At 32.9% G+C, this 240,055-nt stretch overlaps 25 protein-coding genes, 5 non-coding genes and 4 pseudogenes across 55 annotated transcripts; 18 read left to right on the top strand and 16 right to left on the bottom strand.

Moving 5' to 3' along the window:
* The first annotated feature begins 6,112 nt into the window (after positions 1 to 6,112).
* LOC100807460 (F-box protein SKIP14) lies at positions 6,113 to 10,131 on the top strand. The gene is made up of 2 exons (XM_003532664.5): positions 6,113 to 7,883; positions 8,966 to 10,131. Exons 1-2 carry the CDS (start codon positions 7,062 to 7,064, stop codon positions 9,497 to 9,499), a joined length of 1,356 nt encoding a protein of 451 aa, XP_003532712.1. The 5' UTR covers positions 6,113 to 7,061; the 3' UTR covers positions 9,500 to 10,131.
* A 1,571-nt stretch (positions 10,132 to 11,702) lies between these two features.
* LOC100807999 (probable inositol oxygenase) lies at positions 11,703 to 14,220 on the top strand (annotated as a pseudogene).
* A 1,001-nt stretch (positions 14,221 to 15,221) lies between these two features.
* LOC100810654 (uncharacterized) lies at positions 15,222 to 17,075 on the bottom strand. The gene is made up of 2 exons (NM_001317589.2): positions 16,978 to 17,075; positions 15,222 to 16,301 (listed from the first exon to the last, which is right to left on the bottom strand). The coding sequence occupies exon 2, from the start codon at positions 16,277 to 16,279 to the stop codon at positions 15,329 to 15,331; it is 951 nt and encodes a 316-aa protein (NP_001304518.2). The 5' UTR covers positions 16,280 to 16,301; positions 16,978 to 17,075; the 3' UTR covers positions 15,222 to 15,328.
* Positions 17,076 to 29,985: 12,910 nt separating this feature from the next.
* On the top strand, positions 29,986 to 36,667 carry LOC100809063 (putative ABC transporter C family member 15). Its single transcript, XM_003532667.5, has 11 exons — positions 29,986 to 30,196; positions 30,335 to 31,242; positions 31,372 to 32,801; positions 32,920 to 33,006; positions 33,096 to 33,689; positions 33,791 to 33,955; positions 34,159 to 34,453; positions 34,837 to 35,357; positions 35,440 to 35,503; positions 35,633 to 35,872; positions 36,091 to 36,667. The coding sequence occupies exons 2-11, from the start codon at positions 30,390 to 30,392 to the stop codon at positions 36,207 to 36,209; spliced, it is 4,368 nt and encodes a 1,455-aa protein (XP_003532715.2). The 5' UTR covers positions 29,986 to 30,196; positions 30,335 to 30,389; the 3' UTR covers positions 36,210 to 36,667.
* Positions 36,668 to 36,796: 129 nt separating this feature from the next.
* On the bottom strand, positions 36,797 to 41,005 carry LOC102664445 (putative ABC transporter C family member 15). 3 transcript variants are annotated; one of them, XR_001389449.2, is made up of 5 exons: positions 40,712 to 41,005; positions 40,472 to 40,592; positions 40,126 to 40,363; positions 38,821 to 39,464; positions 37,731 to 38,744 (listed from the first exon to the last, which is right to left on the bottom strand). XR_001389449.2 is itself a non-coding variant. In XM_006585038.3 (2 exons), the coding sequence occupies exons 1-2, from the start codon at positions 39,262 to 39,264 to the stop codon at positions 38,616 to 38,618; spliced, it is 573 nt and encodes a 190-aa protein (XP_006585101.1). In that variant the 5' UTR covers positions 39,265 to 40,116; the 3' UTR covers positions 37,729 to 38,615. The 3 variants fall into 3 exon arrangements, 1 of the variants encoding a protein (XP_006585101.1); XR_415432.3 differs by lacking the exons at positions 37,731 to 38,744; positions 38,821 to 39,464 and adding an exon at positions 36,797 to 37,722; XM_006585038.3 differs by lacking the exons at positions 40,126 to 40,363; positions 40,472 to 40,592; positions 40,712 to 41,005 and having other exon boundaries at positions 37,729 to 38,744; positions 38,821 to 40,116.
* A 2,773-nt stretch (positions 41,006 to 43,778) lies between these two features.
* Positions 43,779 to 47,186, top strand: LOC100811195 (uncharacterized). Its single transcript, XM_003531132.4, has 2 exons — positions 43,779 to 44,900; positions 45,764 to 47,186. The coding sequence occupies exons 1-2, from the start codon at positions 44,178 to 44,180 to the stop codon at positions 47,069 to 47,071; spliced, it is 2,031 nt and encodes a 676-aa protein (XP_003531180.1). The 5' UTR covers positions 43,779 to 44,177; the 3' UTR covers positions 47,072 to 47,186.
* A 2,119-nt stretch (positions 47,187 to 49,305) lies between these two features.
* Positions 49,306 to 51,404, top strand: LOC100809608 (lysine histidine transporter-like 2). The gene is made up of 7 exons (XM_003532668.4): positions 49,306 to 49,373; positions 49,490 to 49,873; positions 49,982 to 50,375; positions 50,762 to 50,867; positions 50,970 to 51,061; positions 51,156 to 51,224; positions 51,306 to 51,404. Exons 1-7 carry the CDS (start codon positions 49,321 to 49,323, stop codon positions 51,402 to 51,404), a joined length of 1,197 nt encoding a protein of 398 aa, XP_003532716.2. The 5' UTR covers positions 49,306 to 49,320.
* A 6,080-nt stretch (positions 51,405 to 57,484) lies between these two features.
* On the top strand, positions 57,485 to 60,332 carry CDF1 (cation diffusion facilitator 1). Its single transcript, XM_014778832.2, has one exon. It carries the CDS (start codon positions 57,574 to 57,576, stop codon positions 60,028 to 60,030), a length of 2,457 nt encoding a protein of 818 aa, XP_014634318.2. The 5' UTR covers positions 57,485 to 57,573; the 3' UTR covers positions 60,031 to 60,332.
* A 1,022-nt stretch (positions 60,333 to 61,354) lies between these two features.
* LOC100811718 (3-oxoacyl-[acyl-carrier-protein] reductase 4) lies at positions 61,355 to 64,353 on the bottom strand. Its single transcript, XM_003531133.5, has 10 exons — positions 64,019 to 64,353; positions 63,878 to 63,931; positions 63,074 to 63,154; positions 62,936 to 62,981; positions 62,745 to 62,839; positions 62,645 to 62,677; positions 62,211 to 62,345; positions 62,035 to 62,128; positions 61,840 to 61,922; positions 61,355 to 61,651 (listed from the first exon to the last, which is right to left on the bottom strand). The coding sequence occupies exons 1-10, from the start codon at positions 64,262 to 64,264 to the stop codon at positions 61,619 to 61,621; spliced, it is 900 nt and encodes a 299-aa protein (XP_003531181.1). The 5' UTR covers positions 64,265 to 64,353; the 3' UTR covers positions 61,355 to 61,618.
* A 4,987-nt stretch (positions 64,354 to 69,340) lies between these two features.
* On the top strand, positions 69,341 to 75,818 carry LOC100810674 (flocculation protein FLO11). Of its 5 annotated transcripts, XM_014778834.3 has the most exons (9): positions 69,341 to 69,502; positions 69,627 to 69,738; positions 69,972 to 70,050; positions 70,316 to 70,559; positions 70,669 to 70,777; positions 71,006 to 71,126; positions 71,257 to 72,000; positions 72,352 to 74,275; positions 75,162 to 75,818. In XM_014778834.3, exons 4-9 carry the CDS (start codon positions 70,364 to 70,366, stop codon positions 75,593 to 75,595), a joined length of 3,528 nt encoding a protein of 1,175 aa, XP_014634320.1. In that variant the 5' UTR covers positions 69,341 to 69,502; positions 69,627 to 69,738; positions 69,972 to 70,050; positions 70,316 to 70,363; the 3' UTR covers positions 75,596 to 75,818. The 5 variants fall into 5 exon arrangements, with proteins under 5 accessions (XP_014634320.1, XP_014634319.1, XP_040873964.1 ...); XM_014778833.3 differs by having other exon boundaries at positions 69,341 to 69,738; XM_014778835.2 differs by lacking the exons at positions 69,341 to 69,502; positions 69,627 to 69,738 and adding an exon at positions 69,807 to 69,868.
* A 5,270-nt stretch (positions 75,819 to 81,088) lies between these two features.
* LOC100811214 (ATP-dependent DNA helicase Q-like 5) lies at positions 81,089 to 89,166 on the top strand. Its single transcript, XM_006585042.4, has 19 exons — positions 81,089 to 82,182; positions 82,763 to 82,816; positions 83,018 to 83,130; positions 83,207 to 83,419; positions 83,570 to 83,648; positions 83,908 to 83,961; positions 84,058 to 84,132; positions 84,323 to 84,376; positions 84,843 to 84,887; positions 84,974 to 85,068; positions 85,144 to 85,273; positions 86,264 to 86,362; positions 86,580 to 86,635; positions 86,889 to 86,991; positions 87,181 to 87,309; positions 87,614 to 87,783; positions 87,901 to 87,925; positions 88,035 to 88,150; positions 88,491 to 89,166. Exons 1-19 carry the CDS (start codon positions 81,166 to 81,168, stop codon positions 88,576 to 88,578), a joined length of 2,715 nt encoding a protein of 904 aa, XP_006585105.1. The 5' UTR covers positions 81,089 to 81,165; the 3' UTR covers positions 88,579 to 89,166.
* A 718-nt stretch (positions 89,167 to 89,884) lies between these two features.
* Positions 89,885 to 92,317, top strand: LOC100812255 (uncharacterized). 3 transcript variants are annotated; one of them, XM_006584536.4, is made up of 5 exons: positions 89,885 to 90,161; positions 90,653 to 90,817; positions 91,089 to 91,139; positions 91,363 to 91,455; positions 92,006 to 92,307. In XM_006584536.4, the coding sequence occupies exons 1-5, from the start codon at positions 90,060 to 90,062 to the stop codon at positions 92,072 to 92,074; spliced, it is 480 nt and encodes a 159-aa protein (XP_006584599.1). In that variant the 5' UTR covers positions 89,885 to 90,059; the 3' UTR covers positions 92,075 to 92,307.
* Positions 92,318 to 96,029: 3,712 nt separating this feature from the next.
* On the top strand, positions 96,030 to 99,536 carry LOC100813335 (uncharacterized). 2 transcript variants are annotated; one of them, XM_006585043.4, is made up of 4 exons: positions 96,030 to 96,287; positions 96,780 to 97,671; positions 98,194 to 98,275; positions 99,109 to 99,536. In XM_006585043.4, the coding sequence occupies exons 2-4, from the start codon at positions 96,866 to 96,868 to the stop codon at positions 99,322 to 99,324; spliced, it is 1,104 nt and encodes a 367-aa protein (XP_006585106.1). In that variant the 5' UTR covers positions 96,030 to 96,287; positions 96,780 to 96,865; the 3' UTR covers positions 99,325 to 99,536. The 2 variants fall into 2 exon arrangements, with proteins under 2 accessions (XP_006585106.1, XP_025985362.1); XM_026129577.2 differs by lacking the exon at positions 96,030 to 96,287 and adding an exon at positions 96,334 to 96,419.
* A 2,599-nt stretch (positions 99,537 to 102,135) lies between these two features.
* LOC100812800 (cyclin-dependent kinase G-2) lies at positions 102,136 to 109,199 on the top strand. Of its 8 annotated transcripts, none has more exons than XM_041018041.1 (12): positions 102,139 to 104,289; positions 104,606 to 104,741; positions 104,874 to 104,962; positions 105,150 to 105,261; positions 105,345 to 105,451; positions 105,627 to 105,769; positions 105,838 to 105,899; positions 106,138 to 106,211; positions 107,353 to 107,443; positions 108,457 to 108,534; positions 108,832 to 108,935; positions 109,019 to 109,199. In XM_041018041.1, the coding sequence occupies exons 1-6, from the start codon at positions 102,596 to 102,598 to the stop codon at positions 105,724 to 105,726; spliced, it is 2,238 nt and encodes a 745-aa protein (XP_040873975.1). In that variant the 5' UTR covers positions 102,139 to 102,595; the 3' UTR covers positions 105,727 to 105,769; positions 105,838 to 105,899; positions 106,138 to 106,211; positions 107,353 to 107,443; positions 108,457 to 108,534; positions 108,832 to 108,935; positions 109,019 to 109,199. The 8 variants fall into 8 exon arrangements, with proteins under 8 accessions (XP_040873972.1, XP_014634322.1, XP_040873978.1 ...); XM_041018043.1 differs by having other exon boundaries at positions 105,841 to 105,899; XM_041018042.1 differs by lacking the exon at positions 106,138 to 106,211.
* A 1,223-nt stretch (positions 109,200 to 110,422) lies between these two features.
* On the bottom strand, positions 110,423 to 114,475 carry LOC100813872 (uncharacterized). Its single transcript, XM_003531137.5, has 4 exons — positions 113,816 to 114,475; positions 112,788 to 113,219; positions 112,376 to 112,685; positions 110,423 to 111,356 (listed from the first exon to the last, which is right to left on the bottom strand). The coding sequence occupies exons 1-4, from the start codon at positions 114,341 to 114,343 to the stop codon at positions 111,226 to 111,228; spliced, it is 1,401 nt and encodes a 466-aa protein (XP_003531185.1). The 5' UTR covers positions 114,344 to 114,475; the 3' UTR covers positions 110,423 to 111,225.
* Positions 114,476 to 115,617: 1,142 nt separating this feature from the next.
* LOC100814410 (lipoxygenase 6, chloroplastic) lies at positions 115,618 to 120,769 on the bottom strand. The gene is made up of 9 exons (XM_003531138.5): positions 120,222 to 120,769; positions 118,973 to 119,250; positions 118,446 to 118,683; positions 118,001 to 118,333; positions 117,830 to 117,915; positions 117,480 to 117,587; positions 117,087 to 117,388; positions 116,646 to 116,912; positions 115,618 to 116,486 (listed from the first exon to the last, which is right to left on the bottom strand). The coding sequence occupies exons 1-9, from the start codon at positions 120,613 to 120,615 to the stop codon at positions 115,727 to 115,729; spliced, it is 2,766 nt and encodes a 921-aa protein (XP_003531186.1). The 5' UTR covers positions 120,616 to 120,769; the 3' UTR covers positions 115,618 to 115,726.
* Positions 120,770 to 122,502: 1,733 nt separating this feature from the next.
* Positions 122,503 to 128,801, bottom strand: LOC100811736 (urease-like; annotated as a pseudogene).
* EU5 (urease SBU-III) lies at positions 122,662 to 125,420 on the bottom strand. Its single transcript, XM_014778406.2, has 7 exons — positions 125,010 to 125,420; positions 124,812 to 124,920; positions 124,414 to 124,553; positions 124,161 to 124,263; positions 123,453 to 123,577; positions 123,207 to 123,365; positions 122,662 to 122,805 (listed from the first exon to the last, which is right to left on the bottom strand). The coding sequence occupies exons 1-7, from the start codon at positions 125,418 to 125,420 to the stop codon at positions 122,662 to 122,664; spliced, it is 1,191 nt and encodes a 396-aa protein (XP_014633892.2).
* A 2,890-nt stretch (positions 128,802 to 131,691) lies between the features above and the next one.
* On the bottom strand, positions 131,692 to 136,925 carry LOC100814944 (U-box domain-containing protein 6). Its single transcript, XM_003531139.5, has 6 exons — positions 136,290 to 136,925; positions 135,488 to 135,594; positions 134,876 to 135,061; positions 134,602 to 134,709; positions 133,096 to 134,258; positions 131,692 to 132,646 (listed from the first exon to the last, which is right to left on the bottom strand). The coding sequence occupies exons 2-6, from the start codon at positions 135,539 to 135,541 to the stop codon at positions 131,857 to 131,859; spliced, it is 2,301 nt and encodes a 766-aa protein (XP_003531187.1). The 5' UTR covers positions 135,542 to 135,594; positions 136,290 to 136,925; the 3' UTR covers positions 131,692 to 131,856.
* A 9,834-nt stretch (positions 136,926 to 146,759) lies between these two features.
* On the top strand, positions 146,760 to 161,287 carry LOC100812274 (mannosyl-oligosaccharide glucosidase GCS1-like; annotated as a pseudogene).
* A 2,357-nt stretch (positions 161,288 to 163,644) lies between these two features.
* LOC100812815 (endoplasmic reticulum metallopeptidase 1) lies at positions 163,645 to 174,292 on the bottom strand. Its single transcript, XM_006585048.4, has 21 exons — positions 172,553 to 174,292; positions 171,893 to 171,978; positions 171,634 to 171,735; positions 170,117 to 170,223; positions 169,895 to 169,995; positions 169,714 to 169,801; positions 169,496 to 169,584; positions 169,242 to 169,381; positions 168,996 to 169,161; positions 168,740 to 168,863; positions 168,454 to 168,550; positions 168,081 to 168,210; positions 167,493 to 167,552; positions 167,236 to 167,354; positions 166,867 to 166,991; positions 166,369 to 166,593; positions 166,005 to 166,165; positions 165,317 to 165,480; positions 164,805 to 164,887; positions 164,019 to 164,104; positions 163,645 to 163,947 (listed from the first exon to the last, which is right to left on the bottom strand). The coding sequence occupies exons 1-21, from the start codon at positions 172,760 to 172,762 to the stop codon at positions 163,804 to 163,806; spliced, it is 2,607 nt and encodes an 868-aa protein (XP_006585111.1). The 5' UTR covers positions 172,763 to 174,292; the 3' UTR covers positions 163,645 to 163,803.
* A 153-nt stretch (positions 174,293 to 174,445) lies between these two features.
* On the bottom strand, positions 174,446 to 178,341 carry LOC100815474 (F-box/kelch-repeat protein At1g67480). Of its 7 annotated transcripts, XM_006585050.4 has the most exons (5): positions 178,150 to 178,305; positions 176,866 to 176,948; positions 175,880 to 176,775; positions 174,776 to 175,257; positions 174,446 to 174,648 (listed from the first exon to the last, which is right to left on the bottom strand). In XM_006585050.4, the coding sequence occupies exons 3-5, from the start codon at positions 176,416 to 176,418 to the stop codon at positions 174,644 to 174,646; spliced, it is 1,026 nt and encodes a 341-aa protein (XP_006585113.1). In that variant the 5' UTR covers positions 176,419 to 176,775; positions 176,866 to 176,948; positions 178,150 to 178,305; the 3' UTR covers positions 174,446 to 174,643. The 7 variants fall into 7 exon arrangements, with proteins under 7 accessions (XP_006585113.1, XP_003531188.1, XP_040874002.1 ...); XM_003531140.5 differs by having other exon boundaries at positions 174,446 to 175,257; positions 178,150 to 178,341; XM_041018068.1 differs by having other exon boundaries at positions 175,880 to 176,948.
* Positions 178,342 to 178,907: 566 nt separating this feature from the next.
* LOC113002504 (U6 spliceosomal RNA) lies at positions 178,908 to 179,007 on the top strand. The gene has a single exon (XR_003268058.1). It is a non-coding gene; the product is annotated as a U6 spliceosomal RNA (small nuclear RNA).
* Positions 179,008 to 184,029: 5,022 nt separating this feature from the next.
* Positions 184,030 to 185,178, bottom strand: LOC100526911 (probable signal peptidase complex subunit 1). Its single transcript, XM_003531141.5, has 2 exons — positions 185,041 to 185,178; positions 184,030 to 184,470 (listed from the first exon to the last, which is right to left on the bottom strand). The coding sequence occupies exon 2, from the start codon at positions 184,468 to 184,470 to the stop codon at positions 184,189 to 184,191; it is 282 nt and encodes a 93-aa protein (XP_003531189.1). The 5' UTR covers positions 185,041 to 185,178; the 3' UTR covers positions 184,030 to 184,188.
* Positions 185,179 to 188,073: 2,895 nt separating this feature from the next.
* On the bottom strand, positions 188,074 to 191,236 carry LOC100816536 (60S ribosomal protein L17-2). Its single transcript, XM_003531142.5, has 7 exons — positions 191,118 to 191,236; positions 190,975 to 191,011; positions 190,804 to 190,844; positions 188,724 to 188,954; positions 188,528 to 188,630; positions 188,379 to 188,446; positions 188,074 to 188,268 (listed from the first exon to the last, which is right to left on the bottom strand). Exons 1-7 carry the CDS (start codon positions 191,118 to 191,120, stop codon positions 188,206 to 188,208), a joined length of 546 nt encoding a protein of 181 aa, XP_003531190.1. The 5' UTR covers positions 191,121 to 191,236; the 3' UTR covers positions 188,074 to 188,205.
* Positions 189,318 to 189,446, bottom strand: LOC113002476 (small nucleolar RNA snoR74). The gene has a single exon (XR_003268036.1). It is a non-coding gene; the product is annotated as a small nucleolar RNA snoR74 (small nucleolar RNA).
* Positions 189,747 to 189,877, bottom strand: LOC113002475 (small nucleolar RNA snoR74). Its single transcript, XR_003268035.1, has one exon. It is a non-coding gene; the product is annotated as a small nucleolar RNA snoR74 (small nucleolar RNA).
* LOC113002473 (small nucleolar RNA snoR74) lies at positions 189,929 to 190,059 on the bottom strand. The gene has a single exon (XR_003268033.1). It is a non-coding gene; the product is annotated as a small nucleolar RNA snoR74 (small nucleolar RNA).
* On the bottom strand, positions 190,109 to 190,238 carry LOC113002474 (small nucleolar RNA snoR74). The gene has a single exon (XR_003268034.1). It is a non-coding gene; the product is annotated as a small nucleolar RNA snoR74 (small nucleolar RNA).
* Positions 191,237 to 195,003: 3,767 nt separating the features above from the next.
* Positions 195,004 to 198,539, top strand: LOC100817069 (probable arabinosyltransferase ARAD1). 3 transcript variants are annotated; one of them, XM_006585051.4, is made up of 5 exons: positions 195,004 to 195,647; positions 196,547 to 196,652; positions 196,770 to 196,843; positions 197,109 to 197,204; positions 197,664 to 198,539. In XM_006585051.4, the coding sequence occupies exons 1-5, from the start codon at positions 195,045 to 195,047 to the stop codon at positions 198,084 to 198,086; spliced, it is 1,302 nt and encodes a 433-aa protein (XP_006585114.1). In that variant the 5' UTR covers positions 195,004 to 195,044; the 3' UTR covers positions 198,087 to 198,539. The 3 variants fall into 3 exon arrangements, with proteins under 3 accessions (XP_006585114.1, XP_003531191.2, XP_025985363.1); XM_003531143.5 differs by having other exon boundaries at positions 196,547 to 196,843; XM_026129578.2 differs by having other exon boundaries at positions 196,547 to 196,843; positions 197,710 to 198,539.
* Positions 198,540 to 199,167: 628 nt separating this feature from the next.
* Positions 199,168 to 202,951, top strand: LOC100813350 (flavonoid 3',5'-methyltransferase). 2 transcript variants are annotated; one of them, XM_006585054.4, is made up of 5 exons: positions 199,168 to 199,471; positions 199,934 to 200,019; positions 201,412 to 201,559; positions 201,949 to 202,077; positions 202,308 to 202,951. In XM_006585054.4, the coding sequence occupies exons 1-5, from the start codon at positions 199,397 to 199,399 to the stop codon at positions 202,599 to 202,601; spliced, it is 732 nt and encodes a 243-aa protein (XP_006585117.2). In that variant the 5' UTR covers positions 199,168 to 199,396; the 3' UTR covers positions 202,602 to 202,951. The 2 variants fall into 2 exon arrangements, with proteins under 2 accessions (XP_006585117.2, XP_006585116.2); XM_006585053.4 differs by having other exon boundaries at positions 199,174 to 199,471; positions 201,415 to 201,559.
* Positions 202,952 to 204,739: 1,788 nt separating this feature from the next.
* Positions 204,740 to 209,055, top strand: LOC100814424 (flavonoid 3',5'-methyltransferase-like; annotated as a pseudogene).
* Positions 209,056 to 221,837: 12,782 nt separating this feature from the next.
* LOC100817944 (cytochrome P450 78A5) lies at positions 221,838 to 224,384 on the top strand. Its single transcript, XM_003531145.5, has 2 exons — positions 221,838 to 223,013; positions 223,470 to 224,384. Exons 1-2 carry the CDS (start codon positions 222,063 to 222,065, stop codon positions 224,061 to 224,063), a joined length of 1,545 nt encoding a protein of 514 aa, XP_003531193.1. The 5' UTR covers positions 221,838 to 222,062; the 3' UTR covers positions 224,064 to 224,384.
* A 9,315-nt stretch (positions 224,385 to 233,699) lies between these two features.
* LOC100500275 (REF/SRPP/SRP domain-containing protein) lies at positions 233,700 to 235,484 on the top strand. Its single transcript, NM_001248753.3, has 3 exons — positions 233,700 to 233,899; positions 233,993 to 234,229; positions 234,801 to 235,484. The coding sequence occupies exons 1-3, from the start codon at positions 233,882 to 233,884 to the stop codon at positions 235,236 to 235,238; spliced, it is 693 nt and encodes a 230-aa protein (NP_001235682.2). The 5' UTR covers positions 233,700 to 233,881; the 3' UTR covers positions 235,239 to 235,484.
* Positions 235,485 to 240,055: the final 4,571 nt, after the last annotated feature.

The raw sequence follows: 240,055 nt of genomic DNA on the forward strand, positions 1-240,055 counted from the left end.
TATTATTTTTTTTATCGGCAAATAAATAAGTAGATTAAATAAGTATGATTACCCCTCCTTAATTAAATTATTACGTTAATAATTTATAGAAAAATTATTAAGTGAAAAGGTAAATGTATTTAATATTTTATAAACTTAAACACTTAGTATAACGCTCGTAACTTTATGGAATATCCACGCGAGCAATTTCTCTTTTTTTATTTTTCTTGTCATAATAAAATAAGACAGATGTGTTTTGTTGCAAGTTCCATGTGCCCAAAACACATTTCTTATATTGAATGAAATAAAATAGGAAGGTTGACAAATCCTATTTCATTAGTTTAAACCAAAATATCGCAAAATGAAATAAGTGACAACCGAAGAAACCCAAAAGGATAGTCTCTTTTTGTATGTGCCAAAAGGAAAAATTACCACTGCCTATCAACTACTTGTGTATTGTAACTCCCTCTATACAGATACTACGAATGTTAGGTATTATCACCTTCTCATTGACTCATTTCTTGTGTCCTGGTTTAGTAAGTGTCAAAGTGTGGATTGACTTTATGGGGGCATAGTTGTGGAGACATATTGAATCATCTTGACACTAGATCTTCAAAACTACTCCATACTGAATTGGTAGCATAATCAGGGTCTCTTGTTTTTATTATTGTTACTGCAATTTTATTGTTATTACTGAATTAGGTACTATAGCCTCAATTTTGGTTCTGTAGTTATAATTGGGCTGTATAGCTTTAGGGAGACTTTTGTATCACACTTGTGTGCTAGAACATGGCATAACTTATGCTATTGTCCAGCTTAGTTTGATCTACTTTTAATGAATTCCAATTTGCATACCAGAAAAAGTGTCAAAATGTGTTGTAAATATACTAGTCCCTCCTTCATATATCATTCTCTGCTAACACAAAGTAAAAGAAATCCTTAGAAGTTAGTCAATGGAGACGAGGTCATTATCATCTGCTTGTATCAGAATCTCCAATCATATCACTAATGATAGAATACTATATATTTAAAATGTAAATAAGTTTTTTTTTTTTTTTTTTTTATAATTAAAAGGTCTACAATCTCGAACAAGCAAATAGATAGTGTACCCTCCTCATCATATTAATAAACCAATATAGTAGTTTAAGAAAGAACTTCGTCTACTTTAATATTATTTGCCTAGGGTTGTGTATTTTTTAGAATTGAATCCACCTAAGAGTAACTTTGTATCCCATATTTAAAGTTTAGATTTTGTGCAAACTAAGTGTATTTGGATAAGTGTGGGACAAAATTAATTTTAAATGCGATTGATTTCATAAAATTGATTTTGTATTGATATAATTTATGTGAAATTTTTTACTATAGAAATAGTTTTACAATAAAATTCAATATATTTTTTATCAAATGAGTTATATATCTAAAATTATTTCAACACAAAACTAATTTTGAATCTAAAATCACTTCAACTTGAAAATAAACATGTAAATTTTCCTATTTAAATTTATGTTAACCATTATATTAATATGATTTAAAATAATTTAAGGTAAAACCAAACACAAAGTAATGTCTAGATAGTCTGTTATATTATTAGGTTGAAAAATGACCCGACAGTTAAAATACTGTTTGAAAAAATAGACTATCATAAGAGTCATCCATGATGTAACTTGTAAGTAGCTTTCTTCTGATCCAAGTGTTAACTCCCTTGAATACTTGACATCCAAGAAATAGGGGAGAATACAGTTTTGAACAAGTCAGACATAATGAATCTTCATACCGTTTAATTTTCTAATAGTTTTCCATGACAGGAACAGAAAATTAAAGAAAAAGAAAATCTTAACAACAAAATGACATTCTATAGTACCCATGAAAGGTATGAAAATAAAAATTGATTTGATTTGTATCATGTTTCATGTTTGCAATTCGCGATCCACACACACCTCGTACATTCCTAGCATGCATTTCAATGGGGGGAGTTTCGCAGTTTCTTACATAGGTTTTCGTGTTGCAACGTTTTGCTACTTTGCTTCTACAAGCAACCCAAAATGTGGAATTCTCATACATATAATATTTTTTATTCATTTAATTTTAACGCTGAGAGAGAGTGGAAAATGGGTACCACCCCTATGCATATCATAATAAATAAAAAGTTATTTTCTTTATTAGAATTATAATTGTAACAAAAGAATATAATTTAGATTACCAGTCATGCTTAAACAATAAAACCAATGTCTTTTTCTTCCATCAATCACGCTAAAATCTATAAAAAAAAATATTAAGTATATTCGTCCACTCATTTGATTATCGTTTTACTAAGAGCATAAGGAAGTTTAAATGTGTCAAGTTTTGGTTTAAAGTAAAATCATTGGATATATCATTCACCCAAAAGGAAAGATATATAGGCACATGCAGCTTTTTTTTATTGTCTAAAATACGAGTACCATGACTCCTTCATACTTCTTCTGAATGGTATTTATATTAATTATATACATTGTGCCTCTGATGAAGAAAAAATACTGAAAATCATTTCTCTATTTCAATCACCAATGAAGTTTGCAAGTCTTTATCAGCTAAGCCAATGAAAGTTTCCTCTCTAATACAATATTTGTTAATTTAGCATTCCAAGTGGTCACAAAGTGATTTTGGAAGTGCAAAGCTAGGAATAATATAATGCATTTTATTAGAACTTCTCTTCCTTCTAGACTTTGTCCAACACAAAATCAAACTCTTGGTTTTTGATTTCCCAGTGGTGGGAAGTCCTAAGTATCCCCCCATGCATGATTTTCAACTGCATTTACTCCCAAAACCATCTTCTGCTCATTTAATATGGAATTTTTAATTTAATTTTATTCTTACTTAATTTGTCCATTTGCCTCTTCCTTGGTAGCCCCGGAAAATAATAATACAATCCCACAAAACAACACATGTGAGATCACGGGAGATTGAGGTGCAATTTTTTTTTCTATGGATAGAAGCACTTTCTTTCACTCTATTAAATATCCAATCATACTAATTTTAACAGTAGTTTTACAGAATGACACTTTTAATCACTTTAGAGTTTCGTTAAATATTATTAACTCAATTGTTTTGTTTTAAAAAGGTCACATTAATCACCCGGTCTTTATAAAATTGTTTAGAAATTTTTAAATAAGTTTCTAAATTAAAAGAAAATTATAGTCGGATCCTTGATCTTGCATATTTTTTATAATTGGATCCTCGAAATAAGTTTATAACAACTTGAAACCACTAAAAAAATGTCAATCTCTGATGATTTTAAAATTAAACATATTTTTATCCTTATTGATTTTTCTACACTAATCTTGTTCTTTTTAAGTTTGAAAACATTACAAAAAACTCTTACAAAGAAAGTGAACTTAATAGTTAAAAAAACATCTAATGCTTATGTAATTACACAAAAATTAAAGGAATACTGTAATTTGTCAATTATATAAACTAATTTGGGACTAACATTTATATATTTTTTTTGTGTGTCTTGTAGTCAACAAAATGCGTCAATAACCACATTAATCATTTATGTATGGCAATATATTTTTTTTTAACTTTTTAAAATCTCAAAACATATCAAGTAAGTAAGATTCTTTTAATTGAATCTCTCTTTAGCACAACAATTCTTTTTTACCCAAAAATATCACACAAACATTAACAATCCTATACAAATAAATAAAACTAACTAATTAATAAATTAAAATAAAAAACAGTAAATCACAAAAAAAGAATAAATAATTAATTTGGTGGAATTTATGTTAAATACACGGACCAGCATTAACTTATGTATTAAATTTGTATTCATTTATATAATTTTGTTTCTTTCACTCTTAATCCACTTTATTAATTTTGTAGTATTAAAAAATTAATCACACGATTGATCATAAAAGATTATATAATTAGAGATGAAATTTGAAATTTGACATGGCATCTCACTGAGTCTGACTATTATCGATCAATTTGTATAGGAAACTGGTGGGAGTTTGCATAATGAATTCGAAAATTGAAACCAACCAAACCACACAGTTGGATCGAGACAGACAAAGAATCAACTCCAATACTACAACCTCATAGTGCACCCAATGTGGGTTTTCTCGTACCATATTGATTACAATTACGCCCACTCCTGTCTCTTAGCCATGAGCCTATCCTAACACCTTCTGATATTATGCTTCCAACTTCCACAAACCCAGAAACACTCAACTTCTAAGACATTTCTCCTTTTAATAATATATATGTTAGGAGAATAAAAAAATTGGTATATACAATCTTTTATGTTCTCTTCATCCATCCAAAAAATTAAAATGTCATACATTACTTAAAAGAATCAAATTCAACCCCTCTCAAACCAATAACTTTTACTAATCTAATCCATCACAAACTATTATATATAATATTTTTTTTTTTACTTTTATAATTCAACTATCAAACATCATTTATTGATTTTTTTTTTTCAATTAAGAGTGCATGCTTGTTAAATTGTTAATATATTAATGATAAAACTTTTGTATAAAAATTAAAGATAATGCTAATGCTATTATAAATATAATTACATTTGCTAAATCACATTCTGGCTTCAATAAGAATTTGTTTATTTGATTTTTTAAATGATTTTTTTATTAAAAATAGGTTTAATAATATATTATCAAATTTTCTGAAAAAGATAAAACTAAATAACAGTGTTTTTTTAATTTACAATATCAAAATGAACGTTTATTTTTATTCATGATATCATTTTGAGTAAACAATTTTAAACAAACTTTGTGTCCACTGAGATTAAGGCGGAACCTCACATCACCCAGGATATTTAAAAAAAAAAATACTATTACTTAATAAATTGAATTCAAATATTTTAGATAAATAACATGCCTTGTTAATGGATAGAGATTTTATTTTTTATGATCCAATTTTCGTTTTCGAAATATTTTAATGTACGAATACAATTATACAAATTTCGCAGAAACAATAATTTCAAATTTAAATCATGATAATTATGGAAAGAAAATTAAAGACGTATCATTTATACTGAAAACCACGAATATTTTCTTTTTACTATTTAGGATTATTCTTTATTTTTTTAATTGTTTCATGCCGTTTACCAAAGATAACATAAAAAATTAATTGATTTTTCCATAAAAAAATAATTGATTTGATTCATTTCAACTTACTAATTTACTAAATGCAGTCAATGCGTTCTTGTAATATTTTATTTAAATTTTAAAATGACACATTGAACGATTCTTTTGTAACTCATTTAATATTAACTTTGTAAAAGTGAAGTTTAAAGATTATGTATAATTTATAAGATATTCGGAGCAAGAATAATATTAAATTTAATTGATATTAAATTTAAAATATTGACAAAATTCAACCCAATAAAGATAATAGTAACAGTAATAATCATATCAGTCCTTTTAACTGTAAATTTATGTTATTTTGTTTGCCATTAAAAAATAAGAAGATATTATTTAAAAAATTTATTTTTGACCTTTTTATAACTTTATTAAGTAAAACAAAAGAACATCATTAACTGCAATTGTTACCGTTGTAACTATTTAATAAAAATATATTAAATATCTTTTGTATTAAATTTCAACATTAAGTTGGCCATTGGAGATCTTTTTTTAACACCATTATGGCAATATCCTATTTCAAAATTAACAAATTAATACATATTTCATCCGTTATTTTTATATATTTATATTCATTTATTTATTACTAAAAAGACTAAACCAATGACAGTTGTATGCACAAAATATTAAAACATTTTTTATTCATATAAAAAAGTACATTCAACAAATATGCAGCACGCAGTAAGAGGAATCCATTTACCGTTACAAAAATCAAGTTAAAATTTTTTAAAAACATTAAATATCATTTCACAAATAACTACTAGTACAAAATAAAATATCATTTCACAAGATTTCACAATTTACACATTTCAATCAATTATGAACCATTTTTTTTTTTAATGATTATCTTTATTAGATCCTTTAAGGATATATTTTTATCCATATAAAATTTGAATTTAAGAAATAGAAAAGAAATTATAAAAAAAAAAGAGTTAAAGAAAAGAAAAGTAAGAAAGAAAGAAAAAGATCAGGAGAAGCGTGAAGGCAGGTAGAAGAAGAGAGGTATTCCTTCTCCCGCCACATACCATAGAGATGCAAAGAAAGTGTCTAAGCACTTTCATTTTGGCGCCACGTGTTCCCTCCCCCACACCCTTCGAAATCTCCCCGTATTACATTCCACAATTTCACCGTTACCCTCTCTCTTTCTCATTTTTATTTTGGGCCCCAAATTTCTTTCTTTCTTTCTTTTTTATTCCTCATAGTAATATTTCTTTTGTGTATATATTATATTCGTTTTCAATCTCTCTCTCTCTCTCTCGCTCGCTACCGCGAACTCGATCGGCATCCATCGGCACCCACCCGAGGAGAAACGCGATTCCCTTTTCCCTTCGCAACTCCTTCTTCAGGATTCCAATTTCATCCCTATAAGCTTTCTTTCTTATTTTCATTTTAGGGTTTCTCTCATTATTCCTCTTTTCTTATTTCATCTTCTTCGGTTTCTTTTCGCACGCAAATTCTTTCGTTCTTCTCCTTTTTCCGTCCTTATCTTATCTCCTTTTTTCCCTTCCCCTTTGAATCCTCAGGCCTATCGGTTGTTGACGAGACAAAAAAAAAAAGACAAAAAAAGAAGAGAGTAGGGATTTCGATTTGTAATTTTATTTTTTGTTCTGTGGATATATTCGATTCTATTTTTCGTCCTCTGATTATATTCTAGCTGTTTTTCTAGGGAAATTATTGTCAATTGGGTTATTCACAAGAAACTCTGTGAAGTTTTTGGTGCGTCGTTTTAGTTTGCCATCCGAAATTGAGGGTTTTCTTGTTAGATCTCTGCCGGTCTCACACCTTTTTTCTGTTGTTTTTTTTTTTTTAAGGTTTTCATATTTTTTTCCTTTTCTTCTTGTATTGTTTTGTTTTTTGAGAAGGAAAAAAAAAGGGTCTCGAAAAAAAAATTAGGGTTTGTTTATTGGTTTAGGGTTGTGTACATAGATAAGTAGATAGATACATGCGATGGCGTTGAATTTCTCGCATCGACCGATTTTTTCTGAGGATAATTTGGTTTCGCCGATGAGGATGGGGATTCCAGAGAAGAGTGTTGTTGAGAATTGCTTTGATTATGGGAGAGATAGGAGTGGTGGTGGTGCGAGCCACGATGACATTCTCGATCTTTTGCCGTCGGATCCCTTCGGCATGGACATCAGCACCACCGTCACGGCCATCACCGGGTGGCTCGAGGATTTGGAGATTGTTGATTATGGTGGGTACCGTAGGGATGAGCTTGGGGCGAGTGATGGCAATTACCAGCTTTTTGCTGGGTTGAATTTCATTTGGAACAATGCTATGAGATTCCATGCCTCATGTGTTGAGGAGAAGAGAGGGTTTGGCGAGAGCTGTTCTGTGAGAAATGATGGGGCTGCTGCTGCATCGAACAATTTTGGGTTTGGATCTGTTAATAATTATGATGAAGTGTCGGGTTTGCCTGCTACTAGCGGGTCTGGTGATGTTGTGAGACGGGGTGGAGGAGGAGGCGGGGGTGATGAGCTTGCTCCTCACCCGGCCTTGAGTTTTTCTCTTGGTTACCTGGGTTTGTCTGATCTGCTTGTTGTTGAAAGGGTGTGTAAATCTTTACATTCCACGGTTCGTGGGGATCCGCTTTTGTGGAGGAGTATTCATGTGGATCAGCCTTTGAACGAGAGGATTACTGATGATGTTCTTTTGCAATTGACCAACAGGGCTCAAGGTCATCTCCAGTGCTTGAGCCTGGTCGAGTGTACCAGGATAACAGATGATGGTTTGAAGCGGATTCTTGAAGGCAATCCCAAGTTAACCAAGGTGAGCATGCATTAGCAATCTGTGTCTGTTGGTGAATTTCAAATTGAAACTGGGTTAATCTAAAGTATGCAAATGTGGTTATATGTGCAATTAATTTGGATCACGTTAGCTGGTGCTGTTGTTTTATTTGGATTAAATGTCGAATTTTTTTATTTTTTTTTACAGCAGGATGAAACTGTCTTTTGGGCATTAGTTAAGGAATCAATCGTGAGAAGTTTTTACGAGTGTTATTAGTGCACCTTGACTGTTATTTTCAACACACTTGGGGCACTTGTTGAAATAATTTTCAATGTGGTTCCTGATAATAATTTTTTATTTATTCATTTTTTTACCCTTAGGGCACTTGTTTGCTCGACTCTTTTTTTATATAGTTTAGAATGTCTGTAGATTATGCGCAAAATATTTGACATTTATACCATCGTAATTCATAAGTATTTATTTCTGGATTTCTTTTTCTGTCTTCCATTACAGAAAATCAATTTGGGGTTATTTTAGAGGTATGTAGGTATATGGAATGCTTATTTTTGTAAAAAATAATTAAGCAGTATATGCTTGACTCCAACTGTATGAATATGTTGGTAATTTGCCTACCTAACTGTTCTAATATTCTATTGGTTGGCTATTTGTATCAATTAATGCATTGGTGGAAAAGGTGCTATACTTTTTTGTGGCTTGTATAGGAAGTAAACCCCCTATTTGAAGGGTATTCATGAAATAAAAATTAATCATTGATCTAGTTGGGGCAAATTAATTCTTCAACTTATATAAAAAAAATATAATTAACTCTTCACCTGTCAACTTTGATTCATGCTAGCTTCTTTTACTGCTTTGATGCCATTCAGGTTAAATAATTCTTATGAATTTTACAGATATTGGATCGTTAAAGTAATTTTGACGATGTTTGTTATAATTTCATGTATGATGTGATTTATTGTTGGTCTGCTTGATAATTCCTGGCTTGTGTCTACTTTTATTGCATTAACTTCTCTGAGCATTGAATACTTTTGTGCTCAGCACAGATTCAGATTTTATTTTGTGTCCATATTTTACTACTAAGTAATTTTTTTCACAAAATTATGCAGTTGAGTGTTCCAGGATGTACAAGACTCAGTATTGAGGGTATTGTGACTATTTTAAAAGCTTACAACTCTATGGATACCCAAGGGGTGAAGCATTTACACATAGGTGGTCTTTATGGTGTTACACAAAAGCATTTTGAAGAGCTGAGGTTCTTGTTGGGGGCTGATAGTCCGCTGCTCCCACACTCTCACAAATCACACTATTATCGCAGGGGAAACTTGTACCTGTCCTGTGATGATGATCAAGCCATAGATATTGAAGTTTGTCCACGATGCCAGAATTTGAGGCTTGTATATGATTGTCCGGCAGAGAGTTGTCAAGGGGTGGAGCACACTACTCAGGTGTGCAGGGCATGCACTCTATGCATACCCAGGTGTAGCCAGTGTGGTCGCTGCATCAATGACAGTGAATATGAGGAAACATTTTGTCTGGAATTGCTTTGTTCTTCTTGTTCTAAGCAGCTAGTCAAATGTTCAGAAAGGGGAGATAGGAAGATTGGATCAGATAAATCCGTTGTTATTCATGAGCAAAACTAGGGTTTTTGTCATAGTATCCCATGGAAGTCTTTGTGAGAAAAAGGTCCCTGATGGAAGTCATATGAAATGTTGGGTGCTGTTGGAGTTGTGTGACATTCTGTATTTTGTCTCTCGGAAGTAGGATTCTTTCGGGGATTGTCCTGTTGGTAGAGAAAGTGGGAAATGACTTCATTTTTGTGTTTCTTGCAGCTACTAGAGTGTAATCTGCAGGAACCAGATGTTACCATGATTATTATTGATCACCTACTGCATACTATGGATTTTCAGTTATGTGGCACGTTGTGATTATGAGGTTATGAGGGCTGCAGTCCGGATGTTGTGCTTTTCAACATCACATTCAAATAATATTTGTGATTGGCTTTTATGCATGCATAACCAGTTTGAACACTGATCATTTAGACTTGTGTTACTTCTTCATTAGCTGTATTGATAAATTCACTCTTGCCAGGTTGTGGTGTATGTACTCTGTTTATTTTTTATTTTTGCCATCCTTGGAGGAGAAAATAAGGAAAGTGGTATTATGATGTGTTCAAATATCCATGTTGATGTCACTTTTAGCTCTAGCTTGTATCAAGTGAAATTCATTTATGGTGGACTTGGACCTTAAAAAAATGAATACAATTTATTATCTACTCGGGTATTTTCTGGGAAATCCGTTTCTGTTCTTATTTTTCCTGCTCGTTATTGAAAGACTGTTTCCTTTTTATGTTGGTCTCTATTGTCTCTTAAACAAAAGTGGATGAATGATTTTATATTTTGATTATAGAAGTCTAACCTGTTGGGTAATAGTGTTGGACATCTTAAAAAATGGAATGATTCATGTGTTTACATGAATCCTGTGATTATTTTCTATCTAATTTGCATTCATACTGTCTAGAATTTCTCTTATAATTACAATCGTTTAGCGTATACTTGCCTTCTAAGAAAGTTATTCTTCCCCGTTCAGTTAAATTTAGAAAGATGTTACAATTTTTCAAGCATATGAAAACTTGGAGTACGATATTACATTCTTAGTATACTTGTCTTCTAAGAAAGTTATTCTTCCCTGTTCGGTTAAATTTAGAAAATGTTGCAATTTTTCAAGCATATGAAAACTTGGAGAGTACGATATTACATTTTTAAAAAGCTAGTAGCTTTCTGCTGCTTGGGGAATTGGAGAAACTAAGGCATAACACAAATGAAAAGGTGTGGTAAAAGTCATTCAAAAATCATAAATTAAGTCTTTGTTGCCTTGTCCTGATTGTAAAGCTTTAGGGAGGGAGGATTACTATGAATGTGCTTGCTTTCACGTTCAAACCACCTAAAACCCCATTTGCGTTAAAAAATGACCTCAAGTTTTGGTCGCAAACTGAGTTTTGATTCCTTACGCTTAGAAGCAACATTTTGTTATTCAAACATTCACAAATGGCTTATGTGTTTATTAACAAAAGTACCCCTATAATTTAGTATCACTACAAAAAAAGTGCTTTTGGTGACATTTTTCATTGAAAGTGTTGCTATTGTACTTTTGCGACATTTTACTAAATGTAGGATAATGTTTAAGTTGATAAAGCCTTTTAGCAAAAAAATTGCATATTAATTGCAACATTTTGAAAATGCTACCAATCTAGCATTTTGTAACATTTAAAACATGTTGGCAAGTTATTGTAACATTTAGAAAAATGCTTCTTGTAACATTTTAAAAAGGTTGCCAAGAAGTTTTTTTTTTGGAGGTTGCGAAGAAGTTATTGCAATATTTATAAAATTATTTTTGTAACATTTTAAAAATGCTGCTAAGTTATTGAACATTTATACAAATGTTGCAAAGCTATTGTAACATGATAGTGTACATAGTAGAAGGTTCAACTGCTGGCTTATTCTTGCACTCTCCATTCTACACATGAAAGTTGTATAAAAATATATATCAGACTATCGAAGTAAATATGATTTTCAATGAGAAAATATTGATCTATTGTAGTGTATACTTTTTGTCTAAGAATAATGAAAAAAGGAAAGAGTACAACCCACAAGTGTTTGTACGTTATAAATACATATCAATTCATCTGTTATTGTTAATTAGAATAGAAATAAAAAAATATACACAGACACAACCAATTTTTGGCATGGAGTCATGGATAAAAAATATACATATGAATTTGATCCTAATTGAGCATGTAAACATTCCCTGATTCAGAGTAAACGTAAAAGAGGAAGAATGTTTAGTCATAGCATTTTCATTAAGATTTTCTTATTTCACACTCAGTTTAATCATAGCAATTTCATTAAGCTTTTCTTATTCCCTAACACTTTGGCTTCAGTTACTTCTCATAGTAAGAAAAATGTTTTCTCTCATTGAGCAACCACAGCCATCAAGGACTCAAGCTGAGGAGAACAATGAGCACTCTCAGAAAATCACCCTTGGGTTGGTGTTGGATGGTGACTTTCCATTGCTGAAACCACCTTCTTCACATGATGGATTAATAGTCCCTGATATCAATTCAAATGGTCGTTCCTTCAGGTATTCATTAAATTGTATTGTTACATTTTTATATATTAGTTCTTTTCATATAATTCCATGCAAAGTGGCGTTCAAGTAAGACAAATTTTTTCTCTCTCTAAAAACTAGAAATTATTATGGTGAAAGCGAGAGGCATAAATCTGTGAAGGAATTCTACCGACAACAACACATAGGGCAAACTTATGAATTTGTAAGCAAGTTTAATTTCAACAATAATGTCAAAGAATTTTGTATTTATGTGTATTTCAGTATGGTATTATCAACTATCAAAACTTTAAACTTAATGTCATACACAAATTAATATTTACAATAACTTCTTAGGTAATATTCTTATACGTAACTAACTTATTGCAGGCTAAGAAGATGACGGAGGAGTATGGGAAATTGAATAGAGTGGAAATGAGTATACGGGAATGTTGTGAGATCCTTGATAAAATTGTGGATGCCAGTGATTCCGATTAAGAAAAATCTCAAATTCAACATGCCCTGCAAACAGCTGAAGCTGCTAGAAAGGACTACCCTAATGAAGATTGGTTACATTTGACTGCTCTCATTCATGGTATTCATCACATATATGATCTTTTTTAAATACTAATTCTTAATTATTTATATTGATTTCACTTATTTACATTAATGTTTCAAAGAGGCAGAATTTCAAAATAAAAAAATGAGAATTATTTTATCTTAAAGTAATATTGATAATGACTTGATTGTTTTCATTGGTTTACAGATCTTGGAAAGGTTCTTCTCCTTCCAAGCTTTGGTGGACTTCCTCAATGGACTGTTGTTGGTGAGAGTTGTCCACTAATTAATCCTATTCGTGATTGACCTTTCAACTAATTTTCTTGACTATATAAATGGACTTCATACAAATCAAAATTTATGAAAATCATATGATTACCATGTCAATGATTCACCAATATAGTTAGAATGACAATATATATATAATTTTTATGATTTGAAAATAAAATTAAAGTAGATTTGTCACTAGCTCAATTACCATGCATTGCCTGCTTTTGAAGCAAGAAATTGATCAATTTATCATTTTATAGGTTCTAGGAGATTCGTTTTCTCTTGGTTGTGCTTTTCAGGAAGCAAATACTCACTTTAAGGTATGTACTAAATACTATTTTTCTCAATAAAAGAAACCTTGTATATGGCAAATATTTGTGATTATATATTCAGCTCACCAATATTTCTTTGAATTAATTATAGTACTTCGAGGGCAACCCAGATGGCAAAAATCCAGCTTATAATACAGAAAAAAAAAGGGCTATATGCCACAGGATTAGGACTGGACAATGTAATAATGTCGTGGGGACATGATGAGTACATGTATTTGGTGAGTCTATATAAACATGTAAATATTGATCTTGATGTTATAAAAAAATTGAGACAAAAATAATGTTATAGATTATTCACGATCTAATTTATGCACTTAACAACGCATTGAAATCTATATATGCAGGTTGCTAAGGGAAACACCACCACTTTACCTTCCGAGGCATTGTTCCTTATCCGATAACACTCTTTTCATCGTGCGTATTTTTACCAAGCTCTACTATGAACTAATATAACCATTCTCAAATGTATTTAACAATATATATAATCTTGCAGCTTTATACCAGACAGGAGCATACAAAGGCCATAGAGGATGTTAAGAACTTCAAGTGGCAAGAAATATTTCAGTAAGCTAATTATTTTTGCTTTAGGTTTTAGCATATCAATGTATATCTTGTCTTCACCTTAATTTACATATATAACGGAACTGATTACGTTTCTTATAAATTATGCAATATAAAACACAGCAAGTATGTTCTCTACAGCAAGAGCAATGTGCGAATTGATGTTGAAAAAGTTAAGCCATATTATATGTCGCTCATTGAGAAGGTGGGCATGAAAAACTTTTCAGATGCATGTATCTTAAGTTATATATTGTTCAATAGAAATAAACCTCCTTTCTCTGCTATTTTTTGTACTCATTTTTCTTTCTTGTGTTTGCAGTATTTTCCCCAAAGCTCAAATGGTAAAGACAACAGAAAGTGGAGATGAAGTGCAGGGACTAATGAGTAAGAGATTTTCGGTTTAGTTGTTTTCCTTGTACATATTTGCTTTGCCTCCATGGAATGAATAAGACTTCTAGAAGAGCTTTCTTCTAGTACCAAAATTAACCTTTATTTGCTTCTTTTTAAACTGTTTGCTTAAGGAATGAAATGAAAGTATATCGTTCAGAATGATTCCTGTGTTTACATGTATCCTGTGATTATTTTTTATCTAATTTGCATACATACTGTTTAGTATTTCTCTTATAATTAACAGCAGTTTAGCGTATACTTGCCTCCTAAGAAAGTTATTCTTCCTGCTCGGTTAAATTTAGAAAGATGCTACAATTATTCAAGCATATGAAAACATGGAAAGTACGATATTACATTCTTAAAAAGCTAGTTGCTTAATTTCTGCTGCTCGGGGAAATGGAGAAACCAAGGCATAGCATAAATGAAAAGGTGTGGTAAAAGTCATTCAAAAACTAAGGGATGGGTTTTTGCAAGATTTTAAAAAGTATAAATAGAGTATTTGTAAAATTGTTCTAGAGGTAAAATATTTCACTTCAAGTAAAAATGAATAAGTGTGGCTCTATATTTTGAATATCTAATCTATTGAATGTATCAGATAAGTTTTTATTTATTTGAAAAACTAAAGAGAATAAAAACTGTTGAGGTGGGTGTAAAATAACTAAGAAAAAATTGAGAATTGAACCACATTGAGAGACGACCAAAATGCTATTGTGGTAAGAAAGAACGAAGATTATAATTATAACTTAGTTATATGCATCTCAATTCGCACATTTAATATAAGTTGATGCTGCTTCAAATAGATTTATCATTTTTAGTCATGTACTTGTGGATGGAGTATGTTTTTCCTTTTTCTAGTAGACATGCATGTCAATTTAATCTCTTTTTTTCGATAACAGTCAAATTAATCTTTTCACCAGTTTATCTTGAGGGTATTTTTTGTTTAAAAAATATTTTTTAAATTACATTGTTTTCAAAACGAAAATTTTCAAAAATATAAAAACTACTTTCAATTTTTTTCAGAAAAATAAAATAAAAAACAAAAAACCAATCAACTATATCACAAAAGCTTCACCTAGAAACGTCTAAGAGTGTAAAATGCCAGTTAGCTTTGAAGAACACTGTACAAATGCTGTTAGCTTTGAATACAATAGGGCGCCAAAGGCAGTAGCTAAAGCACCAAATCCGTCTCAGAAAGCAACTAACAAATTGGGAAATGAAAATGTTTTGGATACAAAATGAATGCATAGTGAACTCTAATCAGCTATAAAATTCAACATGGCCTGCAAGTTCTCTGCAAAATAGCTTTGTTTCCTGAGCTAATTTTATACTTTTAGCAATTGCTACCCCTGTCTTTTGGTGAGTAGATGCAGGCTTATATGATTTCACCTCTTCTTCACGACCCAGAAGTAGAGCTTCCCTTGCCGGAACCACATTTTCCCACCAAAACTCGCGTAGCATATCATGTATCAAGTTCCAATACTCACGCTCCCTAAGCACGCGAAATATAGTACTTCCGTTTGGCGTCCAACAATACAAATCAACCCATTCACAATCCATTATTTCCATCTGGCCCTGAACTTGAGGCATGTAGTAGAAAGGCATTTTCGACCAAGGCAAGCCAGCCTCAGGTTTGCCCTTGTTATATGGACACTTGACTTCCAGTATCCCAAGTTGTGGGGGGCACCCAAGAACACCGTCAGGGGAGGCACCAAGCCAATCACAAGACTGCTTTGAATGAACTGCAAACCCCATTGAGCTCACCTCATTACCTGTGATCTTTTTATATTGTTCTACAGCTACTGCTTCTTTGAGTGTTCCCCATGCCATGGCATTATTTGCTCCCATGATTTGTGCCTCTGATGCAAACACTTTCTCTTGCCAGAGCTCAGGGCGACGACTCCCTTTCCAGAAGCCCAACGCAGTGCCAAATGTGCTGGTAGTAAGTTTGTCCTTGCGAAGGGCAAACCACTCCTCTGACCGTTGGGGGACATCGGCAAGCGAAAGATTGGAAGCCAAAACTTGAAAGGAAGGGGAATTAACAATTATAGGGTCAACTGAAGATATAAATGGTGAGGCACATATGGTAAAATTTCTCAAGATTCCTTTTGCATGCTTCCTCTTGGGAGATGATGATACACATGTTGTCCGGAGAATGCCACTGAATCTAGTCATGTTGGAACAAGTTGCTGCTGACATTGTCATCTCCATTCATTCAAAATTTCTGAAGTACCTGACAGAAATTGTATGACAATAGCCACCAAGTAAGTTGGATGAGATAAGTTCTATAAAAATTGAAGTACACAATTTGATTTCAAACTTATGGGAGAAGTTTAAGTTTAATTCGTTTTATCTTCTTATTTTCTTCTCGTATGTAAGTTTTTACAAATTCAAACAAGGCCTAAATTGAAAGAGGAACAACAACACAACACTGCGTAAACTATGGAACATTTGGTACACTAGCTGCTGTTCTCATACTCACTCACAATCACACAACACAAAATAGAAATGCCAAATTTTTCCACATAAAATATACATTTACTTCTGCTCAGCTAAAAAGCACTTTTGTTATAATCAGTACAAAACAAAGGTATTGTTCTGATTTTATAATTCATCAATTCAGGTTCTCCACAGACCTGCCTAAACTGACCCACCCAAATACCCTAATTCGCTTAAAGATTAAAATCCTCAACCATGGAAAGCAGAACCATGATAGAGAAAACAATTTCAACTTCACAACTAAAGCAAAAGCGGATAATTAAAAAAAAGAAAAAAGAATCAGAGACGGAACGAACGATAACGATAATAATGAAAATACATTTCTCATTTGTAAACATACACAAAAAAAAAAAAAAAAAAACAGATTTTCGTGGATGCTAACGTAAACCTAATGAAACGAACAAGAGTACCTAGGATTCGTCGAGGTGTAGAAATCCTAGGAATGAGTTGCAGAGTAGAGTTGAGTTTCTTTTCAGCTGCGAGCGATAAAATGAATGAAGTATGAAGCAAAGAATTAAACGATACAGTACAAATATCAATTCAATCGGTGTTCTCTTCCTTCGTTTGGGCCAACAGTAAGGGCTTTTGGAAATTGCTATAGCCACTCCTCTTTTATACTAATCACACTTCCTAGGCTTTTTCCATTGGTGTAGGCCCATTAGTCTGGGACCGAAAAAAAGTTGTTAGTAATTTCACTAATTTGGAGTCAATAATGGTTAGTCCCGGACCCAAAGAAGAAGAAAAATTGTCACTTTGCAATTTTAATGGCTTTTGACAAAAATGGTTAGTAATTTGGTTAAATAAACAATATGATTTTACCCTGATTAGAGACTATGGGACATCTCTATGGTTTGGGTCTTTTTTTTTAGTATTTTGGTTCATGTTTAAATTTGTTCTCCCTGCAAAAGATTTTTTTGAGTATTAAGAAAAATCAAGGTTGGAATAATCTGAGCTAGCTAGTGTTTCATAGGTAGAAAATATCGGGGCAAAATAAATTTTATCATTTTTGAACTTGAGTTGTTTTTCAAAACTTAATACGGAAAATTTGAAGTACGTAATTAATCCTCTTGCATTTGAGGCGAACTATAATCATTAAATCTGAAACAAAACTATTAAGAGCATACATGAGTCTTTGCACAAAGTCTTGGAAGAGAGAGAGAGAGATGTACCATGATAGAGCTTTGACATAAATAAAGCAAAGAGGGAAATACTATATGATCATGGTGGAAAGAAGATTATGTAGAAATTTTTCGTTGATTAAAACAAAAAGAAAACATTTCTCCCTCTAATCCTATTTATAAAATTCAATTACCTAATGTAGTATAATAAAAGAAAATGATTAATTTAATTGATCATGTTTTATTTTTTTTTATTGTTGTCATTAATACTCATTTTTCTCTTTATCCTAATTTTTTTCTATTATAATCTCTCGATTAACTAAATATATTTTAGAATTAAATATATCTTAGTCTGAAAATAATTAATATAAAAAATATAATAAAATGACAAAAAAATCAAACAACACTTTTAATTTGAGTGTTGCAGATAGGACAAAAAGTAATATCATATTATCCTTAAGAGTTAAATCTATATCGGGGGTGGGGTTTCTCTTCTTTTGCATCCTTATGAAAGCTTCAATTGTCCTGAACCATAAATTACTTGCATTAAACAATATTGAATAGTGACACACAATTAAGCTTGGTGCAACGGCTGATGACAGATGTTGTCTTGAGGTTCAATTTCAAGCTTAAGAGACAGAGGGAGCTAAAAAAAATTATCGCTCAATTTTGAGGTTCTGTACATTTCTCTAGCTTTCTGTGCAACTAAATAAGAGGATATAAAAATTAACTTTCTTTTCTTTTTTTTTTCCCAAACAACTTACAAAATCTTCTCATTTTATGCTTTTATTCTTTTCTTTCTTTTTTTTTTCTTTTCATTTTCTCTCCTTAATCCATATAAATAAGGTTTGAAAGAAATTAAATTAAACCTTAAAATATATTTATATGAAATTTATGTATAAAAGTTGATTCTTTAAGATCTATTTAGAGAGGTTGTGAGTTTTTTTATATTTTTTATTTTTAAATATAATTTTTAAAATGAAATTAAAATGATTTTTAACTTAATTTTAAAAAATATTTATTTTCAAAATTAAGAAGAAAATAATTAATAAATTTGACTTTTAATTTTTAAAAAAATACACTTCACAATGATCCTCTAAATCATCGTCATTGTTACTATCAACATTGACAATATCATTACCGTCATAACTAATAATGTTATCGGTATAATTTATCATGACTTGTGTCATTGTTACTATTATCATTGTTGCTAATATTGTCATCATTATTAGATAAATAGATAAATTTATATGAATCATTTATTTTTTTTGTTAAATATAAAAATGAGTAGATTATGAAAATATTATAGTCTATGGTTAAAACACAATTTCATATGAAAAAAATCATATTTTAAAATATGACTTTCAAACGTCACAATTCTTTTTAAAATACGACTTTTCTGTATATTATAGTATTTTCAAAATCTACTCATTCATAATTTTTTTAAATTAACCTATTCACTTAAATTTATCTTATTATTGTCATAATATACTACAAACATGTCTTCTTCTCTAACAAAACAAACACATCCTTAATCAATTTTTTTTTTTAAAAAATGAGTTTATTTTTAAATTAATAATTAAAAAAAGTAAAAATAATTTGTAAAAACTAAAAAACTGACTATAATTTAAAAACTTTTAAAGTTATAACTAAAAATCCCGGAGCTTGTAGAGTCTAGTCAGTGAATTTGCGTAAATTTAGACTAAGGTGCTATTCAATATTTACTCTCCAATCCTCTGATTCTGTGGACATTGTGACCCCATTCCATTCCATTTGGCTGAGTCTGCAAACCGAAAACCAAATAGGACAAGAGTAATTATGCATTTGGATTCTAATGACTAATGACTAATAATGCTTCGTCTTCCTCTTTCATCCCACATGCCTCCAAGTCATGATGTGACAATACTTCAATTAATGACAACATTCTGCTTCTCATTTGCTAATAATCCTTGGCCTAGCAGTAAATGTTTTGGTCGGGATTTGAATATTTAATCAACTAATCAACACAATAAATTATGCTCATCTATATATTAGATTTCACCAAAAAAAAAAAACTTAAATTATTTTTAAAGTTAATAAATATTTTCAACATTACTCCTAACAAAACAGTTTCATATATGCTTCACAAACTCTAGTCCCTTTTTTTCGAAAATGAAATTCATAAACTTAAAATAACTTTTAATAATTTTTGCGTTAAATCAAAAAATTTATGTCGAATAATTTTATAATTAAAACATCTAAACATAAATTATATTATTTCAAAATTTTCTTTTAAACACACACTTCAAAATCAATTTCACAAAATCAATTTAATTTAAAATTAAGTTTGTCAGCAATCATTTAAGTATGTACTGGTTGAGGATATCCTTGGTGCAAATAAAAAGCATCTATATGTTTATCTTTAAATTATATTTTCTTATGATTATCTTTAAATTATATAATCTTACTAATAAAGTTAAGAGTAAATAACATATTATAAAACAATAAATTAACAAAAAAATCTTTTAAGAGTATATATAAAACTTTTTGGAGAGACCTTAAATGATTCGGTGGGTTAAATTTTCATTCCTTATTATTATTTTTTTAATTTGCCTTTAACTAACCACGCCCAAGAAGACAATGAATTGAAAATTGGTTATAATAATTTTTAAACAATGCAAAATAATTTTGTAACTTTCAAAGGGAGCAAGATGGTTCTTACAGTTTTATTTTAAGAAATAAATAAAATTAATAAGAACAGAATTATAAATAAAAGTTTTTTAAAAAAAATATATAAATAAAAGTTGCCGTCTGTTAATGTTTCCCCAAATATTCCAAGAGCATCCAACGAATGAGTAGTAGCCGGTAATGTAAAAAAGTTTCATTAAAAACAAAAAACGGTAACGTCAAAATTAACTCAGTATTTTAGTCGCCTTAATTTATATTAACACATGCAAAGTGCAAACTTCTCTCATTTTGATTTTTGACTCAACTGAAGTCGCAACTCGCAAGGCAAAAGTAAGAGTAATCGACAATCATTTGAAGTGAATTGTAACTAAAAAAATAAATGAACAACATGCAAGTGAGCTCATTGATAATTAAAAAGTGTAAAATTCAACAGAACAACAGAAAAAACAAATAAATTAAAGAGGGGGCCTACTTTAATTTTACCTAATGACCACATGGGTCATATGGGTAAAAAATATTAGAAAGGTCAAAATATTAGTCTAAAGACATGCTCTTATAGATCAAACAAGATTAATATGTTTTCACTATAATAAATAAATAAATAAAAAGTTTGATTTTTTTATACATTGAAAACAAGGGGCAATTAGCTAGGGTGGTCAAGGAATGAAATTTGAGTTTAATGGACAATTTTTTTCAGTAAAAAAATCAAATCAAATTAATTTTAAATTGTTTTAACTGATTTGATTTTATATCTAAATAGTCAAATTTAAAAATTAATTCAAAATTGAACTTATTTTAAAAAATTGATTCTAAACTAAACTAATTTTTAATTCATTTTAAAATAGTTTTAAGAATCAAATCAGTTTTCAATTTATTTTTAAATTATTTTTTTCAAATAAAAATACATTTAAATAAAAATCAATTCCATTAATGAAACTGATTTTATAAAAATAATTTGATTAACTGAATTGATTTTATAAAATAATAAACTTATTTTTTCTTAAATTAATTAAAAAAATCAATTTGATTTAAGTTATGTTATAATCCGATTCAATCCCATTGAGTTATTTTAACACGCGTGAAAGGCTATTGAAACAGCTAAATAGTTTTATAATAGGGAGTTGTTTGTTTATTAGTTTGTCTCTATGTGATTTTAAATTAAAATTTATCTAGGTATATGTGTTTGTATAGTTGTCCTTTATGATATTATCTCCTTCATCTGTTCATCAACCCTTCTTCTCTTCCTGCGTCACTGTTCTGTGTCGTGCACCGATGCACGGTGACACTACAATTCTTTACATCCCCTTCTCCTCCACCCAAATTCTGCCTGCCATCTCCACCTTCTTTGACGGTCTCTCAGCCACCACTGCATCGCTAGTATGAAGTCAACAACTTCACAAAATTGAAGTCTCATGATTTTCTTCTTCGCCTAGGCCCAAGGCAATGTAAAAAAAAAGAAGAAAGGACACCCAAACAATAACAAATGAAAGGGAAAATCATAAGGAAGATGTAATTATTACATAGGAGACCCAAAGCACATGCTTCTACTATCCACGGCTTTCAACCACCACACACAACCAATCAACACCAAAACTCTCCCTTTCAAATCCATTATCCGTCGATCTTGGGTGTCTAATTCACAATGATTTCTGTCCCTTTTAAAGTTGTTAAAACAACGTTATTTTTAGAGTTGTATTAATATTCAATTATAAAAATATTAATATAACTTTCAAAATAACATTATTTTAAAAGGACAGTGAAAAAACAATTTGAAAAGAAATAATAAATAAATTAGATTCGAACAAAACAATCATAAAAAAAAATGAAGAACAATACTATCTTTTTAATTGATTAATGGCAAAACAGTCCTTCTCTATTAAAATATTAAAATATTCAGCATATTAAATAATTATTAATACCAGAAAAAACTTAAGGTAAATTTTTTTTTATGCATTGTACACAAGGAATAAAACTTCTCCACCACAGTCTATACTTGAAAACAAATATATATCTATTTTGTTGATAATTAAACTTTGTCAAGTCATTAAGTTAACGGATTTTTAAAAAAAAATCATTACCTAAACCAAAAGTGATTTGGGTTTGATTTAAACACTATGAAAACCTAGTTGCACCCAATCGAAGTTAAGGGCTAACGGACATAGCAGTTCCATGTGTGGCCTTGACCCTCCTTTAATCTTGTCTTAAAAAATTTGTTACATGAATGAACTCATTGCGTTTAAGTTATTGTCCATTTTGTCTCTTGTATGCCTTCACAATTATCCTTTGAAAGACATCTTTGTAGGCTAAGGGAAAAATGTTTATACCACCATGGACTTTTTGGAAACTAGAAGACTTCTACAGTTGCACATGTGGCTTAGACCTTCTTTCCTAGACTAATGTTTCACTCAAATTACTCAAATATGTTGTATTGTTAGGTTAGTCTCATTTGAGGTATTATTTACTTTGACTTTCACACTTCACATATTTGTTTAGGAAGTTTCATGTGTGACTCAAGACACATTAACACAAATGTTCTACTTAAGTTCAATAGTATTATTAAGATCATTTTGATATATTTTTTTTTACTCTCATGAGTCTTCATGATTTTGTCTCTTAAAAGACTTCATGGGTTAAGAGGAGGTTGTTTTTCAATTGTCTTTGAACTTAATGTTTATTCAACCTAAGACATTTTAATGGGCTGGAATAATGACCTCCTAGTCCAAGTTAAATAGCTAGAGGGCTTATCAATCATCCCAAGTGTGATGTTGGTCTTCTTTCTGAAACTAATGTTTCATTTAAATATGTTACATTATTAAATTTAACACATTTGAAATATTGTATGTTCTTTTCTTTTATATATATATATATATATATATATATATATATATATATATATATATATATATATATATATATATATATATATAAAATGAGTCTTCCCACAATTGTATCTCTTAAAAGGTGTGTGATTTAAGAGAGAAAAATACTTATAAACTATCAATATATGTAACTTAAATTCATATTTAATATAAAACTGTTTTGGTAGTATTTCGAGTCTGAAGTCCTTATTTTATATTATTTCATCATGTTAACACGACGATGCCAAAAGTTTCCAAATATGGTTGCAACAACCTCTAGTGGTCCAATGGCACTTCTCCCCAATAACAAAGGACAATAGGATTAGGATGGCATCCTGTTCTCTAAGGTGCTTTCTTCCACAGATGGGGCTGTACATGGATAGCCAATATTCTAAATGCATGCATCGACTTTTCTTATTTGATTCTATTCTTGATACTACTTCTAATTTAATTATGATTATGTACTAATCCCGCTCGGATGATATATATCCTGAGACTTAGGCCCATTGTCATTTTTCTTACATTGGTTATTCTAAAAGTAGCCTTTTTTATGAACTATAAACATATATAATATGATTATTTTTTTCCTGATGAATATGATTTATTTTATATTTAAAGTTAAAATTTAAATTTTGAATCATTATACAAGTTATTATCACTCATATGAATCGTGTTAATTATTAATATGTGAGATTATAAATAAAGAAAACTTTCATAAACTTTACAAAACTTATTTATGGTCAATGTCATTTATTTTGGTATTCTTTTGAAAGTATTAGTAGGAAATTTGTGTCGTGACTGTAGTGGATCTTAATGTTGAACTTTGGCATGAAATGATGGATTAGTGATTTTTGGCAAGTGGTGCAAAGATGGCTGGCATGATGACCATGGCCACTTTAATTGAAATGAGATTCCACAGCCACGGGGGATAGGAATCGCATTATATGAATATGAATTGAAAGATTCTGATCTGATACGTGAACTAACTGACTCAGCAAAATTCTTTTTTCCTTTAATCGAAAATCAAATCACGTGTTAGTGTGGTAGTGCATTGGCCCCACGAGACTCACACACAACAAGCGTAGGTAGCTGTTGTGCGCGACACACGTCAACGTCCAACAAACACATGCCTCGCTCGCTGCGAAGATAAGTTCACAACTAACGACGGTGTGAAATCCACACTGCCAAATCATCTCACGTACGTACATCGTGACATGGAATCATGGATAAAGATTGTAACGAGTAAACAACACCCCCTCTTTTTCTTCTACATTTTCATCTTTTCTTTTTAGTGTTTGCTCATTTTTTAACAGTTGATTTGCTAGTTGCTAGGACCGTGGCAGAATCTGCTAAGGATATTTGTCCCCGGTTTTGAGAATGGATTTGAATTTTGATACTATGTATATCATGACTTTTGTAGCCTACGCGCAAGTACATTTTTTAGAATATATAATATATATGATAACTTGTTCTTTTATAACTTGATCGTAAAAAATCATTTTATTTGCGAAAATAAGATTCCATATCTAGCTATTTGATAGCTACGTGACTTTGGTCTTCAAAATTAACTGTAACATGTAGCGCTGCCAATTACTCTTCTCTCAATCCATTCTGACATTATTTCAGGCATTGTTTGGATGCAGAAATAGAGAACATATATATTTTTATAAGCTTTTAACATTTGGTTTAATTTTTTTGGCGGGAAGAGATAGAGGGAGCTAAAATTTTGTCTCACTCAATTTTTGAGTTTTAACACCTTACAAGTTACAATTAAGAGATTTAGAAATGAGAGAATTTTGTATGTTAATTGGAATGAATTATTCTGAATTATATAAATTTATCTAACCATTTTAAATATATAACACTAAATTAATTTAAGTTTTCCTTCTCTTTTTTGCCCTGTCCCCATAAACTAAATAAGATATTTCAACAAGTGAAGGATGTGTGTCTTTTTGGTAAGAGGATGAGAGTGATATTTGTAGGGGCAATATTTAACTATTTGTAACACCAGCGGTGATGTATGAGCTGGATTGGTGCTAGCTAGTTACACTACATATATGGCTCACATGTGACATGCCATGTGAAATAATACGAATTCACTTTTTTTTTTGGGTACATAATACGAATTCTCCTTGAATTGTTTATAAAATAATAATGCAACTACAGCAGAATGTTTCTAAATAAACAGGTGAACATATTGATATACAGCAGGATTGGAATAAAATATGGTTAGTCTCACTGTCCCAATTACGGCCATATTTATTGAAAATGGACACTTTATCTTATCAAAATGAATACCTAACACATTAACCTACCTACGTCCAATTATAAATCGCTCCATATACATAGTCATGGAATATGGATGCCATGTATAAGACATTCTTCAAACGTGTGTTTAATAAAACCTTGCATAAATAAACAAAAGATAACCCCTAAAAGCATCAGTATCCGGGGACCGTAAGGCATGGATTCATAAGAAACCATGTGGCTAGTGTGATCAGTGATTTAAATTATTGCATAAAGAAAGCTTGTCCTTTTCGTCATGTTAAAGTTTTGTTTGTCAACTTTGCCCTCCACTCACCATTCATATATGATGATATATTGATATTGATACATACATTAATTAGATAAGATCCCCATACTGATCGAATCCATTGCCAAAAGGCTTCGGTCCAAAAGACTGACAGAATATCATGCTAGGGCACGTACTAGTACTACTTGCTTGTGAGTTTTTTCATTAAAGTTGTAATATATAAAAAGAAATTGATGGAGTGTGATTGACAGGAAGGGTCTAAGGATTAAAGGGAGCAAGGATGAGTTTGAATTCTTTCACTAACATTTTAATAAAAATTACAATTAATATTGACAAATAAAAAAATATAAAAAGAAATTATTATCATATACATATATAAAGAAATTTCAACATATGTTTTTTTAAATCAACTTTGCAAAACTTAAAATAGATTTTTTTTTTTAATTTATAGGAATCAAAGATATAACAAGAGAGTTTATATCAACTTAGATATTCTACTCAACCAATTAAGTTAAATTTTGATAGTAAAATGATTTACAACAACTCACAAAAGATAATGGTGCCAGAGTGAATATATAGATGTGGATTGAGGGGGATGCTTTGTTTAGGGTTAAATAAGGTCATTATTAATATTATATTATTAAATAAATTATTTGGCCCGTGCCCTACACAGGCTAGGCCGAAATAGCCTAACTCAATTTAGGTTATGCTTTTCAGAGTTCAACTTGACCTGACTTGCAAGCCTAATGGGCTGGCCCATCGGGCCGAACTCATTTTGACTGCTCTAGTGGCTATGAGCTTGATCAAAGGTGTTCTGGTATTCCTTATTCCTTTAAGCTATTCCTTATTTCTTTGTAACTTGCGTTTGGGGATAGCAAGGTAGCTGATCATGAGTAACATATCAAATTATAAACATGATTAATGCAAGTAGGATATCAATTGTGGTGATTCGGCTTTGAACGGTTGCGCCAGCACGCGGCTACTGGAAGATGTTCGGTCATCACGTGTTTCATAACATGGATCAAATAGCTTTTATGGTGGGTTTGGAATTAATACACGTGGGGATCGAGGTTAAAACTTGAATGGTTGGCACATGATCGAGGTGGAGTGCATGTAACGAAGATGAGGGATTTTGGGTTATAGCTTTTTACCCAAATTATAGTACGTAGTACAACCTTATACAGAGGGATATATATGCTTTAAATGGTATGGTGGTTATCTGAATATTTCGGTGGTTGGTCACATTGTAAGCATCAAGTAGGTTTTCAGTTTAAATGCTTTTGGATTTTTTCATGTAAATGAATAATGGTTGGGTATCCCTTATAACCAATGCTAATACATACCAAGTGGAGGGTGTGCTTGACTTAATTTGGAGAAAAAGTAAAGTATTCTAATATTATGGATACATTGCGCAACAGTTGAAATTTAATTTTACCTCTTCGATTATAGTTTCCCACAACCTTCCAAGGGACGACGAAATTGACCAAAAATTCGGGTCCAGGCAACTTTCTCTGGTTGGCCTTTGCGATAAATTCTTCCCTTCTCTTTCACTTCACCCATAATGAGAATTACACGTCATTAAATATAAATATGGATGACGGCAATTTTTTTTATGACTTTTCTATACATGTTTGGTAGGGTGTAAGAGGAGAAATTAATTCTGAATGCTTTCGGGAGCGAAATCAGTTTTAACAAACGTCACGTTCTGCCGCTTTCACTAACAAAAATGCAAAGAAGTGGAAATAAAAAAGAAAAAGGAGTGCAGTGATGAGTAAATAATGTGTAAATGATTAATTAGTCTCTCAATTTGTATTTTTCTGTCTCTAAAATTAAGGAAAACATAAATAAGTCTGTCAAATATTTTAGGATTTTATTTAAGTTCTTAAAAATAGTTCTTCTTTTTTTCTCAGTTTTGTTCTTAGTCTAGGATTTAATTAATAAAAAACATAAATTTAAGAACTAAAATAAGAGAGAAAAAAAGAGTTCATTTCAAGGACTTCAATGAAACTCTAAAAGTTTCATGGACTTTATTTGAAATTTTTTAGTTTCAGGAACAAAAATGAAAGTGAGATAAAAATTTAAGCACTAAATTAGTCATTTATTCAATAAGTAATATGATAAAAAAAATTAGAAAAAAAATGAATATATGTTTTTATAAGAATGATTTGACTATGCTTCATAAAAAATAAAGAATGCTTTGACTAATTACCCAAACAGATTCAACTATTTTAAAAAACTGGTTTTGTATCAATACAAAGGAACGCGTGAGGGGTTCCAAATCTAAAACGAACGAGTACTAATCACAGAACAAATTATTCATATACAGAGTGAAATATTAATATAAAAAGTAATAAGTGGTAATTTAACTATATTTAAATCTAAATGTCTGTCAAGATTTTGTCCCCTTTTTACCCTAAATTAATATTTTCAATAATTTGACCCAAAGCATTTTATTGGAATAAACTCATTCAAATATTATTATATGTTAATATTATAATAGTACAGTTTAGCAGCAAGTATACAATAATAGTGTCGATTATTCACATGCTAGCTAGGAAATATCTCGTACAAGACTAAAAAAAAAAATATAACAATTTTTTATTGCATAAAAATTGAGTGAATCAAAGTGAATTTGAGTCTTTTTAGTTCACGACATATGTTCTTGATATTCAATTCTTATAGATAAAAAAATTATAAACATATATTTTTACAACTTAAATATGTTCTAAATTTCAATAAATATAATTCTATCAAATTTTAGTCTTTTGCAGAAAAAATGTTATTTTTAGAATCTTGACATTATTAATATTTTTTGTCTTATCATCAATTTTCAGTTAGTTTAGTGCTGACATAATTAAAAAAATTAAAAATATTAATTAAGATAATTAAGCTAACGAAAATATTTTAAATTAAGATAATTAAATTATTTTCAAGTGTGTAATTCAATTTACTAATATATTTATTATTTATATAAATAATATAATTTAGTTTTAATTTTTAATATATTATTAACAGTAATTTTTATTGTTTTCAATATTGTTCTTACATTTTAATTCACTAATTTATTATTAGTATTGTACTTTTTTTATAAAAATATAATTAACTTAGTCGTTTATAGTTTTATTTTAAATATATTACTGTTGATATTATTCTTAATTACACAATAATTATACCAATTTGACATAAATATATTATATTGTTAGTTGACTTATCTGCTCCAGGCATGCGGAATACACATACGTACGTACAAAATAATCTTTCAGCAAAGGTTGGTGGACTGGACAGAGATTCCGGTGATAGAGACCGTGGTTGTTTACAAATTACAAATTTCTAATTTGTTTTGAATATAATTACTGTAAAAGCTTTTTGATTCTATATTATATTTTTAAAGATTTATATTATATTCATATCTAAAACAAAGACTAGAATAGTAATAAAAATGGTCAAATTAAGCAACTGTTTAATTTGTTAAACTTATTCTATTTAATAACTTTTATAAACATTAAGTTTCATGAATTTAACAATTAATTAATAAGATTATTCATTTTTATCAAAAATAGTCAAAATTTCATTTACACATTAAATATATTTTTAAACTTGTTTCTGTGCAAGTTTTTCTTAGGATTCTAGAGCATTCAAGTATGTATGTGTAACTTAATCCTATTTGTTCTTGAATATATCCTCCTCTTACCTAATACACATTCAGCTATCCTCAAGGATGATTTCATTGAAACCTCACTTAGGTGTTATCCTCTGAATATGCATCCTAGACAATCACACTAGTAACACATAACATGTATTTGGAATAAGACTAGAATATTAATCTATGTTGTTCCGATAAGATTGATCGACACTTGAGTCATAGATCACGATAAATCATAATCAATAAATATAACTACAAACATATTTATCACTCAAATTCAAGATGGCTGGTCAAACAATTTCACATTAATTGATTTTTTTCATATTTATAACTCAAATAGTCTATTTAGATCAATAAGACACTTATAAAATATAAAAGATAAATTTTTCTTTACCATTATTTCACATCAATTAATAATAGATGCATTTCATAATAAATAAATATTAATGGTAATATGGAAAAGTTTAGATGAATCCTCACATCTAAACAGGAAATCAAATGAGTTCCTTGGTTAGCCATTAGAACAACTTTCTTTGTTGATATCAATGATAACATTAGAAGTATTTAATTATATTCAAAGTTTGGTACGGGAATATGATTCTATACCGTTCTAGTCCTCGATCTGTCTATGTGTAATCGTCGTGACTCGTGATGCGTCTTGTGTGCTCCATATATAGTCTATGGTTTATCATCTCATCTCTGTCAGTATCCAGTGCCTACTACTTACTGTCCATCTACCGACTCTACCCTCAATCTCATCACTAACACTTGTAAATTCTCCCTTGGCTTCCTCCCTATTTCCATAGCAAGGTGTGCCAATGCTTTTCATTTTTTCAAAACATTATCATCCTATGCTTTCTTTTCCTTTGCTTTATCACTTCTCTTTTCACATTTCTTTTTATTAAAGTTATTCAACAAGGCATTTTTCTTTTTTTTAACATTCTACAGATTCTGGCCTTCTATTTTCTTCTTCATCATTACACCACCATCACTCAAAAGAAGCATGATGGCCGTTTTGGATGCTCTGTTGGGAACGGTCAATGTGGCATTCTTGTATGCCATTTTGATATGGCTTTTGGTGGATAGTTTGAGACAAAGCACTCGTAATAACCATGCTCGTGTTGTACTGCATTATTTCAAACGAGGAGGACCAATGGTTTTCGCTGTATTCACTGTTCTATCCTGTGCTGTTATTTCTGTTATGAACATTGCTCTTGCCTTTTACCAATACAGCTCTAGGAGAATAATCGGATTTAACTCTGTTTCCTTGGTTCTAACTTGGGTTTTGGCCACTATAGTTTCGTTTTATTCAATGAGGACTAAAGTGAGGGAGAACAAGAGGTTCAGGTTCCCTCTTGTTCTGATCCTATGGTGGTTTTTTGCTTGTATCATAGATGCACTATTGCTGTCTTCAAAGCTGGTAAAAAAATTTGAATCAATCAACTTGTGGTTTTTCTTGTCAAAGGATAACGTAGTAGATTCGGTTTCTTTGCCTTTGTTGGTACTTCTTTGTTTCAATGTGTGTGCAAGGGAAAACAGTGATTTGGAACAAGAACAGATGTTACTTCAAAAAGAGGAGGAATCTTCTATGGAGGAAGAAGACGAACAGGCCTTTACAAATGCAAGCATGTGGAGCAAACTTGCATTTCGATGGTTGAATCCCATTTTTAAAACGGGTCGGATTCAAAAACTTGAACTTGGTCACATTCCTCCTGTTCCTCCTTCTGAAACGGCAGAAAATGCTTCTTCAGTGTTGGAAGAATCACTTCGCAAACAGAAACTTAAAGGAGGTTCCTTGACAAAAGCTATTGCCTATTCTATATGGAAGTCCTTGGCCTTAAACGCAGTTTTAGCTGGTATATTTTATATTTTATTCAATATCACTACTACTGTTCCTCTTTGGTTTTTGTGTACCTTTATTCAAGTTTAGTCACTCATGTACAGTGTATTGATTACTAATTTATATATTTTGTTTGCACTTGTAGGTGTTAACACAGGTGCCTCTTATATAGGTCCCTTGTTGATAACAAATTTTGTGAATTTTTTACTGGGGGATAATGGTGATTCAAGCATCCAATATGGATTGGTTCTTGCATTTATTTTTTTCCTTGCAAAGACTGCGGAGTCACTGAGTCAAAGACAATGGTACTTTGGTGCTCAACGAATTGGAATCCGGGTGCGTGCGGCTCTTACATCTCTAATTTATAGCAAGTCCCTATTGATGAAGTGTGCTGGACCAACACAAGGTAAAATCATCAATTTGATTAATGTGGATGTTGAAAGAATTGGGGACTTCTGCTGGTACATTCACGGAGTTTGGTTGCTTCCAGTTCAGGTCATTTTGGCCTTGGTAATCTTATACATAAATCTGGGTGGTACTCCTTCTTTTGCTGCATTTGGTGTCACCATATTGGTCATGGTGTGTAACACACCTTTGGCCAATAAGCAAGAAGGTTTGCACTCCAAGATTATGGAAGCTAAGGATTCAAGAATTAAAGTGACATCAGAGACCATGAAGAACATTAGAATTCTAAAATTGCATTCATGGGAAACTTCATTCTTGCAGAAACTCCTCCAACTTAGGGAAACTGAGAGGAGGTGGCTGCAGAAATACCTCTATACATGCTCAGCAGTAGCCACACTATTCTGGACATCTCCAACTTTAGTTTCTGTTGTCACCTTTGGTGCTTGTATACTGGTGAAAACAGAACTGACGACAGCTACAGTACTCTCAGCTTTAGCGACTTTTCGTATTCTGCAGGAACCAATCTACAACTTACCGGAGCTTATCTCCATGATCATTCAAACAAAAGTCTCCGTTGATCGAATCCAGGAGTTCATTAAGGAAGACGATCAAAACCAATTCATAAACAGGCATAGTTCAAAGATTTCAGCAGTTGCTATTGAAATTAAGCCGGGCGAATATGTATGGGAAACAAATGATCAAACCCACAAGAATCCAACAATTCAAATTACAGGAAAGTTAGTGATAAAGAAAGGTCAGAAGGTAGCAATTTGTGGGTCAGTGGGGTCCGGTAAATCAAGTTTGATATGCTGTTTGCTTGGGGAGATTCCATTAGTTTCTGGGGCAGTAACCAAAGTCTATGGGACTAGAAGTTATGTGCCCCAAAGTCCATGGATTCAGTCTGGAACTGTAAGAGAGAATATATTGTTTGGCAAGCAAATGAAGAAGGACTTTTATGAAGATGTTTTGGATGGCTGTGCTTTGCACCAAGACATCAACATGTGGGGTGATGGAGATTTGAACCCGGTGGAGGAGAGGGGCATAAACTTGAGTGGTGGGCAGAAACAGCGGATTCAATTGGCAAGGGCTGTTTACAATGATTCTGATATTTATTTCCTTGATGATCCTTTTAGTGCTGTTGATGCTCATACCGGAACTCATTTGTTTAAGGTTAGTAGTGCTAATGATTGGTGCATGTGTTTTTTTTTTTTTTTTTTACTGATGCACTTTCTGATGTAATGTTTATTTCTTTCAATGAACTTTACCAAAAATTGGAAATTCTGAGCAGAAATGTCTCATGAAACTTTTATATGATAAAACGGTTGTTTATGCTACCCATCAACTGGAATTCTTGGAAGCTGCAGACCTCATTTTGGTAAGCTATTGTATTGAACACTAATCTTTAGCTGAAGAAATTTCTTTACAAGTGTTTTGGGCCTTCACTATTAAAATACTTTTTGGCAGGTAATGAAAGATGGAAAAATAGTGGAGTCAGGAAGCTATAAAGATCTTATAGCATGTCCCAACTCTGAACTTGTTCAACAAATGGCTGCTTATCAAGAAACATTACACCAAATAAATCCATGCCAAGAAGATGATTCTGCTAGCTGCAGACCCTGCCAAAAAAATCAAATTGAAGTTGCTGAAGAAAATATTCAAGAGATCATGGAGGATTGGGGAAGAAGTAAAGAAGAGGAAGCAGAGACGGGTAGAGTGAAATGGAGTGTTTACTCAACTTTTGTCATATCTGCTTATAAAGGAGTGCTTGTTCCCGTTATTCTTCTCTGCCAAATTCTCTTTCAAGTTATGCAGATGGGAAGCAATTATTGGATTTCATGGGCTACAGAGCAGAAAGGCAGGGTCAACAACAAACAGCTTATGGGAACATTTGCTCTTCTATCTTTTGGTGGCACCATCTTCATACTGGGAAGGACTGTTTTAATGGCAGCTGTTGCTGTGGAAACTGCTCAACGCCTTTTTCTTGGAATGATCACATCAGTTTTCAGGGCACCTGTTTCATTTTTTGACACCACACCTTCAAGCCGAATTATGAGTAGGGTCAGTTTCACTATTATTTCTTTATTTGATATATTATTGCTATCTTTTGATTATTATCAGCTTTAATCAGATTTCAACCATTCTCTTCTTGATGATTACAGTCATCAACGGATCAAAGTACTGTAGACACAGACATACCATACAGATTAGCTGGACTAGTGTTTGCACTTATCCAGTTATTGAGTATCATTGTGCTAATGTCTCAAGTTGCATGGCAAGTCATTCTCCTCTTTTTTGTGGTGTTTGCAATTTCCATTTGGTATCAGGTAAGAACTATATCAATCTTTGACAATGTACACAAACTAAATCATATCATTTTCCCGTCAAAGTCTTATCAGCATGAACTAAAAAGATAATAGCATTAGCTCGTGTCATGATGAATCCTCCTCTTGTCATAAACATTTGCATGTGCTAACTCTTGCATGGCTCGATCTAGTTTTCTAGTGATGAAGTTATTTGTTTTTTATAGGCTTATTACATCACAACAGCCAGGGAATTAGCCAGGATGGTTGGGATTCGAAAGGCACCAATCTTGCATCACTTCTCAGAATCAATTGCCGGGGCTGCTACAATCCGCTGTTTCAATCAAGAGAAACTATTCATGACCAAGATTAAGGCTCTAATTGACGATTATTCTCGGGTAGCCTTTCACAATTTTGGCACCATGGAATGGCTGTCTGTCCGAATCAATTTCCTCTTCAATTTGGTCTTCTATTTTGTACTTGTCATCTTGGTTACTCTTCCAAGGTCTACCATTGATCCAAGTAAGCTCCTTCTTCCCCTATTCATCTTATCAGCAGTGGTAGCAGTTACATGCATGTGTGTGAGAACCACTTTTCTACTGCATTATTTTAAAAAGCTCTAAAGAAGGACTTACACATTATTGATTAAGCTTGGGTTACAACTTTAAAACCAAAAAAGAAAACTAATTTTGCAGAAAAGTAGCTTGTTTGTATTAGATCCTTCTGGTTGTAACTGTGATGCCATGATACTCACATACTAGTGGTACTTTAAGATTGATGCATGTGGCAGTACTCAGTAATTGACATATGCTTCTCTTTCCTCTCTCACCAGTCTCCGTAATTCCCACTAACAAGATCCACTAACGAGTATATGGAAATGCTAAGTTGCTTCTTCTGATTTTCAGGCTTGGCGGGTTTGGTAGCTACTTATGGTTTGAACTTGAATGTCCTTCAGGCTTGGGTGATATGGAATCTTTGCAATGTTGAGAACAAAATGATATCAGTTGAGAGAATATTGCAGTTCTCTAGCATACCAAGTGAAGCGCCATTAATTATTCAAGATTGCAGACCTGAACCAGAGTGGCCAAAGGAGGGAAAAGTTGAACTACGTAACCTTCATATACGGTATGACCCTGCTGCTCCTATGGTCCTCAAAGGTGTCACTTGTGTCTTCCCCGCACAAAAGAAAATTGGTGTAGTAGGCAGGACAGGGAGTGGAAAATCTACTCTGGTGCAAGCCCTCTTTCGAGTGGTGGAGCCTTTGGAAGGATGTATACTTATTGATGGTGTAGATATTTCCAAGATTGGTCTGCAAGATTTAAGATCTAAGCTTGGTATAATTCCTCAGGATCCAACCTTGTTTCTAGGTACTGTAAGGACTAACTTGGATCCACTAGAACAACATGCTGATCAAGAACTTTGGGAGGTTAGCATTAGCAGTTAACATTAACACACTTTCTTGAAAATGCCAATGTTTATCTTATTAATGAGAGAACAACTATTTTCAGGTTCTCAGCAAGTGCCATCTTGCTGAAATAGTGAGGCGGGATCCAAGACTTCTTGATGCACCAGGTATAAATATTTTTGTTGAAAAATTGCGTCATTCAGGAGTATAACTTTAATAACCGTCCAACTCCACAGTTCTGATGCTTTTCCACCCCAATGCTGTTATTGATATGAAATATTCTTTCACTGATGTAGTGGCCGAGAATGGAGAGAATTGGAGTGTTGGACAAAGGCAGCTTGTATGCCTTGCTAGGTTACTACTGAAGAAAAGAAGAATTTTGGTCCTAGATGAGGCAACTGCATCAATTGACACTGCCACTGACAATTTAATTCAGAAGACAATTAGGGAAGAAACAAATGGATGTACAGTTATTACAGTAGCGCATAGAATTCCTACAGTTATTGATAATGATCGGGTTTTGGTCCTTGATGAAGGTATGTACTTCAATATATGTGGTCATACCATTAATGATAATGAAAACATTATCTCAGATTGAAGGTTATCTTCCAAAAGAATTTAATGAGGAGGCGGGGAACTAAAAATGAGTATTATGTTAGGTTCAATTTATTAAACTTGATGTTTTAAAGTATGGTAGCATATTATTGCACCCGTTTGTGTAAGTTGCTGAGCACTACTATTTTGACTTGTACAGGGACAATTGTAGAGTATGATGAACCAGCTCAATTGCTGCAGAACAATTCTTCTTCATTCTCAAAGTTAGTCTCAGAATTTTTGAGGAGATCATCCCAAAGTAGCTTCCAGAAAAGATAGACAATGAGGACAAGCATAAGATATTTTCAGGAGGATAGTATAGCAGTGACAGACCACCATACTGTACATAGAGAAAAGTTAGGCCCAATGCTGAGCAGAATTGGTTCCGGCATTGGACCACAACTCAAGAAACACTGACTGATTACATTAGCAACTTAAGGATTAAGGTTAACATATATTTGGGGCTCCTGATGATCATAGTATATTCTTAGTTGCTGTTCTACTGTCAAGAACTTGACTGATTCTCTAACCAAATTTTCCTTTTCCAAAGAAATATGTACGTCAATATGGGACTTCACCTCACTTGTACTCCAACAATAGGTTTTGCAATTGATTATTGTTTAGATATTCGTGCAAAAGCAACGAAATATTGGAATTTTGATCAGTTCCAGTTTTAGAGCTTTCGCTAACATTTAAGAGCTCTTTGAATTTAAGAGCCCTGGAGGAGGCATAGCAGATCTTTTGTTGTTCTATATTCATTTATTTTAAGGCTTGAACAGGCTCCAAGACACCATTATCGTCAAAATATTAAAGGGTAGTACTTAAAAAATGACGTAACTTTTATATTTTAATCTTAATTATTAATGTAAGATTTTGATGTAATATTTAATGATTCATATTTACTTCACTTAGTCTCAGAAAAAAAAAAAGAGAGAAAATCTGTCACTTGATGCATCCGCCCAAGTGTGAAAAAATAAGAATAAGAATTAATTTTATAGTTTAAATATGTTTTAATTCCCGGTGCAAAATCTATTTTTATGATTTGTTCCTTGCAAAAAAAAAAATAGCAGGTAAAAATGATTAATGGATTAAGGAAATGATAACAATTATATATGGGGGGAAAACTGTACATTTGTTCACGAATTCTTTGTGCAAAAAGATGCATTCAAGGGGTAGGAGATTTCTGATATGCCAAATGCAAACTTTACATACAAAAGACATTTAACTATTTAAGATATTCCAAATCCAAACTTTAACTAAAAGAGACAATTACAGCACTGCAAGTGCAATACCAAGTTATCTAATCACATCACCAAAAGAAAGAGCACCTGCAATGTGCATGTGCATGTGCATTTACAGCAACTGAAACAAAACCATCCTCTGGTGCATTTACATATTGAAAACACACCAAATAAAAAAACCAAGTTCTCTAATCACACCACCAATATAGAAATGGCACCAACTGTGCCCATGTACATAATGAAATCAAACCAAATTGCAAAAAAATAGAAGTCTTTGAAATAACTTGAAATGTTGTAGTCTTCAACCATTGCTTGCAGTTTGCACTTGTAGGTGTTAACACAGGTGTTTCCAATAAAGACCCCTTGATGATCACAATTTTTTGGCAGATTTGTTGTCCTTCGTCTTTTCATTGATTCAAACTCTCTCTTCAATATGAGAAGCCTAACAGATTTGACCTTTTTATTGCTGTCAAATCCATTTTGGATCTTGTCCCACATCTATTTAGGTGTTTCCAAGTCTTTGATTTTGGTGAAAATATGATTTCCAAGTCCTGAATGCAAGCAAGTGATAGTTTTATCCTTCTTTAGCTTCTGTTTGTCATAATCATTCATCTAACTCTAAGCAATAGTAGGATTTTCTCTCAATGGTAGTGGATCAACAACAGGGATTACAACGTTGCATAAGCTTTGAGATCTTAAGGGAAAAAAAACTTTATCTTCACAACTCAAATGTGATAGTTTTCACAATTAAACATTAGAGGATGAAGAATTGTCTGAAGTGAACATATTTTCACCACAACTGCCTGGAAATTGGATCACTTAGTAGTGTTTGCACTAAACCTCACTGTGTTTAGCGCTCAATCAAAAATTTGCCTCACAGACCATAAGAAATAAACTATGAAACCACGGTTGGAAATATTTAGTAAAATAAAATATAGAAATATAGGAACTTGCAGATAAGATAGAGATTAAAATTGAATTTAATAATTGCTATTGAAATTCATAAAACGAGAATGCATATGTATAGGCACATTCAATTTAAAATTCCTAAAAGATATAATCTGCTATCAGATTTATTTCAAATTACATTAACTAATTGAAACAAAACATAAAAGATAAAATCTGCAACAAAACAAAAATTCTATCTAAATTTATTCGAAAATCAAATTTCAAATAAGGCAAAATCTCATATCTCTAACAAAATCATACAATTTTATAGTCATAAATCTTTGCATGTGCTAACTCTTGCATGACTCAATCTAGTATTATAATGATGAAGTTATTTATTTTTGCAGGCTTATTACATCACAATAACCATGGAATTAGCCAGAATGGTAGGGATTCGAAAGGCGCCAATCTTGCATCACTTCTCAGAATAAATGCTGGGGCTGCCACAATCCGCTGTTTCAATCAAGAGAAACTATTCTTGACCAAGGTTAAGGCTCTAATTGACGATCATTCTCGGGTAGCCTTTCACAATATTGGCACCATGGAATGGTTGTCTGTCCGAATCAATTTCTTCTTCAATTTGATCTTGCGTAACTAATTCAGTAAGATGACACTTGCTGAGAACCTGAAAAGAGTAGTTCTCTCAGTAATAAGATAAACATTGGTATTTTTAAGAAAGTGTTGTGACTACTAATGCTAACCTCCCAAAGTTCTTGATCTGCATGGTGTTCCAGAGGATCCAAGTTAGTCCTTACAGTACCTAGAAACAAGGTTATACCAAGCTTACATCTCAAAACTTGCAGACCAATCTTGGAAATATCAACACCATCAATAAGTATACATCGTTCATAAGGGTCCACCACTTGAAAGAGGGCTTGCACCAGCGTAGATTTTCCATTCCCTGTCCTGTCTACTATACCAATTTTCTTTTGTCCTGGGAAGATACAAGTAACATCTTTGAGGACCATAGGAGCAGCAGGGTCATTCTGTATATGAAGGTTATGAAGTTCAACTTTTCCCTCCTTTGGCCACTCTGGTTCAGGCCTGCAATCTTGAATGGTAGACCTTGGCAAAGTAACGAAGATGGCACAAGAACAAAATACAAGACCATATTGAAGAGGAAATTGATTCGGACAGACAACCATTCCAAGCTGCCAAAATTGTAAAAGGCCACCTGAGAATAATCATCAATTAGAGCCTTAACTTTGATCAAGAATAGTTGCTCTTGATTGAAACAGTGGATTGTGGAAGCCCCAACTATTGATTCTGAGAAGTGATGCAAGATTGGTGCCTTTCAAGTCCCTGCCATTCTGGCTAATTCCCTGGCTGTTGTGAGGTAATAAGCCTGAAAAAATAAATAACTTCATCACTAGAATACTAGATTGAGTCATGCAGAGATTTATGACAAGATGAGGCTTCATCATGACATGAGCTGACCCTATCATCTTTTCAGTTCATGATGATAAGATTTTGACAGATATTGGTCCCATAACCTTCAAAACTGCCAGAAACGACTAATAACTACGCCAAAACAAAACGTGAATCCATTCCATTTGAAATGCAAAATTACGCCAACCCTCTAAAGTTATAAAGAAGCACAAAACAGTATTGTGTTCAGAAACCCTCCCCACTCCCACTAGTCCGATGGCAAGCCAAAAACTATTTCTTTTTTACATGAGAATTGAGATGCTGTCCAGGTAGCTTACAGCCTTACATGTTTATCTCTACTCTCTAGAGTAGATAAGCTAAATGGTTCTCTCAACAAGACCAGAGGGATCAAACTATTATTGCTCAAAATATGAAAATGACATCATAGTAAAAGAAATTACATTGCATGTAATATGACTATAGGCTGCAACCAACCCCTCCCAGACTACCACCCCAACCAAAGAAGATAACGACACACCTGAGCCAACAAATAATTAGATATACACTAACATGCGTTTAACTCTTAACGCATTTAAGTTTTATTAGTTAATATAGTCATAATTTTAAACATACAATACCTCAAATGCCTTTTTGAAGAATTTCTGAAGAAGATGCTCATATTTCTTCCTGGTTGAAACCCCCTTCTGTTTAAGGCCAATCATTTCCATATAGAATAGGCAATGGCTTTTGTCAAGGAGACCCCTTCTATTTCTGTTTGCTCCACATTGTTGTGTAAATGTTTGTGTTGTGAAGGCCTCTCCATGGAAGATTACACCTCTTTCTGGAGTAACAGTTGTTCCATATCATTTTTCTCTCCTATCAACAAATCAACCAAATAATTTAACAAATAATAATTCAAACTTCCATAATCATATATTAATAACAATGATAAAAATATTAAAATGATAGAATATGTAAACTAACCTCTTCATCTGTCGAATGTCCATGTCCACGTGTCCCCAGTGTTCCAGTTGGGTAAACTTCTAAAACCTTGAGAGTTCAGATTCAACTTCTGTCAGTTCTGTGTTCCCATCCTTTTAGATACCTAAATCAAACACAAGTTCAACTATGTTATAATCTGATAAGAGAAAAACACAAGTTCATTGATTAGAAAATTTGTAGCAGTAAGATCGTGCATATATGACGTCACAAGCAAATGCCTACCATAAAATACGGAATTGCGGAAACCTTTTGCTTTCCCTCACTCTGATCCTCTTTGAATAGAACAAGCCACAGTGTTAGAGCCACGGACACAGAGTCCAAACTCATATCAAGAATGCTAAATTGCCGCACTTGCTTTTGTCTAACTCACTCATTTACTCAGTTGAACCTTATAAAGAAGAAATCAAAAAGCAGAATCTGCAAAATGTTAATGGCGTATTCAATGATTGAATATAACGTTGTATAAAGATGGCACAGGCACTGGTTTCTGACACATATAATAAGCCATTGACTATATTTGCGGCTCACGTCATGGACGGGACGATACAATGATTCAAGCAGTTATTTTCACAACTATATCCATACCAATTTTTATTTTTTTTAGGAGATATCATACCAATTAACCATCTCCATTTTGAGGCATAATTGTCTTTTTATTATGAAAAAAATATTGAAATGTAATACATATACAATAATTTATATAATAATAAATTTTTACAACATTTCATTTTGTCTATCTCTCCTTAATGATTATGACATGTAATAAATAATAAATAATTATGGGAGATAGACAAAAAAAATTGTTATTATACAAATTGTTGTACATATAATATTTCTCAAAAATATATTTTATAATATATCAGCAGATTTTAATGGACTGTTTTCTATATAAAAAAAATACATTTCTGTATAAAACATCAAAACATTTTAATAGTGTTTTCTTTTACTTTTAATTAGTGTCTCGTTAATAATTAACTCCTCTAACTTTGGCCACCTTTTATTTTTGAAGCGCTAGCCAACTTTCATTTTCCCCATTGTCTCTGTCACTGTATCTCATTATTGAAACCATTGAGTTACAACTTTTCACTGTTTGCACTAGCTAGAATGGTGTGTAGACAGTACTGTACACAACCAAATCTATTATATACTACCGTAATAAAAATAAAAATAAAAATAAAAATAAAAACCTATTATATACACTAGAATGGTATACAATGGCAGTCCTTGCATATGTCAATAAATCAATTATATAACTGTTATATTGTTAGGTATCTTTATCGTTATAGTGAGTTTTTTTGTCTATAATGAAAAATATTTTTGTATAATATGTATCAGCAGATTTTAAACTTCTTATTTTCCCCGTTGTCTCTGACTATTGGTGTATCTCGTTGTTGCATTGAAATCGTCAATGAGTTACACTGTCATGCTATCTTTCCAAATTCTTTTTCTTATTTATATTCATCTAACAAAACAAAATGTCACTATTTATTTTAAATTAATTTATATATATTAACTTTTTTACGGTTTGAAAACCAATAGAATCAATTAAAATACAGTATGTAAAAAAGAATAGAATAAATTCTATTGACTAGCACGAAAACCTATTGCCTCAAAACTAACCATCACAACAAATTAAAATCGAAACAGTTATCAAAATTTAAGGAAATTATAGAAACATAAGTATTGAACCTCACGTCACCTGCCTATTGGCTAACAACAAAAGACTTTGACAAAACAGGCCAGGACAACAAACATCAAAAGCAATAAAGCCTCAATTATTAGGAACAAACAACTATCTAAGCCTGGAAATAATGTATTCAATGTCTTCCTCTTGTAATTACTGCACTTCTTGTTTTTTTTTTTTGATAAAAAAAATGTAATCAAATGTCTTAATAATAAAAGAAGTAAAAGATTATTCATTAGTTAGTAGTACAATGAAGAGTAGTAAAACCTTTTGTAGTCGCAAGCGACATTCTACGGGTCTGGTGCGTTTCTTCCGTTTTCATCGAGTTTGAGAGAATATAATCAGTGTGGGCCGTCTTCTTTATCTTTTGTGTCATTCAATCCCAAGGGGAATGTCCATAATGCAGGCCAACCTATAGTAATTGGTTTAGACGCACCAAAGGAAAAAAAAAGAGTAATTAACTAATATACATAGAACTTTATTTCTTTAAATTATATCAATAGTTTAAACAAACAAGGTAATCGTATTTAAATATTCACCATCATAAGAAATCTTCAAGGTTCAGGATACTAATTTTGTGAGCAGAACAAAAAAAAAAGATAGAGAACTTTATCTCTTTTGTAATAAATTTCTCTTAATTTGTACAAGATCGCATAAAGATTTTCTTCCGCTAAATTCATATGCAATTTAACTTGTAACAAAAAAGTATGTAATTTAACAACTTTTTTAATCGAATTTGCTTTACTCCTCTAATATTTATACAATATTTTTCTAACTAGCAAGTGTATTAGACGAACAGTCAATAAATATTTTTCAGTAAAAAAAAAAGTATATTTTACAGGAGGCAGTACATGCTAAATGCCATCTCTTTGGCATGTATAAGTCATGCCATTTGAGTCTAAGATGGGTACGTACCAAGAAAGGGCAACCATATCAATGATATCATTACATAAACAGTAAGATGTGCATAATTATAAATGTCACAATTATATGCTAAATGTCATAATTATTAAACATTATTGTTGTTATCTTTTTTAATACGACATGCATGCATTCCATTTAGCATATACACAGACAAAATGGTTAAAGTCCCTTTCTTTGTTCCCTCCCATCTTTCCCAAACAAGCCTCAAGGCGTAAAACTCACGTTATTATGTCCCTAGCGGCATCTCTATTTCTGGTGTGCAAAACTCACGCTCCAAATGTTGAACACCACAAAACTTAATAATGGCTACCAAATTTCAGAGCATGCCGATAAATTTTGATGTCCAAGTCTTGAAAATCAATTATGTACGGAAGGCAAAATTGCGCCTTAATTAAAACGAAGAAGTAACAACAACAAAATTTGTGCCCCCTCTAAATCTCATTTTAATGTGCCCAGCTAAACGTGTGCTCCATGTCCCACTACAAATGATGACACGATCCTTGAAATTTCCCAAGTGAATATGAAAGCAACCTCCAGCATTGTGGGGTCTACGGAATTTTCAATAATTTTAATAAAAATATCATCTTTGGCTGTGATCTCACGCATCAGAGAATCTCAATCATTCTAAGCCTTCTTTTTAACTTTTCCTAAGTGCGTGGCCTCCCTCACAAATCCTATCTAGTGGCCATTTTCCTTTTGTCATCTAACACATTGCCATAACAGTTTATAGTTGTTGCTATCTCTTTTTCTTCCCTCGAGCGTTTTGCTTTGCCACCCTTCAGCCAGAACACTGTTTAAGTTCATGTCATGTTGGCCAACTTCGGATTCCAACTTTTGTTTCCTTGTACTTCACTGTTTACTAGGTTAATTAATCTCACTTCCTAGAATTTTCATTTTTCAACAACTTTTAGTCCAAGAGAATAAGCATATATTCTGTTAGTGGTGTGTGCTTTCACTTTTTGCTTTTATGACGGGTCTGATAGGCATCTTTTCACTGCTGTTTTGCAACTAGAATTGAACAAAGTGGTAGTGAGTGTCCTTTGTTGTAAAAGGGTCATCTCTAAAAGTACTACTACTACTATGCCTCCTTCACAATTCCCTCTTCGTTGGGAGAGCACAGGAGACCGATGGTGGTATGCATCTCCAATTGATTATGCTGCTGCAAATGGCCTCTATGATCTGGTCACTGAGCTTCTCCACCTTGACACCAACCTCCTCATTAAGCTCACTTCCCTTCGTCGAATTCGCCGCCTAGAAGCCGTGTGGGACAACGAGTCCAAGTTTGAGGATGTTGCCAGGTGCCGGTCCAAGGTTGCAAGGAATCTTATGATTGAGTGTGAGACAGGAAGAGGGCATAAGCATAACTCTCTCATCCTTGCAGGCTATGGTGGATGGCTTCTCTACACTGCTGCTTCGGCCGGGGATGTGGACTTTGTTCTTGAGTTGTTGGGGAGAGACCCTCTTTTGGTGTTTGGTGAGGGAGAGTATGGTGTCACTGATATGTTTTATGCTGCAGCCAGGGGAAAGAACTGTGAGGTCTTTAAGCTGCTGCTTCGTTCTGCTCTTTCAAGAAAGGAGTGCCTTGGTGGAAGTGAAGCAGAATTGGAAGAGAAGTTGGATGAGGGTTCTAAGGTTTTCAAGAGGGATGTGATGAATAGGGCCATCCATGCTGCTGCCAGGGGAGGGAATTGGGAAATACTGAAGCAGATTCTAGCAAGTGTTTCTGTTTCTCAGGTTTTGTCTTATAGAGATTCACAAGGATGTACTGTCTTGCATGCAGCAGCTGCAAGAGGCCAAGTTGAGGTGAGGCTCATTACTTAAGAGTGTGTTGGTTTTATGTAAATTCCACTTTCCAAGGCACATTTGAACTCCAATTCCACTCTTATGGATCATTGGCATTCAACATGAGTAAGAGCATGTTTGGAAATCCATTACTAAATTACATTTGAGGTAAAAGTAATTTTGCCGATGGACCGGGACCCTTGTTTTTGCATTCATTTTGCTTTTGTCTGTTGGATTTGCACTGGAACACGTGTCACAACATTTCCAACACCAAATCAAGCATGCACTAAATGGAAGTTCAAACACAACCCTTAGTAATTGGTGCATTTTTGGTTTAGGTGAAGATGTCCCAAATTATGATTTGGGCGAAAGTATCTTTTGCCTAAATCATGGTTTGGAGATTCTCAAAGAAAAACCAAAACACACTTTGAATGTGCTAGTAGAAAATTCGGAAGCCCTACTTGTTTAATGGTATTGTTATACTTAGAAGTCCTAAGGACAGAGATATTAGATCCTTAATAAATTATGGAAAAGCCTGGTTTATTTGGCCAGGGAGGCTTAATAACTACATAAGTAGAGTATGAAAAATGTTTATAGATACTACAGAACATCTAGTTCGTTCAATTATCAAGATTCACAATAGGTCAGGCTCCTCAAAGTTGTGAAATATAAAATATTTAGTGAACTGTTCAGATGGTACTACACACAATTGTGTGAATTCCTCTTTCAGTGATTCTCAATGCTTTATTCCAATCAGAGTTAAATGTTAAATATTTCTGGGGGCAGTTGATGCTACAAATGTTTTGTATGTCCAAACTTTTTGCATCTTCTTCACGGTCAATAAATTATTGTTACTTATTTTCATTATTTTAATGATGATGTAGGTGGTGAGAAATCTAATTGAATCCTATGATATCATCAACTCAGCTAATGCTCAAGGCAATACAGCATTACATGTGGCCTCTTACAGAGGTTACTTACCCGTGGTAGAGATTCTGATTGGAGCATCTCACTCGTTAGCAACGTTAACCAATCACTATGGAGATACTTTTCTTCACATGGCAGTGGTTGGTTTCAGAAGCCCTGGTTTCTGTAGACTGGACAAGCACACTGAGCTCATGAAGCAACTGACAAGTGAAAAAATTGTGAAAATGAAGGATATCATCAATGTCAGGAACAATGATGGAAGAACAGCTCTTCATGTTGCTGTGGTTCATAATATCCAATTTGATGTAGTGGAATTACTGATGTCTGTTCCATCAATTGATTTGAACATTTGCGATGCTGATGGGATGACACCTTTGGATCATCTTAGACAAAAATCACGATCAGTGTCTTCTGAAATCTTAATCAAGCAATTAATTTCAGCTGGAGGGATCTCTAATTATCAGGACTATGTGACAAGAAATGCCCTTGTTAAGCATCTTAGGACTCATGGTATTGGAGGCAGTCCTGGAACATCATTTAGAATACCAGATTCTGAGATATTGTTGTACACAGGCATTGAGAATTCATGTGATGACAATTATGATCAGGCAAGTGTAGAATCAAATTCATGGTCAAGTGAAATAAACAATTATGACTCGGCCAATTCGCCATGTAACAGCAAGTCTAGTTCTGTCAATTATGGGGCAAGGCACCTAAAGTTTCTGCTCCAAAGTTCTAGAAGAAGAGACACAAAAGAGGCAGCCTCAGATTTAGAAGATGATGTTTCTGTGAATTCTTTCAGCTCAAGGAACAACTTGGAAGACTTTCCAATTCCATTGAGGCAAAGATACTCAAAAATGTGTTCTCTTCCAAACAACAAAAGAACACTATCTATAAGGACTTATCTTCCAAGTCCTACAGCCAAAAAATATTTTCATGCAGGTCTAACGCAAGGCGTGATTAAGGTAAAGCCACAAGTGCCTCTACCTGTTCATTCAACATCTAATCTTTTTCAAAAACTATCTATCTCTTCTAATTCTACGAATAATAAGCAAAAACGTGTTGATATAATGGGACCCTCTTGCTCCAATCGACCAATGGATGGGGGTGGCACCCTACAGTTGAACTTTAAGCAGGGCACTTTCAATAGGAGATTGATGAACCGGTACTTTTCTTTTGGAGCACATGGCCAGGCTTTGGAAGATGCAAATAGCTGCACAATGTCAAATTGCAGTTCTAAGCATTTTAGTTCTTTAGTTGCATAAATGTTAAATAGGAGCTTCGAAAAAGTTTGGTTGATCACGTTTCAAAAGTTCATGTAGAATATGAAACAATAATAATTAATATTAATAATACTGATAATATATGTTCGGCGCTCAACTATACTTTGAAAGTCAACCGCCAAGTCCAAATTCGACTAGTAATGTTAGCCAATGCTTCTTAAGCTTTTATTGTCAGAATTTACCACTCAGCATGTAGTTGGTAAGTGTTTTTTGAAAATTCTCTAATAGTCTGATTTCTATCAAAAAGTTGTAAAAAAATTTTAAAAAAATAAAATTTAAAATAAACTCAACAAACTTGCATGTGTCTACCCTACCAAGTGTCATTTTCAAGCATAGTTCTCATGGTTGAGACTTTGGACCACACTATAAACCATATTAGAAATGCTTGCTACAATATCCGTAGCAGATGAAATCTTTTGGCAAAGACTAATAAGGTTTGAGGGAATGCAACTCAACCGCTGATATGTTTGGAGTAATAAGATTGATGTAGTGGTAAAAGGAGAATGTAGGGAATGGAGAAGATAAGGAGAGAAATATGGTGGATTTGATTTTCTGCTAATAAAAAGAAACTAACAATTAATAATTATATTTGTCAATAAAAAAAACTGCTGACATGGGGTGGGTATGAGAACTTTTGAGTTCTCTCCAGGGTTACTTTCTGTGTATCTTCAACCTGACATGGCAGCTACTGTATATCTAAGACTATAAGATAGTGCTTGTGATTTTGGGCATTTGGCCCATTCGGATAACAATTCTTTTTATTAAATTAGAAGTAATTAATAAAATTATAATTGTTAATTTAATTAATAATTATAAACAAACTTAAAAAATATGTTATAAGATTTTTTATATAAGTTTTATTTTTTGTTTTATAGATAAAAATATATTTTGATAAGTATAGTTTTAATTTCTAAGTTAATTTTAAATTTATACCATTTTACTTTAAAGATTAAAAATTAAAATAAAGTATAAATAATTTAACAATTCAAATAATAATACTAGTAATATTTTTGTTAAGAAAATAAAAAATATTAAATATTATAGATAAAATATAAAATAAAAATAACAAATTATGAAGTGAGTGTATGTTAAAACTTAAAAATAATCTTATAAATTAATTAAAAAATTATAGACTAAAAAAATAACAAAACATGTATCATCTTCTATTATTAGATAGAAAAACAGCACAGAGCAAGATTATAGACCAGAATAGGTAAAATGCACTGCAAGCTCTGGCTAGCAAGAGAGGAATGGAAGGAGAGAAGAAATGGAAAAAAAAAGACTCAACGCAAATCTTATGCTTAGGGTGTATAAGTGAAATCGAGAGAAAGGGGAAGATATTTTCTCACTTGGAAGAAAAAATGACATTTTCAAATGTTAAGATTTCACTATTGATTCTCTTTAACATTCAAATGTTATTATAACTTCTCGTTTTATTAACGGTATTTAATAAAGGACTAAGATCTCTTCTGGTAAAATTTATTTGGAGAGGATATAATAAATACAAGAAAAAAGAGACATTAATCGATATAATAAATGATGTAACAATAAAAATGTAAAAAAAAAAAAGAGAGAGAGAGATTTAAAAAAAGAAGAAGATGAGAAAAAGGTGAAAGAGAAGTTGGATATACAACAATAATAACTCAGATTTGTTAAATCGCCTATATTATCCATCATGTCACAAAAGACAAATTCCTTTTATCCAATAAATAAATGAAAATTGTGTAATGTTTGTGTGAATTTATGGAGTATGAAAGTGTTCTACAAAGAGGCAACTCCTAATTAATAGAAGAACAGAAACAACACACGTGCTGATAATAAAAAAAAAACATGAAAAATGCTCATAACTCGGAACTCTGACACTACAAATCGAAATGCATGTTTGAATGAGTAATATATTTAACGAGAAACTAGCTAGCAGAAGTAGATCCACCAAACATGCTAGATTTATAGTTATGTTTCAACTACCATGTACTTTACGGATTTTATGGGAAATGCGGGTTTAAATGTGTAAGACCCAGTTGTCCCAATTACAACTTACGCACATCAAACTAGTGCAAGACCTTTGAAGTACGTGGTTGGTTGGGTAGAAAGTAGAAGAAGTGAGCAAAATGGAAACTGAAACTGAAAATGCTAATGATGCTGATATAAAGGCCATTAATGATTGGCTTCCTGTCACTGCCTCCCGAAATGCCAAATGGTGGTACTCTGCCTTCCACAACATCACTGCCATGGTTGGTGCTGGTGTCCTCACCCTTCCTTATGCCATGTCTATGATGGGCTGGTACCTACATCCTCTTAAACTTTAAACTATGATTGTAACTTGTACCTAGTCACACTTTGAAAAATTGATGCTTTATATATGATATCAAATTAGCAACAATTGTGATGCATTAACAGGGGTCCGGGGACAGTTATACTGCTCTTGTCATGGATGATCACGTTGTTTACCCTATGGCAAATGGTTGAGATGCACGAAATGGTACCTGGTGTGAGATTCGATAGGTATCATGAATTGGGGCAGCATGCCTTTGGAGAGAAGTTGGGTCTCTACATTGTGATTCCTCAACAACTACTTGTTCAGGTTGGCACATGCATTGTATATATGGTCACAGGAGGAACATCGCTAAAGAAGTTTCATGACACGGTTTGCCCCTCGTGTCAAAACATTAGGACCTCCTATTGGATTGCTATCTTTGGTTTTGTAAACTTCGTCCTCTCTTTGTGCCCCAACTTCAACTCTATTTCTGCTGTCTCTTTTGCCGCAGCAGTCATGTCTATCGCGTAATCTAACTCCTCTCTACCCTTCAATTTTATGTTTATGCATGTTGTTGTTTTTGGGTGTACTAATTTGATCCTTTTGAAAATTCCTTACTATAATATTATGCATAGTTACTCAACCATTGCTTGGGTGGCTTCCATTGGCAAGGGAAAACTACCAGATGTGGACTATGGCTACAAAGCCCACAGCACTGCCGATGGTGTATTCAACTTCATGTTGGCCTTGGGAGAGGTGGCATTCTCCTATGCAGGTCACAATGTGGTTTTGGAAATCCAAGCAACAATACCTTCTACTCCTGAGAAACCTTCCAAGAAAGCCATGTGGAAAGGAGTTATATTTGCCTATTTAGGAGTTGCCTTTTGCTATCTCCCTGTGGCCTTCATTGGATATTATATATTTGGCAACTCTGTCCAGGATAATATCCTCATCACACTAGAAAAACCAACTTGGCTCATTGCTGCAGCCAACATGTTTGTTATTGTCCATGTTATTGGAGGCTATCAGGTCAATTTCAATTTTTTTAATAAAAAACAAGAGTCTGATTATTCATTTTGTTTCTATGTTGCAACCACTTTCCCTTTAATTCATGTGGTTTAAAACATCTTATTTTGATTTTTTATATTATGAAAGGTCATTTGAAATGAATGTGGATTAAATGGTTATGTCACTTCATTTTAAATAGTGTTTAGTCAATATTTAACTAAAATGACCAAGAGGTAAAAGAAATTGTAATTATATGTATCAAAATAAGATGTTTTAAATTATAAGTACTAAAAGAAAATAATTGTTGTAGCTATGTAACCAAAGGTAATTAAACTTTATAAAAAAATGTTACATTGTTATGTTATTGTGGTTTTTTATATCTCATTATTATAAGTTGCCAAAAATAGGTATTCTCAATGCCGGTGTTTGACATCATCGAAACCTTTTTGGTGAAGCATTTAAAGTTTTCTCCTTGTTTTACACTCCGCTTTGTTGCTCGCACTGTATTTGTAGGTACGTGATAGTTATGAACTTTGTCTTTAGTTTTGAGTTATTAATTATAAATAAATAAATAAATAAATAGATAGACATTGTATAACTGTCCTTTTATTTCAGCAATGTCAATGTTAATTGCCATATGCATCCCGTTCTTCGGTTCTCTTCTTGGATTTCTAGGAGGATTTGCCTTTGCCCCAACATCATACTTTGTAAGTATAAACAAGACATTTTTTATTTATTTATTTTTTCTTTTTAATTACCAAGCAAAGTTGCTCAATTAGTCATATATTATTTTTATTGCAGCTACCCTGTATCATCTGGCTTAAACTCTACAAACCAAAGAGATTTAGTTTGTCTTGGATAGTCAATTGGGTACGTTAACTGAGGTTTTGAAAATTCCTTCTCGTGTCTAGTAATTTTTTTAGACTAACTTATTTTATTACTACATTGCAGACATGCATTGTGCTTGGGATGCTATTGATGATACTAGCTCCAATTGGTTCGTTGAGAAAAATCATTGTTTCAGCGGCGAATTACAAGTTCTTTTCGTGAATTGTTTAGAAGGCTATTTATTTGATGATAGTTTTAGTTAGCCTAGATTCTAGTAATTCTTCAATTGTCTCTTTTATCCATTTGCTGACCTTTAACTGTTAAAAGGTACTAAGATAATAATTCTATGATACTAAGATGGAGTAAAATAGAACATAAAATATAATTAGATGAAAACAAGAGTTAAATACATTCGGAAGTAGACTTGTCTTGCACATAATTCAATAGAGTTAGAAATTTCGACAAGCAAACTGAAAAATATCCCTTTTATTACAAATCCGCTTCAGTTTGAGGTTGAACAGGAATGTCAATTAGCATATATAACATTCAACTTCCCAGATGTCAGAGAGCCCTTAGCTGAAGTTACATAAGATTTTCCTGGCTTTTGATGCCTTGACAGAGGATGGGAATTTACAAAATTTAAAAGCTCTAGTTAGTAGAATATGAACAGAACCTTGATTAATGTCATCCAAGCCTCTCGAGTTTATCTATTCCACAAGTGTAACAAATGAAAAAGTATTACAAGGTTAAATCTCATATAGGCCACAAGAATCAAAAACAGTAACGAATCAGATATCAACAAAAATCCGATGAACATGTCATACGTTACTTAAACTAAAGAGAACTGTATTACGATTGCCATATCAATCATTCCTATCAATACCATCAAACCCTTGTGGAAACTGGACATTGAAAACATTAATAAGATGACATCTCCAAGTGAGTCCCCCTATTATAAGATTGCCATTAATATTAACAACCGGTAAATAATAACTTTTTAAAGGTAATTACTGGCAATTACAACATTGTCATTGTCGTTAAAATTAAAGCTCATTTTGCCGTAGTCAATGGAGATTAATACAAGTGTTCCAACAAATATAAGGTTCTCATAATTATCAAAGAAGAAATGAAATTAAAATAGTTATTACAAATAACCTATTTTTATAATTTTAAAAAGTTAGATATTATCATATTTACGATCGATATCCCTAAAAAATGACGGTTTCACGATAACCAAATAAAAAAATCCAAAATGTTTATCACTAACACCCTATTTTGAAGAAAATATTTAATTTAGTAATATAATTAAATTAAAAAATAAGAAAATTCGTGTTATTTTTATTTATTTCCTAACTTATTTAACATTTTCGTTGCATTAAGTTATTTAATATTGCTAAGTCAATATAAATATGAATAATATATATAATTCCCACAGCTTAACAGGCTAGTCCAATTTGAAGTGTCAACACTCAACAGCGAGATGGAATTCCCAATCAAATGTGGGGCTACAGGCTATTTACGAGGAAACGTAGTACATTTTTTTTCTTTCCAAAAGTGACTTATTTATGAGATGATTAAATTGATTATTTTAGAATGAATTAATAAAATAGTCATATATATATTATAGCGTATTGGTTAAAGAATCAAAGCTAAAAAAATGTATATAAAAAATATTATCAACACATCTACCAAAATTTTCTGATAAAAAAAAATCTACCAAAATCTTTCAACTCATATCCATTATGTTTTTGAATAAAATAATTATTTTTTGATTTCTTAGAGTGTGTTTGGTTTACATTTTTATTTTCTATTTTCATTTTTTGTTTTTATTTTTAAAATATTATAATTCTAAAAACATGTTCGGTTTAATTTCTTAAAAATTAGTTTAGATATTTCATCTATTTAATAAGAATGTATGCATGTTCTGGAAAATTAATTTAAACATTTCAACAAACACCTTATCAGCAACAAAAACCTTATTAACCCTAGCCCACAAGGCTATGCCGTCACCACCCTCCATTGTGCTATCGAAACACCCCTGTTCGTCAGCGTTACACCTCACCACCAACAAACAGTTGAGGACGCCACGAAACCTACCCAGAAGGAAACAAAATCATTGAAACCCCAACATAACCACTAACTAGACTAATTTGGGTTGCAATAGAGTTTGGGTGTGATAGGTGGTGGTGCACAACGTTTTGATAATAGAGGTTAGGTCGCCGACGTTTGGGCTGATGATTGTGGAGGACAGGACGGTGCAATTAGTTTGGATTATGGTTTGGTGTTTGGAGGTGTGGGTGGTGGCCGTTTAAGGCATTGATGATGGAGTTTGAAAGTAGGTGGTGGTGTGTTGTGGACTGGTGATGGTTTCAGGAGATAAATGTTGAAGGAGAAGAAGGTAGAGGAAAGGTGGATTCAGAGTACTAGAGACGAGGCTGCTAGCGAAATGTAATAATTACGACTCATGTCACCACATTTTCTTTTTAGAGAAAACATTAAAAACGACACATTCTTATTTTCAATTTTCAGTCTTTTCTTAAAAATATTTTCAAAATTTAAAACAAACACATTTTCAAATACATTTTCTGTTTTTACTAAAAATGAAAACAAAAAATGGACAAACCAAACACCCTTAATTATTGTCCCTAAAACACCCTTTAACAAAATATAAATATATCAGAAAAATATTGTTAACATTTATCTTATATGTAAATAGATTATATATATATTACATTTACATGTTTAATTCATTTTTATATATATGTCTATCGTCTTATTAATTTAGTATTTTTAATAGAGAGAGAAGTATGTTAAATTATTCCTTAAATGATCAATCTTATTTAAAGCTGTCTAACCTAATACGTAACTCGCAAAATAAATAAATTATGTCCCAAGTTTGAAAAAGGAAATCAAATAAACAAGTTAGAGCTTAGATTATTTTTTTACAGGAAGCTTAGATTTTTTTTTTAAGAAAAGTTCTTATTGTCAAAAATTTGGACAAATATAATATTTTCGTATTCATGCTATAAATATATTTGCCCTAAGAAAATTATCTCGTCTATTTTTTTACAGGAATTATCTGGTCTATTTTAAAATTTAATATATAGACCTTTAAATAAATTTTTGAATTCAATATTTAAGAAAGCCATGTCTCGTGATTAAAAAGAATAAGCATGAAATTTGATAAATACATTAAGGATAAAAAGAAAAAAATATAAAAAATTTGAAATTAAAAGTTAGTATTTTAAAAATATTACTTCATTTTAAAAACGCTAAAAACTATAAAAAAAAAGGTTACTAAAAAACTTGTTATCTAAAACTCAAATGATTTTTTTAACTAGTAAAAAAACTAAAAATTAATTAAAATATATTATCGAAAATAATCAAAAGGTGCAAAGCTCTAATTATTAAATTTTGTATTCAATAATTTGTTTTTTATCCGTTTACTGAATAATTAGTTAATTAATTACCAAACAGTTTTACTATATTAAAATGAGTTTTGGGTATCTTTCATGGTTTGCATTTGGTTTGGAATAGAAGTTTTCGTAATATTATTGTCACTTTGATACTAAGGCTACAACTTAATCTTTTAATTAACGGTTATTGTAAATTATTACAATATGTTTAAAGCCATCCATAATATTCATAATTACATGGTTCATGTTTTGTGTGTGAGACAAACCAAATTATGCGGATGTACTATCAGGCTATCGGCTATATGCGGATTGAATTAATCTTTGTCTAAGTCACGTGTATTTCATGTGATGCCTTTTTTTTATTTATTTACTTACAATGTATTAAGAGCTGACTTTGTCTGGTTCATCTCCTCCTTCTAAATTTTAACTCTACCAAAAAAAATTTGCCTGTATAAATTTTCCTAAGGGGAGCTTCTAGGCCTTTAATTTTAATAAAATTCCATTAAAAAAATGATTATCAATGCAAAGTTACATAAATTCTATGGCACAAGTTCTCAAATTAGTTTACCACGGATCTGACAAGTAAAAAACTAAAAATGCAAAACCCACTAATTCGAATGTAAATATAGTTGTTTCCAAAATGATTCGGCAAGCTTCAAATATATTGACTTAAAATTTGAAGCCATAAATGAGTAATAATTTTTTTTTGGAATCATTTAACTTGCCCTCAAATTTATTTCAACAGGTTCTTTTAGTGTTAGTTAATCGCTTTAGTATGTGATGTATTGATTGTTTCTTTAGGATCTGATCTCGTGTTACAAGTATGATGTTGGTTTGTACGTTCAAAATTTAAAATATTTATCGTATTGTGTAACTATAATTAAATGCTTATTTATTAATTAGGAAATGTCTACTCCTATGTTATTAAGTATTGTGTCATTAATTTTAGTATAAAAAAAAAGTATATTGTGTCATGAATATGCAAAAGTTGAATTGTTATCCTTCAAGTAAAATTGGATGAATGATAGAGTTTATTATAAGAGACGGGGGCTTAAAACCAGAGTTTGTCAATAAGGTTGACAAATTGATTAACAAGTTAAACAACAATAGTATTTTATTAATGAAGGATGAATTTAGTGTCATTGTATGAAGTGCATGGAGACGGATGAAACTCCACTTATAAATATGGCTTTAAACCATATTAATTGTTTTGGACCAGAGAAATTGTTCCATATATTGACTTAGGGGGGAATTCAAGTACTACTAGAGGTAAACGAGGATAATTTTATGTTGTTGCAACATATGATCAAAAACACGTTTTGATCTAGTGTTATTGATAATGGTAAATTTAATTAAGAGAATAAACCTAATAAATAAGCTCATTATAATGATTTGTTAACGGATGCAAATCATGAGTTTCTTAAGTAATAATGTAAGTTTAATCTTAAATCTTGACTATAGATTATATGATCCAAATTTATTTATTTCACTTTCTTATATAAAAAAATTTCTCTCTAAATATATCCCTTTATTTTCGGTGGGTCAAATATATTTTCTTATGTCATACGTACCTAAAAATTATAAATTAATAATTAAAGGTGTGAATCAATTTGTATAAGATGATTTTAGTTTAATCAATTATAATGAGTTTAAGTGTTGAATATTACTTGCACAAAATTATTTTAAGTTAACCAATAATATTTTTAAAATTTTAAATGCATAATTATGTTAAATATTTAGAAAATTTTGTTGTCTATTATAGTTGTAGTTAAGAGCCAAATTATCTCTTAATAAAAATACATATTTTGGTTCTTAATAATATTTTATTTGTCATTTAACTCATTAAATCAGAAATTAATTTTATTTGTGATGGATTATAATCGTTGATCGAATGAAATTTTACACACACAACAAATTAAACACAATAAGAATATATATAACATGAAAAAAATAATAAAATATATTTTTTATCTTTATAAATATATCAAGATTTTAGTTCCTACAAATTTTTTTATCCATTTATCATCCTCAGGTGACATTTTTTTATTTTAAAATTTAAATACAATTTTTGGAAACGAAAAAAAATAAAAAAATGGAAGTATATAATTTGTGGGATGGCTAAAAGTCATCACAAATTAAAAAAAAAATAGAACCCTAAAAAATCATATTCAAAAACTCTCCCCAAATCACCAACACCAACATCCCCACGCGAGCACCCTGAACTCTGAGCATTTCCCAAGCTCCCTCGGCCATTGTCCAACATACGCAGATTAATCACAATTCAAGTGTAGTATTTACATTCTCTTAAAAAAAAAAGTACACTATTTACATTACTTCTAATATAACAATTTGTAAAACCCAATAAGACTTTGTAAAAAAAAAAAACACAATAATCCTGTGTAACATTCTAAATTGCCAGTAACACGACAATAACCAAACAAGGGTTTAGTGACTAAAGCGATTCTTTATCGTAGTGAGTCCTTGAGAAACCTCAAATTTGGTTTTGTTTGGGGTTTGTGCGAAGTTGGATCCAACGTAAAAATTGGATTCAGAATCTGTTTAAGGTCTGTCTCATCTGACAGTGGAAAGGATTATTGGGATTTCATATACACCTGTAATGACACCGCCTCGGAGAAGGAAATAGAGAAAGGGATATGTGTCCAGTTATCCATCTAATCTTAATTCCCTACCAAAAATGACACATTGTAATAAATTTCAGGATGAAAAATAGATCATTTTTTTTCAAGAATTAAAACCAAATTTTGGTTTAGTTACGGAAACTAAAAAAATATTTTAGCAAAAAAGAATATATTTATACTAGTTTTTAGTTTTTTTTTTAAATAAAAAAACTATATAAATATAATTTTATTCCTTATTTTGTTGGTTGTGCATAAAGCAACACTTGAGTGAGTTACACCTTGCAATATCCCCTCTTTTGCCCGTAGACTCGCAGTCCACCCTACCCCGCCGCCACCATGGCCGATAACGATCACTCCCACTCCCACCCTCACCACCACCACCACCACCACCGTCCTCATCGCCTCTCAGTGCCGCCGCGCAGCACCACATTCGGCGGCACTCCGGGAACCCAGCCCGCCTTCTGGTACTCCTCAAGCACAACCCCAACCCCAACCCCCTCCAAAACCCGCCGTTCATTGTCCTTCCCGAAATCGAAATCGAAATCGAGATCCTCAGTCTTCCTCCTCCTCTTCTTCTCCCTCCGCTCCCTCTACTCCCTCCTTCCCTTCCTCCGCTCCTCTCCTTCCTTCTCCCTCTTCCCCTTCTCCTTCCTCGTCTCCCTCCTCTCCTTCTCCCTCACCCTCTCCTTCTCCCTCTTCTCTTCTTCCTCCACCTCCTCCAAAGACCCCTTTCTCCACCACAAACCCAAACACCCTCTTCTCTCACCTTCCCTCACACCCTCCCAGCAGAGAATCTTGGTCACCAAATCAATCCTCCTTGCCCTCGTCTTCCTCCTCCGCTTCCAGGCCCTCCGCTACTGCGGCACCGCCTCCATGATCCTCGCCGAGTTAATGGGCTCCATCGCTGCCCGGCCCAGAAACCCTTACAGGCACAACCTCCGCGGCTTCCTCTCCCTCTCCCTCGGCCTCCTCCTGCTCTCCTTCGGCTGGGACCGGATCGAATGCTTCCCGTTCTCTCCCGCTTGCCTCACCCGCCGGATTTGGCCCTTGATCCTCCCTTTCGCCTCCGGCTTTCTCGCCCACTACCGGCTCGTGGACTCCGGGACTACTCTCAAACAGCTCGGCCGCAAACGGGTTCGGTTAATTACTCTCCTTTTCACTACTGTTATTCTATTTGTTCCCGCAGTTGTTAGTTTCTTCGTGTTTGAGGCAGAAGAAGATAGTGTTGCCTTTGGGAATTTGGCGTGGCCATTGGTGAATACTGTTGTTTTCGGTGTGCTTTTGAGTGAGAGTTATAGTGGTGATGATAATGATGATGATGATAGTTTCGCGAGTTCGAGGGAGTTTCTGGTTACTTTTGTTTGCACTTTGGTGTTGGAGCTTTTTTATTTCCCTGAACTTTCCCTCTGGGGTTTGTTGCTTTGTGGTTTGTTGCTATATGTTGGTGTTAGAGACTTGGATCCTTTTCATTCTTCCAATGAAGGGGAGTTCTCGGGTGACATGATTATGAAGCCTATCAGACATGTTTTGAGCGAGAGGAAGTCGCGGAAGATTGCGCTTTTTCTTCTAATCAATGCTGGGTATATGGTTGTGGAGTTTGCTGCTGGGTTCATGAGCAATAGTCTTGGCCTGATATCGGATGCGTGCCACATGTTGTTTGATTGTGCTGCTTTGGCCATTGGGTTGTATGCATCGTATATATCTCGTTTGCCGGCAAATAATCACTATAACTATGGTAGAGGAAGATTTGAGGTTTTATCAGGGTATACTAATGCTGTGTTTCTGGTTCTTGTGGGAGCACTCATAGTGGTGGAGTCCTTTGAGAGGATATTGGATCCTCAGGAGATATCAACTAATAGCTTGTTGGTTGTCTCCATAGGAGGGCTTGTGGTCAATGTCATTGGCTTGATATTCTTTCATGAGGAGCATCATCATGCTCATGGCCATGTATTATCTGGATCATCATGCTCCCATTCGCACACACACACGGAGTCGCATAGTCACCACACCCACCATCATCATGATCATGATCATGATCATGATCATCTGCATAGCCATGGTCACGAAACAACAATCCATGGAAGCAATCAAGAATATATATCAGTTTCAAGTGATTGCCGAGACGATTCATGCCCTGGTGATCATGGCCATCATCATAATCATAACCACTGTAGTCATGAGAGGAAGCATCATGGTGAGTGTCATGATCATGAAGACAAACACAGCATTCCGAGCTTTAAGCATCATGATGCTGCCGCCCACTGCCATGACCATGGTGAACATCATGATCAAACTGGGCACTCTTGTCATGAAGATGCTCCACTTGTTCGTAAAGAGCATGACCATCGCCATATTGATCACAATATGGAAGGGATATTTTTGCATGTTCTTGCTGACACCATGGGGAGTGTTGGTGTTGTTATATCTACCCTGTTGATTAAGTACAAGGGATGGCTTATTGCTGATCCTGCCTGCTCAATTTTTATTTCTATTTTAATTGTATCTTCTGTGATACCTTTGCTAAAAAATTCAGCAGAAGTTTTGCTCCAAAGAGTGCCAAGGGCGCATGAGCATGAGCTGAAGGATGCCTTAATTAATGTTTCGAAGATAAGGGGTGTTTATGGCATTCAAAAGTTTCATTCCTGGAACTTCACAAACACAGATGTAGTTGGTACGATGCATCTTCACGTGTCAACAGATACAGACAAGACATCCGCCAAGTCGCAGGTTTTGCATCTGTTACGTAATGCTGGAATCAAGGATGTAACCTTGCAGGTGGAATGTGTTGGATAATTTCTTTCAAAATAGTTTCATCTATGACTGTTGTTGCTAGTGAAGGTTGTCCAGAGATTACTGACATACACTGATTGGAACAGAAATTCAAATTTCCTTGTTATTGTCATACAGAATGCTTCATAATATTACCACATCAATATTTGTCTGTTTTAATTTGTGAAGGATGATGATTTTTTGTTTTGGACCTGTTTGTCAGGATCCCACAAATAGCAAAGTTGTAACTTGTTTAGGATACAGTAATGTAAAGACACAAGCATAGCTTGTAGATTAATAACTTAAACAACTTTTAATGTTACGCATTTTTACCCTCTACCGTCTTTTTAACTTCTTTTTTTTAACAATTCTTAACTTTGCTATGAATTTAAATATAACTTAAACAACTATTAATGTTATACATCAATGCCATCTTCCATTCAAACTCGGGTCCATCAAACCTCGCTAAAACTAAGCCATCTTTTGCCGCCTACACTTTGCAGTCAATTTTGCACAACTTGGAGAGGGAGCCATCCTTTGAAATCCACAAACCTCGCAGGTTCACCAAGCTACCAAGAGGGAGAGCCCGAAATTTTTGGTTTTTTATTTCCTTTACCTCTCTGCCTCCAAGACATCCAATCCTTAGCGGGTAGGTAATTAGGGTTTTTATTTCCCTTTCTTAGAGGAAAAATTGAATTTGATTGCACTCATGCATTCATGTTGCAACCCTTATTTATCAATTCAGGAATTTTATCACTTTGCACTCAAGATGAATTCTATTAAAAGATCTGCGTTGTCTTTGATTTTTCCCTAGAATTTTCTTGTAATTCTTAGTAGATGGTTTAATGTTCACATGATTGATGTTGATGCCATTGACAATGATGTTGAATCTTTGCCTAGGGTTTTTGTTCAGGTTTAATTTCATTTAAATTGAGTTCCTTTTGCAGACAACATACTTAAGGCACCAAGCATCTTACGCTCTCAAGTCTGGCATACAGTTTTGTAATGAGTCTAGAATGAACATGTCTTGATGAGGCTCTTATTCTAATCTCGAGAGTTGAAATTACTAAATGTGTTAAGGATACTATCATAATGCATTATATTTGAGATCATAGTTGGTCTAGATCCCATGTAAGCAAGCCTTTGGCAGGTTTTATCTAGTGTTATTAAAACCAATTAGTGTAGCTGATCGATTTAATTAACAGATCGGAAATACTATTGACCTAATGGTGTCGTCATTGAATCAATATTAAACCGGTGAAATTCGTTCCAGGCCCCCAGAAACATCAAATAATTATTCCGAAATGACCGCAAGCATCTCATCATTAGGGAAAGATAAGGCCCAAAATTGGTAAATTGCAGGAAATGTAAAATGTAATGTGACCCATAAGAGTCACCAAAATGCAGCAATATGTCGAATTCATCTCAAGAAGCAACCTGTTAAAAAGCTCAACTAAACTTCTACAATAAGTCACCACGTATTACTAGCTTGAGCATAAATCAGCATAGAACAAACTAGCACCATGACAGAAGTTGAAATTCTGTGGCCTTTGAGATGAACTGTGAAGTAAAGAAGTTCAAGTTGCTATATACGGAAACAGATTCCTGAGACTCACATTGCCAAACCTCCATCAATGGTGAACACCTGTTAGATAGAAATTATGGTTTATTCAAACACTTGATAGATTAATTGGACCAAAGAAAGTAAATAAAATCAGTTACAAAAGATTAAGATGATGTTAGGACAGGATATCATAATAAACTCATTTTTCATTTGAGCATGACTTGAATATTTAGAAAACCAACAGGGAAATAAATAAATAAATAAATGACCTGCCCAGTGATGTAATTGGCAGCAGGATTAAGAGCCAAGAATTCCACAAGTCCAGCAACTTCTTCTGGTTGGCCAAGTCTTCCTGAATCCAAGGTGAAAACAGTAAGCTATTGGCAACGTGTACATCTTCATCTTCAGTTATTTAAAAATCTCATCAAATGTGCTTTAGAGTTAACAATATTTTGGTCACTCACCTAAGGGGATTAATTCCAATCTTTTTTTCTCAATGCCTGGTCGTAGATTGGCAGTCATATCAGATGCAATAAACCCAGGGGCTACTGCATTAACCTGTAATGAAATGCCGAGTTTTAATTAAATCTACCAACTGATAATTAACTTGCCTCTTTGGATATCAGGACCAAAAAATTACAGTGATGTTTCTGCTAGCATATTCCCTGGCAGCACTTTTTGTGAGGCCAATTACCCCTGCCTTTGCAGCACTATAATTGGCTTGTCCAACATTGCCAACCTGACCAATAACTGATGTAATATTGATTATCCTTCCCTGCAAAAGTACCAAGTAAACCCTGATATGAATATTATAGAGCTTAATTCAGCAACCACTAGATGTCATTTTGCAAACCCGCAATGGGTTAATAGCTGAATGCAAAACTTTTTCAGAAATATAACCTAGTAGCTAATCAATAATAATAACAGTATAACATACTAACGTCTAGTAAATTACATAAAACATTGTTGTTAGCATAAAGAAATGATAAAGGAGAAAATGTTGAATTGACAAAAAGAAGTCCAATTAATGGCCAAAGAGTTCTCTGAGGTTGTATTTAAAGTGTGATGTGTCACCTTCTTTTTCATCGTCATAATCTTTGCTGCTGCCTGTAAAAAGCAAACCATCAGCTCCTATATTTTGAATTTGAAAGGGAAAAAAAAAAAACAGCTATACCTGCATGCAAAGAAAAACACCAGTGAGATTCAGATCAATAACTTCCTGCCATTGTGATTTCTTCATTCTCATTAACAAACCATCTCGAGTAATTCCTGAACCCATGATATTTATTTTAGTATGAAATCTTAAATTAAAATAAATAAAAAAGTAATAGCACAAGTGCTTAATTTATTATTTATCCAAGCTACCTGCATTGTTTACCAATACATCAACAGTTCCCCAAGCATCAACTGCCTGCGGATGAAGAATTGCACATACGAATTAATCACTTAACCAGGTAGAATAATTTCATCAGTCTAATAAATCAAAGTAAAATATTTGCTCACAGTTCTAATCATAGATTCCACATCGGCCTCATTTGAAACATCTCCCTCGAAGGTAAGAGCTTGTCCACCAAACGCCTCAATCTGAAAGTAATAATCAAATAAATTAATTAATGCAGTTTAGTCAATCAGCATAACCGAGCTAGCTAGCTTGAACACTTATAAATAACACCAATAAATAAGAGTTCATACGATCAGTAAGCATATAACAATCTACAAATCCGATCAAGCTCGTGGATCTATCAATATGACTCAAGTATAACAATGACCTCTCTAGCCAAGGTCAGTTATATGGATCACACACACCACTGAAACTCAGTCAAAGACTAAATTCATGCAATCTACTCTCTTTCACCATTGGAATGATCATACTTACCGTTCGCACCACTGTGTTTTCAGTAGTCTTCTTGTCTAAATTACCTTAACCGATTTTCTATCATATTTCCCTCAAACATGTTCCTCTAGTATCTTCTTGTGTACTATCAATTTGTATCTTGTAATTTGTGTGTGGCCACACTTGCTCACAAAGCATGAGAATAAAAAGAACCACAAACATAGAGAGGAAGGAGAGATATAAGGTTGGTCCAATGGTTAGTGAACGAGAAGGGAGAGGAAAGAGGTCGCGGATTTGAATCCGCCAACGGATATTTCAAACAAAACTAACAAATTAACATTTACAGATATAAAAACACTAAAACAAAAAAATAATTTACAGATACAAAAATAAATAAAAAAAACACTAAATTTCAGGACGAAAAATGTATTTAAGAAAAAAAAATAGAAAGGAAGAAAGTTTATTGTAGGTACCAAGTTGGAAACCTCCTCAGCTTGCATGGATGACCTGGCATAGTTGACCAACACCTGTAATAATAAAGTAGTAACCATGCAAACCCAAATAAGTGAATGACATGATGATGCATGGTAGTAAGTAGTAAGGAACTAACTGACCTTGCATGGGGCTTTACCCAAGGAAAGTGCAATTGCACGGCCAATGCCTCTGGAGGCTCCAGTGACTACAACAACAGGTGCTTCCATGTTCTTCTGGCTTGCTTCAAGTTCTAGCTGTTCTGATGAGGGAAATGAACCATTTGAATTGGAACGCTGAAAAGCCAAAACCTGACTTGGTACTTTCCGGGCACGTCCGGGTCCTTTGGTTCGAAAAAAGAGTGAGTTTGGTCGGGCCAGAGAACCCATCTTACTTGATTTCTGAGATATTGCAATTTGCAAACACAATATTGAGACTCATTAATTTGTGTAGTTGCCACCTTAATGATACATGCAAGTTGGTGAGGCTACGTACGATTTAGAACACACCAAGAGGCAATTGAATTTAATAAGTTGCTCGTCACTTATTTCGGGGGGCAACAACAATATTCGTTAATGTCAATGTCCATTACTCCAGCAGCTCCTCATCACTCTATTTCAGAGTATTTAGAATTCAAGTTGTTCCTTTTCTTAACAAGGTTTAGATAATTTGCTAGGGGGGAAAACTTGTTGAAAGGCTAAAATTCAATGTTATTTTTAAAATCAAAACGATCATTAGAATAACGAAGATATGAATTCATCGTTTACTAATTCAATTATAGTTAAATTAATGATATTATATAATAATATAAAGTTATAAGAAATTAAGTTAGATAAAATTAAAGATTAATATAAACTAAACATATTATGTATTTTAAATAATGAAATTTGAATTAATAAATAAATATATATTAAATGAATATCTTTATTATAAAAAAATATTCACTTATATATAATTTGAAAAGTAATATACTAAAGTAGTATACTAATAAATAATTCACATAATCGTTGAAAAGAAATGATAGGAAAATAGTGGATGGTAAAACTATGCCTCAGTAACCAAATAACATGTGATTTGATTCATGGGAAAGAAAGTTTTCAATTTAATTTTCTGTGAGAATAGGTGAACCAGTCTACTCGTTAAAAAAAAAAACAATAACAATAAGTCTAAACTATTGAATCATTAATTAATTTTTATAATTCACCCAAAAAATTAATTAAAATTTATAGATTTTACCTGCTCTTGACTGGTATGTCCAAGTAGAATTTCAATTTTATGAACCATCCATGTATGTCACTAACTAATTAACCGGTTCATTAGACTACGGTATACTGATCCAATTTTTTAAATTATGCTCTATAACTATAGAAAACCAGAGAGCGAAGACCATTCAAATAGCTAGGGCATGTTATTCTACTCGATCAAAACAAAAAATTAAATATTTTTTCATTCCTTATAAATATATAATTATCCGCTTTTAGTTTCACAAAAGAAAAAGACATAATTTCTTTATAATCCCTTATTTATCAAATTGTGTTAAGTCTGGTCCTTATTTTTCACCAAAAACATCTCATTTTACCCTTTCTTTTATGAAAATAAAGATTACAGATGACACATTTTCATGAATAAAAAAAGAAACAATTATTTGTTAAGAAACTAAAAGAAAATATTATCTTTACATGGTGTAGTCAACAACTTATAATAATCATAGGGGTGTAGTCAACAACTAATAATAATCACCTAATTCTTTTTTAAAGCTAGAGGACATTTATTAATAGCTCATTGCCATTTAAGAAGTCCTTATGCACATTTCCATTTCCTTCTAGACATTCAACGAAGTGTGACACACATGAATACAAGTCTATAGCTATCATCGTTGTGCTTTTTTTTTTAGCACCGCAAATTATAGTTGGTACAAATAGAAAAGTTGGGCAACTATGGAAATTGGAACATTAGTGATGATCAAACCCATCACCAAAGTTTTCAACTTAAAAGGAATATTGAAAGGTCGCAGTTTCAAACTTTCATCTAAATCCATAGCGATACAAAGACTTTGAGTATAACAAAATTGCCATCAATGAAACAACTTATGCACAAGAATATCATTGTGGAAAAAAATCCTTTGTAGAAATCTTTTAAATATTCTGTTTTCTTGTTTTTCATAACATAATTTGATTTTTTTTCTCTCGAAACTTTAAATTAAAAATTATCTTTATTTTCATGCATGTTTTTTGACAGAATATTCATACGTACAAGTTAAAAAAACTAAAACTATTTTAAGAACAGTAAAGGAACTTATATTTTCTTAGATTAATTAAGAACAGTCAAAGATTTTCAAAAGGAGCAAATTAATTTTAATTCCATGCTGATATTCAAGCAGCAAGTAGTTACTAACTACTAAGTGAAATGAAAAGACATTAGTGAAGTAAAGGAACTTATATTTTCTCAGAATTAAGATTATTTAATCTCTTTTTTTAAATCCTCATCTCAGACATTAAATAATAAATATTTGATATTAATGAAATAACACATATATATCTATTACAAAATATCCATGGTTTAAGATCATTTACAATAATTAAAAGCATACATTAGTCTCAGTCTCAAGAAAATGTAATTATATTCCAAATTGACTTTAATTAAATTGCTTTATTTACTATCTCTTCAATAATTTATATGCTATATTATTCAGTAAAAATGCTCAATGATAACAATTCTTTTTTAAAATAATTAATATTTTAAAACAACAGATAATCTAAGGTGAAATGATTTTTTTATATGATAAATACTCAGGGATTAAAATTAAATTATGAGTCTCTCTAGCGAATATTCTAAATATGTTGGTTAAAAATATTTTAATTAAAAATAATTAAAATCACGTGAAAAATAATGATAGAAATATAGTAATAATACTTTCTGTAAAAAAATAGTAATAATACTTTATGGTTTATTTTTTCATTTTAATATTTCTAATAAATATTTTAAGATGCAAATCTCTTGGTCTTGATGCATCGTCATGCTATAACCGTTGAGCTAACCCTGTCGGGTTATTTAAAGGGACTGCTATGATAAATGGTACCAAGTCTAAATCATCAATGTAGTCATGATTCACGATAAAAGGAATATTAAATAAGAGAATAGGATATGTATTACAAAAAATATATGTACCAAAATTTTTTAAAAAAATTACATTATTATCTAATCACAATAAATATATATAATAAATTTATTAAATTTAATAACAAATATTATTTCTAGTGTAAATTTTTTAAAACTAACAATTAAAGCCAATTAAATTCACAAAATAATAATCAAGGCACTCTAATTCCGTTGTTGAATAATATGCACCAACTGTTATATAAAAATAATTGGTATCCAAGTTCAGTTGCTACAAATAAATAAAATAATCACAAAATAGCTTTTTGAAGGGCTTCTCCTTGTTCTCCTTTTTTTTTTAAAAAAATAATAATTAAGATGCATTATACATTTTTAAGTGAATAACAAATAAAAACAAAATCTTGTTTTGAAATTTAATGAATAAAAAAGAGAAAAAATAGGTTAAGAATTGATAGTAAAAAATGATTTTACACTCATTCAATAATAAAAATTATCATATATAATAAATTTTTTGACTTTAAATATATATGATATAAATTGTGATAGAAGAATAATACTTGTGATACGTACGATAAAAATTTATCATTACTTTAAGCAAAACAACTTCATATCAATACATATCAATATTATGATTTAAAAAAATGTGTATGATAAAAATTTGGTAGGTATACTTTTTAAATATTTGTTAGAAGTTTGAATGGAAACTCATGCTTATGAAAAATATACATCATAGAAAATTAATTCTTTAAATAGATATAAATATTTTAAGAGCTTAGTCTAGTTTTTTTTCTTTCAGGGAAATGTCTTAACTTTATCCAAAAAAAAAATTAAATGCTGAAGATCTCCATCCTTATTCCTTAAGCTTTTCCTAAAGGGAAAAAATAGTTATTTTTATGCAAACAACAGTGAGAATCAAATTTAAATTTTCATGCATTTATTTAAAATTCTTCCTACTAGACTGACCCTTAGTGGATTGAAAAAACTAGTTTTATATAAAATTGGTAAGTTCCTCTTTAAAAATGGTGAATATTGTGCATTGGCATCTTGTTTTCTATGCCCTGTTGTATTTGATGGAAAAACAAATGCCCACGACCGTTGGCAGTGTTAAACGAGGCTTGGGAAAGTGTGTTTAGGACCAAAAACGAGATAGAGGCATAAAGCAATTGAAATCATTAGCATAGCTAGCCTTTTAAGTTTCCTTCACCACCAACCAATTAAAGTGACATGATTGGCTAATCTTCGCATTAGTGTACACAGCTAGCTATTGGTTAATGATAACTCAGTTGTTAAGTTGACTTTATCCCATGTTGCCCCCACACAACTCTTTTCTGTCTTCTTTCCTTTCCTCTCAAGTTTTTTCTTTCTTGGCCTTTTCGTTTGTCACCAATTCACGCACTATTTTATAAACATTATTTTCCTAGATAGAAACCTTAGGCCACAAATAAACTAATTAAGACGTATCAACTTGTTTAAAATGCCAACCTCACCAAAATGATGCCCTTGACCGTGATGGTTCAGTCCTCGTGAGATGGACTTTATTATACACATATTGGGTGTCTTATACAGTGTCTCAAGATTGTTAGTACATTATAAATTATGCTAATTCTAAATAGAGGAATCTTTATAAAACCCATATTATTTTGTCCATTAGTTGGAAGTTGAATTATAGAAGAATATTTCTAATACTATAGTATATTTTATTTTTCCTTTTAGGGTGTTCAACGAGTCAAAACTTATTGGTTGCTCTACGGATTTATGTAACGTACATTTACTGAATGTGATAAGAAATGTAATAGCTTAGTTCCAAAAATTGACCCCAATAAATTCCAACGGCATTAATATTACTTTTGGTCCGTTCATGCGATGAAGGGTTCAAAAGTTCAAAGTTGGCTTCAATGTACTAGTACTAGTACTCCGTAGGCATTAACTGAACATCCATTACATAACCTTCGATCAACACAATTATAATACGGGTCTAGCTAATATAAGAATAAGTAATAAATATTTTTACGACATTGACATTAAAAGGAAAATATATTTATAGTAGAAATCATAAAATAACGCAAAAAGAATAACTAATCATAAAATTTACGTATTTTAATAAAAATATTTTATTCTTTTAATTCTTAACTGATGATGTTTAGACACTTGATTAACATATTTGTCTCATAGTATTACTAGTTAATGTCGCATTCAATCCCATTTATGTTGGCAATTAAAAAGGTAGAACACAGTTCATAAGAATAACAAGTGGAACTAAAAATTCAAGACATAAAAAATGGACTAATCAACATTTTAATTCTTATACGCAAGCACAAAATTGTGAAAATTAGAAAACATAAAAAAATGGAAATCATTGGGAATCTACGAGGCATTGGTAACGGCAAGAAAAAAAGAATGAAAAGGAAGCTGAAAAGAAAAGGTTAAGAGAAAGAAAAAAAATAAAGGGAAAGAATGCTTGCTGTTTAGCAAAAAACAACAAATAAAATTTTGAAAGGACAACAACAAAGGTTTTGGTTGAGTATTAATATTGTTATTCTCAAATTGCAGTGCAATATTCTTATTTTTTCAGAACTGAAAAAAAAAAAAGAGAATTGTTTGAGGAGAGAGAATAATGGATTTTTTTTTTTTTAGAGTTTGTTGGAACCGTTGGATCACACTGGTTCTGATCTGTACTTTTGGTTGCTCTGAAGAAGCCATGAATGCTGCTGTATATCCGGGTGTCTGAGACAACATTCGTCGCATTGTAATTGGCATTTAAGCTCTATTTTTTTGTTTTTGTTTTTATTGTTATTTTTTGTATTTTAATCTTCGAACTTGGGTGAGAATTTTTGGTGAACCATGTTTGGCTGTGTGCTTTGAACTTGACTTAATGGGTGCTCAAGCTTGAATTTTTCCATTTGAATTGGCTACCCTTTTGGCCGGTGATGGCAACGGCGTAATTGGGATTTGCTACTGACAAGTGTTCTTGGGTTTCAGGTTGAGGGGTATCTTCAACATTGGTTTTGGATGCTTATTGCATGAGTGTTCAGGAGTGTTACTCATTGCGTTTTGAATGGTACAGTTGTTTCTGTTAATGTTTTGATATGCCAAAATAAGTTTTGTTTGTTTTGGGGTATGTGGGCTGGTTGACTCAATCACATTGGGTATGAGTGTTTAGACAAGGAGTAATGAAACCTGAGCAGAGAGTTCATGATGAACGAAAGTGGGGTTTTGCTGATATTGTTGTTTGGAGATTGAATTTGTTGTGAGCTTGTGGTATGTGTTAATAATCATATGTTGTTAGTTAGGGTGTTGAAGGTTTTTGTACTTGGATTGTATAGAGAACTTGAGGTGGCACTTGTTGTTGGACACTGCATTGGGTAGTGGAGATGCCACCATCCCTATCATTTAGAAGCTCTCCCGTTAGAGAGCCAAGATCAGACAGTCACAAGCGTGGGCGCAGTCTTGAAAGCGGATTGCCCTCAAGAGAGAAAGATGATGATCTTGCTTTGTTCAGTGAAATGCAGTCCAGAGAAGAAGAGAGTTTTTTGCTTCAACCATCTGATGACTTGGAAGACTCATTTTGTAATTTTCTTTACTGCCATCTTGAGAAGAGAATGTATCTGTTTTTTGATTGCTTTATTTGGGTGGTACTCATGCATTTCTACCCTTTGTCTTGGATATTAATTTACAGCGTCAAAGTTGAGAGATTTTCCTGATATCAAGCTTGGGATATCCATTCCTGGTCGAGGAGAAACCAGTGAATTGCTTAATGCAGATGGTGACGAGAATGACTATGACTGGTGTGTAGTCTTTTCTGTCTTTTATAAATTTTACCTTGTTAAATTGTGTTTGTGTTGTATGATCAAATTTTATGATTTCAAGTCCAACTGTTTGCAGTTGTGTTTCTTTCACATTAATAGTGGACCATTTTGTTTGGTCAATAATTCATTTTTCTTTTTTGCAAAGGTTGAGAATTATATGTGCATATTACTTTACTGATGCCGTGTTTCTGTTTTAATCATTTAAAGGTTATTGACACCTCCGGACACACCACTGTTTCCTTCTTTAGATGATGAACCACGAGAATTAAATGTTGTAAGCAGAGGAAGGCCAAGGAGTAAACCTATTTCCATATCAAGATCATCTACGGTGTGCTTTCAAATCCATCTTATGCACAAATGCCTCTTAAATAAAAATTCCTTGTCTTTTTCTCCTCTTTATGAAAAATTTAGCTATTGTTTTACTCATTATCCATCTTTTGTTGGATGTCCTCTTCCAGACAGAGAGAAGTTACAAAAGCAGAAGGGGTAGTGCAAGTCCAGGTCGTTTAAGTTCATCCCCTCATTCTGGGAATAATACATTGCAATCGAGGGGAATGTCTTCATCAACACCAAATTCTAGTCCAACTCAAGTTTTACGACATGCTACTCCAACAAGAAGGTCATCTCCTCCAACTAAGCCCACGACACCTGCTCCTAGACCTTCCACTCCTACTCCTCGGCGAATCAGCACTGGCTCCAGTAGTCCTGCACTCTCATTGGGGATTAGGGGAACTTCCCCTGTTAAGACAAGCCGTGGAAACTCTGCTTCACCAAAGATAAGATGGCAGACTAATATTCCTGTTTTCTCTTCTGAAGCTCCTCTCAATCTCCGTACCTCTTTGGCTGATCAACCAGCATCATATGTGAGAGGTTCATCTCCAGCATCCAAAAATAGTAGGGATTCTACTTCTAAATTTGGTAGGCAATCAATGTCTCCCACTCCTTCCAGGAGCAGCAGTTATATTCATAGTCATGATCGAGCCCAATCTAGTTCACACAGCAAAGGTTCTGTTGTATCTTCAAGTGATGATGATCTGGACTCTCTTCAGTCCATCCCAGTGGGTAGTCTAGATCGATTTGGTTCAAGAAGGGATGGTTCATTTTCAAACAGCAAATCTCCTTCAATTTCCAAGAAGTCAGCCAAGATGGTGTCCCCAAGTTCTGCTCCTAAAAGATCTTTTGATTCTGCTATCCGGCAAATGGTATTTTGTTGCATAATCTCTTAACTTGTGCATGTTTTCTTTCCTATGTAAGTTTATTTTTAAACTACACATGATAAGACAATTATTCAAGTAAATGGCTTCTATAAAGTCATGGATGAGTTTGTTTTTTGTGCTGCATATAAAATGACGTGCATGCACTTACATGATTATCAATTTATCATAACAAGGTTAACACATTTTCTGTTCTTAGTCATCAGTTGTTCTTGTAAAAACTTGTTCAGTCATCCCTTTTCCCCTCACCTTTTGCCTTGATCTTTTCTCTTATGCCTTCAAATAGTTGGTTGGAATCAAACTGCTTAATTTTGCTTGTTAACTTACAATGCTGTGCAGGATAGAAAAAGTCCTCAGAACATGTTCAGGCCTCTCTTATCTAGTGTTCCAAGTACAACCTTATATGTCAGAAAAGCAAATTCTGCACAACATTCCCTGGTATCTAGGAACTCCTCTGTCACAACAAGTAGCAATGCAATCTGTGATCATGGTACAAATTTTGTGCCAGATGCTGAAGGGAGTGACCACAATCAAGATGATATGGCTTGTGAATCTAAGATATTATACACTGATATTCGTGAAGAAGTATTTTCCTTTGATAAAATTGGTGGATTAAATGCAAACATTGGGCATGAGATCAATGATGAATCAGTTGATGTCCTGCACAACAAAACTAGAGGCCCTGTGATTGCTTTAGACCCTACTGAATCTGAAGCTTCTTTTTATCATGGTATTGACAAAGAATTCAATGAAAGCTTAGAAACTTCCCATGCCATAGGGGACATTTCTGAAACTGGTGGTTTTGAGAATACAACAATTTGTTCCAATTGTGGTTGCCCTCTTGAGGCCACAGATCAAACTGAGAAGAATCTTAGGCTGTGTCCAAAATGTAGCAGGAAAACCACATTGTTGAGACATGTAATCCCGGAGGCAAATTTGGCTGTTTCCAGTGAAAATTCAGTGAATTCCACAGACATTCTTGCAGAAGATAGACCATCAGCCAAAACAGACCAACTAACCGTTGTGTCTGAACTGCCTCAAGAGACTGATGTGGGTAACATGAGGTTTCCCCTTGGTGAACCAGATGCTGTGGAAATTCAAACTTTTCCCAGTGAATTTATTCAGGACCACTCGCAACAAAATTCTCTCTCGAGTTCACTGGTGGAGGGAAGTAGGCAGATGCCTGCCAATCAGCTTGAAGTGGACCAGTCAGGGGTTGATGACAAGAAGCCCGATAATCATTCTAGCAGTCAGCAGTTGTATCTTTCCAACGACAGCTCAAATTTGAAAGTGGACCTCTTGGAAGGCACTGGCATTTCTGTACTACTGAAAAGGTCAAGCAGTAGCAAAGGACATGTAATTCAGGGCAGGACTTTTACTGCCACGACGCTATCTTATGATGATCTGTCTTTTGCAAGAAGCAGCATTAACAGTATTAGAAGCTCAACTGGACGTAGCAGTTATTCTACCACTTCATCTGCCGATTTCAGCTCAGCAAGACATTCTGATTTTCGTGTCCAAAGGCAGTCAAGTGGCAGGAAATTGGATGTAGACTATGGATATGATGTTAGGATCAGGCCTCCAAGCCCTGGTTTATCTTTTTCTGGAATGTCAAACCATTCTTACCATGGATTAGGTTTTGCTACACAAGAAACTTCCTCTGGCAATACAGAATGCAGCATCCTGGAAGAGATACCCCAAGATCTACGAGAAATGCAAGCTTCAGAAAATGCAGTAACAGATGTAATTGATTCTTCCTCTATGGGTTTGATTGTTGTCAGGGAAGATAATCTTGAATATCATGATTGTGGTAGAACAACTGATGCCTGTAGCTCAGGATTAGTAAGCCAAGCTACTGGTGTTCAGCATGATGACAATTCAGTGTCAGCATTTCCAAATCATGGGAGTTTTATTTCAAATGATAGTATTGAAGACCAGCCGAATAATGTAAGCAGTGTCTCAAATACGGAAACAACAGTTAAGGATCCAGAGTCATCCTTTGATGAGAAACATGATATGGAGAACTCTTGTGTTGATGGACTGGATGCTTTGGTAACTATCAACACTTCTACAATTGAAGAATCAGAAATAGAAGGGGAAAACTGTTGTCAGAAGGATACTGGTGTGGTGGATGTTGATCCATCGCTGGTATCAAAGTGCCCCATTGCAGACTTTCAGGAACATTCTGTTCCAAATTCTTCCAGTGATTGTCTTGCAGCTTCTGTTTCCGAGCTCCATGCCTCTGAGTACTCCCTTGGCATAGGTATGATGCTTGCTGAATGAAATTTCAAACAAAAGATATTGCCAATGATGATTGAGATGAAAATTTTCTATAAGAATCTTTTACTATTCTCTTGTATCTCTCAAATGCACTCGTCCATAGCCCACAGCTTGTCATATGCTAATTTTGGGCAATTTAAAGGGATACATGTACTTATAGAATGACTATTCTAGGTTCTCCTGCTCTATCTAATATTAATAGTTTGATCTACTCAAATTTTATAGTTTTGATTTCTAAGAGAGTAGGTTAGGATACCTTGAAAGGTTGTCTCTTGACATATTTTTATAACAGGGATAATACTCTTGAATGGTGTGCCTGATATGTTAGGATAACGCTATGTTGCCTTAAGATAGTCAGCATCAATTTAGTAGTGTAGTTTCCAACTTATCAGTTAAAAGTTGTGTTTGGATTAACTTTTTTGTTTGACAAACGCTAACCAAGGGAACTGGTTAAGGAATCAGAAGTCAATTTTTTTATTAGAAAGTGTAACAATGCATTCCCCTGTGATTCCCAATGCAACTCCAAGGTAATTTTCAATAAAAAAAAAAAAACATTTTATTTGTTGATTCCATAACCAGTGCCCGTAGGGCACTTGTAAGCAGGAACCTGTGTTTTATACTACTAAGTACTAACAGTGTGGCTGTGTTTTGCTATCTTTTTTATGAGATCTCTGAAATCTGATCAAATACTTTATTATTAGTGGGGGAGGATAAGTTCGCTTCTGTTTTCTATTGAAAAGAGATTCTGCTTCCCTATATTGTACATTGTTTCTTTAGTGCTTGTAATCTATTTTATCTACTAAAGCTTTATTTGGAGAAAATATTATTACTTGGCAAATTTCTGACGGATTTCTAATGGTTTATGCCAGAGGGATCCACAGTTACGGTGGAGTGTCAAGATGGAGGAAATGCTAGAAACCTGACACTTGAAGAGGCAACAAATACTATACTTTTTTGCAGCTCTATCATCCATGATCTTGCATATCAGGCTGCAACGATAGCAATGGAAAAGGAACACTCGGAACCATTGGAAGGTTCTGAGCCAACGGTGACTATATTGACAAAACCCAATTCCGATATAAAGGATTCTCGCAGCCGAACTGCTGGCAAGCGTGCTATGAAACCCCAGAAGGCAACAAGGCCAAAGATGGTGGAAGTTGATGTAAAATCCCCTTCCAAGATTGAGAATGACGAAAATATTGACGAGTCTTTGACACGCAATGTTGGGCTTCCTAACAAAATAGACAACGTGAAGCCCCTTCCAAATAAGCTTGAATCAAAGTGTAATTGCGTCATAATGTGAGAGTGCAAAGTTCAGATTGCCCTTATAATTTGTGCCGGCATTTCTTCTCTTCCTGTTGGCTTATATATACACCAGAGCAGAGCTTAGCCAAATGCTTGCGCATTTATGGCTTTAGGTTTATGGCTGTTTGGGATAATAGCCAATTGCTATTTGTTGGTTCCAATATATATATTGTAAGATATGCAGCTTTGTGTTTGACATAATTGTAAAGTTATTTTTTTCCCTTCCTTTTTTTGTTGGTAGGCCATTAATTTGAGGCAATTGGAGGATTGTGCTCCTCAAGTTGCTCCATTCGTCTTATTTGAGTTCCATTGAGATGAAGTGATCCATCAATGGAAGTGTGAAGTAGAACTCATTCAAATTCGTTAATATAGTGAAAAGCACACTGATTTCTTTGCTAGAAGTTTATCCACGTGCATCATACCTAGGGGTAGCAAATGGATGCATCGGATCAAATCCTAATCCATATCTTAATGAATCGGATCAAAATAATCTATTAATTCATTTTGATTCATAAAAAGTATTTAATGGATCCAATGCGATCCGATCCATTCATTAACATTTTTTTCATAGATGGATTGAATATCCATCCATAATGGATTGAATATCCATCCATAAAAATCATACTCCCTCCAATCCTACATTTCTAATTGAATTACGTGTAAAAAAATAGTTAAGTTAGTTAACTTCTATTGATTTTTAATAAAATGGTACTGATCTACCCGTTTTACCTTTATTAACTAACCTTTAATTTTTGTGTGAGATAAAGGCACTAATTAAAAGAATCATTGTGCTTGTGTTGTTACAGGCATGCATTTGGTAGTGTTAGTGGAGCACACCACTATCAATAAACATGTATTCTTTTTTATTAAAAAAAATTGTTCCGATATTTTAAATGGAGGAGGCATTATTGTTAATTCATGGGAAGCTTAATTGATTCTGGTAGGAGTATCGTGCCATATATTTACTCCAGATTTATAAGATTTTTTGACAAATACATTTCCACCTTGAGATTGTGAAACACGGATGAACAAGTATTTTCACTAGATTGAAAATTTGAAATTTGCAATCAAAATTTGATTTCCCACCAAATTAAAATTTAAAAGCAAAAGATTGGCGAATTAGTATTTTTAAAAATGCATAAGGTAATCATAAATAAAAATTTGCAAATCAGTATTGTTAACTAAAGGTGAAACTCACCTATTATATGAACCAAATCTGAAATATTTTGCATGGGTTTGACATCCATTTGATGTGTCAACCTGGTAACTCTCGAGACTTAAATGTGTTGGACCTTGGGGTTTTCAATGCCATTCAAGCATTGCAACACAAAGAAGCACCTCACACTATTGATGGCCTTTTTGGTGTTGTGGTTAAAGCATTCAAAGAATTTCCAACTTCTAAATGTAACAAGGTTTTCTTGACACTACAATCATGCATGGTGGAAATCATGAAGGCAAAAGGATGTAACAATTATAAAATTCCACGTATTAAAAAAGAACTATGCAAAAAGGAAAGGTATATTGTCGGCTCAACTAAAATGTGATCCTTCATTAGTGGAAAAAAGTTCATTTTGAGTTTCATGTTATTCTCTATTTCTAGTTTATCATGGGTAGAACTTTTGTATTGACATATTTGTTCATCTAGTTTCCCATTCTTATGCTTTTATAGGAATAACTTTTTTAAATTGTTTATGGTGTTGTTGTAGTATGGAGGACTAATTTTTATGTTATGTTTACTATGGGGACTATTTAGGAGCATCAGGGAACGTTTTCGTTGAAATTTGGCATAAATGATTTTCTATTAAGCTTAATCTAGTTGAATGACTCCAAATATTTGAGTATAGAGTTCAAGATATGAAAAAAAAATGTCAACAAAAACAAATTATTTAATTTTAGAACTTCAGAGCATGTAAACACATGGTCTTTATTGATATATAGGATAAGAACTTGGGTAACCTATTATCCAAAGTTGGGGAATTTTCAACACTTCAAAGCATTTGCGTGCACTATGACTTAGATTTTCAAGTAATTCTATAATTAAGAATGATTCTAGATGACTTATGCAATATAAATTTTGTTGAATTGGAAACAACTACACATCATGAATTTTAGAAAAATCTATGTATATCGTTTGATTGAAACAGGAAGTTACCACCAAGCAAATAACACTAGCATATCAAAGGTTCCTTGCAAAAATAATCTTTTTTACTTATATTTTTACTCATATCTTTACCTTGCAAAAATAATAAAAAAACTCATCAAGTATAGGAACTGATACTTAAGGAGAGGTCTATAAATTGAATCTAAAAAGAAAGAAAAAAACTCATTTTCTAGATTGGAGTTAGGATCACAAGTCTTATTTTGGAGTAAAATTCAATACACAAGCATACAAATTTATGGTTAGACATGATTGAATATTTTTTGTAAGTGGAGATCAGATAAAGCATGTAAAAGTTAAAATAATTGTAAAAAGTGTGTAACAACGCACGAACTAACTTTGGAAAATGACCATTATCTCATTACAAGTTTGCAACTTTTTCTTTTGGTGAGAGTTTGACTATTATGAGTGTGCAACCGTTACTTGATATGGAAATGGATCCATCTCTTAATGTCCAAATAAATCCATTTAAAGAAGCCACAAAAAATATCCTTGGCCAAGCTAAGTAACGTCAGGGTAGGGAAAATATTTTTAATAAGAAAAAATTCCATTAAAATTACTCCTTTCATGTTCTCTAAAAATCTCACTAGGCTTCCGAACAAAACATCAAAACACCCTACAATAAACCAATCACTTATCAAACAAAGCCCAATCCCAAACAAACCATGCTTCTAATAAAATTTATCAAAATAAATTCGTAACATACTCCTAAAAAATTCTTTCTTTCCCTTATCCTCATCACCATCATCTTCAAAAGGAAACGAAAACTTGTTAAGATCAAAATTTGCAATCTTATTGTTTTTTAATACAACTGCAGAAGCCTGAGCATTCAAATCTTTATGTTTTGCAGATTGAATTTCTTTATATTTAATTTGTAGATTTGCTTCAACAACTTATTTTTCATCATTCTCATAATTTTTGTTTTCTATTGAAAACTTGTTGAGATCAAATTTTGCAATCTCTTTGTTCTCGAATACAATTGCAAGAGCCTGAGCATTCAAGTCTTCATCACCTTCATATGAATCTTTAAGATCCAATGCAACTACAAAAGAAAAGGAAAGTAAAAAAAAAAAAATTAAACAACAATAACTAAAAAAAGGCTAAAATTAAAGAAAATGATTAAGAATAACAAGTTGGTGGATACTAACCTGAAGTTCCTTGAAGCCAATCATTTTAACACACTAATGCTTCAACATTTTCAGGCAAAAGAAAACTTTGATACTTGTTAAATATATGTCCATCAATGGTAAATGTTGATTCTGATGCAACTGTAGTAAGTGGTATACTCAAAATATCTCGTGTCATCAAAGAAAGTTCAAGATATTTCATTCCATTTCCAATACTCCAAAACATTCAAATCAACATACTGCATATGATCAAGTTTATCTTCAAGCAAATAAGCTTCCAAATAAGATTCTTTCCTTGACGATGCACACAACTTGCTTTGAAAGCTTCCAAAACTCTTCAAATGGCTTGATGAGATAATGCTTGGACTACTTCTACTAAATCTTTGTGAACATGACAGATTTGCCTCATTTGGTGAGGAATTTTGATACTTTTGAAAAAAACCCTCTAACTTATCATATTTTTTTTATCAATCTCACACCCTTTTCATTTCCATACAACTTCACATACCAATATTAAACAAATTGCACCTTATATATAGGATCTAAGATGACACCAAAGGATAAAATAACGCTGTAAGAGTCTCAATATTTTTCAAATTTTACCTTCATTTTTCTAGCCATGCAATAGATTTGTTTTTCATTTTCAAACTCACAATGAAAAAGCATGCAACTTCATTAATATTAATCTAAATACTTCACATACCATAAAAATAGAGGTTGGCGGTCGGATAAGTGCTGCCTGAGAAAAGAGTGGTGATATCACAAAATGGCTTAAAAAACATTGCTGATTTTTCTACCTCAACCCACTCCTCTTCTAATAAGCAATTATCAAAATAAGGATCCATATATTTTTAGGATGGTAAAGGCTTCATGAAAACCTATAACACTTTCAAGCATGAGATATGTGGAATTCCATCTTGTAGGCACATCTTGACAAACTTGCTTAGATGTCACATGTGAAAGTTTCTCTAAACATGCAAACTTTGACTTTTGTGGATTTGAACCCCTAATATATTTCACACACTCTCGAATTTAAATCAAAGAACTGTCGATTACCTTCAAACCCTCATGGACAATCAAATTTAGAATATGTGCCCCACACTTAATATGAAAATAACCTCAATTAGCAACCAATCCTAACCTAAACAATGGATGTTTCTTCAGTATCTTCATCATTGCTTCGTTGTTAGAAACATTATCTAAAGTGATTGTGAACATTTTTTTATCAACACCCAACTCTTTTAAAAGACTAAGTAGCTTCTCGGCCAAATTAGCACTAGTATAAGGCAGAGGAAAGTTAAAGAAAGCTAACACTTTTTTTATGTAACTCTCAAACCTTAGTAATAAAGTGTGTAGTCAATACCATATATTGATTGGTAGTGATTAATGACCACAGATCAACGGTTAAACAAATTTGTCCAGGAATGGATTGTAAGTGACATTTGAGAATTTCTTTTTCTTTCCTATATCTCTTCAAAACCTTTGACTTTGATATGTTTCAACATATTGTTTTAGCATGTGGGTTTAAAAAACAAAGCAAATCCCTAAATTGCTTCATATTCAACAACAACAACAACAAAAAAAAGATAGCTATGTTTGATGATTACCTAAACAACCTTGTCCACATATACTTTTCTTGATCAAGAAGCAGATAGGAAGATATTCTCCCATCTACATCACATTTCTTTGCATGCTTTTTCGTATTTGAAGTCCCGCTATCATTTCTTGCGACATACTCTTTACCACACTTTTTACATTTTACTTTTGGAATTCCTTCACCATTAACAAACCTCTCAAAATAGTCCCAAGCTATAGATGTTTTAATTCTTTTTGAAACTAGGAGCTGAACTTTCTTCGATTTCGTTCTCCTCAATTGGATTCTCCTCACAAGACATATTATAACTATGATGACACCATGCAAAAACACTTTTTTTTATTGTTGCCAAATAAGACAATCCAAACAGTCGTGTGCACAAACTGCAATCAAGAACGAAGAGTGGGAAGAAAGAAGGATGGTGAATGCGTGTTAGTGTGACACAGAAGGAATGAGGTGTGAGAATTTTTATTATTCTCAAAAGTATATTTAAAATAAAATTTACAAAAAATTCCTTAAAACCCGAACAGGCCCAATAGGCCCAAAACCCGAACCCAAACACTTAAAAAAAACAAAACACAAAACTGGCGGGAACATTCGCGTTCGCGGGAGCTAGCTTTTATTCACTCATTCTCTTTTCTTTTCCTTCCCCATTCTTCATCTTCGTGTTCCGATTCAACTGAATCCAAATGGAGTCCGATTCCGACTCCGATGGATCTCACATCTCCGCAACTCCACCAAGAAAATCAACTCCATCACCACCACCACCACCACCTGTAGTAGTTTCAAAAAAATCCAGAATCAGAATCAAACCTTCAAAATCAAAACCAAAACCAGACCCTTCCGGATCCTCCAAAACCCAGTCCAAATCCGACCCGATCCAGCAAGCCACCCTTCTCTCCCTCCCCACCGATCTACCCTTCCAAATCCGGCGACCTTCCGACGCGCCGTCGATTTCGTACTCCATCGAAACCCTCCCCGCCGGCTACTTCTCCTCCTCCCATTCTGCTTCCTTCTCGAAAATTCGAAGACCTCTCCTCAATCTAGAACCTTCTGAAGTCGAACAACCGGTTTTTACTTCCGGCGCGTCTGACTCACGCGCCGAGGGCGCCGACTTGAGGAAGCGTGGGAAGAGCCAGCTTCCCAACCTGATTGGCTCCAGTGCGCCAATGCCGAGCGTGAAGCCGCGAACATCCGGAGCCGGCGAAGGGAACTTCGTGAAGCTCAACATGAATGGCAAGAGAAAGAAGTTCCTTAACAAGAGAGGGAAATTTGGCGGGAAAAGGTACAAGAGTTGGAGATTCAAATCGCAGCGCGAGAAGGAGGAGGAGCAAGAAGAGGCTGTTGGAGAGTTGAAACAGAGAGGGGGTTGTAAGAGGAGGGAGATTGATGGTGATGCAGTGGAGGAGGCTGCGACCGCAGCACGCAAGGAGCCTTCGGAGGAGAATTTGGTGAAGCTGTTGAGATTGGTTCATGGTTATGATTGCTTTCGAGATGGGCAGGTTGAGGCGATTAAAATGGTTCTTGCCGGGAAGTCTAGTGTGGTTGTTTTGCCGACCGGTGCAGGAAAGTCGCTGTGTTATCAGTTGCCTGCTGTGATCTTGCCTGGTGTTACATTGGTTGTTAGTCCATTGGTAGCTTTGATGATTGATCAGTTAAGGCAATTGCCTCATGTGATTATGGGTGGTCTTCTATCCAGCACTCAGGTGTTGTAAACTCTTATATATTCTCCCTTGTGCAGTGTTATTATATACTTCGGTTAATTGGTTTTGATAGGATAAACTTCTCAATAAACACTTGTAAGAGAAAAAAATAAGAAGGTAAAATGAATTAAGCTTTTCATATAAGGTAAAATCAACTTATTGACTTTAACTTTTATTGAGACTCTCTCATTTAACTTTTTCAAAAACTGGTTTTAGCTTATATGTAAGTTAGTTAATTTTTAACTTATGGGAGAACCTTAGGGTGTATTTGATTTCTATTTCAAAATTTGTCTTTCATTTTCAAATGCAACTAAACAAGGACAACTGGCGGAGGGTGGTGCAAGGTACAAAACAGACACTGAAATTAAGGGAGATTTGAATAAGATGAAAATAGAAGAAAACAGAAAACATCTACTAGTAGTTCTGTTTTAAAAATTTGAAAATAATTTTTAAAACTTACATGGATTTTGGATTAGAGATTAGTTAGTGAGTGGTATAGTCCTTTAAGTGCTTATTGCCATACAGGATATCATCATTTCATCTCTTTATGTTTAATTCATTTTTTTATGTCTACTTATGTTAGACACCTGAAGAAGCCTCTGAATCACTCAAGCAGCTTCGTCAAGGGGGGATAAAGGTAGGACTTTCAACAACTGAATGTTTGAATGCAACTTTGGCTCAGATTGTGTAGCACTCTTGCAGATTGTTTGCATACAATGTTGTTGATTGTTTACATGCCATTTTTGTATGACATGTTGTGTATTGAGGTTTATCTGTGGATGATGGTAGTACTCTTGCATAAAGCTAATGCTAATGTTTGAAATTTTAATTTATATAGGTGCTTTTTGTTTCACCAGAGCGGTTTCTGAATGAGGAGTTTCTGTCTACTATTTCTTCTTTGCCAGCCATCTCACTTGTTGTTATTGATGAAGCACATTGTATATCTGAATGGTGAGGGAATCCCAATGTCTTTTGGTGATTTAATCTGCTTTTCTGGTTGATCTTGAAATTTTGAACATTTTTACAGGTCTCACAATTTCCGACCATCTTTTATGAGACTTAGAGCATCTCTGCTTCATAAGACACTTAATGTTCGTTCTGTGCTTGCTATGACAGCAACTGCTACAACCACAACTTTAGATGCCATCATGTCTGCTCTAGACATTCCTTCCACAAATCTTATTCAGAAGGCGCAGTTAAGGGACAATTTTCATTTATCAGTGTCTTTGGTCAGAAATAGGCAAGTCAGATGCTTCTAATTTCTGCTTCAGCTTGTATACTTTTGTCATATCAACTTCGAACATTTAAAGCTTGTATACTTTTGTCATATCAGCTTGTTAAACTTATACATCAATAAGCTTATATACTTTGAACATTTTGAACATAATAGAATGAAAGACCTACTGAATCTGATAAAGTCTCCTCCTTTTGTGGAAGTTCAAAGCATGATCATATACTGCAAATTTCAGGTGTGTATAAGGACTGTTTTTTGTCAACTTTAAAGTACAGGATGTTTTATGATTTCTTAAACTCAACTGTTATTGTATTGCAATATATTCTTGCTTCTAGCTCAGAGCATTTGATATGTATAATATTGTTGGCAGAAAAAAAAAAGTTAGTGAGATCCTTATGGCTCAGATTTAAAATGTTGTTTTATATAGTGGATAGTTGAATATAATATAATGTTTCTATATTGGTGGGAATTAATGACGCCTCTTCTTGTTCCAGTATGAAACTGATCAAATTAACAGATATTTGAATGATAACAACATCTTGGCAAAGGTTAGCTCCGAATTTTTCTTTTGACATTGCATGTCTTTATGTATAATCCTTGACACTGAGGGTTAAATTTGATGATTGATGTGATTTACCATGTAGAGTTATCATAGTGGTATCTCTGCAAAGGAACGTAGCTATGTACAGGAGTTGTTTAATTCCAACAAGATCAGAGTGGTGAGACAAATTCTATGGTTCAATCATTAATATTGTGAATTTATGACATGAATTTTTTTATACTATCAACTATACATAAAATTACTAACTTTTAATTATGTTACCATGCAACGCAGGGGTAATATACTAGTATTCTTTTTGTTTGCTTGTTTTATTTTTTGCCAACTGATACCTTGTATTTTTTGTGAAGGTTGTTGCAACTGTGGCATTTGGCATGGGACTAGATAAAAGAGATGTCGGAGCTGTAAGGCTTATCAACATGTTATGGCTTTCTGCATTAATTTGCATGAACTGGTTTATGACAGTAGAAGTTCCCTAGGATGGTATGCTCATATAGTGGTTCACTGATTCGCATTGTGCTCTTGTTGCATGGTAACCTGATTTTCCATGTGTCTTATGATTCAAACTTTTGAAGTCTGTCTCTATCAGGAACAACTGATTCTTCTTCAAAAGATTTTTATTTATGCTTAAAGTCCCAAAATGGGGACAAATGGTCTTGGATGGATATTTGAGTTCTTTCCCTGGTCTCTGTTCCTGCAATCACTGGTAGTTACTTTAGTTAATAGTTCAGTTTACAAAATAAAGTTTTTGAGCATCACTCATATATGTTTCTCTTGTATTTTACACGCTACATATTTGTATTGCAATATAAATTATCTTGCATATTACAGTAATTCATACTGAAACTTCATTGTCATATCTGTGTTTAGGTAATTCATTACAGTTTGCCTGAAAGTCTGGAAGAGTATGTACAGGTATATGATTCCTTCTAAATTTTAGTAGTGGCATAGCAAGATATTCTATCATATGCTTTGCTTAATAAAGGGAATTGGTACTTTAGGAAATAGGACGTGCTGGAAGGGATGGGAGGTTGTCGTACTGTCACCTATTTTATGATGATGAGACATATTTCAAACTTCGTAGTCTAACGCACAGGTAATGCAATTCTTTTTTATTCTTAACTTTTTCTCACTGTCAAATTGTTCTTAATGCATTTTTTTTAATCCTCAGTGAAGGAGTAGATGAATATGCAGTGAACAAATTTCTGCGTGAAGTGTTTCCTGCTGACAAAAACTCCTGTGGGAAAATCTGTTCATTAATCAAAGAATCTGCTTCACGCAGATTTGATATGAAAGAAGAGGTCCTCTACTCTATACTACCATTCATTTGAATTTTTTTTAAGTTTGATTTCTCAGACAAATGATTTTCAATTAAAATTTCAGACAGACTTCATAACATCCTCTTGATATTTTGATGATAAATAAAGAGGGGGGATAGCTCCAAATTTTCTGTCATTAGGATGATATCTGTAGGGTATGCATGCTATGCCAAAACACCATTTTTAGCCATACTGATTGTAGATTATGTTAGGAACCAAGAATTGAAATGAGAAAGAAAAGAAAAGATTTTATTGACCAGTAAGAAAAAAACAGAAAATAGGAGAGAAAGCCCTGGTGCAGCGGTAAAGTTGTGCCTTGGTGACTTGTTGGTCATGGGTTCGAATCCAGAAACAGCCTCTTTACATATGCAAGGGTAAGGCTGCGTACAACATCCCTCCCCCATACCTTCGCATAGCGAAGAGCCTCTGGGCAATGGGGTACGAAGTTTTTTAGGAGAGAAAACTCTCCTCCAAGAGTTTCCCCTTCACAAAGAATTTTTCCTTTAACAAAGAGCTAATACTTAATTTACAATGACAACTAATTTGCCTCTCTCCTATCCTTCTTCCCCTATTTATATCTAATAAACTCCTCTAACTAACTAACTAACTAACTCATTAACAGACTAACTATCTTAACTAACTTTCCCTTCTCCTTATATCCTAACAGGTTATATCTGTGTTTGTACAAAAAATCTGGTTTTGTTTTATCTTTCTTTGCTAAGTCCTTGAGTCCAAAGAGATCAAGATTAACTTTAAACCAGATAAAGCTAAGGTGGGTTTCTGTACAGTGATTAGGATTTTTTCTTCTTGGACAATCATCTAGATATAGGGGTCAGTCATCTCTATCCATTTATATGACATTTAACATGCTACTAATGAAACCTGTTCCTGTAAGGAAACTCAAGATAATTATATGTTGCCTATTTTAGTCTAGGTCTACAGTTTAAAATGTCTTATATTTTCCTTTACCAGGTGATGCTTACACTTTTGACACGCTTGGAGTTGGGTGATGTACAGTACTTGCAGTTACATCCACAGATAAATGTAACTGGCACTTTGAATTTTCACAAGGTGCAGACTCACCTTTGCATGTAGAATTTGTCACGCAAGATGGATATATTTATGAGTGCTATCTCTCTAAATCTATATATTTAAACTTGAATTTTCTGATAGGACATCTCACTCTTATACTACTTTTTGTTAATTTTTAACTGAAATCTGGAAAACTAAATATGGTTTCAGTAATTATTTAGTTGATTGTATTTTTTAACTTTTGGCACTATTGCAGTCTCCTCCGCCATTACTTGCTCAGAAGGTTTCTGCTATAGCTGTAATTCTAAAAAGGTAACAATAGTAAGCATATTACATTTTTTGGCCTTTCACCTTTCCCAACCTTTTCCCCTGTTTCCACTGGATGGTACTGATTTCCGACTGAGTTATGTTAATGTTGTAAACCTCAACATGGAGTCTGGCTGGCTCCAAATTTTCAATTTCTATAAAGGGAAGTTATATCTGATTGTGACCACTAAAAAAGCAGTTTAATTCTACTTACACTCATACTTCTGTTAAATTGAATCTTTTGTGTGTGATTTTTCAGATCTGAAACCAAGCATGGGCAATATATTTTTGACATTCCAACTGTGGCAAATGATATGGGGGTTACAGCAGTGGAATTAATAAATCAGTTGTACGACCTGAAGGTTTGGATTAGTGGATATATTTTTTATTGAGATTAATCTTGCCCATTTTTTTCTTTCAAAACAATGTTTCTAGTCTGATTCTGATTTGGGACACCTAACTCATTTGCTGTAGCTCTACCCTTCCTGTGTGTGGTACTGAAGCAATAATATAAATACAATCTGACCTCATTATTTGTGAAATATTCTCAGTTGATGGGAGAAATAACTTATGAAATGAAGGACTTGGCCTACTGTTATAGGATCATTGAAGTCCCAACAGACTTGTTATCTCTATCAGCAGATATTACCCGATGGTTATCAGAAGTTGAAAATTGTAAGGTAAGTAAATTCTGATAAACTTGTGAGATATTTATTTATTTAGGCATTTTTTTAAAATATGTTCATCTAGGATGTTGTATCCTCTGCTCAATTGTTTTCCTTTTTGGGATTCGAAATTGAAATGTAATGTTATGACATTGTCCCATATTCCTCTCATAATCAGAAGCCCCTGAACCTTGAATTAGTACTTCTCGGATAATTCGTTTTAGATGAAATGTTGCATCCATTGAGTTTGTGTAGTCAAATTTCATGTCCAAGTTATCAATGATTGATTCATTTTCTCATGGTTCTATTTTTTGAGTAGGTACGAAAAATGGATGCAATGTTTAATGCTGCATATTTTGCATTAAATCTATGTGATACGATGCAAGGTTGCAGTGGTGCCAATCATACACCATGCTTGCAAAGGAAAATATTGGATTACTTTTCTGGAGTTGATAATGCTGATTTCTGCAAGAAAATTGGTCAAAGCAGGTTATTTCTAATTTCTTTGAGCTAAGCTCCGTATTATAAAACAAAAATTTAACCTGTGACTTATATGCTAATTGCTACATTATCTTGTACTAAAATTCGTGGTATTTGCATGTGCAGCCCTTTCCTGCGGGCAGATATAAAGGTAAGTTGTCATTTGAGCATCCTGATAATCTTTAAAAAGTTTGATACATATATATCATGTTTGGAACAAAAAGTTTTAAAATCTTACCTGTTCCTTTGGGTATCACCAGGTCTTTCTGCAGAGCAATTCACAGGCTCGATTTACACCAAGAGCCGTTGCGAGGGTAATGCATGGAATTGCAAGCCCAGCTTATCCTTCAACAGCATGGAGTAAAACTCATTTCTGGTACATTAAAATTCATTTTTTTTCTTTCTATTTTATGACCTTAATACTGCTTGATAATTGGAAATAAATTGGGTGAGTTTGAACTGTTGTACGTTTAGTTTAGTTAGAAACTTAGAATTGTGTACACATGCATCAATATCAATAGACAAACATTAGTCATGATATGCTGTTCCAAAACTTTTAACTTTTGTTTGGGAAACAAAAAGAGAAGGAAAATCTAGAAAGCAGTAACCGTTCCTTTCATTTTTTCCCCTCCTATTTTTGTTTTTTATGGTGTCCGGGCTTTATATCATTCATTAGAACATAGTGCTAAAACTGAACATTTAATTATGGATTTCAGGGGAAGGTATACGCATATAGACTTTCAGGTAGTGATGGAAGCAGCAAAGGAAGAACTTAAGAATTTTGTTGGAAAAGATACACTCTAGCCGTTTAGAATTGATTGAGTTTACCATACAAATTTGGATCGGGGATCACCTAGTCTTTAACAGAATCCGTCCAAGACCTGCATTGATCCAAGGCCCAGAAAAAAAAAGCTTAATTTATGTGCCCTATCAAGTGGTTGGACTCCAATTGGGGAGTTCCGTGGCATGTTATTGTTGTCGTAAATTTGGCACCAGCACATGTCTGTCATCACATGTTGAGACAGAAACGAAAGGAAAATTGAAGCTCTGCCTCATTTGTGTCATTGATTTGCATTTGTCCAATTGTCCGTTGGGATAGCATGCGTCCTGTGGTTGGAGGAATCATGGATTTACAATCCTTTGCTGTCTGATATTTTGTTGTTATCACTTTGTCCTAGAGTCTGGTCTAAAGGAAAAAGCAGATCAACTCACTCAACTTTTAGTTTTTTCTTTTTCCCTCCTTTCTTGAATAGCACCCAATGCCAACAACGGCTTAACGGTGTTATTATTTGCTTACACTTAAATATCTTTAAATTTCTGAGTATGTGCTCGTGTATACATAGTAATTCACATTAACACAACAATGACAAAATTATTTGACCTTTTTCACTATATTTTTGTGTCAAGTGGCATTCAATTGTTTATTTTATTCTGTTTGAATGAAATTTACATTTTCTTTTCCATTAAATTAGTTCTACACCATAATACCATTAGCGAAAAAATGAGTTTTAACTTGTAAATGCAGAATCCTTAAAAAAAACTTATAAATCCAGAAGCAGAAAGGTAACAGTGTCACTTTACAGAGTACAGAATGGTTCATAATATGCACATGCAGTTAAAAATACTACTGGTAGAATAAATAATACATGAGGAGCAGTGGAATTTATTTATTATGAGCCGAAACCTTGACATTTTGAAGCGTCCCTAGTGCATTGCTTCTCATACATCACGATGTTTCGAATCTTGAAATTTCTTTTATTATTTTTAGGTACAAATATTCTTGGACTTAACGTACAAGTATTTTGATGAGTTTAATTTTTATATACGATCCATTAAAAAAATTATATTGTCAATTTTTAAAAATGATCATTTATATGATTTTTAAGGTAATTATATAAGATGTGATTTATCTATTTAAATATTAAATAGTAACTATATATTATCTTAATTATTTGTATTAAATTTTATTAAAATTAAACAGTAATAAGAATATAATTAAAGAATTCAAATTTTCTAAATTTAGCTTTAAAGTTATTCTACTTGAATATTCTAAACAAGAGAAATATATTCAGGTGTGAAAGCCAAAGTATGACCGTTAGTTAGCATTTTGGAAGAAAAAAGAAGCAACCCAACCAACCAGTGAGAAGACATCATTTCATTTATCTTTCTTCTCAAATGAGTCTCTCTTTTTGTTCCTTCTAAGGCTAAGCCTTCCTAGATAGTAGATCCCTTTACACTTTACGGATTCCAATATTGTCAAACTCCCTGTGGATGAGGCTGCAGCCATGCATTCTAAACCCTCATCTATCACTTCCAATTACCCTCTCATTTCTGCCATTGTTGCTTTTGCTCTAGCTCAATCCATCAAGTTCTTCACCACTTGGTTGGTATTCCCTTTTCTTTCTTTATGTTTCCTTAAAACTTAAATCCAATTTGATCTGGTTGTTATGGTTCCAACATGTAGTTGTTGTTGTTTTTTTATTAACAAATGTTAGTTGTTAGTATTATTAGTTTTTGTTAGGGGGAGATTCGAACCCGCGACCTCTCCCCCCTTCCCTTCTCCCTTCACCACTAGACCAACCTTATATCTCCTTCCAACATGAAGCCGGTGCAGTTTAAGACCTCAAGATTTCACATATATCTTTGATATCCATGGACATGTGAAGTTTTTTAATAAACTAAACTCAACAACTAGATATATGTGTGAGTGTGTCTCTGTGTGTGTGTGTGTGTAAAAGTTAAAACTAAAGTGTAAGGGTATGGATGAATGTAATGGTTCAAAGAGAAATGGTTAATTTTTCATTTTGAAGTATAAAATTTGTTTTAAAAAAATAGGTAAGAGATGATCAGATGGTTTAAAAGTCTTAATGTTTCTTAGATATGCAGGTTTAAGGATAGAAGATGGGATCTGAAGCAATTAGTTGGGTCTGGTGGAATGCCATCATCTCATTCAGCAACTGTCACTGCTCTTGCAGCTGCTATTGGATTGCAAGAAGGCTTTGGAGGACCTCTTTTTGCCACTGCCTTGGTTTTTGCTTGTATTGTATGACCCCTCTCTTTAGTTCTTCAAATAAATCAATAGTGAAGAGTGAAGACCCCTTAAAGGGCTTGATATTTTGTTTACTAATTATTATGATCTGTGACATAAGTAATACTCAATCTATTCTTGCTCCATATCTGCACCTGTAGGAATAGACATTATGTTACTGTTAATTTCCCAAAAACAGTTAAAAATGCACCTAGTTTAGACAATCAGAAACTAAAGTAATAATGCTGTTGTGTAAAATAAGTTCTGAAAAACAGATTGGTGGCAGGTGATGTATGATGCTACTGGTGTAAGATTGCAAGCAGGACGCCAAGCAGAGGTTTGATACCTACCCTTCTACATTTACTACCTATGCCATTGTTTGTCATTTCCTTTACTTATATGCAATCTTCTGGTTTTAATTTTTCTCACCACAGATGTGAGATAAAATGCCATGGAAGCCTTTTCTGTTTGCCTATGATTGCTGTGCCTTACAGCTTTGCTCCTTTGTTTTAGTTGGTTTTAGTGGATTATATTGAAGTTGAATGAATGAATATTCCCAGGTTTTAAACCAAATTGTGTATGAACTTCCTGCTGAGCATCCTCTGGCCGAAAGCAGACCACTTCGCGAACTTCTTGGGCACACCCCCCCTCAGGTTCTCATTTTTCATACGATTGCTTCCTATAATTATGTGATGGACCTAAGTTTTACCAATGAAATTCAGTGCACCCTAGAATGACACTGCTTCAAAATGTTAAGGGTTTAGGCCTTCATAAAGTTATATATTTTATTTCAGTTCATTTTGGATTCTATCATATAGTACTACTTTATTATACAATGCCAAGTGAATGAACCTTTTCATAGAGATAATAATGTGCCAAATGATAGGTTCTACAGTTGCTGATTATGTTCATTCTGAGTTATAATGTGCTTCAGTTAATAATTAGCTATTTAGCTCATCTGCATTTACATTACTAGCCTTGTACACGTGTTCCACTATTTCCACTTCCACGGTATATTTTTTTTTTCTTCCTCATTTTATGTAATATTTCCATTTCCACCTTCTCCTTACCACTTGATGCTTGTTAAAGTGAGCAGATATAAGTTCTTAAAAAGTGGGACAAGTAATTGACCACAGTAATATATTTTAGGATTAAATATATGTTTTTAATCCCTCAAATTTGGGGTATGTCTACATATTGCAGGTCATTGTCGGTGGGATACTTGGACTTTTAACAGCAATTGGCCTTTTAAGACCTGTGACCAAGAATTGAGGCCTTTCTTGACATTACTAACGGGGAAAACAATGTCAAATCTTTCTTGACTTCAACTGTGGTCTCAAATTCTTCACTCAAAAACAAGTCTACATTCTCATGAACTTCACCATCTGATGTCAACAGCATGTATTAAAATCTAATAAACTACTACATTTTATTAGGTATCTAAGGACTAATACATATTATTTGACATCATTCATTGATCAAAATCATTTGATTTATCAGAACAACATTTTCAAACTTAATCTGTAGAATTTTTACTAATCACCTTAGAGGTATTTTAGGACCATATTTAGCTGGACATGAGAAAAAACCTTAGCAAAGGGAAGTGAAGAGAGCACTCTGAAATGATGCCTCTGGAAGAACACTACATGCAACAATCACCAAAACCACTTCACAGGGAATTCCCGCTCACAATGAAAGATTATTCCCTTATAGATTAATACCTAGGGTGAAACAAAGCTTGTTCAAATTCATAATTATATTTTTCTACACATGTGATAAAAATGTCACATATGTTGGCTGTTAAATATATTGACAAAAAAGTCCAACATATAGCTCTTTCTTTTAAAGTAAAATTTTTTATTTTTAAATTTATTTTAAGTCTCTCTTATTATTGGATTGATCCTGCAAAAAAATAATGTATGTTTCTTTAATATTTTTACCATTTATATACATATTTTAATGGACCCATGGTCCATGGGCCTTATCTTCAAGGCCAATAATTGTGCTAATCTTGAGATTAGTTGCTAAGCTTTTGGTGGTGATTTACATTTTTTTTAAAGTGCGTTTGAATAGAGAATTTTAATTAAGGAAAGTAATTTATCAGAGAATTTAAATTTTTGTAATCTAGAATTCATCGTTTGAATGTTTTTTTGTGAAGAATTTAAAATTTTAGAATTTTAAAACAAAATTTTAAACAACTAAAATTTTGGAATTTCAATTTCCTTCTAAAATGTGAGAAATTAAAATTCTCTTCTTACAGTTTTCTTCAAGAAACACCACCGTCTTAGCTCGAGGAACATCAATCGGATGTGAGCATAGAGGAATACTTATAACTAGCACACCAATCATATTTTCTTTTTTTTCATTCATTTTTTTTCATCCTCTTAATTTTAATTTTTTTTTATCCAAACACAAAATTTTGAAAATAAAAGAATTTCAATTGAAGTATTTGAAATTCTTAGAATTTAAAATTTCTTAGAATTTTAAATTCCCTCATCCAAACACACTCTTAATTAACTTCTCCTGTAGTAATCTTCTTGTACCGTCCTGGGGTTAGGTCCTAGTGAGGAGGTATTCGATCTGGGCCTAGTGGGTGCTTGACCTAGGTCAACTAAAATATATGTCTCATTCTTATATTTCTAGGGGTGTTTGACTATGGTTTGAGAGATTATCAACCATATCCTTAGTAGTGATCTGAATCCTATAGATACACTAGTTATATTATCAAATGACACCATTGTATTTTGTCACATATTAGATTTTTGACAAAATTAGTATTAAAAAAATTATAAAAAAGGAATTGTATGAGAACTATGACTTGTTTTGTCATGTAAAATGTAGAAGACACCACTTTAAATTGTATTTTTTGTTCTCTATTTATCTTTTTAGAGGATGTGTCAATCAAAGTGAAATCACTTATTTTATACCTTTTCCAATAAGAACTAATGTACTAACAAAACTCAACACATATTTTCTACTAAATTACATTAAAATACTAAACAAAAATAATGGCAATACATATTTTCTACAACATTTTTTTAATATAAGAAAATGACAACAAATATGTTATATAATATTTTTCTACTAAATTATCAAATAAAAATTACAACAATATTAAAATACAAAACAAAAATAATGACAACACACATTTTCAACATTTTTTTGTGATAAAAAAAATGACAACACATATGTTTTACTAAATTATCAAATAAAAACTAGAACAATATTAAAATACTAAACAAAAATAATGGCAACACACATTTTCTAATGATAACGTAGTAGAAAACTGTAGTAGATTGAAAAAAACATGGGTTACACGATCAACCCATGATTTTGATGATTAAAAAAAAAACTCGATTAACCCAACATTTTCCCCGACACATTTAGTTTATAGTTTTTTGGTTATATTTTTTAGATTAGGTGTTGTAATTGAAATTGAATTGGATCATTTCCAATAATAAAAAAAAAAAGGAATTGGATCATTAAAACACTCTTATCAGTTATCACCTATGTACCACTCTGGCTCTCATTCTCTTGTATGTGTACCAGCGTTCCTTCTCTTTAGATACGTTCTCTTTACAGTATTTAATTTGTTAATTCATTACTATCTTCACACATGCACCTAGACAACACAATGACGATCCACTCACAAGTCACAACCCTTTTGAGAGTCCAGTAGGTACAAGGAAGAAAGAACAGTTAATACTATAAACTAAATTCACTAAGTTTGTTGGGTTGGGGGAATGGAGCTGCAAGCATGGGTAAATAAGCAGAGCCAGCTTGCAGAGGAAATTTCCTTGTTAGTATGCCACTTCTGTTCTGTCAGTTGCTACTTCCCAGATGGCAGATATGGTTCCATACACTTCCAATCAACTCTTCACATTGCACCATGTGATTTTAAACACCAAGTTTTGATATTTTGAGACAAACTTTAAAATATCCTAAATCTTTATTTTATTTAAATTTAATGGTTTTAAAATGTAACTAATATAATTTGAATAAATGAAGATGCCAAGAAAGTGTAACTTTTTTTTTTACAATATTTGTAGTGAAGTTCAAATTTATGATCTCATTCATTGGACAGATCTTAATGGATTTTTCAAGAAAATGTAACTTTATTAAGTTTCAAAATGAATAATAAACAAAGTTATTCTTAAAATAATAACTTAATCCTTGGTCTAATCTTATCTTATTTGAATAAGATTATTCTCCAAAAAAATAAGTGTGAGATGACAAAAAGATTATTTATGTTAATACACCTTTAACTTAACTTTGCCCCTGCTGAGTTATTTATCTCCAAATGATAATAATTGTTACTTGTGAGTGGTGAGGATGGAGCCGTGTGAAAACAATCAAATTTATGAAACTGTCCGTATCATGGGCTCGTGAAAAGGTCAGGAATCAGGAGTATCACAGTTCGTCTATGTTTTTGCAAACATCCCACCGTCCACGTGTCACATTTAATATTATTTTTTCTAAATCTAGTAGCCGTTAAAAGGACAACCAAAGTTTTAACCTGCTTTCTCCAGGGAACATTACTATACTATTTTCCTATGGACACTTCAACCCCAAAAAAAATACTGCTGACGCATTATTTATCATCATTTTTTACTTTAATTAAAAATACTATTCTTTGTTTCGTATTTCTTTTTTATATTTTGAGATAAATTAAAAGCCTTAAAAGGGATATACAAAAAAGGGTTTTTCTATCCTGTCTAAAGTTGTACATATTAAAGGGTTGAGTAGCACTAGTTATTCACTTTTAAATTAAAGGAAATAACTAATTAAAGTAAATAACATGTATCTTTTCCTTAAAATTAAATGTATCTTTAAATAACTAACAAGTAAGTTAAAATTATTTTTTCAAAAAAAGAATATCAATGCAAACAAAATTATTTATTAATTATTAATTATTTAATCAATACTTTTAAATTATTCATTAACCAGATCTTTTATTAGCAAATACTAAAATATATGTGATACGAATTCATATTATGTTTAATAATAATATGGTTTTATTATTTCTAATTTTTAAGATTAAGTTAAAAAATACTACTGTATTAGATAAGTTTGTTAAAAATTACGATAAAAGTATATTTGCAAATTTAAATATTAATTTTTTCATTAAAAAATTCGTGTTTAATCTAGACGTTCACACAATAGTTAGAAAAATTCTGTGACAGTATATTGCTTAGTCATTTTCTACCAAAATACTACTTCCATGATTCCTCTGTCACCTTACATTGAAGATGAAATGTGGATTCCACCCCACATGGCACCTGCATTGTTCAGTAATAAAAGTCCACCAATTCCCAAGATAAATGACTATTCTATGCATCTTAACCATTCTTTATTTATTGTTGTCGAAACGATAAACCTTTTTTTCTGAAACCATGCACATTTTTTTGGTAGTATTATAATGTTCAATGGATCTGAAATTCATCTCTGCCTCTGCAACTCTCAGAATTTCATGCTGTGAAATAAGGTATCATTCTCTTAAATACTAAGCTTTACTCTGTGAACTCCATTTTCAGCTTCATTTACTCTGTTTTAATTCCTCTTACTGCATTTCCACACACTTAAAACAACCTTAGATTCCAAAGTTTTAACTCAATGAGTGAGTGTATTTTGCTTTCAAGCATTGTACATTAGGCTTTATTTAGTTCTTCTTGTTCAGCTCAGTTAAAAAGTCCTCAGAATTTTTAATGCTTGAGACTAAAGTATTAATTTGAGTAAGTTCAATAGGGTCTCCTTGTTGAAGCAACAAGAGTTACATTACAAAGCTATTTTAGCAGTTCTGAGTTTCATGTTTGTAAAGACAAATTAAATATACATTGAAGGCTCTATAGTTCTAATTTCTAAACTTCAATCTAGATTAGGCCAGTGTACTATATATTTTTTTCTTCAGATATATGAAACGGTGTTAACAAGGATTTCAAGACAATAACATAGATCATACTGATTTTTCCATATATAGGATCTGGAGCAGAAGTTGTAGATCCTGAAATTTTCACTGTGTAGAGTTTGGACCAAAGTTAGAGTTTTTGAGAGACATCTTTGAGAATGAGATACGTGGAAGACAAAGGGTGCTATAACAACAATGGACCAACACAAGAGACCCCAAATAGCAGTGCCATGTACTCAGAGTTTCACAAAGGAAAAGATGCTACTAGTGTCTCCAACCACCACCATCGAGCAACCATGGGAAAACCAACACCTTCTAAGTGGGACGATGCACAAAAATGGCTTGTGGGGTTGTCAAAAGGTGGTGGAGAGAAAAGCCACTCCAAAAGCAAGCCAAGAAACTCAAACGCAGATGATTTGAGACTCATAGCACCTGTGCCACAGAAGGAGAATGATTACTCAAGTAGCGAGAAGGAAGAGGAGGAAAATGATGCATGCCATGATTTCATCATGACTAATAATATTATTAGTGCTAATGCTACTGCTGCTCAATATGAAGCTGAAGCCAAAAGGGTGGAATGTGATGAGTCAAATTGGAGAAGCAATAATAACAATAATAAAAGGTCTTCAGAAAATTACACAATCCAAGTGCAACCAATATGTTTCAGAGACATGGGGACTGAGATGACACCAATTGCTAGCCAAGAGCCTTCAAGAACTGGGACACCAATTAGAGCCACAACTCCTGCTACTAGAAGCCCAATTCATTCAGGGGCTTCAACTCCAATGAGGGGTCAAAATGGGTCACAACATGTTGCTGAGACTACTAGGAAATGTGGAAATGGAGAAGGATCAACAAGCCCTTGCAAGAGGACTCATGAAGATCATCAAGCTAGAAAGTTGAGTCCTCTAGAAAGCCGAGCAATGGCTTGGGATGAGGCCGAACGTGCCAAATATATGGCCAGGTATGTAATTAGCTATATACCTTGCTTTTTTAATCAAATACTAAAAATCAATTAGTCTTTTTTTTTGGTGGATACTATAAATCAATTAGTCTATTAATTAGTGATAAATTTTAGTGAATAAAAATGTATTGTTTTTTTCATAATTACTTGTTATTAAAACTTTTGACTCTCCAGGGCGGATGTCAAAGTATTTTCTCACATTTGGATTTTTTGGATAAATTATAAGACTAATCCTTAATCCAAGACTTAAAATATATTATTGTTTCCTTACTAATTATGTGTAGCTAAATATTAGTGATAATTTCTTAAAAAATGCATATAAATTATTTCATTACTATTTTTTTCTAATATGTTAATACTAAAGTTTATTTCAATTATTATTAAACACTTACCGTAAATTGTACTCATGTTCAGAAAGATGTTCCAGGTTAGTTTTATGGGATGGTTCTTGGACCCTAGGAGTCAACGAATTAATGTTAATTGTTGAGAGTTAACAAAGCTTCTTGTTAAAACTTTATTCAGGTTCAAGCGTGAAGAGGTGAAGATTCAAGCCTGGGAAAATCATCAGATAAGAAAAGCTGAAATGGAAATGAAGAAAATGGAGGTGTACCATCTTTACTGGCTTAGTTCTTGTTCTTACAATGTAGCATATTATTATTAAGATGTTCTAAAATTGGCACTTCCAAAAGTAGTGTTGTGGTTTGGTATGTGGCATAGTAGTACAACCATTTTCCCTCGATTTGCTGTCAATGATTTTAACCTTTCCAACGCTGAAAAAGCTCATGAGTGAAGTAGACTTGAAAGGTCTGTGAAATAGACTGACAAAGAGAATTATCCCTGAAAAGAAACCATGGCATGGTAGGGATCTTTGATCTTTCATTTTTTCTCTTCTTCCTGGATTCTTTCCCGATGCAGAGTAGAATAGAAAAAAATATTTATATTTGAAACTCGATCGAGTTGTCACTAATCCACTGAAATTGCACAAGTGTTTTAAGTAAAGTAAGTACTGTCTGTAATTGATAGGTTCAAAGTACTCTACTGTTGCATAGTGTGACGCTGATAGAACCTCCTCTAGGTAACAGACATGCATTGCTTTCACGAGTGGGCTCTAGTTTGAGTAAAGTTGCTTTTCATTGCGTACAACCGTATATAATTTACGTTTGTACAGCTCCACACTTTCTTGTGTATGTAGAATTATTATTACTCTCTGACATAAAAAATGAATATTAGTGTAATGTGTAATATGGCTAACAAATAATCATGTACTCTAAGCACATGATTAAGGATTTTATAGAAATATTTATTGAGATCAATGTCTTAAATAATCTTAGTATCTGATTTTCGATTTGAGATGCTCAGGTTTTTTTGAAAAAAATTAATTAAAATTGCTTGACACCATTTCTATTCTTTAACAAATGGGTTTATTTGAATTACTAGGTGAAGGCTGAGAGAATGAAAGCATTGGCACAAGAAAGGTTTACAAATAAACTAGCTTCGACTAAGAGGATAGCTGAAGAGAAACGAGCTAATGCACAAGTGAAGCTGAATGACAAAGCTTTGAGGGCTACTGAAAGGGTTGAGTATATAAGAAGGACAGGACATGTGCCTTCTTCTTTCTCTTTAAGCTTTAAGTTGCCTTCCATTTGCTGGTAGTAGCAATTTTGCAACCAATATATGTAATATCTTGTCGTGTGAAATATAAAACCTTCAGTACAATTGGTAAAATTTATCATGAAGCTGTTGACATATATAAGGTAATGTTTCATTAAATTACACTTGGGTGCATTTCAAATGTAAATTTAAAAAAATGGTGAGTCTCACATCTTTATATTTTAATTTAAATATTTCATTTTTTTAAATCTGAATTCACTTTTTTCACGGATCTTTCATTCTTTTAAATTAAAGAGATTCTTAGTTGTTTATAAAAGTGCAATCAGAATTGCACTCTTATTTAGCATTTTGACGTTGCACAATAGTTTCATTTGTGATAATTCACGTGGAATCACAGTTTATTTTTTTCTTCTTATAAATAAAATGTTAACATGTTAATGAATTTGCAAGTTAAAATTGTGGTTTGACAAAGTTCATGGTCAAAATAGTCTGATGCTAATAATTAGTTTTATAACAGACCCATTGAAAAAAGAAAGCTGTAAAAGTGACCTAAATGAGTTAGAACATGTTTTATTTATCATTTAATTTGTTTTACACAAATTCTGAGATAAAATCTAACAGTCCAATGAAAACTAAAAAAAAGAAAAAGAATGTAAATGTTTTAACAAAAATCCTTTTGCTACCAATATTTGTTTGCAATGATAAATCAAACATACACTTAATGATTGGAAAGGAAATCCTGGTCGGAAAAGGAATCCAGGTCTTCACTCCAATATGTAAATGATAGTGCAAGGATTCTTTTATATGGTTTAATTAAGAGGACCATGCTACATCAATAAATGTTGCAAGCATTTTATTAGCGTCATAAAGTTGATTTTAAATTGTTGCTTGTGATAATTTTGATTCAGACAAATACCAATTTGAAGTCAAATATATTGTCATTTGTAGTAATTTTTCTATTAAGCTGATCTAAACCCGAACGTTTAGCATCTCATTAGGTCCTCTTTGGCAGGCATGGTCTGCAAAGCGTTAAAAATGTTACTGTTTGTAGCATCCATCTATGATCAGAGCAGTGCCTAGGTTGTCTTAATAAATGTAAAACACCCGTGCCAAAATTTCCCATTGCACTCCAAAGTGTTATTCAGATGAATAGCTATATAGCAGTAGCATCGTTTCTTACATGACTTGGTTTTTGAATGTGTGTAGTTGATGGCTTGATGCAGAGGCAAAACCTAGCTACTTTGTGGCATGCGAACACTATACAAACATCTCGTGTCTTTCATGCTCCCTTGCCTAGCTCACGCCGGCTGATAACGTTTCACAGAATTGGGCATTTAGAAGCACATGGACACATAACATGTTCAGCCAAAAGTTATTAGTATCAGGTGTTCTATACTTAGTTTTAAAACCAAAGTCCAAAAGTATCCGAAAGTTTCATTTTATTCCAAATTAAATTAATACCATGAAAAATAAATTAGTTGAATATAAAATAAGAAGTTATAATAAGTACTTTCTAACTACATACCTAAAAAGTGTATTCTCTCCAAAATAAATAAAAAATAATACCATAATTATCCGAAAATTGTCTTCTCTACATCTTATGGTAGATCCTCATTAAACATATGTATAGAAGTCATTGTTTGTTGATATTCATGATGTTGAAACCCTCGTTGAGTTTCCAAACTCGTGTTAGCTTTTTCTTCCTAATATTATACTAAATGTTCACAATAATATATTGCCATGGGCCAATAAAAAAAAAAAAAATCTTGTCATGGGTAACACTTACACAATTAACAGAATATTCACTTATCCAAATGAATCTTAAGCCGGCACCCAGCATTTTCGCATTTATACGGATGAAGTTCATCCTTGTTGATTTTTTGGGTTTTTTTTTAAATTTTTTTTAAAGTTTTATTTATTTTTTAATTATTAATATGTTAAATTTTTCATTTGTGCATTAATTTTTTTTATTTTTTAATTATTAATATGTTAAAATATAATTTCTAAAAAAAGAAATATATTCAAAATTATGATAAAAGATTATAGGGGCTATAATATAATTTTAGTCCCATATTTTGCTTAATCTTCAGTTTTGATTCTCTAATTTAAAAATAGAAATATTTAGTTTTATAGTTTTTGAAAATTTGCAATTATGATGAGATCCTCAATTAATTAAATTGTTTTTAATAATATCTTCAATGAATATGTTAGGATTAGATTCAATTGAATAAAAAAATAAAATATATGTAAAATTGAATAAAGACTAAAATTATTAATTTTTGAAAGTTGAGGGGCTAAATATCTCTAATTTAAATGAAGGGACAAAAAATACAAATTAGATAAAATAGAAAGAATAAAATTATATTTTATCTTGTGTTATGTCATGATGTTTTTTTATTGGATGTTTTGTTTTAAAAACATACAAAATGCTATAAATAAAAAATAAGCTAAAATATTTTTTCATCCTCTTAAAATATATATTTATTTTTAGATCGAGGTTTAGTTATAGATATATAGTCGAACTTACTACTATATTTTTTTACAATATTATTTTTGAATATCTAAAACTTATTTTAAAAAAATGATATATATTAATTTTACGAAGATAAAAAAAAGTTATACACATGTTTTTTTTTTGTTTTCCACATATCTTCTTCTTTGAAGATAAAAATAGTTAAACATTAAATGTTGGCATTTTGATAACGGAAATTTGAAGCTTAATTGACCGAGAGACTAATCCTAATCCTGATGGAACCTTTAAAAATTTTTGTAGGAATATAAAACAAATATTTTTAATTTTGCTAGGACAAAAGATGTATTTAAGAAAAAAACACGAATTATCGTATTTGTGAAAAACGGAGTGTCCCGATAATATCCCCGTTTTTTTGTCACCCTTGTTTCTTTTGGGCCCAATTTTCTTTCTTGCTCTCTCTCTTCTCTTCATCGCATCGCTTATTCGATTGCGTTGCCTCTCTCGTTCTCTCCCTTTTAATATCCAACTTCATCATTCGTCGGTAAGCCTATCAATCATTCTCTTATTCTTTGCCTGTTCCTAATTTTCTAGGGTTTCCTTTCTAATCCCCTCTTTACAATCCTATTGTATTCCCCCTTCGTATTTTTTCGATTTTATCTTCTTCTTCCATCTCCAATCTCCATCCGATCTCTCGCGCGTTCTTCAATTTTGAATTCTCGGGGATTCGTTTTGTTTTGGGTTTAGGGTTCTATTAAACAAAAAAATACAAAAAAAACTGTTGCAAAGGGTGGATTAGGGTTTTCCCTTGTGATTCACGAATTTAGGTATATAGAGAAATATATGGCGGCTAGCAGACATGGCGGTTACCGCGAAAACGAGTTCAAAGAGCGCGAATCAAAGTTAGAAGTTTCCAGACGCGGATTCGCGAATTCGAAAGAGGATTACGATCGTGTTAGGAATGGTGGTGGCGGTGAAGTTGTGAGGGGTGGGTCAAGGGATAGGGTTAGGGTGAGGCAGAAGGATATTAAGGAGAGGGAAGGTGTTAATGGTGGTGGTTATCGATCCTCTTCGAGTAGGAGTGACTCTGGCAGCAGTGGCCTTGGTCCTCGCCGGTGTGGTTTCTCTGTCAAGGCAGTTGATAGAGAGCCTGGTGAGCTTTCCAGTGAGAGTGGTTCTGATGATGCTATTGAATCGGAACCGGGGTTAAAAGGCTCCGAGGTTGCAATGTTGGAAGAAACCAGGACTCTGTCTCCGCCAGTGCCGGAGAGAAAAAGGAAGTTTTCGCCCATAGTGTGGGATCAGGATGACAAGGAAGTCAACGAGCTATCCAAAGTTAGGGTTTCCGCCTCTGCGGTGAAGGTGGCTGCGCTTCCTCCTCCACCTCCGTTGCCTAAGGTGTTCCGTCAGTCACAGTCGCCGAATGCTCCGAATAGTGGAGTTGAAATAGTTCCTGTCAAGAACAGGGAAACTGAGGAACTTCAGTTGAATGCAGCATCTAATGTTACCTTGTCCTCTCCTTCAGGTTTGCATTCATTGCCCCCAAAAGGGAAGTGGGATAATGATCAGGAAGCTGAGCATCCAGAAGGCGAAGATTATGTTCCAACTCGCAATATATCGTCTTCAAGATGGGCAGCTGGAGATAACTCTCCTGTTGATGAGGGTGAGATCCTCAATGATGAGGAAATGCCCAAAAGTAGGTGGAGGGTGTCTCCTGATTTATTGGATGGTAGGCTAAGGAACAAGCTATTGAGCCCTGAGGAATCTAAGGTAGAAGGTATTGAAAGAGCTAGAGCCAGATCATCTGAATCTGAAGAAAGAGGTGCCCGTGGGAGAACTTCCAGTGGTGATGATTACCCCGGGTCAGAGAAGGATGACTACATGGAGGTTGATGTTCAAGGTGGGAAAAGTGAAACCAGTATCAGTCACTCAGACACGGATTCTGAAGATGAAGATGATGGCCGGGAGACTCCAGAACCTACTGCTCAACCTCAAAGAACATTCAACATGCTTCAGGGTTGTAGAAGTGTTGATGAGTTTGAGAGACTCAACAAGATAGATGAAGGAACATATGGTGTTGTATATAGGGCTAGGGATAAAAAGACTGGAGAAATTGTAGCATTGAAGAAGGTCAAGATGGAGAAGGAAAAAGAGGGCTTCCCACTGACTTCTCTCAGGGAAATAAACATTCTTCTTTCTTTTCACCACCCATACATAGTTGACGTTAAAGAAGTAGTGGTAGGAAGTAGCCTTGATAGTATTTTCATGGTCATGGAATATATGGAACATGACCTTAAAGGACTAATGGAGGCAATGAAGCAACCTTTTAGCCAGAGTGAAGTGAAGTGCTTGATGATCCAGCTTTTAGAAGGTGTGAAGTATCTTCACGACAACTGGGTGCTTCATAGGGATTTGAAGACTTCAAACCTTCTTCTAAATAATAGGGGTGAGCTCAAAATTTGTGATTTTGGCTTGGCTCGTCAGTATGGGAGTCCTTTAAAGCCATACACACACCTGGTGGTAACTCTTTGGTACAGGTGAGTGCTAATTTGCTTCTATATGCTATTTGTTTCTCACGAATTTTCTCTTTATGTGTATTCACATCATGTGTATTACATTTTAAAGTATAGTTGAATGTTTTCTAATGAATTTTGAAACCATGTAGTTATATATCCATGTTCAATGTTTGTAATAAAACTAAAATTTGTTTGAAGCTATTATGCAATAATAATAAAGTAACCTTATTGCTGACTTCTTGTTACTTTAGGTTCATATATAAGTACTTATCCATCCTTTTTTTATGCAGCATCGATGCTTTTACATGAGTGTAATGGTTGTCTATATATTTTTCAGGGCACCTGAACTTCTTCTGGGGGCAAAACAGTATTCAACAGCCATTGACATGTGGTCTTTAGGTTGTATAATGGCTGAGCTATTGTCTAAGGAACCACTGTTTAATGGGAGAACAGAGTTTGATCAACTTGACAAGGTATGTGTAATTTTTTTTTAATTTTTGATAATTCTTGCTATCATATTTCTCTTTCCTTTTAACCTTTTGGTGTCTTGTGCTTAACCAGATGGTGGTTGTTTTACCCTATTGACTTCGTTATTCTACTTGTAGATTTTCCGGATTCTTGGCACACCAAATGAAACAATTTGGCCTGGGTTCTCCAAATTACCTGGAGTCAAGGTCAATTTTGTCAAACACCAGTAAGTGCTTACGATTTCCTTTATTTAAAAAGTTACTGTTTGATTATATTGTGCTTATGTTTTGCCACTGTTTTCTCAGGCTTTTCCAACTTTGGGTGGTTCTGGTCTGACTATCTGGCCTCCCTTGGTGATTTGTACTGTTGAACAAATTTTCTATTTTGTATTAACAATGGAATGTTCCTTTCAGGTACAATCTCCTGCGTAAAAAGTTTCCTGCCACATCATTCACTGGATCTCCTGTTCTTTCTGATTCTGGATTTGATTTGTTGAACAAGCTTCTAACTTATGACCCTGAGAAGGTAAAGGTTACATGAGCTACATGAATTAATTTGGTAACAAATATTTGTCTGAATATTAATGTAAGACCTACTATTTTATGCAGCGGATCACTGCCGAAGATGCTCTAAATCATGAGTGGTTCCGTGAAGTTCCTCTCCCCAAAAGTAAAGAATTCATGCCTACATTTCCTGCTCAACATGCTCAGGACAGGTAATTTGACCTAATTGGAAATGCTGGAGCAATTTTTATAAGAATTTTTTTTTGTTTATGTTCTCTAGTCTGGATAAAAGAGGGAAGTTGTGTAAAATATTTGCTGAGTCTATACTATATAACATTTATCAACTTTTATTTTTGACAAGTTTTCATAATTTCATCATATAAATAGGCGTGTGCGGAGAATATACAAGAGTCCGGATCCTTTAGAGGAGCAGCGTCGGAAGGAGTTGCAGCAGGGTGAAACAGGGACTGGTGGGATTTTTGGCTAAGAATGGTGCTTACAACACTCCGCTGAATGGTTCAGTGTATGAGGTGAGGGTATGCACTGAATGGAAGTTGGAAGCATTGTTTGTTAGACGATCACTCGTGCTGTTTTTTAGCAGGAACTTGTTGGTTTGACAGAGATGTATTCTTTTACCTCCTGGGAACCAGATTATTTCAGGTTAACATTCTTGATGCTTGATCATTATATAGAAATGCATCTGGGACATGACTTGCTTCTCAAGGTGTGGCATTATTGGCTTCTAAAATTAGGAATTGTCAGTGTCAGCTGAAACTTTGTAACATATCCATTGGCATATTGTATAAACAAATTTATCTGGTTGAGTATTAAAGCACTATGGATTTTCTAGCAGCTATCTCTTCTTTCTTTTTTAATATTCACATTGTGTTTGCAAGAGACGGTTGGTGTGAAGTGGAAGAGGACCTTCTGTGCATCATACCAAAGAAATTGAGTGACATTATGCATTGAAAGGTAATGCATTCCTTTGATATCTTGGATATTAAGGAATGGGGATATGTATTATCTGTGAGAGAAATAATGTCTAGAATATGAAGTTATCCTACTTAGCACGGCAAATTTTTAATGTTTGTTAGTTTTTTTTTTTTTGGGGGGGGGGGGGGGGGGGGGGGAGGTTAGAGGTGATGGAGGGTTTAAAATACTTTTGTTGTATATTTGTTCATCACAAGATTGCTACTTGCTCAAATTATTGGTCTATTATATAAGTCAGCAGTTGCATTTGAACATTCTTTTGAATTTAATTTTGTGAATGACATGATTTACCATGAATTATTTTATTGTGATTGCTTTGGATTTTAAGTGGCTGCAACCTCTTCTCTGAGCACAATGACCAACTCTTAAAGGAAATTACATTCTATATTTTTATTGGATCAAAGGAGTAATGAATTTTTATTATACAAGAATTTATTTGCTGTCATTGGTGAATGTTTCAGATTATTGTATCTAAGTGAGGTGAATTGCCAAGAATTTCATGGGTTCCCGTGGTTAATGTTTGGCCATGATATATATATATATATATATTGCATTAGCTTTGTTTATGAGCTATTGTATTTTTTATTTGGCCTTTAAATTGTGAACACTAAGACTCAATAAATGTGAAAAATGAGTCTTTCTTTTTTCCTATCATACCTACTGTTAGAGAATTTTCTCCAGCTGTGTTTGAAAACATATTTGTGCTTTTCTTGGTTTGAACAGGCGCTGTCTTGTATTAATGACTTTTTCTTTTGCAAATTGTATTGACTATTGAGGCGAGGCCAAACTGTCAACGAACAATTATTGATGTTCCTTAAATTTCTAACTTCACTTCTTTTTTTTCCTGGGTTCTTGTTATTGAACTTTAAGCCTATTATTTAACCTTTTTTAACAATGCTTATTTTATTTTTCATCCTTCTAGCACATGAATAGGAAATATACAACTTATTTTGAGCTTTCCATGCCCTTAGTGTTCATTCTCTAAAATTGTATAAAATTCTTTAACGCAAGTGGAAAGTTAGCAAAAGTTATGTTTTTATCATATGTATTCATCGTCTGAAGATTGAAGTTTTCACAAGTACAAGAATTTTTTTATGATATTTGTCTGCAAATGTCACTGCAGTATCAAGTAACAAAGCAAGCAGGTTGAGGAGGTTACCAGTATATCCTAAAGTATAGAACTTCAATTAGTTGTTCCTTCAGTCTCTCTAGAGGTACAATGCAAAACTTGGTTTGTTATAATGTGTTTTTCCCATTGTTTTATCTTTATAGATTTTTAAGATCTGAATTATTTACTTTTACTATGTTGTAGTAATTCCTTATTTCTCTTCTTAAAATAGGATATGATAGATTATGACATTGAATTATCATTGATTGCTTGAATGTTCCGTTAAATTTTTGGTAAAGTGTTTTGATTAAAACATCTTTAGGAACAATTACTAATCTGTGTTTAGAAACTTAACTCCCTACCTATGGGTAATTATGAAATTACCCTTTAACTAGTTGGAAGAAAATTGACCTGGGTCAATTTAATGCAAATTTGTGATTCTTTCTGGCTCTTACCTAACTTACTATTTATGTTTGTTTCAGTAAATTTGAGGCTTTTCCTCGGCTAAAATCTATGTTCACTTTATACAAGTTACCACTAAATACTATGTTTCCTCTACTCAATTTGCACCCTGCTCCAAATGACTATGAGTTTGCTGACGCACTGACGTTGTAGCAGTTTCAAATGATGAATTTTGTCACCAGGAAATTGGCCTGTTGTCTAATATTGTGGCAATTATTCCTTTGCTAGTTTTAAAATATGACCATGAGGTGTTTTGCTGTTGAATCAGGAGGCCATAACTAGATCTTTTTTGGATCAATGGAGGCTTTTAGTGCTGCTCAAATTGATAGAGCTGGTCTGTGATGAAACTTAAATCCTAATTGGGAATTAAATGTTGGTTGTTTTGATGTTTGCCCATGATTTCTTTCTTGATATTCCAATTATATCCTTTTACCCGTTAAAGGAGTCAAGTAGTCAACTGTTTCAGCTGCCCCCCGGTTACACACTTTTAGACCGTGATAGAACATCTTTTACTTTTTGAACATTGACATCATGGGTGAGGGGGGTTTGTTAAATTTAAGATGGGATTCACTTGTTTTTCTTTAATGATTTCTACAATAGTTGATGCATTTATGTAAAAGCTCATAATATAATTGATAATTCTATTAATTGGTACAGCTGCGAGATGGGGTTGCTAAGAGATGTAAAGCATCCACTTCTCATTCAGCATCAATTTACTGGATGGGCGATAACGCAGTAAGCATAAGCTGTATTTTTTTTTTCTTTCAATAGGTAGAGGGCAGGTTGACGTGAAATATATTAGGTTTGCCTAGTTTAAGTGTGGGTTGGTGGGGTTGTATTTCATAGATTGCCAGTGTTTTACGTGAGAATGAACTTTTGGTAAATGAAGACTGGAGTATGTTGAAGGATTTAGAGAGATGGTTAAAATGGGCTGGTTGACTATTTTCTAGGGTTTTGATGATTGACATTGGTCGAAACATAGAAAAGACAAGATTTACTTGCTTATGGTGCTTTTCTACAATTGTTTTCAAGTTGCAAAGTTCTCTACAAGAGCAGTACGGGAGACACCATAACTAAATGTTGTGGCATGATGGGAGGGAGGATGGAGATATAAAGATCGAAGTAAAATACATGAGGTGTGCTGAAGCAATTCATCACACGCCATATTTGGTTTCAGTTTTATATTTTTTCTATTAACATTTTATCTCATCTTTGCAAGGCGACATCAACTGAAGCATTGTCCACGACAGAATTAGAAGGCATTATATTTAGATTTTTTTTTTATTTTAATGATGGGGTTAGGGGCGAAAATGGCGATGCTGATTGTCGTAGGGGGCGTATTATCCTTTGATGGGTCAAGATGTTTGGGTTTGATTTATTGAGACATGCATATTGGAAAATTTTGCACTGAATTATAATTATATTAATTATATCGTGCCATCTAGCTATGTTTATAGGATGGGTTATGCAGTTTAACTTGATCTTTATCTAGCTTGAAATTAGGGGAATCAATACGTCCTGATAAGACTGATGCGATGCATTTAGCTCGTTTTTAAAAAATATTAAACACTGGATCGAGTTGAAATAACACGTTAGTTAAGATTAAATTTGAGCTGAGATGAGGTAGTGTGACTGTACTGGTAGTGGCTATAAATTTGTTTACCTGTGTTTTTCGTGAAGCATGAGTTCCATTTTTCTACAGGAGACAACGAGATATCCAATTTGAATTTGTTGTTGTGATTTTTTTTTTCTGTAGTTGTTACACATTTTTTTATAAAAAATTAGGTAAAATAGATGAAAAATAAAATAAATATTCGTTTGCATATCTACTTGCATTGAATCGTAGTCGCAGTAAATTACACTTGTGTGTTTTGTGCAGCGATTTGATTTCAGAATATTATTAACACCCAAAAAATAGGGTTAAAGATAATGAAAAATGTTAATAATACACCCGTACTTTTTACGAGTTCTACTTATTTAAGGAGTTTGTTTATAATTTATAATAATAAAGTATTAAAAGTCCTACTGTATTTTGAATATGCGGTAATGTATGCTAGTGTATCACTATTTCCTTACAAGTAACGATAAACCCACAGAAAGTTATTGGATATTTTGGTGTAATTTAACCATTAGGTCATGATTGTTTGTTAAGCTTTATTTATCAAATAATCCAAAATATGGACTTGAATCTATTAACAAGTACTTGTGGTAAAAGCATCAATGTTTGTGTTACAAAAATCCATTTTGATATATTTCACGAAAAGTAATCTTAATCAAGCTAACTAAAACAGAGTGACAAAGCTCTCATTCCGAATATAAGGACTCAAATTAGAAAATAGATAAAACAACACCATCCTAGTTGATTCTAGAGCAAATGCATCTTTGTTTAAGTAACAAACAAAAACATCAATTAGCAATCGATTAAAAATAAAATAAAAATTAGTAAATTTTGCTTTGCTAACAATTTCGTCAAAAAAATGAAAGAGGGTTGGTGCACGAGCCATCAATAATTATTCAGTTGTCTTTCGAAATACGCAAAACATCATTTTCTCATCGCTTAATTTTAATGCCACTTGTTTCGGAGATGAAGTATGGGAATAGGCTACTTGCTTCATGAAACATGTTATAGGCTGATCGGGCTACCAGGTCAGCAACTCTATTATTGCCTTAACCATATCTCAAATAATAATTATACAAAAAATCACTGTAATCTAACTAGATCAGAATTTGCAAGCAACATTACTTAGTGATATGACTGTCCACCGACACTTGCACACCCAACACGATTGGCTCTTATGTTCTCTCCATTCCTAGTTGAAAATTTAAACCTTTATGTCCTAGTGCCCAACACGTTTCTTCCAACTACTCCAAAGCAAAACACATAGGAGTTCAACATGAGAACGCTCTTATAAAGATCACAGATGTCCAGAGCATGGAATCTTCAACGCTGGGGGAGACATGACTATAGCTACAATCCTTCCATTTCAAATGAGATGGTGCAAACCTTAGGTTATGAATCGGAATAATTTGAGAAAGACTGCTTCCAGGAGCCCAAGCAGGTAGAAAACTGCCAAGTATCTTTAAGGTGGTATGAGTTTAAGGTAAGTTGTTTGATTGCATAATGTGCAAATTAGAAGTCACAAGATCCACCAAGATAAGTATGCTGATAAGCAGAATGACGAAAAGAATTTTGGAGACATTTGTGTTGCTGGGGATTGGGGAAGAGGCCAAGGCATTTAACAGTAGTGTGCCTGGTCAAGTCCTCGTGTGGACAACAAACACTGTTTATCTACTTTGCATGGCTACTGTGTGCATGCAACATTCTGGCTCGGCATACTAGTGTAGGACTTTCAATCAAAATGATAGTGATAACCCAGAAGACCTAAAGCTCAAGGGTTTTTTGGTGTCATTGTGCAAATTTTATCCTTAGATTAGAGTCTGACCAAGAACAAAGGTAACCAGACTTAATTCAAGGAAAAATATTGTGTTGACTAGAGACCGGTCGACTGTCCATCCAAATATAGTGATTCCTCCTGGATTCGTCTGCAAATACATCACTGCATATTTGAAAGAATCAATAAGCATGTGATTCTCCTGGTAGGCATAAAATAAGCTAACAGAATGCATTCAAGTGTTGAAACCAGAAAGAACATGATTTCTCAACTTAAAAATACATTCCAAAAGCAGTTATGTAGAAACTAGAAAGTGTTGTGCAATTTAGCATGACTGCCAAGATATCGATAGTAAATAAAGCTATACATATGAACAAGGAAATTTCAGTACACTAATCTCACAAAATACAAAAAAAAAAATGAGAAAATTCACATTTGTGAAATTTCTGATAAAAATAGTGATTACATAGTAACTATGAGGGCAATAGAATGACCTAGTAATCCATACATGTAAAATGAAACTTTAGGCATTCAGTATTTTCTAGAGAGATGACATGTTTATTGCACATTACATTACATATAGAAGATGGTTCTGAGAAGCTAATTTGCTAATCTGATAAGATAGTATCATAAATAAATGCTTGCATAGCCTGCTGTATTAAAATGAAGTAGCCATATGAAGCTAGTTTTAGTCCATGAACATGAGAGATAAATAACACAAATGATTACCAATCAGATATGACCTTAGTGGAAATAGAAGACATATATGATATACCCTTTCCTTCTCTAGGACAAGTCAACTACCTATTTAGCAGGACTAAATGTTTTCAATGTGCCTTGAATGTACAAGATACAGATTTTACAATATAGGAATCACAAATTAATGGATCCAGAAAACTGCTCTCTAACATACATGTTTTTTTGGATCTTTCCAAGTTGTAATTTTACTAATATGTGCTTGAAGTATTATTTCATCTCAAGTTGGTCCCACAACAAACCTATACCATTTACAGCATTTCATGTAACATTATCAGATTATTTTAGGTTCTCATGCAAGATGAAGTTATAAGATAGCACTGATGAAGCATATATGATGGTTTCTATAAGAATTTTACTTTTATCATGAATTAGAAAAACTTGTAAAATTCATCAGTTTACAGAGAGAAGGTGGTTGAATTACACACCAAAAGCTTGTCTCTTGTGATGTGAAGACACATAGGAAGTCCATTGGGTATTTGTAAACATTCCAGCATAATCCATTGACTCTAGATCACTTTCAGAATAGTCTACTTGTATTGCATTTAAATGGTTTGCAGCCTCCAAGCTCCCTGCACTAGCTGAGCTTCTCAATTGAGAGGGTGCATCAGACGATGTGCATGTTAGCATTGCATGCCACCTGCTTGCAACGGAAACAATATTTTGAGCTCTGTGAGAAATTCTTGTCGCAGCATGCAGACAAATAATGATGCCCACCACCTGAACAAGTGTGGATACCTAAAAGAAACAACAGTACAAAAAGAAATGGTGAAATGAAAGGAATTAGTTCCTTCAATCTAAATGCGTATTAATACTTTGAACATAAAGAGTTGGACTTACAGCAAAATCTCCACCGTTAATGAAGGTAAGCATTTGACCATATCCAGTGACCTGCAAAAGCGTCACAACCTGGCTTGCTGTGACGACCAAGAACTCTAGAAGAAGATAGATTCTGAACCTATGACTTATTTTGGAGAGATGATAGCGCAACCGAATGTGCTCCTCCATAAAAACTAACACATCACTTTCCCTTTGCAAGAGCTTCCCATAATCATCAAAGTGGATCACTTGCAAACTACAGACCAAGTGAAACAAAATGCAGGCTGACAGAGAGATTGTACTCATATAAGTCCAAGAAATAATCAAAGCTGATAAAATAGCAAGCGAGAGCCACCAGGACCCATGTTGTACATAGAAAATGCGAATGATTTCTCGCACTGTCTTCAGAATGAAACACGGCAACACCCACAGAAAAAGCATGCGCATAGATCCCTAGTGACAGTAAAAAAGAAAAAAAAAGAGAGTTTAATAGGCATAAAAAAAATGTACTGTGAATTAATCAGAAATCATAATGGTATGACTTGAAAGGTAGTTTTTATAGAAGGTAACGAGCTAACCTTATAAGGCAGTTTATGATCGGATTACACTATCAGTGCATGTAAGTATTATTTTACAACAAAACTTAACTTTGCTTGCTACTGTTCTCCAATCAGAATTGGAGTTTCACCTGGGAAATTTATGTTGACATTTAATGCAAACCTTTATTGCCCAAAATGAAACTCTAAATTTGATTGGTAAACATCAGCAAAAACATCAAGGAACCTTAATGGGGAATAGTTAACTTTCATCTTCAAAATTGACAGAATAATAACATGTTAATAAAAATGAAATAGAAAGAACTGAAACATTACACAATAATCTTCCATGATTTGACTCATCTCATAATAATACTAAAAGAAAAAGCAGCGAAAAATTCTGGTTTCGAGCAACAACCGTAACGACACCAAATACAGTAGAAAAATAAACACGTTTTTTCATCAATAACTCGTGTCAAGTAAAGTAATCAAGCTAGCGAAAAGGAAACTAACCGAAATCCGAGCGACGTAGTCGCGGTGAAAGCAATGCATCTTCCCGGAGTAGCGGTCAACGAAGAGGAACCGTCGGAGACCGTACTTGCGGAGGTTGTGGGAGAGGCAGAGCAAGGAGACGGCGGCGAGGCTGGCCTGAAACGCGACGATCGCCATCTCGAAGCTCTGAATCTCGTACCTGTCGCACTCCGGACAGTCGCACATGGACAGCGCCAGCAGCGGCGCCACCACTCCCACCGCCGCGAAGACGCTCCACGAAACCACGAAGCTCAACGGCGAGTCCTGGTTGAACCCTAACACCGTAAGAAACCGGTCCAACCGCACCAGGCTCGCCTCCACTTTACTCTGATCCTCCTCAATCTCTCCGTCAGCGTCAACTTGAACGTCTTCGTTCTTCTTATTCACATTATTGTTATTGTTATTATTACTATTTCCCTCATTCTGGTTCTGTAGTTGTTGCTGAATTGAAATTAAAAGCGGTGTTTGACTCAGAGGGGGTTCCTCTGTTTGTATTTGCAGATTGGTCATCTTTGTTCTTTTGCGGATCTATCTAAATCAAATTTTACGACTAAGAAGGGATTAATAGGAACCCAGCCGTGGCATTTCGGAAAAGCCTCAGCCGTTGGATGAACCATTTTCGATTGCTGATTTCTTAAGCACTTAGCAAAGCGGTGACGTGGGAAAGAGGATTCAATTATTTTCTTACTCTGCTTTTATTAACGCTAACTCATGCATCATGCATCCTTTTCCTTTTCTTTCTAAATTTAAGAAAATCTTAATAAATACGTACGTCTTAAAGGTATTTATTAAAATATAATCAATGAGTTTTTTTTTTTTTTTAAATTAGAAAGCATGATAAAACTTAAAATTATTTACTATTATTATTGATATTTTTTTATAAATTTTATTTATATTTTTAATTAATACCTTAAAAGTATTTATTATTAGTATCTTCTTGAAAAAAAATATCTTCCATTCTTCTGAGGTGGAGAAAGTGACAGTGCACAGGATCTTAGACCAGACAATGCCCGCATAACGAGGACTTTAGATTTCTTCAACTAATTAAGGATTTACTTTTATTTGTATGATTAAAGTATATTTTTTATACTTATGAAGTGTTTTTTTATGTAAAATTAAAATGTGTTATTTTTATTTTCATAAGATTTAATTGTATTTAAATTTATGATTATACTTTTTTATATTATATAATTGGTGTAAATATAATATTTTTTTGACATATATTATTAAAAAATTTACAGGAATAAAAAATATTTTTTTTTAATTTTATGAGTTTACAACTTTAGTTTCCAAAAATGTTGTTGCATATTTGATTTTCTATATTATTAAATTTTAGAAATTTTAAGCTACTATTTACCTTAATTTTTTTAATGCAAATTGATGAGGTGATGTTGGCATGGTGATGTAATAAATATAGAGACATTGATAATGTGCAGAAGTAATAAAAGGAATAAAATTTTAGATTATAAAGGATATGTTAACATGCTTAGAATTACATATTAATGTCACATTATCACTTACATATCATATCATTAATTTGCATTAAAAAATTGACTACATGATGAATTTTTTTAAAAAAAAAAATGAAAGACGACCAAATGTACAATAAAATAATGACTATTGAGTTTCCCTAATATCTCTTTTTACTAAGTGGCGCTCCTTGTTTAATATTTGTATCTTCTGCATATTTCCTTGGTGACGCCGTGATTTTTCATTTTGACGCACGAATAAAATGTAGTACCAAGTCCAAACAGGCACAAAATGAACTGTGTTTAAAAGTATGATTAGAATAGAAAATATATCGTTAACATTTCTTTCCCATAAAAATATGTATGTTAATACGTGGTTTCCGCTAAGAAAATAGGATAAGATGACATAATAAACAACAATTGATCATATAGATATGCTGTTGGGAATTCCACGACCGGTTACCCCTGGCCCTGACGAGGGAAGCAACAGTTCATAGGGAGGGACACCAGCACCACTTCTGTTTCTCAAACGGGGGTCCTTGTTTCTTGCATTTATTATTTCCTCTATTTCCTCCAGTCTAGCAGAAAATTTATTAAATAATTCCATGATTTCATGATCATTGATCCAATGATTCTGCAGAGGTTTAAGTTGACCCAAGTACTCTTCATCAGGTGAATGAGTGGACAGTGTGTCCTGAACAGCCATAACTTTGGTAGCTTGAAGTTGAGTAGGTAGTGATGATAGGAAAACAAGCTGAGGATTTTGAATAAACTTCTCATAATCTGGATCATTCTCCTGAGGGATGAGTTTTCTCATGAGGGTAGGGCGGTTAGGCACATATCCTCCAAAGGGGTATTGTCCAAAGTTTATGGCAGCATGTTGGCCTGAAGCAATCCATATCATTGTGGTAAGTATACCGGATAGGTCCTCTTTGGTATCGAGTTTAGGCCACCAAGGTTCATTTTTTTTGTCAGAGTGACCCTTTAACTTGATTTCTCTCCACCATGCTTGGAGCTCAACATCAGATGTGACTGAATTTGGATCGGAGTAGAAGTGTGCTACATAAGATTCTACCCATTCTTTTATGGCTGACCAGATCAAGAGTCCATCTGCAGCATAAGGGTAGTCATCAATCACAAGTTTTACACCACAGGGCATTGAAGGGTCATCTACTGCCATGCCCCTGAAAAAAAAAATAGAGCATTATTAACATATTGATAATATGTTATGTCCTATGCACAAAAGTCAAAATGTTAGCAAAATTATGTTACTAATAAGAGCAAAAGGGACAACAAAGGAAGATTTAAATGTGGGGTTTTTAAAGCCTTAAAATCAGTGTTACCTCCGAATAAGATCTGCTGGCAGTGACTCCATGTCAAATCGCCACAATTTCTTGTAAGCTGCTGAACTAAGCTCCATGGCATACTTTCCTGGACTGAAAGATGCCTCAATTATACCACCTCCATTTATCAGATTTTGCCGAGCTAGTGCATTAATTTCTAATGTGTAGCGCATATGAGGGTGTAGCAGCTTGTAAATTGGATGCATTGAGCTTAGTTGTCTACGAGTAGCAATAATATATGGCTCCATGCATGCATGAGTTCTCAACCTGCACACAACAAATTTCCACTGTATTTTACTCTTGGCCAAATGTGAGAAAATCCACCATTTCTTCTGAATAAGTCATTTATGAATCTGAGTTCAATCTAAATTTGCAAAAATAAACTAAGTAAATCTAGCCATTTATTCTATAATTTAGAATTTCCATGATAAATTGCCTTACCAATGATTTACTAGTTGATGGATGCCAGCATCATTTGAGCATACATGAGCTTTTGCCAACTTCCAAATCCAGTGTGTTGTGGCATCATGCCCTTGTGTGTAAATTCGTTTGTTTTGTGGGGAAGAGTGCGTTTGAGGAAGTGAAAGCTCAATTGCTATAGGGCGCAAAATACCAGTCTTTGTATTGAAGAGAATTGTCCGAGAGGCATAAGCTTTCCTCCCAGGCAAAGAGTTCATCTTCTTGATGAACGGCAAAAGCATATCATGGTAATCAAGGATAAACAGTCTCTTTTCCTCAATAGCCTGCCAACATAAAAATAAATGGTAGCAGAGCTAACAAATTTCTGGGAGATAAATAGGTCAAGCTCAAGTAACAACAGAAAATAGAGAAAACCTGTTCCAAGTTCATTCCACCAAGTTCTTGCTCTAGAAGTTCCTTTGTTATTGCTGATTCAGAAGGGCCATAGAGAGAAGGATCTAGCTTGCTGCGGATGGGAAATTCCTATGGAAAACAGAGAGAACTGCTAAAGAAATGACAAAGAAAACAAACTAATACTCCTATAACCTCCTAAATTGGAGAAATTATTACATGATCTAGGATTACCATGTTATCAGACAATCTCCACGTAATACATAATTAATTTGTCGTAAATTGATGAGTTTGGTGGCGTGTTACGTGGAAATTGACCGAACTATGGACAGTACCACACAATAATTTCTTCCTATACAGGTATGAAAAACTACCTTCAACAGCTCAATATTCACTGGATTGACCCCAGCTAAGGTCTGTCTTGCAAATTCATTGTCCCGCAACCAACAAAATTTATCCCCTGGAACCATACAAAAAGGAACAAGTGAATGGATGTTGTTTTTGGCGAATTCAAAGGTTGTGTTGCATTTGCTTCACTAGCATACCTTTTATAACCGCAGGGATCTCATACTTCAACAAACTCTCCCCAGCACTCAGGACTTGTTTCATCACCTTGCCAACTAAGAGATTTTCCATTACCCCTTTTTGCTCTTCATCTCTCAGAACAACACCATCGATATAAAGCTTGTCAATGTCGGAGAAGCACTTGAAAGGAACGTCTGAACTCGACAGAGTGGCTGCGAGCGATGGCAAAAGATTGTGGAACAGAGCTTTCAACCTTCCAGCAGAGAAAGTGTCCTGTTTGATCTCCTCAAAAGTTTCATCCCGTGGCACATAAACAGGATGAGGCTTTTCAATTCTACTCTCAGACAGTGGATCTAATTGCATTGACATTGCACCAATTACACACCCCATTAGACATGCTATTTGCTCATTCCAAAACCCAACACAAAAAGTAACTAACAAGAAAGCAAATTTATTGAAGTGTACCAGAGAGAGTGGGAGGTCTTCCAGTTCTACAACGACGAGGGTAAGGCATTTCGTGACCCCCAAGGACTGGCCTAGCAAGTTCCTCATCCTTATCAGGGTTGCCCAAGTCATTGTACGTAGCATAATCATAGATTCTATCATGTTGCTTTCTTTGCCCGTGTTGGGTACCCCTTATGCTTAGCAAGTCCTCGCGTCGAAGATCTTTGATGCCAGCCGGTGTTTGCGACGGTAAGTATGCCTGTCCACATAATAGTTTTTCATTAGAATGATCATTAAGCGTTCATGGTCTCGACAAATCTTCATGTGTAGTCTAATTTTTTTATTTTTTTTTTATCTATGGTCTCGATCGGTCCATCTTTGCATGATTCTTAGTCAAGTTTTTGTGTTCATGGTCTCAAAAAATCTTTGCGTACATGATAAATAATCGACGTTCCCACTGAAGATTAGACAAAACATAGACACGTCATGCAATAGTTTTTCATTGGTTTAGTGTACTTTATAATAAGAGGGTTTGAGTTGTGACTCACTTTGTTCTTGAAAATGATTCTGGTTTCGGGGTTGTCGTTACGCGAATGAATCCACGTGTTTGCTGGGAAGAAAATGGGTCCTCCGCTGAAGCCATGAACGATGATCTCAACTAGGTAGAACTCTTTTCCATGAAGATTGGTGACAAGAACAGCACCGGGGCATCCAAAGTCACTTGGTACGCTGAATTCAGCAGAGTATTCCACAATGTAAGCAACGTTCGACGGCTTCGGTAGCCACCCTCTCACGTAGGATTGCACGCTTTTCCCAGAATTAGTAACTAATTATTTAAATAGCGCAAATCAGAAAAAGATATAATAGATAGGACAGACTACACAAGAAGTTAATTTAACATGATCACATCAATATTGGTTACAACGTCAAATCTTAAATCTTCTATTTCATTTAGTGAAGAATATGAAAAAAAAATAAAGAACAAAAATAATTATATGTTTTTTTAATTTAAAGAGAGAATCCAATCAAAATAATAATTTTTTATTTATAGTAGTTTATGAAATTAATAATACTTCTTTAATACTTACACTAGTATCTTAATTGAGAATTATTAATTCTTTAATACTTGCACAAGCATCTTTTCTCATCTAGATTCGGACACTTTTTATTAACCAAGGTTTTTTTCTTTACGCACAAAAAAATATTTTAAAAATATATTTATTTTTAGAAGAGAAGAATGATGTTCAGCTTAAGACAAATAAATGTTTGGATTGCAGCTTGTAAACTTAGTTTTCAATAGTTTTTTTATAAAAAAAACTGAATTTTGAAACTAAATTTTAATCTCAAACATACTGTTAAGGAGTAATCAAATATAATTCTAAATTAATTTTTCTCTTAGAGATACTTTTATACTGTCCCACGGAAATCCATACACAAGTCTTCTTCGGACTAAAATTAAAGTCATTTTATATTTACAATATCGTTACTAAACCTTGTCTTACTTTAGATCTATTCAGACGATCGAATCCTTTATGTTAAAATATATATATTCAAAGATTATGTCTACTTAATTAGTTATATAAAAAATTATGTTAATAATGTGATAATAATTGAAAGCAATCTTAGACAAGATATTTTATTACTGTTGGAAATATTAAAATAAGAAGGTGGTTCCATGGCAGATGAGTAGATCTAAGACCAAACAACTTTTTTCCTTTTGGTTGAACAAAGGGACATGAAATCGAAATCAAAAGAAAAAGAAAAAAAGAGTTGAATTAAGTTGAGAAACAGACGTACCAGGGTGAATTTCCTCGCTGATGAGTTGAATCTGGATCCCTTGACCGAAGCCGTTGACCATGTTCTCCCACTGATCCCCAAGCTTCTCAGTGATATTTTCCTTCATCTTCTTCCTTATTGTCACCACTGCCTTCACTTGTATTCCTTCTTCATCAATGCCAGAGCCAGATGATGCCACTGAACTCTTCCCTTTCCTCTCTTTGCTGTCCAACGAAGGAGACGTCGTCGTCGTCGATGTCGTCTGGCTCTTGTCTCCGCCGCTGACCGCCGCTTTAACATCCACGCTTCGCCGCACGGAGGCTGGGAACTGGATCCTCCGGCGGCGGTTGATGGCGAGGGTCGCCGGAGATGGGCGGAGGGAGAGATCTGAGGGGAGAGGCTTGAGCGCCAACATTATGGGTTGACGGATGATGGAGCACTATTCTGCCGTGATTACAAATACTATAATTTGCATGTGCTGTCTTCTCTACCATCCACTATTCATAATTTCATATTCTTTTATATAGAAAAAAAAACACTTAACAATAATGAATAATTCTTACCTCACAACAAATTTCCTATCTCATGTACTAGGTAATTATTGAGTAAGTTAATTTTTTCTTATACATCACATATTTTTTATTAGAAACAATTACACTTGAGCCAATTAAAATTATATTTATGATAAAATTCTGTTTTTAAATATTTAACATAATTTTATATTTTACACTCAAACTCAAAATTACTAATTAAATTATAATAATCCTATATTAATTAATCATGTGTCCTATAATTATATATATATATATATATATATATATATATATATATATATATATATATATATATATATATTCATAAACGTTCCCCTGTATCTCTTTATATATTGTTATTCCTTAGAGTAGTTTAGTGACTACTAATTGAATGGCATTTGTAATATGTTTCGTTAATTGAATACTACATTTTAATGTAAGATGGTTGATTTTTATAATAATTATTTTTAATTTTATATAATTTTTTAATTAACTATTGATGTAAAAAAGTATATCAATTAGATATATTGCAACTAAATTCTTAAAATTATTTTCAATTTTTTAAATATTTTTTAATGTACTAAAGAAATGTGATAATCAATAGAGGTAACAACCGCAATGGAAACGCGAGAATGCTACTTTAAGAGGTCTATTTTTTTTTTTTAATTTATTACTTTAAGAGGTCTATGATTGCTCATGTTCGAATAATTTTTGTCTGAAATATTCTTTAGATTTTTATAAATCAAATTAATAATAAAATTTTAATAAAAAAAATATTAAATAAAGTAATAAAGAACACTTAGAATAGCACTAAACATCCCGAAACCAATTATACCTGATTTTGTTTTCAAATAATGTTATATGGAAACTTGTATAGTATATTTGTATATATACCTAAGTGACTATTTTTTTTTTTACTTTTTTCTCTTTATGTATCTGTAGAGCCACTTGTGTCTATGAATCTTTTTTCATTTTTTCTGTGCTAATGTATGTAAGTATGTTATTTTATGAAAAAAAAATGTTATATATGTTATATACTTCCAAACTAACACGAGGAAATTGAGGAACCTATTCAATTATTTGCGTGTCCATTTTTATAACTGAACTTTCTAACCATTAAATGTGCTTTTGAAAAGACGTCCAATAAAAAAAGCTGTATAAAAGAGATATGCCTTTTTCAGTTTTTGGGAAAAAAATGATGTTCGACTTTCAATTCATTATATAAAAATTTCTTTTTAAAGAAAAAAATACTGAAAGATTGATGAAACTAAATACTGGAAATGTAGATTAAAATTTAACAGAAAAGAAAGAAAGGAGTAGAAGAAAGATTGCAAATGATTTTAAATAACTGAAAATGTAAAGAACTGAAGTAAATAAAAAAAGAAACAAGTTAGAAAAAAATGCAAATTTAAGGTAGTGTTGACTAAGTAAGATTAGTCTTTGGCTAAGTCATTTGTTGCAGATTTTATGCTAGTAATTAGGATCAGTTATGTTTTGTGTTTATCCATTTCTAGTTTTTAAGTTTTAACCCTTGAGTAGCAAGTGTAGCTAGCTTTATAAAGATCATCTCTTGCACCATGCATGTGTTACCAAACGTCCAAAACATTCAGCAATATAAGTACATTACTACCATCTTAAAGCTTTGTTCTACTTTTGCCCCTAGTTTCTTCTTATTCTTTTAACATGGATTCATCAAGTGATTTAATTCTATCTTGTGCATCTTCACCACAACATGAGTTATGCCTTAAAAAGTACAAAAACAGAACCGATACCAAACCAACAAACTTAAGTTTATTGTATCCGAATTCATAAGAACAGGATTAGGGGAACTAAATGCTACACATTAAAACCTTAGGTGAGAGAGCATTTAAGCTTTTATTTATTGGAGCTAGTACTTAAAAAAGGAAGTAATTTCGAGAAAGGGGAGCTTAGGTGGTTGCAAAGCTGGTGAGGTTCTCACCATCTGCTGTAACAGTGTACTTTTCTGGGTCGGCAGTGATTTGTGGAAGAGAGTCATTAAGTTTCATGTCTAGTTTGGTGAGCTTCCTCACATTGCCTACTGCTTCCACCCTCTTGTTCAGTCCGTATAAAGCATTAAGTTCTGCCTACTGTTTCGACAGTGATTTGGTGTACTTTTCTTGTTCAGTCATTAAGTTCTGCTTACCACCTGAGGAAGAAATAATGCAACATACCTAAGCCCGAGTGTTAAAAAAAAGACTAGATTTCACCAACAGTCACTGCTACTAAAAAAATAAAAGAGGGTGTGACAAGACAACGGAAACATGACACAGTAACAAAAATCTTAAAACCAAACATATTTTGAGAAATGTCACATGCACACTGCCCCATTTAATTTCAACTCTTAATTGGACAAATGTATGAAGCACCCTATTTATTTTTTCATATATAATAATAAAGGTGAGTTAATTAGGAATAACATCTTATGTAGATGGGCTGAGTTTGAATAAAGGACCTCTCCAACTCGACCCATAGCCTGTGAATCAGAAGATATAATGCTAATTGCCCCAATATCATGCAAAATATCTTCAGCAGCAATTGTTCCCTCTCTTATCCTTGAACATGCAAAAGCTAAGTCTTCTGGAATTTCCCTATTCAGATGATGGCAGACCATCTGCATGTCACAGAAAGACTAAATTGAGAACACCACATGTCATCACAATGTACATCATTACTACCTCCTACCAGAATTATATCTTACCAGCATGTCAAGATACTCATCTATAGTATTGACAGTAAAAGGGCGCGTTGGGTTTGTTGATGAGGGCAGGACATTTTTCATACCACATACTTTGATTATATCTGGAGCATGACCACCACCTGCACCTGCTCAAGTAAACAATATAGAAACATCAAGAATCAGCCAAGTACAACTTAGACCAGAAAACAAAAGCCACATTGTGTTTTCCATTTCTATTTGTGATGGCAAGATGTATGTAATGTAAAGTATAAAGTTTAAACCACGTCCAAGTCATCATTGCCAAAGTAAAGAGAACAATATCCATAAGAATAGGGCATTTGTAGAAGTGAGAAAATTTACTAAAGGAAAAACATGTTTTAATCTATCACCTGTTTACATCACAGTTCAATAAAAGTGGACAAATGTTGTATTATAAAATATATGCTAGCTCCTTTCTCTACACTAATACTCCTATAGATAGAATTTTACTTGTCATGTCTGAGACTTATAAGATGAAAACAATTTTGAAGTTAGCATTATACCAGTGGTAAGTATGAATAGTTCTTCCTTTAAATGCAACAATACTATGTTCGACAAATCCAGCTTCTTTTAAGGTGTCAGTATGTATGTTAATCTGTTATCATAAAAGTTAGCAGCGAAAATTGATTAAAATTACAAAAGAAAATGTAATGAAGAATGTTATACCTGGATATCATATTGATCAGCAACTGTCTATTGCTGCGGAAGCACTTCCCCAGTCCTCATGCAGCTTCAGCCCCATTGCTCCAGCCTTGATTATTTCATGCAGTTCATCAGGCTTGGAACTACTCCCCTAAAGCAACCAATAGAAAGTTTAATTGACTTATTTGAAGAAAGATAGGTCTTCTATAGGTGCATCACGTAACATTGAACAAGAAACATAACTTTGCAATATGCCAAGAAAAATAACATATAAACAGAAGAGAGAGAAAAGGCAACACACTTTGCCAGTGAAACCAAAGTTTAGAGGCAGGTCATCAGTTGATTGCAGCATTAGTTTCATCTGAGATGGTGCTGGTGTACAAGTTGTGGCGCGTGTTCCAGCAGTCGGTCCGGTTCCCCCTCCCACTAATGTTGTGATGCCTACATACAAAGTAAATAAGGACTCGTTAAACTCCATCAAATTCATCTGCATATATAGGCTGATGATATCTGCCCTGGGGAAAAGGAGATGAGGGGAGAGATGTATGCAATAATTTCTCCCCTTTAACCAAAGATTGGGAGTGTTATTCATGAGAGAAAGTAGAAGAACCTGCACTTCCTTGACCATTCGTCAATATTTAAAGGCACCTGCTGTAATGAAACTTTTCAGTATAAATTGCTTCTAGTTGTAAAACTCACTACTTGATATGGCCTCATCTACTAATTGAGGGCATATATAATACACATGACAATCTATAGCCCCAGCTGTTACAATCAACCCTTCTCCAGCAATAACTTCAGTGTTAGCCTTGATATGAATGACATGCAAATAAGTTGTGTCAAGATAATGGTGTATGAATTCAGTTATTGCTTTGAATCTTTGAAAGGGGAACTTACCCCCATGATCATATTAAAAAATACGCCATCCATGATGTCTGGATTTCCTGCTTTTCCAATTGAGACAATAAGGCCGTCTTTGATGCCTATATATGCTTTGATGATTCCACTATAATCAATTATCACAGCATTTGTTATAACAGTATCCAAGGAGATTGCAGGTGGATGCCCACATGACTGGCCCATTCTATCTCTTAAAACTTTTCCACCTCCAAAAACACACTCATTACCATAGAGAAAATCTTTCTCAATTTCAGCAAACAAATCGGTGTCGCCAAGACGGATTTTGTCAGTAGTTGGACCATACTTGTTAGTATATTCTTCACGAGGAATGATTGTGGTGAATGGACTGTCAGAGTCACCAGTAATACCTTCACTGGGAAATTTAAAATTGAGGGAAGCAGTCTTCATTTATTCTCAAATGTGGAATAGTTAAAGATGTAAGCAAAGGTACATAACAATGACTTCAGTAACAAATGATAAACCTTGCATTTTCCTCTTCCTTATGTCCAAATCCCCCTATTGCACACAGCCTCCATTGCTTCTCTAAGATTGGTTTCATTAACTTGACCATCAGCAATGCCATTACCTCCTCTGATGACTTTGTTATCACCAATGCTTACAAGATTAACGCTCTTAGTATCCCCTGGCTTTTTAAGAGTAAAAATGTTTGTGGTTAATCATTTAGAATCTAGTAAATGAACAAGTTCAGCTGTTCAACTTCTGAACATGTTATAAAAAAATAAACAAAAATAGCACCAATGTAGAATTGCACCTCAAAGCGAACAGCAGTCCCTGCAGATATATTGAGGCGCATGCCATATGATTTCCTTCGATCAAAAGTCAAGTAGGGATTCACTTCAATAAAATGATAGTGGCTTCCCTCCTAAAATTTCCATAAATATTAGGCAATGTTTGCTTCAGTTAACTTGAAAAGGCTAACAAAAAACCAATTTGTTTGGATATTTGAACTCCTGAACTTTATTATTCTAACAAGTTTCAAAATTGTAACAATATTTGATCGACAAGAAAGAATCTCAAATGATTCTGGTTTTTGAAACAGTAGTAGTACACAAGAGATGAAAAAAATTGTCTACATTTGCAGCACTTGAAGGCAAAAGCATGCACACACTCAGACTGAAGTATTCAGAGGACCCTGAAAGCCATTGAAATCCTCAAATAATCAAACCAGTAAACAAAGTAAAGAAACCAGCACAAACGGAATAGCAGTTGTTAACAACTTAACATCACTTCATTATTTCGTACGTTAGAAATTACAATAAGTTCAGAAAAACAGCTTATCACACTGCATTCAGAAGTTACAGCCAGCGGCCATACATGCAACCATAGCAAATCTTGGGCAATTTTTAAAATTGCATAAATCAGTTTGACATTTTAATGCATAAAGAAAAGTAAAAAAATTGTTTAAAATGCTGAAGTGGTAGGAACAACACAATGGAAAAAATCTTCTAGATAATTTAAGGCAAACACCTGAATTGGCCGGTCTCCATTGTTGACAACTTTGAGAATCACTGCTTTCCTTCCTGGGTTAAGAACTAGACTTCCATCTCCATATTTTATTTCACCTGGTATTCTATTATCTTCCATGATCTCAGCAATCTTGTCAAGTGAAGGTACTGCAAACACATTTTCCACCCACCAAGAGAAATGCTAAGTGTTCCTACAGAGTTAAACCTGTACTTGTGCATATCCATAACCATAATATATTTGGTTTTGCATCAGTTTTAGGAAAATCGTGTCAAATTTTCATGTTAACACGAAGGAACTTCATCTAGCTTTCACTTTTCCATGTTTTTTACGCGTGTTATGTGATTTCATCATAAAACCAAACAAACTATACAGTAAAAGAGTAAATGTTTTCAAACCATATGCATATTGGAGGAATATTTAGCTCTTTGGAGTAATGTAGTGACTGGTTATATGTTCCAAGCTATATTAGCTTAAAAAGAAAAACCAGATGGCTGACCATCATTGACTGGTCAATAATCTTTTCTCAAAAAATTTAGCTTCAAATTACTTCTTAGATATTTTAACCTCTCATAATTCAATATTAAAATAAAAAAAACACAAGAAATTCCTCCCTTCCCAATAAACAATGGAAATGTTGATTATAAACCAAAACAGAAAAATAATACAGAAGAATATTCGTGATCGTAGGTAAAACTTAAAGGATAAATAAAAGATTCAGTTTGGAAAGTCATGTTCAATTCAAATGGTTAAGCAAAGCTGCAATGATACATGCATGGCATGACCACATCTGGAAACACTCATCACAGAGAGAGAGATATACCAACTAACAGATTATCAATTTTCAAGATCATAATGGAAGCAAACCTGGAAGAAAAGAATCAAATAATGCTTGTTCTAAATCTCCATGCTCACATGAAATTGGATCATGAACTGTGACTAATTTAGTTCCATCAGGAAAGGTAGCTTCAACCTATATTAAAATATAAATACAGGTAATAATAATTAATAATGATTACAAAATTTGCTAATCACTATGTCAGTGAGAGGGATGAGAGGAGAGTCCTAAGATAAATTAGGACAAACTTTGAGATACACTTATCCATTGAAAGTTTAAAATCCACAATACAGAGATTAAATAATGATGAAATATATTAACATTTTCTATAATAAAAAAAAATATGTAGTTTGAATTACAGCTGCAAAAAGAAAGATTGTCATTAGTAACTGAACTAATGACTTATGTAATAATGTCTACAAAGCCATTAGTTTGAGTGCTTTTATTGGTAGATCATAGCTACATTGCCATAGTGGGACAAATACCTGAACAGCATTCAAGAGATGTTGAACCTCTGGAAGAACTTGTCTCCCGTTTAAAATGGTTCATTCAACTATTTTCTAGTTCAGAATGACTAAAAGAACATGGAGTCCATTCATATACTTTCAAGAAACTCTTATCTAAAGCAAGGAGGGGACAAGAAGAAAGAGCATATATATGCCATGGGGTTTGAGAATGAGATGATGAAAAATGACATAATTATACATACAAAAATACAATACCTCCCCAATAGATGTTTCCCAATGCACATTAGTTGTGCCACAGTCTTTTCACCATCACGAGCAAATTCCATAATCTGTATATAAAAACAAAAGCATATATGCTAGTTAGATAATCATTAATCACCAGTAAGGTTTTAAAAAACAAACCGCAACTGTGATTTACGCCGCAACATCAAGGTTTTTTTAATACGCAACTGCAACGTGACCGCAGTAATTGCATTTGTCCACGATATCAACAAACGCCACGAAACCGCAACACAACCACAACCAATATTTAAAACCTTGATCACCAAAGAAAAATGAGGAAATATATACAAATGCAAGTACCTGCGTGACAATGAAAGACACAGCTTCAGTATAATTGAGTCTTAAACCACGAGCAAGACGTTTCTGAGCAAGGTAGCCAGCATTGTGCAGGCCTAGTTTCTCCACCTCTCTTGGACTCAGTTTCATTTTTCACTATTCAAACTTCAAAACTCCTAATTAAGAAACAGAAGCTGAAAAACTCAATGAATTTTTTGGTGATAGTATAGTAGTTTATATTATATCATCATAAAGTTCATGAAACAAAGAGAGTCAGAAGAGTATGAGATTCGTGGTTCTTACTTATAGCAGAAAGTTTTGCCCCCTGTCAACAATAATGAGTCCAGAAAAAACAAACCATGAAACTATATAGACGAAGTGCCACCTTGCAGTAGGAGCTACACAAGCTGCCACCTTGGTATATAGAAGCTGCATGCAAGTGTGTGGACAGTATTCTATCGTAAATGAAAGCATCCGAATGAGGAGTGTCTCCTTTTCTACTTAATCAAACTTACTGTTTATTAAATAATGTGACACGGGATTGTTTTAATTATTTAACCAATGGTTTTGAATCGAGACTGAGCTTAGAATATGTAGCAATATCAAATAATTTTTTTACCTTAACCGTATGGTTCATCGGTGGAAAAGGACATGATTAATCCGAAATTCTATAATAATCTTATTCAATACAAAAAGTTATGGTTCCATAAAAATAAAAAACCTACTACGTAATTATTATGTTAGGGACAATGAGCATAATTATTAAGAGTGAAGCATTTTATTAAATATTAATTACATTATTAAAAATTAAAATTATTATTATAAAGTTAGTAATTGATAAACGATTTATAATTAATTCATTTTAAATATCATTTTCATGAAGGTATGATAACAATTTACACTGCCACTTGAAATTACTGATACATACATCATTTTGTACGCTAGCTAGCAACTTTGGAACGTATTGCATCGACAAAATTTCTCTCTTATCGTCATTCTGGGCTCCTTCTACGTGTTACGTGATTCTGTCCATCGTCTTGTGAGTCTGTTTTGCTACTTTCATTGCATGGTGCACAACCGTATATAGTAGTAATTACGTGATTTTTTCCTTTTTCTTTTTTTTTGAAATAAAAGTCTTTGGGTGGGTGGGGGGAATATCTCACTAAAGTTAAAACAAAAGTACACCATAAATCTCAATGGTAGTTTAGTTTATGTAAATACTTCTAATTGACCTGTTAATAGAGCACTACCATTTGAATCGACCTTCGCCGTACGATTGCAAAATAGAATTCTAGTTTTAGTAAACAACAATAATATTTGTATCAGTATAAATAGTATTAATTATAATAATAATGATAAATACTACATTATATATATATATATATATATATATATATATAAGAATAAAATATAATTTTCATCTTTTTTTTTAAATATATGATTTTAATTTTTTTTTATTTTTTAATTGAAACATTTTATCTTTCACTTTTTAAAAGATCCATAATTTTAGTCATTACATTTTTTAATTTAGATATTTCATTCCCTAATTTTAAAAAATTCATGATTTTAATCTCTTTAGTCAATTTTAGACTTATTATTGATTATGTATTTTTTTTAATAAATTAAGTTTGTTAATAATTAAATAATTTTAAAAAAAATTATCATATGTATAATAAATAACCAATTATCCATCAATGTTTAAATAATAGAGAGATTAACGTTTGAGATTAATCATAAAAACTAAAATTATGAATTTTTTAAAATAGAAAAATAAAATATCTCTATCAAAAAATGAAGGACTAAAAACACAAATTTAAAAAAATAAGAGAACAAAAATTACATTTTATCCTATATCAAAAAAAAGTGAACACTAGTATTAATTATTGTAAACAATGAAAACTATATATTTGATTCATACGATATATGGATGATCTTACATTAAAGGAAAAATTGTAGTCATAATGTCATATAACTGCTTCAAATGTCATTGTTTACATTTTAATTATGACAACATAAATATGGTCTAGTGAATAAAAGTACTAACAGATGACCCAGAGCGCTACCGCTAAACTTACTCAACATTACTCGTTGAACTAAATATTCTTGATACTATCATTTGAAAATGTGGTAATAATATGTCCAACACTCAACAGGAAGAAGATATAGTTGACTTTCGATTGCTATATGGATCCTGAGTTTGACTAATTATGTCAAACTATAAAGATCTCATCCACAATGATGTTCCAGAAGTTTTAGACAGTGCTTTCTAATTCCTTGCTACTTTTATCTTCGTTCAAACAATTGTAAATAATTGATTCGCTGTTTCTCACCTTTTCTTCTGAATCCAGACGTAGGATGTTGGTAGCGTACAAAACCTGATTAATTTCAACAGAAATTAAATTTGAACCGTTATAAATTCTACTAATATTTTTTTTGAGTGATAAATGATACTAGTATATACGTTTAAATTAATTTTCGTAATAATAAATTTTAAATTTAAATATTTATTGCGATGTATGAAATTAATAATAGGCGTAAACCAATGGAAGATTCGCTAAAGAAAAGGTAATGTTACCAATTGGAAATCACTTTTTCCCTTCCTAAAAAAAATAGCAAGATATCTTGTTTTTTTAACGGAAAATAGTAAGATAGCTAGACGTAATAATTTTGGGTAAACAAATAAAGCAGTGAATATGCAAAAAAAGAAAACTAGTTTTTGTACTTTCTTTTTCCTTTCATCTCCGATGATGAAACAAAATCAATATACTTTTCCAGTTCACGATACTCCAATTTTATTGGTTCCTCGTCAAAATAAAAATGAAAAATTGTCCTACAACCGAAGGAATGCGAACAATAAAAGTCCGATTTTCTTATTAAATAAAAGAAAAAACATTTTTTAGTTTAAGTGATTCTAAAGTATAAACAGTTATCAAGCGCAGCCGCTCTGCCCTAATGATCTTATCTTATCTTTTGACCTAAAACACGATTAATTAGTATTGGTCATAGAACAATATCCAAATCGAGAGAATTGCGGAAAAGCAACCAAGAAACACGGACCAAAGAAGACGCATGACTGCTTAAAGCTGAAAATGATGGCTAAAGCGACATCAGCTAGCTTCTAACAAACTTGCACTCTTTACTAACTACTATCGTGTAACCTTTATAGTTTGTTTACCAAGAAACACCTTAAGACATTATTATTCACAGTTAACTTCAAAATTGTAAGCCTAAGAATTGAAGCCCTAGTGAAATATAAACACCCCCCAACAAAAAAAAAAAAAAAAAAAGGAAAAAACACTTGGAAATTTGATATTACAAAGAGGAAAGCGAAAGAAGAAAACAAAATCCATAAATTACACAGGCCTGTACATCTCTTCTTCGCTTTGAACCAAAAATAAGCAGAGCACCCCATGGGAACAAGAAGTAGAGGAGGAGGATAAAAGCAGGGCCACAAAAATAAAAGATGCTAACACAGATTTACAACAACCAATGGAACTTAACACTGGTATACAGAATAGCTCTTGTTTTTCCAGAAAAAGCTAAAAGCTCTCCCGGACTTTCTTCTCAAAATCGACTTGCATATCGGTTTCATTTCAGCAGGTGGCATAGACAAATCACTAGCAGTTTCAGGTGGGCACTTATGTGTCTTAACTGGTGAAGGGTCCCGTCGCTGCTCTCGGAACAACATTAAGAGTTTCTGAGCTTTTTCTTGACCTCTTGGAGTTCCATTCACTGATATTGAAACCAATGCTGGTATAACCCCTTCCTGCAGGACCATCTCACTACATTCCTCACTTCTATTGCACAAAATTAGGAGACAAGAGACAGCTTGCTCCTGTTCTATGAGCTCCCCGGTGTCCAATATTGAAGCCAATGCACCGATGAGTCCAGGAGTTGATACGATTTCCTCCCTTCCAACTTGAGAAGTTGCTAAATTTATCAAAACAGCTACACATTTTTCTGTCCAAATGCTATCCCCCTCGCCTACAAGAAGGGATTGTAAGCCACTAATGATGCCAAATGAAAGGAGGCATGGAATATTGGAGGGCACAGTAGAAAGATTATAGAGAGCATGGAGAGAATCTTGCTTGCATTGAACATCAGAGTCAGATTGAAGAAGCTGGATTAGGAACTGGACAGCCTGAGTCACGCCAATCATAGGCTTGGCTTCTTCAAGGCAAGAGAGATTCAAATAAAGAGCAGTTGTACAACCATAAGAACTAGTTTTAGAAATCATTTCCTCCAACAATGATAATACTCCAGCTGATAACATAATTTCCTTATTTCTGTTGAAAAGTAAAGATCAACTTCAAGTTAATAATTTGCAGAGGTTAAAAATAACAAAAATTGTGTGAATTTAGAAGGAGCTAATGAAACATTAACTCTACCATATTGGTAAATTTAAGCCACATTTATTATTGGAACATATTAACTGAACGAACAAAATCATTCTCTTTCTATTTTAAATATGCTAAAAAAGAATCAGAGTCTAAATACTGAAAGAAATTATGTATATCATCAAGTTGTAGAAATGCATTCAATGTGGGCAGTGATTAATTTTTTACATCCAATAGCACTATGCAAATGTCAGTGATCAGTTTTGATCATCAATGGCTTTGGCTAAAACACAAGGTCATGATTCTCAAATAGCAAGAACTGTTTTGATTTTGTAATCATATGAAGCAGTTTTACTTAATGATTAAAACTAAAAAAAAGCTAGAAATATAAAGCAGACCTGTTATTATTCACAGCCAGGTTGAAGAGAGCCATTGCTCCACTTTCCAGAGCCATCAAACTACCTTCACGCAAAGCTGATTGCAAAAACTGCAAAAGTGCTTCAACAAACCCATTAGCCCCCATAAAAATCCTGGCTTCCTCATCATCCCTCAGCAACAGCCTTAACTGTTCTACCACTTCACATTGCTTCCTCCAATTGTTCCCCTCAGTCAAGACTTTCAGAAAGCTAAAATACTGCTCAGAGTCTTCCTCTTGTGCAGAAACACTTTCAGTTCCATTTTCCACATATTCCTCTGAGATACCGCTCTCTTCCAAAGGAACCACAAGGACACCCTTCAACTTGCAATAGCTAACACTATCTATAGATTTTGAATTTGTAGATTCAGACTCTGATAATACCATTCCCCAGTAGTTAAGATCAAGAGATTCAGGAGGGCCTTCAGGAATAGGAACTCCATTTTGTTCACACCAACTAGCAACAAGGCCCTTAACACAATAATTAGGAGTCAAACAAAGATGTGAAAGTTTCTGCTGGGTCTTTGGGCAGTTGTTGTGCCCATCACTAAACCATTTCTCTATCCAAACCCTTTCATAAGTTTGCCCAGAAGCAATGGTAACAGGATCATACATAAGTTGCAGAGATATTGGACACCTTAACTCTTCAGGCGGAAGAGGCATCTGCCCTGATTTCCTACTATTATTTGGTTTGAAATTAAAGCAACTGAGTTTTGAAAGCTGTCTGTCAAAGGCTTGACAATGACTACCAGGAACACTATCCTCAATGGATCCCTGAACACTGGGAGAACAAGGTGCAGAACCCTGAGAATCATTGTCATCTGAGAACTCGTTTCTAAATAACTTGGAGTATTTCCTCATAAGATGTAAAAGATATGCAATAATTGATTCCTTCCGCTTGTCTTCCTCAGATCGAGCCCTCACTATGAGTTTCTTGAGAGCTCTTCTTTCGGCAAGAGCTGCTCTTGAAGATGCAATTCCAAGTCTAGTAGCAGCCTGGTGAAAAGATTCAAGCTCATTGCTGTCATTAGAGTCATTCAACTTTCTTCCCTGTTGGAGCAATGCAATTAAATCATCACCAACTTGCTTCTCTGATGGATCAAGTGCAAATTCTATTGTTGCAAATTCATTCACAATCTCCTGAACCTGAACAGGTAATCAATCAAACCTCAGACTGGGTTATAAACATTGACAATGATAACGAGAAAGAGCGATATTTGTGCATGTGAATATACAAATGCCTGTGTTACAGAAAACCAAACCCCGAGTGATGTAATCAAGGTTCATTCAATTATTTTGGAATAACAAAATAAAACATCTGAAATAGGTCCCTCTAATTCATGTGATCACGACAGAAATCAGCAAGAATGAGTAAGACCCACACTTAATATAATAATAATAATAGGATCGTGAACCTAAAACTAACCACCACCACCCATGAGGAGAAAAAAAGGTATACAGCATCAGCCATGTTGCTGAATAATATTACCTGACACCCAATAGATTGTGGAACAATATCTTCCACCCGTCTAAGACTATCTTCAAGAGCACATTTAGCCTTCTCAAATTTTAGGAGGACAGAATCTCCAGTTATAGCCTGCATCATAATTAATGCCATAAGTAAGATATTTTACAAAGATGTATGTCAGGTCAAATAATTTTACCTGCCAACAAGAAAGAACTGCTTCACGGGATAAGCTAAAATAAAAACTGTATTTAGAAACATAATCAGCAAATAAAACTATAGAAGAAATAAATCATACCAAGTAAAGTTTACTACACTCTGAGCAGTGCTGAAGAACATTCTTGACTTTCTCCAAGGCTACATGCAATGAACATAATGCCTGAATACCAGATTTACTCCTAGGCCTAGCAGCTTCTAAAGAAGGAAATACAGACAGTACTTTGCAATAGATTATAGAAAGAGTCTTGCACATCTGTCCATGTAACTGCATAAGAAACCAGATAAATATTGGTCAGACTACATTACAGACAATGAAAAAAAAATTAACCAGATGGCAAACAAATGCAAAAAAAAAAAAAAAAAAAAACACTGAGCAAGAAAAACAGTATTCACACAGGCCATTACTGTTTTTCTTTTTCATTTGGCCAGCAACGAAAAACATTTGCTTAAATGACAGATACGATAACCATGAAAAAAATTGTTCATACACCTTAAAAGGTAGACAGATTGAACTGTTTTTCTTAGTTGAATGCATACATTACCCAAGAAAACAATAATAAAGAGGCAGGTTTCCATTTCCTACCTAATTAAATGAATAAAATAAAGAAATTAATACAAAACATATTTGAGTCTTAAAAAAGCATTAGAATTTCCCAAACAGCATGCAAAATAATCACAGACATGATCATACCTTGGCATCACTTGCGGCAAACAGATTTTCCTCAACCTCAGCAACATCCATCATTCACAGTCACTGTCTGTGTTAACTTAGGTACCAAATAATCTCAAGTATTTTATCTGCAGAACCAAAAAAGGAGAAGAAAGGAAAGAAAGTAAGCTATCAAAAAAAAAAAAAAAAGAAGTTCAGAATCGAAATTCAAAACACCATCACTCTCTCTATTCTTGCCTTACATCCAGGTTTATTAAGCCTGTAAAATAAGCAGAGAGTAAAATACTAAAGGCCAAACACTCAAACCAAATTTCAGTGAAATTCGAAAGAATCAGGAAGCAGAAAACAACAAATTCAACCTTGTTTTACTTGCAGAGTATAAATCATAAAATTATAAAATATCATGATATCTCTCAGGCATGATTACTCCATTTAGGCAGAGAGAAAAAGAAAAAAAAACAAACAAACAACGGCTACCAAGCTAGCAAATCAAGAAAAAAAGCCAAGCGGTCATTAGATTTGTCATGTCCTCAATTTCTTTCTCAAAATAGCAAACAATCTTTTTTTTTCTTTCTTCTTTCGCAACACTTTTCTACCCAACTGAATAATAGGCCACAAGAAAAGAAAAAAAGAAAAAGGAAAGATTGTACACGTCGCTAAATTTTCAAAACACATTTCGAAACAGCACAAATTCATAATCCATCGGAAGCATAACAGTGATTTCAAAAGATACAGCAGTTTCATCAATCCAGAACTTTCACCAAAACAAATTAAAGTAAAATCTGCAAGATTAGGATTAGGGTTTAGAAGCAAAACGACATACCGAGCTGAAAAATAATAATAGTAAGTAAAAATCACAGCCAAGGAGGCTTCATAAAAAAAGAGAAAGAGAGAACGAAAGAAGAAAAAAGAAACGGTTGGAGAATAGCGGAATTAGGGTTATTGGTGTTGGAATCGGAGGGCGAGTGTTGATAGAGCAATGAGAAGTAAGTTAGAGGGAGACGAAGAAGAAGAAGAAGAAGAAGAAGAAGAAGAAGAAGAAGAAGAAGAAGAAGAAGAAGAAGAAGAAGAAGAAGAAGAAGAAGATATGGTTATTGTTGGACAGTGGAATTTTAAGAAACTTTGTTGTTAAGTGGGCATGGAAGTAAAACTGAAGTGTCTATTTATATTTTTGGGTGGATTTTTTATTTTTATTTTTATTTTTAGGAGAGACAATTTTATTTTGGTTAAGCGGGGAAGAATAACTAATAATTTGTTATCGTTGTTAATCTGAGATTAGTTTTGAAGACGAAGATTAGGGTGCGCAAGTAAAACTTGTTGTGCACCGTGGCAAACTTTTTCTTACCCTCTCTTTTCCAATTTTGCCCCTTTTTCATTCACTTACCTGTTACCTCTCTTTTCCAATTTTGCCCTCTCCTTCTCTTCCTTTGAAAGGGAAGAGATGAGTTAGAATTTGCGCCACAGTTTCCCAACCGACCTCTTCGTTTTGTTTTGTCCCCTGCTTGGAATTGTCATACTTTTAAGGCAATTACAGTTTCTTCCCTCTCTGTTCTTTTCTCAAGTTTGAAAGATCAATGGATTCATTTTTACTACTCATATTCATGTTTAAATTCAAATTCAAATATAATCTTGCCATGATTACTTCTAATATCTAGTTTTGTAAGAATAACAATTTTTTTTACTATTAATGGCTTACTAGATTCTTTTTAGTGGAGTATTATTAGTATTTTTTTTAGATACAGGATTATTGTTATTTTTGTGTTTAGATATTAATTAAACATTTAATGACTAACTTTTACTATATACATATTTATTTATGTATAAATTATTTTATAATATATGAAAAAAGAATAAGATTAAATTGCTTTCATATAATTAAAACCTTTTTCATAAATTATCGAAGAACTTATTAAAATAAGATTAAAGCAACTTATAGATAAATTATAAATTATTTTCATAAATTCTCTCGAACACTTACACAAATATTCATTACATAAAATAAAATAAATGATAGATAAGAACTTCTAAACACAAAGAAATGAGGAATTCCTATCAAGATTTTAGTTCATCTTAAACTATAAAATACTATAATGTGAGAAGGTAATAATATATCAGTTCTTATTTTAATTTAGATTTTTCATAAAAATAACCCACTTATGTATTAAAGATAAATGTCGTTAAAAAATATATTAAATGTAAATGTGTTATTATTTTAATATTTTATATATATATTTCATTTTAAAAAAGACAAATTCATTAAAAAAAAGTCTTTTGAAGAATTACATTTTTATTAGATTATGAAGAAAACTTTTAATTTAATCCTCTAAATTTACAATCGTCATCACACTAATTCTTAAAAAAAATATATAATTACTTAATTCGTCTCTCGATATAAGTTTTTAAAAATATTTTGTCAACAAATGAATCTCCCAAATATTTAGGTAACATCTAAATGGTGGTTTTTCTTAAAAATACATCTACCTACTAAAGAATAGTAAGAAGTTCAAAGTTATTGTTTTTAATGTTAAAAACTTGAACTGAGAAAAAGGAGTAAGACACATTTGAAGGGGGTAAAAAGGTTTTTCTTCTTCTTATAACAAGAGTTAAAACTACAAAAGACTTTAAAAAGTATTTATGGGTAGTACTAGCAAATTGTTGTTAGAAAGATACAATTTTTTTACCAATGACAAGGTAGTCATTAAAAGTAATGATTGATTTTTATTAAAAATTGTAAACGTACATAAAATAAATATATTTTTTAATGCATTAATATATATATATATATATATATATATATATATATATATAAATAAATAAAGTAGGATGTTTTGATTTACACAAATGCTTACAAATTTCAGTCATTAATTATGAAACTAATCATTTTTGTCTCAAACTTAGTTATACTAAAAATAAAATTTATCATTCCCCATAAGTATATTTTGTGATAATCAAACCTAAATTATCTTTCACAAACTGCTAACAACTAAGATACACCTCCATTTAGTACATATATGGATTATATGTAAGAGAACCGTAAATTTTATAAATTGTAAACAACTAATTTTATCCAAATTACTTTATAATAATAATAATCACTTATAATTATTTCTTAAACTCTAACATCTTCCTCATTTTCTTTTAGAATTATTTTTGTGATTTGTTTCCTCTTGTACTTGATATATGTACTTAGTGATATTAACTTAACGATAAAATGAAAATAATAATAATAACAATAAATACTTTTTCTAACAATGTAAACATATCTTTACATTATGTAAAACAAAACAAAAAATTCTAACTCAGATAAGAATACCTGAGTTATTATAATTCTAATACATATCTTTAATTCTTACTCATAATAAAAAAAATTATCATATAAAAAAAAATTAAACCATGATATTTAAGATATCTAATTTCTTGGTGAGATCTCAAAATAGCAAATTTCACCGTTATGAAATTAATCTTCGGTTTGAGCATTAGTCATACTTAAAAGTGTATTATGCACGAATTAAACTCATGTTCTTCCTCCCCACAAACACAAATTTAATATTTTGTCAACTGAATTAGTGAATATCATGCGCGCTGATAACAACAATTATGAACTATTTTGTTGTTGGCATTAATATTCAAAAACCTATAGACGTAAATAAAAACTATAAATTCACGTTATACATAAAATAAAAAATATATTTTATATGATTAAGCACAACAATAGCACATTTGAATTAAGATGTTCGTGTCTAAGACTAATATATTATGTTGTGAACGATATGATCGTTACCTGAAGCTTTACGACCAAGATTTCCTCCATTGCTTAAAAACTGATCAGCTGCACCCAAATAATCACGTTCATGACTTGTTATATTATTTATAGATTAACAATCACAATCTAATGTCACTAGATTCCAAACAAATAACGACTCTTCCTCTAATTCACCTATCACAAGTATCAAACAAGCAAATCTTTTTTCTTGTGGCTGAGAAATCAAAATATATATGAAAACCAACCCTTATCCGTGAGAGAGCTTCATCACCAACCTTTATAAGGCATAAACTTAAATATGTGTTTATGTACTTGTTGGCCGACTGATATTTCCTTTCAAAGAAATCACGTTTTAATTAAATTATTTTAGTAGTGAAATTCTATGTAGGAAATTAGATTGGAAATTCATTTACCTTAGCAATCCTGTAAATACCGGCTTGAATGTCGGAGTGAGAGTTCATATATACCAAATCTTGGCTTGTAAAATTCCACTAGAAATTTCAATCTTTTCATCAAATATTCTATTTTCTTGAGTTAGTGTTGAATGGGTTTTTTTAGATGTCATATGAGAATATATATAAAAAAATATCACTAATTAAAGAAATGGAGATGAAAGTGTAAGAATATTATTGAGCAGTATTTTAAAGGGGTGTTGTAGGAGCAAGTTTTTTCATCGTAATGATAATAATATTAAACACTGTTGATGTATGTTAATTTTCTGTACTGGTGGATAAATCTATTAGTACAGATCCTACTTTGAGCATAGACAAATAATATATCTAAGAGAGCAAGTCTAATGAAGTGCATGCCTTTTCCCATTAACGTATAACATATATATATATATATATATATATATATATATATATATATTTAGTTTGAGTCAAAAATCACATGTCCTTTAACTCATTAATTAACCTCGATTATTTTGTTAAATAAATCATTTTTACACGTGTAAATATACAACATAATCTTATATCACTCTAAATATATATTATTTTAAAAAATTAAGGAAATGACCGGGGGCATGCCTGCCCCTCTTCATAAGACTGCTTTTATGCTTCCTCCACACAACTCACCTTAATTAGTATGGTTGTATCAACGATATCAAGAATAATTGGTAGAATTTGAATAAATTCATATTCTTTTCTACTTTAAGCAAATTGCTTGTATGATTTTGCAATGATTGGTGTAAAATAAGCTTAAACTGTTTAAAAGGATTAAGCAAGATCAAGTTACTATCATTTAACGAGTATCTAAAAACTGTGTGGACTACGTGTGAGGAATATTATCGCAATCAGCACTAAAAAGCAGGTAAACATTCCCCTTATAATTGGATGAAAATCATAAATTTAGTTAAGAACTCCTAAAACTCATTATGATCATATAGTTTATATATTTGACCAAGACCAATAAGATAAAAAAATGAAAAATCAAATAACATGACCTACTTTGCATAATGGAGTTAATGATGAATCATGGATGGCAAGTGATTGTCTCCTACAAGAGAGGTAATAGAGGCCACGTTCTTTGCATGAAAGCTACAACACCACTGGGAAGAAAAGAATCCAGCTAACTACAAGTGCATGGCCCCTGAAATCCACAGTGTTTATTTGTTTGTTTATATTACACTCCCTCATACTCTCATAGGCCACATGATATCTATTTGTGACTGTAGCAGCATAATGAATGTTTAGAGAATCTGGACTATGAGCATGTTCAGGATTTTTGGGAGTCCCCACATGTAAGTAAGCCCAACCAGTCTCGTGGGTCCAATTGTCAAACCCAAGTTTTTTTGCCCACAAGAGTTTTGGTCAGAACTGAACCTACCTGACCCCACGATCTTCAATACCTTCTACTTTTATCTTCTTGTTAATTACTACTACTTCAAAGGAACTTATATTGCTACTATGGTAACATGGGGATCTTTCTACCAACAAAATCGGAATGTGGGGGCATGATCAACTGACTCACACCACAATTATGGCCCTATGGGATATTTTTTAACTTAAACAAGTTAGACAGACGTGTCAACTGCTAATAAGTTGGTTATAATAACTTGGTATATATAACATGTCATGTGCTGAAATGCTATTAAGAACCATGCTTTTCCTATGAATACAAATAAAATAAATTTAAGCAATTTCATGATCAATCGAATGCAAATGAAATGTCTTTTTTACGATATAATTTAAGTTTAAAATATGATGATAAAAAATACATTATATATATAATTAAAAAAATAAGGATATATAATTCTATAAATTTATATATTTTTCTTCAAGAGAAAAGAAAATATTATTTTTCCTTTCAAATCATATAGTACTATACAACACATACTTTTATCATTGATTATCTCTTCTCTTCACTTTTTTTTTCTTTTTTTATTTGTTTTTAGATATTTTCAAATTATACATTAGTGATAAGGAGTGGGAAAAAATCTCTTTCTCTTTACTTAAAAGGCGTCAACATATAAGAATAAAATAAAATAACAAAACTTATATTAATACTCCAAACTTGAGTAGGGGATGGGTCAAGTGTTATTTTATGGTATTTTTTTTTAATTATAACTATTCAACTGTTATTTTATTTAAATGATTATTGTTGACTTTTCAAGCGTGTCTAGACATGTGTCTGATGTTCTAAACTTGAGTTTGGATGAATCAAATATAATTTTTCTTTAACCAAGATATTTGGATGTATTGAAAACATAATTATGAATTTAAGACTCAAATTTCATTGAAGCAATTGAAAGTAACTTTTTCATCACCCTAAACCTGAGTCACAAAAAATGTTCCCAGTATATTTCTATCCTCTTGATGAATAATAAAGATAAAACACATGTGCCTAGATGCATATTTGATAAATTTATATCCAAACTTAATTTCGATTGTACGTTTTCAAATAACTTTATGTGACAAAATTAAGTTTTAATATTTTTTATCCAAACAAAAATCACGTTAACAACTCACTCATATTTATTTAAAATCAATTTTATAAATTTATATTAGTTTAAAATCAATTTTACAAACAACAACGCATCCAAACATGCAGTCAATCTCACCGTCAATTCCATTAACTATAATTGATTTCTTAGTTGCTATGTTAGGTATTGTATCTAGATTTTTTCAAGCAAAAACAAATATCTTTATGGTTTTAAAAACAAGTAAAAACTCTCGTGTGGAGCCATAATTAATTTGTTTTGGTGGGTTTTATGGTGTACTTACGAGAAAACACACAATCAGATGTCTGGGCCTTTGGGTCTTCGTACCATCAGGGCCCATGCTCTCGCCCTCTTTGGGTCTTCGTACCATCTTGTGCATTGAACTCACCTTTTCTTGACTTTATGCATTTAATTGATCCAATCTTTAATTCCCTACTGGTTTTAGACATACCTGAAATCCAAGGTAAATTGCTTAGATTTTGTTTGGATTTGGATCTTTGAATTCATGAATGTAAAGTGAAATAATGTTTATTTGGGAAATTATAATTATGATAAAAAAATTAGAATCATGGGTAGACTCTTTGACTGTAACATATGCTTGATAGAATGCCTGAAGGATTTTTTTTAATTTTAGAAATCATGGAACTACTACGGTTAATATGATGACCTCAATTTTATCTTATTGTTTCGGATCTGGCATTTATCATTTTATGGCTTCTTGTTGGTGGTTTTCTTTATTTTCTATATCAAGGTTGGATGTGTTTTCCTGTTTAAATTTTTAATTTCAAGTATGTTGAGATGGGTATATGATATTCTTATATTTTTTACCTTGATACCTTCCAAATTTCATTCCTTTCAGGAGTTTTGGCACTGCTGACTTCTTCGTTTGAAGATCTCATTTTTACGGAAAGTGCCATCAAAAACTAGATTGATAGCAGAAGACAAGACAGTCTAGATTCCAATGATTATCTATAAGGTGCTTTTTTTTTATACATCAGAAAGCAAGAAAAACAAACAGAAGACTACTTCCTGATATAAGTTTCAATCTATATCAGAAAGCAAGTTCAACGATAGTTTAGGAGGACTAACTTTCAAGACTTTAAAATGAACTGTTCCAAATTTAGCCAACCAATCCACACAACCATTTGTTTCTCTTGAAGTGTGATTCAAATTATCAATCCAATCACGAGACAACAGGCCTCAATATCACAACATTTAGTGCTAATTACAAGAATGCTGGGTAACAAGTCTTAACGAGAGAGTCATTAAGACATACTAACATAGTATTTTGTAAACTAGGATTTCGAGTTAATTAAAAACGTACTCCTTTTACTCTTATTGTTTACTATTTAAGAAAATTAGTTGAAATTATTTAATTTTTTTAATTTTAAGTAAAAAATAAAGAATAAATGTTAAATAGTGTCTAACATTAGTTAATGAAATTAAAGTATAAATATTTTTTATTGGAAGACAGAAAATTGTGTCGTTGATTATCATTTTTACACTTCTATATTTTTTCTATAATAAATAGTTTTATCTTTTATTTCTTTAACCAATGTTATAAGAACATCGGTTAACAAGAAAATAAAGTTTTTAAAAATAGAGTTTCAATTAAATGAAAATTGTTTTTAGGAATGATATCATTCAATCAAAGTGAAATTAGGTAGATTTGCAATTAATTATAAAGTGTGTATGGAGGAGGAATCCATCTCTTTAAAGAGTAACTTCAATTATCTTTTTTTTCCTAAATTTTTCTTTAGTCTAACCTCAAATTAGTTAGAAAATAGAGTTTTACAGTATCTTGGATTGTACAGTTTTTTTTCTACTAGTTTCTACTCTTTTGTCAAGGTTTTAGAGCACCAAATGAAGTTGTCATCCATGATGTCTCGCCCAACAAGTTATACCTGTCAAGCAAAAGCAAGTGCACACACAAAGCCACATGGTAGCTTAATAGCAGAAGATAAATGCCAAGTTATTTGAAGAACTTGCCCAACGAGGAACAACTCGACCAATGAGTAAAGGCCATTGAGGCAAGAAAAGAAATTTAGAAATCTAATTGTTGAAGAATTCACTCAGTGAGTCTCAACTTGCCCAACGAGTATAATCACATCAGAAGTGCCTCTTGGAATTCTAAAGAACTCCCTTAACGAGTTGATCACACCTTGAAGTGACAAGACTGAGGCCTTAGGCCTAATATAAAAGGGCATTCCCTTGGGATTAAGGAGTAAAATTCTAAGGCATTGTGAAAAACACGAAAATACAGAGCTTAGACTAGTTTTGACTTGTGAATCATTTCTTCTTCTTCCACTTTGTGTTTTCTTTCTCTTGTAAGGCTTCTCATGACAATGAAACTATGCATCATGCAGAAAGTGGTCAACAACATTTGACTCATCAAGCAAGCATTCTCACATTTTTTTTGTTGGGTGGTGGTGGGTGGTCTTTGTATTTTAGGACTCCAAAATCTTTGATTGTCGGATTAATGTGGATTGTCATGAAGGACAATAGATATCACTTGAGGCATGTTTGCAAACATGAGGATAACCTTAGTACTTATGGTTGGACTAAGCACAATGGACGTGATTTTGGACATCAAGTGTTGGTTAATCATGGCATGACCATGACTAGTGGTTTTTTAAAATCAAAAGTAGAAGGCAATGGTTATGGTGGGGATTGGACAGTTCGAATTAATGTACAAATTGATAAGTGAGTGGTGTTATCAACTTCAATTATCTTCATATATGTATTAAGGCAAAACAATTTTAATGTTTGTAGCTTTTCCTTATAGCAAAATAGATACTAGCGGGTTTGATGAAGTATTGAATTAAGGGAAGAGGAACTTATGGGATCCTTGTTAATTTTAATTCAATTTTAGCTTTTGGTTTGATTTATTTACTAGATGAATGGTAACACATAACACAAAATAAAAACATCAGTCATTTTGGAGTTCTTCAAGCTCCAACAGACGAAACAAATTTACTTTTCAAAAAGAATTTTATTTCATCTAAAGGAGATATTCATTTATTTAGTATAAGAGCATTTATATCAGTCATATCCATTATGTAAGTTTTATATTATTTCTCTGTACAAGTCTTTGCATCTCTTATAGAAAAACGATATGCATATTTTACATTGTAGACTTGCGTCATTGTTATGCAATGGTTGACATTATGCTCTTTCAAAGTGAAAAAAATATTCATTGGTTTGACAATTGACTTTGTCATTTCACCAAGAATAATATTTTCATCCTCAGTTAGTTGTTGACCAACATATGCATGTCTACTTAATAACTTAACCAATGCATTATTATAAGTTTCACATATTAGGTTGATCATTCACCCTTAATCTTTTCGGACTCACTCGTAACTTAAAAGGATAACCACATTTTTTAGTGTTAATCACTGTCTGTACTAAAGCTTTATTGCATGTTATATACTTTTCACTCTTGTAACAACCAATTTTTTTTAAAAAAACGAGGTCCTTTTTCTCTTTTTGGTTGATGTGTCGGACCTCATTATCATAACTACAAAATCAATATCATATGCAACAGTACGATCTTGTTACAATATGTCCTCGTAGGTAGGAAACACCTACAAAAAAGGACATTGCACATTTAGTCTTGTTAGGACATTCATTTCCTTGTTTTAACCAAATAGAAAATCATATCAATATTTGAAAGTATTAAAGACATAAGAACAATCAATATTTTCAACCACAACAGATTCATCTTCCCTGTCTTCATTCATGTTAATTTTTTAGACATAATAATCTCATATATCCACTCATCTTCATCCATCTTAACAAAACATTTTTAAAAAAAATGAATGACAAACTAAGAAAAACTAATGAATTTCAATAAGTATAACCTATTCAAATTGACATATGATAATTGATACTAGTATATACATATATTAATAATTTATATCTTAATAAAAGATATCCATTGTTATTACTTTTAATTAATTCTAATTATTTTTAAAAAATCTATATATTTTAAAAAACTTCTACACTTGAGAAAAAAATATCAATGTAACAATGAAAGATACTACTATAACATTTATGTATGTAGATATATCAATGAATATTTTTTTAAAATACAGAATCACACAATTTTATTATTTTTTTGGTACATGAAATCTTTTCATTTATACATAAAATTTGTTTTTTTTGTTACTAAAAAAATCTTACAAAAATATTCAAATGTTTACTAATATAATAATATATTAAGCATATATATATATATAATGATTTATATCTAAATTTCCATATTTGATTATTATTTTAAGTATATTATAAATAATTGTTTTAATACTTATATATTTAAAAATCAATATAAAAATTTATTTTAAAATTTTCTAGACTTGAAAAAATTATTAATATAAGTATTTAATGTTATTAATATAATAATATTTATACAAATATATTATTAAATAAAACTTTTCTTATATAATAAGATCTATTTGTGTTACTTAACTAAATTTGAAGAAAATACATTATGAATATTTTTTAAAATTTTTATAATACTGATCATTCATATAAGTTATATGGATTGAGATTTCTTATTTTATTGCAATAGGTAACAAATCACCGCATGCAGCCGACACCTCCCTCAAGCGAATGGAAGGAGGAGCTAAGGAAAAAGAAACTAAATGATGTAAGAAGGAAATGTAAAAATGAGAGAAAAAAAAAAGAAAGTAAAAAAAAGGATAAAATTGAAATTAACGAAAAAATTTGAATGGTGTATTAGGAAGAAAATCCCCATACCGAAGCCCCTGCTACCACTCGAACTCCAAAACCCTACGCATGCGGTGACGTGAATCGCTGATGCGCCAAAAATGACCGGAAGCGGAAGAAGTAGCGTTCGGAGCAGGGCGAGATCCCTCTCCGACTCCGACGCCGACGCCGATTCTCTTCGACAAAAGAGGCCTCCGCTGAATCGCCATAGAGAGAGAAGCAAATACGGAAGCTACATTCCGATATACAGCAATGCCAATCTCAAAGTGCTGCTCGGTATCTGCTTCGTCGCATTCTTCATCATCTGGTTTATGATTCACCACCTCTCCAATTCCGTAACGGAGCCGAAGCTTCCTCGCGCCGTTACGCCATTTCCCGCGCCAAAGATAATGGACCTTCCTCAGGTCAACTTTCAACTTACTCCATTTTTATTTTCATTTTTGAGAACTCGATGATTCAAAGAAAGAAGAATGACTTGGTTGGCGTTGTTGCAGTTTGAAGGTGAGCACAAGGAGAGTTTGTATTGGGGAACTTATCGTCCTCACGTGTATCTCGGAATTCGCGCCAGGTATAATGTTTCCGTTTCTGAAGCACAGTTCATGTGTTTTTATTTTGGAATTGTTATATGCTTGAGGTGTGTTTTTTTGTTTATTGATTGATGAAACCCCGAGGTATATGCAGACCCTTAGCTTTGTTTTGTTTGCGCTGAAATGTAATTATGGAAGTAAGAGATTATTTTGGCGGTTAAGGCTTTTAGTGTTGTTGATGGTGCACGGTCTGAATATATTTCGAGTTTTGTGTAATTTTAATTATTTATGCATACAAATTGTGCATCGCACAAAATTGTGTTTAGGATACCAATGTCGACAATATTTGACTCAGCAATGCATGCAAGCATTCTCACTTGTTTTTTATTTTTGGTGGTGTTTCTATTTCAGGACTCCAAAATCTTTGATGGCTGGATTAATGTGGATTGGTGTGAAGGATGGAAAATATCACTTGCGGCATGTTTGCAGACACGAGGATGACCTAAGTACTTATGGTTGGACAAGGCACAATGGACGTGATTTTGGACATCAAGTGCTGGTTGATCATGGCATGACCTTGACTACTGAATTTTTAAAATCAAAAGAGGAAGGCAGTGGCTATGGTGGGGATTGGGCAGTTCGAATTAATATGCAAATTGATAAGTGAGTGATGTTATCAACTTCAAATCACAGTCATATGTGTACTGCGGCAGAACAATTTTGTTTGTAGTTTTTCTTTATTGCAAAGTAGATGCTATCCGGTTTGTTAGAGATGCACTCATGGCACCCTTGTAAATTTTAAGTCACTTATAGCTTTTTGGTTTGACTTATTTCCTGAATTAATTATAACATATAACCTAATAAGTAATATCTTTGATCTTAATTTTCCTGCTGAACTTTCTTATTGTTTCCCTGTATGAGTCTGTGCATTTCTTAGTATTGCTCTATTCAGTGACTTTCATCTATTGAGTGCCTTTGTTCTTGTGGTCGAACCTCAGGTCCAAGTGGAATGAGGGATTTGGGAGAGGTGCCCAGCTCTTTTTCTATTTGGCTGATGAAGCTGGTAATGCTCTAGATGTAAGTAGAGAAAACTTGAACATTCATGAAGATTCTTTGCTTGCATCTGGCTCTCGAGCAGATATTGGAGATTGGCAGCTACATTTGAAATCAACGGTAATCATGGGAATTGGTGTAATGATTGAACATTCAAGATTCTGTTACTTGTACTACCATTGGACTTTTTTTAATAGATTTTATGGTTTACTGCTTGTGATTGACTTACAATTCCTTAAACTTTAAAGAAGCACCCACAATTCCCGTTTCATTCTTTGAAACAGTTTAAGCATATGATAAACCAATGAATGTCCTCATTTTAAAGCAAACATGTATATGCCATTATTTAATATTTTAACTACCTAGATAAAAATTTCCAGCTCTCCTTTTTCCTTTGATCTATAAATAACCCATTTAAATCATTCTTCTCTTGCCCTAATTTAGCAATTGTCATCTCTTGATTATCTGTAATATTATGCCTGGTTGTAACCTGCCATTCATTATCTTATGCTTTATATTTTTCAGGATGATTTGCAGCTGCATTATGCTGGATTTCGCATACCTCACTTGCACAATTTATCTGATCCCGTAGAGGAAAATCTTGCATCACAAGTAGGTTAGGGTTTTTCAATTCAATTTGTCTAATGATATATAATTTTCATGTAATGCAAGATTATGTGGTTATGAATTTTTTTTTTTTTTTTTGGGTTTTTCCTTAATCTTTGCTTTATGTACATGTTTTAGTAGATACAAAAGCATGCTCGACTGCAGCTATCTGACTCATTAGATGATTCTCCAAATGTGTTAGTTTTTCAGGTAAACAGACCATGTACACCTTGTAATACCTGTTTAATATTTTAATCTTTACGATCTCTTTCTCTTACTCACTCACACTCACACACAACATCTCTCCAACTACTTTTGAAAACATCTTTCCTTATGGTTTCACTTCATATGTGCTTCTCAATTTTTTATTTGTGCTGCAGATTATTGGTGGATTTCCTTTCACAACAGATATTGTACTAATCTCTGGAACTGATTTGGAAACTTCTAGAGAAGAAGAGCGTGTCAGTATGCTTACAGGTTTTTCTCCACTTCTTTATAATGTTTGTACAAAATATGGCATATATATTTGTGTGCTTTCATCAAAAAGGAGAAAAAAAATCTAGTCCTTTACATTGTTATAGGAGTTGGTCATTGCTTTGGAAACTTGCTTCTCATATTGATGTACGTTGTTGGGGTTTATAAAATTGTGTTGCTATTTTGTATTAATTAATGTAATGGCTGAAATTCTCCTTCTCTTAGGATGTTTTGCTTTTAAATATTAAATATTATATATTTTAAAGAGAACTAGGTTACTCTTTTCTGAATTTGTAGAGTGTTTTATTCTAATTGGCATTAGGATGCTACATGCTAGTGTGTAATTGTTTGTTTGTTATTCTGCTCGATGTTAGGTACCTCACTGTCCAATAAACTGAAATATAAAGAACAAGAATTTGATGAGAAGTTTGAGAAGATTTTTAATTTGACCGAGAAGGTACGTACTAATTTTATTGTCCTTTGACTTTTTTATTTTTTTTATTTTATTCTCTCAAATTCAATAACTTAAGGGTATGCTTGGAAGAACTTATTTACTACTTATTTGGACTTATCTTATGATATAACTATATAAGCACTTGTGTAAGTGTTTTAGAAAGCTTATGAAAATAACTAATGTTATCTTCATAAGTTATTTTTAGCTTATTTCAGTAACCTCTCCAAAATATTATGAAAACAACCTTACAACTTATATGAAAATAGTTTAAGCCTATTTCTTTTTTGATTATAAAAACTATACAAGTGCTTACATGATAAATACTTATTCAATAAGCCCTTTTATAGTTGTTTATCCAAACAACCCTATATTCTTCTTGTTTCATCTTTTGATGTGTTCTGGATTTCTCAAATTTCATTTGCTTGAATAAATTTGTTTAGAAGCTTATCCTTGATGTCCAGGTGGATTCCGAAGCCTTATCTGTTGGTAAGGCTGCTGTTGGAAACTTATTAGGTGGCATCGGCTACTTCTATGGCCAGTAAAAGATTGCTCTTTCAAGAATCCTTAATGTAAGTTACTTTATTTTGTTTTTTATAGTTCTTATTGAAGTGTATGCCACCAGCCACCCCTTAATAGTGCACACCTTGACATGTGATTATCATAAATATGAAAGCTTTGTTTCATGTGTTTTATTTTCTGTTGGTAAAGAGGAGATTTTAGAGATGAGAAAAAGAAGTATGAGAACAGAGGATTGCTAACCAACAAAGAGGATTCTGGCTAAATTAAAAATTTCTTCAGTTGCATCTATAAATGAATTAATGCTTACTCAAAACCTAGACAAGTTAATTAACTAGCAAACCATGCTGCAGATCAATAAAGATTTGACTTTAAAATAAATATTATCTGAACACCGTTAAGTTGCTAAAGTAAAACCAACAATCCACCATAAAAAAAAAAAATTGTCCTTGAAATTGCTCGCATATCTCTCTAACCATAATCACCTATTAACAGCATACATTGTACACTGCCAAGTTGCCTTGCCCTTCGTATCCCTTCTCCTAGAACCCTCTAATTGGAGAAAATGTTCTAAGCTCTTTGTACAAATTCACAATTCGCCAATATTATCAAAGCTTATACCACTTAACTGCTGGACATGTGACTCACAATAGGAGAGAGATTTTAATCATGTGTGTGAACCTGCAACTTATCATTTATAGTAATGGGCAAAACCCTAAATTGGTCCTCCAAAGAGTATGGTATTCACCACATTAGTCCTCAAGACTCTATCACCAAAATAGCCTCTCAAAAATCTAAAATGTCACCATATTTGTTTGTATGGAGGATTAATGTGGTGATGCATAAAGATGAATTTGGTAGTAGTAGATTTGTACTTTTTGGGGAATAATTTGCTCACAAAAATCTTTGAAGAACTAATGTGGTGAATACCATACTCTTTGGAGAACCAATTTAAGGGTTTACTCTAATTTTATTATTACTTCAGTCCAAATGGAAGAGGCAAACTTAGAGGGGTCATACTCCTTTTGCTAGCGAAGGCAATATTCTTAAGCACAATCATTGCCTTGTGTAGAACCACTGTTTTGTAAAAAATTTCTTCTTGATAGGTGGTCATTCTCTGGTTCACTATAGAAGTTTAGTTATATTAGATGTCGTGAAGCATTTGTCTATCTTTTTAGGCTGGAAGAGAAATCCAGTGTCAGTGGCTAGGTTTGTATTAAGTTTTTTGCTTAAATATGTTTAAAGTCCCTGATAAATGATCGAATTTGGTTTTGGGTCCCTAATAAATTTTTTTGTTTTGAGTCCCTGTCATCAATTAAGTGATGATGTGTCCCCAACATTATTAATGGTTGTGATGATGTCATGTGATCTCTTAACTGACAAAAGTTTTAATATATTAAGTACTCAAAACAAAAGTTTTAATATATCAGGTACTCAAAACAAGGAAAAAAATTATTAGGGACTCAAAACAAAATTCAGTCATTTATTAGGGATTTTAAACATATTTAAGCCTTAAATTTTTGTTTGCTTCATTTCCTCATAAATTTCTCACCCTAACAGTGTAACTTTGGTACTCTTTAATTAATTGCCGTCAGTGACTTTTGTTTTCCTTTTTAAATCTTTATATTGCCAACTTTTGTACTTTTGATTAGCTGTCAGCAATTTAGAACTTGGATAGATATGCAGTGGGTTGTTTTCCTTTGCAGCTTAGAGAACATGTCAATTATATGTCGTATTGGTCTGCTGAGCTTTACACAGCTGTACCAAGTCGATCTTTCTTTCCAAGAGGATTTTTATGGGATGAAGGTTTTCATCAACTTATAATCTGGTTAGTTTTTTTGTTCTAATAATATCCTTCACGACCACCACCACCATTATTACTATTATTGTTGTTGTTGACTGCACAAGACTTACCTTTATTAATTAACAAATAAATTACCTGTGATGTATAAATATGCTTTGCACTTGTGCACATTAACCAGGCGTTGGGATATTCATATTTCGTTGGATATCATTGGACATTGGTTAGATTTGATTAATGTTGATGGATGGATACCACGTGAACAGATTTTAGGGGCTGAAGCACTAAGGTGTATTACTAAACATTTTGTTCAAATAATTGCAGTAAATTTAAAGTTTTTAGCTTTCCTATTGACATTTAGGTTCTTCTGTACTTGCAGTCGGGTCCCAGAGGAATTTGTTCCTCAGCATCCAACAAATGGAAATCCTCCAACTCTGTTTTTAGCATTAAATGGTATATGCTAATGTTCCTTTTCTATTTCCCCTGTTATAAATAAGGTTACAATAAGCAAAGCCATAGCTTGAGCCTTGAGTCCAGGACTCCAGGCTGCATGTGACAGTTTTTCCCTTTCATTGAGGGATGATAATCAACAACTTCCTCCTTTTGCACATTCTTGATTTGAATTAGGAATTATGCATAACTGATCTGGATCTGATGATACTTTAGATGTTTCTGAGTAATAAATTTATGGAAACAGTTTGACAATCTATATGAAGTACATTATTATATCTATAAATATCACTTTATATCAGAAGCATGGGAAACATGAATTTGGTGATTTTGAACTAGGTTAAAAATCTGTTTCTGTAGATATAATTGATGGCTTGAAGAATAATGAGTTTACTGCAATGGATAGAAGTGAGATCTCTCTATTCCTGGAACGTGCCTTTGTTCGATTGGAAGCATGGTTCCATTGGTTCAAACTTGAAATGAAGGTGAGGAGGAGTCAAAACCTCACTTTCTCTCTCAGCTTTATTAGATTCAAAATGTTACATATATATAGGATACAAAAAAAAAGAGAAGAGAGATGACAGTGACATCTCACTGCTGCCTTCTGAATAAGGCTTACAGATTAAGCTACCAAACAAAGCTAAAATACAAAAGAAATATTCAACATTCAACACTCCCCCTCAAGCTGGAGCATATAAATCATATGCACCAAGCTTGGAACATATAGTCTGAATTCTGGGTCCTCTTAGGGACTTAGTCAAAATATCTGCTGGCTGGTCATTAGAACCAATGAACTCAGTGACAATCTCCTTGGACAGAAGCTTCTCTCGAATGAAATGACAATCAATCTCTATATGCTTAGTCCTTTCATGAAAGACTGGGTTTGAGGCAATATGAAGAGCAGCTTGATTATCACAATACAACTTCATTTGCAACTCTTCACAAAACCTCAATTCTTGCAGAAATTGTTTAATCCACATGAGTTCACAAGTAACTATAGCCATCGATCGATATTCAGCTTCTGCACTAGACCGAGCTACAACCGTCTGTTTCTTGCTTTTCCAAGAAATAAGATTTCCTCCAATGAAGACACAATAGCCTGATGTAGACCTCCTATCCATGGGACAGCCAGCCCAATCAGCATCACAATATCCTGATAATTGCGTATTACCTTTGTCTTCATACAACAACCCTTGTCCAGGAGCTCTCTTAATATACCTCAAAATACGCATGACAGCATTCCAATGGTCCAAATGAGGATTTTGCATAAATTGGCTAACCACTCCCACAGCAAAGGAGATATCAGGTCTAGTGATGGTAAGGTAAATGAGTTTTCCCACAAGCCTCCTATATCTCTCGGGGTTAGGATAAACTTCACTTTGATCTGCCATGAGCTTCAAGTTAGGATCCATAGGACTTTCAACAGGTCTACAATTTTGCATACCTGTTTCTTCTAAAATATCAAGGGCATACTTCCTCTGAGAGATCACAACACCATCTCCTGATTGAGCCACTTCAATACCAAGGAAGTACTTCAAAGATCCCAAATCTTTGGTCTGAAAATGACTGAATAAATGCTCTTTTAGCTGGCTGATCTTAGTAGCATCATTCCCTGTAATCACTATATCATCAACATAGACCATTAGATAAACACATTTTCCAGGAGATGTATGACAATAAAATACAGAGTGATCAGCTTCACTTCGTTTCAGTCCAAACATGTGAACAACATGACTAAATTTACCAAACCAAGCACGAGGAGATTGCTTCAACCCATAGAGAGATCGATGAAGCTTACACACAAGGCCATACTCCCCCTGAGCAACAAACCCAGGTGGTTGCTCCATATAAATATCCTCCTCAAGATCACCGTGGAGAAAGACATTCTTAATATCAAGCTGATGGAGGGGCCAGTGACGAATAGCAGCCATAGCAAGAAACAGACGAACAGTGGTGAGTTTGGCGACAGGAGAGAAAGTATCACAGTAATCAATGCCATATACCTGTGTGTAGCCTTTAGCTACCAAACGAGCCTTAAGCCGATCAACCTCACCAGTGGGCCCAACTTTAACAGTGTAGACCCACCTACAACCCACAGGGGTCTTACCAGGGGGAAGAGGAACAAGCTCCCAAGTACCATTATTTTCAAGGGCCTGCATTTCATCAATCATAGCCTGTCTCCAGCCAGGATGATCAAGTGCCTCACGGACAGTGGAAGGGATGGCAAGGGAAGACAATGAACAAATAAAGGAACTGTATGAAGGAGACAAACGGTGATAGCTTAAGAAATTATAAATAGGATGAGGATTACGAGTAGAACGAGTACCTTTTCTGATGGCAATGGGCCAATGTGAATCAGAATGAGGAGAAGAAGTGGAAGGAGAGGGCGGATCCATGAGTGGAGGACTGGTTGAAGAAGGACGAGAATCACTAGGAGAGGCTTCAGGTACTGGAGATCCAATCTGCCTTGTCCTGTGTTGATCTGTAGTCAGAGGTGGTAAGATGACTCCAGGTGAATTTGGTGAGGAAGATGGAACAATACTGACATTTTGGCCTGAGTTATCTAGGGGATAAGGAGAAGGAATAGGAAGAACTTCCTGAAGAGATGAAGAATGGTCCACGGAGGGTGAAAAGAAAGGTGTGTCTTCAAAGAAGGTTACATCTGCAGACATGTAGTATCGTCTCATGGTTGGAGAGTAACATTTGTAACCCTTTTGAAGACGAGAATAACCCAGGAAGACACATTTGACTGACCTAGCAGAGAGTTTATCTAAACCAGGAGACAAATCATGAACAAAACAGGTACAACCAAACACTTTAGGAGAGACATGAAATAAAGGATCATGAGGAAAGACAAGTGAGTGAGGAATTTGGTTTTCAAGAGAAGAAGAAGGCATCCGATTTATTAGGAAACAAGCAGTAAGCACCGCATCTCCCCAATGATGTATCGGAACATTCGAATTTAGCATTAGGGAGCGTGCAGTTTCAAGAAGATGACGATTCTTCCTTTCTGCAATACCATTTTGTTGTGGTGTGTGAGGACATGTGGATTGATGTAGAATACCTTTGGAAGACAGAAAAGAAGAAAGATCATGAGAGAAATACTCTTTAGCATTATCACTTTTGAAAATTTTAATTGTTTTTCCAAATTGATTCTCAATTTCATTGTAGAATGACACAAATATAGGCAAAAGTTCAGATCTGTCTTTCATTAAATAAACCCAAGTACATCTGGAGAATTCATCAATGAAGGTTACAAAATATCGAAAACCAAAAGATGTAACACGACTTGGTCCCCAAATATCAGAATGAATGGTAGAGAAAGCCGAGTTACATCTTTGTACAGTTTGAGGAAATGACGACCTGACATGTTTTCCTAGTTGACAAGACTCACAATCTAAGACTCGAAGATTCTTAAGACTAGGGACCATCATCTTCAATTTTGATAAACTTGGGTGTCCTAGACGATCATGCAAAAGTTTGGGTTTTGAGATTGCAAAACAAGACCCAGGTGGACTAGATTCCAAATAGTAAAGTCCTCGTGATTCATGTCCTTCTCCAATCAGTCGCCCCGTCCCATGTTCCTGAATAACAAAAGAATTAGCAGTAAAGGTTACTGAACAATTTAACGAACGAGTTAATTGACTTAGTGAGATTAAATTATAGGGACACTGTGGAAGGAATAAAACAGAGTTTAATTTCAAGGAAGGAGACAATGAAACTTGACCACTTCCTTGAGACGCAACCTTGGAGCCATTAGCTACAGTGACGAGGTGAGGAATTTTTGGTAAGGAAAAGGATGAAAAGGAAGACTTATTACCAGAAATATGGTCAGAGGCACCTGAGTCGAGTATCCAAGGACTAGGACCTTCAATTGATTGAGAGATACAAGCTGTTGAAAAACATGGTACAGATGAGGATTGAGCTTGGTTGCTGGGTCTCTCGGATTTGAGCTTCAAATACTCCTGATACTCCTCATCAGAGAACTTAGACTCTGCTTTCTCTGATCTAGAAACCTGTGCAACCTTGTCAGGAAACCCATGCAACGAATAACAATTCTCTTGGGTGTGACCCATCCTCTTGCAGTAGGTGCAATGAGGACGTCCACCCCTTCCATTGCGGCCTCCTCTGCTGTTGCGACCGCCTCCTCTACCACGTGATGCAACCATTGCTGACGTCTCCACACTATCAGTAGGATTTTCATCCTTCGATAAGTGAGGCACACGGAGAAGCCTAGTGATGAGAGAATCCATGGATGGAACCTGATCCCCAGCGAGTACTTGATCACGAACATGATCAAAGTCTGAGTGTAAGCTTCTCAGGATAAGGACCATGTAAAACTTGTCCAGTTTCTTGTTCACTTCTTCTAATGAATCAGCCACAAGAAACTTTCTCAGCTCTTCCACGGCAGCCCGAGCCTTACCCACATGAGCAATCATGTCATGGCTGGTTTGCTTGAGGGCTGTAACCTTCATGGTTGCATCAAATAAGCTCTGAATATCATTGGCAAAAATTTCTTGAGCCTTCTTCCAAAAAGAACGACACGTTTTAAATGATCTAAGGATATCCAAAATATCCGGTTCAACTGATTGCCATAACACAGCACACAATTGATAATCAAGCTTCTCCCATTCGGCTCTTTTGTCACTTGAAACAGAATCGGAAGCTTTCTCCAAGTGGTCATGGTGTCCTTGACCAAGAAACCAAAGTTCTACGGAAGCAGACCATGAGGGGTAATTTTTCCAATTGAGTTTAGCAGCTGTGATGGTTGGAGTCCCGGAGAAGGAGAAAACAGGTCCAGGGGAAGCCATTTTGAGCCACAAGGTGAAACCCTAAGGGAGCAAAAAGGTGGAGAGAATAGGGCTGTAGCGTTCCAGGTGACGAAACGTGAAACTGAGGGCTGGAACGGACTCAGGAGAAGCCGACCAAGAGAACGGCGGAGGCGCGGCGCGATTCCGGCGCCGGGACGGCGGCGCGTGGACTGCACGCGCCGGAGGACGCGCGGGACGGTGGCGGCGCGTGGCTGCTCCGTTGCCGACGCGAGTTGGCCGGCTGGCTCGCGCTTCCCAAGGCGAGCCTAACCCTGGCTTCGCCGGAGAAATGGCCGCTGGAAAGTGGCGGCGGCGGCGGAAGACGGCGGCGGCGGCGGCGGGCGACGACGGATGACACCTGCTCTGATGCCAACTTGAAATGAAGGTGAGGAGGAGTCAAAACCTCACTTTCTCTCTCAGCTTTATTAGATTCAAAATGTTACATATATATAGGATACAAAAAAAAAGAGAAGAGAGATGACAGTGACATCTCACTGCTGCCTTCTGAATAAGGCTTACAGATTAAGCTACCAAACAAAGCTAAAATACAAAAGAAATATTCAACATTCAACACAATACAACTCAGTCAGGTATATACTAATACACATGCTGTCTGCTTGAGCACTGGAAGTAGTTTGCTTCTTTTTTACCCTTTTATTATTGTTATCATCTCTTTTTAATAAAGGGAAACAGATGGCCAGCTACTATTGGCATGGACGGGACACTAGGACAATGCGTGAAATAAATCCCAAGGTTCTAATATGTGTCCTCAGTATATTTTCTTTTTAATTTCAACACTTATCTACAATTTCAATCTGAACTATATAGGTATCTCAGCAGATTGACTTACCAAAACAATTATTGTCATGGTTTTATAAGAAGTTAATGTTAAGGCAACCACATTCATTGATAAATAGCTGTTACGACAGGCCAAAAACCTACTTAAGCATAGAGCTGCAAACACAGTTGCTCTAGATTCTTGCCATTTTAGGTTGTTGGTGTTCCATTTCTTTGATGGTACTCAGAATACTATAGGACACATTTTTTTCCTGAAAATCAAATGAGTATATTGGATGGCTTTCTCTGTTGCTACTGGAATAGAAAGCCATAAACATGGGCACTGGATGAGTTTGAATCCAGAATTCTCACTTGTAGTTAGTTGTTCTTTGATTTATCCTTAATAAAGATGACACTTGCTCCTAACAAACATTATCTCTGGCATTTTCAGACACTGTCATCTGGACTGGATGATTATCCACGAGCTTCACACCCAAGTGAAGATGAACACCACTTGGATCTTAGATGTTGGATGTTACTTGCAGCAGACTGTATGCATTCCATTCAAGAGTTGTTGGATATGGAAAGCAAGCCTGGCATGGTATAATTTGAAAAATAACTTCCACAGTATTGTAGTAATGCATTGTACTAGTAGAGCAATTGTTTTAGGAGCAGATTAATCCCCTAATTTCATTGACATATTGAATGAAACAATGCAGGATTATGGTTCTACTGCTAAGTTGCTATTGGATTTTGAGTTACTGAACCAGGTATTTCACCTTTGCTCCTCGTCTCCCTTTATTTAGATATGTTGCACACCTTGTATTTCATGGTGGTGGTGCATCCCTGCTTGGTGATGCAGCACTGGAACAGTAGCAAAATAGTGAAGATAGAGAGGAGAGAGAAATAAAAAGGGGGGGGGGGGGTATTAAGAGAAAAGAAAACTTACCTAGCACATACAGTTATAGGAAAGAAACTTTCACACACATTCCTGGGTTTTTCTTTTTGCCTAAGTTTTCTTAGAAAATGAGGCTTATCATTGTGGGGGATTCTCATCTAGGCATTCTCCAAGCTCATTATTATGGAATTATTGAGGAATGTGAACTTTTTTCATATGTAAAAACCTTTGATTATGAACACCATTAACATGGAATCTCTTTTGCAAGTTTTCTCTTGGCAATTGAAATTTCCAACCATGCTTCCTATCTATTGGTGGTAATTGTTACATGGAAGATTGTGTGTATTTATCATGGATAACATATGCTGTTTGACACGGAGAAAATAATGAATATCTAAGTTTTCTTTTGTTTTTAAATGATTTTTATAAAAAGAAAAGTGAACTCAAACTATGCAGTTGACTTTTAATAATTGTTTGCTACAAAGCCTACAATATATAGTGTGTATGCCTAATTTGTTCTTGATGTCCATACAGATGCATTTTGATGATGGATACGGAGCTTACTTTGATTTTGGAAATCATACAGAGAAGGTATGGTGTATAGTTATTTGTGTTTGGTATTATTATGCATACTGTTGCAAGATTACCAATACATGGGTTCCCTATTCATGACTGAGAATGAGATTTTCTTTACATAACCATGACAGGTTCAACTTAAATGGAAAGAACTGCAGGCTGGACAAAATTATGCTACTCACCAACTTCTCCGGGATGTTATGGATATGCCTGTATTGAGATTGGTTCCTCACATTGGTTACGTTAGTTTATTCCCATTCATGGGGAGGATCATTCCATCTGTAAGGATGTGCATCAATTCTCATTTACATGCCTTTTTATGCAATGAACTAAGAATTCATTAGTTGCTTGAATGATTTCACAGATGTATATTTTAATATTACTGTTTCATTCAGGGATCATGGATTCTGGAAAAGCAGCTTGAACTCATTTCAAATCGCAGCCTCTTATGGACCAACTATGGATTACGTTCACTTGGCAAAACAAGGTTTACAGCCTATGCTCTAATGCATGCATTTTTTAATGGATTTAATTTGAGTGACATTATTCAGCCTGTGGATTATAGTGAACCAAAAATAATATTTCTTATTACACAGTTCCTTGTACATGAAGCACAACACAGAGCATGACCCTCCATACTGGAGAGGTCCTGTTTGGATAAACATGAATTACAGAATTCCTTCCGCACTCCACCATTACTCCAAAGGTAATATGGACTGGCCAAGGCTAAAAATATCTGCAAATATTCCCACTATATTTATACCCTCCTGAAACTAAATTTTTGGTTTAAATCTTGTAGAGAATGGGCCATATCAGGAGAAAGCTAAAGCCATCTACAAAGAATTGAGAAGCAATTTAATTAGGTATTGTTGACTTTATTCAGTACGATTGAAATCCTGTTTAATGTTATTGGCTATTTTTTTAGATAATATATTTCCTCCTTACTGCAGAAATATAGTGCGCAATTATCGACAGACGGGATTTTTGTGGGAACAGTACGAACAGACTAAGGGTAAGGGAAAAGGGGCACATCCATTTACTGGCTGGACATCGCTTGTAGTATTAATCATGGCAGAAGCATATGGAACTATTTAGGATAAACACAGCTAGGTGGAGAGGCTGCAACAAACATTCCTGGCTTCCTTCTCATTTTTCGTCCATGAATACCAAGGCAGTAAGTGAACATGTAACGTTGTAGTTTAAATATACATAGATTTTATAAAATATTTATTTTTGAAGCCTCCCAAATGCCAACATGCTTAGTAAAAAAATTGCATATCAGATTCCATCCAAGCTAAAGCAGGGGGAACGTTGAAAAGTGGAACGCAATTGCATCGCTATAAGCGTTAAGAGATACTTCAGCAGTTGTAACCTGTGCGAACTTTAGAGAAATCTTCTGTATCCTAAAATAAATCATAGTCAAAAGCAGGTGTTTGGTTTTCATTTTGATGTCACTCCAAATTACTTCCCTTCCCCATTTTGATTTTACCAACTGCGCTTGAGGCTCAGCTATCTTTATCAGCTGATACTAACTAGTAACTGCCAAATCGTGTTAGTTTCTTCAAAAAATAAATAAAATGAAAAAAAGAAATGAGACAGAGGGACAAGACAAACTATCTTTAAAAATTATTATTGAACAAGTTTAGGTTGAATTCCATCTTCAGTGGCATCTCCTGTGCCATCATAATCTCCACATACCGTATATCCTGCTTCAAAATATTGGTCAATTAGTTCCATTCAATAACAAAGGCAGCAGAAGGTATAGGACAAAATGCTACCTATCGTGTAAAATTGTGGCTAATCTCTGGTAATAGGGGTAACTGTTCTGCACTCATAATTTCCACATGAAGGCTTAAATTACGTCAAGAATTCAGATGAGCTGTTTAGAATTTTGCACCTCCTCAAGGCTTGCATCGTTTATCGCATATTATTTCATGAATTGTCTATATCATCAAAAGCTGGCATCACCTTCCTTTTAATCAAATATTGACATTGACTCGTGATACGGATCAACAAAATATTAAATACCAGGGACTTAATCTGAAATGTAATTTTCGTAATTGCACCTAACCAAATGAACATCCATTTTCTGCAAAATATCTATTACAAGTGTCTTAGGCTGCACCATTTGAATGGCCAAACCACCAATCTTCGACAATGAAGTTTATAACCAGTAAAGAGGTTCTGTTACGCTGAACAACAAATGCTGCAGAACTCACAACGAATCAAACTTAAGATGAACAAACGCAGGCAAAAGAGATTAATTTAGAAGTTAACCCTTCTTACATACCAGGAACTGTCGTTAATTGGGAATGGATGAGTTTAGAAACATTGATTTTCAATTGTTGTTCAGCACCAAACGAGCATTTCGGTTGCAACCCATTGGTTTAACTCAGCATCAGCAATCATTTTTTTATTATATAAACTATAAGCATTCCTTAAGACTTTGTAGCATTCTGCAGCCTGTAATAGGGATAACTTCTAAATTTTTTGCCCCCAAAAAAATCAAATTCAGGAAAGAGGTATTTATGATAGTCCAGATCTGGGTATCAATACCATGTTGCTTTTTCGGCTAAGAACGTTTGCATAAAGAATGAATTCCTATGCTGGAACAAGGATACTACATGAACTGTTATAGCAACAATTATTAAGGGTATTGATGAACGTTAAATTTATTAGATTTTCACATGTATTTTGTGACATTTATTTGATATTTTAGTTAACTTTAAATCTTGTTTTGAATCAAATTAATTTTAAATTCAGTTTTTATTTTGTTTTGAGGTAGAATTTTATGTTATAATTATTTTTAATGAATTTTTGATAGTTTTTAAAAGAAAAATAGGTCATTCTGGTTAAAGTTTCAAAGGCCCAAAATTAGCAGAAAATTCTCGAGGGAGAAATTATGAAAACTTAAAATAAAAACTAGGAAAATCAAAATTAAGACATTTTTCAAGGATAAATTAGCTGGAAAAAAAAGATAATTACTTGAATTAATTAGAAATATTATTTGTTTGTAATTCTTGTGGTTATCTCCTTAATTAAACCTAGCTACAATTCTACAAATAGGAGACTAGACATTCATGGTAACGATGTAGAAGTCTCAAACAGTTCTTAGAATTATATTTTAGACTTTTACCTACTAGACGTTTTTATTATTCCATTAGACACTTTAGGTTTCATTGTATTATTTTTATAAGTACAATTCCTTCCTCCTAGGAGAGGAAAGGATGAACCTTATTTCGCTTTAATTCTATCAATTCAATAATTCGTCTTGAATTCTTTATTTTTTATTTGTTTCCATACTTAATGTTTTTATTTGATTGGTTATCTTATAGATGAATTTAGGAATTGACTTGTACTTTGGTGAACCTTGTTAAAATCCGAACCTGAATCAAATACTTAATTACCATTATCTCTAGGGATATAATAATATTGGTTAAACCTCGCTAATTCTTGACCATTAATGTTGATTGTTTGTGTTGGTATGTCCAGGGGATTGAGTATCAGTTGAGTAATGTAGAATCAATGACTATGTAGGAATTGGGGTAGAATATATTAATGAATTGAGAATAAGCAAAGGAGATGAGTAGAGAATTGTGAAGTTACAGTATATCGAACGAATTTCAAGTTCAAATCTAAACATTCATTCATCAAGATCGACGTCACCATCCAAATCTAATATTTCTATCTTTACTTTTGATGATTTTAGTCATTTAATTTTTATTGTAACTTATTTTATGTTATTTATTTTGTGACAATCACAAAACAAAAATACAAAAATCTAATTCTTAGTTAAATAATTACATGAAATTCCTCCTTTATTCCTTTGGGAGATGATCACGATTACTATGTCATGATTGTATTACACTTGACCTATAAGTTGAATTTAATGTGAAATAAAATCCTAACAGCTATCCTATAGAAATTTGATCTTGGTTACAAGACTTGTTTATTAAGAATTAGAAGATATAGCTAGACATAAAACTAGAATATGCAACAACATCAACCCAATCTGGAAAAAGATTCTTCAATCTCTTTATTGGATCAACCAACTTTTGGTCTAAAATTGCTAGGTCCACTCGTAATGCTTCAGAGTTGTTAGCCTGACATTATCAAACAAAATAAAATTACGTTGTTATAGTAAAGACAAGTTTAATACAACATCAAATTTTACCTCTAACCAGAAGGTCCAATTCCCATCGCTAGGTCCACTAAGACGACATATATATGATTGTGGACCATCACCATAGGTTTCAGTTCCTGTGCAAATGCAGGCTACATTAGGCAATGAAAACATATTATCAATTGATAGGAACCTTGCCTCCTCTAGATGGGATAATCAAGGTTTATCAGCATAGGCCCAGACCCTGGTGAGTCTCTGTTAGTTGTTTGTAAGTGTGAATAGGGAGGACAGATTAGGAAACGCACCTCGGACAGTTAGTTAGTGGAGTGTGTGTGTGTGTGTGTGCACATTCTGACATTCTGTTATATAAAATTCTGTAATGATGATTCAGGATCATCCATTGGGATCCTTAGTGGAATTTGGGTAGCAGAGAGACCCTCCCTCTTGCTTGGAGAGCCTCGGCTCTTGGCTAACATCTCTTCCCTTTCTTGCTGTCTTCTCCTTTTGTGATTTGCAAGTACCATTGATACAGAACGTATCATCAAACCTCTTGAAATTTTGAGCTTAGCCTAACTCAACTCCAAAAGCTAACTCAAGAGATCAGTTATATATACTATTTTGGTCACATCACTAGTCAATATGAGATTTCCAACATACCCTCCTCATGCTAGGGATTAGACATCTAAAGCATGAAGCTTGTAAGATTGAACATTTGTAAGTGATCTGATAATGACTCAATAATAGGTAACCTCATAGGACTACCAATAACCACTGGGATAGACTTTAATACCATCTTAGAATTTTGAGTTTACTAAGTGAACCAAACAATTTTTGTACCTGGAAGCAAATTATCTGCAAATGACCAACTTGATAAAGGACCAGTGATGTTGAGGACCGCAACCCAGACCTCTTCCAAGGAACTAAAATGATAATAAATATAGTTATACATGATAACAAAGTAAAAATTTAGGTATTTTAAGATTTCATTTTCCTTCAACTTTTTTCAGTTCACACAAGGTGGTGTAAAATTGATTTAAGACCATTGAAAACAAATTGCAGCTAACAACTGTGAGACAAAAGTTATTTTTTTATAGACAAAAATACACATAATGTTTGAAATAATAGAATACTTTATGTAGACAAGCACCTGCCTAAGAATCAACCAAGTTGAAAAAAATTAGACTACTAATCCAACTACCATCACAATTTGTACCCCTGCAATAATTCTCACGCATTGACTGCAATAATCAAGATTTCCACACTAGGCCAAGCAATGAAAATCAAGACATCACAACATAACGTATTTTTAACTATGTAGATTAACTATGTTGATACCATGATCCACTCACCCTAAATAAAGCTCCAAGTGAACTCTTCTGGGTCCCTTTTTGGAATTTAAAGATGGATTTTGAACAGACAATTTCGGAAAGAATTCATACTGTTTCAAAATATCATCCTTTTTCGCAGGGAACTTGAGACTATTTGAGAAGAGAAAAGAAAGTGGAAAAATTGCCTGCAAAGAGAAATGCCTTCACATTAATTTCATGAACTCACATGCCCTAGGAATATAAACCATTATAAATAAATAAATAAAAAGCAGTTGTTTTTGTACTAATGAATATATATGATGATAACAGTATATCTAAAATTGGTTAATACATGTAATATGAACAAATATGGCAACTACTGAACAAATAAACCAGCTAGGGAAGAGAGCTTGAATGAATTTCATTACTAACTAATCTAAGTCATCAAATATTTGTTAAACAACTAAGAATGAGAGCAAATAGCCGTGGCAAATCATAGAGAAGTTTTAGCATATGCGTTCATAAAAGTAAGCTAAGATCACCAACTCAAAATTTTGCAACTACTGAAGAGTCTGACTCAACCTTGAACTTCATTAATTAAAGAACAACCAATTAATCATAAAAATAAATGTGGACAAAAATATTATTTCAATCTTTCCCATTTTAATTGAGGGAGATGAAAAACTGCCTGAGAAAAAGATTCACATAGTTATATCAGTGTGCAACTTACCATCCAATCATTGTGTTTAGACAATGATGCAGATTCAAATGAAAACTCTGAAGTAATATTCAATTCCTTTGCCACTTCAGGTGAATGTTTGAAAAGGAAAAGTAAAGAATTGGAGTCAGTTACAGAAAAATCATAAGTGGATTCCAAAATCTGACTTGAGCCTGCCAAACCATAGGAAAAATGTTAGAAATTAGATCATAGAGGGGGGAAAAGGGGATATTTGGGGTACTGCAATGATAATGGAAAAGAAAACAAATAGAGGAACTTGTATAAGCAATTGTAGACACTAGATTAATTCGTTACTTCAGAGAGTATCAAGAAAATTATAATTGCCCACCATACTGCCATTTCTGATAATCAATACCTGCAGTATGGAAAGTATGCTGAAAAACAATCCTCTTAGGTGCAGACATGGTGTAAGGAAAGAACTGAGATGATAATGCCAAAGCAAACACACTAAGATGCAGAAGAAATTGCAAGATGGATGACCTGGCTAACCAATGCCCACATATGGGCATTAGAGGGCCTGTGCACCAACCAGTTACAGTTCCAATTAATGCAGCCACAATAACATCGGGAACATAGTGCCCTGCAATAAAAAGTTATGGTCAGCTGCAAGCATTTTGACCATTGTGAAATTGCTAGCATTATACAATGTGATGAGTTATGCATACATTTCATTTGATTTTAAACAAATAAACTAATAAATGTACTTAATTCAAATGCAGTAGCATAAAGCTTAGTGATTCCGTCCCAATGGTCTGGTTATCATTCGATGCCACTCTATTATACATTAATTTAATTACTGGGCCAATCTACCATGCATTAATTTAATTACTGGGGTGTGTATATATAGACTAACCATATGGTAGTGGAAGAGAACCCATCATTCCCATCCTCTCTATCAGAAACTGGGCAAGAAAGCCACCAAAATAAACAGAATACGCAAGGCATGGAACTAGAGGTAGTATGTAAAACATTGTTGACCTGGAGAGTAAAAAAAAATAAGGGGAAAAAATTACGGAGATGAATAACAGATGCCAAAAGAAATAAGATAAAATAACAGCATGCATATAAAAACAGCAAAGACACAAGACAAGTCTATTGTAATGAGAAGAGAGTTAAATGAAATTAGTGGCAGTAAGACCAAAGATGAAGCAAGGCACACAAAATTATTTGTACAAAAATAGTACATACAGTGATTACAATTACTTAAGAATTCACAACCAACCTGAGTGACCGTTGTCCAAAGAATTTGACTGACAAGCAGAACGATATCCATGCAGGAAGCAGGGAAGCACAAACAAAAAAGGTCACAAAACCTCCACTCAACCCAGCTACAAGATAAGCCTGCTTTTACTAAACTTGTTTTAGCCACACAAAAATATTCAAGAGAATACATTAAATCATGCTGTAAATATATATATATATATATATATTTGTGTGTATGTGCATGTGAGTGCATGACAATTAATTAAATCTGCACACCAAAGTTAATACAGCATAGAACCCAAATGCTCCCCAGAACCTTGCTTCATCAGATAGTGCCTGGCAATTTATGTGTCAAATCAAAACGTTAGTAAGTTCGGACTCACAACAAGAAGACAAATTGGAATCACTCATGAAGAATATGTCCAAATTCACAAGACTACACAAAATCATTTTTACAAAGATCATGCATGAAGGCAGCACAAGCCAAAGTAGGTATGCTAATTCTGTAGAAACAGTTTTAAGCCTTTCTATCGGATAATATATTTCATTTAATAACTAGAAGAACCAAGATATAAAACTCGTATTATTCAAAAAGCAACGTAAGATTTGCTAAGTAAAGCTTGAGACTCAAACAGTAAAGTAAATGTTTGGCCAATATTTTTATAATGAAAGGAAAAAATCAAATTTAAACACAACAGTGGTTGTTAAGGTAAGAAGTTTGATAAAACAAAGTCTTCTATCTTGATTTAAAAAAAGTCTATTACAAAGTGTAAAAACTATTAATGAATAATTTCATAAAAAAAAAAACTATGAACATGGATCACAATAGACTTGTTAAACCCATTTCAACATGTGCTGCAATACCTCTTTTGATGTCTTGACAATGGAAATATCTTGAGAAAGAGGAAAGTGTCTCCAGATTATTCTTGGAATTAAAAGTCCAACAAGTGCACAAGGTACAAACATTGCGAAAGCCAAGTATGGATGAGCAAACCTGGGTTTCATCAATTATGTTAACACATGAACACAGAAAATGCATAAAGATTTTTAAATTATTACACCTCAGATACTTTAATGGCCACAAAAAATGGCACTTCTAAATCTTTAGTATTTACTAAGAGATTTTCAAATGCTTGGAGCGGCTCCATCATACTTTGTTCTCCCACTGTATAATTTGATTAAGAAAAAATCTGTCACTAACTACAAGAAGCCTAAAGTTAACGTTAAGTGAACATACCAATTCATTGTTTGAGAAGAGAACAGTAATCTCAGAATAGAAAATGCAACAGGAACACCAACGGCCAATATAATCCCAACCGCATGGAACATAAATCCTGCAAATCCAACAAATTACAAAATATTATTCAAAGTGTCTACAAATAATATTTAAATTCTTCTAGAATAACTTGCCAAAAAAATCTCCTAAAATAAAGATTATGGCAAAAATTTAAAGTGATTAACAAGGAGATCAATTAGAAACATCTTACAAAGAGGTAAATGGAAGTAAACATGTACTAATTTACCTTTTATAAAATCACACAAAGCTGCTGACCAAGAATGTGACCTACCATGAGTGAAGGGCATGACAAGAAAGAAGAAGACAGGAATACTGTGAAGAATTTTAGCTACCCATCTAGGATAAAATATCTGAAATCCATTATTTATATATAAGACAACAAAGAGAAAGAGGGCCCATTTATGAAGATCATATTGCTAGGAGTATCAAAGGAAATATTAGATCATTAGCAAAAGCAGGAATCTACCAATTTCAGTGCATACCATAAACCATGAGAAATAATCAAAGAATACAGCCCGCTCATCGTTGAATGTGCTAGCAGTAACTTCACTAGATTTTTTTTTATAGGTGTTCTGTATATTAGCAGAATTAGTAAAAGTCTTGATTATGCTGAACAGATTTTCTCCACGTGCTTGGATGCTTCCAGGTCTGAGACAGAGTAATACATCAAACACATTTGCAATTTCAATTAAATATCTTGTACCAAACCAAGCACATAGGATACATACAATAGTCTCTCTACTGTATCATAGGAGGTATGGTAAAAATAACCACCAAGGAGAAAGATAATGTCAAGCCCGGGAATATCCCCATAGTCTTGGGAAAATATTCGGTAATCTGTATCTCCAGGAATAACAGGAAAAACGTCCTGTATGTTAAAATAGAAAATTCATGTTAATTAGTAAATACAAAAGGGGAAAACAATGGCTGAGCAACACAATAGAGTATTAAAGATATAGGGAGGTTAAAAGAGAAACAAAACCTGGGCTGCACTATTAGCCATAGGGTATATTGCTGCTTCTGCATAGACATTAGAAGGCCAAGAACTGGGTCCAGATTGGCAAACTAAATCTGTTAATTTTAGCAACACTATTCAGTGAAAATGTCCTGTATAGCACACATCATAAGTTGATGGACAGAGATGTTGAAGATTAGTTAATTGTCCTACTACTAATAATAGAAACTTTGCATCACATTTACCAGGCCCTCCAGTCCCAGATGCCTCCACATTTATAAAAGCTCCTATAGTGTCATGCCATTTATGTGTCTTCATGAATCCATGTGCACCCTTAAGCATCAAAAGTAAACAATACCTCATTAGTTTCATCATGGTAAAATTCATTCATGGATAAGCATCAATCTTCTATAGACAACATCCTACCAACATAAAAAGTTCCTCAGCACCATTAAAAAGGAAAATAACTGGGCGGTAGGGAGCCCAACCAGAGTCAACAATTAGTCTTGCAATTTCCAGCATAGATGCTGAAAAGTAGGGAAATTAGATGAACGATAAGATTTAGAATACTCAAGTTGATAAGGTAGATTTCCCAAATTTAATAATCTCTTAAATTCAAAGACGACATCAAATGTAGCCTCTACTCACCAACACATGAACCACAGTCACCAGCACCAGGGGAACCAAGGGGACTATCAAAATGCCCATTCACTAAAACGGATGGATCAGTCTCTTTGGAATCCACAGATGATATCCTATAGTAAAATAAAAATGAAATGCAATCAACATTCCTTAAACTAACACAGATATGTCAAACTTTGTTGTTTATATGATGTACAGAAAATATGTGTAGTCACTTAAGGTACAATAATGATTCACTAGTCTTGACTTGACATAATATGTTCAATAACAAATCACTATATCCAAATGTCATATTTCAAAGACCTTTAGATTGCATATCATTATCTACTAATGAGAACACCCCTTTTTATCAATGTCTTTGCAAACCCTTTCTTCAATGAACCTTCTTAATTTATATTAAGAGTGTCATGTTAGTTCTCACCTTATGTTCACTCCCACTCTAAAGTTAAGAAATGGTATATATCACTTTTCCAGGGGACATGTGTGTGGATGTCAGGAAAAATATCATTTCCAATTTTTTGTTTTATAAAGTAAACAGACAGAGAGAGATTGAATCAAAACAGCACTGTTTATTGCAAGATGGGTAAATCCAGATTACCCCTTTCCGTGTACTTCATTCAAATTTTGCATTACATATACAAAACTCTTTTTTTTTCAATTAACCCTCTGAAAACATTGTTTATCTTTAAAACTATTACATAACTGTATGATAAGTAAAAACACAGCAATATCTTTAATGTTTAATAAGCCACAACCAGAAAGAAAATGATTCAATAAACTGTCAATTGTGAATGACTGTTCTGCAATTGACAAACTAGAATAGTTAGCTATCATGGCTGCTAAGTGGCCTTAGACAAATGATCGATAAATATTAATAGGACAGTGCATACTAGTGATAGACAGATAGTTGTAAGCCAGTTAAAAATCCATGCCTCTATGTCCTCCTACACGTAATTGGATATTGGAAAAAGTTGAAATTAGTGCTTTCATTTTACTAAATTTAGCTTGCTAGTATGTGAAACATTTGCTTACAAATTGCAGAACATCTTTCCTTATCCTTTTCCAATGAAATTATGCTGCAATTCTAGCATGAGTTCTGGCCACTCCAGCATGCCCTCCTATATTGTGGACATTTAGTTGCATGCATTGGTCTTGACAAGGCATCCACAGCTTTAATTTTTTTCTGGTTTATACTCAATTTAGTAGATGAATCCTAGCAGTTGTATCACTTTGTTGGTCGGTTTAGATAACAGAGTGGTGACTGGTGACCTATCAACTATGGGTTGAATTTAGATCATATTTGAATTATGGAATGCATTGCCCTAACATATACTAAGTTTGCATCTTTAGTGGTGATATTTCCTTAAAAAGTAAGCAATGGATAAACTACCGGCTCAAAACGAGGAAATTAGTGTATGAACTTGAAGTATAGGGGGTAATCTATTGCTGAAGAATATTATTTATAAATCTCAATACACATAACTGAATCCAATACAAATGATTATATTGAACTGCCAAGGTACCTCATAAGAATATTAGTATGATTTCTGTATCCCAGAGCTATGTTATGGCCCAAAAACAACATATTGAAGGAGCCACTCACAGTTGTCTCCTCAATCTCAATTCTGTGAGTAAAATATTGGAAATAAAATTAAATCAGACTCCGAGAAAGGAAAAAAAAATACACTAAAAAGTGTGTATATTAAATAAAAATAAATAAGTGGACCAAAAAGGCAAAAATGAGAAAAAGAAGTGTGACTAATAATAATAAAGTATTGCAACCTGACATTGGAGGTAGCTCGCTCCTTTATTACTTCCAACTGACGCTTAATATATTGTGCTGCCTTTTTCAATCCAGGACGCCCTTCCTAATAATTAATGCACCAAAGGTCAATTCATAAAATCATGTCAGATTCATAAGAGAAAATGTTATCCGTGATTAATAAATAATGTGACATAAAAAGATGCTGTTAGACTAAAAGTTTTTACACTGACAACTATTTTAAAATAGTTATTATAAAAGTCAATAAACTACCATATTTGACATTAGTTAGTTTGTAACTGGATTTCCAGTGTCAATGGAGATATAAGGTTAAGGAAGAAAGAAAGAAAAAGCCGCGGGTTTGATCCTCTTTACGAATAAAACTAACATTCTAACAAAAAGTATCAGTGTCAATGCATGTTCAATTTTTTCTTAAAACTGTCATACAAAATATTTATGAGCTATTTTATGAATAACAAACACTTCTCAGTTCATAACACCGATGGCGATGAAAAAAGAGCTATCAGATTCCACCTGTTCGAAAGCGATTGACATCATCATGATGTCACACACAAATTAAGATCCCAAATTGTAAACAATATACTTAAAAAACGCAAATACCAGTGATCAAGTTTCACATTTCCAAATTAAAAAATAAAAAATAACTAAAATTGGCTCACTTGACGGCCGTCGATTTCTTGCGACAACATTCGAACATGTTCTACAGTTCTGGCTTCGGAGAATCGATCAAACGGCGCGTCGTTCCCGAGAGGGTTGACGAACTTCATGTGGATGACGGAGTATGTCAGCGCCGACAAGAGTCCGTACATGACCGCCAGAAGGACAAGTAATTTGACACCTGAGACATCCTCGGAAGACCCGAACGCCATGTCAGCAGCGTTAGTTGTGTTTGCTGTTTCTGTTCGTAAGTGTTCAGTTTAGTTTAAAATTTATAGTACTAATTTATAATAGATTGATCAAATGGTTGTTTCTGTTCGCTCCAGTGTGTGTGTCTGTGACGTAAATGGTTGAAGGCTAAGAGGAACAAACATTATTTTGTTTTTAACGAAACTGCTGGTGCTGTTTTTGGTGAGTGAATCAACGAACTGAAATTTCCTGATGTTTGTTGGATTGTTGGTTTTATTTGGGCTTTAAAATGATTGCATTTATGGATCTTGGGCCTACTGAGCAGCTATTCGTCCACTCCAAAAAAAGATTGGTTGTTGGAGGGTTAAAACTTAAAAGGAGGGATAGGAAGAAAAGATAAAAAGGATAAATAGTTTTATTAGTACTTAAAAGTATAATTTACTCTCACTTAAGGATCTGAAAGTATTAAAATTTCAAAAAGATCCTTAAGTGTAATTTGTCGGCTAAATTTAATCATGTTTTTAAAAAACTTTAGTCAATGTTAATGTGTATGCCTACGTAACAGTTGATTGTACATACATGGATGAAACTTGACAATATGGTGGTTATGTGATAATGCATGATGAAAATTAAAATCTACTGGCACTATGGAAAGCAGGGGGAAGAGCTACATCGTTTGACATTGCTTTGGATTATGAATAATCTCTCTGCATCTGAAACAATGGGTTCATCTTGGATCAGTACGCCAATGTGAATCAGGTATGTATTAATTAACCATAAGCTCGAAGGAGAGTTTGAAACTCTTAAATAATACATCATTGAAAGAGAATATAAATAAAATATATCCACATTCATTACGTCCATTTTTTTTACACTTCCTAAGAGTCTTTCACTCTTTCAGCAACTAATTCTAATACATGCTCAAGAGAGCAGCAAGGAAACCTTAAAATGTCTGCTACTATCTATCGGATAGTATAACACTTCAATACTTCTCGGGCTGCTAAGCTATTTCTTGTTATTCACTAAAAGACCTCATTGTAAGACAATGTTCTTGTATTTCTGGTACCGGTAGTACTAGGAGTAACTGTTCTGCAATCATAATTTTCACCTCATGGCTTACATATGTCAAGAATTAAGAGTTGCTGTATTCAAAATTTGCACCTCCTCAAGCATTACATTGTTTATCGCATACTATTTCAAGAATTTTCTATATCATCAAAAGCTACTATAAACTTTTCTTTTAATCAAATATTTTTTACTACTGGATACTGCAGATCAACAAAATATTAAATATCAGTGTATATTACTATCATCCAAAGTTACTTCATTTGGAAAAGTAATTTTCGTAATTGCACCTAGCCTGCCTTAAATTATCCTAAATATCATAATTCACAAAAGCATATCGACAGCTTTGCTCAATCCTCCATTCGAAGTTATAACTTTCCCATGATCATTTTCTTTTGTGAAAGATTCATACTTTTCATTTACCATTTTTTTTCTACATTTCAAAATTGGGTTCTTTGCCTTAATATAAATCGTGTGCAATGGTCACCAAGGTATATCAAGCAAGCAACTTTCATCTATAAATCAAGTATTCAGTATCAATACTCATGATGTGCACAGATTTCAATATTATTTATTAGGAAGAAAAAAAAAGGAAGATGAAAAGGAAAAAGAAACTTGCCCACAATAATTTGAAGTAGTGCTTGGTCAAAGTCAATGGTTACGTGAATAACTGTAGAAACAATCCAACCATAGATCAGAGAGATGACATGCCATGATAAAACCAACAAGAACAGGCAAAAACACTAAATTAACATCATCCATCCTAGTAAACCAACAAAGGTCCTTAGTTCCTCAAGGTCTCTAAATTCTGAATCAGCCAACTTTTCAGGCCTTAATAGTTACACTGCATAAACACAAACCAGATGGTCTTATATCAGAGGTGTGCCACTCAGATCCTGGTGCTGCATTTGGATCATACAACAAAGTCTTATATGAAGGCTCTTCCTCCAGTGAGAAAAGCAACAACTTACCATCCAATATCCCGAACCGAAAACCAATGCTTGAACTCCCTGTCAAAGGGACTGGTACCATTTTCCATGAATTGTCCTCTGGATTGAATATTGCCAACTTCCGCTGGTTCTTCCACTCCATGCAGAACAACTTCTTTTCCAGCACTGCATAAGCAGTGACCATGACACACCCATTTTTCATCTCACACCACCCGTGCTTCTCAGGGTTGTAGACATCAACAAACTTGGAGTTTCCAATTGTGAAGCTTGACCTTCCACCCATGACATAGAGCTTCCCCTCGAATCCACAGGCAAAGCAACCCCATCTCGGGCGACGGAGACTCTCTATTGGCGTCCACTTGTCGGTATCCAGATCATACACCTCTGCACTTGAGAGACTGTCACCGGTTGCGCCATAGCCTCCAACGGCATAAACCAAGCCGTCGACTTCAGCACAAGCAAAGTCATACCGAGCCACGTTCATGCTTGACAATCTGCTCCAGCTGCAATTGCAATTACAAAGTTTAATAATAGCACTGTGTAAAGATGTTTCCTTGCAAAAAAAGTGAGGCTGATGCATGATCAAGCATATTTCATGTTTCAGAATTCATGTAACAATGTTGCAAATGTAAGCATTTAGTTACATAACTGGGAAATTGAAATCATACAAGTCAATTTGTATCAACCCATTCCAAGCTTTATAGTTTTTATTTTCTACTTTCTAGTGTTTGAGTGAAACATTTGTCTTAGAAAAAAACACTTCTTCCAAAAGTTAAAATCTTGTGCCAGAAAGGCTTCTAAGCATAGACAGACAGACAAGCACTCCAGATCTAACTTCTAAAACCAACACATCCCAGAAATGGATAAATTATAATGGAGAGAACTGGTAGCAGGATTATTTTCTCCCTGTATAAAAAATCAAAGGCTCAAAATCAATACTACAGGTTTATATCTCTCAAACAACAAATACTCAAAAGATTTCCCATACCAGAGGTACATAAGCACAATGGACAATTAAATAAAGTTTCACAATCCTCCACTATCTGAATCATAAAGCAAGAATTATCATATCAAGTGTAATAAGTTCCTAAGACGCTCAGGTAAATTTACAGCAGAAAAGCATACCTGTTGAGGCAAGAATCATATTGGTAAACCTCTGCTGAGACAGAAGCAGTCCCATCAATGGATGAATAACCAGCCATAACAAGGAGCTTTCCATTAAGAACTACTACCCCAAAGCCAGCCTTTGCTGGACCAGGCATTGGTGGAAGAGATCGGCGATTATGCCCAAGACAATCCATGACCTCCCAATGGCTCCCTTTTCCTTCACTGCCTGCTGTCAAGATATAGAGCCATTCCTCATGCATCCCAGCCAATTTTCGCACGGTTATAAATTCTTTGCTTCGAATAAAGCCCCTCCATCTCTTGCAGACACCACCCATGGCTGGGAAGTTCGAACGAGGCACGAGTGCAAGGCAGTGTTTTGAAACATCATCAGGCAGCCCAGGTAGGATGGGGCTAGTACCATCATCATCATCATCCAGAGCCTCAGACCTCACATAATGATTGTTTTTTGTAAGAGTTGGTCTATCATGGTTGGCCAAATTGGTAAAACACATATTTGGCTCTACAAATATCTTCTTTTCAGCCACAAAACTAGGCATTTTTCAAATTAGTGATCACAAATATGATGTAAGACGAAGATGTAGAGAAATTTTGTTGGCGAGTGGCGACCAATCAACCAAACAATGTGAAAATGTCTTACTGAGTAATGAGTACAACTAACTAAAGAAATTCATGATACCCATCACCAATTGGGATTCTACAAGACCAAGGCATAAAAGATGTCGCGGAACGAATAACATGAGCGGTATAAGAAGATGACTTTCTGTGCTTTATCCAGTCTGATTCAAATTCCATAACAGAAGTTATGGTCCTACAATAATCCCTCTTACTTGCTTTCTGCAATTTATATTTTAAGCTTCCAGAGTTGTATTTTCCCTCACACATTGCCCAAGTATCTATGAATTAAGGAAAAAATTTATTATATTTCAAAGTTGAAAATAGAAATTTACCAATAATATTCATTAGCAAAAAATGTAAAGTCACACCAGAGTAGGCCATAGAACTTGCCAAGCCTTAGCCACCTGTAACTTTCATTTTCTTTAACTCCATATCAGCTAAATGAATCAAACTGAGAGAGGGAAAAAAGTAGCACACTATTTAGAAAAATTGATTATTCAATTGGGGAACGAGGTTTCAATTGAAAAATGTTCAATCTGCAGGGTTAACAAAAACAAATCACTCTATTCCTTTTACAGATATCACTTGGACAAGAAAGCATACTAAATGTTTGTAAGCACTATAATCTAAAAATATAGCAAGGAACTACCATCTAACAAAACTCCATATTCCAGTGTTTCCAGAAAGTCCACAAACGATTGTGATCTAAAATAAAATAAAACAAAGCAACCAAGAAACTACAGAGAAGAACCAAGTGAGAAATGTTTAAGAATAAAATAAAAAGACCTTTGCCCCTATTGAATTAAATCCAGGCATAGATGAAGTCATAATAAAACCACTCAATTGAAAACTACGAGGTGTCAATTGTCCTCTTGCACCAATACCCGGAGCAAAAGTAGCCACTAGATGCGTTTATAAAGAAATGAAGCTAACAAGAGATTTAAAAAAAAAAAAAAGGAAAAACACATCCAAATCCACCAATCCAAAAGAAAGAACCTTTCACTACAAGGGACTCATGTTTGATTTTATTGGTGTAACCAACGGTATCCTCCCCGAAGCACGAGGAGGCAATCCTATTTGAGCCAAACAGTATAGGACTACTATGAACAGTAAAACTCTCGTTGAGGTGTATCTAGAACTCAAATGTGAGACCACTTTTTGAATAAACCCAGGATACCCCTACCCGAAATTCAAAGACTACGAATTCAAGATCACTGGTTAATATAAAAGAGCTTTATTTTTATGTATTAATAAATGAGACTGTATCACAGGATCATAATAAATTTGCAAGTGTACATAAACCTCAGCTGTTGAGAACAAACAGATCAATGAGAAATTAAAAACAAAAGGAATTCAAATCGAATCTGAGGTTTCAGAAAACAGGAACACACGTTTTTAGCATTGTCCTTTGGTTCTGAAGAGAGGCCAAACAATTTTAAGACAACCAATTAACTTGACAAGGAGTGCATACAGTACAGGAAAACAAGAATCCTATGTGTAGCTATATAAACCATGAGACAAATAATAAGAGTGTGTAAACAAATCGGATTCAAAATACCAATTGGTAGATCTGTAGCAAGTAAAAAACAAGAATTGGAATAATAAGAGAACTAAACTTGGATTATGAATTATGAAAAGAAAGAGGAACTTACAAGAATAATAATGAGATTGAAAGGAAAAAAGAAATAAGAGAAGGGTAGTTTGTGTAGGCAATATAGAGTTCCTGGGAAGAAGAAGAAGATAGGAGTTGTTGATGGCGCTGTAAGAAGTAAAGTGTTATTTATAGGATTTATAAGGTACCAAAACGGTCGGAGACAAGATATTAGGATAACACTGACACAATCTCACCACGTCAGGACTTGTTTTGTTGACAAAGTAAACAGCAGAGTTTGCAATTGGACTTTCTTAACATAATGACAGTATTACACCTCTGCTAAGATAAATTTTCTTATTATAGGTTATGAATCGTGATTTGTTTGAATTAGTCTATTAGTCTATTTAAAGATTGAAAAAAAAATGATCTCATCAACTCAGTTTAACCTGTTAAATATGAATTGTAAGTATATCATATATTATATTAGCAAATAATATTTTTTTTTTGAATTGTAAAATGGGTGAAGAGTTTAAATTACTCTTCCTCACTTCAGCCACATCAGTTATATATGATTTGTGATTATCTTAAAATATATTTATTATATTTTATTTTCATATTAATAGATTATTTTATAATTAAGTCATGACATTAATAACTCGTGTACTATTTTTTTAAAAATAATACATATAATAACAACTGTAGTCAAAATTATGATGATCGTTAAAAAATATTTTTACCGAAATAGTAATTGCACGTGTGTGTGTATATATATAATACATGCACTAGAATAGGCGACATGCTCATCCCTATTTAAGTGATAAAATTGTCCCTTCATCCAATAAAATTGAAACAAGAAAATTAGCATGATTCCTGCGCAAGGATGACACATACAAATCGAGAAATTGTCTAAATTTCTACTTATAAGAAAATATTACATGCACTAGCGTAAGTAGGAAAGTTTTTGTTGGCTTATTGTCTCAATAATCACTTACTGATTATCTTGCAGAATGTTGTAGCTTTTTTTTTTTTATTTTTGGTGAATAGAATAATGTATCTACAACTAATATTTCCCTTTTTCAAGCAAGCACCATTAAGAGCCAAATACTTTGAATTCCATCTCCATCAATGATCATCAAGAACCACTTATTGATCTAGTCATGTTGTGATGAGCCATTGGTAGATATGCACTGTGCCCTATCTTCTTTCTCGACTTTTTCCTCTTATTGTTGACATTTGTGGCCTTACGAGCCAGATTTTTTTTACTTTATTAAAATTTAATAAGAATAATGCTAATGGTAGGAAAATGATCAATTCGTGATTTCTACAGAACGATTTTTCTTGCATAAAATTAATGAGAATAATGCCAATGATAGGAAAATGATCAATTCGTGGTTTATACAGAACGCTTTTGATTGGACTTGTTTCCTTCTGCCTTTACCTCCTCTAATTTTCGTGATCTTTTTATTTTTTTAGTGGAAAGAAAATTTGTGCAAATTTGTTCCATACCAAATACTCTCTCTGTGGCAAAATAATTGAAAATTGACTTTACCAAAAAAATATTTAGGCTTGATTGTAGTTTGTGTTATCATATTTTAATTTATATATAATGTCAGATTGCATAATTTTGATCGTTATTAAAAAAAGTTAGCTAGTGTCATTTTATTCTTGTAATCATATTTAAAAAATCATTTTTTTTCTTAAAGATCCTCCATTGAAATTTGATCTTGAAAATAAATAACAGTGATTCGAACAAGAATCACAATTAATTAAATGATATTTTTAGAATGATTAAATAAGATCAAAGTAGTTAAAATTTGTTTATATTTGAATCTACTGATATTTTAATGTTTTTATTTTAAACTTCAACCTTAAATTAACTTTTACATCAAGCATAATGACTCAGACCAAATATGGATTGGTTTATTTCACTTCATCAAATATGTATTTCATAATTTGAAATAAGGGAAAGCCCGAGAGTTTGTTTATTTAATTTTTCTACAAGCAGAGTTTATTTATTTACATAATCATGTCTATTATGCAAAATGACATCAAATTATGTAGATAAACAACTAAAAAAATATCAAGGGATCTAATTCAATTAATTGAGTAGAGTGCATGAATTATTATAAATTCTTTAATAATATTTTTAATTATTATAGATAAAAAAAAATAACAACTAAAAAAACACATAAAGGAGATTGAACGATTATTTTTAATTAAAATTATACAAAAATAAAGAAATAATTAAGTTATTCCAAGAATAATTCTTTTTAGATTGTTATTCTTGATTTGATCATTTATTCTTATTTGAATAGTTAGAAATTTTTTACCAATAATTATGATTAGTTATTCATTAAAACTATTAGTTTTTAAAAAATAAATAGCGAAAATAAAAAGTAACCTATGTATAATATATTAAGTAAGTTTCATTAGTTTAATTTTATTTATTTATTTATTGGTGAATATTCATTAGTTTAATTTAGTAAAAAGTGTACACATAAACCAAACCGACACAACTGAAAGTCTGAAATGGTTTGGTAGATTTGTTAAATTCATGGAATTAATTGAAACCAATAAACGTTCTTAATCTATGCTGTAAAAGAGTGACAGTTGATTTAATAAATGCTAAAGTCCAAGTGACGCAATAACCAATTCTTCCGCAAGGAATATCATCATGTCATATACATATTTAAAGTAAAAATTGAAAGCACCTATAAAAATTCAGGATAGTTGAGTTGACATTAGTTTTCTAGTTATTTATTTTTATGGATCGGATTTGGATTGTTATTCCAGCTCAGCCAAATGCGTTTAGCTAATTAAGTCCTTGGAATCAAATATCTTGACTGCGAAAAATAAGAATGCAATTCAATTGCATGATGACAATTGTTAAAGGATCCCTGCCCTGATTTTCTCACTAAGATATCTATCAAATGAAAGTTTATTAATAATTTCGAGGATTTTTTCACTTATAATTTTGAGGATTTCTGAAAGTTAAATAACTATTGTATCGGATTTTCTTAATCTAATAAATTCCTTCTTATGTCATAAAAGATATTTTTTCATTTTTTAAAATGTTAAAATGTAGTTAAAAAAATGTTAAAATGCCTATTGTCATTGCTATTCAGTCTTGGTGGGTAAAGGATTGAGACACACACTTGGTGCATGAGTTTAGAGAAGCAGATATTTTATATGTAAAGACTAAAATAACCCCTTTTTTTAATAATTTAAAGATTTTTTTGTGTACATAATTTTAAAGATTGAAACGATATTTTTATAATTTTTTAAAAAATTGACTGATACTCATAATTTCAAATACTGATTTAATATATTATTCTTGTACATCCTGTAAGCGAACATATACCAACAATTACAAGTGTACAAGGATTACTCTTTCCTTAAATAAAGCCAAAGTAGATTATGACAATTTTTTCCTAGAAAAAAACCCGTTATGGTGTGTTTCGTTGTCCCACTAGAATCTATGATTTTGGTTACCTTTCTACTACGACTGGCTGATTAATTAAAACGCTCCAACGAATCAGAATAATATTCCCACTTTTCGCAAGAGAAAGTTTGAAATTTTTGTGAAACTTAGGCCAATAGTTGATTCTATTGATGGAGGAGTATGCATAGATCACCACAGATTTTGAGATTCCAATTGATGATGTGTTGAATTTGGATTGCAGCATGTGTTGATTGCTACATCATTATTTGCTATAATTCAAAAGTGTGGCTCAACTTTTAAGTTACTAATGATAATATTGTTGCATGTACATCAGTACATGTGTGTGGTGAACCAAGGCTCCCATTTTATTGGACGTTGAACACTCGTGTCCAATTAACATCAACTACTCTCGTGAATCAGACTATTTACAAGTACGTTTGTTGATGTAGAATTCTGGGCGTTGTCTCAATCTCTAGAATTCTTGGTGCATATCTATCTGCTAGAGATATCAGATATGTTTGAAACGGAGAGTTTTGTGCCATGTTTTGAAATGAAGGCTATGTTTGGATTATTTACAGAAAAAGATGTGATCGATATAATGAAATGAAATATAATAGAATCAAACTCTCTACTTCCAGTATTTAGATATATTGTTGAAAAACCCAAATAGCTAGAATAGAGTTCTCATTCTATAATATTTCATCCTCTTTTTATAAATTAAATTATAGGACATAATATTATTCCCTTTTATTAAATTTCCTTTCATTAATCTAGATATAACTAAAAAAACAAGGAGGAAAGAAATAGTATCGGAAAATGTAGAAGGAAAGAGAAAATAAAAAAAAAAAGACTTTTAAGTTGTATAGACTAAAAAACATGGAAAAAGTGTTTTTTTTCTTTATTTAGTTAATTAAATAAAAAATGTAAGAAAGAAAATATTTTTTAATGTAAAAATATCCTTATAATGAAAATGAATACTTTCATTCAAATGGTGCATTCACACTAAAATTCGATATTTATTATATGTTCTCCATCTCTTCAGGGGAGTAATATATTTACGGGAGGCCAGGCAGACAGGTTTAATATATATTGACGGCCACTATTGAGCTCCACGTAGTCTTGATATATTTATAAATAATTTTAGGTAGCCCAACTGAACCATTAGTGTCACACTGACTCGTTTTGTAAACTCTAATGAAACGCTGAATTGTTCATTAATGGTCACAGCAAGGATTACTCTCAAGTCTCAAGTGAAGAAGTGCACTTTAGAAAATAAAGTACACTTACAATTGTCAGATTAAAAAAATTTATAGGTTAAGAATTGTCATAAAATTATATAGAATAAAATCTAAATTATTTATAATTTCAACTGTTAATTTTTTAACTAATGATTATCTATGCACTTTATCATTTGAAGAGGAAAGCAAAAAACACTCAGAAGTGGCAGCAAAACAAGAAGAGCACATTACCAACCAAGACTACAAAAAAAAAAAAAGCTTGAGTTTGCAACTTACATATAACATAAGCTACAAAAACCCTTAGACCTGAGATATAAACAAATTTCTTTGAAGCCCAAAGCAATTACAGAGGAAAGTAGCACTAAAGGAAAAAGAAAAGTGAGAGACGGTTAAAGAGGAGGTCCTCGTAATGGATTTAGAAAAAGTTTATAAAACAAAGTGGTCCCCTACTTTCTCAATTTCACAAATTATCCTTCCATTTTTTTCAAATTTAATCCCCCATTATTTTAATTGTATAATTTTTGTTCATTCGATAATTTAACATCTATTATTTTAGTGGGAATGTTGATGTGCCAGTAATGTGTCACATCAACATAAAAATGTTTGTGGTAGCAGTGCACTAAACTATCATGTCAACATTTCTTTTAAATATTGAATGCTAAGTTAACAAATGGCGGAAGATCAAATTCACAAAAAAGAAAAACGGAGCATGAAATTCGTGAAATTGAGAAAGTAGGACGACTAAGTGAAATTTAGTCACAATAAATTGAAAAACATTAGTGGAACCCATAAATCAACGAGGTCTATCAACTATCAAAAGTCTAACAAGCAACAAATTGATTCACGACTCTAGATAGAAGGTTATATCTTGAATAGCTTACAGTATCATTTGGGTTTAACTTAGATGCAGTTCCATAAGTGCTTTTAGTGTTGTTATCTAATTAGAATTAGAGCTTCACCTTAGCAACCTATTTTGACCTTTGATGGAAACCTTTTTTTACGTGGATTATCGAGGTGAAGCACTAATTCTGGTTGGAAAACAGCACCAAAAGCACATATAGAACTACATCTAAGTTTTCTCCTTTGGGTAATCACCTCATAAGATATGAATGGTTGAAATTGTACCCAAAACCTAAAACCATCAAGGGTCAGAACTCAGAAGCCCAATAATGTTCCTTTTCCCCCATCATATAATCAAAATCTAAAATCTAGAAAACAGGTAAAAAAGAAGGAAAATAGCTAACCAAACCAACAAAACTACACAACTATAAGTAATGTCTAAAAGAAAGCAAATAAATTGTTGTACACTGTAATATCCACTGAAGGGGGAAGAGGTTAAGAACTGCAAATTACTGTCAAAGCATCAAGTACTTCAAAGATATATCATCCCCCAAAAAAGGTTTATAATAAAAAAAACCTACTTCTTAACGGGTTTCTTCTTTTGAGTTACATTGACAGATGGTTGTGGCTTGGGATGCTTTTCCACCTCAGTTGGATCCAACCACGTAAGTGGATGGCGATTGAAAAGGGGCCAATTGGGGACAGTGAGCAAGGTGGTGAAAACCACACCCCCAGCATATATGAGAATCATCATTTGGAAAGAAGCCATGACATATCCACCAACAAATGCAATCACAGCAAATGCAAGCAGCATTATCTGCATCAGTTGCTCCGCTAGCTTTTGCCCTTGCCAATCCATCTAATCAATGAAGGGGAAAAATACCAGAGCATCAGCAATCCTACATGTTAATTTAGATCATATAATAATACAATGCCAAAAATCAAAATCAAGTTTTTGGAATCGGCGTGACCACAAATTTCCGCCACATTAGCCGCATTTGTCTACAATTTCCCACAACATCCAGAATTGCAACTAAACTGCTTTCCAATTTTAAACCTTGGCAAAAATCATGAATAAAGAAATTACGGCGAAAATTTGAAGTGTTCTAATGAATTATCTCATTCTCTGTAATAACACAAATTTCGGGATCAGATCTGGGACAGCCGTAACCTGTGTTGTGTGAAAGCCCTGGTCTAGGTTATGCTTTAAAATTTGGGGAAAAGAGAAAATTGCGATAATAAAAAAGTGAAAATAAAGGTGAATTGCAGAAACACGAGTCGTATAAGCATCGCGATGTTCAGTGAAACAAAACCCCCCAGAAAGTGTCCTCTCCCTCTGGTGAATGGGATTTGGCACGTGTGTGTGTGTGTGTGAATGTTAGGGGAGGAAAATCAAAAGGAAGAGAAAGTTAGTGTGATGATACGATACCTATGGGGGAGACAGCAGAAGAAGAAGAAGATGGTGAAGTCGATTGAACGCAGGAGTATGGCAGAACGCTCACACTGAGGTACTCGTCGAGGTTTAATGTCTGAATTTTAGCGTCGACTTTATACCCCAAAACAATTTCAACCCCCCTTTTTTTGTTTTTTAAATAACATAATAAATTTAAGGTTAAAATTAACTACAAGTTCTAAATTATTTTAAATATATATATATATATATATATATACTTAAAAAATTAATAATTAAATCGTTGAATCTATAAATTATTTTTAATTAATCTATAAATATTTTTTACTAAAATCTGTTAAATACAAATATTTAATTTTTTAAAAAAAAGGAAAGGACTATGTTATTAATTTAATTTTTTAATGATTTAAAATTAAAAAATTAATTACATCATCATATTTAATTAAAATCCTAATTTCAAGTCCATAATTTTTACATCATTATTACTCTCAGACGTATATTTTCTTAGATAAAATCCTTATACTATTACAGCACATTGGTGATATACTATCGATGTGGGACTAAAATGGCTTCATATATATTCATGACTTCAAGTGTGAGATCGAACTGTGCCAAGATGTCCTTGTCTGAGCATCATAAAAGATTGATATCAAAACATCAATCCAACTAGGACCTGCTTACCTTTGAATTTTTTTGTCCTCCATCGTCTATATAAAGTTATTTTCTCGGAGTAATGATGGAGCATATGGGATATAGGGAGCTTTTAGCTTACCACAATGTTGGATAAGTTAGCTTTTTTCAGCTTCCTTATGAAGCTCCTTTGTTCTAATGCTGGCTTAGTGGTTAGTGCAAATGGATTGGCAGCTTCAAACATAGTCTGATTCCTCGTCCTCCACTTCCAAAACTGCAGGAGTACAATACTTATCAGAACTGTATAATCATGATTCATGAAACTCATTAAGATGATTATAGAGTTGTTGGTGCCACATATTGAACCATTGATTAATTGATAGGGATATACAATCTGTCTGACTTTGCAGCTGTGTCAAAATATTTAGCTCTCTAGCAAAAACCACAGACTTGTTGCTCCACCTCACAGAAAACACAACAAAGAACACTCGTACCTTTCTTTCTTCATGCTTCTATCCACATAATACAACACGAAACAAAAAAGATTCTAACTTTTTTCCTTCAGTGCTACAACTAGTCGGAGCTTGATATGCCCTCACGGGTTAGAGGGGAAGCATCATCAAGCTTTAGAAGTGTTCAAGTATGTGCCTTTTGTGTTTATCAACATTTCAACTTTTTTCTTAGTTTCTGGACTTGGAATCCACAAGAATCGGTAATGCCAAATTCCTACCATTACTATGTCAAACTCAATTTTAAAGATCAAAATTTAACCCTGCGATTTTAACTGGAATACGATTTATCAAGCCTTTTTGACTGAATCATTGTAGCCAGCAAAAGACTATTCTTTGCATCTCCCGTTTTGTACGTCTGAATCCAAAGTTTCTGTGTCCACTAACAACATGGAAGAAGGAACCAAACACTCACATAGCATATCTCTTGCTACTCTGAAAGACGCAACAGTAACCAACAAAGGCAGTAATTGAAAGATGTGGTTTTTGCATGGACTTGAAAAGGCATAAGATGTTGCAAATGTTTTAACTGGACAAAAGCGATAGAGCTACAAGATTTAAAATCATGAAGATTGGTATCGGGTTGTTCCCTGTGAGCTAGCTATAAGGACATGGAAGAAGGTATTGTCAATACCGCTCAAAGCACGAAAAAAAAGCAAGAGCAGCTAACCGATTAATCAATAATGGTGGTGAAGACAAGATGGTTAAGAGAGGTTATTGATATAAAGAGAGCTGCAAGGATGAAAGACCAAAGTCAAGGAGAACAAAAGGTTCTCTTTATTCCGATCCTATGCTGGGTCTTGGCCTATATCATAGATACACTCCAAATGGAAAAGTACCAACAAGAGCTTGTAAACCACGTCAACTATGTTTCATACTATTGTGCTTCTTTTTTGTCAGGGGATAATGCTCTTGTTGGCACTTCTCCATTTCAATGTGTGTGCTAGGGAGCATAAAGAGTTGAAATCTTCCATGAAAAGAGAAGATGAAGATACCTTCACAAACATAAGCATTTGGAGCAAACTAACATTGGTTGAAACCCATATCATTTGATCGGATTCAAAAGGTTGAACTTGTTCATATTCCACTTGTTTCTCATTCTAAAACGGCAGAAAATGCTTCTTCCAACAACAACAACAACAACAACGCCTTATCCCACTAGGTGGGGTCGGCTACATGGATCAACTTCCGCCATAATGTTCTATCAAGTACCATACTTCTATCCAAATCATTAAGTTCGAGATCTTTTTTGATAACCTCTCTTATAGTCTTTTTGGGTCTTCCTCTGCCTCGAATCGGGAGATGAAGACTGGTTCTTTTTACAAAAGGTACAAGAGTAAGCTGCTAATTTTAGGGTTACAAATAAGCTGCTTTCATTAAAAAATTTGTTCGTTTCAAGTTATAAACCATTTAAAAACTTTTATATAGAAACGCATTTCTTTTAAAGTTGAAGGAATAAAAATCAACATGTTTCATCCTTTAAGAATTTCCACCGTAGACAAGCTTTCACATCACATTACTAACATGAACCACGAAAAAAACACGAACATAACTGCCAACAAATCTACATATTTCCTTCACGAGTGAGCTCGTAAAGTGGCAACCTTAAAGCAAGAAAAAATTATGACTCAATTTGTAATTTTGTAATTCAAAAACATTTTCAACATAAGAATTTATGAACGAGTTACGAGAGGCTATTGTCTGTGAACAATAAAAAATAATAATTAATTCTTAGTTTCATTAAGATACTAATTTTGAATAAAAGGAATTTGAAAGAATTATGGAAAGAAAACAAGAAAAAAAAAATCCAGTACCACTTAACAATCGATTTATCTTCTAATACTTAGTATTTCTTTTGAAACTACTTTTAAATATCCATCCAAAGGAAACACCGAAAGAAATCCAAACTAAGTTTTTCGAATAACTTAAATTAATTTGAAGCATAGTATAAAACTCATACCAAACCATAACAAAAATTAAACAAACAAAACTCTCCTCTTGACATAATCTAGGAATATTGTGCCTCAAACAATTAAGTTGTATTCTATGACGAAGCGCCACTTCGAAGAGCTTGGGATTTCTTGCTTGTTGTTAACTTAGTCTCGGGCTACAAACCAACAAAAGAATAAGAATTAGATCATCAATCATAGGAAAAAAAAAAACAGGGGGAAGGGGGGCGGGGGGAAGAGAATCAACACAACTAGATTAATCAAATACCTCCTTCTTCACAGGTTCTTCTTTTTCAGATAATATTAACTCTATGTGGCACGGAGATGACATATAAGCTGCAAAAACAGTATCCATAAATAAAACCGTGTAAAAGATAACAACCCGTTAAAACAAAATTCTCATCATTTAAAACATACGATTGATTCTTCCATGGGCTCGGTATGTTCGGCGTCTTTGCTTCTGTGCTTGATTGACTTGGATATGCGAAATGTACAGTGCATCAACATCCAAACCTTTCACCTGAAAAGAAAAAAATTTCAGTTAAATTAATTTGGAAACAGTTGGCATGAAATAGCCATATGGAAAAGCAAAAAAAAGTATATATAGACATACTTCAGCATTGCTCTCAGCATTTTTGAGCAAATCAAGAATGAATTTTGCTGACTTGACAGGCCACCGTCCTTGGCCATTAGAGTGTCTATTCTTAGCCTGGGCTGTCCTTCCAACACCTCGACAAAAACGTCTGAATGGAATTGCCTGCTTGTGGGCAAGAACATCTTCCAAGTACCTTTTAGCCTTGACCAAGGGCAACTTCCTGATTGCAAAGGCAGTTTCCCTTGTGTTCTGAAATTGCAATTTAAAAAGCAATGTCTTAAGTCTAGGAAAATGGTATAACTCAATAAAATAAACCCCATAGTATTGTTCCAGCATCAATGAAACAGCATTTGTCATTCACAAAGAAGAAACATATATATTAACCCAATAATGGTAGCCATGCCAAATAGTTACAAGGGAGCTATGCCCTGAAACCCAGCTGACTACAGCATCCATTGGTTAAAAAAATCAATTTTCTGAGGTTTTTAAAACAAGACATAAAAATTAGAAGCAATACAAATTTTTGTGCAAGACATAATTATAGCAACAATATGATGATGATTTGCACAATCCTCTACCAAAAAAATTCTAACCCAAATTACTCATAAAAAACTATGTTCCACCATTTACTGAACCTACAGACACAAACAAGGAACCGAGGTTCACCCAACAACAATGATTACTATATCCCTGAAGGTTACGAGAGGACTGCTCGCATAGGCAACAGACCTCTGCTTTTTTCATCAGGCTATTCTGAAACATTAATTTATAACTACTCAATATATCTCATTTTAAGAAAATAAGTGCAAATTGTAAAAAAAAAAAATCAATTTACAGATATTTTTAAGTAATGACATTAACCAGGCAATCATGTATGATGAAAATTGTAACTGAGCTTTACCCTTTAAACTATATAGAAAATCATTTTCAACATGTAAACAAAACAGTAACGAAGTTACACATTCACCACTAGATAAATAGTAAAAAGAAGACATCAAAAACAAGCTCAGCCTGAATCAAATTCATGATACAACAAATTCATTGTGTTCCATCATTTACTGAACCTTTCAGTCACAAACAGAGAACAGAGGTTCACCCAATAACAACGATTATTTATATCCCTGAAGATTACGAGAGGCATACTCACACAGGCAACATGCCCCTGCTTTTTTCATCAGGTTTATTAAACTTCATTTAAAGTTTTCACATGTTTCTTTTTAACAATGTGTTCCATCATTTACTGAACCTTTCAGTTACAAACAGAGAACAGAGGTTCACCCAATAACAATGATTATTTATATCCCTGAAGATTACGAGAGGCATGCTCACACAGGCAACATGCCCCTGCTTTTTCATCAGGTTTATTCAACTTCATTAAACGGTTTCATAAATTTCTTTTAACAATGTGTTCCATCATTTACTGAACCTTTCAGTTACAAACAGAGAACAGAGGTTCACCCAATAACAATGGTTATTATATCCCTGAAGGTTACGAGAGGCCTGCTCACACAGGAAACATGCCCCTGCTTTTTTCATCAGGTTTATTCCACTTCATTTTTGTTTTAAAAAGGTTTTCCCACACATTCCAAATTAAATTAAACTAGAGCAAAAGGGACAGCCTCAAGTAAAATTAATACAGTTAAGGGAAAATATAATGAAGAGGATGACAATTAGTTCATTTGGATTAGCTTCAGAAAAAAAAATCAACTTTTAGATATTTTTTCTCAAGCCAATCTGGTGAGATTACTAGAAAATCTCTATAGTCTTTTTCTTTTCAGGATTTGTGATTTCCCAGAACAAGTTATCTAAGTAACTAATAAAAAAAATCTTAAAAATAGAACAAACAAAAAAGCCATTCAAATGGGGATGCTGTCCCTGAAGTGTTTCTATTAAGCAGTATCTATTAAGCATACTTTCATGTATCTATGATTCTAATAATCAATCAAACCATACTCGAGTTACGAAACAAAGTACATGCAAAAAGAAATTGTAACATTGATGTGAGTAATCCACAATTGGTAATACATTATTGGGATCGTTATTCCAAAAAATAATTAAACAGAGCATAACCAAAACCAAAGCAACAAACAGTACTCACCTTAAAATGAACCCTAAGGTCGGCGCCTCTAGCCTTGCAAGCTGCAAATGAAAAACGATAAGAAAAAAAAGTGGGGGGCTCAGATTGAAAGAGACCACAAACGCCGTCGTTTTAGCGAATAACAAGTATCGATATCAAAAAGTAAAAAAGAAAAGTGTGAATAAAACCTACACTTAGTTGGATTGTCAGGCTCCCTTGAGTACTTCACCTGCAGAAACAGATGGTATGAAAAGACGGATCGGAGATCTGATACAAACTAATTCAAATAATCAAAGTGAATGGGATAGAGGAGGTAGAAATACACAAGTGCATACCATTGCGGCTTACTAGGGTTGAGCACCTACACAAAGGATTGGCTTGTCAGCAACACCGGAGGAGGAATGACCAACTTTATATAATAGAATTTTAAACCCTAGTCTCATCGTTCAGTGATATGGAACTATGCTGGAGCAATCAGGCCCAACATCTATTCCAGCCCACCGTCCATTTCATTCAAACCTCATAAAAACATGCTCTTGCTATTTACACCTCCACATTTTCTACGTACACCCCCGTATCCCCTTTCTACCTCCCAAATACCCATTATAAACTTTTCCCTTAAATATGTACACCAATTTTGCTTTCCAAAAATGTATTTCTTGAATTAAATATATCTATTCTAAAAATATATCTGGAATTATTATTTATAGTTTCAAAGATATGTTTATGGAATATGTATGTTTTTTTTATAAAATATCACTTAGGAATTAAGATAATTGATGATAAATACAAAAAAAATCATTGTTAAGATAAATGTTTATCTTATACTCATGTTTGTTAGTGTTATTTTTATCCTATCATTGTGGTTCTTTAAATCCTATATAAAATTTTATTTTTCATTCTATCTTTATTATTCTTTAAACTCTAACTTTAAATCATTTTCATCATATATTCATTATATAATATTGTGTTTTCATCAATAGCATACAATATTTTATGTTTTCCTTTGTGTGCCACTATGTTTCAAGGTATACTCGTGACTAACTTTATCTATTATACATCTTAATTGTAAAGCAAAGCTTTTGACGATGATTTTTTTTACTTTAATGACAATTATTAATTTTCTAATCCAATTCTGCGTCAATAATTCAAGCCTCAGCCCTCAACGACTCTTAGTACTTTATTGAGATATGATTTTTTATTACTAGAAATGTCTTTCTAAAAGTGTATATCTAGAACTATAAATTATAGATCCAGATATATATTTATGGAATAAGTATGTTTAATTCTTGAAATATATTTACAGGGACATACATCTTTAAAGGGAAATTGAATAATGGGTAACTGGGATGTAGAAATGTGGTATAGGGTGTACTTAGCAAAAAGGGTGTACTTAGCAAAAAGGGGTGTAAATGGTGGTGAAAAAAATATAACAACGGAAACACAATTTTGTTCTATAGTGTACAATGGAATCGTGTTTTCGTTGTATATATTTTTTTCTCCGCCAACGAAAACATCATTCTATGCGCCCAAATATCAAAACCTTGTATGTGGAAATATGATTTTGTGCGGCCAAATATTACCACCTCTCTGACTAGAACAAGGAGGCTATAGGTGGCAACGGTGGATGTTTGTTGTGACTCATGATAGTTCAAGGGGTGGTGTTGATGACACGGTTGTGCTGGGGAGTCACACGCACAAAGCCCTTTATTTAAGAGACAATATGAGTGAATTAAAATGCTTTTAAGAGAGGTCAAGGTTGCGCATGTAGGGGTTGTGGATCTTGGTAGGGTAGTGGCTTAGTGTTTGTTGAGCTATAGTGGTGATGTGCGTGGCCGATTTTGGGGTCACTAAGTTCAGATCTAAAGCGACAATGGTATGATGGTTATGGGTTGGGTGGTGGTGCGATGATGGGGTTGCACGGATCTGTCCAGGGTGGGGGCGTGCGGTGGTGTTGGAGGACAAGGTTGGGGTGGCTTGATGAAAATTCGAAAGAAAAGAGAAGGGAGTGTAAGGAAAAACTATCACCATCACCATCATAATTGTCGTTTACACTGTCATGATTAAAAACATATTTAAACATAACTAGCTTTAATGCTTAATAATGTCTCGAACAAAAATATCTCAAAAAGATGATACTTGTAGGGAATACAAAATTATATGTATTATGTACAAAAAAAAATACATATTGGTCCATGTATATTTCCTATTTATTAAAGATAAGTCTTATGTATTTTCTTATTTTACAGTCATGCCTTTGCAATTTTTCTAATGATTCTCTTATTGTGGCTCATTGTTTAGGTCACTTTAGGGTGCTTTAAGTATACGTGGAGGTGATGCCCATTCACAAAGTATCCAGTGAAGTAAAAAACTGGTAGTGACAAAATGTAAGTGGAGAAAAAATATGCATGAAGATAAGGGTCTTTTGGTCTATATATTTAACTAGATGTGGACTCATGCAAAAGAAGAGAAAAACACTACAAAAATAATCAAAGAAAGGGTGCAAACCCAACTCGCACTTGAATAACATGTAACAATAAAATGTGATAATAACAGTGGATGAATAAATTGGAGGCTAAACATAGCTATTAACACTATTGATTAGTGATAATATGTTTGGTAAGTAATCCAATGCAAATCACTCATTTGATAATTGATAGGGAATCCTATACTAAAGTTAGGGTTGGTCAGTAACTCATGTTACAACGCACAGTGGTAGAACACAAGATCTAGATTGGTGTTGGAGGTTTATGCAAATGCCCATGGTCAAGATGAATGGTCAAACATAGACTATAGGTCTAGTGGGAGGAAAACCATTTGTATCAAGATACATGGTCGGCTAATAATCAATAGCATGTCCAAAGTTAAGCCATCGTCCCCATAAATATATTTCTATAAATTTCAATCTAGAATTAAAGTTATATATACACTCACCCAAACCAACTCATTTGATTTGGCTTATTTTATTTTATGTTGTTCATGATAATTTCTTACTTTTAAACTAACTTAAATTAATTATTTTTTATTAATTTTGGATCTAATTGTACTCAAACTTGAATCAATCATGATACATTGATGTTGGTAAGAATTGTAGAGTATTTTTTTAACTCTAAATCTAAGGAGAAAATACTACAAAGCTGAAGTTTTGAACAAGATAATTCTAAGGAGAATCCTTGAGTTTAAGGAGAAATTGTCACTCTTAAGATGATAAAAAAGAATTAAACTCAAAGTGTTAGTATATCAAATCCCACTCAATCTAATTTTTAAAGGATAATAGTGTGTTTGGAAAAATTTTAAAAACGTGGATTGTTATCAGATTGGTAAGTGTACTAATTTTATCACAAGTAGTAAAAATTAAAATGAATGTTTAAGTGTCGAATCCACAGAGACTTTGGTTGTACTTAAGTGATGCATACTTAAGTGATGCAAACCCAATTATTAAGCAATACAAACTTAGCACGAAAAGATGTTAATTGTACTTTTTATACTTTCCAATTCTTCTAATAATATTGTATACTTTTTATACTTTTCAATTCTTCTAATTTTTCTTCTGATTTTTGCATCAATTTTTCCTCTAAATCACTTAAAATTTTCTTCTTTTAAATTTTGCTAATAAAAACTAAAAAAAATGTTAATTTTTTCATTATTTCATTAAAAACAACAATAAAATAAAAAAATTATATTCACTTATTAATTAAAATTGATTATCAAATTAATTTATATTTTACCGTTATTGGATCAAGATCTTCTCTCTCCACATCTTGCAAGAAGTTTACGCTGAGACATGAAATAGTAGTTTTACATTTCTTATGCGTGTTTATTTCTATCAGATCGTGAATACTACGTTTTTTTTAAAAGCATGAAACATTGCATTCAAAACTACGAAAGTGCACATGCAAAATTTAAAAAGGTCAAATACTACATTTTTTTTTGGAAGTGTGTGAGAACTACCAAAAATCAAGGTGCACATGCAATTTATTTTTATTGTTATAAGGGACGAGGGAAAAAAATCAACTACAAGTGAATGAGAACTTGAAAAAAAAATCAAAGTTCCTTATTCAATCGTAAACGTCTGTCAACGTTGGCAGATTTATTACCTCAAAAATAAAGAGGTATATTTTAATGAATAATAAAGTAGGCTTATATTTGTTTATTAATATTATCATATAAGAAAATTATGCGTTGCTAGTTTACAATATTATTATATTTTTCAATTATAAAATCTATTAAATTAGAAAAACGACATACATGATACATGATACATGATCGCAGAGCTAAGAAAGCAACTCGAAACAGAAGCTGCAGAAGAAGAAGATAACGTACAAGCATCAATCAAGCTCTCACTGCTATTCCCCAAAATATTTCAAAAAACAAAACAAGAAGAAGAAAAAACTGCAATGTATGGAAAAGTGGTTCTCTCGTTCATCTTCGTGCTCTTGCTCGTCTTCTCTTACTCAATTTTCATTGGCACCCTCGACATTCGATCTTATTTCTTCCCTCGCCTAAAGTTACCCGCGGCTGCACCTGCTCCCTGTGCACCCGAGCCTCCTCTTCGGGTTTTCATGTACGATCTCCCTCGCCGATTCAACGTCGGCATGATTGACCGCCGGAGCGCGTCGGAGACGCCCGTCACCGTTGAGGACTGGCCGGCGTGGCCGGTGAACTGGGGGCTGAAGAAGCAGCACAGCGTGGAGTACTGGATGATGGGGTCGCTCCTCAACGCCGGCGAGGGCAGAGAAGCGGTCAGGGTTTCGGATCCGGAACTCGCCCAAGCGTTCTTCGTGCCGTTCTTCTCGTCGCTCAGCTTCAACACGCACGGCCACACCATGAAGGATCCCGCCACGCAGATTGATCGCCAATTGCAGGTGCGTCGCTAGGTTTCTCGATTGTTCCGAATTGATTGGTGAATCATTCAAATGCTATGCTATGAGAGTTATTTTCACAGCTAGGTTTTGCATGTTTAGCCTTAGAACGCGATTAGTATGATCACTTGAAGATTTACGATACAGGATGCTTGTTGAACGACATTAGATGCTGAAAATCATAAGAAATTTGATGAATGCTAATGTTCACACCAGTCTAGAAGGTAGGAATATCCTAATGGAGTTTTCTCAGGATCGCACGAGTTGAACTCTGCTTATGTACCTGCAGGGATTCCAACGCCAAGTCAGTGTTTTATAATTGTAGCTACAGGAGGAGAATGGGCCTATTTATATAATTTATTTATATTATTCTACTATAGGCTATGGTAGTGCCTCTTACTTGATGAGGCGTGAGAAATACCTCCAAGGGTCAACCCTTTGAGGCTGCTTAACAAACTTTGGCATCAGATCTGGTACATTGCGACTGTATTGAGATTGGTGTGGTGCCAGAAGGTTCTTGCTGTTAGGCCTTATGTATCAGCTAATGAGCTTGATGCTGTTGGGCCAGCACATTGGCTTTATTCTTAGTTGTAGAACTGAGTCCTCCTGAGAGGGATCCGGAACAGCTAGTGTTCTGTCATGTTTGAAATTTGTGCTGTGGAACATAAAAGCTGTTTTCTCCACTTATTTATGTTGTGTTGTGGTAATTGTTAGTGTTTTGTTTTGATTGTTTTATGAGTTGATATGTAATGGATTTTATGTATGATATATAGTTTCTTGATTTTTTTTTTAGAAATGCAGGCTGTTTTATAGTTTGTAGTTGTACCTATATTTGTGCAGCATAGCTATTGTTTTACAAATTTCTGTTGTTAATGTTAAACAGGGCTTGTTTCTGGTGTCAGGTTGATTTAATGGAATTATTAAAGAAATCTAAATACTGGCAGAGGTCTGGAGGTAGAGACCATGTATTTCCCATGACGCACCCCAATGCCTTTAGGTTCCTACGAGGTCAGTTGAATGAATCGATTCAGGTTGTTGTGGATTTTGGTCGCTATCCCAGGGGCATGTCTAATTTGAACAAAGATGTGGTGTCCCCATATGTGCATGTTGTGGACTCTTTTACAGATGATGAGCCTCAAGATCCATACGAGTCTCGCTCCACATTGCTTTTCTTCCGAGGGAGAACTTACAGGAAGGATGTATGTCTAACTGAGAGTTGGTTGAAGGAACAATGTGTTTCTTAATAGGACAAGATTCCTCTAAAGTAATTTTGTCTTTAAAGTGAGCAAGTAAGGCCATATCCACACCCTTGGTTTAATTTAAAGTGCATTGTGATCTTAACTCAGTAAAATTCAAATGTGGATATACCCATACTTGCTCACTTTAAATCCAATCTCAGTTTAGAGGAGCATTCTCCTTTAAATTCCATGAAAATTGATTTTGTGGTCTCTGTGATGTTTGCAGGAAGGGATTGTCCGTGTTAAACTAGCAAAGATATTGGCTGGTTATGATGATGTTCACTATGAGAGAAGTGTTGCTACAGAAGAAAACATAAAAGCGGTATGCAGTATAGTCATGCAATTGATCTTTGCTTACCTTACTTCCTGTAGTTGGAATATTTGTGGTTAACCGTGTAAAAGATTGATTATACAACTATTTTTGTTTCTTCATTGTAAATCAAAGGCTAGGATTCCTTTAAAAAAGCAAAAGATATTTCAGATAAATTACAAAATAAGAACTGATAAATCTTGCATTGGTGAAATAATACTAGTTTTATATTTTTCACTTTCTCTCTCAAAAACATTCATATGATATCCTGAATCAAAAACATGCTTCATTTTGACGGTGCAGAGACTTTGAAACTTTTTTGCAATATAACCAAGATGAGCTACTTTCTTTGCTAAGGGAGAGGAATTACAGTCATTTTTTTTTGTTTAATCTTCCTTTTGTTCCCCTTTCCTTATCATGCCAAAATCATTAACTATAGTGTTCCTTTATTCACTGATCTTGATACAACAGTCATCTAAAGGGATGCGTTCATCAAAGTTCTGTTTGCATCCAGCAGGAGACACACCATCATCTTGTCGGCTTTTTGATGCCATTGTGAGTCACTGCGTTCCGGTCATTGTGAGTGATCAAATTGAACTCCCATTTGAGGATGATATTGACTACTCCCAGTTCTCGGTTTTCTTCTCTTTCAAAGAGGCATTACAGCCTGGCTACATGATTGATCAACTTCGTAAATTTCCAAAGGAGAAATGGACTGAAATGTGGAGGCAACTCAAAAGCATCTCCCATCATTATGAATTCGAGTATCCTCCAAAAAGAGAAGATGCTGTTGATATGCTGTGGAGACAGGCCAAGCACAAGCTTCCAGGGGTCAAACTTTCTGTTCATAGAAACCGGAGGTTAAAAATCCCAGATTGGTGGCAGAGGAGATGATTTTTAGAGCTTTCGTGTTGATCTTGTACATTCTTCAGTTACAGTGACAATCCCAGGAAGGGAGGAATATCATTGATACGACCTCTTATCTCAACATTTTGAAATTGAGATTTTTGTATAAGTTCTAATCTGCTATTTGTTTTGGCATTGGCTTCTAATTTGGTGAACATTTAATCACATTTCACTTGGGGCCTTGATGTTCATGACATTGCCACTTCCTAATACGCAATTGGTGTATATCTTCTCTTGGTCATTTTGATTGAATATGGACTTTCTAGTTGTGCAACCGAAGATATGCTCTCAGGATGGGGGGAAGATACGGGAGAAAGGGATTTCAATTTCCACTTTGTGATTCTACAGTTCACCAACTTTATAGTTTGTACATCTCCAATCTCCATTCATGTTAAAGAACTAAAGTTAATCCTAAAATTCATTTGAATTCATTTTCTTTCATGATTTGGTTTCATTTTCCTGTCCATTTCCCAGTGATGCCGGGTTGTTTGTAATATAATTTTGACTTAAATAACAATTTGGCGCTTATAAAATATCTTATTTTTTGTTTGTCTTTTAAAAATGTATTTTTGTTTGTCCTTGTAAAATTTAAAATTTCTGGTTTTAGTTTCTATAATTTTATAAATGTTAACGGATAACGTAACAACCTTAATTACAGTCCATGTCACCACATCAAAAGGCTGATATGATCATCACACACACATATATATATATATATATATATATATATATATATATATATATATATATATATTGTGTCTGTAAATACTAAATAGTATATTTAGTTTATTTCGGTCACAAATAATGACATCTTTAACGAGAATAAAATAGACGGTGCTTTAGCAAATTTAGCTTAGAATGACATTGTGTATTCCGTCTCAAATGTCTTCACTTAGCATTTTTCAATTGAATATTATAAACATCAGCCATTACACAGTAATTTCAACTTTCAACGGTATATCCGGTGCCCATCTTTCATACAGCTAATACAAATACAAATACTTGTTTGATAGTATCTTTTACTTTTAATTTCTCTTTTTCTTAAAATATCATATTATCTGTCAGATTTATACTTTAATCATTTCTGCATTTTTTTTCTTCCCTCTCTAGACGTTAATACTGAAGTATCAACTACTAATTGTTTTCGTTTTAGAATGTCGGGAAGTGTGGCAGACTGCCACGTAGGGAATGATGCTTCTCATCTCAAAGATCAACCTTATATTCTTCTCTACAGCAACTAAATTGAGAAATTCATAATTCATCTAAAGACACCCTGCAATTTGCTCTGTACTCCAACCATGGATGAGTTATTTTCAAATAGGGAGGGCTCATCAGCACAGAAGGGCCTTCTCAAAAGTCCAGCACTCCTTAAGGTAATTAAATTGAGCCTATTTTTTTTATTTTTTTATTTTCATGTATGCATATACTTGTAATCAATCTCATACATCTAATATAAAATTATAATCCTTAATTTGCTATAATCATTAATTCTTTCTCTGCAAGCAAAATGAAACACCTCGATCATCATGTTTGTTCTGCGATCGGCACTATCAGCAACCCCATCAAGCCCCATTTATCAATTTTGTGTGAAATATTTTTTTTATTAATCAATCATCAATCTAGCACTCTAGCTTCATCGTTTGCCCAAAAATAATATGAAAAGAATTTGCAAATGTTCATCTCCATTCAGAAAATCTAATTTCTTGCAAACAATTTATTCCTATGTATAAAGCTTGTGTCATCTTCCTAATTCAATCAAGATAGATACTTTGTACTTCCCGACAATTTACAAATGCAAATATTAACTTTAATTTTCTGCATATGTTATTAACCAGTACATCTTTGAAAGGAGTGGCTATCCCAAAGAGCACGAGCAATTGAAGCAACTCCGAGAGATAACAGTGCAGAAATACGGGGTTAAGTAAGCTACATTTACATACAATTTATATATTTGCATGTGCCAAATTAATTCATGGCTGTTATAAACTTATAATTACTAATTAGTTAACCGGATGGATCTTACAGTTTTTTCCTTTTCTTTTTCTAGATTTTTTTTAAAAAATTAAGCATGTAACTTGTAAGAGACACATTTGGTCAAGGAATGATATATATAGCTTTGCCGATCGCCTCCTTCATTCCTTGACCAAATGTGTTATATGGTGATTTTAGCTTTGCCGATCGCCTCTTTCTTTTGGGGGAAGCCTCTATTGATCATATGGATACTATCATGATTCATGAAGTGCCTTGATGTCTTAAGCTTCTCTCTGGCCAGAAGGTCTCTATAACAAAAACCAGATTATTTGTTTCAGACCCACTAATGAAAAAGAAACAAAATTGCTCAAAGGTTTGGAGGGCGATTGAAAGCATTTGGGAGTGGATTATGAAAGGTGGTATGGGCAATTGCAAATTAAATGAGTGTCAATTTTTAGGTGGATAGGTGCCATCCAAGGTTATTGAATATGTTGATGAGAGTCGCCTATGGAATTTATCTAAATTTTCTCACCTGCTTTCCGTTTTAGATTGTTCGGATATTATAGCTTCTGTGCCTCCAAGACCTAATAATATTGTGGATGACAAATTCATCTGGAACCTTACCCCTGTTCAACCAACGCAGCCTATCATTTGATCGCTTTCTCAAACCCCAAACAAGTTATGCAGATTTGAAAATTATTTGAGAAAGTGATGTTCACACTATAAACATAAGGACTTTTTATGTAGGGTCCTACAAGATGATGGTTTACCTACTAAATTGACCCTTGCTAACATTGGCATTATAACAATCACTATCTGTCCTATTATATGTAATAGACTTGATGAATCTCTCTCCCACATCTTTTGGAATTGTGTTGCTCTTACTCTTGCTCAACTTTGGAAATCCCTCAATGTCCCCCCTCCTGATTTCTACCAACTAGACGTGAAGGAAAGGATATTTAAAAATATTAGATTCCCTTCACATCCTCCCTTGCTTGACACCATTTTTTCTTGGCCAAGTCTGTTTGTAGCTGCTGTATATGAGATTTGGCACATGAGGAATTATATTGTGTATAGTCAAATGCAATATAATGTTGAAAGGATCTCTAAATCACATGCTGCACCACCTAGCCTCATTAGATTGGTACCCCCTCCAATTGGGTGAGTGAAATGCAACACAGATGAGAGCAAGTTTATAGACACACACACCTAACATCTATAAAATAAAACAACTAGTTCAGCAACTTGTGCAGTGTCTTAGTATTAAGTTAGTCTTTCTTGTTTTTGGGCCTTTGGCCCCCTTATTACCAAAAAATTAGTGATATGTATGAATGTATGGTAGCAGGAGTACGATGAGTGTACCGGTGGATGAGGCCCAATTCCTATCCATTCTTCTAAAAATCATGAACGCAAAGAAAACACTTGAAATTGGAGTATTCACGGGTTATTCTCTTCTTTCTACAGCTCTCGCTCTTCCTTCTGATGGCAAGGTATCATGTTAACATTTTTTTTTTGAGTATTTTTTTTTATGGATATCACAAGAATGTAACTACTTCATTGACAACCTTTATTTTCTCTTATCACATTACATCTATATTTCTTTCTCTTTTATTTTTTCCAATACTTGAGTGGCCATGAAACATTTTTCTTTTTCTTTCTTTCTTTGGGTCTTACCATCCCTCCTTAACTCGTTTTACTTTTTTTTTTTCTTTGAAATCTCAGCCACGGCTGGTATCACATTCTCGAATCAACAATATTCATATATTTGTTATCATGCTTTCATATATTCATATGGATGTTTTCTAAATTCACACATATATGTATATATGAAATATAAAATAATGAATAAAGTGCAAAAATAATTTTGTGAATGATTCAGATAATAGGAATTGATGTCGACAGACAAGCGTACGAGACTGGATTGCCCTTCATTCAGAAGGCAGGAGTGGAGCACAAAATTGACTTTATCCAAACGGATGCATTATCTGCCCTCCATGATCTTATAAATGTAAGTTTTTTTCTTTTTTTTTTTTACTTGATAACATTTTTAGATCTCATATTTTGACTTTGAAATAAAAAATAAAAATAAATTATGATACATTTAATATATTTGTTATATGAATTGTCAATTTATATAAATCAATTACATCACATTTAATATTGAACGTCCTTTATATATTGTCTTTGAATTGATATTTGAAGAATGAAAAATAAAAAACAAAATGCGATAAATTGCAGGGCAAACATGAAGAAACATTTGATTACGTGTTTGTGGACGCTGACAAGAAAAATTTTATAAAGTATCACGAGCTGCTGTTAAAATTGGTGAAGAAAGGTGGAATAATTGCATATGACAACACTTTATGGCTTGGTACGGTGGCTATGTCTGAGAACAAGGATAAAATTGAAGATAGCTTATGGCAAAATAGGGAGCCTACACTCGAATTCAACAACTATATAGCAAATGATACTCGCATTGAATCAACAATTCTGTCGATCGCGGATGGTGTAACTCTTTGCCGATGTCTTTAATCTCTTTAAAGGGAAGGGAGACATAACAACAATAATGAAGATGCATGGTTCAAATACACAAATATTATATAAATAAATTTGTCATTAAATTTATAGCTAAGCAAACCATAGAGCGAAGGCAGGATTGTTGAGAACATAGCAAATAAATTAGTTTGTAATGCTTTGCATGTTTTATACCTCTACTCATAAGAAAGAGTACTACAAGAAATATGAAGATGTTTAATAATGACCCAATAATGGGTGGTCGAATAAGTTCAACCTATCAATTTTGTTAGGCCATTAATTTTCTCCCTGTATGGCCTTTTAATTTTATAAGTTTCAAAATATCCAAATTACCTTCCTTTAGTCCATTTTATATGTTCTTTTGTCACCACTGCTGTGTCTCCAAGAGCTTCAACAGTCAAGTAGGTGAAGTTAGCAAACCCAGAAAGTGAATCAGTAAGTAGAAATTGTTGCAATAGAAGTATAGAACCCAAAAAGAACAATAATGAGAGCAATGTTCAAAGGACCAACCTTATGCGGGAAATGAGTCAAGGATTTAAAGAAGATAAGTTTAACTTGCAGATACAAGTTTTACCACCATTTTGTGATTTACACTAAAGAAAACCATTAGATAAACCACCACGTAGGTGCATTAAATATAAAGTTATTTCATTATATGGAGGATTAAATATACTACCACGTCCACTTGTCTCACACCTAGTGCATTCTTCTTTTTCTTTTTTTTACTAGATGTTTGATATATCTTAATAATATGGATTAAATTAATGAAAAGATTTTAATATAGGAAAAACTCATAAACAGTAACATTAGAGACCAAAAAAATAACAAAATTATAAATATCCAATAAGAAAAAGTTTAAGAAAATCAAAGTGAAAATAACTTAATATTATAAATAAAATGTATGAATATACTTTATCCGTGGTTTATGTCAAAAATAAAATAAAGAAACAAGTTATGAGTTTAATTCATGTATATAAAACAGTTTTACACAAATAATTATTATAAAATTAATAAATTATTATATATAATAAATTATGATTAAATAATAATATAAATTATGTAAATTATTTTTTACGCCATCAATGTATTATTTATTTTCCCATAGAGTTATTTCAAAATTTACTACTTTAAGTCATGTCGTACGCAACTGGCAAGGAAGGAACAAGCGGTTCCGTCATTGAAAAAAAAAATGCGTGCTAGCATTTAAGTGGTTAGAAAACTGAAAACCTATTCAAAACGGGCATTATTGGAAAACTGTAAAGTATAATAAAGCAAATAATATTAATTTTTATTAGAGATATTGATGAAAAAGAATCATTAATATCATATTAAAAAAACTAAATGTGATACTTATTTTGAAATATTAGATGTGTTTATTTTTATATAAATAAAATTTATAATAAAATCTATTTTTAAATATAAAAAATATATTATAATTAAAAGTGATGATAAAAAAATTATGAATATATACAAATTGTATTTTAGATTCACAATAAATAATTTATATTTTGATATAGTATTTTTAATTATTCCTAACTTTTAAAAAAAATATAATTAAAATTAATTCATAACCGAGGTATCACTTTTATTTAAAAAAAAGCCAATTCGTTGAAGTTTCTTAAGTTTGTCTTCCTCCGGTTTGAATGTTTCTTTGACCCACATTTTAAGGAAATGTAACAAGATTGCATATTGGCTTGCAAAGTTTGGGGCAATTCCTCAAGTGATTCGTTGAAGCTGTGGAATGCGTGTTCTCCTTCTCTTATTCTTGTCCTTATGGCAGATCCCTCAGCAACTTTGTATTCTTGGAGTAGTTAATTTTCTTTCTTTCTACTGCTTTGTTCGTTTATTTTTCCACAAATAGATCGATTAAGAGAAAAATTAGATGAATTTTATACCACATACATTTTTTGTGTTTTAATAATAGAAAGTGTGGCGAAATATATCACTGCACTTCCTGACCCTGTTGTTGTCAACCAAAAACGTGCCTATTCCCACGATTTGCTACTTAATATTAATTCTTTATCGTTCTAGAAACTCACGATTTGCTCCTCTATATAAAGCCAGTAAATTAATTAAAAACAATTACTCTTCCACAGATATACATTGCAGCTAATTTGCATTGTACTTCTTCGACCATGACGAGTCCCTCAGTAAACAAGAACATCCTCCAGAGTCCAGCATTTCTTAAGGTAATTAAACTATAAGCAACATTTGATTATTTTTTTGCATTTATATACTTCACATCATGTGTAGTGTGTGTAATTTGCTGCCATGCAAAATGTACAATCCACATACTTCATCAAAACAAAATATGTATAACATTATTTTTTTTTTTTACTTTTATAAAAATTAATTATGAATCTAGCTTAATTTATTTTCTCAAAATTGATGATATGCATGAAAATTATCTGCAGATCTTTATCCGGTTTAATTATGAGACTCATACTCAATACGACAATACTTGTGAGTTGTGATTATCCTAATTCTAATCAAACTAAATAAATGGAATAGAGATATTAATTTTTCCGAAAAATATATTTTGTACAGTACATCCTTGAAACGAGTAGCTATCCAAATGAGCACGAACAACTAAAGCAACTCAGAGAGACCACCGAACAAAAGTACCAGGAAAATATGTAAGTTAACTGAATACAACAGTTTTTAATTTCTGTCTATTTAAACTTTGAATTTTCATCTTGATTAAGGTATGATAATATATGAAATAAAATTGAGTTAACTTATTTTATTGATATAGTATATTAAAAATTATTGTTGTGAAGGGTTTATAATTTATATATATGTTAGCAGGGGTTATTTGTTGAGTATTCCAGCGGAGGAAGCGCAGTTCATATCTATTTTGCATAAAATCCTGAATGCGAAGAAAACACTCGAAATTGGAGTATTCAGTGACTACTTTCTTCTTGCCACAGCTCTTGCTCTGCCTCTTGATGACAAGGTACTTTTTCTTTTTCTTTTTGTTATGCATATACTCCAAAGGACAGAAAAAAATGAATCAAAATTAAGTTATTTTTTTTAAAAAAGTACTTTATTAGAGAATAAAAGCAACATAAAAGAAAACATTGAACAAGCATATATAATGATGATGGAGGAAAGAATAGGTTCTGGTGGCAAGCTTCTGGAAAAAAAACTAAAAAGTTATTTATAAAAGCAAGAACAAGAGTTAGTCAGTCACAATATAGAGTTAGAAAAAAAGAAATACTGAGAAATTTATATCGGTATCTTACTAATAGAATTATGTCTAGTCCTTAACCAAAGTTAAAATGTTCACTAACAACTTTCTTATAAAAAATAGAATTTTTTACTTTTCAAGTATTCTTTAGGTTTCTTACTTTGAGAAAATTTTATGCGATGTTTGGATTAAGAGTGAAATATAAAGAAATAAGGTTTAAAATATAAAAGACAAATAGAGTAGAAAATATGTGCTGGTTGGATGGATAAAAAATAAGAAAGGAAAGGTAAAGAAAATTCTTTCTCTTATAATATAAGTAAAAAAAAAAAGAGTGAAATAAATAAATAAATGACATAATTTTTTTAAACTAATTAAAAAAACTAGATTTAATCCAAAAATAAACCTTTTAGTTAGTTTTTTTTTTCTTAACAGTTTTTTCATGTGTATGATAATATACACATTCTAATAACTAAGCAAAAAGGATTTTATGATGGGTTCCTTCCAGATAACGGCAATTGATATGGATAGAGAAGCATATGAGATTGGATTACCCTTTATTCAGAATGCAGAAGTGGAGCACAAAATTTACTTTCCCGTGGTGATGCATTATCAGCCCTCAATGATCTTATTGATGTAAGCTTTTTTATAATTATTAAAAAACAATGAAAAGATACCCTATACATATCGAAAACATTACAAGAAAAAAGTTATATATTAACGGTTATAAGTCGGATTTGTTTGCATATATATAATCTTTATCTAATAACAATTTAAATTCAAACATTAATATTTCTTTTATAATAATAGATTAAAATTTATAAAATGATCCATACTGTCCAAACTCTCTGCTGACTCGATCCCTAATAAATGCATGTTAATATAAACAGTAACATAATATAATATAACGTGCAAAAGAGTACATCATTGTTTTAAGAACATAATATAAATGCACGACAATTCGATTCTTATTGAATATCAATGTATATTGTTTATTCTTAATACCGTTAATTAGAATAATACATCATATTCTTATTGAAAGTCAAAAGAATAACTTTGAATCCTTATTAATTTTCAACACATTGTTTTTTAAGAACAATTCACATTATCATTAAGGCACGTGATTTCTGCATTAAGTATTTAGTTTTATTTGTATTTCTTATAGGTGTTATTTCTCAATTTTAATTTTAATTTTAAATCTTAAATCGTAACACAAAGTTAAATTGATTGTGTTTTACCATTTCAGATAAACTAAAATTTAAAATTATTGAAATTTTAATTAATCCTAAGTTAATTAAAATTAATTGATATATATTTAGTATAATAGAAGAGCCATTATTAAAAATGAAAAATATTTACTGTTTTTTGTAATTTTTTTATTCTGTTTAAATTTAAAAAGTATATACAAACTATGAAAAACTTATTAAAATTTTTTAATTGTTTTTTTAACAGTATGTATTTTTTTTTGTTTGATAAAACATGATAAACTATCATGTTTACCGTGAACTTAATGCTGTGAATTTTCTTTTACAAACGATATTACCTGAAATTTTTAAAAATTGTAGGTATTATTTGAACATCTGGACAATACTTGTATCTTTATGAGTGGTTGCATACGTCTTATACTTATATTTATAGCAAATAAAAATTTGATGCTCATGCTCAACAATTCTGAAGAGAGCAAATTTTCACATTGATTCACGTCTTCTTAGTTGATACTGTAGCCAACATGCATTTGGGCTTCTACATTTGCAATGGTTTGTTAATTGATGAATGCTGTCGTTGCAACTTGCGACAACCTATTTTGCTAAGTTCACTCCCAAAATATTTGAACTTTTTTTTTTTTTTACCAAAATATCTTCACGGAGATATGTTTTCGGTGGTTGAAAAACACAACAAAAAACATATTTTAAGTACCTAATTAATTTAGATCACTAATACACAAGGAAAATATGATTTTATTGTGTATAAAACAAAAATGCAGGATAAAAATGTTTTAATTTGTTGTAATATTTTGAATTACACATTTTCTTTTATTTGTGGCCTTAAACCCTGAACAACTATCAATATTAACAAAATTAACAATATCAATTATCAAAACTAACACTCATTAAGAACTGTGTAAAGCGATATTAATACCAATAATAAAATGAAAATATGTATAAAATAAATACAAGTTTAACGATCCAATTTTTATTTTTTTAAAAAAATCAAGAACCTAATTAAAAATTACCAAATAGTTCATAAATGTGCAAATTAGTTTAACCTTTATTTGTGGCCTTACCGAATGATTTTCACTTTGCGTTTAATTTCTAATTTGTTTATTGTCTTGCTTATCTTAAAATAACATGATATGAGTAAAATCGTCTATTATAGTAATTAAAATTATTTTTTATGTATTTTTATATAACTATTTAAATTAAGGAATTGTAAAATCATTAAAAAAATTATTTATTTGAGAAAAATTTATGTGATTCCATAATTTTTCAACGATGAATTGTAAAACCACAAAAAATTCAATTATTTTATTATATAGAAAATTACTTATTGTTATATGTTATAAACACATCACCTTATATCTAGGATATGTGATAAAATTGTTTATTCCTAAAAAAAATAATATGAAATTAGTTGTCATTAAATAATAAAAGTTAAATATAAGGTATATATTAATTACATGTGTAAGTGTATGTTGGTAGTTGTGTAATAACAATTATTTGAGAGTTCAAGCTCTTTTATTGATGTGAAAATATATGATTTATATAGTTTAAAAAGTTCTAAAGTAGTAATAATCAATCAAAATGTATGGTATGATATTCAAATTTTAATCAATTACAATTATAAATTTTCGCGATTGTATTTCTAAACAAAGTAACATGGTTGACTTATTTAATTTTAATATCTTTTGTAATATTGTTTTTCTTACGTTATAATTGAAGAGTTAAAAATGGAAAAATAAAATGGTCAAAATTCCAGGACAGACAAACAGAATCATTTGGTTATGTGCTTGTGGATACGAACAAAGAAGAATATATAAAGTATTACGAGTTGGTGTCAAAATTGGTGAAAAAAGGTAGACTAATTGCATATGATAATACCTCATGGCATGGTTCAGTGGCAATTTCTGAAGATGTAAAGGAAGATATTATAAGGAAGAACAGAAAACCCTTGATTGAGTTCAACAACTTAATAGCAAACGATTCTCGCTTGGAATCAGCTATCATTTCTATTGGGGATGGCTTAACCCTCTGTAGACGTCTCTAATCCCAAATTAGTATAAAAGGAATAAAAAATGCAAAATAAAATGTCACTTTTAATATCGTATTCCCCAACTTATGAAGAGTAGTGTTATGATGTTTGTATTGGAGAAAATAAAATGTTCCCAACTTATGAAGAGTGATATGATTTTTGTGTTTGTATGTCTTTATTATTTCTTTTTCTATTTCTGGTTTGGAAACTACGTTCTCAAATTTATTTTGGAAATGGATTAATGTTTCAAAAAATTATTTCCAAAATATTGTTTTGGGTACATTGCTCTAGAGACTATTTTCCGGGGGAATCGGCCATCATGGATGGAAGAGTACTAAAATATGTATTTTATTTCATCCGTAAAATTTGTGAATAATTTTTTTATACCATATAGCAGTGCTCTAAAAATATAATTATAAATACTTATACAAATATAACTTTTACCTTCGTGTAGCAAGTAAAATAAAAATTTTACGTTTGAAAAGTTAGAACTAAATTTGACTTAAGAATACCGACATAAAAAATTGACTCAAGATTTGATTTTGCCTCAAATACCACTATTTATTTTTAATTTAAAAAGTGGTAGAATTACGCTCCCAATATTACTGGAGATAATGTTAATAACGTATTGAGACTATCGTGCAAGCTTTCAAACATGATACTTTGATAGTGGCAATTAAAAAATTGATAGAAGAATGTACTAGCCGCACGCTGCAGCTATTACTACATTCTTCCATGCAACTAAAAACATGGGTTTTATTATTGGTCATATCTACTATGAAGGTAATAACTGTGTAATAGGTTAGCCTTACATGGTACGTACTAACTTAGATGGCTTTCAATGGTGGGATTTCACCCCAATTTTTGTTTCTAGTTTTTTTGTACAGGATAAACAGGATCTTAATTACCTGTTACAAGTTGAAATAGTCCTTGTTGTGCCTTGGTTTGGTGTTGCCTCCATGGCTTTTGTTTCTTTGTCTCTTCTTTAATGGTATTTGGTCGCTGCAGTTAGTGAGGTGCAGTGATATCAACATAGCTGGGATGACTACACCCATATAGCCCCCTGCTTTGTCTTAAAAAAAAAACATAATAAGACTATCAGTAGAGATTTCACTCAAAAAGTTATTCTACAAGATTAAATTGTAAGTAATTTTATCCAATCTTAACACTCAACTAGTCCTTGAAAAATAAAGGAATATCTCTAAAAAAAAAGGTACTCGCTAAACAGGATTTTAGGAACATAAAGAAAATCGAATTTGCATCTGTAGAGAGGATAAGTGTTTCCTCAAAGATGTTATTCTTGACATAATTCTCAATCAAACAAAAAACTTGAGTGGCTTAACATGAAAACAAACAGCACAGAAATATCAAGGAAAGTGTAATCATGAGTAGAATGCACCTTTAATTTATCTTGATTTAATGTAATTTTTGTTCCATTAAATTTATTTTAAGTTAAAAAAATTCCATTTTTAGAATTTTATGTTATTTTAATTTATAATTCTTATTTAAGTTAACACCATTGATGCTGTTAACTTATTTTTTAAAAAAATAATGAGGATTTTAAACATAGGGGCGTGGGTAAGTGGGAACAGGTCTTGCATGGTGGGAAAATATTTTAAGCCGTAAAATTAAAATAAAGGGTTGAGATAGCCGAGGGTGCAGCAAATGAGAAAAGTATTGAGTTTGCTCCTTCTTCCCTTTCTGGAAACATGGAAGCCACGAGCACATACTTTCTTTTTAAAATACAAACTTCAAAAGACGGCCACCACGGTGCATCGAAGGGGAAAAGAAAAGAGAAACAATTATATGCTACTTTCTCCTTCTCTTCTGACCCTATTCCCACTCAATTACCCATACTAACCGTGCTCTCATAAATTTAATGAATGAAAAGTGAGGTTAAGTCATTTATCTTTGATTTGTTACACTATATTCTCAGGAGTGAGGATTGCCTTGCTGGTCATGGTCAACAAGGCCCACCACTTTCTTTTAACGGTATGAAGAGGTGCTTGAGGCGGCCTATGGATCACTTTCCAATTAGGGGAAGCTCATTTCACACGGTTTCATATACTTTTATTATTTATTATTATTGCCCATTAACGTTCACATATATATATTCGTTCCATCATGGGGTATGAGTCTATAATATATATGCACCTAGGATTATATATAATAAAATATCAAAAGTTTGATTCCACTTAAGTTTTTTTCCAAGGGTCTCCGGAAGAATCTGCTATAGGGTATACCTTTCTTTTTCTCTCCTTCAAAGACAACAGCCCTTCTTTTCCATATTTATATTTAATAAACCGTCTTCTGGAGAGTCCTTTTGGTTTTGGTTTTGCATGTGTGTTGATGATATATGATTTTCTTAATTTTGAGCCATTGTGTAATAGGAGTATCATTTATATTATTTAAATATTCAAATAATATGAGGATTAATTAGTTATAACTCTACACGGGCCACTCATTTGGTGCTTTCATCCAATCATGATCACTCCACTGCGCAATGATATGCATTTTAGATTCTGAATTCAAGTATTTTAGATCCATGATTTCATGCTTTCGGAAAAGTGGAGCCCTCCCTATGCTAAAACGACAATAGCAATTAGATTGAATGGGTGCGAAGATAGCCACGCGTCTTCTTCAACTTCAACTTTAGGATAAAAAATTGATATGAACATTGCTGAAGATATTTTACAATGACAAAGGACAACAATATCACACCATTAACAAATATTGCATAGAAAATATTGGATAGATGCTGAATATTTTTTGGACGCTTTCGTCAGCCAAAATCTCCGTTGCTTTTTTTAAAAGATCGCACTGCATTCTGGAAGTTGGAACTATGAAGAATCCCGGCTATATTTTACTATTTATATTACTTAAAACTTTACAGATTTAATTAATCTGTGACCCATAATATTTTGACTAGTTAAGTGTATCGAAAATTCCTAAGTGGTCCAAGTACGTACGACTTTAAATTATATGATTTGCTGGAAACTATATATACAATACAACCCTAATAATTAACTTGTGGTGATACAATAGAAATTTGTATTATATGGATAATGCATAATGGTGCTTGAAATTTGTAACCACGTACTCACCAATGAATATGACCAGAAAACCATCTAGGAACCCCCCCATATAATTAAAGTATCAAAATAAGTAATGCTTGTAGAGAAATTAGCTAGAGATTAGATGGATAAATTAAGGTGCGAGGATAAGATGAATAGAGTAAAGTAGTATATGCACTACTCATTTGCTAAAGACTTAACAGAATGTTATTATTTTGTCGAGGATAACTAAAGAAATTCAAACTGTGGGCACAACAAAATTTCATTAAGAAATTAAATGACTCAAAATACGGCATGCATGACCCAAAGAAGGGTTGATGCCAACCATATTTCGTAAGCCACTGAACTTGAAAAAGAAGCCAACTCGCGTGCAAGCATATTACAAGTACGTTTATGAGGGCTTAACACACAAAAAAGGCAAGGCCAAGCTAGTCTTGTACTATGAGACATGTTGTGTACGGTTTTAGCTAATATCATATCACTTTCCTTTTCTTTTTGATTTCTCCACTTTTCAGTTTTCAAACATATCCTATCCTTTACTCAATTCCATTATCTTTATTTATATATATATATATTTATAAAAATGGTGATTGTTATCACATATTCACATAGTGGTAATGTGTTATATTGGTGACATAAGTAGTGACATAGTGGTAGCTAGTAGCATTATATTATTAATAGATGACAATAGAGAATATTTTTCAAAATTTTAAATTTATAAAGATTAAAATCAATAACTTTTTTTTGGAAAACTAAAACTAAATTTAACTACATATAGATATTAATAATAATAATAATAATAATTATTATTATTATTATCAATATTATTATTAAAGATGTTAAAGAGTATATTGTCAAAATTTTAACTAACTTGTGGGTCCTATAACACCACATAGGTTTAACTATTTCAGCACTTTACTAAAAAAATTAACTATAATACTAAAGTTATTAAAATGAGTGTTTAACTTTTTAATTTTGTGGATGTTAAAATTTATTAATTTCTCTTTTTTAAAAATAATGGATTAATTTCTCTCTTTTAGAACATAATAAACATGTTTTTAATGTTAAACAATTTTTAAGCAGCGTTAGTTTCCTTGAAAGAAAAAAAAATCTTGCTTGTATAAACAACAATACTAGTATAAACAATATCAAGTTGAATGCTCCAACAACATTACTTAATTGAAGTAATATTTGTAAGCAATTATTGGAGATAATATAACTCTAAAAAAAATTATTTCTTGATTAGCTTGAATTAAATCACTTTTCTTTTATCTTTATCTGCATATTTGATTTTCTTGATTGTTACCAAAATTTTCTTAGGTTAAATTATAATTTTTTTAGTTTTAATTAAATCTCTATTATTTAACTTTTTTAACTATATTCTTATAATTCTAAAGTTCTGTAATTAAACCCTTAAAACTAATTCTGTTAAATTTTGTTAAAAAATGAAACTATAACTACCCAACCACCACTTAAACTGGCTTTTGTTTCTTTAATTGCTTTTTTTTTTTTTAATTTTAATTGACTATTAGATTGCACTCATCATCTCGCACAGTCGCACATGCACACAGTACTGCGCACGTTTTCTTCTTTTCTCTCACAACAGCACACACTACTATATATGTCTGCTTTATAAAAACCTTTATTAGCATATCTATCTTAATTAATGCAATGGAACTCCCTTCGTTAACATCAAATCATAAACTTGTGGCATCAAATGGACAATCATAAACTTGATATCTCTATCCCATTATTAATAATTCAATTAATTAGGTGAATAATTTTTTTTTGACAGAAATTAGGTGAATACTTATGTATCTTTATTCTTTAGTTCAACTTATTTTGAGAAAAATAATCTCCTAAATTTTATTTCAACTTTGTGAGAGAACTTTTTCAAAATAAGTGATTATTCACTCTGAAATAAAGGTCTCCTAAACATGCACTCGATCGCGCGCTATTAAATGAAAAAAAGAAGAAGCACAACGCAGAGTTTTAAATTACATTTCACTGCCATATATGATTAATTTCAAGAATGAAGATGGAATTCTTTCTAAAATACTCGTTAGTCGTTACATAAAAAATATAATTGATCCAAAAAGGGTAAGGGCATTAATTGACACATAATAATTGAAAGACAATCATGGCATGCTCCTAAACACAGGTAAGAAGCAAAAAAAGGAAAGACCAAAAGTACTCCATGCCATGCCCATGGTTATAAGTATAACTTATAAATAGTTAAGCAGTAGTACCCCACTCCCAATTCACCATGCGGTAGACGTAAAAATAAAGGATGCATATGAAAATGTGGAAGCAAAGAAATGAGTCAGAATTGATAAAAAAATCATTGACTTGAGTTATTCCAGTGCTTCATTTCCACTGTCTGAGGACAAAGCAATTGTATACTACAAAAGTATAAGATTGTTATAATGAAGACACAAGTTGTGCAAAAGTTATAGTGTATAGGCACAAGTTGTACAGTGCAAATGTTGAGTCGGTTCAGAAGAACCAAACAAATTACGCACAATACTTGACGTCTGAGTAAGTTATTGAATTTGTACTGTGACTTTGATCAGAGTCTTGTAGCAACACCAACAAAAGCCTTATGCTACTCTGGGATCAAGAAGAAACATGTGCCTTGTACAATTATTTATTGGACAACTTTTCCTCATGGGTTGTGGGATAACCATGCATGTTTCTTATAGCACATATCAATGGTTTGCTTAAAGGATCTGTAATTGGATTCAGGTTTGACATGACATTAATGAAATCAGGAATTTAATTTAGTCACTAATTCAAGGCGATTCCTTGGCTGTCATTGAATTGCGCAATACTACTCTCTCTACTCCTTAAAAGGAGCTTTAATAATACCATCTCAAAATTAGAATACAAAGACTAAAAAGTATAAGCACACGAGGTAAAGATAATACTTGAACCTGCTAAAAAGTTTTCGTTCGTACCAGAGAGAATGTACAATTAAGTAGCGGCTTTTTTGTGTACAAACGTGGTAAAATGAGAAAATACTTCTAATACTATCGGATAGAGAATTAATTAATGATATTTTGGGACTGACAACATAAACCCACTTAAAAGATTATGTACAGGATCGAATAACAAATAATTTCACCCATAATGACTTATTTACGAGGGATATATGAATTAGCTAGCAACTAAATACCCTGACTAATTGGTTTCCACTTAAAGTATGCAAGCCATTGGGTATGATGTTGGATCCAGATCCTAACACTAGGATTTCCATATCTAACACTAAAGAATATTGTTGGTTTAGGAAATGACCAAAAATATAAAAACAGAAGATCTATAATGGAAAATAACATTATCTCTTTTATAGGTACCGTTCTTATCAAAATGATTTGTGGTGGTTTTGTAGTAGAAGCAAACAAATTAAGAGTCAATTGTGCCTATAAGTATAAACGTCTTTGATATTATGTCTGATTGATGAAGTTTTGATTTTTCTTTATTTTTTATGACAATTTTCAAAAAAGGAAGCAAGATTTAGTTAAAGGTTGCCTACAAATGTCATCATCTCCGAGTTGAAAGACATTACTAAGCAACCAAGAATGAAAATAAAAAAAAATAAATTATTGGTTTGTCGAAAATAGGAAAGGAATTTCATCCATTGATGTAGAGATCTAAAAAAATAAAAATTTATCTTAAAGACAAAATGTCCAAATTATAAGAAACAAAAACATATTCGAGCCTTAACAAAAATAAATAGTTATTTTTCTAGAACAAGTTAAGCAAAATATATTCTGAATAAAGTGTATTTAATTTTTCTTAATCAAATTCTTCAAGGCACTAGCATAGTCCACAATCACATGGTTGATAGGTACGTAATTAGGTCCATTAAATATGTTAATTAAGATTCAATGCTTAAATATGTTTGTCCCTGGATATTTTTTTTTAGTTTTGATCCCTAATTTTATTTTTGTCAGTATATTAGCTTTATTAAGTGATTCCTGAAATATTTTTAAACTTTTTCCTTAGTCCTTGAATGTTTTTTTTATCACAACCACTTGTATGTTTTTTATTCTCAAAAATTAATTTCAATCATATAATTATAAAATTTGAGCCTTAAAAATTAAATTCAGACAATTACAATACTTAAAAATTCAGTTGACACCATTGCTTGAGAACAAAAAAGTGCAATCAATCCTAAATACAAGATTCATAAATTAAAAAATATTATATTTAAGTAAAAAAAATCTTTAAATGTATTTTAAAACAATTTTAAATATAAATTATTTTTTTATGTTAATACATGCAAAATTAAATTTATCAAAAATTGAAACAAACACAGTTGGCCAAAACCACAGACATGATTGTGACGGGTTCAGCTGCGAGGTAAACAGCACATGCCACGGTGAAACACATGTGCAGTTTTTGCTTATTCCAACTGTGAAATGAGTGGATGTGTTTGCACACTGCATTATTGGATGTAGGGAAGAATCATTCCGTAAGATTTGCAGTAACACATGGCAATGAGAAATGTGACTTAAGGCATATTATTGTAAGGGATTGTCCTTCACTTGTTAAAGAGAAGAAAAGGGAAAGCAAAGTAACCCAAAAAGCTTACAATAAAAGAAGAATCTATAATTGTTAAAGATAAAGTCATTGCATTTTCATGAATATTATATATGTGGACATAGTTGGGCATAGGTGTATGATTCGGATCGAAAGTCGATTCACATAAAGAATAAGATTATCAATTAATTTGACGAGTCAAGGAATTTAAAAAGCCTTAAAAAAAAGTATAAAAAAACAGAATATAGTATTAAAATGTTTTATATTTTTAATATAATATAATTTAATTATAATATTTAAAACATGTAATTTAATATTGGAGTAAAAACTTTCTCATGTAAAATAGATTAACTTCAAAAAATTATTTTGACAAAAGGCCAAAAATTAAAATCAGAAACAAGTCAACCATATTATACAAAAAGCAGTTATATAGTTCACCAAACTAACCCAGGCAAGTCACCGAATTTGAATCTGGCCAATGGGCCGCACCAGGTTATGTAAGTATAGAATTGAGTTCATTATTAGGCTATATTGAATGGGATAAAACAAAAATATAATGATTTCAAATTTCATTGTTTGAATTGCATAAAAATGATAAATAATGAAATGAAACTGACAAATTTCAATATCATTATTTTGTAAAATTTAGAATAGGGGATATAATAGTTTCTTTCATTTTAAAACATCTAAGCAATAAAATAATAACATTTTTTTGGAAGGCAAGTAAAATAATAAAATGGTTTTATTTTTACTTATTTTATTTTCATTTTATTATATTTTTATTTTATGTCCGTCTTCATCATTATATATTCAAACATAACTTTATTTACACTGTATTAACATAGAAATACATTAAAAAAAATGAGTGGAGGGAGTAGAAATCGTAATGATGAGGATATATAAAAAAAATGGTGTTGTTTAATATAAGTGAAATAGAAAGGTGATAAGTTTAAAGTTATGGGTTTTATGTCTTATTCCCTCGCTTAAGTGAAGAGAAACAAGTTGGAAATGGACACAAAGTGTTTACTTTCCTAAACTAATTATCCTTCTATTTGTTTACACACTTTGTGCTACACAATATGTGTGTAAAAGTAAAGTAGTAATTTTGTATATATAAGAGAATTTATCTTTTCTCTTTTATTCAAATCAAATAATTTTACAATATTATTTATTTTCAATTTTTTAGTATACTTCTCTTTAATCAAACAATACAAAATTTCATCATACTAGTATTTCTTATCTTTTTTTTTTTCTGTATTTTTCTTTGTCCTATTTCCTTTCACTGTGTTTCATTTCTGGCTGTTTCGCCGAACCTAAACTGCTAATCAGGTGAAACCTCCACTCCCTCCAAAACAGGAATATTTGCACTCTTTTTTTTTTCTGAATCCAAGCAGTATTGAAAAGTGAAGGCATGACGTTGCTCTTCCTTATCTGTTGCATGTGCGGCTAAGTCACAGTCACGCAATATAAATAAAAAGGGGAACAAGAACTTGTGTTATTTCTCACTCGTGTATGAGAAATAATATTTTTATTTAAAAAAACATTTTTTCTTCTTCCAAAAATACACTTAAAATTGCAATGTGGTTGACCGCTAACTAAATATATCTCTTTGCCGGTAACACGGGGAAGTGGAAACTTTATACAAGCTTGTCGGGGGGCTCAGCAAATCTTAGTTTCAGAGTCAATAGATTGTATATGCACATTCTGCCTCTAAAGCGACAAAACCACATAGCAGAGCCTATAACCTATGCTATATACTGGCTACACAACTTTGCATTTTCAAATGATTAATTCATGTCATCAACATTTCGTTGCTTATGCTTATGAAGGGGTGTTACTGTGACTTTGAGTTGGTGGATTCGAATTTTAAACAATCGATAGCCATGTCTTTCTTTTCACTTTCCACTCTCCAGAACCAACATGTTCATGAAAAAGGACTTGGTTCATGTGCAGCCAAGACTGTCTCCAGCTCTTTAATTATCCAATATTCAACTTCTTTAGCTAGTTCTTTCTAATTTTTTTCTTCCTTCACTTTCTGTTTCTTCTTTTGATTTTCTTGGCTGTAAATTAAGGATGAAGAGCAGAAGAGAATATATCTATTTTACAAGAGCAAACACATACAAATTAGCATTTAACCAAATTGGATGACATCTTGTTATTCGTGTAACTAACTTCAACTAGTTAGTTTATCCTTTTATTGTCGTTGTAATAAAAAAAGTGTTAAAAAATGTTAGTATTTTTCTTAACTATCATGACCTTATCTGGTTATGTACATACCTGATCGATTCATCTTAATCTTATTTATAATAAGAAATATTCTTTTCTTATAACATGCACGGATACACTGTATTCTTTTGAACTAAGCAATACCAGGAACATTTTTATATGGGGTCTACTCTGTGAGCAAATGTCCGATCTTCTTCGTGACAGCAGCAAGCATGCTTGTTTAATACATGAATTGAATAACATGATAGATCAAAATATGGTAAGAAAAAAGGGACTGTTTCCTCTTAATTACCTCTTCTGGCTTTGTCGTACAGTGTTTGGTGATATCTTCTTAAATAATCAAGGTTAGGGTCGAACGTGTCATGAATAAAACCCTCTCTTGGATTCATGTTTTCCTGACAAGAACAGGCGAGTAAAGTATATCATATTTAGCTCCTTGAATTTTAGTGAATCTCGTTAAATAGGAAATAAATACATTTATTGAATGAGATTTACATTATATATATTTATACTATAATAATTCTATAATAGGAAGTGTTAGAAGAATGTGTACCATTAACGTTTCTTCTTTCACCATCACTTTCTTCTAACTTTTTTTTAGCGGGGGAGGGCATTAAAACCCAAAACTACCGTCCATTACCACCTTTTAACTAATGGGGTAGAACAGAAGCCTGATGTTATCCTAGAAAATATTTAATATATGCTCATTTTTTTATTTCTATTTCATTAATTAATTTTTCCTTTTTCTATATTTTTTTTCCTATTTTAACTAGTAAGATACCCTTTTTTTTACTACAGAAAAACATCCGTATATTCACACGAGTCATTCTCGTATTCATGCATGTTTAAAATATACTTTTATAATATTAATTTTTTTATATTGAAGATGCACGTTTATTGTTACTATTTTATCTTTTCATGAGTTGATGATTGGGGAATGGGAACCAAAGACACAGGAGCTGAAAGACAACAAATTGTCTTGTCAACCAGAACAAGAGCTTCACTTCCGTACGAATTCATTCAAACACTTTATGATTAAAGGTAATTTTTTTTAGAAAAAAACTTGAAAAAGGAAGAAAAAATACAAATAAAAAATAATTAATGAATAATAAATAATCACAAAAATATAAAATGGGAGAATATGTAGAAGAAATGTAAGGAAAATAAAATATTAAAAACTCAAAATTCTTTATCAAATGCCACTTTAGACAAATTTTGTTATAAGTATTTATAAAAAGAAAATAAATCGCTTTAAAAATGAAAAACTAATTAAATTTATACTTAAATTTAAAATTTATTTATTTATCATCATGGTGACCCAACAAAATTTAATTTATCCATCTCAATTTTTAAAGGTTTTTTTTCAATAAATATATATTTTTTAAAATATCCAAAGTGATATAAGATGTGTTTGGTTTTTAGTCTAAAAAAAATTATTGATAAAATAAGATTCAAAAACTAGTTTTTAAAGATTAGAAAAAGAAGAAGAAAATGAGACAACATTTAAACAGAAGTGTTCTGTTCTTTTATTTTAAAAACTAAAATAGAAACATTATTTTAAAAACAGTTTTTGAAAATTACTCTTATCAAATAATTAATTTTTATTTGTTTCAAAACAATTAGCTTTTAAAAATAGAAAATAAACAAAAATCATGCTCGAATAAGTTAATTGCCAATTAGATACATGCATGCCAATGGGCAATGGCAAAAATCAAGGATGAACTGATCGAACACTAACTTACCAAGTACGTCCCATGAGAATGGATCATCGATCACTACTTAACTAGGGAATGTAATTTCTCCTCTCATAAAGTCTCCAAGAAATTGGCCAAATATTTTGGGGTTGGGTGTGACATTATAACTATTAAAAGGCCGTAGATGGATAAACACGAATTAGCTTTAGTCAGGCCGCAATGGTTTATTAACGTACATGAAAAATAAAATAATTAAGTACAGAAATTCAATATAAAGATGATCTATAAAGCATTTGAAATAAGAGTAAATTAAAGCAATGTACCTAATAAGAATAATGCATCCGAATATTCTCATTCTTTATTTTGTTATCAGTGGTGTGATTGTTAAACTATTATATAATGATTCAACAATACGAGAGTTTTGTGGAAAGTTTTCTATTACATTTAATTAAAAGAAAAACCTTTTATTATATATATTTTTTCGATCAGCAAACAAAAAGGAATATAACAATACGAGGACACAGAAGGGGTGTCCCCAACCCATTACAAAATGAGCAGCAACCTTTTATTATATTAATCCAATATAAATTAATATTTTTTACTGATATAAATTATTAAATTTATAAAAAAAAAACTCGACTTGCTGATTCAGTCAATATAAAATTAGGTTACTGAGACGTTGATTTAATTGGCGAGTTATTGGTCAAACTTATTAAATCACGAACACATGCATATAGTAAGAACTTCTGGGTAATGAGACCTTTGTACAGTTAATAATAAGATATATAGTGATTTAATTCAATTGATTGAATTGATTGAATAAAGTGTAATGATAAAATAAAAAAAAAGAATAATAATGAATGTAATTATAATGTCCTTGCTTAATGTTTGAGTTGATTATCAGGTTATAGGTTCAAATTGAATCATCAGTTGCATAATCAATATAATACTTAAGCTGATTACTTTGATTGTATTACCATTGAACCAATCGGATCATTGAAATGTATTTGAGAGTCCGACCAGTCACAAGTCGAACTTTTAAGCCAATGCATTACTTTAAAAAAAATTCAGAAATACTAAAATCAATATTTCAAAAAATAAAATGAAACAAACAAAGTTATATTTACGTAAATAAAATACATGTTTTATTTTAAAATAATCTGCAACAACTGAGGTCGACATTTCCCTATTGATTTTTTTTTTCGTAATTAAAATCAAAAAGAGAAAAAAAGGAAGAAAAGATGTGGGTCTGATTCTAACATAAAGTTACATGTTAGTGCAACTTCTGAAGAATATTTACACGTCATAGCAGATAGCACCTGAAGGCGTGCTAGTTTATTAACCATGGTCACCTTAACCATGGCTCTTTTAACTTATCAACTTTCCACCCCTATATATTCCAATTGATCCCCACATGCTCTATATCCCATGATACACGTCCATCTTTCGATAAACACCATTTTTTCTCTTCCTCTTTTGACCAAACATGAAACCCACGGCAACATTCTTCTTTCTCCTATCCACAACAACACTCCTTGTTTGTCTTTGCCTCGGAACAACAACGTTCCAAACCACTCTCTTTATAACCTTCTTCACTATTTCCCTTAACTACTGGCTTGTCCCTGGAGGCTTTGCATGGAGAAACTATCACTCTTATCACACCAACGAAAAACCAAACAAAAAACTTACTGGGCCTATGGGCTGGCCCATACTTGGGTCTCTGCCTCTCATGGGCTCTTTAGCCCACCAAAAACTCGCTGCCTTAGCCGCGACGTTAAACGCGAAGAGGTTAATGGCACTGAGTCTGGGACCCACTCCCGTTGTTATAAGCAGCCACCCCGAGACCGCCAGAGAAATCTTACTCGGTTCCTCGTTTTCGGATCGTCCGATAAAAGAATCCGCACGCGCTCTCATGTTCGAGCGTGCCATTGGCTTCGCTCCATCCGGAACCTACTGGCGACACCTACGTAGGATCGCGGCGTTCCACATGTTCTCTCCGAGGAGGATTCAGGGCCTGGAGGGTCTCCGACAGCGCGTGGGTGACGACATGGTGAAGAGCGCGTGGAAGGAGATGGAGATGAAAGGCGTGGTGGAGGTTCGCGGTGTGTTTCAGGAAGGGTCTCTTTGTAATATTCTGGAAAGTGTTTTTGGGAGTAATGATAAGAGTGAGGAGTTGGGGGATATGGTTAGGGAAGGGTACGAGCTGATTGCGATGTTGAACTTGGAGGATTATTTTCCTTTGAAGTTTTTGGACTTTCATGGGGTGAAGAGAAGGTGCCACAAGTTGGCGGCTAAGGTTGGTAGCGTGGTGGGGCAAATTGTGGAGGATCGAAAAAGAGAAGGGAGTTTTGTTGTCAAGAATGATTTTCTTAGCACTTTGCTATCCTTGCCCAAAGAAGAAAGGTTGGCTGATTCAGATATGGCGGCTATTTTGTGGGTAAGTACTCTCTCAAAACCCCACACTCAGTGGACCTTACCTCTCATCCATGGATAATAATATATATAATTAAAGTAAAACCATAAAAGCATGCATCCTTTTCCATAACGAAACAAAAGGGTTAATGGATAACTTTACTTATCATCTTATTAAGACTTGTTAGTTGACATGCATAAATTCATTGTACTACACAGCTAGAAGAGAAAATCTCCTAGGTTAAAGTGTTGATGAGATGGCCATATCTTCAAGAAATTTCTGAAACATAAACTTCAAGAAATTTATAGTGTGCGCCATGCCACTATAAATATTCTCAGTGAGACTTTAATTAGTTTCGACATCTACAAGCCCTTAATTATTTTAATATTCGGGAGTGACATAAATTCATTAGTTTATTGTTCATGTAGACCTTAGTGGATGTGCTTATATATGTGGCTATGGTCTTGTTGTTTTGAGCAGGAAATGGTGTTTCGAGGAACAGACACAGTTGCAATACTCCTTGAATGGGTCATGGCCAGGATGGTTTTACACCAAGACGTACAAAAGAAAGCCCGCGAAGAAATCGACACGTGCATCGGCCAAAACAGTCACGTGCGAGACTCGGATATTGCAAATCTCCCATACCTCCAGGCTATAGTAAAAGAAGTTCTCCGGCTGCACCCACCCGGCCCACTCCTATCATGGGCCCGTCTTGCAGTCAATGATGTCCACGTTGACAAAGTTCTTGTGCCAGCTGGTACAACAGCAATGGTTAACATGTGGGCCATATCACATGACTCATCCATCTGGGAAGACCCATGGGCTTTCAAGCCCGAGAGGTTCCTCAAAGAAGATGTTTCTATCATGGGATCGGACTTGAGGCTTGCACCCTTCGGGGCTGGACGTAGGGTGTGTCCGGGCCGGGCCTTGGGTTTGGCCACGACCCATCTCTGGCTCGCGCAACTTCTTCGCCACTTCATATGGCTTCCCGCGCAACCCGTGGATCTTTCGGAGTGTCTTAGGCTTTCCATGGAAATGAAGACACCTCTGCGATGTCTAGTTGTTCGTAGATAAAAAATATAATAACGTAAGCCTTTTAGCTGAACTATGTTTGATGTGCAATTATAGAATGATCGAGCTTGTATCTGATGTTTGATGTTAAAGATGGTACTCAAATATTTAGTGAAATATTTAGAGATGAGTTATCGTATAATTATGGAACTTATCTCTAAGCTTTATTTCACTTTATTTTTAAGGGTATCAAATTATTAAAATAAATATCTAGTGCCAGGACTAGAGGTGGATGTAAGAAAAGATTGGATCGATTAAGAAGGTTTTATGTCTCTTTAAATCGTAAAATGTAAATTGCTGTAATGTAATGAAGTTGCTTCCGTACGTATGCATGCATTTTCTTCTTTTAGGTTCTCGTCTTGTTTCATATGGCTTTGGATTAAATACCATGGACGCGTGCAGCTGGCTGTATAGCAAACCCAGTGGGTTAAATCACCTGCATGCACAATTTTATAATACAAATCTAATTTCAAATAGTATGTTAAAAATATTTGGCTCACTATTCTGGATTATTTAAAATTTTGACATGTGGACAAGTGAATATTGACACCTATGCTATATGATATGGATTGATATAAAACAAATCATATATAGGGGATGACATCGAAATCATTTTACTATAAAGTTCTAGTTTCAAGTTTTTGCTGGAGATGTCCCACCACTAAGTCACTAACCAAAGCTTAAGCCTTTATCATAATCATTTCTCAAACTAAAGCAACTCCTACTGGTTCTCACTATCTGTACCTGTCTATTTTTTTATGATGCATTTATACGTAACTTCTAAAAGCATTACACTTTAAACCACCCGTATCTTTGAAGGAAATAACAAAAATAATACTCCTTTTTCTATTTGGACCTTTAGCATGTAAATAGTGTTACTTTTGCTGTCTATTACTGATCGGTTACAAAAGCTATTTATTGGTTTTTTTTTTTTTTTTGAGTTTGAGTAACCCCATATGTTATACATTTTTCTCTGAAGCCCTGTATATATATGTTTTTAAACTTTGGATGCCTATAGTAATAACAAAATTTTGACAAACATAGTGCACTTTTCTTCCTTGTTGATCTGCTACATTTTTTTCTTTTAAATTTTTACCCTCCCTTTCCTTCCCTTTTATTTATTTTATATTTTCTACGATTATAACTTTCAAACCGGATATAGGTAGGAGTGACAAAATAGATTGTATCTGTCCGACCAATTCATTCTGACCCATTTCTTTGGTGTGTTGGGTTAGGATTTTCAATCCACCAACCGTTCAACCCGCCTTATTTTAGCCTTCAAAAAATAGGTTGAGAGAAAAATAGGATGGACTAACTTGTCAACCTGTTATTTTATTAAAAAAAATTAATATTTAATTTTGATATTTTATACATATTTATTAGTATTTAATTTTTTTTTCTAAATAAATTATGATTCAAAATTTAAGATAATATATTTAATTTTTTTAGTAAATATTTATTATTTAATATTTATAAAAAAAATTAATTAAAATATATTTAATATTATTATTTAAAAATATTTTAGTTAACGAATAACAAACCAACCTGACCAATAAAGATTAAGGGGTCATTTTGAATTCATATATGTAATGCCGAGTTGGTGACAAGGTGGGACATGTCAACTCATTTTGCCACCCCTAGATGTAGGGCATGGATAAATCACAAGGTATGTTAATATATTTGTGAATTGAGCTTGGTTTGTAGAATAAGGGAGGGTAAACATTATCATTTTTAATATATATTATTTAATTTTCTAATTTTCAAAATTAAAAGTTAACAGAAATTTAATGTCTTAATATTTTATTTATTTTACAAGTATTATATAATTATATTAAAAATAAAAAGTTGTCCGCTTTTTCCTTACCCACGTTAAATTTCACTTTTAAAAAAATTGTTTGATTAAAAAGTGAGAGTTTAGATTATTTAATTAAAATAGCTTTAAGTTAAAAAAAATAAATTTAATTAAAGACCACAATAATATTATTTTTATTGCCATTGTATTAATTTTTTTTATTGTATTTTAAAATTTTATATGTTCTTCATTGTCTCAATAAGTTGAAATCTTTGTAGCAAGTCTATTATGTAGTTCTTCCTGCATTTTCTGGCGAATATCGGTGATGACTTACCCGCAAAGACTCCAAGACTAAGTCGGTGAAGAATCAAGAAATGACAAAAAAAAAAAAAAAACTAGAAATAAGAGTGTGCTCCTCATTGGTGTGTCACCTTCTATTTTTTTTTTGGGTAAATACATATTTTTTCTCTTACTTTTTTCTAATCTATACTACTTTATAATTTAATTTTCAATATATATTATTTGAGACTTTCTCTCTCTTTTTTATTTTTATTTTAATTTAAAATATTATAAAATATAAATATTATATTATATAATTTTTTTAATTGGTTTTAATTTATTAAATTAAATTTAAATTTTTATTTTATTTTTTTAAAGAAAAAAATATACAGATAAAGAAAAATAAAAAAATTGGATAAAATTAGAGTATAATTTTTTAGTTACTTTGTATGTACTTTTATAGTTAAATTTATGTACTATTGATATTTTTTTTGTTATGTTCATTAATTAAAAAAATAAAAAAATTAGTTAATAGTATTAAAATAAATTAAAAAATACGGTAAAAAAATAATTGATACATCTATCTTATACAATAGACTTAAACTTTCAAAGAGCACTATATTGAAAATATCATTAAATAAAAATATCTTTAAAAATATTTATTCAGTAGTTATTTTTGGCTTAAGTGATAAGAAATGATATTTTTATTATTTATGGCTTACAAATATGAAAAGAAAAGATTAAAATATTCAAAAGATATTGATAACGATTAAATATGAGTTATTTTTTTATAATAAAAATATATTAAAAATATCTTTAAAAATATTTAATTAGTAATTATTTTTTGCTGTCAACCGAATCAATGCGGCAAAAATATGAACGAGAGATCAGTGGGCTCATAATCCAAGGAGAAAGAGGACGACAAAGGGTCGTCCCGTTTCAACTCGCATTCCTACTTAAATGGACGAGAAAAAGAAATAAACGGGAAAGTAGAAAAAAATGTAGAATTTACCAACAACATGGTCATAACAAAAATATTTGTCCTAACTTATTTTTATCTTAAGTTTTTGTTTAGCCAAGTGTAATTGTTTAAGTATTTTATTATAATGTAATATAATATTTTTCTATAAATAAGTTGTTAAACAAAAAATCTTCTCATTTTTAACACATAAACAAACTAATTATATTTAGTAATATAATTATATTAGAAAATTCAGATTTTAAATAAAAATATTCACCTAAAAATATGTTAAGTAAATTAAATAATAAAACAAAAATAATTATATTTAATAATATCATTTTCTTTAAAAAATAAAATTATAAAATTTAATTTAATAAATAACTAATTTTAAAACCAATTAAAAAAATTATATGATATAATATTTATATTTTATAATACTTTAAATTTAAAAAAAAAACAAAAAAGAAAAAGAAAGTTAGTGTATATTGAAAATTAAATGACAAAAATAGTATAGATGAGGAAAAAGCAAGAGAGAGAAACTATATTTACTATAAAGAAAAAAAAAAAAAAAAACCTCACCTTCTACTTATATATTGCATTTCTCCCTTGCATGTGATACATGGTCATTTTGTTCGTGCAATTCCCACGGGTGTTTGCTTGTTTTTTAGGGGATTTGTCTATTGTGTGCACGGGCCACTTTGGCTTATTTTGTTTTTGAGCTGTTGTGGATTAATTAGTCAGAAAGTCATTAAATTCTCTCATTGATTGAGGCTGATGTAATTAATGGTCATTAAACTGCTCTAGGCGTAAATCCAGGCCAAAACGATACACATATTAGAGCATTTCCGGGGTAAGTTATTGCATGTCTATTCTGTTCTTGAGTGGCGGATGTTAACAGTTGAGTTTGTTTATTTTTCAACTCATAAACTTAATCGATACAAAATTATATGATAACACTTAAATTTTTTATTCTGCAGTTTGATCTATATCATAATTTATCATTCATAGTTGATAACATCTTTTCACCTATAGCAGCACCTTAGGATGACATTTTTAGCCTTAAAGTTAAAAATGGGGTTCAGTTTAACCAATGTATTTTAAATATTATATATATATATATATATTAATTAGAAGAATTTATTTTAGGATATTGTATTGATACATACGTTTGTAAATTAGTAGCTAGGTCTCATTTATGGTGGTAGAATAAATCTTTTTAAGTGAGATTTACCTTTTAATAAAAGAATATATACTAGCAGCATACATTTTATATAATATTTTAATATACTCTTTATGGGTAGGTGAATTTTATATGAGTTCATTATAAAAGAAATAGTTAAATATTTTAGTAAAATTTCTTTCAAAATAAAAATGTGTTAAATATAATTTCTATAACACTGTTCTAAATGATAATATCCAATAAGATCATTTTTACGTGCCAAGCTAACTTAATTAGGAAGAAAGGACAGTAATAGATTTCGAAGTACGTACTATTCCACTTCTCTATTCGGTGTCTCCCTGATCAAGTTAGTGGAATATTGGGAATCTCATGATATGCATTTTTCTAAGTCTGAGGTTCTTTAAGTGGTGTGCAATTCATTTTCGATTGACAAAATGATTATTAGAAATATGATGTCTTGGATAAAAGCCAGGTTCTTCAAACTATTAAAGTGATTAAAGATATTTAAGTCACGTCCCCAAAGTTTTAGGCTTTTCTAATCCATATCAATATTCGTTTCGAATAGTCTCCAACAGCAGAAAAGGCAAAGCCCTTTATTCCTGTTGAAGTAATTACATACTCACACTTCCAATAATCATGTTAATGCTCCACAAATCTGTTGTCTTATTGAATTGGGTCCCCACGTAGCATCACTATAAAGTTAACATATTCTCTTAGGCGTGCCCATGAACCATTAATTGGTCATTTTATATGCGAAATTGCCAAAGATTCTACGTTATCTTTTCACAAGGGAAGTCATTAATGCAATTTGTGATTAAGTTTGTTTTGTTGCCTTTGAAATGTCCACGATCAACGTACGTACAGTGATTTCAATTTTCAAGTCCTAGTGCAAGTAGTACCTCTTTGATTATTGCATGTTGCATCATACATTGTCACATACTAGTATTTGTTAAAACATAAAACAAATGAATGATATATTTTTATTGAAAATAAGATTAAGTTGATTTGTGATTGTTGTGTTGTTGAGCGTTACTCAACATTTAAACCTATGTTTAAATTTATGTATTTTGCTTTTAACCTATACAAACTGATGGTCATATCGAGCTTGTTCATCATGATTGAAAATTTTACTTTGGCATCTTCTAGAGAACAAATTAAGGATCTGATCGGATCTAGTTTTACTTTTAAGTTTTCCTGTTGGGCAAATAAACACATCAACAAGTAATTTAGAATTATAAAAGGGTTCTAAAATATGGATCTTGCAAGGATTATTGTCGAAGTACCAGTTTAACCTAATTCTTAGATTTTCGATGATAAACAAAAAAGGGGATGTGATTTAAACAAGAGAATCTAAAAAGAGGAAGAAAGCAACTAGCTAGAAAGCTAAAGAATTCAATATACTGTAATTCGGTAAACAAAAATTCAATGATAGATGAATTTGGTCTGTCACCAATACAATTATTAAGATATTACCTAATTTCTCAAAAACTTATGTTCTTTATCAATTGTCAATTACTTTACTTGCTCAATAAGGCTATTAATATCTAACGGTCAAGCGAGTCAAATAATTAAGACAAACATCAAAATTCAACAACCTTATTAGTTTAACAAATGCTAAACCAACACACCAACCAATGTCTTCGATCCAAAGGTAGTAGAATCTTTGAGCTTTAGATAGGGCCTCCAACTTGCCAAAGAGTTGTTTTCATGAACATGGTATTAGAAACAGTTTGCCTTCAATTATACTAAGTTTGGTCCAAGCTGCAGAGCCAATCACACAGTTAATTCCAGAGTTTGGGGTTTCATTTCAATTCTCCTCTCGATGAGTTGTTCTGCAATTTTCTGATCTGTCTTGAGACGTTGATCAATGCAATTTCAATTTCTTTTGGTATTTAAGGTACCAACTTGCTTGACTATATTATTATATTAAGTTGGCAATTTTGAAGTATACATTTTCATGGAGCATTTGAGTTTGGAAAGTGTTTATGATACTTTGAAAAAACATAATGCTGTATGTCAGATCAAGGTTAAACTTTGTTTTTCTATTTTCATACGATGTTAGTTATGATTTACTTTTAATTTGATGAGTATATTTTGTTTACTTTGATTGACGGATTCATCCTTTAAAGGTAGTTTCAAATTTCTATACCAGAAATTGCATATTTGCTATTAATTTGACCTGTCAGTGCAACTGTTAAACTGGTGTTTATTTATTCTTTAATTTTGATTATTTGATTGCTTGCAAGGAATACACCGCTTATTTGTTATTATATAATTCATTAATTTGTTTACTATCGTAAATAATTTGTCTGCATTGCAATTGCATTCTTCAATGTTCTTGAGCTAACAAGGTTACTAAAATACCTTTAGCAGTCTAAGTCTTTCTGCCATTAGAAATATTATTCTTTTTCAAACTTTTTATAAGTATATTCTACTGGTTCAACAAACCATCAATATGTGTTTTGGAGCATATGAATACTAGTAATTTTATTAAAGGAGTATTATGGTATTTTAGTAATAGTAAAGTCTCAAATCATTTAGGAATCAAAAGTTATGGGTTATTTATAAATATCATGTCCTCTAAATCTATTTAGGCTTCTTTTATAAGGACAAAATCATGATGATCATCGGACACCTAACCAAACAATATCTCAGATACAAGAATCATAATAAATTTGAAACCGAAACAAGGGTTATTCTAAATTATAAAAAAAAAGGGAGGGGTGAAAATCAATTTTCAACACCAAAGATCCTATAGTACGCCATTACTACCCCAGGAGAACTACAAACTATTCAAAATACCCTCAATATGAGACATCCTCCTATTATTGGATTTAGCCAAAAACCATTGCCAACAATTAAATTTAATTCTTCCCACAATATGCGAAAGATCACAACTCCCATTGGAAAAAATAATAGAATATTGCTGCACTCCCAAATTGACCAAACCACTCTATTCATAATCAAATCAAAATAATAGATATAAGTTTTACAAATTCATGCATTAACTGGTTGGATATGGTTCTCTATTGTAACATGCTCTCCAATTACTAGTTTTAATTTTGCCATTTCAAGTTTGGAGCAGCCTTTGCTTCCCACTAGGTGGGGGACTTTTCAGTCTACCTAATGTGTATAGAAAGCTAGGTTTAACCAAAATTACCAAAAATGTATGTATTTCAACTAGCTATATACTGATGGCATCTAAATTTTGTATTTGCCAAAATTACCATTATAACAAACCAGAGAAATGTTTGTCCAAGCAAGAGGTACACACCCAACGCTCAAAAAATGTCCTAAGAAGGGTATTCTATAGAATGATGAGCCTCACAATAAAGAAATTTTTGTTACAATAATTCTAAGCTGCTCTTGCTTAATTATTACTAGAGAATTGTAAAAGGGATTTACAAGAGAATAAACCAGAAGAGCCCTTGTATACTCTCCCATAAGAGTATGCATAGTAATAGACTCAATAAATAAACAAGATTATATAACTCCCCTACCTCTATACCTCACGCTTTAAGTGAAAATCTCAATTTAAGTGAAGGCCTAACTAGAGAGGACAAGCATATGCATGGAAGCCAAGAGATTGATATAATGAAGTTAGAAGAACTAGATAATTACAAGTAAATGAATGTCAAGTTGATCGTGCAGTAATGTATGCAGTATGAGATCCTTGTTAAAGATATTTTCAAAATATAACAAAAGAACAGAAATTACATGGCCCGTTCACATTGTTTTTTGCCAAATAGACCAAAAAGATAAAGAGATACTTTTAATAAAAATGAAAGAAAAAGGATAAAAACAAGCCTCCAGTGACGTATTTACATCTGCTTGTGAGAATTTAGGATCAAGATTTTATTAATTTGTAGCATTCATTAAATGGGAATGATATGGGTACAGACAAAATATGATCGGTACTTCATAGGATAAGAAAAATAAAAAGAAGAAAAAAAGAACGGAATAAATCATAGAATTCAAATATTATGTAGAGCTTTTGTTTCGAAGTCGTCGTTGATAGAATACAGTACAAGAGAACAATGAGGGAATATTTTTGAAATAACGAAAGGAATCGCTATAGAAAAACGTCATACACCAATTATTAATTTAAATTTATAATTTATAGTATTTATTTCAAAAGTTAAATTTTTATTAAACTAAAACTACATCAGTAAATAAAAGTCTCGCACTTAATTTTATCCAAAATGACGATGGCGATATTCAGAAATCAGAATCATACAAAACCATAACAGGCCTTGGTTACGGTATGGGCTGATATTTGATTCCATGGCCTTTTGTAATCGGCCTTATTCGACAATAGGATGGGTATGGGTTAACATAAAATAAATAAAGGCAACTTATAGACGGAAAATAAGAGATAAGACTGTAAAATCTTGTTTTACACTGAGGCACTATCGCATCTTCCTACATTTTCACTTTAAAAAAAGGGCACTCTACCCCCGAAATAAGGCAACAATGCTTATTAGTAATTAAACTTCAATTCCTTGTTACGAGTAATACTAAGTTAGCATCTCTTAAATAAGGTCTAAAATTAAAATCTTTTAAACAAAAAAAATGATTAAAAAGGGTTAGTAGAAATAAATCATTGATAAGATTAGTAGAAAATTCACACTAATATCATGGTGATAAAAAAAAAACAATTAGGTGCAAAAACATTTCTTTAATTTTGTTTTGTGTTGTATTTTTAAAATATAACAAACATTAAATTAAATAATGAATATAATAAAAATTAAATCAATCAAATTAAATATCTCGTTTTGTAAGTCACTTCTATGCAAAAGTGATAGTTTAATTATTTTAGATTCAGGGTATTAAAAATCCTACACGATGTCATTACCACTATTTTTATATCACAACTTTTTTACCCTTTTCCATGTTTTTTCAATGATTTAGTTTTTTTAGGAGCTCAATTATTTAGTTACGAATATGTTATCTTATTTTATCTCTTCTACTCATTTGTATTAAAATTTATTGCCCAATATAAAACACAAAAAGTATATATTAAAAGAAAATGCGAGTCATAAAATTTTTAAGCCAATTCAAAACTAATAAACTTATAATATATTAAAACAATAATTTAAATAATAAAATAATGAAAATAAATAAATAAATATAATAACGAGTGATACAAATGTAAGCTAATTAAGTTTAGATACAAACAGATTGATTTCCAAAATTGCATCTGTTAGACATATATTTCAAATATACCTTTTAAATTAAATATTAAAACACTAAATCCAATCAAAAAATTGTTTTAAAATGTTGAGTTTAATTTTTGCTAAGTGTGATATGTATTATTTAAAGAACAAAAGTAACCGGACCTGATTCCACCTGGTTATGGTATCATATTTTTCTGGCATTGTACTTTAGACATGATAGTATATATTGTATGTTCACTTTTAATATTTCGAGGTGAATACTTAATACAATATAATTAGGACTATACACGTAGTAAGTAATTTGATTAGGTTTAATATAGTTGCATGTGATTACCATTTGCATCTATAAATGAACGCTCCAAAGTGAGACTGAGCTTTATTATTTGCGCTAACAACAACTAACGTGCAAGTTCCAAGGCGGAGAAAACAATAATGGCCACCAACGAGGAGGTTTGCAATTCTTTTCTCAATTTCTCTGTTTTGTTTGCAGAGATCTCTCATAGAATAAATTTGTGAATGATTAATGTTGTTTTGTTTGTGCAGAGGGATATGGAGAACAAGAAGAGTGAGGAAGAACTGAAGCATCTCGGGTTTGTGAAGATTGCGGCAATGAAAGCCTTAGTGTGTGTGTCGAATCTCTACGGCTTCGCAAAGCAAAACTCGGGACTTTTGAGATCTGCTGTTGGAACCGTGGAAGACACTGTAACCACCGTTCTGGGTCCCGTCTACCACAAATTCAACGCTGTTCCCAACCACATCCTCCTTTTTGTCGACAACAAGGTTTCTTTCTCTCTTTCTTTCATCAAAATCTATATTTTTTGCTTTTGCTGTTTTACCCCTTCAACCAAATCAGTTAAAGCTTGCAATTTGTTTGTCCTCTGTTTGTAATTACTCTAAGGATGAATTTTGTTTCTCACGATATTAACTTGTCTTTGTATTCTGATGCAAGATCTATTAGTTTCGTTACCCCCACAAAGTTGAATTGCTGAAAATTGCCGTGAAAATCGTGGCAAATAACACCCTTCTGAGTAGGATCCTGTTATCTGTGCGTTTATCCACAGTTGAATTTTTTGTTTTTCATTCTTATCCCAGAACTTGATACTACCATAAAGTTTGATTGTTATGTATAGTTCTATCCCTTAAATTGTCTTGTTTGATTGCTATCGTTTTCTATATGTACTTATAGCATAAAAAATATTAAAAAAACATGTACTAACATGAATTGAATTTGTGTAAATTTTGTATGTCCTTGCATCGACATGCTTGAAATTCCGTTGTTGATGTTTTGAATGAATTGGGAAATTGCTAGTATTTTGCTAAGCAATTAATTTTGGGAATATGATTGCGGCAGGTGGATGAAGCTGCTCACAAATTCGATGAGCATGCACCTTCTTTGGCCAAGCAGGTTGCAAGCCAAGTCACTTGTTTGGTTCAGGAAGTGACACACAAAGCTGAGAAAGTAGTGAGTGAAGCTCAATCTGGAGGGGCACGAGCAGCAGCAAATTATGTAGCCACTGAGTCCAAGCAAATTGTGCTCTTTGGTTCAGTGAAATTGTGGACTGGTCTCAACCACTATCCACCATTCCATGCAGTGGCTGAGATGGCAGTTCCCACAGCTGCACACTGGTCAGAAAAATACAACAATGTGGTCAAGGGAACAAGTGAGAAGGGTTATGCCGTGTTTGACTATTTGCCTCTGATTCCAATTGATGACATTGCTAAGGCGTTTAAACACGGAGAAGGCAATGTGAATGAAGATGAAGCATGTTCCGTGGGAGACTGTTCTTAGAGCACTACTAATAGGGTAGCTATTTTCTTCATAAAATCTGCTTCTGGTTAGGATTTGTTTTGTGTTTGAGGGCAATGTGGGTGAGAATGGAAGTGTAAGAAATGGGTTCGGAGTGTGTGGATGGTGTAAGTTAACCAAGTTCGTAGAACGTTATGGGATTATGTCAATGGTTGCGCTAAATGTCACCAAGTTGATGTTGTTTCGTCCTTTTCTTGCATTAAAAATTATCTTGATTGTCGTCTTGGGCGGATTGACGGTGGTCACTAACTCACTATTCGAACTTGCAGTGCCCACCTAACACTCCACGACGTAGTTATTTCAAGAGCATTTCATCCTTGGACGCCACAATCAATCACTTACAATAAGTAAGAATGCGATTTAAATACTATAGTAACTGATAGAGCAGAAGATTTTTTTATATAGCACTTTAAAAATTTAGGAGGAGGGGATGCCTCTCCAACCCAAGTTAGTGCAAAAGATTTTTAGTGCATTATTAAATTCTCATGTATCTTTATCAAAGTAGATTACTCCTTAACTAAGAATCATGTTGATTACTAGGTTCAAAAAGTTGAAACAGGGTTGCATTCACAAATGCATGATAAGAACCCTATGTTCTCGTTGGAATCGATAATTACCCTTCAAAAAGTAATGAGCACTGCTAAACCAAAGAGCTCTCCTTAACTTGAGACTTTGGCTCTTTGAAAAAAAGAAAGAAAAAAAGAAGAGAGAAAATCATCGATATTGATGTGATTTTTGGTCAAAGAATATAGTTTTGAATGATTAAGAAGGAATTCTCTAAAAATCTCATTCTAAATCTTCATGATGACTTTTGACATGTTCATATACTCCAGCAATTGGTTTGATTTTGAAAATTGTTGAAATTTAAATGTTGATTTTGTCCTATAGTATCAACCATTGTTTTATGCGATGGATTTTAGCACCACTAATTTTATTGGAAACCTAACACGCAGGGCTTTAGAACGATATCGGTTGAGGTAGATTTATTTTTCCATTAATACAATTTTGCTTTTAAATACAATATTTCCTGCATAATTTCCTTTGTTGCAGAACTTATTATTTTGACTATAACTCTTGTCGTATTTGTTGGATTTTAGCATCTGTTTTGTTAAAAATCTAACACATAAGGCTGTGGAAAGTGGGATTCCCCTAAAACAAACACACTAAGTAGCAGTGTAACATCGCCACCACAACTATAGACTATCTGCTCCCGTAGCAAACTTTAAGGCTGCCTACATATCCACATTCTATGAAAAACTAACCCGTAAACTATTCAACACATTAAAAGGTTCTAAATATGGCATTCTACAAGCTATAACACGACAGAAATTAATCATCCACAAAGGCACAAACCATGTAAATACTAAATAATGAGATGAAACATTGATAAAACAGAATAATTTCCAGGAAGTGCAATTGTGCAAGAATGTGAATTCTGGAGAGGAAAAAATTCTTCTCTAACAGCAACAATGCAACAAAATAGTGATAGAATAGTTATATGGAACCTTTATTTTTGAAATAACAGTACAATCCAGTTGTGATCTCCGCAACATGCAACATGCAACAAGACAGGATATTACAAGGGGAAATTACGCCAAGTTCATATCCTTTTTCACCTACAATGTTTGTGGCAAGTTCAGCAACACTGCATAAAAAAGAGAATACCAAATATGAGAACAGAAGACAACGGCAGGTACTACAATTATAACTAAAAACTTACCTCGTCAAACTTTCAAAATATTATAATAGAAAAATATACATATAAAGAAAGAAATTAAAGGAACAAGAAAAGTTTTTCCCACTAGATAAGATCAGCTATATGAATCAAATGGCACCATAATGCCCTATTGTAAATCATACCTAATGGCAAACCATTTATATATAAACTTTTTTCTAGTTTTTTAATCTCCCTCTATCTCAACTATTGCACTACCCTTCATCTAATCCACTCTCCCTATTAGGGTATTTACAATTATAAGTCTTCCATTCTTCCCTATACAAGCTACCTAAGGCAGGATTTACCTTCTTTTCCACAATGGATGCTACTCCAACCCCCTCTCAAATGCAAACATACTTAATTAGATAATTATATATTATCTTGTGTGTCTACTCATATATTGCAACATTTTCATATTTGCAACATCAAGCTTATTCCCTTGTTGCCATTTTACTCTCTAACATTCAATCCTAAATGACATAACAACTCTTATAGTTATGTTGTGGAGTAAAATTTTCCCTTGAAGCTTCAGCCTTAGTAGTACTTTTCTATCACTATCACTAATAATGCCTGAAGCACTCCTTTGTTTCATTCGAACTGTTTGAATCCTATGGATTATATCTCCCTCTATTTTCCCATCATGTTGTACCGTGAATCCTAGACACTTAAATCATGTGATTTACGGTATGGCCACCCATTTTAGCTCTAAGCTCAAACTGGTGCACCTTCTGCTAAACATACATTTTAGATACTATGTTTAACTTCTACTTATACAAAGTCGTGTTCTCAAAGCATGTCTCCACATCTCAACCTTCCCCATTTGTTCTTCTCTCAACTCTCCAACTAGCACTATATCACCAGCAAAAGCATGAATGCATCGGGGCACCAACTCTTTGATTTGTTTCTGAAGCTTAAAAACATCTTTAAGGTTCTGAAATTGCCCAAAATAGTAGGCTCCATAGATTCCCATAACAAAGCACACAGCTGGTGATCAAACATCTCCAAATAACTTCAATATTTTTAGGGAATATCAGATGCTGACTTTTAAATGTGCTCAAATAGATTCAGACCTATAAAAAAGAGTTCAACTAAGGCTGACCAAGACAAATTAATCGTGCCATTTAACTTGACTGAGGTGATTGTAAGGGAACCTGAGAAAGCATATGTAATAGGAACACTTGAAGATAAATCTTTAGGACTAGGCAAGGAGGGATTCTCATGCTCAAAATCAGACATACTGTTTTCCAAAGAAACCATTTTTCTAAAGAAACAGCCGTGAAATTACAGCAAAAAGGAGGCTCTCAGATTGGGAGATATTATACCAACTTTTTGAGCTAGAGAAAAGGTATTCTGAATTGCTTAAGGAAATCTTCCACATAATCTGCAATCTCTAACATCAAGAAAATAAGGAAACTAGGAAGGTAAGGAAACTAAAATTTACAACCTCTAATATTATGAAACTAGAAAAATATGAGAACTAGTAAAATAAGAATCATTACAAATCAAATCCTAATTATACAGAAAATATACAGTCCCTTAATGGGAGATATTTTTTCTGATTTGGAGATACATTCCAACACTCCTCCCTACTGATTAGCCTATCAGAGTACAATTAAATCCCATGTCCTTCGTTAAATAGCTTTTGAAAGTGACTCTTCCACCCTTCCTTGATATCTTGTTTAGTTACCAAGACTTTACCCTTTTAATTCATGATGCATTTCACTCTTTCTTTCTCTACCTTTAGCAAGCCCTTACATACTTCTCTTTCCAAGTTCACAGCCTAACAATTGTTAAAATCCCATCCAACTCTCTATCTCTCGCTTCACTCCCCGCCTTCCCAATTTTCACCATTTTTCCTGTCTCACACCCCATTGAAGCTCAGACTTATTTTGTTTCAACTACTAAATAAAACAGGCTTCTCATATTGTAAATAACACGTTAAACCATACAGCATTGTATCTCTAGCTGCACACCAAAAACACAATGCATTCATAAGAGTATGTGGACCAAATAAAACATCAGCCTCAAAGGACTAACATACTACTGAAACCGTAAACCATCAAAGAGATAAACCAACAACAACAACAAGAAGAGTAACAACAGCAAAGCCTTATCCCACTAGGTGAGATGAGCTACATGGATCATTCGGCACGGTTAAAACAAAAAAGAAAATCCAGTTTTGCATTGACAATTGAGAGCTGCATACTTGGAAGTTAGGGTTTTTAAGTGCAATACCTCACTTAGGTGGGGTAGAGAAATGTTGGAGGATATCATCATAAGGGTCCCTCCTCCCAGCCACTTGGCTAATCTGTGCATCCCAAGCAAGCTGAGAATTGTGGCGTTCGAAAGTCCAAAACCCATAGGGTCGCATAGGGTAGCTCCACATCTCCTTCGTCTTCTCGCACCTGTCCTTCACTCTATAAACGTGCTCCCGGAACCTCCGATCCCTTTCCTTCGGATCCTCCATCAACTTCAATACCAAGTTCTCCGCGAATTCCATTATGAAACCCATCTTTTTCTCTCTTATATTCCCTTCCAATCATTAAAAAACCAACACCAAATCTGATCAGGTCTAAACCCTAAATTACGAAATCGAACCGTGACAAATGATAACATTATCATGACAATAAAACAACGGTAACAAGCCACGAATCTGGAACATTCCGAAAAAATATACGAAGAAACCAATGAAATACTAATGATGACGGAGTGCAATTGAGATTGTTGAAACTTGAAACGCGAAAATTGAGTGTGAGAAAGTGCTTTGCTACGTTACCTGTTTGTTCCGATCAGCACCCAATGAAAATACACTGAGCTTTCCCTTCCTGCGTTTTCAACGTGGCCAAACCCACTCCTGGATCAGGGTTTTTTTTTTGCAGAAATTACAATAGAACCTGGGCCCAACTTTCAGAAGCCCATTAGGCCCAACTTTAAAGCTAGCCATTTCAAACTTGTCTTGGGCTGGGCTTAAGTTAATAATCAAGCTTATTCAAGCCATTATAGTTAAGGGACGTTTACTCAAAATAATAGGATTCGGTCTCTATTATCCTTAAAAGTTAAATCTCACCTTATTTTTCACCTC

Source organism: Glycine max, chromosome 8 (genome assembly GCF_000004515.6).
Source record: "Glycine max cultivar Williams 82 chromosome 8, Glycine_max_v4.0, whole genome shotgun sequence".
Classification (NCBI taxonomy): Eukaryota; Viridiplantae; Streptophyta; class Magnoliopsida; order Fabales; family Fabaceae; genus Glycine; species Glycine max.

What these genes read in the sequence shown, in the direction of transcription:
- LOC100807460 (XM_003532664.5), top strand. Translation starts at nt 7,062, where the DNA reads ATGGCGTTGAATTTCTCGCATCGACCGATTTTTTCTGAGGATAATTTG. An exon ending in GCAATCCCAAGTTAACCAAG is followed by an intron (nt 7,884 to 8,965) that starts GTGAGCATGCAT and finishes AAAATTATGCAG; the next exon opens with TTGAGTGTTCCAGGATGTAC.
- LOC100810654 (NM_001317589.2), bottom strand. Translation starts at nt 16,279, where the DNA reads ATGGAGATGACAATGTCAGCAGCAACTTGTTCCAACATGACTAGATTC.
- LOC100809063 (XM_003532667.5), top strand. Translation starts at nt 30,390, where the DNA reads ATGATGGCCGTTTTGGATGCTCTGTTGGGAACGGTCAATGTGGCATTC. An exon ending in AAGCTGCAGACCTCATTTTG is followed by an intron (nt 33,007 to 33,095) that starts GTAAGCTATTGT and finishes ACTTTTTGGCAG; the next exon opens with GTAATGAAAGATGGAAAAAT. An exon ending in CAATTTCCATTTGGTATCAG is followed by an intron (nt 33,956 to 34,158) that starts GTAAGAACTATA and finishes TGTTTTTTATAG; the next exon opens with GCTTATTACATCACAACAGC.
- LOC102664445 (XM_006585038.3), bottom strand. Translation starts at nt 39,264, where the DNA reads ATGGTTGTCTGTCCGAATCAATTTCCTCTTCAATATGGTCTTGTATTT. An exon ending in CAGATCAAGAACTTTGGGAG is followed by an intron (nt 38,745 to 38,820) that starts GTTAGCATTAGT and finishes TACTCTTTTCAG; the next exon opens with GTTCTCAGCAAGTGTCATCT.
- LOC100811195 (XM_003531132.4), top strand. Translation starts at nt 44,178, where the DNA reads ATGCCTCCTTCACAATTCCCTCTTCGTTGGGAGAGCACAGGAGACCGA. An exon ending in CTGCAAGAGGCCAAGTTGAG is followed by an intron (nt 44,901 to 45,763) that starts GTGAGGCTCATT and finishes ATGATGATGTAG; the next exon opens with GTGGTGAGAAATCTAATTGA.
- LOC100809608 (XM_003532668.4), top strand. Translation starts at nt 49,321, where the DNA reads ATGGTTGGTGCTGGTGTCCTCACCCTTCCTTATGCCATGTCTATGATG. An exon ending in GCCATGTCTATGATGGGCTG is followed by an intron (nt 49,374 to 49,489) that starts GTACCTACATCC and finishes ATGCATTAACAG; the next exon opens with GGGTCCGGGGACAGTTATAC. An exon ending in TTGCCCCAACATCATACTTT is followed by an intron (nt 51,062 to 51,155) that starts GTAAGTATAAAC and finishes TTTTTATTGCAG; the next exon opens with CTACCCTGTATCATCTGGCT.
- CDF1 (XM_014778832.2), top strand. Translation starts at nt 57,574, where the DNA reads ATGGCCGATAACGATCACTCCCACTCCCACCCTCACCACCACCACCAC.
- LOC100811718 (XM_003531133.5), bottom strand. Translation starts at nt 64,264, where the DNA reads ATGGGTTCTCTGGCCCGACCAAACTCACTCTTTTTTCGAACCAAAGGA. An exon ending in TGTATTGGTAAACAATGCAG is followed by an intron (nt 62,840 to 62,935) that starts GTAGCTTGGATA and finishes TCATGGGTTCAG; the next exon opens with GAATTACTCGAGATGGTTTG. An exon ending in ATGCTAGCAGAAACATCACT is followed by an intron (nt 62,129 to 62,210) that starts GTAATTTTTTGG and finishes ATTTCATTACAG; the next exon opens with GTTAATGCAGTAGCCCCTGG.
- LOC100810674 (XM_041018030.1), top strand. Translation starts at nt 70,364, where the DNA reads ATGCCACCATCCCTATCATTTAGAAGCTCTCCCGTTAGAGAGCCAAGA. An exon ending in GACGAGAATGACTATGACTG is followed by an intron (nt 70,778 to 71,005) that starts GTGTGTAGTCTT and finishes AATCATTTAAAG; the next exon opens with GTTATTGACACCTCCGGACA. An exon ending in TGAGTACTCCCTTGGCATAG is followed by an intron (nt 74,276 to 75,161) that starts GTATGATGCTTG and finishes GGTTTATGCCAG; the next exon opens with AGGGATCCACAGTTACGGTG.
- LOC100811214 (XM_006585042.4), top strand. Translation starts at nt 81,166, where the DNA reads ATGGAGTCCGATTCCGACTCCGATGGATCTCACATCTCCGCAACTCCA. An exon ending in TTCGTCAAGGGGGGATAAAG is followed by an intron (nt 82,817 to 83,017) that starts GTAGGACTTTCA and finishes TAATTTATATAG; the next exon opens with GTGCTTTTTGTTTCACCAGA. An exon ending in AAGAAAATTGGTCAAAGCAG is followed by an intron (nt 87,784 to 87,900) that starts GTTATTTCTAAT and finishes TTGCATGTGCAG; the next exon opens with CCCTTTCCTGCGGGCAGATA.
- LOC100812255 (XM_006584536.4), top strand. Translation starts at nt 90,060, where the DNA reads ATGCATTCTAAACCCTCATCTATCACTTCCAATTACCCTCTCATTTCT. An exon ending in CCTTGGTTTTTGCTTGTATT is followed by an intron (nt 90,818 to 91,088) that starts GTATGACCCCTC and finishes GATTGGTGGCAG; the next exon opens with GTGATGTATGATGCTACTGG. An exon ending in TTGGGCACACCCCCCCTCAG is followed by an intron (nt 91,456 to 92,005) that starts GTTCTCATTTTT and finishes TACATATTGCAG; the next exon opens with GTCATTGTCGGTGGGATACT.
- LOC100813335 (XM_006585043.4), top strand. Translation starts at nt 96,866, where the DNA reads ATGAGATACGTGGAAGACAAAGGGTGCTATAACAACAATGGACCAACA. An exon ending in CGTGCCAAATATATGGCCAG is followed by an intron (nt 97,672 to 98,193) that starts GTATGTAATTAG and finishes AACTTTATTCAG; the next exon opens with GTTCAAGCGTGAAGAGGTGA. An exon ending in TGGAAATGAAGAAAATGGAG is followed by an intron (nt 98,276 to 99,108) that starts GTGTACCATCTT and finishes TTGAATTACTAG; the next exon opens with GTGAAGGCTGAGAGAATGAA.
- LOC100812800 (XM_014778836.2), top strand. Translation starts at nt 102,596, where the DNA reads ATGGCGGCTAGCAGACATGGCGGTTACCGCGAAAACGAGTTCAAAGAG. An exon ending in AGTTTGATCAACTTGACAAG is followed by an intron (nt 104,742 to 104,873) that starts GTATGTGTAATT and finishes TTCTACTTGTAG; the next exon opens with ATTTTCCGGATTCTTGGCAC. An exon ending in TAACTTATGACCCTGAGAAG is followed by an intron (nt 105,262 to 105,344) that starts GTAAAGGTTACA and finishes TATTTTATGCAG; the next exon opens with CGGATCACTGCCGAAGATGC.
- LOC100813872 (XM_003531137.5), bottom strand. Translation starts at nt 114,343, where the DNA reads ATGACCAATCTGCAAATACAAACAGAGGAACCCCCTCTGAGTCAAACA. An exon ending in ACTACGTCGCTCGGATTTCG is followed by an intron (nt 113,220 to 113,815) that starts GTTAGTTTCCTT and finishes TACTGTCACTAG; the next exon opens with GGATCTATGCGCATGCTTTT. An exon ending in TCACAAGAGACAAGCTTTTG is followed by an intron (nt 111,357 to 112,375) that starts GTGTGTAATTCA and finishes TCAAATATGCAG; the next exon opens with TGATGTATTTGCAGACGAAT.
- LOC100814410 (XM_003531138.5), bottom strand. Translation starts at nt 120,615, where the DNA reads ATGTTGGCGCTCAAGCCTCTCCCCTCAGATCTCTCCCTCCGCCCATCT. An exon ending in GAATCATTTTCAAGAACAAA is followed by an intron (nt 118,684 to 118,972) that starts GTGAGTCACAAC and finishes TTATGTGGACAG; the next exon opens with GCATACTTACCGTCGCAAAC. An exon ending in AAGACCTCCCACTCTCTCTG is followed by an intron (nt 118,334 to 118,445) that starts GTACACTTCAAT and finishes CAATGCAATTAG; the next exon opens with ATCCACTGTCTGAGAGTAGA.
- EU5 (XM_014778406.2), bottom strand. Translation starts at nt 125,420, where the DNA reads ATGAAGACTGCTTCCCTCAATTTTAAATTTCCCAGTGAAGGTATTACT. An exon ending in AGATGAGGCCATATCAAGTA is followed by an intron (nt 124,554 to 124,811) that starts GTGAGTTTTACA and finishes CTTTGTATGTAG; the next exon opens with GCATCACAACATTAGTGGGA. An exon ending in TGCTTCCGCAGCAATAGACA is followed by an intron (nt 123,578 to 124,160) that starts GTTGCTGATCAA and finishes TTACTTGAGCAG; the next exon opens with GTGCAGGTGGTGGTCATGCT.
- LOC100814944 (XM_003531139.5), bottom strand. Translation starts at nt 135,541, where the DNA reads ATGATGGATGTTGCTGAGGTTGAGGAAAATCTGTTTGCCGCAAGTGAT. An exon ending in AGTGTAGTAAACTTTACTTG is followed by an intron (nt 134,710 to 134,875) that starts GTATGATTTATT and finishes ATTATGATGCAG; the next exon opens with GCTATAACTGGAGATTCTGT. An exon ending in CACAATCTATTGGGTGTCAG is followed by an intron (nt 134,259 to 134,601) that starts GTAATATTATTC and finishes TTACCTGTTCAG; the next exon opens with GTTCAGGAGATTGTGAATGA.
- LOC100812815 (XM_006585048.4), bottom strand. Translation starts at nt 172,762, where the DNA reads ATGGCGTTCGGGTCTTCCGAGGATGTCTCAGGTGTCAAATTACTTGTC. An exon ending in TGACTGTGGTTCATGTGTTG is followed by an intron (nt 169,996 to 170,116) that starts GTGAGTAGAGGC and finishes CCTACTTTTCAG; the next exon opens with CATCTATGCTGGAAATTGCA. An exon ending in CACTTGGAGCTTTATTTAGG is followed by an intron (nt 164,888 to 165,316) that starts GTGAGTGGATCA and finishes TTATCATTTTAG; the next exon opens with TTCCTTGGAAGAGGTCTGGG.
- LOC100815474 (XM_003531140.5), bottom strand. Translation starts at nt 176,418, where the DNA reads ATGCCTAGTTTTGTGGCTGAAAAGAAGATATTTGTAGAGCCAAATATG. An exon ending in TATGATTCTTGCCTCAACAG is followed by an intron (nt 175,258 to 175,879) that starts GTATGCTTTTCT and finishes TTGCAATTGCAG; the next exon opens with CTGGAGCAGATTGTCAAGCA.
- LOC100526911 (XM_003531141.5), bottom strand. Translation starts at nt 184,470, where the DNA reads ATGGATTGGCAAGGGCAAAAGCTAGCGGAGCAACTGATGCAGATAATG.
- LOC100816536 (XM_003531142.5), bottom strand. An exon ending in GCCTGACAATCCAACTAAGT is followed by an intron (nt 190,845 to 190,974) that starts GTAGGTTTTATT and finishes TTTCATTTGCAG; the next exon opens with CTTGCAAGGCTAGAGGCGCC. An exon ending in ATGCTGAGAGCAATGCTGAA is followed by an intron (nt 188,631 to 188,723) that starts GTATGTCTATAT and finishes TTTTCTTTTCAG; the next exon opens with GTGAAAGGTTTGGATGTTGA.
- LOC100817069 (XM_003531143.5), top strand. Translation starts at nt 195,045, where the DNA reads ATGATCGCAGAGCTAAGAAAGCAACTCGAAACAGAAGCTGCAGAAGAA. An exon ending in AGATTGATCGCCAATTGCAG is followed by an intron (nt 195,648 to 196,546) that starts GTGCGTCGCTAG and finishes TTCTGGTGTCAG; the next exon opens with GTTGATTTAATGGAATTATT. An exon ending in CAGAAGAAAACATAAAAGCG is followed by an intron (nt 197,205 to 197,663) that starts GTATGCAGTATA and finishes TTGATACAACAG; the next exon opens with TCATCTAAAGGGATGCGTTC.
- LOC100813350 (XM_006585054.4), top strand. Translation starts at nt 199,397, where the DNA reads ATGGATGAGTTATTTTCAAATAGGGAGGGCTCATCAGCACAGAAGGGC. An exon ending in GTGCAGAAATACGGGGTTAA is followed by an intron (nt 200,020 to 201,411) that starts GTAAGCTACATT and finishes AATGTATGGTAG; the next exon opens with CAGGAGTACGATGAGTGTAC. An exon ending in CTCTTCCTTCTGATGGCAAG is followed by an intron (nt 201,560 to 201,948) that starts GTATCATGTTAA and finishes TGAATGATTCAG; the next exon opens with ATAATAGGAATTGATGTCGA.
- LOC100817944 (XM_003531145.5), top strand. Translation starts at nt 222,063, where the DNA reads ATGAAACCCACGGCAACATTCTTCTTTCTCCTATCCACAACAACACTC. An exon ending in ATATGGCGGCTATTTTGTGG is followed by an intron (nt 223,014 to 223,469) that starts GTAAGTACTCTC and finishes TGTTTTGAGCAG; the next exon opens with GAAATGGTGTTTCGAGGAAC.
- LOC100500275 (NM_001248753.3), top strand. An exon ending in TCCTTTTTGTCGACAACAAG is followed by an intron (nt 234,230 to 234,800) that starts GTTTCTTTCTCT and finishes TGATTGCGGCAG; the next exon opens with GTGGATGAAGCTGCTCACAA.